Raw genomic sequence first — 243793 nt, 5'->3', positions numbered from 1 at the left:
TGTACCAGAAAGCTAACAAAATGTATAGAGTTGATTCTAGGTGTGCATTCAGTCCATTGCTGTTCTCTTTCAACATGAGGACCAAAGACGTGCCTATAAAACAGGCCATCACAAGGCTGAAAAATATGCATAAATTGATCAAAGACATAGCAAAAACACTGGGTGTGTGAAAATCAACTGTTTGATACATGTTTGGAAGCAAGAAAACACCAGTGAGCTCTGCAATAGCATACATCCTGGGAGACACGAAAGACCACTGTAGTGGGTGAAGAATAATCCATTTTTAACTGTTGAACAAGAACAGTATCCAGAATGTAGGCATAGATGAGTCAAAGACTAAAATAAAGAGATGACTACATCAGCCTAACCTCAGAGGGTTCACCGCAAGATGCAAACCACCTGTAAGCCTCAAGAACAGAGCAGCCACAGTGTATGGTAAGAAGTTCTGGAACAAATTTGTGGACAGATGAGATGAGTATTAACCTGTAACAAAGTGATGGAAAGGAGAAAAGGAGAAAGAAAGGAACTGCTCATGATCCAAAGCATCCCATGTTATGGCTAGGGCATTTTTTCCTCGAGTCGATTTGTAAGTGTCTAATTAAGATTTATATATTAATTAAGAAACATTATCAGCATGTCAGGGCTTGCAATTATTGCTGAAGCGAAAACCCAGGTAGTCAGGGGCATCTCAGGACTGAGCATCATTCCCATGTCTCTGTAAAAACTTGGAAAGCTCCAAAGCTGTTAAAACCATCATGCCTGAAACATAAAATAAGTTGTTTATTAAAAATACAAGTTTTATTGCAATCATTAGGAAATATGCAGTCATTGAATGTCTGTCAATGCAGTCAATTTCTCTAGCAACAGTCCGTAAAACTGCCATGTGGGGAGAAAATCAATAATGACAGCGTGTAATCTATGGCGCAGGTAGAGAGGTCATATTCCTCTTGTCCTCTCTATATATTACGTATCCTGTCTGCTCTTAAGAATGATGTGTGCGAAACCTGTCATACACTGTGCCAGGAACAGTATTAATGTTCTAGCAGAGCTAATCAGCTTTTGCCATTTTGATGAATTTTTGATCCTGATGCTATTTTGCTCTTGGCCCTTCTCCCTGTTAATGAATAAAGAAATCTACAGACCGTTGCGGGTCGCCGAGGTGAGACCTCAATGACATAGATGCCAATAAGCTAAACCATCTCAAAATGGGGCTGCTGGAAGGCACTGTTGTTACACATGAATCGGCACTCTTGATCTGGTATTGCGGTCAGTCTCTCTGAGAAGACCCATGCAGAGTGAGGTACAATTGCCTGAAGTCCGTGTTGAATTGGGACAACCACTTGCTCCCAATGAGGTGCTGTCCCTGTGACTACTGTGAGCAGGGAGGGGTGGGCCCGGCGCTTCCTACATCACAGAAAGAAAAAAATATTTAAAAGTCATAATTCTACCTTCTGTTTGCAGGCAAAATACTCTGGTCCTTGTGTTTAACACTGAAAGTGTACTCAGTGTCAAAATAAAAGGTCAGTGGTTTAATTTACTGGCTCACTGTGATTATTCATGGTGTCGATCAATGCTAGAACATTGATGTACTAGCTAGCACTGCAAGGTGGACGGCACCAGGACCTCCTGTTTCCAACGAGAACCTCTTTGAAAGGAAAGTACAGAATATCTTGTGAGTAAATATCTATGGGTACTATAATTTTGTCAGGTATTATCCATACCCAAGGTGTGTGTGTGTGTATGTTGGTGTGTGTATCCATAGCTTCTGTATGGTTTATACCTGAAATGGACAAAACAGAATGGTCTGAATAGTTCAAATATGAAAAAAAAACAACCATGTAATGACATAACAGGACATTACGCCTCTGATAAATGATTCATTTTGAATAAAGGGTCTTAAATTAATTCGCTATTGCTGTTTCCACTATCATTTCGATTCAGGTTTTATGGTGTCGCTAAAGTACTATGCCGTTCTGCCTTGGAAGCCACTGAAAGGGTTGCTGACTTGGAATGAGTTCAATTCTGTTCTGTTTATCTCTGGTTATCGCTTCTGTCCATGCTGCGTTTGCGCTGCGTATGTGGCAGGTTGGTTACAAGGATGCACTTCTTATGCCGTGCCAACATTTGGTATTCCGCAGGTCTCTCTCTCTCTCTTAATGATCTCCTTTGCCAAGGAGCCAATGAAGTGAGCTGAAGTGTGCGATAAGAAGGAATGTACTGTGTTGGTGTAAGGCTATGTGAATCTGAAAGAACGAAGCGATTGGTTTCTCCCCCCGGGGGGTGGACGGAGGGGTGCCGCAGCCATCTGCCAGCTTCAGAAGTATTCCCCTGCATTTTCAGCTTTACTTTTGAGGAGAAACTATGGAATAGAGGCAGGTGCTTGACTGGCAGCTGGAGCAGGGATCCAGTCCCTGTTAGCGCGGGCTCAGGTGTCCAGTCTACCTGGCACTTCGCACCCCACACACCACATCATACGCCGCTGACAGGCTCTCCATCTGAATCCTCCGCAGCCGTGCCGTGCCAGTGAACGTGTTCATCTCTTCCGCTGCGCCAGGGTTGGCTGAACCTGGAAAGTGGCACATTGTGCGCTGCGTGATTTCACAACGGGGCCCCGTCTCAGTGCTGTTTCACTCCTCCCCATGAAACAAAAAAGTACGTCTTTAAAAGGAAATGGATTCAGTGCTTGTGTGATGTAACAAATATTGGCTGATTTCAGCTGCAGAAGGAAGAATGAGTGTAAATATACAGACGGGTGCCTTAACCCCTTCGTGCAATTCCCCTAGTGGCCATGACGCCCACATCCTGAGATTGTTGAACTCAGACTTTCAGTGCTCCTGCAACCAAACTATGATTTTAAAACACAAACTGTTTTGTGTTCTTGCTTTATTAGTAGACGATTCAGGACAACTATACCAAAGACGGAGTTTTTAAGTGCTGCCATTGTCACTCTGGTCGTCCATCTACCAAGCACCCCCTTCCCTGCAGTCTCATTTGTAAATACACCCCCCATGCACACTGGAAAATATTGTCTATCTGGGCATACATAAAAACATTTTTTTACCACTAAGAATTTGTATTCCGTTATAGCAGCAAGATAAACCCAACTATAACCCTTAGATATGCCGATGCAGCAGTGAAAACGCTGCTCACTGAATAACAAAATAAATCAAGACAATTTTTTCTAAAATTATACCATGTCATTCTACTGTCAATATCTGGGACTAAATATGGAACAAAACTGAATATTGACCCATCTTGGACTAGATCTCAGTTTAGATGTTCTTATGTACTGAAAGCAGGTTTCTTTTTTGATGTATCAGGCAGCTCATCTGATTCCCTGCTAATGAAATTGTACAGGACTCTGCCTGTTGAATATGTAAACTGGAAGCCAAGTCTTTCTGCTCGTTGCTTTCACATTGATTGTGAGCCTGCCATATAGTTAATAGTCTTATACGATTTGTGTCAAAATGACGGCGACAGCTGGATAGGCTTTCAGAACATAAACTCTGCAGTGTGTCTGGCAGGACTAAGATAGGGTTTTTTATTCAGCTGTGCTTAGTTTTAAAGCAGTAAAACTCAAAGTCCAATCAGACAGAGGGTTTAGGGGACCTTTCTATACTAAATGAACATACCCTCTGAGGTCCTTTGGCTAAGAAATAAATGAGTTTATTTTATGAAGCCATTATTGTGTTCTTCTCAGTTCTTGGTCTCCATGTCATTTACTTTAGAATATATCTCCTTTGTAAACAGATCTTTAGAGAATAAAAACAGTCTCCAGGAGAGATGATTATATAATTATGCCATGATCTGGATGCACTACTTCACAATAGGCAATATAATCCCTTATGTTCTTTGTGTTAAAGCAGCTCTGACAGGCAGCATTTTACACCGAGTATAATTTATACACTTTGGTCTCAAATAAGCTCAGAGTTTTAATTAACACTGAAAATCTTTACTGCATGCATTAGCAACTTTTTAAATTCTGTGATTGTTTGTTAAGTATATAAACCTTGAATTTCAGTCACATCACAAGTCAGAGTGCCAGCATTGATCCATACAGTACATTTTTCCACTGCAATGGAGATAACCAGTGTCAGCTATAGATTGCATTGATCTAGTACATTTATATTATTAGCAGTGGTTGTACAAATGAACCACCGAGACTTCACTTCAATAGCTGCCTTTCCTAGAATATTTGCTGATCACATGCAGCTCTGGGGCAACTTACATCGGTCATGTTTTTCATTGATACAGGTAGAAAGTGAAGAATTCTTGTTCAAGCCCTGAACAGCAGATTTGTTCCCGCCCAGTAGAATATCCTATTGCCCCTGCAATATGAGATATATGAAATATAAGATTAACAAATCTCTTTACGCCAATCCTAAATTTTTACTAAGGAAAACATTGTTTTAAAAAAATAATGAAGTTTGACATGTTTGATCAAACTCAAGTACTTTATCTGAAAAAATGAAAAAGACTAGGCTGACCTGGTAAGCGATGAAACAAAAGTCTCTTAAGGTCGTAGATTCTCTTAAAGGGAATGGATGTGAATCATTCCTGTGAAAATATCAAAATATATTATAAAACACGATGCAGTCAAAAGGGATGAGATGCTCTCATTGTTTTGGTGTTGGTGGACATGTTCAATCAGAAACACTATGCATAAGTAATCCTGTTGTTACCTGTGGTGGTGGATAGAGGCAACAGCTTGTATATAAGGTTGTCAGGTTGCAGAATGGATACTATGAAATGTTTCAAAATAAAATATGCTTAATTTGTAAGACAACAGAAGAGAACATAATAGAAGTGGGAAAAAAAAAAAACAATGGGGAAGGAACATGTTTCTGTGAATAAACAATAAAAATAAACAATACAGACAATAAGCTATATTGTATCATTTACGACTCTGGGTAAGGAGGCTTGACCTTCAGTGCTATGCACTGGTAGGGGCATGGGTCAGCCTTGTTTATACAAACCCTGTCTTTGATTGCAATTTTTCCTATTGGGTGCAGAATGCAGATACCTGAACTGGCCCTGTATGCATTTCTGTGAACACACAGTCGTTTTACTGAATTTCAGTTTGACTATAAATCCCATTATTAACATAAATCATTATTTGACTGAAGCAAATAATGCGATTTTTCTTTGAAAAACAAGTTGAAATTAAACCTTTATTTTCCTCCCTTTGGGTGTGTGATGCGTTCTCTTTGCAGGAGATTCCCCATCCCCTCTCATATGAATACGTCTCTCTCTCTCTCTCTCTCTGTCCATCTCACTTCCAGGCCTGCAGCCTGCGGTCTCTGCAGGAGACGGGGCCTCCCTCTGTGCTGATCACTGCTTCAGGCAGGTTAAATATTCCCTGGCTCAGCAGTGAGCCTTTTACAGTCTTCGTAGTCACAGGTGTCGCTTCAATGCATTTGTTATTGTGACAGCCTGGTCGCACGGTCGCATGGTAGTTCATCATGCAACATTTGCATACATGCTGGTGTGTGTGTGTGTGTGTGTGTGTGAGAGAGAGAGAGAGAGATAGTGTGCGTGTGCATTCGTTTCAGTTTATTAAATGGCCTCTACATACTGTATGTATTATTCCATTGAATGAGATAGAAGCACAGCTCATCCAGAACACATGTTGTTGTAATTCAAGAAGTAGGAAATTAACAGCCAAACTATGTTTTCCCCGTTCACCCATCTCAGAAATTTTTAAGACAAAAAATAAGAGGTTGCAATTTTCAGAGTGAACAGATGTAGTTAGTACTTGGTGAATATTTCTACTTTCTCTCTGGAAAAACCCACATTTGGTTCCTCCCACTGATGGCACAGAGCTGTTCTTCCTCCCAGATTTACACCCTGCTGTGATAAGCACACTTCCAAAAAAGAGTTTGACAAAAGTAAAAACAGGTGAAAAAACATTATCAAACGGTGGAAGTGAAAGGTGCTGAAATGGACTTAAATTAGAACACATGGGGCAAAACTATGAAGGATCCAGACTGAGTATGGTGCTGTGGAAAGGGCTTGACACTATGTACTTAAATGACTAAGATGTCAACATAAATAGCAAAATACTTACAATTGCAAATATGCAAAACAGTACTGAAGTTATTAAGATATTTTACTGAACTCTATTTTGGTTTGCATGTTGTCCTTATCCTGTAAAAAATAAATATAGAGGGGAAAGTTTGATCAGATCAGATTAAATGAGGTTATATTAATGGTATGCAATGCCTTTGTAAGAGCACATTTAGTGTCCACTTCTGGGCAGCACAATATAAAAAGGACACAGAATCGCTTCCAAAAAGATAAGTTTATAGAGACACACTTAAGAATCTTCAAAGGTCATTAAAAATACCATCAGGTTTTGGGCTTAGTTTAGGTTCTTGCAGAGATTTCATGATCACATAAATGCTACTTAAATGTATGCACATCTTGTCTATGCATTATACTAAAATGTTTCCATATTTGTCACACATTTCACATTCAGGATTATAATATATAACATATAATATAATATATCTGTTTTTAGAATAATGATGAATCCACTTTTTCCCCTGAATGTCTGTGATGCATCAGATTGATTGATGGTACATCTTTAATCATTTAAAAGTTGGAAAGATGTATTTGCATTGAAAAATAGTCAATTAATGGTCCAGAGTTCAGAATGTAGACAGAATCTTGGCCTGTGTGTTTTGTGCATAAGCGTACATTTCATTGCACCTTTGGGGGAGATATGCAGCCTAGTCTTGCATAGTGAAACGTCAAGTCTCACAAGCATACTAGCTAGTCTAGAGTTTAATTCATATGAAAACATTGGGTGTGACATGTCTACCTGTCTACCCCCAAATCTATGCATATTGTTTTGTGGGTGTGATATTAGGCATAAGGCTTAGCTGTGAAAATGTGAAGTTGCTTGAAAGGACAAAGTGTAAAAGCAAAAGCAATGTTAGTGACCCAAGGCATCTAGTTGATTCATTAGACTGGACTTAATGGCCAACTTCAACAAGTTTTTTTCTACATTTATCATTATTTTTGTATGAAGTCTATAATTCCATTGTTGAGTACTTTGAGCTGCTTGTTTTCTTTGTTTCTTTGCTTGTTATTATTATTATTATCATCAATATTAATTCTTGGCCACTGCTTTGTTGCAGTTGTGCATACTAAGAGATTGAATACAGGTGTTCTGAAAGTAAATACTCCAAGCGCCTGTGTGGGCGCTTGTTTGTGCACTCTTCCCTGCAGCACCTATTCCTCCCCTCCCCGGCCAACAAAAAAAAATGCATTCCGCAGCAGCGGTTTTATAAAGTACAGTATATTAGAATGTCAGAATTATTTTTATTCAAAGATTCTTGAGTCTTCCTCAAGTAGTTCAGGGTTTCATACCTTTTTATCAGTGCCATGCACAGACTTTCATCACCAGACAATTCATTGTTTTTTTTTACACAACTGCTTTGCCTCTACAATTACCGTACTTTGTATGGTAGTCTCAAATTGAATTTTGATAGACAAGACTTATCTTTAAAGGCACATGCAGAAAATTTCACAGCCTGGACTGGATTCTTGTCTAATGCCCTGGCTGCTCCTCTTTTATCTTGTAGTTCATTTTCAGTTCGCAGGTATCGCCAAACAAGTAAACATGTGCTTGCATGGATATAATTATTAAATCAACTGCTCTGCAGATGGCAAATGGTTGTGTCGGAAACTGCATGAAAACTTGCATTCCAAATATTAAATATTATAGTCGCTTTTATTGCAATGCCAATTTTATAATTTTATTATGAGACCAAATGAGAAACAAATTCTGAGGTGTGTTTACTTGCATCATTTGACCCCAAATCACTTTTCCTAGAAAATTAATTTATGCTGCATTGTGCATTACATGCTATCAGCAGGATAACCTTAAAACAGCTCAACAGTATTGTGTAATTATCAATCTGATTGTGCTCTGAAGGAATTCAGTTTAAGGTCCCACTTGGACATTAAGCCTGTAGCCCTAGTTACAGGAAATGTATTTTGTAATCAATGTTCCTCACAAAAAGTAGACGTATTATTATTGCACCAGTTTTTTTCAATACTGCTTAATTAAAATGAAGGTAGCATTCATTTGTTAACTGCTACAAATAGCTCTATCCAAAGCTCAAAGAGATAACGAGCGTTTACATTGCATATGTTCAGATAAGTGTCCAACAAAAGCCGTCTGAGATTGATCTGTGACAATTAAAGGCCTGTATGAGCCAACCTTGGGTGACGTGCAAAGGATCCAGTGCAATAGGGAGCACCCGTTAATTAAAATCTCTTTTAATTAAAAGAAGGCTCCATGAAACAAGTGCCAATTAGACGGAATGATTCAGGATGACACCCGAGGGCAGTGCCGATGTGGAGTGCTGATTGGAACAATCAAAGGAAACCCTCAGGATGTGATTATTGTGGGAGTGATATTGTTTACAATGAATAATGGGGAAGAAACCCAAGGGTTAGGAGGAGGGATGGGGTGGGGTGGTCAGAAGGGCAGATTCAGACATGCGTTGGAGAGAAAAGAAGAGTGGTTATGTGGTGGCCCCCGGTACATTCTTATCCTTCTCGTTCCTTCCCAGCTTCTAAAACATCTATTGTCTTCAGAATGCTGGTTTTGGGGAAACACGTGGTATGCTGGTCCAGAACACTCTGAGTGAGGGCAGCTTGTATTCCTGAGTGAGGTGAAGCGATAAAAGTGTGCAACTGCAATAAACAAGTTGGGCAATGTTCAAGGTCGTGAAAATGTAAGCACCACACGTCGCCCAGGGAAGCTTGGCATTATGCAGTCCTTCAGCAGATACCCTCATTATCTACCAGGATTTACCTGACATACATATTTACTGAAGCATTTCAGGTTGCGTAGCTTGCTTAGGAGCGAAGCCACCACAAATTCCAACCTGCAACCTTCTGATTAGGAGTCCAATTCCCAACCCACAAACTGAACCCCTCTGTCAAGAGGAAGGAAATATTATATGGAAACAGGATAAGAAACATAAATAATCATAAACAGACCAGTGCAGTACAGCATTCCAGACATTTATGCTTTGCACAGCTCAGCAAAACTAATTCAAACACTTCCCTGCACTCCCTTGCACGCAAAATTAATGTTGGCATTTCTGTAGGTTTGCACAAGGTTTAAGGGCACGCCCTGCGCACATCAACCTCAGCTTTGCCCCCAACTCAGTTTTTTTAGGAACTAGAGGTGCCACTGCACTACAAAAAGCCCCCAACCCACACTTTGCATGAGCAGGCAAACCCTACAGCCAATGAGCAGTTGCATGCACTTGCAGGTGTCCATTGAAAATGAAAAGCTCTGCAACAACCATACCTGGAGCAGCAACAACCATACCCGGAGCACTACCTTAGAAAAAGATGATCGGACCATATTTGGGACTGTGAGGGCAGGTTTAAATAAATTTTTAAAAACTATATCGGCTAAAAGTTTCCAGAACTTTTCTGTTTTCTGCCTATTATTTAGAGGAGTAAAATCGACATGGGCGAATAAACCTACAGGCCGAACTTTCTTATGGTGATCCAGTTTCATGCACTGTGAAACTGCTGAACACAGACCTGCCACTTTGGCTTTAGCACTGTCCAGCCCTACATAAGAATACATCTTTATCTACTGACCAGGTGAGGGCAGCTTTAAAGACCAGTCAAAGGAAATATGAGCAAGCAACAATCCTGGAATTGCATGAGCTTCCTGTATAGACTCCAAGTTAATACACCTTATCATTCTCGAAAGAACATGCAGACCTGGGACATAGAGTCGCCCGGCAAGGTGCTAATTGCACGGTCTGCAAATGTTCCGTACTCATTATCCCAGCATCCAGGAGTTTTCAGGCACTTTCAGGAGTTCAGCTTGACCGCCTTTTAAGGGTTTCCATCTGTAAAATCAACACTGGGAAGCAGTGTATGACAACCTGAGGGTAAATTTCAATTTACAAACTATAGATCAGTTCATTGATTGAACTACAACTGTAGACTTCTTTTTTAGAGAAACCCTTCTGAAATTCTCAAACAGACCAGGATCACTGGACAGTGATTTCATTAATAAATAGAGTGTATTTTAGCCAAATGGCTGCCAGCAGCATAATTAATGCATAAATCATAGTTTGACGCCTGAAATGCATCACTGGCTTGATTAATAAAAGAATTATGACCAAATGCATCAAGCACTGATGCCATTATATACACGTACAGTTTGTGATTCTGATTGTACAGTCCCTGAATCACAGAAGAGAACCTGAATCGCTGAAGCTGGTCGTTCTGCTCAGCTTGGCAGTGCTTATGTTTCTTATCTCTTATTCAAAGTTATCAGTGCAAGCTCCTCTCTGCAACCACAGAGATTTCTTGAAGGCATTCTCTTGGATAATCCTAGCTGGCAGGATAGCAGGACAATTAGCGGGCACCACAGCATCCCAGAACAAATCATCTCGGCATCAAACAGACGGCCTCAGAAAGAACGATGTGCTAACAAAACAAAAAAAATACAGCGGATAAGCAGCCCACTCGAAACATGGTACGGATCTGAAATTATTAAAGTTTATCTGGATTTATTACACCTGGGAGAACATTAAGGCTCTTTACTGCCTTACCCTCTGAGGGTGACAGAAGGAGGGAATATGGGTGTCAGCAAACGAGAAGAAAATAAACGGAGGACAAAATTGGTTTAGGAGGAGGCAGAGGGCAGCGTGAAAAATGAGGGAGCTGAAATCCTCCAGTGCTTAAGGATGCAGAGAACAAATTTCCTTCCAGGTGAAAAATATGCAACATCTACAAGAAAGTTACAGGTGCTAGAATGGATTAGAGTAATCCATTCCAAAGGGATGGGAGGGAGATCTGTGGATTTTCATTTGACTTGTTGAGCAAACGACTATGCTTCAGCAGAGGGGCTATTAAAGAATCATCAGCAGCAGTCATCAGTGGGTGGGTAATGGGGGGGTGGGGGGTGGATCACAGGGATACCAGACACACTGGCTTAAAGTACAATGGCAACTATATGTGTATGAGTCATAAGAGTTGTCCAGTAGGTCACATGATGGATGACAGGAATGGAGCAGTTGTGTGCCATAGCAGCTGCAGAGACATCCATACCTGCAAGTTCAAACTCCAGGTGTGACACTGAGCAGCAGTTCCTGCAGACTACTAGTCACCCGTAACAAGTCGTTGGTCCACTGGCGTTACAATTTAGCAAAACCCGCATTAGCATAATGTCACAAGCTGGCTGGCTGTCAGAGAAACAGGTACACCCAGCCACTTGGAGACTGTAAGTACTTTTATTACACACTTAAATTGTGCACATCTAATGCCATATATAATGAAATGCTGAAGCAGCACACAGAGATCTGCTTAATTGTTTCAATGGTCTGCAAAAAAAAGTCTGAGAACCACTGGTCTAGAGCCAGGTCCTTAAAAATGAATTTCTTCAGTGATTCACCCATCGGCATGCTCAGCAATAACGCAATATAAAGTGGTACTGCTGTTTACAGAATAAAAATTATTTGTCTGTTGACCTTAAAGAACTTTTGTATCACTAGGGAAATCAAAGAGTTGAGATTAATATTGCATCGATTGCAAAATTATCGCAGCGTTTCACAATGCCTCTCATTCATGTAAACAAAAGAAAAATTCCCCGCAGGTATTCAGCTACCTGTCACCGACCAGCACATTTCAATGTTACCTTCTGATTGGAGAATCAGGCTGGGTCACTCTTTGTTTTATTAGGCCATTTTTACTGCCAGTAGACAAGAGTCTGGTATGCTGATGAAGTTATAAATGTAGATTTTGAAGGCAAAAGTGTAGACAAGGCCTCACATGATTACCTGAAACTATTACCTCTATAATCTTACGCCGTTGGAATTTTTCTGGGTATTCACCCTCTCATATCAACTGTTTCAAGCACCCCTCCACCTCCCCATTGTTTCTTGTTCCTCTCTATATATTTTACATCAAGCTGTGATGGCCACAACGATCCTCAACTCAACGCCCAAAATTTACAGAAAGCAATATACTGTTGCGACATCAATAAAATGTTTAAATGTTCTCCCAGGGAAACTTGTACTTTTAAATCACTTGTTAATTACTTACTTTTAAAGAAAATATAGTGAATGCAAGTACTGAGCTATTTAGATGAGACTGAAGGCCTCAGAGGTTCATGCTTTTAGTGTCTGGATAGTATTTATGCTATACGGGTGGAAAGTACTGCTCTAATGGCACCAGATTTCCATTGAACAGAAATCATTTTTCATGATGTGAGTCTGTAACGTTTGTGGAGAGTTATCCCCTTCACCCACCTCCAGTAACTGACTGAAAAGACAAATTAAATCAAAGATAAGATGATTAATTCATTTCTATAGCTCTTTGATGTCTGAAATGTAATGGGTGGCTCAGAAAAGGAACAAAGTGTTACCATGACAAGGGCGGCTGTCATGGTAATCCTGCAGCCGTGTCACCGACTGTCCTTTGACGGGTGTTCCTGTTAACATTTTTTGAGGACAGAATTCATCTCTCGCTCCCTCTCTCTCTGTGGGTGTGAACTGAGTGTGACTGTGATTTACACTCTGATTAAGAGGCTGATAATCAGTGTGATCGCAGGCAGAGTGAGATATCAGTCATTCTGTACTGTGTACTGCAGATGCTTTTAAATCTGTGCGGTAAGAGCAGTTGCATAGGGCTATTCTGCCATGTAAAACGAGTACTGTTGGCCACTGTAATGGCCTATTCTCTGCTAACAGACATTACCTGGAGGCACTCCACTACATTGCTTTAAAATCGGCACAATTGCACAATGCACATTGCACAATGCCACCACTGAATAGCCTAAAAGTCCAGGAGTTCCAAAGTGCCATTTTATCCTCTCTGTCACAATGGGCTCAATAATAAATGCTGTTGAATATTGCATTTTGACACCTGTGGTAATTCTGTCTATGTGTGTCTGTGATCTCATTAGCACGCCTTACACTTCATCCTTAGAATTTAATTAAAATGTGACTTTTGTGAATACAGTTTGGGGAGGGGGCACAGTTTAAGATGGCATTTATAAATAAATTCCGTTAAACAAAAATCTTGGTTTCAATCAGCATTTGTCCTAAACTCTGACTTGCAATTAAATGCAAGTGCAAGTCCAGCAGTCACCAAAATTTACTTTCCAAACTGTATTTGTTAAAAAATAATTGCAGGAAATGAGTTTTGTTCTTAAGTCAAAGTTAGGGGAAAAAATGCTCATTGAATCCAGGGAAGCATGCAGAGTGTGAACGCCAGAACTAAGTGTGAAAAACAGTGAGGGTGAAACAGGAAGGAGGGGTTGAAAGAGAGGAGAGATTTAACTCCAGGAGGTAGGTTTGCTACTTTTGAAACTGAATAGGGTTTTTGTCTATAATAACAGATATGGGTATGTGGAACAGAAAGCAAGAAGATGCTTTTTGGATACTTCTGCTCTGAAAGCATCTACTTACAATGAATAAATGCTTATTTTGTTGCAGCTGCCTCTTTTACCATTTACATTTAAATATTTATTTATATTTGCATTTTAATTTGTAAATTGCAAGTCCTTTCTTCATTATTAGCAAGCTAATTTACATAGCAATACCAAACAAAATCATGTCGTGAACATTTGTTAATGACAAACACTTTATGCTCAGTTGCTTAAGTATATGCACAAACACATGATTACAGATCTGCGGAACAATCATACTGCCAACACTATGAATAATTCAGCACCTCTTGACATTAATGAAATACTGTAATAAAACAATCCAGACCCCAAATCATTTTCTAACAAAAGAAAAAAAAATGTGGTTCTCCATTTCCCAAGGAGATAAAACAAACTGTGTTAGTTACAGTACAATCACATTTTTAAAATATGACTCCTATTCAAATTGAATATTACAGTGAAAATACTGCTCTAAGGATACCCACAAACACATTTTCTATTTGATCTGTAAAAAGAAGAGTGCTAAAAATACATTCATAGAGATCTACAATTCACTCCAGTTTAAAAACTGGCCACAAACGAATAAGCAGCATGACAAACTAGTAATCGGACATGCAACCAAAAGCAAAATGGGCTTATCCACATGAAATGCTCGGCAGCCCAGTGGTGATGCTAAATAAAATCATTGCTAAGCATGTGTTCCCAAGCACAGCTATTATAATTTAATTTGCTGGCAGACACACTTATCATGGGGGGTTTATTGTGCAGAGTCTGCATTTATACATATAGGAATACATACATACATACATACATGCAGTGCATGATTCTGCTGACAGTGACAGGATGTAAGTGTATTTAGAAAGTGTATTACGCATGCATACAGCCACCCCCTGGTGGCCGCAGTGGTCTTTTTCAACAAAAATATCATCCGGCCACATTGCTGCCATTGCAGTGACATCATACCTACAACAAAATGCCATAAGACTTAAATGGGTCCATCTTCCCAGCAGGATATTTGCTGAAGCATTACAGGTAACTAGCTCAAGGATACAACTGCAGCACTCCACCCAGGATTCAAAGTGCTCCTGTGCGACATCAAACCTGCAGGGTCATTTCCCAAACCACTGGCACACTGCTACCCTGTTATGAGTCACAGTTATGAGTCTGCCATTAGGTATGTTTGATGGAGTGGCCCAAAAATGATACCGTTCCAGTAATATATCAGGAACTGGGCAATATCCACTTCACCTTGAAGCAGTTCCATCTGTTTCTCATGTGGCATTTTTACTGTGGCCCTGCTACTCTATAGCAAGGTTTAATTCTGCCTGGATTCAGTAAAAGAAGCTTGCACAGATGAAGGAAAACAAAAACATTTCGATAGGATGTCTGGTCACATGACATAGGATATTTGCTTTGGTCACAGATGTGTCTGACTCTTTATGATATTTGACCTTCAACAGGCACAACTGACAAAAGACAGCATGTAGGATTATTCACAATATTTCAGAAAAGAACACTAATGAATGTTACTACTGAATAGCATTAATTATGAATAAATATCAAGGCAAATCCTTTGAACATATCCAAAATAAAGTAGGCAGTATAGTCCAAATGACATACACACATTTCAAGAAAGAACCACCGGTTAATTGAAACCCAACTTCATATAAATGTCATGCTAAGAATTTCAGCACATTTTATTGGCTTTAAACGCTCTGCATAACCATAAAGATGTCAATATCAATGCATGAGTTCAGCAGCTCAAATGTATTCAATCACAAAAGCCTATTCCACTCACGACCATGATGATGTTACCATGTGACAGTGCCAAGATGAGATGAACAGAAAAATAAAGTTGAACTCCAAATGGTCAACTGTGACGCAACCAGCGATGTGATATTTAGATGGACCAATTACAGACGGGGAGAGGTCTACAAATTAGGGGGAAGCTTGCGTTCTATTTGTGAAGTTTTTGTGCCGGGGGCTTGCAAACACCGTGTCTTTTTGTACATCTCTAGTTTGAGCCACATCGTTTCAAACAAATAGTTCTGCATCATTTTGAGAATACAATAATGAAAACTTTATTAGTACTGATTGCAACTTGCAAAGAGGTCACCATAAAAAATTAATTTAACTAGACCAGTGTCAGGCATCCCACAGTTCATCAATCTCAAATAGAGCTGCCCTGAAACCCAAAGAGAGATCTAAAAATCTGCGTTAAAGGGAAATAGCACCAGGGAAAAGGCACATGTGAAATAAAGACTTTGGGTGAAATGGGATTATCAGCAGGAGGCAAAAAGAAAAAGAGAAAAAGCACTTGAAAAAATTAGAAAAACATTTTCAGGGCTTTGAAGTGTTTTTATGACCACCAAGGATGGGCATTTCTTCAGTGTTTTTGCTCTAAAACCTTTGATTAAATATGTCACTGTTCAGGGTGTTAAACCTTGCATTGGCCTGACAAAGAGAAGCTGAATTCAGTAATGGATGAAGCATGCTAATATGGGCCTGTTCTCATGTCAAAGACATCAGTGTTTAGATAAATGGCGCTTTACCCACTAATGGGGCATAATGAGTAGTATTACTCAAAATGTGTGCCTACATATGCAAATAGGGCATGTTGTACAAACTTCTCATTGTGCAACAAACGCATTTAAAGCAAAAGCTATCAATAGGTAATTTCAAGTGCAAAAGGGTTACCATATTATGTTGTAATGGAAGAGAGGTAATCCAAACACACAGCAGTATGGTCTTGTTATCACTTTAATAACCAGCCCAGTCAAAATGTCATGTCAGTGTTATTGTGGTAGGCTGAACACTCTTTTGTGGAGATAGCAAATGGCAAAATCTAAGGCTCAGAACCATTGCAGCTTCTGACTCTATTCTGTCCAAATGGATTTCAGAAGTGTGTATTTCTAGGCACAGTAACAGAAATTCAGTGACACCATAATAGAGAGAGAGAAGTCACTTCAGACTAAGACTGGGGCTGCTAGCTTAGCAAGAAAGGTAAGAGAGTAATGGCTCTGAAGTTTGATATGCACTCAGTAAGTATCAATGCTTCAAAAATTCCCAAAACAAAGAGCATTAAGAAATCCATTGATGCAGGTTTTGTCAATACAAACACAATCATCAAGATGGATAGCCAAGTGCCTAACGACGCAGAGGGAAAGCAACGCAATCAACACTAAAGATGCGGGTACCGTGAAGCAATAATACATTTACTTTAATTAGGTCTTATTTACTGCCAGGAGATTCTCTGTTGAACAGACAACCTTTGCAATTATGCCCCAGTGACTCATGATTTTTTACCAAAAAAAAAAGAATAATAAAATGTAAGTGTCTCTGATGTTCTAATATGTTTGTAAATACTAGCATTGCTAGTGTGTTAGCCTTTGGGGAAACACAGATTTATGTCCACTGATTGGAGGGGGCCTTTATTCACCTGTTGATCCAGGTTTGAATCAGCTGCTCATTAAATCCTTCAGGAACATGAATGTTCAGGTCTGGGAGTGTACAAATCTGCACCAGAACTTTGTGAGTAACAGCAATAGAGACATTTACTGTCCTTATAAAATTTTTACATTGAGAGGACGTCAAGCAATATCTTGATCAACCTTACTTGAAATTGTTGTCTAGTGCAGCCTTTTTTGTGTCTAAAATGTTTTTGAGATGTTGCTCGGGATTTTATTGGAATGGCACCTGGCAAATAATTTTGCTGAGTGTGAGTGAAGGTATGGTTTACAGCAATGAATCAATATATACTTGTATAGATACTACCACAACAAGCATGCACATCAACATGTGGATTCAATGGAGAGAGTTGAATTCTTCCTTTAAGACTACTAAGCATACAAGAGAGAGCAGACTCCACCCTTCCTCAGTCCACCCTTCCTCTGCCAAAATACTAAGTGATTTGAATAGCAATTTGGGGATTTGATCAATCGAAATCTTAACTCATCTCAAGCTTGATGCATACACTGTATTCATTTCAATAGGAAGCACTTTAAATGGAGATGGCCAAGGGAGATGATTTAAATTTCCAATAATATAATACCTTCGGCTGAGCAGCCAACACATTAGTCACTTTGGGACAGGAACTACCTGCAGCTGCTGCGATTCCACAGATGAAATGTACTCCCTGACCTCAATTTAGTCTGTATCCATTTCAAAAATGTGCTTTTTAAAAATGTATTTATTTAACAGACGGCTTAAAAGATAACACAACAAAACATTAAATACGTATCAGAATCACACAAAGTAAAAAAGTCTAAAGTGAAGTAAATACATAGCTATCAGCAAATATAATTGAGAGCAACATATTCACTTCATACTGAAGTGAGCATAATGATGTATTAAAGCAACATTCCTTCTCTGTATATGATAGTATTCATATGATAATACTGATGATCACTGATTGCCCTTTATAGAGTTAGGAAGAAGGACTTGAGAAATGGCATGCATAAGGGAATCCACAAAAGGACTGCAGTGCTTTTGCACACGCTAATCACTTGTTCCGGAAAATTCTATAAGATTTGCAAACCACATGCAGCGAGTGGAAAGTGTGCACAACTGCACTACTAGTGAAACAGGGACACAGTGCACCATCTAGAACAAAAATGAGCAATTCTCATGCAAGCATGGCTCAATACATGCTCTGCCTGATTACAGATCATTTAAAGTACCTTCATTGAAATGTACTTTTTAAGAAAACCTAAAACCTGGCAGATTCAAGTTACTAATTACATTAATTAGATACTCAGTTTACTTAAGCCACATACTGGTAACTTAATATCCATTATAGTTGCGAGACAAAGACACTGCCAACATGTTACATGTGTTACCTCTTTTGGGTCAACAAAGACAGAAATCATTTGGCATTGTCAATACTAGAATTGTTTTATGACAAAGATTGTTTTATGAACCTGCTGCATGCAGTTTTTTTCTTGTATAATTTAAGAAGGATATTTAATTGTACTATGGCAAATATTTAGACTTACCCCAACCATGTAATTTTCAGTGCATCAAAAAAAAAAAAAAAAAAAAGGTTCAAAACCAGGCTTTTATTTTGTTACTGCAGTGGTAAATAACTTGACACCAAGACCTGTTTTTCATTTTAAAAAATGTGTTTAGACAACTGGGACAGCTTCAAAGGCACATACTTAAATGTAATTCAATGCAGCTGGGAGGATGAAACTTGGCCCAGACTTGCTCAGAAATATCTAATGAACGCTGACCTGCTAGGCAAAACATTGTTCTGCAACTAAAAATGCGACATACAACTGTATTTGTGAGCTAGTTTTGAGTCCCTAAGTTCTAAGAGGCTAGTTAAATGTGTGGCCTGTAGCCAACATTAGAATATTAGTTGACAGTAGAATAAGCATAGCAGTTGAATGCAGTACCTTGGACAGCTCCCCTAACTGCCTGCCTGAAAACATGTAGCAATGGAACTCTCCAAGGTTTGATTACTGCTTCATTTATGCGCTGCAAATAACATTATTTTGGTTCTGATGTGAAACATTCAATTTGTAAATCAAAAACAGCAAAACAACAATATTTGCAAAATGGTGTAATTTAATAAGCCTACCTTCAGTGTGCAACTTAGCAGTGTCAATACCAAACACGCAAACTACTTTTTCTGGTTCAATACTTTGTTGGACAATTTGTTTTAGACATTACTTTACATTAGATGATTACTATAGAATGAACAGAAGCTTAAATAAATTGCCTTGAGAACATTTTTTATTTACACAATGTTCCCACGAGGAGGCAAAAAAAGAACATTTTAACTAGACAGACATTGACAATTGAATAAAACCTTGGTATAGATCTAATTGCCTAAATAGCAGTAGCTTGCATCAAGCAGACCTAAAAATAATTTGTGATTATGAGATAAGAAGTACACTGCAATTATGGCTAATTGAGCACTTAGAATAAGAGGTTGGAGTAAAAATCATATGTTGTGTCCCTCTGGTTGCTGAGCATAGATCAGCACTGATTGTGTGGGTGGGATAAGGCTACTGCTGCTCTATGCAGATGGTGCCAATATGCACTGATCCAGGATCAGCTCATTTAACCTCAGTAATAATCTCAAACATTTTGTGCTAAAAAAAATGCTACTTATCCTCCTATCTTGGGCTTGGAGCCTCGCCAGATATATTCTAATGACAAAAAATGCTTTTCCTGCTACTGCCGAGAGACATTTTGAGGGGAAATGAAAAACATTAGTTGCTTGTGGGAAACAACAAAAAATAAAAATGAAAATGCTCAAATTAAACGGTGTAGAGCATTTGCAATATTACTTTTCAGCATACCATTTCTGATCAAAATGTACATTTCCAGGAATAACCACCCATGCAATATAAGAAAATGCATTAGGGGCATGCACTGAAACCTTTTTAAAAATGCAGGCTCACTCTCTCTAGCTACCTCCACATGAGGGGGAGGAAGAGGTCTGATTTTTCATTATTCATCTCCAGGCTTCAGACATCACGGTGCATGATGGCATCTGTGTACTGGTACAGTATAGATTAGATTGCATGCATTCTCAATGGCTGGTGTCTGATCAGAAGGTGAAAGGTTTCAAGTCTGGAAATGTTCTGGAAGGTGATTATCATGGACCACAATGACATTCAAAACAGGGTAGGGCTGAGTTTCTGGCCATGTGTGGCAGGATTGCAAAGCCTCTTCTGGAATTTGCATCCAGTCCTTCAAGGGAGATTGTTTATTCATTAATCTTTATTGTGTATAACACTTAATTTACAGGGACAATTTTAATAATCACCATGTGTGATTTAGCCAAGCAGCTAATTCACATCTGGCCAGAACAAATAAAAACTCAACTATAAATCCTTAAAAAAACATAGGCAAGTTCAGCTTTGTGCAAAGGCTAGACAAGTGTTAATGGCTGCTGCTCACACTCTCCCATCTCTTCCATCAGCCTGTATGCCTTTGATCTACATTGGCATTTTGTCCATTCCCAAAACTGACCGCCCTTCACCCACCACCGCCTTATGGGAGTAATAAACCCAGTCTACACAGAACATCTAGTAAAGTGCGAGATGTTGCTTCCTCCACAGCCTGCTGTAAGTTAAAGAGCCAGAGGGAGGGGAAAAAAAGCAGAAGCACGAACTGCAGCTCAAATTACGGGGATCAGACACAGCTGTACGGCTGGCCTTTTGCGAAAGTCCTCTCGCAATCAACAACATGCGACCGCAGCCTTTCCCCCCTCTCAGGGTCGAGCGGCTCTGCTCCGCCACTGTCGAGACAGACCCCCACAATTTGTGGAAGAAATAAGCCAGCAAGGTAATTACAATGGAGACCAGGATCATTTAGAGGGTATTAAGGCAGTGCCACTGGGAGGCCTGCAGCACCAAGACAATTTTACTTTTAAGCCTCTCGATAAAGGAGAGCCGATTAGCTTTCTATTTGGGTGGCAGCTCCCATAAGACTAATGTGACCCTCATATAGAGATATTGGATCATATTAAGACAAGTTTAAAAATGCACAATACAACGCCAGTAGCTTCTCTCTTTTGAGCCTCTCTTCCACCTCCAGAGCATGCATCAATGTTGACAGGATTCCACTTTATTTTTATTTTTTTTTCCATTTTATTGAGATTGCGGAAATGAATTCAGACTATTTGCCCGGGTTCCAAATGCAATCTAAGAGTGAGGAAAGGAATTGAATGCAGTTTGGGAAAGCAGAGAGGCCTCGTATTAACGTCATTACGTTGCCGATGGTTGATTGTGACCATTCGTCAAGCTGCCATTCTCAAGGTGACTTAAAATGGAATCTGCCCAGATTGTTTTCAAACAATGGCTTTCTTCTGCACAGATTTACTATGGATGAATGTTGCATGGTCCTCGAATGCATTAAAATGCTCACAGTAAAAGCCTGTGCAATTCATCCTCAGAGAGGCAAGAGAAGACATGCTTTCCATTCCAGTTTATTTATTGCTTTGGTTTTTGTTCAGCAAATACACAGGTATTGAACTTGCATGGCTGAAGATTCCAGCCACAGAGTGTAAGGACCTGAGGTCAATGCTCTTCCACCACCTCTACTAGATCATATAATTATTTCAATTCATTGTAATTTAAAGAAGGAAATATGAATTCTCATACCGGCAAGAGTTTAGAGCCACGAGTTCTCAATTTGTTCTCATATGAGGTGTGTGTGTGTGTGTGTGTGTGCTTACATAAGTATGTGCGGGCGGGTGTTTCATAAGAAAAAAAATCAGGAAGGGCGGTGGTAGCTATAGCTATGCTTTTATCCACTAGCTCATTTTTGGCACTTCCTTTAGTCCATAGCAAAACAGTATGATTGGTTTGTTTCAAAGAGTCATCAATCGCGTACGATAGAGTGCCACATTTTGAGCCCTCACCTTCTCATCACAAAATAATTTGTATGTGGTCAGAGACGAAAAAGTCACTGTGAGCCTGCCATTAAATAATAGAGAGGGGATTTGGAACTACCATTGCTGACAGATAAACATGATTCAGTGGTCTGTGGTTTACCACTCAGTTCAAGTAACTAGGAACTTAGACGGGTAATGACAGCCTTTGCTTGTCAGCTTCTGAACACAGTTTCTGTTTCATTTCCCCTAAAATTAAGACTGAAATAACTTAGATTCCTTTTGCATCTACTGTACCCATATATTACATTTTAGAAAATAAACAAATAACATTTCCTGTTTAGAACATAGATTGTGGTTGTTTTCCTCATTCTTTCATCAGTTGATTTAGCTTTCAATTGATTTCTTCAAATACATTTTAGTACGTTTCTTCAGACCACTAAACATAATAGAACTGAACAGAAGAAATGAAAACAATTACCAAGCATCATTAGGTGAAAAGCATAACAACACCTTTGGAAGACAATGACTGTTTGTTTTGGTGGGGGGGGGGGGGGGGGGGATTATTGCCTTTCTCAGGAGGAAAACAACAAAAAATTCAATCTCCTACATTTATGAATATAAGCAAGCTCCAATCATCAATATAGCTTACCCCCTTTTTTCTTGTCAAGCTCCAGAATTTAAAGGATCATGAATTGTAATGGGACAGTATATCTTTAAGTTTGTATTATCTGTTGCGATGGTGGTATATTTCATTGAAAAAATATGAAAAACAGAACAGAATTATGTGAGCACCACATCCATTTATGAAACAACCATATTTCAAACTGAATGGCAATAAACACCACAGGAATGAGTAAGTGATTGTTAATTCACTGTTGCTCTCTCACCATTGCAAAACATCATACCTCACATCTACGCATGTGTCGATAAGGGATCATTGTCAGAGTATGTTAACAGTATAAATGATTCAAATTAATTCAATTCAGAAACATTCCACAACTACTCTACATACGAGAGTGGTCCAATAGATGTGGATGCAATCAGTGATGGGGAAGTACAGATCCCATAATGAAGTGAAGCAGTCATGTGATCTCAGTCACTAAAGCAATCAAATGGCTTCACTCACCATAGCAAAACACAATGGCTCTACAAAGTGAGCTGTAAATAAAACATGATCAATGCTCCAATCATTTTTTGTGAATACAGGGGGGCTAAATGTATTTCATTTCTGAGTAGAAACATAAGCCTTATGGTCACATTTAAAGAAACATTAAAAGATCACATACCTCTGCCTCCACCGAGCTACTCTTCTGAAATGAAGGCAAGGTGTATTTTGTACCCAGGCGGTGTCCACACATGCAATTATCTCCCTCATCTGTACAGCTTCTCTCTGGCCTGCCTTTGGGTTTTCCAGGCAGTCAAGAGCAACATGCCTTTTCTCTCCATTCCCAGCCTGCTGTTGACTCACTGTTGACCTGGAATCAAGTGGCAAAAGTGGCTGTGGACAAAGAAAATGAAAGTTCAGGCTTGTTTTGATGGAAGTGCTTTTCACCTGATTCAAAGCAAAATATTAGTCAGACAAGAGGGCCTTCCACAATGGGAATGAGGCAAATGGAGGTGGTTCTGTGGTTTGGAATTTTTCAATTTCTAAAAATGGCATTTAGGTTTTGCGGTGCTGCAAATGTTCTTATTTCCCTTAGGAATGGCATTCATATGTTAATATATGCACAAAAGTACTGGAGCTTACATCTTTAAGCAGTCACTTTGTATGAAGGCTTTTTAAATCATGTCAGGAAGGGGAAATACAGAGTACACTTCGGCAAAGGTTGGATACGGTTTTATCTGAATAATCAAAGTGAAAGTTTATGGCGAAAAGTAGCAGGTGGGTAGATGCTGCCAACAGATCAAGGGGAAACACTCAAAAACAGGAATAAAGACTCAGGTGGTGGGAGTCAAGAAGGCCTGAAATGTTGACTTTCCTCGGCGCAGTTTTTTTGAGATATAAACAAAACAGATGAAACAGGTGCGATTTCAGAAGATTAGAGCAAGCGGAGGGAACTCGGGGGGGAGTGCAAGCGTAAACAAATTGGTAGCCTGCGATGCAGAACTAGCACGCAGCAAAGATTCACATTTTCATTAAGGCTGGCAAAGCAGTTGGAAAATAAGCAGATAAGGAACGACGTTAATGGGGTCGGGAGCCACCCGTCCTCTCAAATGGCAGTTGTGATCTCCATTCATTTCTCTGACAGGTCAGTGACTGGCATTTTACCGTTTCAGAAATATTTCCTCGACATCCATTGAGCTCTTTTCCATCTGTATTCCCTTTATAAATGTCATTTTGTTAAGTAGATTCCTTGCACCTTATTAAGCAAGACCAACAGCTAAATTAATAAATTTTAAATTCCATTTTACTTTTAAGAACATACTCAATCCATTGGGGGGAAATGACAAAAAGGGGTGGGATTAACCAGCCCATCGTCAAATAATTATTAGAAATACTTCAACCTTTTAAACGGGTTAAATAAAATCCCTACAGATTATGAATTACTATACTTCACCTACATTTAGAAGAAAATTGTGATGGTATATTTGTTAGTTAGTTACACACTTGATAAATGTTATGAGGGATTTGTAGGTGTGTTTTTAAATTTCACAACCATACATTGACCCAGGTTTGGACAACCTACTAGGAATGAGATGATGGTCACTATCACACCAAACCAACAACACAAAATAGCAGAACTTGCCCTGAGTGCAAAACCTACACAAAACCAGAACACATTACGGAAGTAAGATAGCCAGGATAACACTGGGCCCTACAGGTTTTGACTTTTCAAATAAGTCAAAAATAAGTTTCATTTGGGTGTCCCCTCCAAAAAGGAGGAGCCCGGGGGACTTACGCACATCCTCAAAATGTAACTGGGAAACTACTTTGGCTACTTCCAAAACAATTCTGCAAATTTATGCTAAAATGTATCCAGAGAGCATACACCACAAATTGTATCAGAAATGTTCATTTTTAAACAAAAGTAAAAAGTCAAATGGGTTGCATACACAAACTAAATTATTAGCTTAAGGTTTCATAGGAACTATTCTTTAAAAACATTTTTCAAACAACATGACAATTAAAAAAATAAAATAAAAAATTAAAGAGAAGAAATTCATTAGCTGGCAACCAGACTGGACAGTGGTGAGGTGGTCAGGTATTACTCAAAATCATTTGAGGAAGAGGGCAAAGTTCATAAAGGAGAGATGGTGGGGTGAAGGGAGTTCTTCAGTCAGGCTCCCAAGCTCACCTCCTTGAACCCGATCTGGCAGCCGAACTCATTGGCTTAGCTCCCTTGAGGACAATTACTGAGGCCATCAACAACTTTAGTGCAACTGAAATCAATGCCCCATGCACTTCCTGTTCAGTCACCAAAGTGCTCATCACAGCAAAATGGGCATGTCCCACATTTTGAGTGTATTCATATGAAAAGCTCAATTTTCCACCTTGAATGCTTAGTGTACTTTGAGTTAAGTTTTCTCCCATTTTGTGAGCTGGCGGAGTGTAACCAAAAGCAGCAAGCAGCAACATTCAGGGGCGCACAATTTATTTTGAAAAAATGGATCGCAACATTTCACTCATCCTGAACGCGACCCTGCTTCTATGGCCCAGTTTAGACTCCTCCTCCTCACAAAGCCAAGATCAATTAGAATAATTTGCATAATGAACATCGCTTTCTTTTAAAGGTTCTGTGCTTGTTTGTGAAACACATCACAGCTTTTCCTTGTGCCAGTATTTCATGAGTTTCCATGTGCCTGCAGTCACAACCTAAACATGAACAGAAGCATGTTTCATTGCTCACTGTCAGGGTTTTGCAATTACTTGCATATTCTTGAAGGTAGTTGTGCTTTGTCTTGGAGGGGGCCACCATCAGAATAATGATTGGTTCCGATTTATCTCATTCAAAGCAAGAAATTTCCTCTTAATTAAAAGCAAATTTGACCCAAATAGTTTGTTACATAGCGCAATGCCACTTCTGTGACAGATCCCATTAATCAAATGAAATTAAAACCTCCCAAACTAAATTGGATTTAATTATGAGCCAGTAACAAGGAGTTCATTGAGCCTCACACCAGTGAAGTGTAAAATTGACCTGAACGAATATAATAAAGAACATTTTCTTCAAAATGTCATATTCATGAACTAAATGGTCAAACTCCAAAACAGAACAGCTTATGATAGCACTACTTCTGATCAAATACCTTTAGATATGGTTACAAATTAGAACATTATGCAAATGCCTTTAGTTCGGGCTTGCTTTGAAATGACATGAAGTAATGAATGTACCTACGGAGTCTCAGATTTGCAAGAGCCTTGCAAACAGCAAAAACCGCCCAGACCGACATTCCATAAGATAGAGAAATATAGAGAGCTTACGTAACACAGTAAATTGAAAACACCGCATGTCAACTTGATAAATCTGCCATCCAATCACTATTTGAGTGTAATGTTGCAAATGGCAAGTGGGCCCTGGGGATGCAGTTAAATAGAACGTTTATCATAGTATGGGATAAAAAGTCCATAGCCGTTTCAAGGCTCAGTCATTAAATGCTTTCACATAGTAGCGTTAAGGAGTAATGCTTCATTACTTCTTTCAAAAGCAGAATAAATCACCATATAGCTCCCTTAGGGCCATGTCTAACGATACAACAAAAACTGTTTGACTTGATTTTGGGGTGAAACATTTGCATAATCATAATCACGCATACAATTAAACTGGTCCCTTGGTTAAATTCTTTATAAAGCGTATTGGGGTTTACTTTTTAAATTTTTTTTTTTTTTTTAAATCATCACTTGTGCAAATGACCAAAATGGTTTACACAATGGGCATGCATGAACATGAATTAACTTTTTGGCATTTGCTACAAACTAAAAGTATTACTGAGTAAAGGCTCCCTTATGAATGAGACTATTTCAAATGCAATGATTCAAGTTCATATTTAATTATTTTATTGTCCAGCATAAATTATGCATAAATTAAAACTTCAAAAACATTTCTAAACATAATATTTTCACATGGGAAATGATACCCATTTGAAATCCTCACATCTCCAATCACGTATTGCCAGTAGACTGTTCAAAAGCACTGCCATGAGCTGTTGCTCTGTCCAAGCCTGAATTCATAAAGTGATGTATTCAAACATTAAAGTTGCTCTGCAACCTACTTACTCATGACACATTGAAGCCCCATGACATAAAAGAATCTCAGAAAACAAACATAAAAATGTTCCATTCTTCACATTTCCATTAAAAAAACCTATAAAACAGCAAGTAATAATGTTCTTTGAACAGCAAATGATCACAACTACGGTGTTTGAGTGAAATTAGAAATACATTTTAATATTACACCCATACGATTTGCATCACCAACACAAAATTGAATAATGCAAAATGTTTGTCTACAGTTGCCAATGTCCCCAGATAACGCAAATAAACAAAGCTCAGTAAAATTAAGCCCCAGAAAATAATGATCTTTTTGACCAGGAGAAAATACTGAGGAAGTTAAGATAAGGTGCTCTACAAAAGGCGTAGGTAGCATTGTACTTCCCACTGCTTTGCAATGACATATGGACAGTAAATAACAGGTATTGTGTATGCTCACCTTGTTGCACAGTACTTACTTAACAGAAAACCTTGAACATTTACACTTGTGCTGCTGTACAGGTCTAACATGTGCACGATACAAGAATTCTGTTAGCCTGTTACTCTGGACCATGCCAGTGTCAACTGTGGCCAGTACTGTGCCTAACTGTATGCATCCATGTTTCATTGCTCTCTAGAAACCCCTGCTGGTCAACTGGGCGCTTGTGGACTACATATCGAAGCCGAATATGAAAAGTGTTCCACCGACTCCACACTATGTGAGCTTGGCTAGTCTTTGATGTGGAAAAAAGTAGCTGGTGACACCAGGTGTTTTGGAGGAGAACCACGGATATATACATAGTGCTGCACATGACATTCTGCAGTTCCTGCGGTTGCAGACATTCCAGATTAGGGTAGGAACAGGACACATTCAGCCCCTCAGGCACCAAATTTATTTTGAAAAAGGTTTACATGACAATTTAAGATGAAAAATGTATAGAACGAAACATTGTTCTGTATGTTTCATTACAGAGGGACAAAACCACCGTGCAACAAACCTAAATTTGGACAGTTTTTTTTTTTTTTTTTTGTCTTGGTAGACTGTGTGGCAATCCTGAAAACCCACTGGCAGCATGATTGCTAATCATAAACTCACAAAGCTGCTTCAGGAAATTGTTTGGATCACTCGCCAGAAGAGACACTGGTGCTCCTCAACCCGATTCTTCAAATATTGGCTGAGGCAACCTTAAAACCACAATGATCGCGGACGGTCACGGGTGGTCACAGGTGCTGATGGGCACTCACAGGTGGTCAGAGTTCATTTGACCATCAGGCTTCATAAACCCGTGCCCTAATGACGCTGATGGAGTTGTCCCATATCGACCGCTCATCGCCCAAGACCGCCGCTCGGGCTCACTGAGGTGAGAGATTGCTTTATTGTGTGGTGCTCGCTCTTCCCGTGAAGCAGAGAGAGAAGAGCCTGTGGAGACACGCGCTACCGGAGCTAGCGGCTCTAAATCTGACAGGGAGAAGACTGGAGCTCGCCTCCATTAACCGGAGATACCACCACTTTTTCCAGCATTAGATTTTAAGTTATATCAGTGCATACACTGAGAATACCTCACATAGAGATATAGCATTTACATGTATTTATTTTTTATTTCCTTTACCAGCCCCATGAGGTAAATTACCAGAAGTGTCCCTTACACACTTTCCGTAGAATTCATTTTACAAATGATCATTGACAATTTTGAATAAATTCTGAAGTCTATTTATGTACACACAGCAGTTATGCTGTATGTACTTGCTTGGCTTCATATATTAAGTTCAGACACCTAGGCTCTTTCAGTGGGAAACGCTCAGTTGAAACTCAGTCGTTTCCTTTTTGGAATTTCACTCTATGAATTCAAAGGATTTAGAGAGCAGATTCCAGAAAGGATATTGGGGCACAGCTGTGCTGGGGATAATTGTAATAGATTACTATATAAAGACACGCTAACATTAACATTTACATTATCGGCACTGTTTACACGCAGGCATATTCTTAGCCAATGCCTCAATTATTCCCTGTACATTGTACGGTTCTTAGTTAATTTTAAGAAGCTTGGGTTTTCAAACGGAAGGATCCATGTTTCTGAAAGTTATTTCAGTTAGTCTGTGCTCCTCAGTCTCAATACTAAACAAGCAAGGTATAGATGGTGCCTAGTACTACCTGTAACATAAGAGCAGATAAGTAGTCACATTTGATGTTGGCTGTGTGCTATGAGGTAGGGATTATCAAAGAAGCAGGAGAAGTGTTGGAGAAGCAGCTGATCCAGAGAGAAATTCCTGCACAGAGACAGCCTGCCTTCCTGTGCTCAGCGGTGCAAGCCTGTAAGCCCAGGGAGCCTTTCAGTGAGGAAGACCACAGTGTGGAGGAATAGCATGATCAATCTTCACATTCAGCAGGTAAATTATACCTTGCTATCCAAATCTATTCCAGAAAGCACAAGTGCATAAACCTTTCCACGAGCAGATCCCATTGGACAGGCCACGTGATGCACGCGTTCAGAGATCAAAGGCAGTTGTATTATTGAATGGCTTTTTTATAGTTATGAAAACTTTTCCCCATATTTGGAATCCCCAATGATACCGCTGAGCTCTTTTCACTGCTGTAATGCAGCCCATCAAAGTGAGAACTACCAAACGAGTCCACCAGCTGCCAGTTCTTTTTGCTCCACATTCCACCAGCCAAGCAGGATCTGGCACTTCCTACGCAAGCCCTTGCATGCTCTTCCTGCATGTGGTGCAAGCAGACCACAGACCAAGGAGGTGCCATCCTTGCAAAATGAGACAGGGAAATAGCTGCCAACTGTAACCTTCACTCCCTGGGTGAGCGATGGCCCACTGTGGCCAATTAAGCGCAACTTTGTGTGGCTACCAGTCAAGATTCAAATTCAGAGCTTGATTCAATTTCGGAGTAAGCCACAGTGCAGTGATCCAGTGATCCATTTATGCACCACAAAATTGCATGTGCAACATCGCTCCCTAGAGTCAGGACAACAACTTGTTGTTGCTATGTCTTTACCCCCAAGGGTCAACTGCTCTCTTTCTGGGAGCTGTGCCATGCAATACACAATAAATCATTCCACTTCAAACATTATTACATTCGGGTACAGTAACATGATTTCAAATTCTGTTTATCACCTTTCTATTAGGGAAAAGGAGAGACAAGGAAAGAAAGGTTATTAATGTTATTATGTTTGATTATTTGTTCCCCATATCATTAGAACTTTGTGATCAATTTTGCATTTCAGCCAAAACACTGGCACCTTGTTTTAAAACATCTGTTGCAGCACAGTTGCGCAAACACATCCAGTAGTTTGGATGCAGCCGATCTTTCTGACAGTAGTCGCCCACGCATTGAAGACACTCAGCAGGAGACATGTTTGTTGCTGTTGCCTGCGCCGATTCCCAGTGCTTTTAAAGAAAACTGATCTGTATATAGCCTCGGGAGCAAATAGACAGCCAGAACAGCACCTCAGAACTGAACCTAATATAAGCGGAGATGAGATGTTAGGTTTTCAAAATGAAGAAAGCTGCTCCTAACCGCTGAAGTCCATTTAGTCTGGCTCCAAAGAACGTCTGGTGAGAAAAATAGTGCATCGCTAATGACTGTTTAGCTTCAGGTGGAGAGACCAAATTCACAACATAAATTACATAGGTGAACGTGTTGGAACTTAATGGACTGCTGAAGAGATTTCTTATGAAAACACTGATGTGCGCTGAAATGAACTGTGCATTACCTGGTCAGGAAATATAACAAATATGATTATAAATTATTATAAATGAATATTTATTATTATAGTAAAATAATATAATAATAAATACAATTAGTGTGTGTCTGTGTGTGTGTGAATGCAGCCTGCTCCAAACAGCCCTACTGCACACTGGAAAACATAATGTGTGCTATTTTTATTCCATAATAAAACATTGCTTGATCCAGTCCTCACCTGAACAAAAGTAGGGCATCTTTGAGTGATTAAAGAACCAGAAGGAGATATGAAAATACCCATCATGTATTTTATATAAACTACACCTCTGTTATTGTACCGTGTTGCTTCTTAAGATACACATACAAGATATGATACAAGCTCTACAAAAAAAAAAAAGACACAGTATCATGGAATGTACTGTAATCAGGATCTCTGGCAACTCATTTTCTCCAAGAGAAACTGAGTGGGGGGAAGGTATATCACATGTAAATCTGATGTGTTAATTGTGCCCTTGTTTTAAAGGTGGAATTTCGAGGAAGTCAATCAACACTGTACTTAATCAACAAGCCTCAATCCCCGTACATTGGCCTCAGGGGCCAACAGCTTGCCTTGCTTATTAACACAGGCAGCAGGTATCTTAGTGAACTTGCCCCCCAACCCCCACCCGCGTTAAGGAAGCTGATTATGCAGAAACGACCGGAGTTCGTCAAGAATTAATGCAGAGAGTATCTGCCTCTGATGGAAATGAGAATATCACGGGCCATTTTGATATGTCATCAAAAAATGATGCTCTCCCAGAAGACGGCTTCATGTGGAAGCCTCCTCTGCTGTGTGGGATAATGCAGACAGGGGCTCCACAGCAGGCGGACGGAGATCTGAAGGGTTCCCTCCATTAATGGGCTGGCAGACGCTGAATGCCCCGTCCCAGACCGCCTGACACCCACAATGCAGAGGAGAAGCCAATCCGGTGAATTATTCTCTCACATCATATGTACAGTCGCTGTACAACTTTCAACCGTCGCTCTCAGCCATCACAAATCTCTGTACTTTTTCCCCCCACCATTTTAAAGTCTCCCAGAGAACACCAATTAAAAATATTCTGGTCTATCTCCAAATCTATGATATCAATGGGTCTGCAATTGTATTTCAGAACTGTGTAAAATAGTGCATGGGTTCTCACTTTCAGATTGGGTTTGAGGCAAATGGAAAAAAAGAGTTTGTCTGGGATAACGATTTAGAGGTGTATAAAGTTTTTTTTTTTATTCTTTCCCTTGGATAAACAGCTTTTATCTCCGGGACAACAGTAGGATTGATTTTCAATTGAGAGTGCTGCGCTGCTGAGCTCCCCTAGCCAACCTGAGAAAGAGGGACCATCAATCCCAGCTGCCTTCCCCTGCTTTGTACACTTTACACTGATAGACATCTACCTCTCCTCTGAGTTACAGTTCAGACAAGCCACGCCTTGGAAGGGCACTCTGAACCGCACTCAGAGCAAGGCCTAATCCCATTTCCATTTCCCTCACAGATATCACCACTTCCAGCGCACTTCATGTGGTGAAGAGGACGGGGGGGAAGCGGGCTCGGGGAAAAGCTGCAGTTTAAAATACCAGCTGGAGCGATGCTGAGCCACCGGGGAGGATAATGAGCCCAAATGTGTGAAATACGAGCGCCGAGGGTGCACACTGAGGAAAATTATTTGAATAAATAAATCCAAGCAACAGCAAATAGGAAAGTTCAGGTGGCTATGGATTTTTACGAGGATAAAAATTTAACTGCGGAGACAAAGCACCACAGTAACTCGCAGTATGTACACACACACATCCACACACTACATACAGTACGCATATATACATATTATAATACTTTTTTGGTGAGTGTGTGGTGTGTGTGTTGTACATATGTATGGTCTATACAAGTACAACGTTCAAAAACACAATTAATCACTTAATTGTGACGCAAATATCATTATGTGGCCAGAAAATTTTCCATTAGGCATATAAGCATGTACAGTATATTGTCCTCCGTGAATTCTCTGTAAATCTAACTCATTCTCATTAAGGCAATTTGCTAAATAAATAAAAAATAATCAATAACAACAGTGTGTCTGAGAGAGAGATTCTGGATCAATCACACAGACCTCTGCAGCCCCTCAGGCAGGGCAGCCCTAGAGGTAGAACAGACGGGCTCTGAAAGCGGGGTCGAACACGGAGTAAACAGCGCCCCAGCCTGCCGCAGCCGTGGGGTGCGGGGCATGGGGTGCGGGGCGTGGGGCGCGGGGCGCGGCGGCTCAACGGCGGGAGACTGACGGGAGGCTCAAAGTGACGCAGACGGGAGCGGTCGTAGCAGAGGCTTTGAGAACGCGACTTCTGCTCAAAATAGAAATGAAATGTTGCGTCAGTTTAAAATAAGAAAAGCTAAGGAAGGAAACACATCTGTCCGGGTTGGTTTTTGCAGGAAGAATCTGGACTGTGAAGTGGGTGTGCAGAAGGGTTAAGGAACTGAGCCGTCACTCCCGTACCCTGGGGAAAGATAACCTGAACTGGAATAAGTGTGCTCCTGTACAAGTAGATCATTTACAAGCAGGTACATTTATTTACTAGTAATAATAATAATATGTACCTTGTGCAATTTGCTTGTACTGTAAAGAAACGCAGGAGCACATAAAAAACGGGGATTGAAGATAAGCGGGTAAAAGAAAAGCAAGAGCACACTGACTACCAGCGCAGCCTCCAGCAGTCCTGTCTGCTGCAGTCACAGGTGGCCTGACCGCTGGCTGTTCATGCACCCTCTCTGTGAAGCACCCCAATGAGCGCAGCTCTGCATGAAAGCAGCTGTTCTGCAGGAGGTGCAGGAAGGGGGTCTCGTGGAGTGCTGCTGTTGAGGAGCACAAGCGTTCCACAGGAGAGGAATGGGGAGCTCTGGTGCAAAGAGGGAGAAAGAGCACGAGAGGAGAGGAATAAAGAGAAGGCTGTGGGAGAAGTGTACAGATAAAATGGTTGACTTCTGGAGGTCGAGACAAAGCTGATGGCAGTTTGTCCAGAAGGGAGATATATCGGAGCGACAGGCTGAGATTCAGGAGAAGATGGGAGTCTGGTGGGGTGGGTGGTGCTGGGGGGGGGGGGCAGCACAGTGGGGGGGAAATGAAAGGGAAAGATTCGTTCATCTGCTGCAGAAGAACTGATTGGGGAAACAGCAGGGAGGAAAAGAGGAGAGATTCCTGAGAGTAGCTGTGAAATTCAGTACCATCCTGCTCTTGTCCCTTCTCCTGTTCCTACTAGTGGCCGTGGAACAGCCCGGCGGCAGGGGTAGGGGGCGCCGTAAAAAAAAAACGCGGACAGCCGTGGCCGATGGCTTCGGCGAGCGACATAGCCCTTCTGCTCTGCTCTGCCACGCCGGCGCACACATTGGAATAAGTTCGCTCTGAGACCTCAGGAAACAAAGCATCACACCGCAGAGGATGTATATTTCAACTTATAATTACTTGTGTGGACGTATGTCAAATGAGATGCACGAAACTGCATTTTCAATGCATGTGTTGTCAACACCCCTTTGCTTGTGCTAGCCCGATGCAGAACACATCCACTGGAAAGATATTTGGACAGATAAAGTAATCTAATGTGACTGAAAGCCTCATAGATTTTTATAGCAAGCAAGGATATTGGAACAATTTACTCCACAATGGAAAATAACTGTTTACAGACAAAAGCGCATAAAATGAATCATTCTTTGAAGTTTCAAATGTTGCTGATGAGTTTATTTTAGGATCGACTGCTCTCTCCTTTAATGTATTTATTGAATAGATGTATGCTTCATAAATTTAAGAGCTTTACTTTTGTGTGTCACATTGTTTTGTAATGTCATTTAAACAAATTATGTAACATTATCTGGCAAATGAAACATGGTTTTAAAACCATGTAGAAAAGCAAAACCAAAAGCCCCTCTCATTCAATTATGGGAGCAAAAAGACATTAAGAAAATACAGTGTTGAGAGGCCACGATACATTAAGCTATCGATTTCTGCCGTTGAAGGAGGGAAAATTGCAGCCTAGGCCTGGGTAAAATGATCAAGTCATCAATAAGTGAAATGACTTTCTGGAGAACCCTTGAGCTCCAAACAATACATGAAGTTCAAGCACGCACCAAAAACAGGGACACTGATAAGAATCAAGAGTGTGTGTGCGTGTGCGTGCGTGTGTGTGCACGTGCATGTGTGTGCGTGCATGCAAGCATGCAAGATAGATGCCTCAGTTCTGGGCTGTCATTAATGCCAAATTAATTTATATTTTTTTAAATGCACCGGTGATTAAAGAAAAAGGCCCTGAGCAGGTTTTTGTGGATAATGCAGCCAGCTGTGAGCTACTGTAAAGCACACTGCCCAGAAGACTATGGGTTTAATTCTGTCCAGAGGAGATAGAAGGTTCCAGCAGCAGCGTGTCACTCTGACGTGCTCTGTCGCTCCAGTGTCAGTCCTGCTATTGTTACACACGACTCGCCGCTACAGAGAATCGGCAGGGGCGCGAGAGGGAAGGGGAATTTTAATGCACGGCCAGGTGATCGTGTCCGAACGATCCAAAATTGTGCCCTGCCTGAAAATTCTTCTGATTCTGATGTTCTGCCAGATGCGGTTTTAAATCTTTTCTTTTTTTTTTCACTGAACAGATGAACTTGACCTGTGGGCAGTGTGCATTTTCTAATGTGCCAGGTAATGCTTCCCGTGTGATTTTCTGAGAGGGAGGGGTGTTTTCTGGACAGATTTCAAATATTACCCTGTCACATTACATTACAATACATAACATCTACTTGGCAGATGCTTTTATCCAAAGCGACATTCAATAAGTGCATACCAAAGGTCACTGGAACACCTATAAAATACAGGTCCGGTACGGTAGAAGACTCATTATGTAACAGTGATTCATAGCCATGAAAACATTAAGTCCAGTTCGCACAGTAAGCATAGGCTAGGTCAGAAAGATATTGTAAGTCAAACTAGGAGGCATGACACAATGCAGCTGGATTACTGCTTATGACAGGATGACAGGCATCCATGACAGAATATGCCAATTGGAAAAATATATATAAATATTGACTTACATATTTACACATGTATGCATATAATTAACTATATTTTTTCTGTGGGCAATAAAATATATTTATAGTCCATGGCATTTTCTGCAATGTATGTTCTAAAATATTACATAGGACTGTCATTACAACTATGTCATAACATCTGAAAATGAATATATTAGCAATATGCTGTAAAATGTTTACGTGCATTAAAAATATGTTCCTTACCTTTTTGAATTCTTTGAAATGCATGTTTGTCTATGACAAAGTGACATTCCTACAATAGCAATTTTCCAGTTCCAGACAATCTGCGGTCAGAGCTTAAATACATTTTGTTTCGGTAAACACTGCAGTGATAAAAGTAGGGGAAATAAACATGAACATTTCCCACATTTTCATTTGGGGCCCGAGTGGAGTTACACCTTTTATCAAAGTGCATCAGCAAAGTCCATTACGCTCAAAGGCATGCGTCGGTCTCTGCTAACGAGGCAATAAAAGCGTTTAAAATGCATTATGTGCATTAAATGCGGATTGGGCTCCCTTGCAGCTCATTAGTTAAAAGCCATGTCAAACATGGGGGACGAGTCCATTCAGAATCGGAGCCGATTACGCTCAGCCAGATAAGAGCAAGCCAGGGTCCGCCATGCTTAGAGGTCTCCACTGGACAGTTTCCATCACGTTAGATTTTGCAGAAGGGTAGGGGTAGTAACCTTTATGTTCTGGTCAAATTCCCCACAAAAACTGGCTCACTACTAATCTGGCCACTGCCTAATCCTGGCTACACTTTGTGTTCCCCAGAAACCTTTAAGCACCATTTAAAGCAATAACAGAATGGGGAAATCTATTCTCTGGATTCTGATTTATAAAATGTTGATGTCGTTGTGCTTTTTGGAATAGGTATGGCAGTTTCAAGCACTGAAATGGTATCGCTAAATGTATTCACACATTTTATTAAATCTCTGCTAGATAGGTTTGTGAATTCAGCACGGCTTTTAAATCCCCTCCATGATAAATTCCATCAAATAGCCCCGGTTCTATGGGATTGCCACTGCATAAAACATATTGCATCATTTCTCTAATGGTATGAGTGTGCCCTTGCGAGTCTGAACAGAATCGTAGGATTAAAGTGCTGAAAGATACGTCAAATTCCTGAAGGACCCATTACTTGACCGTGACTGTGATAAGTCACAGCTGAAAGATGCAGTGTCCTGGGCTGATATCCCTTGGTACAGTTTTACTGTTGTGGATTTCAGGATATTTGCACGTGTAAATACACAAATCTAGGACACTAACTGCACCAATTAAGTAAGGGGATTTGAATTTTAAACTGAGAGACTAATTAATTCATTAGAACTAACAAGCACCCTCCAGCAACTTAATTTTACATGGGGTGAGTTAATTAGGCATAAAGTAAACTTGTGGAATGACGGGGAACTCTAGTTAGAGGCTGCTGGAGGTTCACTTTTCAACTCAAGACCTCTCCATCAATCAACCCCTCTTTGAAGTGATTTTTTTGTATTTGCATTTTCAAATTACCCACGGTGTAGCTATTGGACAGGACAGTGCGAGTTTTTTTAAATGTGCATTTTGGAAGAAAAAATAAAATAGTGCTAAAAGATTTGTGAAAACATCCAGACAGCAGCCTTAGCTAAAGAAGGGGTGCATAGTTAACGTCAGGCAGTTCACACCATTGTTACCATATGCTTACCAGTTTGGTATGGAATTTGGCTAGGGGCTATCAATATATGAGGGGATGGTTGATAGCCATTTTATACTTAAGAAACTAAGCAGTAATGCTTCATTTACCTATAACCTGAGGCAGACGTGACTTTAATGGAAGTTAAGTTCCAGCAGGGAGACTACCAGGTAATTTCAATGTTATTCCCTCATGTCCACCGACCCAAACTCAATTAATCAAACAAGGAAGTAGCCACAACAAAACCATGAGGGCCATTCCCTCTGCAACCAAAAAGGCATCAGTAACCTCACAAAAGGTCACACCTGCCTGGCCTCTGCGGCTTCAGCCATTCATCCTCATCCCCTCCCTTGGCCCTGCTGCCAAGAGCTCGGGCCCCGCCGTCCATGTGGGGTGCCCTACCCTGCCCTCGCCCGCCTCCACTTCAAAGCAGACGTGTGGTCTTGCGCCCCCCTAGACCTCAGCAGGGTTGCACCACCCTCAAGGTGAGGTCCGTACCGAAACGTGCCCCTCGAGTGGCCCTGTCCCGATTACATCAATCCCGATTCAATCCAATAAAATGTACCCATTCTGAAGTCTGCCTGGTTGCAGTTTGATTAAGAGAACACAACGTTTACCGCCGTCCACAAACCAAATTCATCGGAGTAGATTTCCTGGTCAGCATCCCTGATTTGACAGGGAGCTGCTTATCGCATAACAGCATAATTTAATTACACAGAATAAATGCGATTAGAAAGGAATCACAAAATTAAAATCTTATCGATGTTTAAAGGGAAGTGACTCTGCAGATCAGTACGTACCATTGGGCTCACTGTTTGGACAGCCTCTTTCTGTGTTGATAACCAAAATATGTTTTCCCCAAAAGATCAGCTTATTCTATCGAATTCACCATCGTTATCTACACTCACCATGCAGCTCCAACTCAGTTTGGGGTACTTGAGAAAGTACACTAGATCATAGAAACTCTGCTCACAGTTGAAAGCAGTTAAGGTGATAAATTATTTTTCATTTAGGGAAACTACTGCCAGACGCCCTTTGTTTTGACTTCTTGTCTTAACTATGGAGAATTTCCAGTGGAAACTATGAAAGCTGTGCTGACTTCACTGATATTGCTGAAAGAACACCTTTTTGTAGGGTCCCTCTAAAGCAATTCATCATACAAAAATATAATCACAATGGCACTACAAGGGCTACCAGGAGAAGGCACTGTACAGTGCCTTAAGGAGTAAGGCATTGTTCAGGGAACTTAACGAGCAAACAGCTGTTGCAGTAGCTACATTTCCATTAGCCATAATTTATGCGACTCTAAAATAACTAGTCCCAGTTATGTGCAAAGTTCCCAATGGAAATTTAGCATTGGGCCAAAAAATGAAACGCAGGCAAGTTTTTTTTTACTACGTGTTTGGGTAACAATTCACATGACTGCTACAAGCACGTTCACGTTCCACAAGCACACGGACTTTGAAGTGAAGTGGTGGTTATGGGATATGTGCTCATGAAGAGACAGCACGGTTGTCTGTGCTCTCCCAAATCAACAGAGGATGCTGCCGTGAGGAGAGAGGCCTGCAGATACAACTCCACGTTCAAAAGTGTGAGAAAAGAAACAAAAAAAAAAGAGGTCAAATTTGGTTTAAAAGAAAATCACCTCTTTAGGTGTGGAAAAAGACATTCCCTTGTGATGATATGAAAAGGCTCATTACTGGTAAACTCAGAATGACTAAAAATTACATAAAAAATAAGAATAATAAATCAATCCATTCATTATCTATACCCAGTTATTCCTGGTCAGGGCGGGGGGTGATGAAGCCTTTCCCAGCATGCATTGGGCGAGAGGCAGGAATACACCCTGGACAGGTTGCCAATCTATCGCAGGGCACACACAATATTCACTCATACCTACGGGCAATTATGAGTCTCCAATTAGCCTACCTGCATGTTGTTAGACTGCGGGAGGAAATCGGACATGGTGAGAATATGCAAACTCAACACAGAAAGGCCCAGGCTGGGATTCAAACCTATGACCTTCTATAATAATAATAATAATAATAATAATAATAATAATAATAATAATAATACACTTTTTTAATGCACCCTTCATATAATCGTTATCACCCAAAGTACATACCTTACAAATAAAAATCAAATCAAAGAAAGCTTTTTAAATTATGTAAATTAAAACAAAGGCATAGCTTTTACCAGCTGGTTTAAATCCCACAATCAGAAGGATAGAAATCAGCTACTGAGTACTGGCAACATCAGTTTGAAAATCACTGGTACCCCCCAGAGAAATCTCACTGAGTTTCACTGCCAACAGACCCCATCAGAGACACACATTCTGCAACCTCACTGCAGGATTAACTGGAGAAACAACATGTTTGTTTCACAAGCAATCAGAATTTAAAATGGACACCGTACAGTCCTCTTTCATCATCATTATGCACTGAGGAGCAAGCTGGAGTTTTGCCCTTTAAAATCTGTGTTTTTAACCACTCTGTGACATGTTTGATTTGTATGTACTAATGTATATGTCTGCCACTATTGAATGCTGTCTTGCGGTGTTATTATTTTGAAATCAGCGTGATGTTTTTTCTCACAAAATTGCCCAGTTCAAGTCCTGTTGAATTAAACTGAACTGAATTGATAAAACAGCATGTAGCGTACAATGACCACAACAGTTAAGAGCTAGTGATACAGATGCAACAGAAAATGATCCAACACACTGAAGCCAAAGCGTGAGGTAGTGATGACCCTGCGGAGGGGCTGAGCGGCAATGCTGGCCATACTGCGGTCTGAAAGCTGTGATGAATTTCCCACCAAACTCAGTTTGCCCACATGCTTGAACACTCGTTTATGTTCCAAGTGCCCCCCACCCCCCCACTGCACACCACCCCATCAACAATCAGAATCAAAGTTGCAAAGCCAAATGAATAGGCCCCCCTCAAAATGAAAATGTCCAAAATACCCTAGCACCTACCCTGCCTGTAGAAGGCCCACCTTAAAGCCAAACTAAGACTGAGGAATTGGGGCCAACTTCAGCCACTCTCAATACAACGCATAAGAACAAAGCTGGGAAAACCATTTAGTTGGTGGTCAAACCCACAAAGATTAGAAATACAAGCACTGCATTATCATGTTTTATTATATATTATGAGCAATGTTTCTTTCCATTTAGGTTACCCCTAATGTTTTTTCTTTGTTATATAAGTTGTGCAAATAAACTCTGGGGTTTTTGATAGTTGTTTACCACCATCTATCTCACTGCTTCAGAAAACCTCCCAAAATCCCTTACATACTCCTAGCCATTTAAATACACACTTTAATACATTTCATTTATCATTTATTAGGATCCCCATTAGCTCCAGCAGAAGCAGTAGCTATTCTTCCTGGGGTCCTCACAAGACACAGCATTAAGTACATTTTCAGACTAAACGAAGACAACAAAAACCAACCAAAACAACACCACACAATTCATTTCTCCATTCCAAAAAGCCAGCAAGATGCTTTCCAGAGAGAGAGAACAAAATAACAGATAAAAAATAAATAAATAAACCAAACCCACTTCTACACAGCAGGTGGTCTGTAGAGCTCTCTGTTCTCTCTCTATTATTTCCTGAAATAATTAATCAATTTGTCATTTGTCATGCGTTTTCTTCGCCGTATTCTTTTCCCAATATTGATTTATCTTATGTTTATGACATCTGATTTTGTTTTTTGTTTTTTTGGGCTTTCCTCTTTTTTAATAAAAAATAAAAACAGTGGGGAGTGCAAGTCCATCTGGCAGTAAGGTGGTAGATGTTGGGGTAGCGGGGTTCTGCTGTGTGTGAGATTCACAGCAGGGGCAAACTTGAAGTGAGGACATAAGATTATATATCTGTGTGAACAGCCCTCTAGTTTGATGTATATAGGGCTGCTGTTGTCTGTACATGCTTAAGTTTAAATTCTAGCATAAATCTGTGAATTTGAAAAACACGTCACCTCTTCATAGCTTCAAGACCAGCTGGAAAGATGGCCGATATTTTAGTCAAATAAAGTTATTCTATCTACATTGTTGTTTCCCTGTGTGAAGTGTATTTAATTTCTCCAGTGTCACCATTTCAATTGCCAGATATTCCCCTTCGATCATAAACATCTGCAGATGATTTAAAACACTCAGGTTATTTTGTTTTAGTTCCTATGTTGTTGAGAATTTAGTAGCCCTTATCCCTGTGTAATAGGTATACCTTCTAATATTGGTTTTGCTTTGCATCTACCCTGTAATTGTAATCACTTTAACAGATTAAATTCACCTGATCCATGAAATTAAATTAGCAGCTTTTCTTAGAGTTATTAACCAAATCAGAGATATGTTTTCTAGAAATGTGTAAAAAGCAGAGATTAGGCAGAAATGCATAGCAAGCCAAATTAAGATATGAAAATGCATGTTCTGTGATTCTGTAGTCTCACAGAAACCGTTGCTGGCATGAAATAAACAGGTCAGCCTTCTGAACAGTTTTAGAAGGCATTTTTTGTCATTCTTGTAACAGAGCTGGTTGCATGTTGTCTGCACATTGTTTGCATCTCTCTCCTTCTCCCTCGCTCACTTCTCTCGTTATTTCTTTTGTCAGGGTTCTGCTTGCCTCTCTGGATTAGGCCTCTATTAGAAGTGATTTGTTTTTCATCTCTGTTGTGAAGTGCTTTGGCCTGTGGGGACAATGTGAGGCAGAGGTTCAATCAAGACAAACGAGCGAGAAAACAAACCTGGAATTAAGTGCCCTAAAGGGGGGTTTTGCACTGATAACCGTTTCATACTAAACAAGAGTGAAAATCAGCTTTGAAAATCAAGTCGGGTCCTTGGCATGACTGTCCACGCTGGTTATGCAGAACAAACAAAAAAAACATTCATTCATTCATTATTTTCATACGGCGGTTATTTAGCAGGGCTGATTGTGGATGGTTCATCCACATGCATCATTTTAGAAACAACAAAAAGAGGCTGCAGTTTTTTCCATAATTTTGTCATTATGGTCATTAAGAATAGCTCATTAGTTTTGTTCCCTAGGTTCCCCTGGAACGCCTGTATTATCCGATTGTCCTTGGGTATCGGTGCGTGAACGAGATTATATCTGATCTGATTGATAAGACAACACCTCATGACCTCCTGATCACACTACTTGGTGATGACTCCGAATTGAATCTATCTGCATTCAAGCGCCAAACCTGGCTTGCAGGAGTCACAGCAGCAAAAAATGATTATAGTACAAAGATGGCTCTCACCTTACCTGTTATCAATTAAACATTGGCTATGGCTATTGTGCTATAAAGACATACATTATTTTCCACAGCCATGATAAATAGGCACGACACTCGAAAATCACAGATTATTACTTGTGCTGTCACTAGCATATCTCCAGGACTGGGAAACCGACCTGTGTGATTTATTTTATATACTCACCTTGTCTGTACCATTACTATTATTTCTTTAAGTTTACTGTTTCTCTTATATGTCAGTCCTACTTAATTTTATGTTGCAGATTGTTTTTTGTTTTTTTTTCCCCACTTCACGTGAATTGATATGTATGTACACGTGTACATGTGAAGGCGTGCATGTTTTTTTGCCATGTATATAACTGCATACAAGTAGAAATAATGTATTAGATGTAGCCTACTTGTTATCATGGATGGACTGTCTGGATTGCTGGGGTGGGAGGAGGGGTTTTGTTACTTTATAAGGTGGAATGTTATTGTTTTCTTGAACTATTGGAAAACTAAATTCAAAAAGTTAATCACAAAAATATAATAGCACATCAGGCCCACTGCTCTATAAAGAGTGTTGTTGATGTTACATCATGGCTTGGAGTTTAGTCTCATTTATGAAAAAGCAGCTCAGTCCATGATTTACTCAGCTCTCATTAAAGCACTGGCAGGCCTACTGTAAAACCCAGTGAGAGATGCTGAACTACTCAAAACAAAACTGAACACTCATTAGTTCATTCACATGGTTAAGAGATTCAGCTGCCCTGCCACTGGACAAACACACTTGCAGTAAATATAGCTTTTGTTTGGTATTAAATTAATCAGATGATTGAATATAGGCCTACTTCATGGGCATGAGTCAAAATCCAAGTCTATCCAAGAACCACATCCTTCCGGTGATCTATTAAATAGTTGACTGAATTTGATTATTAATATTTGTATTAATTATTAACTAAATTTGCAAATTTGTGGTTGTATATTCAAGATAAAAGTAACTTCACAAGACTGATCTCTAATCGTGCGGTTATACTGCTGCACCATACATAAGTGGTGCCCAGTGTGAGAATATGGAGGTATATTCCCTAAATAAGTGGTGCCCGTGTAAGACTATAGTTATCCCCTTCACAGGGGTGCCAATAATTGTAACACACATTTTTTTCAGATGAAAAACGATTGAAATGATGTCCAAAGATTTTTTTTTTTTTTTTTCCAGAGCAATGGTATCGTAATAGGTTTATATAGAATATTCTCATATTGCTCAGCACAGAAAACATTTGATAAAACAAGTGATATTTTATCCAGTATTTCGTTCATGTTGAGCATGTCAATAATTCCGTGTTCCGTTAGACTGAAAGAAATCTAATTTTCACCAGTCATTTTAAACCTCCCCCCTCCAATTAAAATATTCATTTCACAGATATTTATTACACTTAATAATGCACTCCATTTTATACATTCTATTACACCATTAGGCCAATGTATATTGTACCATCTAGCACTCAGCCACATCTCATTTGCTGTGGAAAGATCCTTCTACTGGTTGATGAAAGAACAACCTAATCATAGCTGCTGTATTGATGTTATTGTTTCTTAAATTATTGTTCTTAAAATTATTTATTTGGCAGCCTCCTTCATCACAGGCAATTTCACAGAAATAAACACAAGTGTAAAGCACAAAATCCAATTTAAAAGCAAATAAAAACACAAATTGTGAAGCGCACTTGCAACAAATAGCCATCTAACCCACAATTACCAAGGCAGCTCCACTGCTACAGCACATGTAATTCCCCAGAGGGTTAGTCTCAAAGTCACACAGGTCCACACACAAATCAAAGCTGGGGGAACCGGGGTTCAGTCGGAGCCCAGCCATGCTAATGAGAGTAAGGAGGTGTGACTCCCTCAGCCACCACTAGAAGCGCAAAGCTGAGAATGTTCCGGTCCTGGGGACCAGCGGTACGGACAGAGCTCTACAGGACTTCTGGACATAGGCATGGAAAAAGGCAGTGATTTTGTTTAAGTGGATAGCCTTTAATTTGCCTACGGTATTTTAATATAAATAAAAATTATTCAAAATCAGCAAGCTGTTTTGCCTCATACAGCACACAGGCCTTTCTACATCAGCACTGCCGTTCTCTCATGCATCGACGGCAGAGGAGAGCACACTAAAGAAAATGGGGCTGACACAGCAACCTCCCTTCACTCCGCCTCTTCTTTTCAGTCTTCTTGTTTCATTTAGAGGAAATGGAGTAATGGTGCTGTGAGCTCCAGTGGGTAGTGCACCGATGCAATGAGACTCCCAACTATTTGATTAGAGGCGTGTTTGCTTTCAAAGCTGTACATTGCCTCTAAAATGAGAGATTCGGTTTTTTCCCCATCCTTTAAATAAACAATTTGAGCAAGAACAGCATGAACCTACATGAACCTCACTACTCAGTTCTCTTCTCTCTGTCACTCTCTTTTTCTTTCTCTTTGCAGGGGTCCCCAGTTCACCCATCCAGGATTCCAGGGACAGTGAAAGTAGGATCAGGTATGTTTGTTCCCATTTTTTTTGAGGGAAGAGCATTTAGGAGGCTTTCAGATAATTTGTCAATCGACTTAGCAGAAAGGGTCACTAATTTTAGCATTGCATTGCAGTGGGTTGAGGCGGTCTGACCAGACACTGAACATATTACTGCCTTGGAAGGCGTGTTCACTACAGTCAGTGCCATGCAGAGAAGACCTGGCCACTGAGATTCATCCAGCAATTTATAGACTTCACATGATGTGTGTATCCAGTTGGGTACCAAAACATACTGTATGAAGGTGATGAGCAACGTAGTGAGGAATGTTTTAATAAAATGGACACTTATGGTGGAGAGTTTGACTTTTAACATGCAGAATGAGAATGGGAAGACTGAAACTAAAGCACTCACTAGAGCAGCAGTCAGTTTAGGGTGGCAAAAGTGGGAGAGGGAGACAAAAACATTGGCATTTATATAATATGCAGCCAACAGCTGAGGGGATGACAGTCAAAGAGAAACGCAGAACAAATGAGACAATAACAAGGTGATAAGATTTGGTCACTTGGGGTTTAAATATTCAAGATAAGAAACAAGTCGTTGTCCACAATGTGGCACCTTGTCCTGACTTGTCCTGAAGCGGCAGAGACGAATCTGATAGCCGACTTTGATGCTAGGGAGTTGACAACACACACTCGTACATCAGGTGGGAATATAACCCCGTGACGTTTAGCTGTGAAAAAGCAGCTGTATAATTGCAATGTAAATGCTATGTAGAAAGTTGTGTAAGTCGCTCTGTATAAGAGCGTCTTCTAAATGCTCGTAATGTAATGCAAATCTTAAGTGCTGAGAGTCCGTAGTTATTTCTCTGAGAAACCACAAAAAGTGCCACACTGTCAGTGCTGTACGCATGGGACATGCCTAGCAAAGCCGTAACTACTGTAACTGGGGGATGACATTAAGCCTGTACTTTTCCTTTCATTAAATCAATACAAATTCATTTTTATATTGTATTTTGTCATGATAGGTAGCCTATTTAGCTTGCTAGCTCCAGCTATCACAACACGAGTGGACCAAAATGACGGGAAACATTCGCTGGTCAATTAATAGTTTTTGAATTAACTTCTGTAGCAACGATTCTGGGACCGATGTGTGGTGGTGGTGGTGTATAACGCGACTGACGTTAGCTAGTTGGCTACCACAGCTACGTAGTGTCAGTTATACTATCACTCACCAAGACATGTCCAACTCCCCAAAAGTTATCTCCAGAGATCACATTTCAGTCGTGCCGATCACCGTTAATTCTCCTCCTCGCCTGTTCTCAGTCCTTTGGACGCCTTGCAGATCAAAATGGCAAGGTAGTTGTTCTTCCTGTTCACAATTCATAGCATATTTGACCTCGCCTGTCTCTACTGTGGGATTTCTGTTCTCGTAACTGAACCGTAGTTATCTGAACACTGAACTGTTACTATGGTCGCGTCTGAAACAGCGCACTTACTGTTGAGTACACGTTCCCTAAGCTGTAGGCAACCGTTAGGACACGGCCTACCTTACCATACGGAACCCTGTTTCTGGAGATCGCCCGTCCTCTAGGTTATCACACCAACCCTGTCAAATCATACTTTATTCAACAGTTCTCGCTGAGCAGCTAATTAGTAGAATCAGGTGTGCCAAATTAGAGATGAAACGAAAACCTACTGCCTACAAGGTAGACATGCAGCAACAGGGTTGCGCCACAGTGGCTGGGCAGCCCTATGCTACATCATCATTTCCGGTTTTCACCTTGCTCTGGTTAATGACATAACACAACCAAGTCCAGCTGTAAATAAAAGTGTCAATAAATAAATAAATAAATAAAACGTGAAATCCAGTTCAAACACAATTTTCCTACACATTATTTCCCTTCGCAATACTTAAGTCACAGTCTAACCTTTAAACAATTAAACCGTTGTGCTTTGGTTATGTCTGGAGCCCCGGATTACCCCATTGGTGTAGTGTGAATTGGATCCATCAAAAGTGCATCACATGGTTGGGCCAAAGAGAGTGGCAAATCATCGTTCAATGTAAACATTTCCTTTCGGTCTGATTAACCTCCCAGAGGAGTAATCACATTCTATATAATTGGGGTCAGCAAACTGCATGTTCTGTGTGTCTCGCTGTTTAGTAAAGTACCAAACATCTTAAGGCACAGTTTTTCTGTATTAATGTAGTCAAATATTGAAGAGTAAGATAATTAAGAGTGTGAAGGAAGCAAAAATAAATTGTCCCAGGAGCATTTCAGTACATTGTTCCCCTATTCTTGCCTCAGAAACTCTTTTTAATGCCAATTCAAGCCAGACTCACAACTCCAGACTTTCAACACCGGCATTGGCTGTATCCATGAAATATGCCTGGCAATTCAGTTTTTTCTTATTGAGAGTGGGATGTATTTACTCGACCCTGGATGGCAAAACACAGCAAAAATGTAAAAGGTGCAAATTGAAACACAGTATCACCAATTCATTTTGAAAGCTGTGAAATAAAAAAAAAAGCATATGATTAAAAAAAGAACAGCAATTTAACAGCGAATCTCACCGCAATGCATTCAGATTCCCTAATCTCTCATGCTAGCCGGCTCACTGCCACAATGATAAATCTGTTCTGTCCTTCAGAGACAACGTGCAGTACACTGAGCCTTGCTTGTACCTGTTTGTGCAAACAATGCAATCGGAAAATTACTCATTTAAGCCCAAATTGATTTTCTACCTCCTTGCACCTTCCAGTCTAAATTTCTCTCAATGTGTTTGATTCTGAAGACAACTTTTTTTTTTTTTTTTGTTTCAGAGAAAACCTATTATTTGAGCATAATGCATAACCGCCTCCTCTCCATTTAAATGTGGGCTCTGTTTTCAGGCTTGTCTTGCTCGGACATTGCAGTCTCCAGATGCTGAGAAGGTTCTTTTTTTTCTAATTGAGAGACCTGGCTGCCTTGCCAATACAAAATAAAATGTCTATAGAACATTTGCAGGTATAATTGGGACCATTAAACTCCTCTTGGGGGCATTCGGGGACCCTGAAGAGGACCCCGTGGAGCGAGATAAGGAAAATGACTTTCCAGATCCTGGTCCCATCATTACTCCACAGAACCACATAAAAATGTCCCTGGAATAAGCCTTTTCCTCAGCGATACATTTCTAAGCACTCCCTCATTCATCATATTCAATTTCCACTTCCGCACACTTTATTGTTGGCATTTATCTCTCATGGAGGGCTGGGCTCAGCATTTTTTGGGAGGAAATGGTGCCAGATGAAAAAGCAAGGTTTTCCCATTTTTGAGGGCCATTCTGTCCATGTAGAGAGAATGGCTCTTTCTTTGAATCCCGCCAAGGTTTTATAATTATTTGAAATTAATTCTAAAATTTCTGAGGGTACATAATTCTTTTGATCAATGTGCCTCTGTTTTCACCGTTGATTTACAGATACCAGTAATCATGAATGCCCTAACTGAAAATAGAGGCTCTGATCAGTAGTTCCTCTCTATTCAGCTTGTACACCTGTGGTGACACTGTAAAGTTTGGTGGACAAGACTGCCATCAGCATTTCATTGATTAAGGCAATGTGTGGACATGTTTGAATCAATTAGCCTCACCATAAATAAAAACATATAGAGCCAATCTTTCCTGCATGTAATTATATAATTAGATAATTATATGTTTACGAATTAATATCATAATTTGAGTTAGTATTAGACGTACCAGCAGCCTCAACTGTTGTACTAGTTCTACTGCTATGCTAGGAGCACTAGTTATGGCTGTAATAGAGGGAACCATAGAATAACAGTCATATTCATAATCTTTGAGGCAGCAGCAATAGTAGTTTAAACAGTAATAATAATTTTAGCACTAGTATTAGTAGTGCTAGTATAAGCACTCCTGTACCATAGCACTCTCTTCCTTGGCAGGCCCTACACTAGTGTATCTACACTAGATTTACACGTTAGAATACCTGAACACATTCCATGTAGTATGAAAATAAAAATTCTATTAATCTTCATGAAATGGGAATAAGATGTAAAAACACATGATGATGAACACTATGAACAGGAGAAAATGTGCCACTTGAAGAGCACACTCCAAGTATAGACCATTAACTGGATGAACGCAACAAAGTTAAATGCAGAAATTTTACCAAAACAAGGCATATCCTCAGAGTGTGCTGTACACCAATACATGTTTAAATGAAAGACATTTCCATTCAGAGGCAGCCAATTTATCTCATTATTATTGGATTACGATGTGTGTGTGTGTGTGTGTGTGTGTGTCTGTCTGTCTGTCTGTCTGTCTCTGTGTGTCTGTCTGTGTGTAGGTGTGGGTACAGGGGGATTAAACCACTGACCAAGAGTCTAGAGAAATTGAACAACTCCAAAGGCTGCCCAGAAATCCAGTTTCACACAGACTTTTTAAAATGTTTTTTTGGAGATAAAAAGAGTCGCACTTCTCTAAATTGCATATTCCAAATGTCATCTTGTGAAGATGTAATCGTTTTCCTTACTGCATCATGGAATTAGCTGCAACCTGAAAGGAAACTGTGAAAATGAAAGAAAAATGGGCCAGAAGAGAACTAGACCATTCTTAGGAGGAAACCTTTTATATTTCCACAGCCACGGTAAATTGAGCTAAAGATTCAAAAGAACGAGATGTTCTATACTGCAGAACTGACCAAAAGAAGCGCAACCACCTGAACACAATAGATTTCCTTGCTCGACCCAGACCATGTCCACCTCAAAGAGTTATAGAAGAAGAAGAGAAAAAAAGAAGACAAGCAAATACAGAGGAAACAAAGTGGGGAACAAACAATTTATTTTGTCAATTTGACCAAAATAATTGGACACAACCGAGTGCGTCAACATTTCCTGCAGTCTGCACTCCTATTTATAGTGGTCGTCAATTTCGCAGGCACAAGGGAAGGGGACCTTTCTAGGCTTTCTGGCAATGGAACAGTCTGAAGGAGATCCAAGACAGATAAAGGGGAACAGCTGCACAAAACACCACAAATGAACTGCACTAATAACATCTGGGAAAGAAAAAAAAATCCCAGACAAAAGAGTAGAAATGACTTTTCCGCCTTTATTGGAATGTCGCTGGGCATTAAATACATGGATTTGATCTTTTAAATCATTTGGTATGTAATCAAAAACAATAACGAGGTTCTAGCCTACAATACTGGTCCGACAGTCATTTCAGTTATAATCATCTCCATTATTAGTAATAGTAGTAAAAAAAAAATGCAGTTAAAAAATAACAACAGAAAGGGCAAGGGCATTCAAGCAAGGGCAAGAGAGAACATTTCAAAAGATAAATTCCAAAAAAAAAAAAAAAAAATCATTGTGCTGGGCAGATTGTGGTACAGCAAAAAGGATTTCTTTATGTTCAGATTTCCATTTGGGAAATTCCTACCTGTGTTGAAGCTGCTTTGTGGTTTTAAATGATGTGACCTCGTAATCAGTACATAATTTATGGTTTCTCATTTCCCCAGCTTTACATATAAAAACTTTGTATGAAATATAAACAAGCTCCTGCCTAGTACACAGAGAATTGCATTTGAAGTAAAACAGAGCAGATGACTAAATTATTCGAACCCTGTAGCGATCTGGACACCCTCTCGACATGCTAAGTCGGGCACGTCCGCTTACATCACCACCAACGGCATTTTGTGACTCTCGTCCTCGCCGACACGTTTTTACCACAATGTTTTTTTCCCTCCGCACGTGCTAAACTCAACGTCGTTTTGGTTTAGAAACTAAATTTCCCTCGTTTTTCTAGACGTTTGCGACAATTAACTTCCCCCCCAGCGCCACTGCGTTTGGTCTGTCGTTTCCGTTTTCTTTTTTAAATCTCGATACTTTCAGCCGTGGCAGCCCGGCCAGGCCGAAGAAGCGATCAAAGCGCGAACCTCCCCCGCCCCCCCCGCCCCCCACCCCAGAATCCTTTTCTAAAGTCAGCACAGAAGGCAGGTTTAGGACATGACCCCAAACACGGGGTTGTGGCGACAGATGCTGGGCCCAATCTCCTCGTAGTCCTTTTTGGTGTGGCACACTTGGTAGAATTCCGGCTAAAAAGGACAAAATATTACAATATAATCACTGTCATCATAAAAATTAAAAATAATAAAAATGGAACTGAAGCATAATGATACAAAATATAAAGCTTAATACCACTAAAAGACAAACATACTGTGTATATATATATACATATATATATATATATATGCATCATCCAATAAATAACTGTCTACAGCACATAACTACATAGAGGACAAACCGGTGCACACACAACTTGAAATAAATATGCTCAGCTTTTAAATGACTGGCATACCCATATGAACTGAACTGGCAGCAAACAATTCATATATCACATTTATCCAGGCATTCATCACAAAGATGCACATTGCAAGTGCTTTATATCTGAATATAGACATGGCAAAATATTTTTCAATAATTACTTTTTCTTCGCATTCCAAAATAAACAATCCGTGCGCAAAGAACTGATCCAGTTAAACTGAACTTCCTACATAAGCCAACACACGATTCGTGCTACAGTCGCCCAGGAACGAAGGGGTTCAGTTGCCAGGGATGAAAGTCTCACTGCTCACTATTGACCCCTAGTGGTCAATTGGGCGCCCACAAGTCTGCAAGTCAAGATGCGTATGAAGCATCTTCCGCCAGCTTGTGTCTATGCGAGCCCGATTTCACGGCGATAGGTAGCGGCAGCTGACATCACATGCTTCAGAGGAGGGCATGTGCTTGTCTCCGTTCTCCGCACTGATATCGGAGGTTGTGGAAATGACCGCTGATGATAATTATGACCGGGCATTCCAAAGTGGGCGGAGAAACAAGGATTGGCATGAAAAATGAAATGACATTTTTGATATAACACAGTGAAGATGGGAAGGGCTGAAATGCTACTCACTGTAGAGGCTAACATGGAGCCGCCGAACCAAACGGCGTATCTCTGCATGTGATGAGTGATGACCTGCACGTCGATCGGCTTCGGCTACAACACAAAACACAGGAAACCCACTTCAGCGCGGTGCGTTTAAAAAATGACCATCTTACAGAACAAAATGCAGGACCTAAACTTCACAGGAGAAAAATTTACTTAAAATGCAAAGTAAGTAGCTTTCAGCTTGACAAGTCAAACGTGTTAAGTGTGAGAAGAAAGCTACCAGGAGTTCTAATTGAGTACCTTATATCCCAAATCACTACATTACACAGGTTCTTAAAAATTTAGTTTGCTTGCTGAATGCCACTAAAACTGGTGCAGTCTGCAGTAAATGCTTAAGGCATGGTTTATGGGAGTAAATTAACTTGCAATCACTTCCAATCACTGTTACCAGGGTAAAATTTCCCCCGTCTGAGAGAAGTCAGCAGTAAGTGAAAAAGCTGGAAGCCTGCTCCAAGGTGCCTCATTTAGCATCAGGCCCCATCTGTGGTGGGAGTAATCGGGGAGCGGGGCGCGCCCCCTGGCCTCTCGCAGCTGCTCTGCGTCCAGCGGCGCGCCCGTCGCGTGGCCCCGGGTCGGCCCCCTCACCTTCAGCTTCCCGCCGCTCAGCTCCTCGCTCATCTTCAGCCGCGCGTCCACCGTCCTCTTCAGGTCCCTCTGCATGCGCCGGCCGAAGTCCCGGAACATGGTGGAGCCGCCCGAGAGGACGATGTTCTGAGGAAGAGAGGACGGGCAGGCGTGAGAGAGACATTACAGAGAGACACACACACAAGCACACACACACAAATAAAACACTCACACACGCACACACACACAAATAACACACACACACACGCACACACACACACACGCACACACAAATAAAACACTCACACACAAGCACACACACACAAAACACTCTCACACACACACACAAATAAAACACTCACACACACACGCACACACAAATAAAACACTCACACACACGCACACACACAAAAATAAAACACTCATACATACACACACACGCACACACACACAAATAAAACACTCACACACTCACACACACACACACAAATAACACACACACACAAGCACACACACACGCACACGCAAATAAAACACACACACGCACACACACACACAAATAAAACACTCATACACACACACACACGCACACACACAAATAAAACACTCACACACACGCACACAAATAAAACACTCACACACACACACGTACACACAAATAAAACACTCTCACACACACACACAATCTCTTGAAAGAGAGATGTAGCCATATAACCCATAACCTCTGAAAGTATATTTTGTATTCTGTGCAACGGCTGAAAGAATAAAGGTTCAGCAGCAAGCTCTGTAACAGCTTAAAAGCATAGTTTGTGAAGTAATTTAAATGCAAGTGTAAAAGTATACATTTTACAAGCTCTAAGAGCAGAAAAGCATAAAGTTCTGCTCTTCCTTCCCCTGAGAAGCATGCAAAACAGCATCAGAAATCAATCCCGCAGCGATGGTCTGACCTTGTACAGGGGGCGTCTGACATCGATGGGGCAGTTCTGTATGACCTCGTCCACCACCTCTGAGATGGGCTGGGTGAAGTCCGGGTTTGCAAACTACCAGAAACAAGGGATGCATTCATTCATTCAGGTAACATGAGGACATCAGCGCCTGCACCTACAATCCCTATCAAGAAACCTCAAAACTCAAAGCAGTACTCAACCTCAAAATGCTCCTTGACGTGTAAACCATTCCAGGGTCCTTAGTATGCACTACTTGCATTAGCAATTCATCATTTTTAAGTCAAATAACTGTACTGGCCTATACAGGAGGACAAAGCTCAAGAACAAAAGAGGTAGTGTTTAGCCAGCTAGATAGCAAGCAAACCACTTGTCAATCACCCATCAAAGGTAAATTTGGAAATTATTCACACGGGTCTCCTCCCTGTGAATTAGAGCAGTGTCCCAACTATGAAGAATGACTCTAGCCAGATAGTCAATGTTACCTAATGAAACGCTAGCTACTTATAAGCTTCATTTTGAATGTCATCCTTTTTGTCTTGGATTGAAAGATCTTCTTAATTACACAATCTTTTATATGATCCCACAAGCTGGTATCTTGTACTGAGCTCTTCAAGCCTCTTCAAGCCTAATGAAAGTATTAATCAAATAATTTGAGCACAATGGGGAAGGATGGGATGAAAGTGCATGTGCAAAGAACATTTTCATCATCAGAATAATAAACCCCTACTCTAAGTCTTTCCTTGCCTTCCCATGCCTAGTGCTTCAGGAATTGTGGGCCATGTTGTGGTGATGCATTTATGATGCCGGTGTCTAGACAAGATATTTAACTTAGAACTAACAACAAACTTGAAAATGTGTCAGTCCTTGTGTGTGAGTGTGGGGTGTCTTTAAATCTAGAATGAAATGATTAAACTGGAACACAACCTGCTGGAACCGATGGACTGCAGCACAGCATATATAACCAGGCTGTAACCCATAGGTCTGTCCCACCCCCAGCCTCTCCAGGACCGTACCTCCGGATGGAAGAAGATCTCGGGGCCCAGGAAGCGCTCGTAGCCCACGTCGATGGTGAACTCCTTCTTGCTGATGGAGTTGATGCCGGTGTACTGCTTGATCCATTTGGATCCGTCTGTGTCGTACTTGCTGAACTCTTTCACCAAATCAGGGCACACGTAACTGAAGCGTTCCTAGAACACCGGGAAGGGGGGGGGGGGGGGGGGGGGGGGGGTCAAGCCAGCATAAAGCTCTATTTACCATCACTGCACCCACTAGGGCATGTAGCTAGGACCTGCACGGACAGGCGCTACTGGGCTACATACCATAAACATAGTTATAAAAAGGAGAACAGAATCATACAGAACAGACGGTATCTAAGTAGAAAACAGAAGCTCACTGCTACGGTTCAAACAGTTCACTGCTAAAGTAGCAGATAATCACGCACATCAAGTCTTCCCAAATGGGGCACGACTGAAAGAAAAAATAGAAAAGCCTGAAAACTACTCCCGACGTCTCACATTTTACAACACATTATAACGGCACAGCAGCAATGTGTAGAGCATTTCTTTTTCACATTTATGTGCATTAGTTGCCCTGTATACTTGTATAAGAGGCAAGTGCATTTCCCTGTGGTTTATAATGACTGTGGCTGCATTCATTTGAAAACAAAAGCGCAACTTTCATTTTTGTCATTTTTCTTTTTTTTTATTGCGCTGTTGGCAGTCGCTGCAAAAATAACGATTCCATTACCATTTCATGAGATCTTCTGTGATAAGAAGCTAGTTTAATCACAATGTACATCTTCCTGTACTATATCCAGCCAGCGCAAAAATAAATTGCTGCGTGACTGTAAACTTGTCTGCAATACAGTGGAAAAGAAATAAGTTTGATCATTAAAAATGAGAGAAGAGCCAGTGAGTGTCACAAGTCAGTGGTGTAGCTGCAGTGCCATCTGCTGTCCACTCAGAGACACAGCAACTGAGATGCCCCTCTGAACCCAGTAGCTTCTCTCCTTTTCACTTGAAACCAGTTTTTTATGCAGTGCAATTATTTGCCTTTTTGCCATCAGGCAGAGGAGAGACTTCCAGACCCACAGCACCATATTAGCGGTCTGTTCTTTTTAGGGGTCTTCTGAATTCTGCTTAAATGTTTGTGGGCAAGTCCTGTCCGCAGCTGTTTAAATATTAATATCCAGTGAATCTCCCAACACTTTTCTCGTTAAAAAAAAAAAGAAGAAGATTTTTTTTTTCTTTTGTAGAATGTCCTTGTGTGTGAGCGCTTCAACTGCGGACATGTCGCAAAGTGTTTGCACACGTCCTCTCAGCAATGCAAAGCAAACACTGGGGGCTTAAGGAGTCAAACTGTGTAGGATGAATTTTAAGTGGACTGAACTGGATATTAATGGGCCTGGGATATTAATGGAGTTGGATATTAATGACTCAGCAGTGGCATAGTAAAATTATTAACAGATTATTTCTCGTAATGGACGAATGGCCTGGAGCTGTGAGGGCGGATTTTAATTGGATGACATTCTCTATTGTTGATTTTTGACTGGCTGTGGAGCTGTACTTCTGAATTTTGATTAGATGTGCTACTCTGTTGTTGGATTTTGATTGGACATGGGACTGTACTGGTGAAAGTTGACTGGATGTGTTACTCTGTTGCTGGATTGTGACTTGAAATGGAGCTGTACTGCAGGAGTACGACTGCCATTAAGCTTCTTTGGTAGATTACAGTAAGTGGGTCTGGTTAGGAGACAGCACACCAATGCAGACTTACAGCAGGCCAGGAACAAAACGTGTGCTGTGCGAGAGGATGCGAGACCGCATTAGCGGGTGGATACAGGATTCATTTGGCTGAATCCTTATGCATTGGTGTATTATGACTGAGTGGAACACAGTGATTGTGACATGCCAAGAAATGCGACGGTACGGTGCACCGGATTGTGAAAGACGAGGCACAACAGCAGGGGATTCTGAGTGATGTGAGGCGAAGTGAATGGGGAGTGTGTGTGTGTGTGCGTGTGTGTGTGCGCGTGGACGTGCGTGGGTGTGTGTGTGTGTGTGCGTGGACATGCGTGGGTGTGTGTGCACGTGTACGTGTGTGTGTGTGTGCGCGTGTGTACATACGCACGTGCACCCTACCTTCACTGCTTTGGCAGTCTCCAGGGACTGCTCTGGTGGGATCCCCACCTCCCTCTCCCTCAGAAGCTGCTGGGTAAAGTAGGTTATGTCCCGTCCAGCAATGGGGATGTGCTTTATACAGCTGCCAATCACATACCCCTCTGCCTGGAGGAAAAAAAACAGCAAAGGAGCCATCATGCCCTGAGCCGCTACAACCCTCCCAAACTGGTGTAACCATCAACCTAGCAGAAGTACTTTAATACAATCAGCACCCTATGCAATAACCACATAGCACGTAAAAAGCCAGCCAACGCATTTGTAAAATAAAATTATAAGATATATATAATGTTAATTATTACAATGTTATATATATATGTATTTATTTATTTTAATCAAACAATGAGGTTCTGTGTTTCCCCCAGTATTAGGAAATGTTAGAAATGTTTGAGTTAGTCACCAACTCAAAGCATAAATATAAGACTGCGCAGCTTGTGAAAACCGTGATGTTGCTTAAAAAGCTGTAGGCATTTGAATGATAATTCTTGTAATTAGGGTGAGTATAATTGCTATTGATTCACACATTAAAATGCACATTAAGTGCACTTGCTGTTTAATATTGCTTTGAGTGCACCTCTTAAGTGGTTTACAGTGCCTACATCTACCAGGCCAGCCCCTACTTCCTCTACTGGTAGAAAAGCCTGACTCGTCACAATTGCTTGCAAAACACATTCAAAATAACTCTAAATGATGTAGCCCTTGGCAGTAATTTCTGCTGACAAGTTTTTTTTTTTTTACAATTCTAACCCACATCCTGAAAAGCTCAACCATTCCTTCTGTATTCCTTCTATATTTACTAAGCACAACAGCCCCATTTACAGTGCTACACTGCATTAAATACTGACATAAATTTGGTTAGATTTTGATTACATCAATGACGCCGTTATTTCTTAGAGGACTTGTTCATTATACTAATTCTAAAATGAGTGTGAATGGATAAGTTGCAGACAGTACTCCAAAAATGAGAATCAGGTGTACAATTACAGGGACATGCTGGGTCACTGTGCTGAGACCAGCTGTCTCTCAGAGGTAAAGAAATAATAATGAGAATAATTAATAAAATAGAAGAATTTTAATTGAAGAACTTTAATTGGCCATATGAATTATTTTGAACAGTAATCAAAAACTTCATAATTAAACTACAGAAAGAACTCTAGTGATTTTTCTTCCTCTGGTCAAGAAGAACCCAAGAGCTCATTACAAAGAAATGGAATTTAACCAGAGTGTAGGGGATAGGGTTGGATAGGGAAAGGTCACTTATTTGACCTTGAGTACCGTAGGATATTGGCTTTTTAATGATTACGGGGAGATTAACGCAAATTCAGGGTCCTAATTGGAGGTCTGCAGGCGGGCGTTGCCATAGAGATGCTCACCACTGGGATGACGTGAGTGACCCCGTCCCCGCTGTCAATCACAGTCCCTGTAAGAGTCCTCTCTCCAACCTGTCTGGATGTCCAGGATGCCGCCAGAGCAAGGACTGCCTGAGGAAGGAGGGAGGAGGAGAGAGAGAGAGGAGGGGGAGAGGGGGAGAGAGAGATAGAGAGAGGGGGAGGGGGGGGAGAGAGAGAGAAGAGGAGCCTTTACGGTCTGCTTTCAGGTATTACAGGAACTGGAGACTATATAAATCACTACAATACAGACAGGGTGTGATTTCTAAACTGTGGGCCATGCACTGCACTAGTTACATTACTAATACCCCATTTGAACATGTCAGGCAACATTTTATGTACGGGGGGGGCACAGTAAATGCATTTATTCATTAATAAAGTTTGGGAACCACTACTGTAAGATTAATACCAAAGATAACCATGTTAAACCATTGGTGTATACAATAACATAACATTCACACAGAACTTCCAATAACAATGTATTATTACGAAAATGTTTGTCAACCACACAGATTAATCAAACTCATGACCAGGAGCAGGAGATCAGAGAAACCAAATGGTGATTGTGATATACAGACATACAGCTACCAGACCGGTTGCAATATTTCATCATGTTCACCACTCCATGGCATTGTCGAAGTGGATTTCACTGTGGTTATAGATACGACAACAAAATTTATTGTGAATTCATTCCTAAAGCACTGACGTAGACGGGAATCTATCCAAGCCAATCTGGAAGGGAAGACTGCATGCATCGGACTGTTACTTCCTATCGAGCCATTACACAACTACACTGAGGTCCTTATCCGTTAAAAAGAAATAGGCTGTGTTCTTACTGCAGCCCTTCACCTGAAGTGCAGATATAAAAGCACTTCTATTTAAAATGTACATTACTTTTTGGACTTTGTGCCAACAGTTAAATTCTCATTAATAGCCTTCCTAAACACGCAGGCTCCAACTAGTCATTCCGCTCTTATTAACCTGACACTCTAGAGTGGGGTATATAAAACATATATACGGCAACCCTTTAATATCGTTATACAAGCCTTTGTAAAGCTGAGTCAACAGAACTTTCTAAATTTCTAAAATATCTAAAATATCCTGCTTCACATACGTCTTTCTGGGCCAACTGAACGCATACAATCAAAATGAAATTATATTTTAAAAACCGAGAAAGTGAATTGTCCATAAAAAGTGATGCACCAACAACGTTGATCATCTCCACATATTTTTATTTATTTGTTTTTTATTATATATTTTTTAGCATATTTCCATAATATTGTGAAATATGAAAAAATGTACATATAATGTTGAAGTTTGTTGGGGATATGTGCTTTTATGGATTACGCTAAATGGTCCCAATCTGCTCATATGCATATTATAGGGCTTAGGGAAGAAATTAGCTGTATCTGCCCCCAAAATAATGGGAGCATGTATGAACAAAACCATTGGGGCTGATTGACAACACCATCGATACATGCAATCAACTGTATAAAGAAATGCTGAACGGGAGCATGGTCCTTACCTGTACTGCGATGTACAGTCCCGGGACGTTGAAGGACTCGAACATGATCTCTGCCGTGTATTCCCGGTTCTCCGGCGTGTTCAATGGAGGCTCTGTCTGCAGGGCAAATCGCACGTCACATGACCGCATGAGTCAGACCCAGCACCGTGGCACAATGGCGGTCATTCATCGGTGTCTTTGCGGTGTAAATTCAGCCAGCATGGTCAGAGGGCATAGGGACCATGAGGCAAGCCCTGTACTGTAGTACAAAGGGAGCCCTATCGCACTGTAATTACAGTGTAAATATTACAAGAAGGGTCAGGAATCATAATGGCCACGGATGTGAACAGGCCAGTAGAGGAGACGTCTTTTCTAAATATATATCAACAGTGTGATTTCAGTGGGAAAGATAACAACCATGAATTGTGAGTCAAGCTTGGTGATAAACATACGTTTATCTGCAACCTTCACTGTGTATGGACGGTCAGATGGCACACGTTATCATCCATAAGTGTCGCTTCAGGCTCTTACCAATAGGAAGTAGTGGTCTTCAGGTTCTGCCCGCAGGTACTTGAAGATGACCTGTTCCATGAATCTCTCCATCAAGTCCCAGTCTTCCACGATGCCGTGACGGATCGGCCACTGTTCAGAGAGAAGCCACGAGAATCAGGCCGTTAAGGCACTTATCATCTCAGTGCCTGGCTTTTACATTACTGCTGCATTTAATTAAAAAAATAATTACAAGAGAGTATCCTGGATCAAAGGCATTGTCCCACTAACTGTTTTTGGTGCATCCAACCAAACCTGTCCCCTGAGTTTATTGTCTCAGAGTTGAAACCCAAGGTGCCTTTTAACCGGTAAAAAGATTAAGCAAATTTACTCAAAAACCACAAGCGCTCCCAGCTCTGAAGGGTGGGAACCCCCATTCCTAGTGGCCGTGGTGGTGGCAGCAGGGCCTGCTCGTTACCTTCGTGGCATATGTGGGTTTGTCTATAGCCTCGTCACCGATGAAGAAGTCCAGGTCGTCCACCCCCTTCATCATCCTGCGCTGGGCCTGGTCGCCGACCTTGGCCGACTCTTTGATGGCAATACCTGGGGGAGACACACTGGCGTGAGTATTAAGGCTCACATGTTAAACTTCCCAAATACACCTCTTCCAAAGGCCACTTGCAGGACAGCCATAGCCACCCACAAGGATAATTAGTCCATACTAAAAAAGAATCACTCGTTAAAAAACCAGGACATGTCTGACACTCTCGGACCAGGGTTGCCTACCCTCAAGTTAAATATATACATAAAACACCTGGTTGCCGGCTCTTGATTTAGATATATCTAAAACACCTGCAAGTACCAGCCTCAATGTACTCACCCCAAGTTTACGCTGGGTTTAAGTAAGGTTTATGTTCCATGAAGGTAACAATGGCACACAACTTTTTTTATTGTACAATGTTCAAATTGACCTTCATGCAAAAATGTTTTTTCAAACTACCCACATTTAATAAGACAAAATGTCCATACATAAAGAACAATAGCAAGACTCAGATTGAATTACAGTTTAAATTACCGCATATCCTCCTTTGAATGATTCTACCACACAAATGTATTAAATTGATTAGAAACATGGTGACTAACATTAAGGCAGACAAGCAAAACATGGTCAATTCACACACAGCAGTTTCATTAAATTTAGGAGAAAGCAACACTGGTTTGGATGTAGATACTAATAAATAGATTGCCCTCAGACAAAGATAAAAAGAGAGAGAGAACGAGAGTTACCTACTCAAATCTGCACTTAACAACCTCTTCTGGTCCCATCACATAGCAGCCCTTGGCCTCAAAGTACTCAACAAAAAAAGCCATCAGCTATATTTAACTTCAAACGAACATCCGCTGAATAGGCATGGGAAGGAAAAAATGCCGAACTCTTCTCAGGACAGAGAGAGAGAGCCATTAAACGACTTCCTGAAGACTGTAATAAGTGATTAACTGTATTCTTTTATTTGTATTCCAAAACACGGTATGTAGGCTACCCAAAGTGCTCTCACATGCTCAAACTGTTTTACCAGAAAAATCTGTATTTCCTCCATAAATGTGAGCTCTCCACACGCACTTTGTAATGGTTTCATTTAACCAGTTTTTCCCCCAACCATGCCAACAAAGCAGAGTCTCACTGTGCAAGTGATTCCTTTATCCATTCACACTGTACTTCACAACAGTTTATTAACAATAACGACAATTTTAAAGATGGTTTCATCATCTAGGCTATATGGAGTACGGTACGTACGGTAGACAACAGATTAATCTGTAGAGGCAAAAGTGCCAACTGCTAAAATATGAAATTCTTTACCTGATACAGAAAACAAATAACCCAAGAAGCCATTTAAAAATGAAATGCACCGAATGTGTCCTGAACATACATACACTGAATTCACTGCATGTGCATTTTGTTATGTGAAATGCATGTTAAATATTAAACACCAGCGATACCGAATGAACAGCAGTTCTGCCTGTGGGTGAATGTACATAATGCCATATGTTGTTTGGCTTGAGGTGACGCCATGGCATTATTTTCTACATCTATGAGGACTGGGAGGTGAAAATGCGCAGTTGAGCTTGCACAGGCAGCCAGCGTATCTTTCCACTCTGCGGTCCAGCGCCTGGACTGCGCAGCCAGTGTGCCTGAGTCACTCACTCAGCAGAGCCGCTGGGACTTACAAGAGCAGAGAACGTCAGCGCTGGTCTCAGGAAGACAATAGCACGAACATCCTGAGGGGCTGATGACTCAGCACGGTGAGATACACTAGGCACTGAAACACTCTGCTACAGGGACGCTACAGCCAATAGTGTGCCACCATGAGGGACTCACAATACTGATTTAAAAAGATATTTAATCTAATACAGCAGACATATTCAAGCACAGCTCAGCTGTACCTGGACAGCGGTAAGAATTCTCTTCGCAAGTGAAAGAAAACCTTGTTGTAGCAGTGAGATCCACTTCCTGTTCTCTGAAACAACACTTAGGCCTCCGTAAGTCCTGTCTAAGCATGACTAGACATTTCTGCAGTGGAGCACATATTCTATTGATAAAAATGTACTTACATGATGGAACAATGAACTGTGGCTCTGTGTTCCCTGCATAGCCCAGTTTTGTGTATCTGAAAGAAAAACAAATGAACGTTAATGTAGTCTACTGTAAGCAATCTTGTCATATTTTGTGTAGGAACTGACAGGTAAAGCACTGCACATTTTTAACTAGACTGTGATTAGCAAAACTGTGCACACCTGCTTCAACTGGGTTTCTAAGTGGAAAACGTGTCAGAGTAACCAGCTGGCCTTCGTATGGTGTGCTTGGGGGAGGTTTGCACTGGTTGCTCACTCAGATATTTCTTGTTACAGAAGACCAATGCTTTACTTGCGGAGTGCACTTTATAAATGTAAAATATTCATGGAACCATCAAGGACAAATCTAAGAGTCGCCTCTGTGAGACTGTAGCAGTCAGCCCAGGCAGCACCTGAATAAGCGTGGCTGTGCGGTGTGGAGTGCTAGCAAACAGACAGTAAGCTGTAGATGTAAGGACCTACGCTTTGTGGAGAATGAAGGACATCTTTTGCAAGTAGGCTAATACACACAAGTACAACCTCTAAAGTGCTGCTATACAAGTAAGAGTTATCTGAAGTATATTTTCTTATTTTGGATCATCCGAAACTTCAGCAAGTAGCCTACATACAATATCCGTCAATGCACAAACTAGAAAAACAGCTGGGGCCAATCGAAAACCACAAAAAAGTGAACTATCCCTTTCACGGTTGTGAAAAAAAAGCCTCTCTCTCGCGGCACAACACAGCAAAAGTACGATTGACCTCATCCAGTGGTTTTGGGGTTGGTAATGCAAAATTGACAAAACCCACAAAAACTCAAACAGCCGATGACTTTGTGTGTAATATTGGCGCACCAGGTTCACAGCACAGACACAACAAAATGTTCAGCCTGATTGCAGCTGAAAGCACATAATGGCAATTTTATTGGCAGACTTCAATGATTTTGATGAAAATCATTTGGAAACCCAAAGGCCTTATCGGTCCAGCGCTGAGTTAACTGGCGTCTACGCAACAAGGCTGAAGCATACTTTACTCATTACCACCAAAGACTGAGCATTCTGAGGAATTGAACGACCTTCAGAGCGCTTCCCTGTGTAGTATTTTATGGCCAGCCACATGTTGCCCAGATGTGAAGTGAGCTTCTCTCTCCTGTGGAGCAAAGCTGACCTGCACAGACTGGTTAGAGGAACACTGAAAGGCCACACAGTTCACTGCTTGGTTTCTCTCTGACAGCGCTGGGCTATATCAAGCACAAATAAAGCTTTAATAAAAGAGTTCCAAGAAAAGGCAATGACAGATGTGTTGGCCTAATTCAGAATGTGAGAATTCAGCCTTTCAGGTTGTATCTTGATCGGGTATATATATACATAAGGGGGGAGTAACAGAGTATTGTAATGTGTGAAAACACTGAATTTCAAACAAGGAGTGGAAGTAGGTGATGGTGACAGTAAAAGTTTATTTATGGATTTACAGATCACCTTATTATTAAGAGGTACTCAAAATTCTAATGTCATGAAACTTATACATAGATGACAGGACCTCCAAGCCAGTGTACAAGAAACAAAAATGGACATGGAGCTTAAAAAATAAAATAAAAACACACATGTATCCAGGTAGCCTACAGTATAACAGTAAAAATGCCCAACTATTTATTCTTAAAAACAGAACAGTTAGGCCTACATGACACTCAAGTGAACTGAAAGCCTAACAATGATTACAGAATGCTCAGGCACAATGACGCAAGGCCTAAAAATGTCCCTCACCAAATTATAAAGTGAGTGTTCGATTCTAACACTGGAGTGCATTTCACCTGGTATGGGCGGGGCAAGACCGCATTCCAGGGTAAATTCCTGACTTGCCTGAAACAGTCACCTGCTTGGCCTACCTGTTGAAACAGGCGTCTGGTGTCAGGCTGCAAGACAATCCTGAACCCTTGTTTTTTCAGGCATTTCAGCAAATACCTGTACTCTATATTGCCACCCCTGTATAATATCATATAAATACATTTTTAAAATGTGTGCCTCTGCCTGTATCAATTAACGAATCATTTCAGAAAGGCGTTGTCATGTAAACAGTTTCTCGGGGCAATGGTAAACATGGTCGGGCGTGCACGTACTAAAGTGACAAGCTTTGCATGCTTTACTTGCCAGGCAGAACATGTACACTGCTTACACTGTTCTAAAAACATCCAATCTGTGTCACATATGAGAAATTGGGTCACTTTTAGCTGCAGTCTTTATGTAGCCTTTGTGGGGAATGAGCAAAAACGTTCCCAAAATAAACAGAAGGAAGGGGGGTTTTTTAATGACCGAGATGAAGCTGAGCTTGCAATCAGCTTAAAACTGAAGGCCTTTGCTATCTATGAAAACAGAGCAAAGACATCATCACAACGCATGGACTGGTAAAGTATAGTGATGGGTAAGTGAAGCTTAGTGAACCAATAATTGGTATAGGCTACTTTCCATGAGCTATCAATGAACGAATCAAAACACTTTGGGCTCAAAACATGATTGATTCAAATGAGTCACTGAAGACATGCAATGGCTCTGCCCAATAAGGTGAAGTGAAGGGTTTCAAAATGAATTTTGCCTTCTTGGATGACATGAGCACCAAAAAAACAAGAAGTTAGCATTAGTTGATGACCAAAACAGCTACAGAAGCCATTTAAGGCAGTGGATGCCTGCTTAGCCATTAGCCTCCATATTTCTAAATTCAAAGGGGTGACTCATGTCCTGTGGTCAGGCCTTAGAATCTTGGTTATTCCTTATGCTTTCACACTGCCTTCCTCCAAAGAAGAGAAATTAAATCACATCTTTTTTTTATTTAACAATTTACCTCCAGAATGAAGACAAAGTTCAAAAGAAGCCAAAGGCTGGGTCAAATATTTTGCAAGAAAAAAGAATCAGCGTGTCACAATCCAACCTCAACTGCCTTCTAAATACATTTTCACAGTGGTCCCTAAAACGTTTATCTAGCCTACTCATACAGTTAATAACCTACAAGATCTCTAAAACTAAACTGCCCCATCAATCTTTTAGAGGATTTCTCCATACAGCAATGTAGTTTAATCATATCGTAATTGCTCTTATGCTGCTATCATATCCAATTTCTCATTCACTTTATCTTGTTGACCCAAAGTTTTCAACCAACGAGATATGGAAAATTATGCAATCGCTATGCTATAAATAATAGAGAAGTGTAAAGCTTTTCCTGAGTCAGACACATGTGGCTGGGGCACCCTGTGGTAAGGATGTGAGGACTGAAGGGGCTTTGGGGTTCCAGAAGAAGGCAAACTTTAAGTAAAATTGTCGACAGAGGTCACGCTCATTTGGTGGCTTGTCAGGGTGAGTCCTTTGCACTGAAACATGACCGCTCATACACAAAAGGGTTGAAACCACAGGAGGTTTCAAGACATTATCGAAGCTCCTATGGTGAACACAACTGAAAATAAAAACATGGATGAACATATTTGTACTCAGAAGCACACGTTCCTTCCTCTTCTCAAAAACAACATTGGTTAAATATTGCAAAACAACAACTGTAAAGAAATGCCAGACCATCAATTGTGGTAAATGAGTCGATACATACCTAATGGAAACAAATAAGGTGTGAAATACAAGGTGTTCAAAATAAAAACAATACAGGTAATTCAATCTCATGCAGTGTGGGTGGGCCAAAAGAATATACAATACGGAATGAAGAAAGGCCAGCCTGCAACAGGCCAATGGGCCCACTCATCTGCTCTGAACAAATTCTCTATTCAAATAAAAACAAGACTTCATACATACAGGCATACACTGCATACTTAAAAGGAACAATGAACAAAGCGTTAGTACATTTGTAAGAAAATGTAATACAGAAACCAGGCTACACTACCACAGCACACAGATTCAGTAAAGTGCATATTTGAAGGTCAGAAATACATCTCTTTTTTTGGAAGAAGTGCTGTCTGACTATGTTGTGGTAGTTTCTCAATGCAAGCTATCTGCTTTACTGTTTTCCCCCCCACCTTTATTCCCTGACAATTATAAATAAGATAAGGTATTTATATTGAAAATGACAGCTTCGCTACAGCAGACCACTTCCCAAGCACCACCTGCTCTAATATTCTGTTCACATGGTACAGTTTGTTTAAAAGCTTCCATGTAAACGATGTATTCATGCACAATATCTAAATGTAGTTATAATAAACTTGTGGCTTGTCCAAAACTTACTAGCACAAGCAATGCAAGATTCGACATCCCTATGACAACCTGGCAAAAGAACTGTCAGACAAACTAGCGCTGTTTTATTTTGCATGGTACAACTGTTTTGGATAACTCACTCTGAAGAAGCCAGCCAGCCAGCCAGCCAGCTATCTAGTCATGTGGACCTGTTACCAACATTGTTACTGTTAGATATACATTTTCGAACAGCTAACTAGCTAAGCTGCCATATTCAGAGAGCACAGCTACCTGGCTAAGTTACCTAAATGAATTTGGATACCGAAACAGCCATATATGGAATAAAAAGACTCAGGTTAACAGCAGCTGAATGAGGAAGAGGATTCTGACAAACCTAGGAAGTCGTTTTGCGCGTGCACGTACCGGGTTGGTCACAAAAAGAAATTCTAACTTAAAAGATGGGTGTTCACTCTTCCTCACAATACTAATAACGAATATGACAACCTCAACCTCTTTCCCCACGCCTGCTTATAAAACAAGCAACTGTATGTCGTCGCGTTTTTTTTAATGTTAGCTACGATCGTTTAGCTTCCCTAGTTTGTGCAGAGTTCTGGGTGGACCCTTCTTCGGTGAAAACGTCCTCAGACAGGAAAAAAGATCATTTTCTGATGATGAAAGCAAAGAGCTAGCTAGCTAACATGCTAAGCCCGCTAATCAATTGCACGTTATAAGCTACTTCTTCTATTCGTTCAGCGTCAAATATCCTCTAATTAATAGTAACATTGGCGTGCAAACGACATTCCACGCCCGGAAAGATTACCGCAAATGAATGAACGAAGCGTATTCACCGAACCCTCCGTGCACAGCTAGTACCATACACACCCCGGCAGCTGCTGAGAAAAGGCAAAGACAGCTCAAAGCGTACACACAAAATTACCGCTCCACCTAGAGTGCAGCTTGCTCCTCAATGATGTTAAATTGCTTACCCTGTACCACAGTCCACTACACATGCCGGCAACCGTCCAGCCATCTCTTGTGTGCTTTAGGAGTAGTATTTAAGGGTGCGATTTTGATGGAAACTAATCTGTGACGGGCAGAGAGCTGCTGTCTGATGATCCAGGCGGAACCCTGCACCCGCACAGTGAAGTTTCCACTTCCGCACTCCTGCTAAGAGGCAGACAAGGGGAGGCAAGATGGCCGACGCTGAGCAATCACACACAGGCAGAGCCGAAGCGCAGTCAATCACGGGTGTTGTTCTTTTTTCTTCTGAGATAAGGCCCACCGGACCTTGGATGAGTTTCTTTTTGCTTCGCGGAAAACGCGTTTCTTGCTGATTGGTTAAAGTAGCCAACTGATCATCTCAGAACACTAACAGCCTATGCGTATTATCTGCGAAGAAAAAAGAAACGTGTTCCTCATGCAACCGATGAGGCGAAGATGACAACAGCAGTTTTAGTGAAATATAAGGCTGTTTTCTCATACAGTTATTTTAAAATGAACCAAACTCTTTTAAAGTGATCCGAAAGGTGAACCTGCTGCAAGCAAACTCAGTATTTTTGTGGTCACACTGTGAGTGGACTTGAAGGAGGACTAGGCTCTCTTTCTGGCCCACTTAAGCATTGATGAGAACTCAAAACCACTTTTTCACACAACAGCTCCTTTAGAACTCCAACCCCACTGCTGTAACATTGGATTATAGCACCATTATGACATAAATCTTTTTCCCATTAATGCATACCTATGTACCACTAATGTCAACCCCTGATTATGGCTAGTTTTCTTCAAGATGGCCTCTGCTGATGTGTTTATCATTTGGTTGTGCAACATTTTGAGGAAGCTGATGCAAGAAGAGAACAGGTTCTTTCTGACCACACAATCCCCCAAACACCACTAGCAGTCATTCTGCAATTTATTTTTATGCTCAGAAGTCCCTGCAGCCGCATAGAATCAACGTATGGCAAGTCTCAAGGTATTGAAGTGTACTGCAAAATGCAAAGTGGACTGGGGTCGCTTTGTATTCACAATGCACAAATCAAGTGGACCTCGAAAAGAACCACAAATCAACTTTGATGAGCTGAGTTTAGTTCATTTTAGAGGGGTCTGAGTTTGTTTGGCGAGTTCATAAATGAGTCCACTTCAGAGACTGAAATTAACCAAGTGTGAAAACACTGTATCTCTGCTCCTTGTTAAAAGCAATTGGTGATTATGTTCACTAATCACAATTAAATAACACTTTATGGTTAAATAGTTAATTATAGTTCTGTGCTTTAGTATAGTTTGTTCATTTGTTATTCATCATATTTATTTATCACTTTCATATTATTTTTCTCTAATTTATTTAATTGCTTCTAACACTATTTATTGTGTTAGACATTGTTGTAATATATGTTCTGTATTTTTATTTTTATTTTGTACCAACTAAGCTATTATGTTAAAACGGATTTAATTAAATTTACTCATTCAACTTTGCAGAACACCCTATAGCCTGTATTGAATCAACATGTGACTAACTAGTAGTACATTACATTACAGGCATTTAGCAGGTGCTCTTATCCAGAGGGACTTACACACCCGAGTTGGACACTGCCCAGTTACAAGCCCAGTTCCTTACCCATTATACTACACTGCCATCCCAATTGCATTTTTTTTTTCATAAACTCAGTTGGGAAAGTTAGTTTTATTAATTGCTCAACTTGTCTAACTGTATTTTATTTTTACTAATATTTATGAACAAATTTTGATTGAATCCCAGAAATAACTTTTTTTGGAAGTGAAAAATATTAAAACGATGATTGGTTGATTGATTGATTTTCTGATTGACTGATTTAGCTGTTGACATTATACAATTTAAAAAAAAAAAAAAGAATTTTTTAATAAAGGTATATAAGTGCCATCAATGTCATTGATAATTATGGTTGACAGACAGGGACATGGGAAATTTCCATATACAACCACCACACATAAACAAAATTAATCCAAAACGTATGGAATTTCTTTACAAAGACAAATAAAATAAGCTCTGATCATGTTTAAGATGTGACATCTAATATTATGTCATCTTTCAGATGACATGCCCATGAATTTATGAGAATGTCACAAATATTGCAGTTGGTATGGGTGCGGACATAGAAACTAGACTTAGCAGACAATACATGTAAAAATGGTTTCAATACTGAGCCAATCTCCAGCAGCAAATTAGTGGAAGCTGAGACCTTCAAATGAAGCGTAATTCGAAAATGAAATACTACATTGCACGTGTAAAAAACACGGGTTAGTAACAGCATATTTCTTGAGTTATTTATTATTTTTATTTATTTTGTGGACATTATTATACGATACCAAAGTATTCTTTGAATAGAGGTTTCAGTATTATTATTATTATTATTATTATTATTATTATTATTATTATTATTAATAGTTGACATCTGACACCGTGCGCATTCGTTTCTGATTGGCCCGGGTTCAGCGTATATCATGTGATATGTTGTAATGGTCTCCTGGGAAGTGAAGTTTTACTATTCAAAACACAAGGCATCGGAAAATGCATTTGAGCAGACGAAAGACTACATGACCCAGAAGCCCCGAAAATTAAATTAGCTTTTCGCACTAACTGAAGTCACCTGAGCAGGAAGCAAAGCAGAAGGAGAGAGAATGTTTACAAGGTAGCTGGCTGGTCATCAAATGTCAAAATATGTTTCTATCGAAGACACAGATACCACTTTACTGAAGAAGTGGCGTCCACTAATATTAAGGAGTGGTGCGCACACCAGCGTTTGGGTAAATGCATTTTTATTAATGCAGCTATGTTGCTCATTCCGATTGCTAATATTCCTTTCCCTTTCCATGTCAATAATTGGCTTGGATAACTAGTTAATATTTTGTGTGCAACCTAGAAAGGTCATTCTCAATACAGCTAACTAAGCTTACATCGGAGTTAGATATTGTGATAGTGATACAATAGCGTTAACATTCGCTTATTTTGTTGCTGTCTGACTTGTATGAGAGAATTGTGTGTAATGTATTGGCTGTAACCATGCTTATTCGGGTCGGTTCGGTTGTTGAAGCGAAATGCACTATTAACAACCTGACTTTAGCTGGCTAAATAGTCAGATCAATATGTAGTTAACGTTCGCCAGTCGTGCTGTTTTTGTAAACTATCTAACTAGATAAGAGGCGTTGGTCAGCCGGTGAAGTATGCCATTGAAAGTCGGACTGGTCCTTGGACATGCAGCGATTGATAAAAGCTTCTGGTTTTGCAAGCTTAACTTGATTGAAAGAAAGCGTCATACAATGACCCGCAAGCTACACACGTCCCCAAGGAGGTGGGAGTTGGTGTGAGAAATCCTATCAATTGTAATTAGATGTGCAGTTACACTTAATCCTATATACGCATAGTCGGCAGATATGATCACACACGGCGTAGCTGACCTGCTAGTCTAAGGTATTTGTCTCCCGAATCGTAGTAGCTGACTTTATGAGAAATTGAATGATAAAGTAATGAACTAAGTACTGTGGGCAACATCCTACTGAGATAATATGTTGGTGATTAGACAGTATCCGACAGCAAGCCAGTTATCTGGCAAAATAGAATGCGGGCATGTGTAAAATGAATCAACATTTTAAAAAAGAAAACTTGGGCGGGCACTTAAGCTAAAACCTTGCCCTTTGTTTAGAAGAAAAAAAAACAGCTACTCAAAGGATTCTTAAGATGCTATTAAATTATATATTTATATATTTTATCAATACATGTTGGCTACACAAATTAGTCAGGGAAATTTGATTGGAGAGTGTTTGTGTAAAGTACAGCACTATTAATTGGTTATTCCACTCAAAGTTTTGCATATGTACTCTATGTTAGAACTAACCAACCCATAGGGCTTTTGCTGGGATACTCTAGTGAGGTTTGCTGTGAGTGTGGGACAGATAGCTCTGATATACTTTGGTTGGTTATTGGTGCTTAAACTGCTAGTCAAGAGAAAGGTAATTGTGATAAATGATGTGCGGGAGCCAATAGATGTGTACTTCTTGAGACTCTCATCTTATTAAAGTAACAATGTACTGTAGTGGACAGTATATATTGTGCTTGTCTGTTGAACAGCTGAATGTGATGCTCCAGCGCTCAGTCAGCTCACTCTACTGGACCGTACTGGGGGACCTGGCTGAGAGTGGAAAGGAGGGGACCACAGGGCCCAGCCCAGAGACCACGCGGTGCAGTACGTCCTGCATTTTTAGCATTCGCATCTATTCACTGTGACTGCTCGCAATGGGAGAGTGAAACCGTAAACCCGAAAAAACGGGCGGAGCTCTAATTGCTTTCAGTGACTCCCTTAACCTTAATCTAAGCAATCACCACACAGCAAGGCATTACTACACAGCTGAACTTCTTGCTTTTACCTTTTTTTTCCCTTTTACACAGTTGGGTGTTTAATGAAGTAATTCAGGTTAAGTACTTTGCACAATGGCAGTGGCACGCCTTGGATTTGAACAAGCCCAGTTTCTTAACTACTGTGCCATGCTTAATATTTGTCTGTAAGATCAGGATCAGCATTCAGAATAGTAAATGAATACAGATAAATAAAAATCACTATTATATATATATATATATATATATATATATAATATTGCATATATGGAACTAAAATACACATCCCTAATAAGCTGCCAGATTAGTTATATATGCACATTTGAAGAGATTCCACTAACACGATACTGCAGCTACAATAGCACATGCTCAACTTTCCCACTCCCTCAGTACATGCAAGTTGTATTCCAATAAAAACTTTACGCATACCAACAAAAAAATGTCCCAATCTGAACCACCAATAACCCTTGGCATTGCTCAGCTTTGTATTACCAACGTGCTTGATTATTGGTGGAGCTCCTTTAAGGTTCTATGTAATTTGGGGACAGGATCCTCAATTAAGGATCTCAAATGAGGTGTTAACTAACTATAATTAAGCCTTAAAGGGCTGTGTGCCCTGCTATGTGTGAATCTTCTTGGTTTGTGCTTTCTTGAATGCTTTTCAATGTGTGATAAGTTGCAGTGTAGACTCACATACATCCACTGTGGTTTTATTTTTCTGCTGTTCTAGTCTGTAGCCTGTGTGACACTTTGTGTTTCAGATTCCAGCCCAGTGGAGTTGAAGAGACTACGAAAGTGATAGAGAAAAATTGAACCTTCTGTCAAAGCCATACGGGTAAAGTAAATTAACTTCAAGTCCAGAACTGATGGGTTCAATCACTGGGAATTTTTCCATTTTAATCAGGACCGCCTTAAATGCTCCAAGTGCTCGATAGTCACAACCCAGTCATTGGCAGGGCGAGAAACTTGTGCACGCCTCTCTGTCACAAGACATGGAGCTCCTGCCCACTGAGAAACAGCACAGAGTCGCCTTGTTAAGCCTACCGCTGCTTTTCTGTCCAGTCTGCTTAATGATGTTTCACAGTCAAGATCACCGCTCTCCTACACGTACCTTCGACTTCACACGTGTCTTTTGTGCCGCGTGTCAATATATGAAGCTGTTGTCTTTCTGACCACTTTTCTTTCTCCTCTCTGGCTCCATGCGTAAGTGGGATAACATTGTTTTCACCCACGGTGTGGTTTGAGGTTATTGCACTTCTCAGCACTGGGATCTGAAGTCATTGTGTTCTGGTTCCCCTCAGAGCTGAGTAACTGGAGCCCACAGCTAATGGGATTACTGTAATTGCCCTGCGCCACAATGTGACGTTTTGTGTTTTCTGGCATCGGGTGGTTGTTGACTCCATTAGCTGTCACTGGGAGGATACGTTTGGATGGCTTATTGCAAGCAGTATATGAAGTTTGGTATTACACTTCATGGCCACTAGATGGAGCCATCTGTAGTTATACAGTCAGCGTAAGTCCTGTCACAGTATTCTTGGTTAAATAAGAAGTGCTGGATTATTCATATCTAATTTCTTTTCTCACTTTGATCATTACTGGCTATAAGTTGGATTTCATTTTTTTAAATAATAGCACTGAAAGTGTGTAGCATTTTCATATGATAAGCATTAATGAGCTGGGAGAATTCTGAATGGAGGGTTGAACCTGAATGAAGAAAAAGGGGCTTTGTGCAGTGCCTCTTGGGAACTGCAGTTTCATATTACAAGTACCATACAGTTTTTTTACCAGGTCTTAATCAAAGCAGGTTTATGTGCAGATTGTAAGCATCCAAAGGGCTAATTATGCTGGCCTGCTTGTTGTGAAAGCTTGTACCACTACGTAGTCGGAGAGAGAATTTTATCATTGGATAAAGGAGAAGGAATGATAATGACAGTGGTGTAACTGGGGGCTAGTTGGTGCCTCATCCTGTTAAGGCACTGTTCTAGAATGTGGATGGCCCCACAGTCTGGTTCCAAAGCCGGACCGTTCCAGTGGTGATTGTAGCCCACAGCCCCAGAGGGCGACTCACAGTTTACTGTGGTGTTGCTCAGGGAGGGGGAGTTTCGCTCAGCCAGGTTGACAGCGTCTCATTAGTTACACCCATTTTTGTCTGTTGAGCTCCACATTAAGTGTATTCCTCTGACTCGCGTCTGCCCAAGCCCGACTTGTAGCAGTGTGATAAGATTTGGCAGCTAACATGATGTACTTGAGAGGAGAGTCGGTATCTCTCGAGTCGGTAGTGCAGGCTACAGCAATGAGTGCTGAGAAAGAATATGACAAGCGTGTAATAAGAACAGCTTAGAAAAAGATAACTGCATAACAGGTAAGGCCCATGGGGACCAAAGTGGACATAAAAGAGCATAAAGGGCATAAGAAGTGAATTACCAAGTAGGTTTGGTCGCAGACAGAAGACAAGCAAGGACCTTTTGATGTTCGTTCTCGGAAAACACATACATTGATAAATACGACCAGTTCTGTTTTAAAAAGAAATGGGAAGTTAAAATAAGTTTGAAATAAAAGCCTCTGTAGTTTGAGAATATTCTGGTCTGAATTTAAACTGATGTTTTTCTGTGAATGGAGTGTATGTCTCTCTTCTGTGCATTGGCATAGGATAGCATAGCATCTGGAGTGGGCATATCTCTCACAGGATTGAAAGTGGATGCGTCAGTTTTACAGGTCTGATGGAGTGGGCGTGTCTCTTACAGTGCTCTGATGGAGTGGGCGTGTCTCTTACAGGTGTGATGGAGTGGGTGTGTCTCTTACACTGCTCTGATGGAGTGGGCGTGTCTCTTACAGGTGTGATGGAGTGGGCGTGTCTCTTACAGTGCTCTGATGGAGTGGGTGTGTCTCTTACAGGTGTGATGGAGTGGGTTTTTGTGATGAACAGGATGAGCTCCCAGAGCAGCTCTCTGGCTCAGCGTCGGCGCATGGCTCTGGGCGTGCTCATCCTCCTGATCGTGGACATCATCTGGGTGGCCTCTTCAGAGCTCACCTCGGTAGGGTCCTGATCTTACATGCCACGCTCACATCCATCTCCCTCAATCATACACTATGTGACCAAAAGCATCTGGACACCCCTTGGTCTGGGGCTGTTTTTCGTGGGTTGGGCTAGTCTCCTTAGTTCCAGTGAAGGCAAATGTTAATGCTACAGCATACCATCACATTCTAGACAATTCTGTGCTTCTCCAACAGTTTGGGGATGGCCCATTTCTGTTTCAGCATGACAATGCCTTTGGGCGCACAGTGAGGTCCATATAGAAATGCTTTTGTCAAGAACGGTGTGGAAGAACTTGACTGGCCTGCACAGAGTCCTGACCTCACCCCTATCCAACACCTTTTCAATCAATTGGAAAAAGCCAACAGCGAGCCAGGCCTAATTGCTCTATCAATGCCTGACCTCATTAATGCTCTTCTGGCTGAATGGAAGCAAATCCCTGCAGCAATGCTCCTACATCTAGTAGTGGAGGTTGTTATAGCTGCAAAGGGTGGACCAACTCCATATTAATACCTAAAATTTTGGATGAAATCTTGGTTGTCAGGTGTCCACATACTTTTGGCCATGTTGTGTACAGTATCTTCCCTCTTTTCTCCCATACCAATACATTTTATCAGCATAATTAAATGCTCTCTTGGAAATAAAGGTATAGAATTTTGCTTTTACATTGGTTTTAGTGCAAGGATTCTCACCACTTGGTCCTGCTGTACAACTTTGGTTTCAATCTAGTTTTTAATTTGTGTTTAATTGCACTTTGACTTGAATACAGATCTGGATCAGACATGTTTTTTGTTGCAAGCACATATAGTCTAGACAGAAATTATCTCCAGGAGGTCAATGAAAGTAAAAGTGTTGTTCAAATCATCCTGCTAATATTGGCCCTTTAATAATGGGCAGCCTCAATTGATTAAGCCTTACTGGGAATTTAATCAATCTCTTTTAGCACTTAATTTGACATTTAATTAGGCACATCTGACTTGAGTATGCTGCACTGCTGATTCATTTGAGGTGCACAGTTGTATGCAAAATGTGTCTATAAAGATCTCATACAGGATCTATCTTCCTTTAAGGATTTGCAGAAGATTATTCCACACACATGTCAAATACAGAGAGGCTCGATCAAATCAAATAATTTGACCATTTTGTTAGAAAATAATACAGAAAAGGCATGTGATAATACATTACCAGACCAGGGTCCAGTAACAGTTGCAGAGCTTATATAAAGAGATGGGTAATCCATAACAAACTTCCATTCATAGCATCTAATAACTTGCTTCACTTTTTTACCATTATGTAAAGAGGTAATTATTTCAATAACCCAAAACCAGAACACACTCTGTAACCTTACATTTGATCTGTCTAAGGATGCAGGCTTTCCTAACACTGACCTTCCAGTTGCTGAGGCCCTTCTCTGTTGCCTCATTTTGATTGGCAGTATATCTTCAAGCGCCAAGACTACAACAAGCCTTTCTTCAGCACCTTTGCCAAAACGTCCATGTTTGTGCTCTACCTGCTGGGCTTCCTGGTGTGGAGGCCCTGGAGGCAGATGTGTACCAGGAGGCTACGAGGCCGACACGCTGCTTTTGTAAGTCCACGCCTGCGACGGGTTTGCTATTTTTACTCATTTCAAATGCATTTGAATAAAGGGGAAATAACACGTGTCTCTGAAGTATAATTACATTAATTATAAAACCAGAGTCAAAAGAAATAACTGCAGTAGCAGTGAATGGGAAATTTGTAATGGACTTATCAAGACACACCCCATATTGTTAATATAAATTCACAATTTACCAAAGATTAAGCATATTGTTAATACATTTAAGCATTTAAGCAAGTAAAGTGTAATGGTGTGTTTTCACGTATTTGAAGGTCTGTTAAGCCACAGACATTTTACAGGTGGAGTGCAAACAGAAGCTACCCACTTCTGTTTGCTTAGCATTCAGCACTAGAATGGGTGGATTGTGGGTAATGTTCCTGCCGTAGGTTAGAGTCAGTCCCCAGCTGAGTCATACCAGAGATTCTTAAAGCGCTACCGATTGCCTCTGTGCTGTAGATGAGGTGGATTGTGGTTTTGATGTTCTGTCCGGGGGGTGCACTCGAACATGGCCTGCCTCAGTCCTCAGAGCAGTAAAACTGATCTCCTGAGTCACCCTGGCTCAGATATGGCTCTCTTCTGTGACATTCAGGAGATTTTGGGTAGTTAGTTGTGAACAGCTTTTTAATTAGGAAAGGTGCTACTTAAATGCAGTCTGTTATTACCAATCCATTCTAAATGAAGCATAATAATAATAATAATAATAATTATTATTATTATTATTATTATTATTATGATGGCAGCTGTAGTGCCAAGAGTTTGGCATCTTTATGTATACTGTAATGTTGACATGTTTTGGTTCAATAATTTATTGAGTTCATTCCCGGTACCAGATGGGCCTGCTTTCCAGAGGGTGCACTTTCAACATTAGATGGATTTACAGATTAGCCCTTAACAGCAAAACGATAACATCACTGCAGCTTTTCTTTAAATGTCAAGCTAGATGAGATTTATTATATTTTTCTGTTTTCTTTTTTCCAGTTTGCAGATGCCGAGGCATATTTTACTGCCTGCACTACAGACAACAGTCTGAACAACTCTTTAGTGAGTATTATTGCATTTATTTATGAAAATGGGTTATTTAACAGCGGCATGATATTTTGCTAGTCTTTGCTCTTTAATTGAGTGCTAATGAGGACAGTTCCAGTGCTGATTCTTGGTGATAATGGTCGGAACAACAGTAATGATGATCGTTGGCCATTAGAAAGACAAGTCAGTGGTTGATTGACGAAGTGCAATTGGGGCTACTGTTTCTTTCCTCTTCATAAACAGTGACAGCACATCATACAGTCTAATGAAATGGCTCCATTGAGTCTAACCATAATGCATTTTTTTGGTTTACTTTGAGTACTGAACTGAAGCAAGTGGTATGCAATGTACTTTGCAGTCCTGCAGTTAGTAAAGTTATAAACGGAGACTAAACTGATCAGTGATCAGTAACAAGGCCGTGTAGCCCTGGTAGGTTATTGCAGAGGACACACAGAGACTGTCCTGAAGCCTGTGGCCTGGCAGTGATGTTAAACGGTGACTTCCTGCTCTTTCAGAGTGAACCCCTCTATGTCCCTGTGAAGTTTCAGGATGTGTCTGAACAGTCCCAGAATTCCAATGGAGACTGTCACACGTGTAAGTATCTCAACATGGTCAACAGAGTAGGGAGAACAGAAACTGTCAGGATGTGAACCGATTATCAAAGGAGACTGGTCTCAATCCCCCCTTCCCTGGGATTGAGACTGGTCTCAATCCCACTCTATGACCCAGTGTTTCTAATAAAATGTAGGTGATTTGATTCACTTAATCCACTTCTTGTATTGAATAACTTAACTTTGAATTAAAGGTTTAAAGCTATTTTGCATGTTACAGAACAATGTAATGCATTTAATCTAGTAAATGAATGGAACAGTATGTCACATTCATGAAAAAAGGGAACACTTTCTAAATTCTGTTGATATTCCATATCAGTGGGGACGACATTAGTCTTAGCTGGATCAAAAGCAAAATCGAAAGAAATGGATAAGATTGCCTTTCAACTGAGATGGGAATAAGAAACAAAAGCCTCCAATTTACTACTGCAATTGGATTCTTTCATAGAATTGAACCGTTTTGTCCTCTAAAATTTTAAACATAACCTGTTACCTCAGATGTGCATTAGAGGGCACAATTGAGCTATAATGGAATATTTGTGGAAGGGTTTTGCACTGCCTGCAGTAAGTGGTTGTTAAAGCATAATGATATAAAATGCATGATTGAAGGTACTCATTCACAAAAATATTCATCCAATTCCAAACATTAAGGCGCTCTGTGTATTGACCTATAATCCACAGCATGTGTGCTATTCAGCTTGTTTTACAAGTATGAACTGAATTCATTATGGAAAATCAGAATGGATGAATATACAGAGCATCCATTTGCCCCCAGATGTTCACGTGGTTGCTTCCAAGAATCTAAATTGTGGTTGTGCTATTGAACTTTGAGCTCAAGCTCATTCTCAGTATTTCTTCTTTATGGCAATGGATCGATAAAATGAAAACGTTCATCACGAATTGAAAATACTATGAATCATTTGTATAATTCCTGATCTGCTGCCATTTTTCTTCACCCCAAAGGAAGATCAAAATCTTAAAACAATTCTAATTAAGTTTCCGGTTATATTTAAACATGGTAATATTTCTTATTTAGTACCTTTCATTGTTTGACACAAGTGATAATTTAAATTATGTTATTAATTTGCTTAGTAGATGCTTTTGTCCAGGGAAAATTGCAGGTTCAGCATTGCTACCCATTTATACAGCTGGATATTTTAATGAAGTGATTCAGATTAAGTGCCTTACACGTACCGCACTTGAGAATCAAACCTGCAGCCTCCTGGAAAAGAATAACAGCCAATAGTGTAAAAGTTAACACACCTTATGTATTTTTGGGAGCAATAAAAAAATCTTTACAATCCAGCACCTGCTCACACCCATCTATTACAGTGCCACGGCCAAAATTCACCCTCAAAATCACGAGGAACAGCAGAATGACAGTAGAAACGGCCTGGCCGCAAGTGTTCGGTGGTTGTGTGAGGACAGGCCACTCTGCGGTGGGCCACGTGTAGCATTATTTAATTAGCTTGGTCACTTTTAAAACATTGTCTGCATTCTGATTTAGTTCCTTCAGTTTATGCAAGACAAGGCCATAAAATCAAAGGTTCACCACCATACTGTATATTACTTTAGGTACATGGTCCTTTTCAGCATTCATGTCCATCTGACACCAAATCCATTGTTGGTGTGCTTGACCAAATACCTCTATTTTCATTGGAACGTAACACCTATTTCCAATCAGTGTTAAGCAGTCACTGACTTTGTTATCTGCTGGTCCTGAGGCTCCTTTTAAGGTAAATGGAATCAAATTCCAAGTGTCAAGACACTTTGGCCAAGAACCTAGTATCCCCTACCAGAATGCTCAAACTTGGCCACAGATGGATCTGCAAGATTGTAATCCTCAGCATACCTCAACATCAACCAAGGAATGGTTAACTGACTATACACTTACTGTTCTGCAATGACAATCGAGGTCTCTAGTTTTATGAGTTCTTACTGTATGTCATTAAACAATGGAGGGAATAGTGTGTGTGTGTGTAAAATATATATTTTTTTAATGTGAGTGAGTGATGTTTTGTTAAGAGAAATACCCAGCTGTAGTGAACTTTGGATAAGGCATCCACTGTATAAAATATTGAATTTATTTATTAATTCATACAGCCAAGATGCAGTGGTGACATGCCATTTTTCTCATTTGAAGTGGGCAAGCCAGATTAATCGAGTGTTCAGGAACTGTCAAATGATTGTCTTCATTTAGTGAATGAATAGTTACTTTTTTCACAACTACTTTTTTTCCAGCCCCTAAAAAGCACCGGGTTCGATTCAGCAACATCATGGAGGTTCGGCAGTTGCCTTCTACGCAGGCCCTGGAGGCCAAGCTGTCCCGCATGGCCTACCCGGTGGCCAAGGATCATGAGTCCATGCTGAAGACCGTGGGCAAGCTGACCGTGACCGAAGTGGCCAAAATAAGCTTCTTCTTCTGCTTTGTGGTATGTCTCCAACTACAGGGTACCAGAATCCACCATACCCCCACACATGTGTCTTGCAGACAAGCGCACATTTACTTAGCTGAGTATCCATCTTGCGTGACCAAAAGTATTAATTGGGAAATAGTTCTGCATGTAGCTGTAGCTTTAAATGCCTACCTAAAACTGTGGATTGGAAAAATATACAGCTCAGTTTTTCTGTAGCTGCGGAATGTTCTGGAAACTGCTGAGGAATGATAATGATCCATTTCACTGTGTGAAAGAGCATCCGCGTACTGAAAACTGAAGGAGATGATGATTTTATGCAGCTTTTGGATTGAAATGGCTGTATAATTCAGCACTGGTATGGTGCAGTGACAGGTTAGACTGTAATCTGCCTCTGTTCTCTCTGGCAGTGGTTCCTGGCCAATCTCTCCTACCAGGAAGCACTGTCTGATACACAAGTTGCCATCGTGAACATTTTATCCTCCACTTCGGGTGAGTAAACACTATCTGGCATGTATAATCTAAATAAACAGACACTCCCAGTTATTTCACAATGTTTGTGGAGAAATAGACAAACACGCCCTTGTGCATTTTAACTTTAAACGTAGAGCTAGAAGAAACTGTCTCCAAATGTTTCAGTTCACAAACCAAATATTTCAGATAGCCTTCTTCAATACTATAAAAATGGAAAAACAACTTTTGTAGCATAAAGCTGTTGGTAAAGTATGGTGATGGGTCTGCATACACATGGAAAAATAAAGATGAACTGCCTGTGTGCTAATTCTTCCTTCTATCCCATAATCCCCTAGGCCTCTTCACTCTTATTCTGGCTGCCATATTCCCGAGCAATAGCAGTGACCGGTTCACACTGTCCAAACTTTTAGCTGTGGTTCTGAGGTGAGACAACTTACAACCCAGGTACCTCTACAGGGAGATTTTGGCAGTGGTACAGGCACCACGTTAGCCCTGAAATTAAAAACATTTCCTTTGCCCCTGCACATGACTTCAGTCACATGGCCTCAACTCTCTGTACTGGAACCCGATGGAAACGTACTGCATAGTTGAGTTCACTTTTGTATGTAACTGCATCACTTAGAGTTGAGTTTACATGCTTTGTGGTATATCATTTCTCCCATAGATTTCCTTTTGTGTGTGTATATATCCAAACAATTATTTCCCTGGTTTGTGCTTTGAACTGTACATCCAACCAAACCCAATGCTTAGGTTAAATTTTTTAAACTAAAGAATTAAATCTAAATGCAACTAATTACATGTAATGTAATATTTACAAATACTATATTTTTTATCCTTAATATTGACTGTAAATGTAAGCATCAGTTTTTTCAGTTCCTTTTTTTAGAACAGTTACATCCCCTTTGGGACTGCCTAGCCAATGGATAAAATGAATATCTTCTGACAGCAGTCAATACTAATGGAGGAAAGAATTCCAAATGAAATAAAACTCCCAAAATTCTCTGTGTTATGTTGGGGTTTTGCTTTTCCCATGAGTTGACTGACAAGGCTTTTGTGCTGACTGTGTTGTGGACTGTGTTCCAATCCTCACAGCATGGGGGGCGTGGCACTGGTGAGCCTGTCAAGCTCGGACGACCCAGATGACAAGGGGGCCCTAGGTATGCGTTTTTTTATTACTGAGTACTGCTCAATTTCTGCTGTCCATTGCTGGAGGGTTATTACTAGTGTTATAAAAAGCCCTTATACATATAGACATGATAATTGCATGCTCTACTTCACTGCATAGCTTTTAACACTTTCATATGTGGATAAATATGATGAAATGTCTTGTTTACATATGCATTTCTGAAATCATTCTACCATATATCATTTGTTACAAATGTTAATCTGAGCATGATTTTTTTTCTTGTTCTTGAAATGGTTTGTTTAGAAGTGAATAAAATTAAATAGTATTGTGATATTTTAATCATTTGTGAATACAGATGGCTTGGAGACATGCAAGTATTTTTCCACCTCTCAATGCCATTTTTTTAAAAGTGTTTTTATTTATTTATTTAGTGTTGTATTTAATGAGCTCTGTCAGACCACTTGACACTGGAGGCTGCAGCTGCCAGTGTGAGCAGTCTGTTAGTTACCCAGCTACTCAGTTGTGACCTGACAGGAGATATCCATCACCAGCGTAGCCCACTTCTGCTCAGCCACCCTGCCCTGCGCACAGACGATACCATTGATTTTTAAACCCCTCCCAGTCCGAGTCGCCAAGACGCCCCCCGCCCACCCAGTCTGGAGGGCCACAGATAAAGAAGATTTATTGGCACAAACAAATCCAAAAAGCAGGGTATGAAGGAAGTGCAGGATCAATCACAAAGGAGGAGGGGAAAGTTAGGCCATGGACAGTATGGTGTGGCTGAAGATGCCAATTGTATAGAGAAAACTGTCTTTTCTTACTGTTAGTCTCTACAAAAGTTTCTCACTTTGTTTCTCTCCTTTGCTCTCTCTTGCTCTTTTACTCTCTTTATAAAGGGTGGCTCTTTTTGTCTTGTCTGTCTCAGTGAATAAAGGGGTTTCCCTTTTCACACCCAGTATTCCAAAATATTCAGCATTCTCTGTATTTCAAGGGCGCTATCCTGTCTTTATGTGTGAATACACTCCTCTCTGTGAATACAGGTTCTCTCCTCTCTCTGTGGATACAGATTCTCTCTTCTTTCTCTGTGAATACAGGTTCTCTCCTCTCTCTGTGAATACAGGTTCTCTCCTCTTTCTGTGTGAATACAGGTTCTCTCCTCTCTCTCTGTGAATACAGGTTCTCTCCTCTCTCTCTGTGAATACAGGTTCTCTCCTCCTTCTCTGTGAATACAGGTTCTCTCCTCTGTCTCTGTGAATACAGGTTCTCTCCTCTCTCTCTGTGAATACAGGTTCTCTCCTCTGTCTCTGTGAATACAGGTTCTCTCCTCTCTCTCTGTGAATACAGGTTCTCTCCTCTCTCTCTGTGAATACAGGTTCTCTCCTCTTTCTCTGTGAATACAGGTTCTCTCCTCTTTCTCTGTGAATACAGGTTCTCTCCTCTTTCTCTGTGAATGCAGGTTCCCTCATTCTCTGTGAATGCAGGTTCTCTCCTCTTTCTCTGTGAATACAGGTTCTCTCCTCTCTCTCTCTCTCTCTATGAATACAGGTTCTCTCCTCTCTCTCTCTCTCTGTGAATACAGGTTCTCCTTTCTCTCTGTGTACACAGGTTCTTTCTGGGCGCTGGCTGGAGCCGTCCTCTATGCCGTTTACATTGTGATGATCAAGCGGAAGGTGGAGCGTGAGGACAAGCTGGACATCCCCATGTTTTTTGGTGAGGAATCTTCTAAACCCTGTACCGGAAAAAAGAACTGATCCAGAATCCAATCTGTATTCAGACCTCAGCCATTATGTGGGGGAAAGTGATTCAGGGTCAGTGCGTTTGGAGCAGAATCTTCTTGGGGGCTGTGCTGCATGCTGGGTGCCAGGATCCCTTTTATTACCTAATTAGCACTAATGGGTTATTACTTAATTAGAGAAAAGGATTCGCACAGCTTGACATTTTCAGAGAACACATAACAGGTGAAAGTTTTCGCCCCCTTATCTCTGGAGATATTTTGATCGGAAATTGATTTGACATATTTGTTCACAGTTGATTGAGTTACTGACAATCTCATTATACTTACTTGACTTGTGATAATGAACTCATTAATCAGTGTGCACTGGCTGCAAGCAAAAAAGACCAGAATCTATTAGGGTCCAGGAGCAAGGTATGTTTGAATGGCCTGCAGGGTGCAGTGTGGGTGTATACCACCCTGATCCACAGCATCAGTTTTTCACCTATATTGAAACCATCTAATGCTGTAATATTTGGGGAAGGAGTGTATATATTTTTTTGCTTAAGACATTGGTTTGTTTATTCATGTGGTCAACTGTCCAGTGCTCATGCAGGTGCTGCCGCCCTCTAGAATATGGGTTTAGTGGCCCTACAGTCACTGTGGCCCTGCAGCACTTGGGTGTAGTGGCCCTGCAGTCACTGTGGCCCTGCAGCACTTGGGTGTAGTGGCCCTGCAGTCACTGTGGCCCTGCAGCACTTGGGTGTAGTGGCCCTGCAGTCACTGTGGCCCTGCAGCACTTGGGTGTAGTGGCCCTGCAGTCGCTGTGGCCCTGCAGCACTTGGGTTTACTGGCCATACATGCATTGCATTGATTTGCTGAGGTCCCTGTGTCCTGTTCTTCCTCTGTGTGCCAGGATTCGTGGGCCTGTTTAACCTCCTGCTCCTCTGGCCTGGCTTTTTCTTGCTACATTACACCGGGTTCGAGGCCTTCGAGCTGCCCAGCAAGCTGGTGTGGATTTACATCATCATCAACGGCCTCATCGGAACGGTGCTGTCCGAGTTTCTGTGGCTCTGGTTAGTCAGCCCCGGCAGAAAGCAGTTGTTTTATTCACCAAACGCACAGCGCCTCAAGTTCAGACTCGCTGCTTCAGGTAGGAAGACTCATGAGTAGAGGAGGATGAAGGTCCTGCTTTATGGGGACCAAGACCCCTCAAATTGTGGAGCATTCATACGACGTGCCCAGGCTACCCTGTTTTCTCAGATTTATGGGAAGAGGCTTATTTTCTCAGTTTCAGTACCGTTTCCAGTCTTCAGGTTTACAGATTAATCATTTCCGCGCCGTGAATAGTATTACTAAAGAAGGTGCACTGCAAATTTACTAAAGCACAAATTATGTGCTTGGCTGGTACAACAGAAAAAACTACTGCCAAATCAGTCAGGTAAAATTATCTTTTATTGTTGTAAAGGTTAACTCAAATACATAATGCAAAATTAAATTGAAATCTTTCTCTGAAATTCAACTGTCTGAAAACAGTTGTAGTTGTTATCTCATGAGCAGTACCATATAACAGGAACTATTATTAAATGGTTATTTTTCTTCATGAAGTTTCGTTCTTACTTTTTTTTTTTGGTCATCAAACTACTGTAACTAACATTTGACCCACTTCCAAAACCTTAAACCTTGCCCAAAAGAAGGCTAGACCGTCTGACTGACTTATGTCTGCAATATTACATTGCTTTCAGAAAGCGGACCATTTTTTAAATTAGAGCGCTTTGTGCAAGGAACTTCTCCTAATCTTATATTGGGTCTCTCAACATAATGAACCTGAACAGTTTGACATTGTCTTCAGCATTAATGGTTCAATAAAGGTCTTTCCTTGGGCACAAGATATAAAAAGGCTGAATTCACCAGCTCTTTCTCTCGCTTTCTTCTTCGGTGTCATTAATAGCTCTTTAACTTTGGTTAAACGCAAATGAGGTGCCCATCTCTGGGCTACTGAAGCAAATCCTTGGCCATTTTGTGCCGTCTGGAACGCGCAGTCTTTTCAAGTGGGACTTGTGTTATTGTTAAAGCGTGTCAAGGGTACTTCACTGAAAATGACATTGAATTCAACCTCATCATCATTTTACATTTAGTATGTGCCATCAAGTGCTTGAAATATTATTAAAGTTCTTTGAGGGTTGAAAAATGATTCCCAGAGAGAGGTTTTGTCGAATGTACATTTCAAAGGTGCTTACTGAGTAAATTGTATTCACAGGGCTGATATTTGCATTTCCAACCAAACAATTTCTTTTACTTTAACACCTTTGGAATAAAATCCCAAATGCATTTTAAAATCTGGTGTACGTTTGCCTTTTCCAGGGCACTACCAATAGCAGATTTAATGATGCATTAAAGGTGCAGTGTGTAAGTATTTTAGAACACTCTTGTTCATATTTGGTTAAATTACCTTCATGTCCTGACAGATATCAAAAGATTTCAAGATCTAAGATAAATATCCAGTCTCTCTAGGCTATGAAATCAGCCACTCTAAATTTCACCACACTTGAATCTTAACAACCAATCAGGACAGCTCTCTGCAAGGAGGCAAAACAGGGGACAGCTCTCTGCCTGTTAATCATGTTGTGTGTTCACAGTGCGGTCAAAGCAGAAATACCACAAAGATGGTGTTATGGCTAGCAATGTTCCTTGAAAACAATACAAGAATGGCAAATGGTTCTGCCTTTGAGTACAATGATGTATACTGATAATAAAACCAAGAAAATTAAGACTGTTGAAGAAAAGATACCAAAGAATACCAAAAAGGTATTGAACCAAGCAAGAGACAAGACTTGAGTGAACATCGGTTTGGCTTTTCAGGGAAAGCTCAGGGACTCTAAAGGCTGCAAAAGTGATGGCAAGTGATGGTTGGAATTTGTTATCGCCCCAAACTGTGTAGTTCACGTTGGAAGGTAGATAATGTTAGCCCACTGTTAAAGCTATGCTGTATGTTAGGTGTTGTCTTGTCGCTTATATGAAGCTAACTAGCTGTGTTTATAGCTACCAATGCTGTTGAAACAAACAAAACAAATTGCACTCTCCAGATGCATTTTGTAATGTTCATTTGACCACCGTTTTGCCCTTAACTTTGTCTGGGTCTTATACAAGCAAAAATGCCACCGTCTGCATTTATCGACTATCATTAGCCCATAACTGTAAATGAACACTATAGCTGTGTTCATTGTTTACATTCGTTATGATGACGTTATGTATTTTATTTTTTACCTGTGAATGAGGCATGTGCTTCACTCTGCCTCCCTTACTTTTCAACCCTCTTGTCCTCTCTACAGTGTTCAGATAACACGCATGCATGTGTTCGGATGGCGGGGCTTTGAAGGGAGAGCTAAGGGAGGGGGGATGTTTTTTTTTCAAAATATAGCTCTCTGTCGCTCGATCCTCCAAACCCGCATACTGCACCGTTAACGACAGCACTCTAAAACGGCACAGGTGCAGGTGTGGCTTTTGTGATGTAAACTGCAGATATTACAGTAATTTAACTTGCCGAGACACTTGTGGTGAGCTCAGCAGCGTTTACGGTGCTCTGAAATCCCTCTCAAATAAAGAGGCGCACATGTGGCTTATTACCTAAACGTTACGTGATTCAGCTCGGCTCGGCGCTCACGACAAAACCTCCGCTGATGCGTCTTTCCTCCTCCCAGGGGCTGCTTCCTCACGTCCTCGCTGATCGGCACCCTCGCCCTGAGCCTCACCATCCCCCTCTCCATCATAGCGGACATGTGTATGCAGAAGGTAAGCCCACCGTGCAGAAGAGTGGGGCCTGAGAATGTGGGGACCATAGGTTTGAGCCCTGGGCTGTTGTTGGACCTGGCGATGGGATGGTGGGCACGTGCAGAACGAGAACGGGCGGAGCTGCCTTGTGTGAAATAGTGTTTTGCTTTGGACGGAAGATTTTGGGCGCCTTCTGAAAAGTTGGCAGTTCACAGCGTGTGGTAGCTCCTGTGACCTCGCTGTGCTATCACAACCTGCTTTAACCGCCTACTTCTCCCATAAAAGCTCTGTTAATGGCTATTGTGTAAAACTAATAATGTTCCCTTGATAAAGACTCCAAAGTAATAAAGGACTACCGGTGTAATGCTCTGGCTGCTCCAACACAGAATGAACTTTGGGATAGGGTTTTTAAAAAATTATTATTATTATTATTTTATTTTGCAGCGTCTGCCTTATCAAAGTGCAAGGTTAAGTATTGACTGCAGAGTTCAATCCTGCCTATTGAAGCCCTCCCTCCCTGGCTGCAGGAATGCACATCTGGTTCTACACTGACACTGTGCAGTGGCAGGATACAGTGATCATCAGCCCCCTTGAGACTGTTTCTGCATTTTTTTCCTTGTCAAATTTCCTCATGCTTTCTCAGTAAAAAAAGTATTTGACCTTTTATTTAACCACCTGGGTCAACTGTGAAGTCAATTCTCATTTGCAGCGATCACCAGTGGAATCAAAGTGATTAGAGAATGAAGGGGATTGTGCAGCCAATCAGGTGCTGGGGAATTGCTCAGACCAGGTCTTTATTACAGTGTTGAGAGAGCCCTCTGTCCTCCCCCAGGTGCGCTTCTCTTGGCTGTTCTTCGCGGGAGCCATCCCCGTCTTCCTCTCCTTCTTCATAGCGGCACTCCTGTGTCACTACAACAACTGGGACCCGGTGATGGTGGGGCTCCGCCGGGTCTTCGCCTTCGTCTGCCGGAAACACCGCGCTCAGAGGTGCGCCACTCCGCCGGGGCTCGGCTGCGGCCGGAGGAAGTCGCCGTTATGGCGGACGCGTCGTGTCGGAGTCTCGTTCACGGCGTTTATTGAATATTTCACTTTTCTCCTGAGGAGAGCCCGTGCAGTCTGGCAGTGCTTCTGAATATGCAAGTCTTTTCATCGAAAACAGGCTAGTGTACATCAGGGCATTGTTGAGCACCATCTGCATCACAATAGAAATGGCCCTGTGATAGAGCCTGGTACTCCCAGGTGTAGTGTAAACTCAGTTGAGGGGAATTGAATTAGCTGGCAGAATCGTTCTGATTGGTTGGATTTATTTTTAAATTTTCTCTTCATTTATTTATTTTTTGCTTTTACTTTGAACTGATAAGATTCAGGAGGTTGTACCCCCTTTGTGGCCCCTCAGAAAACACGATTGTAAAATAACATTAGGAAGGAATCTAAAGTGAGTGAGATGGACAGATTTCAGTTTATAAATGAAAAGGACAAAGTTAAGCTCTCCACTTGTTAAGTTAATTCTCCACTTGTTCGTGCAGTTCTTATGATACAAGCCAGTAAGTATCTCTGGATAAGCACATCTTTAAGAATGAATAAATGAAAAGTAGTTTCACATCCTTGGCATGTAAATTCACAGCTTCTGTCTGCTCTATTCATTAACATTAATTGTGAGGTGAAATTGTAATGAGTGAAAGTAGAAGCATGCAGAATATTTATATATCTATCAGACTGCAGAAAAAAATGAAATGCAACATATTGAATTGCTTTTCATTTATTTTTTAAATGTAAGCAGTGGCTAACTGGCAATAATGTCTTGCTAAGCAAAATAAGGCTAATTTACACTAGGTCATTGGGCAGAGTTTTGAATTTGAAGTACTCACAAAAAAAGGTCTGCATGTGCATTAAAGCAATACTGAAAGTCTCGTACTGAATAGCTCAGGAGGAAAATGTCACACCCCTTCTAGATAGGGGTTACAAAATGAAAAGATGGTTGGAAAAGCACTGAGATATATGGGGAAACCTCGTCCTGTGCTTTTACCAGCCAACGATTTTGCCCTTCAGGAAGAGCTGGACCGAGGTTTGAGGAAACTATTGTAATGGATGGATTTCATTTGTCAGCCAATCAGAATGATTGTGGCCTCCGGCATGGCTGGGCTGGGGTTGGGTTTTACTGTCGGGAGGGGTGTGGGACTGGGGGATTAAATGTGGAGTTTTCCTGCAGATTGCCGGAGGACAGCGAGCAGTGCGAGAGCCTCATTCCCCTGCACTCTGTCTCCCAGGACGACAGCGACAGCTGCTGCTCATGAGCCAATCGCGGGCTTCCAGGTGGAGAGAAGTAAGTTTCCCTCCACCCTCATCCCAGGAAACGTCCCCACTGGACCTCAGAATTTGCCTCCTCTCCGAAGCTCGAACCGATACATTTTGCCTTTCATTTCAGGGATTAATGGGTTGACGCTATTTTGAAGGGAAGTGGTGAAAGGATTTGGCAGTAAACATTTGGCAAAACAAGAGAAGCATTGCTTTTCCTGTCTAACGCTCAGTACTTTCGGTTGTAAGTTTCAAATGGGCATCTGTCAAAAAGAGTGGCTCTCAAAAACATCATAGATTACCTCTGTGATTTGACTGCAGAGAAATAACCATGTCAAGCAGAATGTTAGTTACAAATGCAGCCAGTGTGTTTTCTTTTCATTTTGTTATAAATCATTTTTCGCACTTCCCTTTACATTTGTTTATGACCCTTTCCTAGATGGATTATGGCTTTGTTCTCCCTGATGTGTCTGCCTTATTTGATGCGATTTATTACCTCAACTGGAAAATCAAACCTAGTTTCAGCTGGAAATGACCTAACATATTGTTGATGTCTGCAGTAATGGGGAAAATCCTATGTTTTTAGATGGTGCCTTCACAGGAAGGAAGATGTGAGGAGTCTCGGGTCATCCTCATAAAGTAAACATTTTAGATGGTGAATAACTCATAAGTAACCGTGAAAAGGCTATTTCCAAAATGAGTGTTATTACCTCTGGATCAGCATGGAAGCTCTGTTCAGTCTCACTGCTCTCAGATGAGAGTAGTACTTAAAACAGTACTGTTTTTGAAGCAGATATCATTAAAGAAATATGGCCTGTGGGGGATTTTTTTAACCGTGCTTTTCAGTGTGTGTGTGTGTGTGTGCGTGTGTAAGTGTGTGTGTGTGTGCGTGCGTGTGCGTGTGTGTGTGTGCGTGTGCGTGCGTGTGTGTGTGTGCACGTGTGTGCGTGTGTGTGTGTGCACGTGTGTGTGTGTGTGTGTGTGTGTGTGCACGTGTGTGTGTGTGCACGTGTGTGTGTGTGCACGTGTGTGTGTGTGTGCGTGCGTGTGTGTGTGTGTGCATGTGTGTGTGTGTGCGTGTGTGGACTGAAATGGACTGAAACTCTGAGACCTCAGTGGAGCCCTCAGCCCTGACCATTGGCCTAGCCGGCATTTGGTCTCGGACCGCGGAGCCTGGCGGCACATCCAGGGGCGCGTGTCCGCAGAGCTTACTGAACCTCCCCGTATCCCACGGGGCCGAGCGGCGGCGGCGCCTTCCCTAACTTCTCCTTCCTCTGCTCTCTCCCCAGGTGGGAGTGAGCGCAGCACAAGGCGGCGGGGCAGTCTCCAGAGCAGACGAAAGGAGCCCGCGTTCCCAGTGCCTCTCTTTATTTATTAACGGCTTTGTCTCCAGCGTCCAGAGGTCCCATTGATCCCTTTAAGAAGATGCACTCTGTCGCTTGAGCCCTTCAATATGCTGGATTTTTTGTCTTCTTTTTTTTTTGTTTGTTCGGTTTTATATGGTGTCTTATTTTATAAACGGTACAAGGGTCATGGTGGCCCAGTCTCCCATGCGGTTTTGAATGTAACAAATAACAACACAGTAGGCAAACCACTACATATTTGCAGAAATCACTAAAGCCCTGCTGTTTTATTTTCTTGTGGGTGGGCGGGGCGGGGGGGTCTTTGGGTGCTCGATATCAGAGCATCAGTAAATGGCGTGCTGCCAACACATGAGGCGAGGAATCTCGGAAAGGTAGCTGCAACCTGAGAATCTTGCTCTCCGGCTGTAATCAATGCCATATCCTGAGGCTGTACATACTGTCAGAAAACAAATATGAATAAAGTGTTATGTTATTGTGAAAGTTTAAAAACAACTGTGAGCCGCAAAAAGACTATTCCACCCAGACAAACTGGCAGTAGTGGGTGACAAACACTATGTGACTTTACACCGCGAAAGATTAGAACCCGTTCTGAGATCAAGCTGCATTTTGCGTCCACCCCACAGACCTGCGTGTATATTGCAGATGTGAAATCCTCTTCAGTTTTTGTGGGAGTGAAGGATGACCCATGACATTAGAGCAAATCAACAAGCCATTTTCAGAGTTAAGGATAACCGCTTAGAAAGAGCGTAGCACATCCAGCCAACCACAGTTCCAGGGTTTTAAATGCTTTGTATGCTTATAGGCCTTTTCCCCCACAGCATTTTAAAAAAGGTGAAATTCTTTCCAAAAAGAACCCTTGTATTCTTGTGTTGTCTTCAACTCTAATGCTGGTTTTGTTCCACTTCTTGTGGACTCATTCTTCAACCAGTTTAACATGATTCAGTGAATCTCGGAATGTTAATGTTGATGACATCAAATGTGATTACCGACTCGTACTTTCTGTAACTATTTCTATACCTATTTTAATTCATATTTAAATGTCCCTTTCCAGTTGCCGTACATGACATTATACTTGGTGCAATTTGTCCAAGTGTGCTCATTACTGTTTAGAGCTAAGTAAGAACGGTATTAATGCAGATTTTAGGAATATCACTGTCTTAGTCGAGCACAAATTCAAACCCAGAACATGGTGTAAAACTGAGCAGTTTCCCATTCATGCAAATTCATCTTTGTCTCAAAATTTCATCTACTGTATTGTGGCTTAATGCAAGTTGCAACAATGCTTTGTGTGAGCTCAAAAGATTCTTGCAAAATATTGCTGTTTTTAATGTTTCAAAATGTATGGTCACATAAAAAATCCCACTTAATTGTAAAATACTGGAAGCAAATGTATAAAGTGTATAATTGGCCACAAATTCTGTTTTCAATGCTGTACTTATGTTAAAACTGTTTGAAACATTGTATTCCCCTCACAATGGTGCTTCAGTGTTTGTGCATAAAGAAGAATGACTTTGAAGTCTCAGGTACTCTGGGGAAGAACAGAATGATTTTTATGATTTGTTTTTTTATTGTTTTCCTTTTGTTTGTTTTTTTTGCTTTATCTAATCAGAGCCTTTCTATTGTTTTGTATACATATTTGTAAGTGTATAATGATCTCCTTTTAAAGATATGTATGGCTTTGTAAAAGCTCTCGTTTTGTAGTCGTAGCCACAATAAATGAGAAAAGGTTATTTTTTCTGCGTTTGTCACGTTATGAGTATCCTCGCTTTCTCTGCACTCTTGGTTTGTGTGATGACAGTTATTTTTTTAATTTTCCATACGTCCTTCTGCCAGTTTCCAGAAAGTCAAAAATAAAAAACAAATTTAAAAAAACTTCATATACTACACTAGTTATATTCTAGATGAGACTGATGCCTTTTTGCTCAGCTGTCATACATGCACATGAGCCTATGACATGTGTACGTGTTACTCCATACAAAAACCTTCACCACTTGTAACTAATTGTTTTTTTTTAAAGAAACATTAACTGGCTAAACTCACCAGTGCAAGTGTTATCGTCTAATACCTTGCTGGTTATTGCTTTTTCCACAGTTCATGACTTGGAAAAACTGTCTCAGAACAAGTGGGGAGCTCCCATTGTCTTGTAGCATTGGCTCTTATTGTTGATTATGGTGCCTGCTGGTATAAATCATTTTCAGCTACTACTCTTCAAACAGAAAAGGGGGTTTCTCTTGTTGAAGTTATTTAACCCTTTTTAAATTCCAGCTCCATTTGTCTGAAGTCCTCCATGGATTTGAAGGAGTGCAGACATACATTGTGGCGGCAGTATAGTATAATAGGCAAGAAACTGGCCTTGCAACCTAAAGGCTGGAGGTTTGATTCCTGGATAGGACACTGTCATTTTACCCTTGAGAAAGGTACTTCACCTGAATTCATTCAGTGTAATTCCAATGATGGATCATATTTATATCACACTTCATGCATCTGAAAGCACTGTTTAATTAAGGTAGGGGCTGGCGTCAGTGTGTGACTTGAAACCCCACCAAAAGACCCTTACTACTGAATCAGGTGCTTATTACAATGTACATATACTAGCAAGCATACATTCTCTGAGCCTCTTCTCACATTCATGAAGGTTTACTAAAAGCAAGATTGATACCGACATATTTTTATTTAAATTAGGGAGCAGTGATTACTGGTCAGATGAGTGAAGTCTATCAGCATTTATTGAATGAACAATTGAGATGGATGGTGCAGGATTCGGTAATTGACTGTCTGAAGACTCCTGATGATTGACTCCTTTCATCACTGAGCTGCACTGTATGTTGTGAAGTCTGTAGTCCCATGGCAGACATAACTTCTCTTGAATGCACTCAAACATTGAGTTTTCACAGACAGATTCACATAAAAATCCACTATGCATTCAGTAGCAGCAAAGCACACCATGCCAGTATAGATCTGTTGGTATACACAGTATTCTTTAACATTCAGATATCAATGCAATATTATTAAATGGATTTTATGTAGGGCTCTGAACAAAAATGCTACAAAATGGCGGTTCTTAATATTCTCCTACTTAAGGATTTTAAAAATGTGATCGCAGGGAAAATTGTTCTCATCCGCCTTCTCAAGTGAGTCGGAACAATATTTACATTAAAGAAGTTGGTATTTGAACAAACACGAAGGGTTAAACTTAAACAGTGAGAAGATGTGGTCTAAGTGAACTGCCCACTCTCCCTTCAGCAAAAATTACGAGTGACCTATTCCCAGGGATGTTAAAGTATAAAACTTGCCAGCAAACGCAACAAAACTGTGATATAAGAAAACATTTTTTAGTACCACTTGTGTTTTTTTTCACTTTTATTTCATTGTTTTGATCCTTTACATACAATAAAAACAAATCACACATGACATTACCAACAGCAATTAAAAAGGACAAGACAAAAACCAAAATCCTCCAATGCCCCCTCCCCCCAAAAAAGAGAACATACTGTCATGCTACACTTGCCGTTAAGGTTATGAATCTGGGAGCAGACTCAGGAAGAGGGAAAACATGCATGCCTGCCATCGTGTCTTACCACATCATGATACATGTACGTAACATTAAGTCATTTTTGTTATGACAGGAAATAGTGAGGAGAATGTAAAACAATACTATGATATACACAATGTTACTTCACATACTTGCCACTTGTGTTTTTCGTATGTGTTTTATTTCTTAAATAAAGTTCCTTCCCCAAACAGACACTGTCAAGATTTTTCTCCCCCTCTCAGGTAAGTCATTTAGTGACTGCTTTTTCTGTTAACAACTGCTTATTTCTGTTAGCTGCTGATTTTTTCTGTTAGTTTTTTGTGTCACCCTTTGTCGTTGTCTTTCACATGCCTTCTCCCCTTATTACTGCATGATTGAAATGCAAAAGAGGCTCCGTTGTTTATAGAAATTATGCATAATTAGCACAATTAAGGAACATAATGATAGATCATTAGAGAAGAATGACAAAACTAAAATTAAGAGACGGTGGCAATTACCCTGCATAAATAGCCATAATGGATTTTGTCTGCTCTTCACAAAGATGGCACACCTGTGTTGCGATAATATGCAAATTGCAATCAGCTCACAGAGTTTGCTCTGAAAGTCCTTTGAGAACTTGAAACAGGTCCTTGTCACAAGCCAGTGCAGTTTACCCAATGAGCTTCTCTGATTTTTAGCCCTTTCAACTTTTAATGACTGTGAGCAGACGTCACACTTTTAAAAATATTCAACCCTCTATTTATTAAACTATCTGAAAATTGCCTGAAAGTGTATCTATTTTAGTAGGAATCTGGTCTTGTCTCATTTTGTTTAGCCTTTCCGGTTGCTTTGTAGTACATCCGACCTATGACAAGATTAGACATTAAAAAAAAGTTTTGGACTGACAAACAAAATGATCAGCATGGTATCGTTTCTAAGCATTTCAGTTGTCCTCTTCTCACACGTCCTCTTCTGTTTGAACAATTACACAGAAAAAATAAATTAAGCATGTTTTCTTAAAATCCAGATTCATATGCTACTATTGAGTATACTGTGTGCAAATGCAAAACCAACTGGGACCAAGTTTTACATTTTCCCATTCATTCAATGTTTTATCATTCATTTTGTAAAATATTTTAATATTGAATGTTTATTATGTGTGCCCTGCGATAGATTGGTGGCCTGTCCAGGGTGTATTCCTGCCTCTCGCCCAATGCACGCTGGGATAGGCTCCAGCACCCCCGCGATCCTGCTCAGGATAAGCAGGTATAGATAATGGATGGATGGATGTTTACTATTGCATTAAACATGCTGATCGTATCAGCAGAACCTTGTTGGTTAGGATTATGTGTCAATGTTTTTTATTCAACTGCTTTTATAAACCAAACCTGACATGGCAGTGGTTTTGTTTACATGCACACCAATACCCCAATTATGGACAGTAAACAGTTTATGCCTGTATTTAGATTATTGCATACACATAACATGCAATTTGATGACTCCAATAGGGGCTCTTTCCATAATTTGTGTATAATAATGCTTGTTTTCATCCGTTATCAACTTCTGCCTGACATGAGTAGTTTCAAAATGTCAAAGAAATCAGGGTAAGGTCTACATTCACTGAACAATTTGAAAGATTTGGTAAAAATCCAGGCATCTTAATTGGGTTTTTAATACACAGATAAAGATAATTAGATAAAGGTGTTCACATGACCGTTTCAATAATCAGAGTATTTATATAATCAGAGTATTAGTGTGCACGTAATTGCAACCATTGTCACAGTAGTAGTGATCACAACCAAAAGCTGTATATAGTTGACATATGAATAAATTGGAAGCAACCTATTTAAAATATATTATCTTCATGATGTGGACAGCAATAGTAGGCCCATTGCCTATATATTAACCAATATAAAGATTAATGTTGGTTTAAAAAAAGTCAATCTCTTAAAGGGGAATTCCACCCTGGAGTTTTTTTTTATTTTTTATTTCTAGAAGAGTAACTGTCCTCTTGATTAAGATGTGCTCTCAGCCAACAATTTAGCTGTGATGACTGCAGAGATATAGTACTAAACTACTGTGCATGCCCCAGGTACCTGCTGTAGACTACAATGGGGTGGCCACTCACAGTCTCTGGGCAAGAAAATTGAGGTTTATGGTGTTCAGTTCACTTAACTTTTGTGGTTAAGTTCTACTGAAAAGAAAAGGCCACCTTGCTGGCGAATTTCAAGGGTTTTTAACAAAGGAAGCAATTTATTTTTTACCAGCTACCGCAAGATGAGAGTGCGTGAAAACAATGGCTGACTGAAAATGGGAATGTTTAATATCCTCCAGATACACCTGAGACACAGGTAAAGAATGTACAAGCGTGTAGCAGGAACATTCAGGCGAGACTACTGAACATATCAAGCGACCGTCCGTCAGCTCAGTTAACGCCCCTTTCCCGTTGACTGATTTTTAAAAATTCAAACTGCCCACCCATTGTAGGTTTTCCAAAATGAGAAGAGGGTAGAGGTGTATGGCATTATGACCTATACCTCTACCAAATTTGCACCTTTCTCTACCGAAATTTCTGTGCAGAGACTACTTCGGCTGCCACTAAGAGACACTGAATCAGTTATGCCTTAACCTGTGAGGTTAATGTTGTTTTATGGTGAAATTCCCCTTTAACATGTAGCTTCCTGTAATTCAATCAAAACCAGTTACCATTGTGCAAGAGTTTCTCACTTCCAGGCCCCACCCATGTTTATGGTAAGCACAGTATGCTACTGCTGTGACTCTCCCACAATGGGCTCTCCTTTTAAATTTACAGAGGTCAGACCTCCGCAGTGATAAAGTACGCATACGCAACCTCTCCTTTTATGGTTTTTTTTTCTTTTTTTTTGGTTTAATGCTTAACTTGCTCGTCTCCAGTACAGGCTGAGAGTCCCGGCTGTATCACTGCTGCCTGCTGACTGTCAGAGGAGAAACACAGCCTGCGTTGTGTTAGGCGTCGTATCTGGAACCAGGAAGTGGAAGAAGGGATCATTGGGAGCACTTGGAGAGGTTTCAGTCGGGGTCAAGAGGCACCATGGGCAAGAACAAGAAGGAGGAGGCAGTGAGAGAGAGATAAAGGTGGGACCCTCTTAGCTACTACTCATATCAACCTACGCTACACCAGGAAAAAAGGAAAGTACTCTTCTGGCTGGCTTAACCGCTTGAGTTCGTTCAACTTTATAGCCACGTCTCTGCGCTGCTTATCTTATTATCTTAATATCTTATTTCAATCCTCACCACCATTTAAAAAAAAAAAAATACCTGTTTAGTGGGTGGAGATGAAGAACGAGAACACAGACGAGCTGAAGCTGGAGCACTGGAAGGAGCTGGAGCAGCCATGCGGAATTAAGGTGTTCCTGACCGTCCTCTACAGTGCCATGCTGATGATGGGGATTGTGGGCAACAGCATCACCATCAGGGTCAGCCAGGTTCTGTGGAGGAAGGGCTACCTGCAGAAGAGCGTGACGGACCACATGGTGAGCCTGGCATGTTCCGACATCCTGGTGCTGCTCATAGGCCTCCCTGCGGAGCTCCACGATGCCATTTGGTTTCCCTTCTCCTCCTCTTCATGCAACGCTGTCTGCAAGACCTACAACTTCCTGTTCGAGGCCTGCAGCTACGCCACCATCCTGAATGTGGCCACGCTCAGCTTCGAGCGCTACATCGCCGTCTGCCATCCTTTCAGGTTCAAGTCCCTGTCGGGCTCCCGCACTGTCCGGCTCATCGTCTTCGTCTGGATAACCTCGGCGCTGGTGGCCCTGCCGCTGCTCTTTGCCATCGGCGCCGAGGACCCGGTCGGCATCCTGGGGGTGAAGAACGAGACTTCCCTGGCAGTCAACGTGCGGAACCTCACCTTCTGCACCAACCTCAGGGGAAAGTGGGGCGTGTACAGGTCCAGCGTCTTTGTGGCGTTTGCTGTCTATGTCGTCATCCTGGCCAGCGTGGGCTTCATGTGCCGGAGCATGATCCGGGTGCTAGCGGGAACCGAGGTCAGATCGGGAGAGCGGGACGGCAACAGCACGATAGCCCTTCCCAAGCAGAGTTCAAAGGTCAAAGCTACCAGGAAGCAGACGATTGTGTTTTTAGGTAAGAACGCCTTTCTATAATAAACATATTACTTTAATGTGGTCCATCACTGCAAACAATGATGCATGTGATGCTATAATATGTCTGGAAAGAGTGATGTACGTTAATTACACAGTGACTCATTATACAAGAGGGATTTTCACAGGAGGGTGTTCAAATAATTATATTGAAATGATGATTGCATAAATTCACATAAATGCGAAAAGAAATATTGGAACATCACATTAATTGGAACATAGTCATTTTATATTTACAGGTAAAGGTACACTGTTTAGTTTCGGTGCACTGGCTGCTTATTTTAATTTATATTTTTGTCCGATAACCACAGTGAATGTTTGTTTTTGGAGGTTAAATGCCTAAGGGACATTTATCTTTTTGCTTTCTGAGATACTGAGTTGTTTCTTTTTCAGCGTTCTATTGTAGCACTAACGTGGGTTCAAAAGGGGAACCACATTTCTCCTCAGACCTGCAATTAAAATGCTGTGGCGTTTCCATTTTGTGTTCATGACAAAATACAGTAAGGGTCTTATGCTGAATACTACCAATAATATCTATATTGTCTATCTTGGGTGGTATTAATATTATTCTTTACTGGCAGCATGTGTTCTACTTGCATCTAGCTAATTTCAAAAACGTAGTCAAGTGCATTCCTTACCGTTTAATGGAAAATGGAAACTGTCCACCAGCCATTATATATCATTAGCACTGCATGCTGAGTGTGGTCACTGAAAGAGCCTGTACAGCTGTTAGAACTTTATTTAGCACTGCACGTGGTTGCTATTGAACATGATACCGTTTAACAGCATATAAACACTTATTTTTTTACGGATTCAAATGTTTGTATATTATCCATCTGGTTATGCGGAGCCAGTTCAAGCAGCCAAGCGGTACGAGCAGGATTGATACCAGCAACCTCTGTGGCGCAAGTCCAGTGGCTCTAACACTACACTGCAGTGCCTCTCATAATGCACACATTCCATTCCCTTGGAGACTCAGCACAGATTCATTACCCACCTACACACATTCCAGCATTTCAGTGATGTCTGCTCATTGGTAACTTTCCCAGAGGCTTTCAAGGTAAACTGATGCCAGCGGGACCTGTTAGCACATGAGTACACTGCTGAGATCCATTTCTATCAGCTCTGCCACTTGACTGTTTACTTAAAATTGGAAATATTACCCATGCTGAGGTTCCCTGCCTAGAAAGATATTGAAAACATTTGGAAGTCTTATGAAGCTTTAAATGGAGCATCTTACTCATGTGGCATGAACATTTGGCATCTATTTTTCCAGCCTGAAACGTATGCAGGATTTATTTAATGCATTTACATGATGTTATCTCGGCAGATTCCGTAGTGTCTGCTGCTATAGAGAAATACAGTGTGGCGTGATAAATACAAGCCTGAACGAATGGGACTGGCCTGTTTTTTGGCGCGGGCTTGAAGAAATCCAGCGGAGAGTCTGGTCTGGACAATGCCTGCACTTTGCTTGAAAACCAAGTTGATTTATTCAGTTGTGTTCGACCTGTGGGTCTCCTGCGGAATATGCCCAGATGAGGACCCGTTCGGCATGATGCTCTTGCCTCTGGAAAGCTGCATGGAAACTGCTAGCAAGCCCACTGCAGTAATGATGAGAGGGCATTCATTTACAATTCTGTTACCATTTATTCACCGTGTAATACACAGAGGGGGAGATGGGAGATTTTAAAAAGTAAATAAATAAATTTTGGCAATACTTGAAAGTGAATTCTGGGGGATTGTGTGTGTAAACATCACCAGGATGCTGTAACAGGGTTTAAACCTTACAACAAAATCACAAGTTTGCATTGGTTACCTGTTATCTGTCTGCTATAGCGCCAAACGTGCCCTAAGTAAGCCAAGCAACTGAATTTGTATGTTTATAATCATTGCATCTCAGTATTTGTGATTCATTAGGAGAGTGGTGTGGTGAAGTGGCGAAGGAGCTCACTTTTTTAATCACATTACCTGGTTTTAGAATAGATTTGCAGATTTGAATCCCCAGTCAGGCACTGTACCCTTGAGCAAGGCACCAAATTCCTCCGGTGAATATCCAGCTACAGCACATAACTGAATAACAATGGGTGAAATTTGAACTGTATGAATCTTGCTGGATTAGGGAATCTGCAAACCCAATGAATAATTAATCAGCAAACGTTCAGCACTGCGGTTTAACGGCCCATCTATGAAGACACCAAAAATAATGATCCCAGGAGTTCCCCTGGGAGTACACTTAGCACTAATTGTGCAGGAAGTATGTCGTTTTGCCTTTCTTATTTATTCTTATGAAAAAAAATCTTATTTATTACCAGACAAGCAAGTTTTCACTAACAATGTTACTGACAGCGTCAATTATGTAAATATTTTATAATTTAATATTTAATAACTTTTGTGAATTTCAGTATTTGTCTAGATTTGCATGTACCATTTCTGTGCTTAAGGGTCTCTGCTAAATATATAATAATAATAATAATAATAATAATAATAATAATAAATAAATAAATAAATAAATAAATACCAACGTTTTGCAGTCAGTACCACAGCAAAATTAAAAAATCAGAACATTGTGCCTGCACCTTTCAATTTTTCATGAATTTTCCATGTTTTTCACAGAAATTCAGAAAGATGCAAGTACATGTCTTAAGCAGATTATGAATCAATATTTCTAGCATGTTACATGTCACTTAAAGGTTGCTAATGTTTTTTTTATTTTTCATTTTTTACTTACTATGATGTATATGGTATTCAGTTCCTCTGGCTGAAATTTGTCTCTGCAAATGCAGGAATGTTTCGGACGTGAAATTCCGCACAACAGTTGTCTATCACCTTGTAAATCAGTGTGCTTTATTATCCCATCGAGAAGAAAAAACTGCTTTTTTTCTGATTTGCAATGGCTCTCCAAAAGAAATTGCATTGCAATTTCAAACCTCAACTCCCCGTCCCCCGGCAATACTCCAATCACTTGAAACAAAAACAGGCCGACTATCGCTTTGAAGACTGCGATCAAACTGATTGCAAAATATTGATTTCGGTCCTTAACGGCTACACCGCTTCTTGGCAAGTGGCAGGTGGCAGTATGCTGCCAGTCTTTATGTATCATTTGTTTTCTGCAGTGCTATTTAGCTCCACTAACCAGTGAAGCCGTGCTACATAATGGGGTAAAGGTAACATTCAACACAGGGGATGTGGAGCATTATTGATTGGCCTTTGACCAAGAGTCCAAGTTCTCGGACAGTAGAAAATGGGGACGAGGCCGCACTTTCACGGCTGCTGAGTAGTGGTACATAATCTTCCACTATGGACCCCGAAAAATGTATTTGCTGCACACGTGTCTCTGCAATCTTCACACCGATTAAAAAGGTGAAACAAAGTGACTGGGGACACTACAACAGCATTTTAAAAGCCTGTTTAGGCCATTTAATGACATTACAGAATAACCTATTTAAAAAGAACAAGAGCTACAATGGTGTTAATGTGTCACATTTAGGCAAAGCTTGTAAGATGAAGCTTGTATAACGGAAACTTCTGTCAGGACCACTGTCATCAAAGTAGATCTTTATTGACAATAAGGCAATACAGTTATGTTTGGCGGTATGGCTCTGTTCTCGAGCTCTCCCGCCAACAATGCAGCCCGTGTGGATAGGGCCGGGAGGCCAGCAGCCCTAGAGGGGTACACACAGAACAGATCCAGCAGCAAAGCAAGTTCTTGACACATAGGGATGGAGCAATGCAATTTCTTAACACATAGGGATGGAACAATACAAATTCTTAACACATAGGAATGGAGAAATGCTAATTCTTGGTGGTGGAGGGGATTTATAAAGCAACGTGCAGCAGCTTGCATGCAGGAGGAGCAGCCGAATGAGTAGAGGGAGGCTGTTTAAGTAGACCGCCCTGTTAAGTGAATGTACTGTGATAGGTGAACATCACTCAGCTGAGCCATCAGCTGATTCAGCCGGAGCGCTTGACTCTCGTGGCCTGCCAGAACTACGCGATGCTCCATATTTGTGTTATTTTAGGGAACATGATAATACAACTCTTCTACGCCACAGGAACAAGGAGTGCTGGCAATGTGACCTGTTATGGCTCAAACCCAAGCCCCTTCCAGGTAATGGGCTGTGATTTTGACCATTCCTGGACGACTGTTAGTTCAAAAGCCACATTCTGGATCTTTCTCAATTTATCTGACCTTTTGCAGAACTCACTCTGCCCCTGAGAGCTCTTTCTTCATAAAGGAGAAATCTAAACGGTGCCTGATAAAAACGATACAGGGCTATCACCAAAAGGAAAAAATCAGTCTATTAAGCCCCCCCCCCCAAAAAAAAACACAAAACAAACAAAAACAAACTGTGATCAGGCTCGTGCCAAATTAATGAATGACTGCCAAATGAATTGCATTAGTATGTAACATGTAGTATAATTCCATGTTTATGTATGATACCATGTTTATACTATGTAAGCACAGGTTACATTTTGGATTTCAGATTGGTCTACAGCAGAAGTGAGCTCATTGTTTAGGTGTATCTAAATTACAAGGGAGCAATATTACATATGTAATAATGCTGACTTGGAAAGTAGCTAGCAATACTACGTAAGATTAAATCTCCCAGTTGACGAAGTGGAATCCTTCATTATAGCACAGGGAAACATTTGTGGATTGTAATTAACCTATTCCATATCATTTTAATTTCCTTAGCTGGAAACCCTTGTTCAGTCAAGGTTCGTTTCACCACATATACTGTATTTGGTTTTTGATAAATATCATCTGTGGATCTAGTGCCAACAATAAGAAAGAGAGAAATGGTTTAGGTACATAAACAACAAAAATATAGTCTGACTATGCCACATGAGAGGAAAAAAGAATATCCAAACCATGGAATATCATTTTATTTGCTTTATTCACTGTTCACTTGTTTTAATCAAATGTGTAATGCATTAATCTGTGAGTAAAAAAACACTGTGACTGATATTTGCTCATTTACATATTTGCCGGAGAATGGCATTGCATGGCTGTAATTTTTTAAATAGAGCATCTGAGTAATTAGCCATTGTGTCATTTGGGGAAGTCCAGCAATTTATCAGTAACGTGGTAACCGGCCAAGTTGTCTGCTTCCTGTAAAAGAGATAAGCCAACATGTCTTCAGCGTTTCATGTCAGTGGACTTCTCTGGACGTATATCATAGCATTCAAGTTCCATTTTATAACTATGTTTGTGTCAGAAAGTCCTAATGCGAGAACCTGTCTGTTATATTTGTAAAGTAAATTGAAAACATGCAACTGACAATTACAGCACTGTCAGTTATTTCACTTCTGAAAATGTATAAAAGTAGAGTCTGTACAGACATCTTCACATTAATGGCCAGTAAGGTGCACTTTCCAGTCCTGGCTGTCAAAATGTTCTATCGCGATTATGTTACAGTGAGTACCTCACATCAAACGTTGATTCTACATTTTAAAAAATATGTGTAAATGAATGGCAATTTTGAAAGAATTAAAGGGAAGTTTTTTGTGTATTACCAAGACATACAATTTTCATGGAGCTCTGAATCAGTTCTATAATACCTGTGCCATTCGGTGTCCCTCTGGGTCATGCCATAATTATGCCTGTACACAAAGGCTAAGATGAGCACTAACTAAGAGGTACCAACTTTTAAACCCCAGTTAAACTGTAGTGACCTGATGTGACCTTCCACATGTGGCATTCATATTATAGCCCATCATCTTCTGATGTGGTGATTGTGTGTAAAATGAGGTGTGAAATATTTTTAAATGCATAGATAAGCTAAATAAAGACATAGGGAAACTAAATATCAGGAAATGTAATGCTAAGCTAAATAAGGAGCTATAATGTTCCTTATATTTAGGACAGTTCATTTCACAGATCATTGCTGCTCCACGCACTCAATACGCACTCCTCTTATTGGTCTAGAATGTGTTGCGTTAATGTGTCTGACCAATAAAAGAGAGTGGTCGACACAGAGAAAATGCTGGAAATTTGGTCAGAAAAAAAGTCGCCTTGTGGGAGCCTTCGAAGAGAGAAGTGTAGAACTGTGAGGTACTAACGCTTTGTTAAAGTTTGTGGCTCCTGCTTTGCATCACGGCAGAATTTGCTGGAATCTGTCCCGAGCCGGAGCAAATGGGGCCCATTCATTTAAAAGCAGCGCTCCAACTGTGCGTAATGAATCAGCTAGGAAACGCACTGGACCTGTGCCCGGGCTCCTCAGAGTCAGGCAGAGAACAGATCTGGAGTATTTCATGACTGTTGCCTGCTTTTCCATTTCCCAGCCGGATAGCGCACACAGTCCCCTCAGTGTTTCTGATAGCTAAAATGGATTGGTAAAATGGCTTTACTGCAGCGCTTTTCATTAGCAGTTTAAATGGTAGATTTCAGCACTGTGTACTTTCAGGGCATGCCAGGTTAGACTTGGGTTTTGCTACTCTCCATTAGGATAATACATAGGGGCCTAAACTGACAACAAAATCAGGTACGGCCCAGGTGAATGCTCAGCATGGGCCATTTTCAATTGTATTTCTATAGTCTATATAGTCTTCTATAGAGAGAGAGTGAGAGACAGAGAGAGAGAGCGCGAGAGAGAAACTCATCTGCTCCACTGCCATATTAACTTGCTCTCTCTGCACAATTAAGAGGCTTGAAAATACAATAATGCAAGAAAATACTATTGCTAAAAGACTATTTGTTCCATGGTGTAAAAAAGCTGACCCCATTGGCCTGTTCATTTATGACCCCTGTCTTACCAAACCTACTCTGGTGGCACCTCTCTGCTTCCGGAACCTCTGCTTTAGGCAAACCATTTTTCTCTTCCCAAAACACCGTTGTTCTTCTGATCATATAGCATCTGCTGTTTGCTGGCTCTGGGAAACTTATTTGGTTATATTTTCTTGATTTGTGTGTACATGCATGTAGGTTTGCCACCGTAAAGGTGTACATTGGCAGTTTGAGTTAGGTCCTGTGGGGTTGTAATGGATTGTGATAAAGATTGTGACCCAAATTTAGGTCAAGGTGTCAGTCAGGACAATCTGCATGAATATAACAGTTGTCTGGCAGCAGCAAGTAAGTATATAAAAATATGTCAGTTGTCTTCGTATTTTAGAGTCTATCTATTGCTAGGACTTGAAGGATTGCAGATATTGTATTTCCTAAAAATACCAACAAATTATGGCAGCCATTGATGTGAGTGTTTCACATGAAAAACTCAATTCATAAATCCCACACAGTTGTGAAATTATTTGTCCCAAAGATATTTGTACAATGCTTTTAAACTGTAGATTTGCTGACAATGTACATAATTACATATTCACCATCCATCATAAAAAATTCCCTCCAAACAAGTCCTCTTTATGGGGCATAAATCGGTTCTTCTTCACTCCAGGCACCCAGGCTAGAATACATTCTAATGAGGTACTGGCCAAGTGAAATCTGCCTTCACACTCCCAATAACCAAAGTGTCGAACTGCAGGTCAGCTGGAAAAAAGTTTCAGAACGTGGTGGTGGGCATGCATGATGAGTGTGAGACACAGACTCCAGTTGCAGGCTCCATTCCTCTCATGCTTCAGATGGTGGAGTCCAGGGTTGCTTCAGCTGGGATGAAACGCATCAGAAGTGAACACCCTCCAGCTAGGAAGAATGGTGGAGAGAGGTGAAAAAGTATGCTAGACTGTTTGGCATCTTCGCAGCCCCTGTTTTTTTTTGCCTGAGGGGAAGCTGTGGTTTGGATTCTCTGTGGGACACAGCTCTTGGACTGTTCACCCACGTGCTTTCCATGGAAAACTTCAACGTTAAACTTTTCTCAGTTTAACATTACATTAAATTCAGAGAACATTGATCTACTCAGTTCAGTAGATAACATATTGCAAGTGGCTGCTTTTATTCTCCAGCCAAACTGCAGTCAAACAAGCAAAAAGGTGTTTCCTTCACACTGACATGAAACCACATACGATTTAGTTTGTTTTATGTTTTCTACTTGTTTTCATTGTGCAATTCTGCAAGTATAGCAAATGTTCATTTCATATACCTTTTTCTTTCAGAATAATTAAAGGTAAATGCAGTGAGCATGTGAAAGCATATCAAGGAGTTTTCGGCTCAGACACATGGGATTACTTAGGAGTCCATTCCTTGTTTCACCAGCAGGTGGCAATGATCACTTGGGAACAATGGGAAATAAATGCACACAGTCCAATATCCTCCAGGCAAGCAATTACCATGTACATTCATATGTAGGTAATGGTAATAATCTTCCCATTATTGAATTGGCCAGCGGTGAATATTTCTGAGCCATGCGACATACATTCTATGTGCATGTGCGCGCGCGCGTGTGTGTGTTTGTGTGTGTGTATGTGCATGTTTGTGAGTGTGCACACGTTTGTGGGTACATGATCTATTGCAGTCAGTGAGATTATTCATCGTAACAGGGGTGGGAAATTCCAGTCCTGGAAGACAGGTGTGTATGCAGGTTTTTGTTTCCATTAATTACCCAGGGTAAATGAGCCAATTGGTTGTATACGGCAACACTGGTTCACTCTTAGATTTGATCATAGTAAAACATTTCATACAGAGACACAAAACAGTCTTTGGCTGCCATTCATAGTGCTTTTCATCAAGTAAAGTAGATAAAATGTCAGATGGCGTAAATGTTAGAGCTTTATGTAATTAAGGGCAGAGCTTTATGTAATTAAGTTGGCATGAAAACCAGAAACAGATTTGGGCCTCCTTGCCCACCTCTGCATTATAAGGTGTTATGTAGGTTTAATAAGTTCTGACATGTCATGCAGAGAGTGTCCTTTCAGTAGGAATAACAGAGGTTCTGCAGATCTGAAAAGCCTTTAAATAAGCCCCCTTCTTTGATTGCTATAAGGAACACCAAGGTCAGAATGAAAATCACATTTTATATTACTTTAACTGCAGCTTTGTCTGCTTTTAAATGTAGTACTTTATTCTCATAAAAAATAAGCACATTGGTATGCATGTATGCCAGATATAGCTACAGTTAAACCATCACAAAGCACAGAGTATTATGAAGGCTGAAACGGACTCTTCCTGACATGCAACCTCATACTCATTAACACATTGGTAACCAACCCTGCTCCTGGAAATCTGCCATCCTGTAGGTTTTCATTTCAACCCTAATTTGGGACACTTGACTCTACTAATTAGCAGCTGAACAATATCTCTAGCTGGCGAATTAGGTGGGCTTTGTTGGGGTTAGAATGAAAACCTACAGGACAGTAGATCTTAATTAAAGATGATACAGTTGGCTGTAAATGGTTGCACAGCTAAATGCACCTCAGACCATGAGGCTGTAGTGTCAAATTACTGTGTTCAGGACTTCACCTCCCATCAGTACCTGGGCTTTTGCTCATCAAATCAGCTCTGCATAACAAAAAAGAAAGAAATCAGCAAGCCTTGACCTATCTTTTATTTTGGCAGTTAGCAGCTGTGTTGGACAGACTGCCTGGATTGCTAGTTATTCAAAAATTATCTTCAGATTCTGCTGCTAAAAGGGTCTACTGAGGTCTTGTGGCCTCATCGAACAGGTGTAGTTTTGCAACAAGAATATCATAAATGACTTTAATAAGGACTGTTTAGTAAAATGAGAACATCAACTCTCATTTTCTTGTTTTTATCTGAAGGCTTTCATTTTGATATGCATGTACTGTTACTCTGTAACGGTGTGTGTTTGTGTGTGTGCGCGTGCGCGTGTGCGTGCGTATGCGCATGTGTGAGAGAGGGGGAGAGAGCAAATCATTATTGGTTTTAGGTGATAATAATATAACAACTCAGTAATATAGTCTCTTTCTTTTAACAAAGCCTCATTACGACAATATATATATATAATTTTCTTTTTCAAATTACACAAATCGAGAAACAATGTTAAAAATGAAGTTAATCTTAATGGCTTAATCCAATGTAACCAGTGGTAATTACCCTTGCCTGTGTGACTGAATCCTGGCTTTGTCTTGCCCCCATCATCTTAAATTATCAAAACTTTTAAAAGGGGGTACTTTCCGGTGACTTTGGTGCATAATTAGCCCTGAATTTCAACTGGCTATGTTCTCTAAACTTCTGATCAGGACAGAAGGTTAATTGCTTTAGATATTCCTTCTCTGTTGTGTTTTTGTGAGCGCATAGTAATTTTGTTTTCCCGCCTTTGGCATTGGACTTGCGCCCTATACTGTTAACTTGGGAGTCAAATGCTTTCTCCTCGTCTCCTACAAGCTGCCCTCCAAACCCTCTCAGCAGAATACAATGTGGAACTTCGGCTGCAGGACTTTGCTCTTAGACGAATAACAATTGTGCAGAGAAAAAAAGAAATCGATATTCTCTGACCCTTTCTCCGCTGGTCTGTACGGTGCTATTGAGTATTAGATGACCGCTGTCTTCCAGATGCTCAGAGAAACGCAGTGAACCAGCATTTTATGTCCATTACTTTAATGAAAGTGGGGCAAAGCAAAGTTCAAATCCATTTCGGCAGTGCCTTCAGAAAGTTTTCACCCCTCATTGATCATTTGGATGTGTTGCAAAGTAATAATTAAAACATATTTAAATAGATTTATCTTTTTAGAATTCCCATATAGTTAACTCTATAATGTCAAAATTAAATTAAAATATTTAGATGTATTCAAAATTACATTACAAATGAAAACATTAAAATGACTTAATTAATTCGTATTTACCCCAGTTGTATAAACAATATAGATTGGGCCAGGTACATTCTCTTTTCTTGACAGATCGCGCTAAAGTTGAGCTCTTCAGCCTGAAAGCAAAGAGCTATGTTAGGCGCAAGTCTAACACAGCCCATCACCCAGGTAACACTCTCTCTACTGTCAAGCATGGTGGTGGCAGAATCATTCTCTGGGGTTGCCTTTCAGCAGAAGGGACTGGGAAGCTTGGTACCATCGAGGATAACATGGATGGAGCCAAATACAGGCAACTTGTTTCAGTATGCAAAAGATCTCAGTCCCAACAGGACAATGACCCAAAGCACACAGTAAAAACCACAAATGCATGACTTACCTATACCTACTTATGGAGGGGGGGTAGGGTTAGGGTTAGGGTTAGGGGGGGGTTGCAATACAGTACATTTTAATGTCAAATCAAGTCATTCATTTCTGGAAAATGTTTTATTTGGTATTGGTGAATGGGAAAACTTTTGACATTTTAAGGTGTAATAGGACAAAAAGTTAAGTTCAAATGGGGTAAATATTTTTTGAAGGAGCTGTACACGCACCAGGCACCATACCCAGCATTTCCACTCCACTCACTGGAATCATTCATTTCCAGTGGCGGAAAGGTGATTCTGAACTTGGAATACAACAAAACAGAATTGTGGCATGCCCCTAAGTTGAAAATGGAGTCCTGGAAACATGAGTTTGTTGGCTGAGTGAGTGTACAGGAGAGAGGGTGAGAGAGCAAACCACTGACATATTCTAATTCTATGTTGCTCGGGGTATCCTGTGAGTTGAACTTGGCACTTGCACTTTCCTGGTTGCCTGTAACATTTGCGGTGTCAGCTTTAAAGTTGTGGTTAGCTACCTAATTAGGGTCATGATTACAGTATTAGCATTAGAATTAAAGTCATAATTCAGGGTTACGGTAGTTACGAAGGACAGGATCACCTGAGACTACCAATTTCACCTGTTTGCCAAAACAGACTCCCCAAACAGACTCCTCTCTTTTTTAAATCTTTTTTATATTTTCAAATGTAACAATGAACAATACCTCAATGTTCCTAGAGTTCTCAAAAATATAAAGTTCAAATAAGCACATACAGAATTGGAACTGAAAGGGTTAAAGATCTCCTGAGCTCAAAGACTGCAATCATGCTTCATTTTTTTGCATTCATTAAGTTAGAATCAATTTAAACTTGGGTTGAAATAATTCCTCCAACACCAACGCCGCCGCCAGGCCCCCCTCCAGATGGCTCTTCATTCACGTCCACAGGAGAGATGGGGTTCATTTATCACGGCTGGCCAGAGATCACAGAGTCCCTGCAGCTCCCTCTCTCCCTCTCTCTCTCACTCTCTCCCTCTCTCTCTCTTTCCCTCGTCCCTCCTGCTCCATGGAGAGAAACACGATTCGCAGGCAGAGTCACATCTCCACCCAGTGGGCATGCCGACCCGTGTCAGAGTCCCTTTCCTGCCACATCCGCCAAGCATCATTTTATGACCCGTGTTTGGGGCCCTCTTTTCTGAAGTATCAGCGAAGACCAAGGGCGACCTCGCCTTAGTAGAGGCTCCATCAACGAAGTACAGTTCTCTCAACAGCCTGTGTGGAGGGGGGCCGACGTCGTTGTTGTGAGGGTTTCGTTGTGATTTAGCGCACACCAGGGTAAACCTTGACTGCAGCAGAATGGCTCTGGATGACTACAGTTACAAAGAGATAAAGATTACTGCCGTTTAGAGAGCTTTAAGAGAGAGGTTTTCAACCTGGATCTAAACATTGCGAGTCTGAGAATTCAAGCCATTCCATCATTTCCATCAGCCAAATTCATATTTTATCTTGTGCAATTTTAGAGGAAGCAAAGGTAGCCAACTGCCTGACACCACAAGGGCCAAAGGGATGATACTGAATAATAAACTCATCGGGTTTGAACTGGGAAACCACAAGGCATTGCAACAGCATAGCCTAGAGGAGACGGAAAATAAATAAATAAAGCGTGGGCGAGTTTCTCTGCATCTTATCTTATGAGAGGCAGGGATGGGCAAAATCTTAAGATTTATAATGTTTCAAAGGTGAAAAAGGCCACCTGATGTTTTTTACATGCAATCCAATAGAGTCCTCCCAGGTTGACCGGACTCCCGCAGGCCAGACCATCACCTCCCAGCAGGCTAAGAAATGGGATTTTTATTTTTTTTTTGATACCTTGATGCAGTTTTTACCTGAGTGCCAATGGAAGACACCGGCATGAGGCCAGACAGTGTTTAGAGCTGGATTTAGAGCTGGAATGCGATCACGATGAGACTGAGGCAGATTACGAGGGAAAACTTTGAAGTCACAGAGGTCCAGGACAAGAAAACTGGGTCGAGTATGATTATGAATATTAGTGGCTTCTGACTTGATCAAAAAATTGAGAACAGACTGAGCATCAACTGAGCATTTTTGCCGTCCATTTGTTTTTGTCTTTAAAGTGTGCAGCAATCAAGCTGAGGCAGGATTCCATCCATTTTAAAATGAATGTATATTAAATGTGTGTGTGTGTGTGTGAGAGAGAGAGAGAGTGGGTATGACTGTGTGTGTGTGTGTCTGTATGCATTCTGTGACATGATACACACTGTGACTATTTTTGTATCAGCTATAAGCCAGTGGCCTGCAACCCTGTAAGCTTGGCCCTGGAAAGCCACGATATCTCCTTGTAGCAGACCCCTACTATAATTTAAACGTTGACTGTAATTACTGTTTTTGTAAGAACTATAGAACAATGGGAGCTCCAAAGTGGTGCACAGTTGACACACCAGTGTAGAGCACAGGAACAGACCCCCACAGCCAGGACTGAGTCTGGATCATTCCAGCGCTTGCTTTAGTTGTGAGTCCCACACAGAAATAAGTAATTCAAGATTGCATCAAGATACTCAGCTCTATGCCCAACACCCCCTTACCCCCCACCAAGGACCCTGCAGGCCATGAAGCACCTGCCAGACAGCTGCATCAGTCCAAGTGACAGCCCATTCTCTATAATTTCACATGCAAACCCAACATAATATTGGTTCATGGCTAGGGATGGGTATCGTTCACATTTTGACAATACCCAGGTTAAAAAAAAGTTTTTTTCAAACCTGAACCGGCAGTCTACCTTCTTTAAAAGAATGAGATAACAATGCCATTAAAGAACTTCTTTTTTATTGCAAAGGCATGTCCCATTGCACGTCTTCAGTGCACATATGCAACAGGTGGTTACTCATCTGTTTGTTCTTCTCTGAGGAAATTCCTTAATCAGCCTTTCACTCATTATCAATTGTTTATTGGTGGAATTAGGCTGATTTTGCATTGGTTGTCTTGATTCTGTGTTCTTTATTATGGAATCTCTCCTAATCGTCCGAGTTGTTTTCTGCGGATGCAGCAAATAGGACTTTTCTTTCCCTGCTCACGCTGAACACAAATGTCCTTGAAACACCGTTTTTTATATATATATATATTTTTTATATATATATGAAAACCTGCAGGTGTTCCCTGTGTGAATCGCAACTCAATTTTGAACTCTTTCCCCTCAATTTTTTTCTTCCTTTTTCTTATTCCTCCGACGGTTCCCTCTCATCTTCGAGCCCCAGGTACATCGCAGCGAGGATGAGCTCCAGTCGAATTTGCTGCATATCGGGGAGTGGGTGGAAGGTGTATTTATTGTTGGAAAAACACGGTGATGAGGTCTGGGGCCTTGGAGTGTGCGCCGAGGGGAAGAGCCTCCGTTTAGAGTCGATCACATCTTCCTCCGAGGCTGACTGGAGGATACGTTTCAGAGACTGGCATTTGAAGGAGGGATGGCAGACGTTGTGGGAATGAGACAAAAGGGGTTGAGGGTGCAGGGTGGAGGGGGGAGGGGATGGGGAGCCTGGAGATATTTTGCTGTGTGCTGTTTGAAAAAGCAAAAAGGAAAATGCTGTTGCATTTCATTGCCGAAGAAGCTTCTGGAAGCATATGTGTGCCTAACAGGAGATGGACGTAGAGCCCACCGCCTTTCCGTTTATACTAAGCTCAACAGCATAATTAATTTTTAAAACACAATTGGGCCAATCTTTTTTTCTTGTTAAGTATAGAGGCTGTGGTATCGTTATCTTTGCCAGCCAAAAAAAAAAAAACCAAAATGGACAGAAAAAACAGCTCATTAGCTGACATGATATACTGCCCAGGATAAGCAGCTAATAAATGACTCTCACACACTGACATTGTCACAACATAATGAAGAATAAGTGTTTGTTGTTAAAATTCAATTAAGTTAAATTTTAGTCATTAAGTGTATGATTAATCAATCAAATATAGGTCCTGCAGTGCTAAACCGTGGTGATTGAGAAATGTTTCCAAAATATTAAACATCCAGATGTTTAGGGGGCTGCTAGGCGGATCATTTGGTTAAGGCACTACACTGTGATGCATGGATGAGCCCCACAGTCTCGGATCGAATCTGGACTGTTCCCGTGCTGACTATGACTGGTAGTTCATAGGCCAACGTGCAACTGGTGACTGAGTCACCCACGGTATGGGAGGGTTCAGAAGGTTGGGGATCAGTGTTATGTCGCTCTCTAGTTACCCCCGCTGATTGATAGCAGATGTTCGAAAACTATAATAAACTCATTAACACATAGCATTGCTCAATCCAAAGCTGTCCTAGGTAGGCTCGTGTGACCTAAAAAGGGTGTCTACTTATGGCCAGAATAAAAAAGTAAAATACTTTGGGCTATGAACACATACTTTAGCTGCAGTTTAGAGTTAAACAGCCCCTAGATTAAGAGACAATGCACACAGCTGAGGACTCACAAGAAACTCATACAGGTTTTGGATAGACTGCAATCTCTCTAGACATTGAAGTACTGGACATGTAATCTTCTGAACAAATTGTGTAAAGAATGGTGGGATACAAGGATACAAGTTTCACAAGCAGAGTCCTTCTTGTGGTGTCAATATCCGCCTTAGACAACAGGTGCTTATTTCACAAAGGCAACAGGTGCTTTCCCGACCACGCAATGTGGTGTGTAAGCTGTCATTGACTGTGTGGACAACAGGCTGCAAATGTGACACAAAGCAGCAACAGCAAGCTGATCGTGACTGAACTGAAACACTGATTAATCACATGCTTTACATGTATTCATTCATTTATGTCTACATGTATTCATTTTGTAGGTGCTTGTCAAAAGTGACTGGAAAAGTTGTCCCAGGCCATTACTGCGTATAACACCATGAGCAAATTACAAAGGTATCGCCAGAGTTTGAATAGACCGTGAAGATATTTTTAATGCAAAGCTGATCAATCTCAGTCACTACACAGGGGAATAAAATGAGATACTGGAGCAGATACCCGATATGATGCCCTTAAAAAACAAGAATTTAAACTAAACAGAAAAGTAAAGGTTGGTAATTGTAGCTGAATTTATGAACTTCATTTCCATGGCAGCCCTAAATATGAACTGTCCAAAGTCAAATAGGCTATGAGATGTTTGATATTAATCAGTCTTCCAGACTACTTAAAGCTAATTATATTCAAGTTCTTGAATATTAGCGGTGGGCAAATTTGTAGTCTGGAAGCCTAGGACAACCATTTTTACATTCTGGCCTCCCAGATGTACTCCCACATTCTCCTGGCCCTTGGTGAATAGTTTACAAAAAAATTAAAAATCTTTTTGAGTTATGAGTCATTTTTGTCAGGAGAGGTCCAGTTGATTAGGTAGGTAGTAGTGGGGCGTTCCCGATTGCACATATCACTAAAAAAGCATTTTTACAGCAGAGGAAAAGTTTGAATTTATGAAATGTAAGTTTTAAACTACCACATGAATCCATGATTTGCCTAAATCTGATTACAGGCTGCTAAACTAGTCCTGACAGCTAAATTCCCAGAATACAATTGACAAGATGGTACAACCACTCTTGTTTTCTTTGTGTGTTTTTGTTTTTGTTGCAAATCTGAATCTTAACTGGGACAATGCTGCTGCTTCCCAGTGAACATTTAGCTACATGCAGGAAATTTATAATGCAAGTATATAAATAATGCAACAAAAATGTACACAAGTGCCCAAAACAGTGATTAGGTTCTAAGGGATGTGCTATCTAATCCAAAAATGGCCGGTGTGGGTGCTGGTTTTGTTTTAGCCCAGCACTAAGACACACTGATTCAACTAATCAAGGTCTTGACTGAAGACATATTAGTTAATTAATCAAATCAAGGGTTATGGTGGCTTGGCTAAAACAAAAAAATGTGCAACCGCGTTGGCCATTTTTGGAAAAGACTGGACATCTGTGTTTGAGTTAAATAATAAATATTGCGATTAAGTAACCATAGTTCATAACGGCTTTTTTTTTTTCTCCACAGATTTTGTACTTAAGTTGCCCGAGAAAAGAAAGTAGCCACTAATATCTGCATAGCGTACACATGTATTCATGCACTGAATTTCTCCCTGAAGCCATGGAAATTATTGTTTCATGTTTTATTTAATCACTGAAACCCCATGAACCGCTTTACATAATGCCTCGGGCACCTGCACCCAGGTACATCATGTGACTGTTTTCAAGCTACAAATTGCAATTCCAAGCCAAGTTGGCATATTTAATATTAAATACATGATTGCTCAATGACAGAGAAAGTGGCTTAGATGGTCCCTAAAGCCATAATATAACACAGGAGAGGCTGTGGTTATGTTGCACGAACTTCTGCAAATATTCACTGATCATTAAACTACCATCCCTTTTTGCTATTCGACTACTTATCAGCCAGTCCTCAAGTAGCAAAGATAAGCTCGTTTTGCATAGAATTTTGTACAACCCAATATGTTCACATGCATTCAAAGAGAAAGGATCTGTGCTCCAAACCAGAAGCATCAGCTTAAATTATAAATAGGCATTGCTGTATTATCCAAGGTAAACAGTTAATCTACATGACATCAGTCAGTGAGTTTTTGTATAATTAGATAAAATGTACAATGATCAATGTGGTAAACTGTGAGTTCATCTTTTTTGACAAATATAAGCCAATTAGTCAGTCCATAAATCGAGTGAAAATGATAACAGAGTCATTCAATTAAAACATGGTACTGGCATGGACAAGCCTGGCAGAAGGAGGGACTTTATCAAAATAATGTGACATTAACGCTGTGGGGATTCTCTCTCAGAACCTCCAAACCGTGTTGGCTGTTAGTACACTGCTTAAGCACATACTTTTTATTATGTACTACTGACAACGTGAAGTTATTCAAATTTTGTGTTGAGGTTAATGGTTTAATGCTTATTGTAATGTTCTTTCAATGGCCAAGAATTGAACCTTCATGCTCTGGACAAAGGCAGTGAATTGAAAAAAAATAACTTGTAGAAGCAGACATTCAATTGCTCATAGTCTTGGATTGCAGATGTTTTTTTTTTTTTTTCAAAATAGGCCCGTGTTGGTATGATTCAACTTTGAAGGAACAATTCAGAAAACAGCAAAGGTTATTCTGCAAATGGACGGACTCCTGCTGTAACATGCATTGTGCATTTATCAAATAGGCTGCAGCTGGAGGCAGAGGAATGAAAGACTTCACTTATTATGCTTTAAGTAGTATGTGCGGTGCAAAATGCTTGCCATGTAGTACAAAAGTACATATAGTGGGAGTCCTTGAGGGGTCTGTCAAGCACTTAACAGCAGAATTCTGCAGAACTTTTCAGTACCTACTGTATGAAGACAGTTTCTTTGTTGGAAACACACTTGCCTTTGAACAGAGGTGTGCAGATTATCTGCCTATCATTATGCTCAGAGTAGTAGTCTTGCAATTTGAAAAGATTTTTTCAGACACTCTTTGGGCCCTTGCTCCTGCATTCAATGGTGTCTGATTTAAGACTAGGGCACCTTCTCCCTGGCTTGAGGAACCCGAGCACAGGGCAGACTGGTGGGGTTAAACACAGACATGTTTACTAATGATCAGATTGGAATGGGGACTTCTGTATTGACATTGCACTGTGAAATTCTTTCCTAGAACCTGTGTGACCAAGCACAACATGCATTAATACAATGCCGATTACAAAGCCAGTACCACCAGTAATTAGGTGGCCAACTTAATGGCATGCTGATAATGACATATCTACTAACTGAGATTTTGGCTTGCAGTGCTGGCTGTGGATTGCCAGCATGGATTAATGGCAATGGCAGGCTGGGCTTTGTCAGGACTCTAAACCTCTCCAAAGAGTTCACACAAATGAGCAGCATTCACTTGATGCCATTCCATTTTGGGAACCTTGGACAGAGTGAAGCGAAATCACAAAATTCCAGCCAAACTATTTACTAGCACGAGCCAGATTTCTATGAGCATTTTCAGAATTACAGCAGTTCCAAGGGGAGACAGAAAAGCTTTTTCCAAATGGAAAAGATTTGGAACCTTGCCCCCGGAATGCGTCCATGTCCAAAAGTGACCTCTGCTGCCTGACCCGAGATGGGCAGCCGCCAGATGCTCCCTAATAATTATGTGCCACCAGAATCTTTTGTTTTTATTTTGTAAAAATTTAACCACTGCAGGAAATAAGTAAGAACTCATTTCAATACAAACCCTTGGTTTCTCTTATCACCAAAACCGCAGTACTGCCCAAGAGGCTTATAAAACTGCATACGCCCTGAGACGACTATAGTACAGAAAAGGGCTGAAATAGATAATTGTGAGGCTGTGCTGAATCATAATTCAGACATTCAGTCATTAGCTTTAGTTTCCGCCATTCCACATTTATTTTGCAGCGTCCATTCTCTCTCGAGCCTAAGACGACCCAAAAGAAAGAAACTGTTTGTTTTTTTAATTATTCCTCTACTGTGAGATCCTTTGGAGTTCGCAGCACCTCACTTCAAAAGATGAATGTGGCACGCTCCTTCAGTGAGGGGAAGAGACCCGAAGGTCTTCAATCATTCCTTCCATAAAGCATCATTATTGGTTTCCCTGCTCTCCCCTCCATTTTAATCAGTGTAAAAACTAGGAGACATCGCACCCCGGGTTTCTGGCTGGCGTTATTGTGATTAATACTGACTCTTTATCTTCTTTGTTCTTCTGGAGGCATGATGTATTCAGCCTCAGCCTGGTGCTTGTTAATATGGCTCTTGGTCAGTGGATATAGATTCCCTCTCTCCCTTGCCCCCTATAATGCAGTCGAATCTATCAAAACTCCTTTTTATTAAGTTCCATTTAGTTTATTAGGGCCCTGACCTTCAGCTGATAAGACATTGTTTATGTGTCCCCAGAATATTGTTAAAGTTGCGATGAAACTTTAATTACCTTGAACCAAGTTATGTCTATTTAGCGGGTTAGTTTACTTGTGCTACAGGCAGTCTTGTTTACTTTGCAGCTTGTTTGCTGTCGATTTGTTTTTCCTAATGCATGTATTGTTTTTTGAAACATCACAGGTCACATTACTATCATTGGACAAAGTGCAAAGATGTGCCCCGTGGAATCAAATGCTTGTCTGTGCCAGTGCTAACATGGCTAGGTGTGCCACAGGGGGAGACATAACTAACCAAAACATGCGCGAGGTCACCTGCCTGTGATCTGTCAATAAGGCAGGAAAAGTGCAAGAGCAATAAAACATTGCTGCAAAAAATATTATATAAAGTACGGCCATCGTTTTAATCCTGAAATAATGCCAGGAGTGGGAGATGTTCGATACACCATGCTAAATGCCCAGGTCTCTGCATGGAAGATCAGCATTGGTTTCACAACTTCTCTCCTGAACCTGCTTGCACGACTATGTGTCTAGTAAATGTAAAACTCTTTAGGTTTCTACCTCAATCTATCGTATCTACAGAGGTTTTCAACTTAAAAACGTTGCAGTGTGGTTGTGGTATGCTCTTATGAGACTTACACCTGCATATGACTAATGGTACTCTGGACACTTTCCCTAGCTCATCCATCTAACCATAATGCCACTCTGAGTAAGCCAAGCAGGAATAGAAGAGGGGTGAGAAAAAGTGACGATCAATCTAAATAAACCAATTCTGATTGGATAGGAAATCATTTCTAAAATGGTATTAGCTGTAAGTGACTGATATCCTCTATGAACTAAATAAGCTGCTTGGGTGGCTTAATGGCTTTAGGATTCTCAAGTAATAAATTAATTTGTGGTTGCTCCAGCTGAATTGCAGTTATCAGGCTGTAACCAAAAAGGACACTCATGTTTTTAATCAGATCCAAATAGAATCATTTTTGTGGTTTTTTCCTCAAACAGTTGACACCTACAGAGGGTTTAGCCAAAGAGTGAACATATGAAATGAGTGTATTTAAATCATCACCTCATTGTGCTACTACAAAAGTTTTGCAAGCTCTGCACGGCACATGCATAAGATCAATAGCAAACAGCTGGCAGCTTTAAATACGGAGGGATGTCAGTTTTACGCCATACGTCGTTCAGTCGATAACTCCCTTTACTGAATGATTGATCATGTTTCATTATGGCTGGCCTCCTTGGAGAGATAGTCGATTCCTTGCTTGGCAGAGCATGCATTTGCACTGACCTCCGTGGAGGAAGTCACCGAGAAAGTGGAGCGCAGGAAGGTTGGACAGAGTGCAGAACACCTGATGCATGAATCTGCCTTGTGAGGTCCTGTACACTTGTGGCATGAAAAGTCCCACTAAACACTCTTCCCCTGGGGTTCACTTTTATCAGTTGAATTTTTCTAGAAAACTGAAGAATTCACTTCAAGTTTCACTCTGGCATATAAGGTTTTTTTTTCCTGGCTCCTGAAAAACCTTTTGAAATGTAGATGCTGTTTATTCTTCAATCTTTCAAACTAAAAACTCCCTCTCAGTTTAATTTACTTGGCGTCTTACACTGAAGTTAGTCAAAAGGGAAAGAGTGAATGATGGCATTTACACTCCAACATCCCAGTGGATGCCTAAACATTCAGGGCTGTAAACTAAATTACAGATTTAAACCTAAAATTATAGATTTGTCTTTTGATCAATTTAATATTTAAATATTCTCTTCTTCCTTGAAAGAATGTTTGTATAATCCAAGCTCCACTTCTCATAATGTTTGGCTGTACGGAAATCTGTGCTGACGAATGCTTTTAGGTAAAAAAAATATTTAAAAATCAATAATTATCAATTATTCTCTTTAGTCTCAAAAAAATATATTCTGCATGGTTCTTGTGGTTCTCCCTTGTGAATATTCAGACGACATACCTTAGTTTTTTTTCAGAAGCATACAAGTATTAATCACAATGATCAGTGACAGATAACTCATTTGGAAGCACGGGTTGGCATTTTCACGACTGCTGTTTAGCTGAAGAAAATCAATGTGAATTCACAAAGCATGCTGGAATGTACTGGAGGTTTTACGATCAGGGCATGTGGGCGACATGCCTGTGTATGTTTGAGGGGCGATTTGTACTCGTGGGTAAGTCTTACAGAAATCCATAAATCCACCCACTGATTCCCATGTGGGTCAGTACAAAACTGTTCACTGTGGTAAAGCATGAGAGGAAAATCAACAAAAGTAGAGCTCTGTCTGTATCACAGAGTGAATATCAGCTCAAGTGTGATTATTTTATGTTTTTTTTCCCCCCCCATTTCTTTCATCAATGCACTGCCACTATGTGTGCTTCGAATTACTGCCAATTTCACCCGTACAAGGAGTGTTCACTCCAAAGATTAAACTGGCTGTAAGCCAGCGTCCATTTTACACCTGGTGCGCCACACAGTTCTACAGGACAACAAGTGATGACCATTAGTTTTCACCATTGTGAGATCCTAGAACATTGTGGGGCTGAGCCAATACAGATGTAACCTGAGGAACCCTGGCTCACTTCACCCAACAGGCAGGGTGGGGTTAAGTAGCCAACAGTGTCCCACCTCAGCAGGCCCCCAGTCATAATTGGCTGAAGAGCCCAGGCTCAAACCTGCGGTTTTAGCCATAGGGCCTGGACTGCACTTGGACCTTTACTGGCCAGGTGTCTCGGGAGCCAAGGCCCCGATCTTTGCCTAGGCATTTTTGTAAGTCCCCAGCATTGCCACCTCTGTGGATTTGGCGGTAATCCTGCGGCTCGCTCTTCAGGGCCGACCGATACTGCATGAACCATCTAGTGAAAAAGCACATGCATTTAGGGAAAGCAGCAGCACAGCACTTCCCTTTTCTCAAAAAATATTACCTCCTTAGTCTTATGCAGCACAAACGGCGCTACGCTAACTAAATCCCGGCGGACTGGTGCACTTTTCCCGAGCTGCTACAAGCCAAATGTCTGATTATGAAATGCTTTTCCCACCTCCCACCATAATATTAATAATTTTGCCTTCATCGTAAATACACCAATTCCGTAAACAAGCTCGGTGTTCAGTGGTCTCTTGGCATCTTATGAGTCTCCACGCTCAGCACCCGGAGTGACTATTTCACAGATAGATCATTAAGGAGCTACACTGTAAGTCCCTTGGCAGGCCCTTACCATTTTCAATAATCTTTTTTTGAAGTGCTTTTTCTGCTTTGTAAGTTTTGAGACCTGTGTATGCTTTACACCTCTCATTCCTTTGGTTCTTTCTTTCTCACACACGCACACACACCTCACAATGCCTTGCAATCATCTCCATCACTTTTTCTACACTTATAGCCTGAAGACCATTAAAAAAAATGGTTGAAATTTTTCTTTTTGATGCAACTTTTTCTTTTCTTCCCTCTCAATAATGAGACCCAGCATTTATGTTAAAACTGTGATTCCCTATGTAGAGGCCCCGTTTGGGTTTCCTCCCTCTCCCTGCCTTGTGTTTGAGCACCATGGAAGCTGGGTCCTTAATAATACTCATTAATGCAGACATGAGCTTTGCGCATGAAATTTGCAGAGGAAGTTCAGTCAGGAAACTCTTCCTGCAACCGAGCCAGCCCCAGCAACTACATGCTCTCATTCTCAACCAATTACATACACACACCACCACATGTTCTCATACCTCAACCAATCACATGCAAACATCACTAATGTTTTTAAACCAACAGTCAAAACTCTTTATGGGGAAATGAATCTTTCTGCAGCAGCAAAACTTTCATGCCCATTATGTTGAAAATGGGTTCATTACTTTTTGCTTTGACTAGCACAGTGTGCACCAGTGGCATCTGCTGGTCAGAAGAATTTAGCGCTGAACTGTGCCAAAGTTAGGTGTGAAGAGCCATGCACATTTATGCGTTTGCCCACATTTTGGTATGGTCCCCTGATCTTTCAAGAGAAAGCAGGCGCTCTGCTGTACACATAGATTTAGGGTGATCTTCTGTTTTGGGGTTTTTGATATTTATCCTGTTATTAGGGGAGGAGCATTGTGCTCTCTGTTTGATAGTGCACGCTGGTGTGCACACAGAAGTACCTAAAGCAGATCCATTCAGCAGCCAACTAAAATAATTACATCACATATTCATTAATATATTTCATATAAATATGTGAGTTGTCCTGACTGAAATCAGTGTTGCACATGAAAAGCGTAGAGAAAGATTGGTCGGGCAGCCAACCACTGGCCGGACTCTGCAACTACATGTTATTGTACTCAACAAATCACATACAAACATCACTACATGTGCTGATACTCAACCAATCACATCCACATATCACTAATGGAGACCTTTTTTTAAACTGACAATCAGAGCTCTTTGCATGCTTCGCTTGCTGCTACTCACAGAATTACGCTCACCCTCCACCACCCCAGCTTCCACCTGTTGTTTGGATCTGTTTCTAAGTACTGAGGGAGTTTTTGATATTTCTCCTGTTTAGTAGGGGAGACGTATCGTGCTCCCTATTTGATAGGTTCGTGCGCACTGGTGCATGCACAGAAGTACATAAAGCAAATCCATTCAGCGCCAAACCAAAATAATTACATTGCATATTCATTAATATATTTACTCTGAATATGTGAGTTGTCCTGACACATTACCAATGTGTAAAACAACAGCAGAGGGACTGAAAGGTCTGAATCCAGATCTACTCAACCAGTGGACTTCAAGCAGCCACACATCATAATAATAATAATGAATAATGAAAAAATAATAAAGCATTGCCCGTCACCTTAAATAAACCAGTCACTTAATATAGTTCATAGTAATATAGTGCACTTTGTTAACCTATAGTTGGTTAATTTATGACCTCATCACCTCGATACAGGTTGGGCTATAAGACGATTCACTTGATGAGCAACTGTGATGCCGATGTGATAACCATCTATAGTGCTATAAAAACAATAAAAATATCTTAGCTTTATCATCCTAATTCTGATAGTGCTGATGTCCCTTACAGATTGTGAGTTAAAAAAAAACCCCTTGGTTTTGGTTCTTTGAGTTTTATTGAAGGGACCCATTTGCCTTGAAGAATCTATGCTGACTGAGATATGTGGATGCAGTGAGGCGTTCTGACGTGTCGATGATGCATCTCTAAGATGCCGATGGTTGCTTCTACTTGGTGATAAAATGCAGGCCTTTCTGCCATTACTATTTACTACCATGGACATTTTCCTCAGTTTGTCTTGCCTGTACCTGAATTTCATTTTTTTTTTTTTTTAATCCAAGGCAAATAACAACCCATTAATGTTGAGTCAATTAAACCTTAAAGGACTGCAGGAGAGACAGATAAGTCAATAACTAATGCTCGTTCATGGTGGACAAAGGTAGAAAAATCACATGTGGCTTTTTCGTACTGCTTTCATCTTGTCTTCCATGGATAAGTGCTCTAGCCATTGAGGTAGGTGTTCAATGGCTGTGTCAGTGTGCAATCTTCTTATCATCTTTTTGTGGGTAATGATAGAAAGTCTTTTATTTATTCCTTTTTTCACAAAATAATTATGCCCAGGCACATCAGCAAGCCTGCTGTCTTGGAACAACACCCATTGGAGTAGGCAGGTGATGAAAACAACTCCTCTGATTGGTTCAGAGGAGTCAATTGCACAATAAGGCTGAGAGAATCCGACAGTGTATTTTGGTGACACAATGGCTAATTATATGCAGTCAGAGCATGTTTGTGGACAGTCAGTGCAGTGAGAATGAGTGCTAAGCCTGATGTTCTGTCTGATAGCCTTTGGAGACCCTGTGTGAAAGTATGACCACACAGTCCCTTCACCTGCAAGTATAATCACATAACTACTCTGCCTGTTAGTATAATCACATAACCCCTTTGCCTGTACATATAATTGCACAATCTCTTTTACTGTAAGTATGATTATGCAATCCCTTTGCCTACAAGTATAATCACACATCCCTTCTTCATCATTTGTGGAAACACCTTAACTCGCCACAAAGTGATTTATTTTCTCCCGTTGAAATTATCAAGAGGCACCTGACATTCTTCAGCAAGAAGAGCAGAACATCATTTCAGAAAATATTGAACAGTATCCGAGAATAAAGGGCAAGGCAGAGAAACATATGAACTTCTGAGTGCTGTGAAGACCTGTGACACTGATATGTGCCAGGCACACAATGTTGAGTAAGATTATGTTAAATCACTCAGTGATGCTTTACATAGCATAGACATTACATTTATTTGGCAGATGCTTTTATTCAAAGCAATGTACAATAAGTGTATACTGAAGGTCATTGGAACAACTACAAAACCCAGGTCAAATAAGGTACAATACTCCATCATGTAACAGTTATTCATAGCCATGAACCATTCACCCGGATGGCAGGGAGTGCAAGTCGCCCTGCTGCAGCAGAGCGGAGTGGTTGAGCTGGTGTGTAGGATTGAATCTGGTCCTGCAGATAGGCGGGGGCAGTGTAGGCCAGGGTCAGGACTTTGAACCAGATCATGATGGCAACCGGTAACAACTGGAGTAACCTCAGAAAGGGAGTGACGTGAGAACTTAGGAGGGTTGAAGACAAGTCAGGCAGCAGCATTCTGAATCATTTGCAGTGGCTGTATGGAACAGACTGGCAGGCTTGCAAGGAGGGAGTTGCAGTAATCTAGATGGGAGATCAACATAGCCTGGACGAGTACATGGTCAGATATGCAGGGGTGGTCAGATCCTTCTGATGTTGAACAGGAGGAATCTGCAGGACCGTGATGTGGATCAGGACAGAGGAGAGGGATGAGGCTCTTGCAGTGGCAAGTGCCTCCGTCACAGCCAGGAGGGCTGTGTGTCTCGGCTGAGTGTCCGTTTTGAAAGCCAGACTGGTGAGGCTCAAACAGGTTGTTGCTTTCATTGTGTATATGTAATATACTCTTCCCTGAGGTGATTCAATCATTTAATTGAGAATATCGTTATTCATCCACAATTAAAGCATATGCGTGGTCTACAAGGGATCCTCTAAACTCTTAATTGCTCTCTGAAATTGCTTATCACAGCTCAATCCTCTGAAATTTCACCAAAACAACGCAGCTGGTTCATATTTGCCCAGGAAGTAGAAAAACTTAATTCCACAGTATAAGAAATCACATTCTTCTTTCCTATCTTATACAAGTCATGTATAATACCTTATGTATACAAACCTATACATATTTGCATACAGTATATATCTATATATATGTGTGTGTGTGTGTGTAAAAAGAAAAACTGGAAAAAATAATGGAACTTTACTGGTAAAAAAAAAAAAACATAGCTTATAGACCGGCTAGTGACCATAACAAAAAAATTAATGGATCTCAGATCTCACCCTCTGCTTTAAAAAGATAAAAGTAATTGGCAAGTTTTGATTTTAATGAAGGGCTTTAACCTTGCCTTAGCTGATATTCTTAGGGTCTTTGTCTCCTCTGCTGAGCACTTGAGGATCCAGTATTCTGTATTATTCTCAAAAACCCTCTGAAGACAGATTGAACGGATGACAGAATAAAAGCAGGCCTGACCCAGGCTATCCACAATCATTTCCGCTTTGTATCCCCCTTCCCACAATAATGTTTTTATTCATAGCCTGGTGGCCATAATCTCTTGGCTCTTTTGCCCACTTTTATTTGGGTCGTGCAGCCGCGGTGCTCTGCGCGACCTCTTAATGAGCTGGCAGGGGCACTGTTGGGAGCCTGGCCAAATCTACAGTGAGATAAGTCCCCCCACCGAAACCTCTGAGAAAAAGGACAGCATTCAAAGTTATCTGAGGAGGAGAGAGGGAAGTGTCAAAATTAAAAAGGACAGGGGAGAGAAAGAGGAACTCAGAAAGCCAAAAATGGACGACAAAAATTTACTTTTTGAATAACGTAGTCGGTAACACTTTAGATGTCAGTCTCCTGAGTAAGTCCAATTAAACGAGTGGTCTAAAATGAGTATTAAAGTAAGTTTTTTTCTTACTGTTTTGCGTGACCACAGTTCCGAAAATATGGAAGCCTTTGATGCCATCTTCAGGTGTTTCTTGGGCAAAACTTGCATCATGTATCCTGTTTCAGTTGAATGCTTTTGCAACAAACTGATACTGTCGCTACTTATAGTGAATCTGGTCCCCCCCCCCATATGAGCACTTCCATTTTTTCAGCAATCACCCCCAACTACCCAGTCAGTGCCCACCCTAAAACATTATCTGGGAGAAACACTGAATATTTTGCCTGTCCTTAAAGGCATTGTGTGTGGTAGAATCATGTATTGCTCATGATTATGGCCACCAATTTACCTCCCCTTGTTTTCTCACATGATACTTCAGTCCCCTTTCAGCTGGAGGTTGCGATAGCTTCTTTATCATGCCAATTCTCAAACAATTATCCAATTATTATTTGCACCACCTCAATCATCTAGTTGATAAAGTAATTGACACTAATTAAACACAGACCACGACTGACAGCAATGTCTACAAGCGGCACTCACATGTTAAATTCAGTTTAATTTTTCACTACCATGCTGCAGTGTTTTTACAATGTCGTACAGGCAGGGACAAGTCAGTTTTTGTCAGAAGCAATGGGAAATTCCCACAAAAAATAAAGCAGAATAAAAAGTTTTAAAAAAGGTTAAAAATAAATAATTTTAGTAATAATAAAATAGTTTGCAGCGGTATATTATAAATAGACAAATTAAATAAGTGGTGAATGACACATTCCTCAAATTTAATTTCTGGACTTTCACAGACACTGCAGACCCAGCTGGCACAGGTCCCACAATCCGAGCCAGTCTCACAGGCCAAACTCGCCAAAAGTGTTTGAAGTTAACATCATAAAATGTCCATCCATTGAGTGTGACCACAATGCAAATAGGCCTACTACACATTAAAAGCAACCGGTTTACGTGCTACCGTGCTCTTTTGTACCACATTAAGTTTTACAGTAAAGTTTCTGAAGCTGACAAAAACTCACCTGGAACCAAAATAGATATCACTCTTGCTTGAATGCATAGCCCCAAGCCAAAAGAAAAATGCAATTCGCTTATACTGAGGCATAGCATGAGCAGAGGCCAAAATGAATAAAAAATAAAACATACAGTGTGAACTCAAGAGTGAAGCAGGCACCTGTAAAACTGATTTGGCCGTACACTGTATGTGCTCTGCGGTTGGAGGTAAGAGACAATGCCAGTCAGAATAATCCTGCACAAAAACCCATAATCACAGTGACATTACAACCAACAAGCAGCAGGAGTTGACTAATCTAAACCGGAAGCAGCGCCAAAAAAATAAAAAAATAAATAAATTATGGATAATCAAAAAATACAATTAAGCTTATTGTTTCCATAGTATCTGCACAGCATCCCACATCTGAGGAAGAGAAAATTATTACATGTGAAGTGTGACAAATGCTAACGTCAATTATGAGTTGTCGAAGTTCATTGTTCCTTTTGTCGTGCATTTTGTAGGCCTACCCCTCCACGGTCCGCATTGTTCTTTCCGGTAGATAAGTTGAGGCGTGTCAACGCTTTTCTGACAGTTTCTCCTTTGTCCCATAATTTTACCCCCCTCACGCTCCACAAGGGCTGGCACATTAGCGACTCATCCGCGCGTGAGCGGTGAAGCGTGGTCAGTGACAATTAATGACCGAAAACTTCCTCTGCAGAATTGACTCAGCACACCAAACGCAGTACTGCACAGTTTGCCTTTTAAACATGACACAATCGAGAATCTAAGATAAATATTTGCATGCTGTCCCTGAGGACTGTGGAGTTACAACTGCTTGTTTGCTTTAGTTCAAAGGAAAATGGCAAAAAAACTTTATCTGTACCTTTTTTAACTTAATAGTTTTGACATTAGCAGAACTCACCTGCTGTTTGTATAGAAACATAATTGAGGGTACAGAGACTCATGAATAAACGTATAAAAACATGCTGGCCCAGCTTTGCCATTTTAAAACCACATTTAATTCTGAATCTCTGATGTGTCTCGATCCATACTCTAACTGTGCAATGCTAAGACGTCTCAAGGTGATTTTTACAACAGAGAATTTTTGCATATAACCCAGTAACATTGCTTTATCATGACTAGATCTCTCCATTTCTGCAAATAAAACATGGTATGTTTGTTCCTGCCAATACATCTCTAAATATAGTTAAAGCCATTACAAGTGAAATGTTATGCTAATGTTGGTTCAAAAAAATGACACCCCTCCCCCTCTCCAAACATTTATGCACACATTCAAATTTGGAGATTCACTCTACAGTACAGAGGTATTGACTTCTTAACTGCCAGCCTCACACAGAAATACTGATGTTACTCAATCATGTGAGCAGGTGATTTTAATGAGATAATTCAGGTTTCATTTAGGGCACCAAACTCATTGCCCTTTGAGTGCTTTTTGAGTGGCGTAGATCAAAGGTCACAGGGTGAAGACAGGAGGTCTTCAGACAACATGTACTGAACTGGGGGGAAAAAAAAAACATTTCTGAACTGGCCTGGACAGGAGATGCTGTGAGAGGTATTGTCCTCACAGAGCACTGAAAATGAAAATGTTCTTGAGAGAACAGGCAACAACATCTTCACCAAATATAGGTTAGCCACTGCTTCTTCACCTGAATGTCCCCCACAGGAGAATTTGAACTTATTTTTATTCTCTCTCGCTCTGGTGTCATTCTGTGTCACTGGTACGTTAGCCCTTGTGTCCGGCCTTGCATCGTTGAACATAAACTCATTCACCACTTCCATTTCACCGAATAGACTACTTCTAGAAGCCTTGGACCCCCTTCTGTGTGCAGCAAGGGGATATAGCTTTTTTTTCTTTATCATTCCTTAAGGTGAATGGCACGATCATAGTTCTGGTGGGCTCCTGTTATTTACCATTACTGTGCATGCCACAAAGAATATATCTTGCATATCCTCATCCCAGGCCTTTTACTCAGTCAAATCAAGCTATGTTTTCATTTTATGTAACGTGTAATGGCTGATTATAATAGACATCTTAGGCGGGTCCGAATTATTAAGTGTGTATACCTGGTCATTGAAATTAAATGATGAATCAGAATGAGCAGTGTTCAGTTTGAGCGGGGGAAAAAAATGTACAGCTGTTTTCGATAACTAATCTTGTGCTGTTAAGGTTGAGTTAACATTTTTGTTTTAAAGGTTTCCTCATGCCATTAAAACACTTCAGAACAAAGAAGTGAGGCAATTAGGAAATAAGTTCACAAGAATTCAGACCTCTTCATTCAATGTCATTTCTGAGGAGACCTTTCAGTCTCGACAAGCTGTTCATGTTATAAAATCATTTAGCACCTAAATTCTGTAGTAATTGCAATTTACTTTTATAAAACACACCCATCCTTGATTCCTTCCATCCTTATATAGTACATACTAACATTTTTCAGCCTTACTTCTGGATCACAAGGAGACAAGGAAGGAAGTAAGGGTGGCCTTTTAAATTGAGTGCAGCCAAAGTCTGAAAACCCCTGAATCAGACACCTAAGTATAGGAAAAAAGCCACTCAACACTTTTTAAAAACATGAGATTAAAAGATTGAAACAGTTCAGAACACTGCCTTCAGTGAAATGGTGGTGTGCGCTGATGGCAATCTTATATACCCAACACTAATGCCATCACAGGTGTACAAGCCTATTAGGGGGGGAACTACCATTCAGAGCTTCTATTTTCAGGCTGGCAATATTAATACGCATATAATCATTCAACTGATGTGGGTGATGTGCTGAAATACATCTTGAATGTAGATCTGAATGTAGTTATTGAATTTCATTCCTTCCACATGTGACAGCCCTGGGAGGGAGACGCAGCAGGTCCATGATTGCACCATGCTTTAGTTTGCCACATGGAGAGAGAAAGCACACACCCACACCCACACTAACACGAAAAGCAAACAACTTCACCCTTCCCCCTCACGGGTTTCAGGCAAAAACAACAAACTAAAATAAGGACAAGAGAAATCAAAACCGAATACAGCAGAAGTCTGTACTGCTCTCTGCTCATTCCAAATGGCCGTGCAACTTTTCAACAGCATTTTCTTACACTTGGATTTTAGTGCTGAGCCAAACAAACAGACTCCCGTTCTTTGGGCATGTGCTCCCAGGCACAGCCCCGTACTGTGGAGAGGGACCCGCCTATAAGCACCTGGGCTGATGAGTTAACACAATCCAGGTGCGACTGCTCTCCACCTGTAGGTGTGGCTGAGAGGAACACCACAGGATATTATTGGATTTGCCATGAGTTAAGTATGTGTTGCATGCACCAGATAAAATCAAACACATTACAGAAATTCTGTGAAATTACATAAATCTCCTTTAATACTATATAATTACTAATTTTATTGAGCTCAAGTTAGGACAAGGAATCATTAAGGATTTGGTTGGTCCTAAAGCTCTTGCAAAATACATGATTGGGTCAGTACTGTTGTTTTATAAGCACAACAACTGTGGCTTAATACACAAGGCTTTTCAGATCTACAGTACCTTTTTAAAATCTGCAGGAAAAAAACACACTCTGAATGATGTTTCATCAATAGCCAAACCAAAATGAATTCCAAAACCAAAAAACACAATGTATATTAATTTTTAAGATCTCTGCAACAGCTAATCGTGTACATGCAAAAGTGCATACACACACAGACACACGCATAAACATACACATGCACAAGGAAAAACCAGAATTTAAAAAATGCTAAACAATATGAGATGTCTGCAAGATAGTGTGCAGGAGTCATTTACGTGTATTCAGCCAATGCAAAAACTCATCCATTCAGCACCTGTGAGAAAATAGAAAAGCAATTTACACAGCCATTGCCTAACCTTTATATGAATGTGCAATGTTGAGGAAGGGCTAGTTCCATTCATTATACTGAATTCAGGACGGTGTGCTACTTGTGTGTAAAATCCTTCGTGAAAATGAAGTACATAACAATCTTTTAGACATGTTCTGTTATTCTGAATTTCTGTGTAACTCATGTCCATACACTGACAATAATTTAACACTCCAGACCACCTATCAGTTGCATGATTAATTTGAAGGGTGAGAAAGACCTAAATGAGAACTGACATAAAATCACTTCATTCATTTGGCCAATTTCTATGGCTAAACAAATCAGTCATATGCCGTTAAATTAAGCCTTATTGAGAAATCTTTCCTATTGAGGAAAATGAGTCAATCCTGTCCGAGATCGTAACAAGAAAAACTAGCGCCTAACTTTCCTCACAATTGCTGTGCAGTGCCTGGGTAACTACTTGCTACTTCAGCAGGCGAATATTGATCTCATGCTCTTTTATATTCATTGACGTCTGTAAATAAAATTACTAGTGCCAAATGTATTGGCGGTGTTTTACTGACTGAGAAACTATCATTATACAGACTGAAAGGACTTTGACTCTGTGTAATGCAGCAGTTATGCTCCATTTTATCGATCATAGACCCATTCTTTTGCAGGAGCAATTTTATAGGTGACTGCACACGGACATACGGAGAGAGAGCAGGTCACAGCAGGGTCATATGAAACAAGAACTCCAGCATATAGTCTGCTTTTAGGAACCATGTTTAGTGGCCCGAAGCCTGTTTCACTAAAAGCACAAGATGGCAATAAATATTCAATGTTGTAGTTGGAAGTGAATGACCAGCAATTGCTGGGCCTACATCCATTTCATATCCCTCAAAATGAAAGTTTTTATCGATACACCTATAGCTCTTTTATTCGTGGCCGGTGAATCATTAACAGCTGTTTCTATATATATATTTCTGCGCAGGACCGGCCCATGGCATAAACGGTCTATGCGGTTGTTTAGGGCCACAACCGCTAGGGGGGGGCACATGACCACGAGGGGGGGGCCACACGATCCAATGTTTGTCTAAGGTAAATAACGATATTTTCGCAATTACGTTATGCATCCCCTATCGCAGAACTAGCGGTATAAATTTTAAACGGAATGGCAACCAAATATTTCATAACAATGTAATGTAAGAAGGATTTTACCAAGCAAACCACTCCCGTCCTCCCTGCTCAACAGAATCCAACACCCCCACCCCACCCACTCAACGGAATCCAACAGCACTCCCCCCCCCCCCCCCCCCCGTCTGATTGGCAGTCTATCGTCACACCGGATGTGCTTTAACAGCTGGGGGCATCTTTTTTCTAATTATTGTCAATGAGTTTGAAACGTTTTCTATGCTGCTTTTGCACACCAGGCGCCTTGTGTTTATCCACCAGCCTTGCTGTTTGTAGGTGCGCATGGAGCTGAAAATGATCCTATTTTGTTGCGCTCTGAGAAAAAGGCGGCCTATGCCACTGTCATTCTTTTCTCTGCAGTCCAATCACATAAAAATAGAGGCGGGCCTTGATTCTGCTGGTAGCTACTGCTGTAAATAAAGAAAATGGAAGAAACGTTGGTCATTACAGTTTCTGGCCACTCAACCTTGTACAAGTTCACATGTCCTGACTACAGTGACAAAAATAAGCGGTCCAAAGTATGGGGAGTGCCATGTGGATGTAGATGGCAAGTTATTTACAGGTGAAATTACTTAGCTAATGGCATTAAATATGCAATTCAAGGGATCGACAGGAGCAGAATGCGGTTGACTAGCAACAGCAAAGAGTAGACTTCATAAAATCAAGACAGGTGGTGCATCATGCATTTTCAAGCCGATATAACAATCCTCACTACTCATTGTTTCAAATTAAAATTCCATGCTAATTATGTACTAAGCATGGTTTTTAAATAGTGAATATTAAATCTTCCTGAAGAGGGAAATATAATAATTTTGTGACTATCAGAATAAAAAACCAAAAGCACCACTGAATAAAACATTGTGTATTACATCGTAGTATTTTATTTTTGCAATTATATAATTACATATGATTGGACAACTCATACTAAATTTGATGGGCTCACCAGACACACTGTTTGGAACATTCATTCCTGGTTTCATACAAATCCATTGATACGAGGCTAGATGGAGCCAATTTAACTGTTCTAATGTCAATTTTACAAAATTATCAGCTCTATATGTTCACTATACCTTTATTTAACTGGGTCTGGGATATAGTTTCCACCCGTTACAATAGTTCTGTTTTCTTTAATTTATTCATATTGCAGCATTGCCCCATACTGCTTGGACCCTTTTAATTGTCACTTGTGGATATATTTATTAAACATTATTTTAATTACCTGCATGCATTTAACTGCAACTACATGCATAGTTCATGTTTTTGAAGAATGTCATATTGGAGGAAGATTTCCATTTCACTCCCCAGGTCAATATTGTTTGCAATATTCATTCAGAGCCCCACAGGCTACAAATGAAGTCACAGAGTGTTTATTGCTAAATCATTTGTGAAGAGTGTACACTTCCTTAAGGACTGCTCATTTGAAAAGCTAACATTTTTTATTTACCTGTGAAGAATTCCTTTTCTATGTTTGTGGGAGTGATCCATTTAAGAATTTCATTGTCTGGAAAATGTACAAAAACTGGCAGAATAAGGCTTTATTTACCTGTCCTGTTGCATCTCACACTCATCTGAATAGCACAAGACAAACTATTTCACTGACCCAATGTCTATCATATTGCACAGTCAACTAGCTACTGTACAGGTGAGATAAAGTGAAAAAGTATGTGTTGGCAAAGAAATGGCATTTGTGAATATTCCTGGAGACAGCCTTTACTTGAGGGCAAGATTTGATTTGTGTCAGCAATGGTTGAAATTTCGTTAATACGTTGCAACATTTGTGGGGTGTTTCGGGCTCTCGTGCATATGCTGCAGAATTGTGCTCCGGCTTATGTTTTTCTCTCACAGTTAAGATGGACTGAATATCACAACACAGTTGCCGAAAATTAATGTTTTGTATGTGGGTCGGTGGGGGGAAGTTGTCATTGGCTTTAGAAATGAAGAGTGGTGTTTAAGGTTTAGTATGTATGACTAGTATAATTTTTTTATTTTTAAGTACACTTAGTTGAGGGAAGCAATAAACAAAACAAATTAGCACGACACAGTTGCATGCTGTGCTGTTCAGCCATTGTTGGGGTTGTCCATCTCTGTCAGAACAGAAAGAGCTCACACAAAGAAAACTAAATCTGGCCCATGTTTGTTAGTAAAAGCCTAAATATTTACCCCCGTGTGAGCACAAGAGGTAGCGTCAAAGCTGAACCATGAGAATCCTCTTGCTCTCTCTCTCTGTTAATCAAAACAGTTTGCCTGGATTACCATAGCCTCCATCCCATAATGCTCTGTTCCCTCATTTCCATACGAGGGGAAAGGCAGCCTCTTCCACTGCAGTAGTTCCAACAGCCCTCTTCTCTTCCTACAGCGTAGGAGCAGTAATCTCCTTCCCCTCACGCACAATACCAGGGAAGGCTCAATGATCTGTGTCCCTTGTTAACAAAGATGGCAGACAGACAGGGGAAGATTCAATCAATTGTGGGGTGAGCGCACAAAGTTCTGGAGACTCCTGAGAACCTTGCACACCCGGACTGCGCTTGAGTTATAATCACCTCTCCAGTGCAAGTGGGATCACATGGGGCCATGCCAACAGTTCTAACTCCCCCCTATGGTAATCAGATACATTTGGTGTGACATGCAGGCAGTAAAGGATTATCTTTTCTGAGCAAAAAACTTTTGCGGTCCATACTAAGTAATGCTCTAGGACTGCAGTCATTTCAAGGCCCCATGGTGACCATAGCATTGCCACAGATGGACCTATTGAGAGTAGCTCTTATGCAAAGCTCACTATTCACATTATTGCTGGCAACCATTGAAAGCAACGAGAGACTTATAACTGTAGCTTGTCTATATAAATGGTTCTTAGAATGAATAGGGGGAAGACATGATATGAAATGAGAAAGACCTGTATCTAACTGTAATCTTACTTTGTCAGGAAAACAATGATAAAATTAATCACCAAGAAAGTGATCAGTTGGTGATCACGATCGCACACAGCAAGCAGATGGACCCGGATACTGCCAAAGTGTGAACACTTTCACTGAGATTAGACACAGAAATAATAACGTGTTAATTTTTCATAGATTCATTTCCACTTTTCACAAGTTTGGTGAAGCCAGTCACAATTTTAAATCTATCAACAGCAGTATTTTGTCTGAGGAAAATGTTGTTTTAGTTAACTAAAAAAAAACTAAAAGTCACACCAGCCCATATTTAGGCTGTAGTGGATTCAATTGCATTCATTCTGTTTTTTTACTGTTTTCAATCTGGTCACACGATACACCATTTGAAAGTGTTAAAACTCACAGATCTGTATCTATAAACTATTTTATGATGCCAATGTTTTAGTGGCAGCATTCCTTATATTGTAACATGTGAGGTGGTAAAACAAGCTTGAGGGTCCTCACCTTTTTTGCGTGATGGAAATCCACAGACAACACACATCACAAAAAAGTTGGTATGATTGTCGCAGCAAACAAAATCCATGGTTATTGTCAGCCCCAAATGTGCGCTAATTCAGAGAAACCTCAATAGAATGTTCAGAGTTTACTTAGAAATTCTCCTGAGGAATTATTATTGTAGTCCGTTTTGCCGTTGCTTGCTCGCTGAAAATATTGTGTAAAAAAGAATATTATCTTCGGTTTTTATAGATTCTCTTTAACAAAATGAGCCCACTTAAAAGTTTCTCTGACCAGTACTAGACAAGCAGTCCCTCAGTATAGCCAATGGGATACGCAACGACTCAACATGGACAGTATAATTTCTGTACAGTACACTGCCAGCCAGTGACAAGCTAGCGATGACTGAGAAGCATTTTAGATAAAGAAGTTATGTTTTTAACGGTGTATCGGTTGTTAGGCTTGCATAAGAAGACACGCATTGGTTCTTCTGCACAAACAAACGATATCTTTTTCAGTTAGCATGTTGAAAACATTTCACATGAGCCTCAAACTTGGAACTTCATGCCTACAAAAATAGTTTCTAAACAGAAGACTCAGCATTACTGTTCTAAGTGAATATTTCTGAGGAGGACAGTGAAAACAGCTTTGGCTCCACAACAGAGGGCATGTTCAATGAAGGACTTGATCCCATTTTATATCGTTGTGCATCTAAATACATTCAAAATGTTTTTTAATATTCAGTGCTAAGTAGGCATCCTGAACAATAATAAAAATATTGAGAATACTGAGAATTTAACATGTTGATGCGAGTTGGGTATTTGACGAACTTCAATCAATGGACCTCAGTCAATGGATTTGTCAACTATTTTGCTAATGAATTTATTTTCTACAATCTTCCAGACCAGTGGCTGTCAGTGGTTGCAGGTCAAGAGCAAGGAGAGGGGGAGACAGGAGGGAGAGAGAAGGGGAGGGTGACAGGCTGGGGAAAAGCAAGCTACTACTACTTCCACGAGCATATAGCATATTGTATATGCAATTTTACACCTCAAATAACCCATAATATCATTTGGTTACCAAGTGTCTTTTTGGAGTTTCCATTTTTGAAAACCTGCCTCGACATGGCTCAGAAAAAAACAGAACTTTAATTTTTCATGGTTTTGTCATCATGTTTGAACCAGAAATTGTCCAGTATTGTGGCCTTGTCTCCATTGTGTCTAAGCCCATCAGGGACAGCCTCAAGCATCTGTATCTACTCAAAGAAATATTTTAGTTCAGAAAAAAAACTTCCATTTCCTCTGTTTTGAACTTGTGATTCTTTGTTTTGGTAATATTTAGAGTCTTGGAAAGCAAACATTACATTTCAAAATAGACTCGAATCATGCCTGTAGTCAAAAGAGCTTAAGAATAGTAATAGTAACATTTTACATTTTTGGGTATGTCATTTTCTGTGAGGGAGGGGGGAGTGTCGGAGGACCACACGCAACTGTACAGGGACTCGAAAAGCTTATCCCCGAGGTGATAAGCCACTGAGGCTAGAGGAAACGAGGAAGGGAAAAAATAAAACAGACTGACAGGAGTGAAAACTCAAACTCCCTGTCAAGCCTTAAAAAACAGCCAAACAGAAAACAACCCTGTAAAAACAAGGGCGATGAACAGAAATAAAAACACTGAGCACCGCTCAGGAACGAAAAATAGTTGGGATAGAAATCAGGGAAACCCAACGTAACTGAGTCGCAGCTCAGACCCAAAACAAAAAGGAAAAGTTGGGGTCGAACACCGAGATACCCAAGAACCTAAGACGCAGCTTAGGAAAACGAAAAGGTAAAGCCCTAATAGTCTGCCGGCACGAAGCCCAGAAACACAGACCAAAATACAAACCTTCTAAGGGGGAAACACTTCTTCAGAAGCGAGAGAACAGGAGGTTCATTGAACAGGCTCTGAAATACCTTACCGGCTCAATGAGAACGTAAGTTGACACTGAAGCAAGGACTGAAAGTCAGACAGCGTCTTAAATAGCTTTGCATGACGCAGGTGGCCGAAATTATGGCATAGGGAGGAATAATTGGAAACAGGTGCATCCAATGAGGTAATAATCAGGCCGGGAGGCCAAAAACGGAACTGCACCCCAAACCCATGACAATTTTCAGGCTTCTTTTTTTTTTTTTTTAAAAGGGAGCAATAGGGAGGGGGTTAAATATGCATGGTTATTCAGGACTATTGAAAATCTTTTAGGATGAGAAACATTCTATCCATTATATTACCAAATTAGCCATTTAACTATAGTACTACATATTACATATTTAACGAAAACACCTGAATTGGAACTTTACAAAACTTGTGAAATGTGGAAATGAATCTGTGAACAATCAGTGCTTATTTATGCAGTGTTTTGTTTTTAATCACATCCTCTGGTACACATTAAATTACATTTTTTATTTATTTACGCTGTACACTATAAGAGAAGAACAATGGCACATGAATAAATTGGAACTGATCTAAAAAGACTCAAACAGTAAAGTTCACTTTCAATAGAAATCACAGCACAAAGCACAGTTTCTTCCTTATCTGTATTGCGATTGAGCAGACAGACAGATGTATTATTTATAGTCAAATTACCACTGTGGTTCCATCATCAGACATTTGTCATCATGAAAAGTAAAATCAATAAGTGCATGAAAGTCAAAATAATATAACAGACTTATTTTTAACAGCACATATCTATTAGGTATAGAATTATTCTGACAGAACTGTATAGTTTTCTGAAAAATTATTTATTATGAAAACAAATGAAAGCAAAGCTTAAATAAAAATATACTACATTTTCAAAAGTATTTGGACACCTGAAGATCACAGCCATATGCTGAACATCTCATTTCAATACCATGGCATTAACATGGCATTAATATGGAGCTGGACCCCCTTTGCTGCTGTAATAGCCCCCACTCTTCAGGGAAGGCTTTCCAGTAGATTTTGGAACATGGCTGTGTGGATTCGGTTCCATTCAGCCACAAAAGCATTAGTAAAGTTGAGCTGTTGTCATAGGCACACAATTCTTTAGAATGTCACTGTATGCTGTCGCATTAAGATTTCCCTTCACTGGAACTAAGGGGCCTAGCCCAAACCATGAAAAACAGCCCTAAAGCATTATTCCTCCTCCATCAAACTTTACAGTTGACACTATTTGGGCCAGTACAGTTAGCACTATGTCATCTGCCAAACTCAGATTTGTCTGTCAGACAGATAGTGATAGTGTGATTCATCACTCCTGAGAACACGTTTCCACTGCTCCATAGTCAAATGGCAGTGTGCTTTACACCACTCCAGCTGATGCTTGGCATTGCACATTGTGGTCTTAGTCTTGTTTATGGCTGCTCAGCCATGGAAACCCATTTCATGAAGCTCTTGATGAACAGTTCTTGTGCTAATGTTGTTTCCAGAGGTAGTTTGGAAGTGAGTCTGTAGTGAGTGTTGCAACAGAGGACAAATGATTTTTACGCACTACACACTTCAGCACTTGGCGTGCAGTTCTGTGAGCTTGTGTGGCCTACCACTTTGCAGCTGAGCTGTTACTGCTCCTGTACATTTCCACTTCATAATAACAGCACTTATAGTTGAGTGAGGGCAGACATTTGATGAATTGACTTGTTGGAAAGGTGCAATCCTATGACAGCACCACTTTGAAAGTCACTGAGCTCTTCAGTACAAGCCATTCTACTGCCAATGTTTGTCAGTTGAGGTTGCATGGCTGTATGCTTGGTTTTATGCACCTGTTAGCAATGGGTGTGTCTGATATAGGAAAAAACCGCTAATTTGAAGGGGCTTCCATATACTTTTGTAAATGTAGTTTTTAGCACACACACACACACACACACACATGCATACACAAATGCTCAAACAGCAGTGGTGCACAGATGCGTATCTCTGAAGGCACAACACATTGAACCGTGAAACGGATGGGTTACAGCAGAAGAAGACCATGCCGGGTTACACTCCTGTCAACTAAGAACAGAAAGCTGGGGCTACAGTTGTTATGTAATCAACATAAGTGGATGATTGAAGATGGGAAAAACATTGCCTGGTCTGACAAATCTTGATTTCCACTGCAACATGAAGATGCAGAGTTTTGTGTAAACAGCATGAATCCATGGATCCATCCTGCCTTGTGTCAACAATGCCGGCTTGTGTTTGTGGTGTAGTGGTGTGGGCCCCTTAATACCAATTGAGCATCATTTGAATGCCACAACATACCTAAGCATTGTTGCTAACCAAGTGCATCCCTTTATGGCCGCAGTCTACTTCCAGCAAAACAATACGCCACAAAGCATATATTAATTCAAGCTGGTTCCACAGATATGACAGTAAACTCAGTTTAGTCCAATGAACTGCACGATCCCCAGATCTCGAATAGATCATCCAATAGAGCACCTTTGGGATGAGATGGAAAGGGAGGTTTGCAGCATGAATGTATTGCTGAAAAATATACAGTACCTGCACGATGCTATCAAGCCAGCATGTACCAAAATCCCGAAAGAATGTTTTCAGAACCTCATTGAATGCATGCCACAAAAAGTCACGCAATTCTGGAGGCAAAAGGGGATCCTACCCAGTACACACTTTATTAAGTAGCCACTGTGTATGATTTTTCTGGGAATAGTACCAATGAATACTGTTACATGAAGAAACTGCAACATGTTGAATCATTTTTAAATGGATATTCAGGTAAACAGTGAAAATAAACTGTTTCATTATCTTTCATACTGTGTATTTCATAAACCATTAACACTTGTTTTTTTCTAAAGGCTTTCCCTCTCATTGCTTTTTACACTGTTCTGCCTGAGTGTGTTGTCATGGAATACATATGTGATAAATAAAACATGGCAAGAGAGAAGCTTTTCCCATTTCCACTTTTTTTCCATTTTTTGTTTACAAGATTTGGATCTCCTGAAGTGACTTTTCATATTTTTGATTTATGACTGTGATTATGTGATAACTAACCCAGCCACATGCAACCAGGTTGAATATGCTATTCAATGTTTGATCTAGTTACCAGATTTACAGGCTATAGGTTTTTAAATAAACACACAACTGTGTTGGTTCCAGCTATTCCTAATCTGTTCATATTTAAGTGCTTATTTTCACTATGTCCATGTATTCAAGAATTTCAAGAGAGGCAATTGTATATTTAATATATTATACTAATATAAAATGAACCAATACAAGTTCATAAGTATGAATGCATTTTAATAAATTGCCATGCAATAATAAAGAATGAAAACAATTAAAAGATTTTTTGCAACAATTCTTTATTTATATGTAATTTGTATGTAGTTTTATTTCATATTCATTGAATTCTCTTCACAGAAGACCAATCCTGGAAACCCTTCATTAAAAAAAAAAACAAAAAACAAAAAAAAAACATTTCCTACAAAACAAGTATTGTCTAGTTTCTATTTTGAGGAGCACTGACATTCATGAGCTGACATTTTCTAGACAGTCATTAAAACCACTGAAATATGTAATCAATCCCAAGACACAAATTGAATCGATCAAGCTGATCAAGCTGAAGATTCATTAAACATATTTTTTATTACTTTTAATTTGTTTTCCACCTTAAGTCAATGTGTAATAGGTTTATTTTTGATATTCTCAGGCTTGCAAATGTGAGACAAATTAATCATTAGTGCATGTAAAATATCAACCTCAAAACTCAAGTACAATGGAATTTCATAAATATATTACTGACTTTAATGCTCAGTTCTCAGGACTGGCATACATCAACATTATTTTCTTTTGTTTTAGACCTGTCAGAAATGTCAGCCTTTCAGCTCAGAAAATAATTAAACACAAGTAAGATTTCATTATTTTTTAACAAAAAGCAAAACTTATACTGAGAATAACTGACATTGTTGTGTATTGTGAATCACTGAATACATGTCTTAATAACTATGGCACACAGAAGAAAAAGCAAGAAAAATTAACACCAAGAAAATAAATGGTTTGAGATTAAATCTGACTGCAACAGGCTTCATTCTTCACTTTCAGCACATGGTTTAAGCTTTACTGGAATTGTGTACCAAACCTAAATCTAAAATGATTAAATAAGCATAATATAATAGCTTCTTAATTTTCTTCCCATAATTTCAGCAGCCACAATAGTAATAGTTGAACGCTTAAGCAACAAGCACTTCAGTTCAGCTTCAGTTCATCTGAAAAAAATATTTTGAAATGAGATTGAATCAAAGCCTGCAAATAGGAAGTAAAACTTAATTCTTTAAATATCATAAATACATAAAACATCTTAATAATTCTGTGCTGGCAGTTGTGACTGCATAAATAAATTAAATTCATGTTAACCGAATCCAAAACTGAAAAAACTTTTTATTAAAATAATTTAACAATTAATACTTTCTCCCTCTTCCCTTTTCCCTCCCTCTTCCTCATTCTCGCAGGTTTAATTGTGGTGGCTCTTGCAGGATGCTGGATACCCAATCAGATCCGTCGGCTGATGTCGGCGGCCAAGCCCAAATCCGAGTGGACTTTGTCCTACTTCAGGGCCTACGTCACCCTCCACCCTATCGCCGACACCTTTTTCTACCTCAGCTCTGTGATCAACCCCTTCCTCTACAACCTCTCCTCCCGCAAGTTCCGCCGAGTCTTTGTGCAGGTGCTGCGCTGCCGGCTGACCATCGAGCACATCAACAAGAGGACCCTGAACATTCCGGACGGCACCTCTGCCCGTTTGGTGCGCCCCCTGCTGCTTAGATCCCTTCGGCGCAGCCAGCCCACCGTGGCCAAGGATGACCCCAAGACTTGTGCCACTTCCCAGATGGAAGGCCACACTGCACCTCACCACAAGGATTTGGTGACACCCTCAGAGTCTTCCGAGCCAAGCACGGTGCAGACATCACTAAATGAAATCTGAGTCCTGCTGAAGATGTACAGAGTAGGTCTCTCCAAGGAGCTTCCAAAAACAATGTGCTGTTTCTCAGAGGAAATGCCAAGGTGATGCATTGTTTCCCCGAGGAGCATCCAAGGTGATGTGCAGTCTCACCATGGAGCTACCGAGGAAAAATTGGTTTCTCCAAGGAGTATCCAAGGAGATGTGCCGTTTCTCAAAGGAGTCACAAATGAAATGCATTGTCTCCAAGGTTGAAAAGATGTGGACACAGTATATGTCAGCTGGTTGCAGCAAACATTTCCTCCAGCAATTCTATGCATCATTTGCATTTATTTGCTTGTCATGTTATACATAAAGGAATGCATCAATAATTTAGATTTTGCCAATGCATGGCTGCCTGGAGTGGATGCGGTCCTCGAAGAACAGTGCTGGACTGGCTTTTAACACCAAAGTGAATTATATCATATGTAACAATTATTTTATTTTTTAGTTAGTCACGTTTCTTGTTTAAATTTGTCCGGTGCAGTGTTACGGGCCCAAATAACGAGAATCCCTGCTTTATGAGCTGCATGTCACTCTGAAATTTTCAGTGTTAGGCCATTAAGTGGTTACCACCAACCAATGGGAGGAATAACCATTCATGAATGTGGTGACAGCAACAGCAACACAACCCAGATTCTTTTTAAAGCAGTCAAGTGTTTCCTGTCGAGCCACTGCACAAAAGCAGCTAAGGGCCACAGACAGGAAAAAATGAAAAAAATACAAGGTGGTGAGGGCTACACTGGAAATGAGCTCTGGACAGATGAGGGCATTACTGTGCTCTGGGGCGTGAGGGTTTATTCAATCCAGCCACAAAAAGCTGCCATTGCAAACAACAGAGCCATGATATATGGGTGGGAATAGCCCGTGAGTTTAACAGGCTACTCTGTGTGTCCTGGAGCGATAGAAAGTGCTCTGTTGAACCATACCACTCTATAGCATGTCTTCCCCTGGATACTGTCCATGAAGGAAACAAAGTGCAGGATGAACACTGTAAATAATATAGAAAAATATAATTTATAAATAATTTCATGTTAATAATCATGACAATAAAAATGCTTTCAAGCTGTTTAAGCCAGTGCAGTATCTGGTAATGTAAGAGATCTTGTCTGATCTCCTGAGTTAAATGTAGCAATTTTAACGACATCAACGTTTAAATAATATTGACAGCAATTTGAAAAGGGGGCGACTGTGACAATGCTGTGACCGTGACAGTGGCTGGTAGCTCCATAATGCAAGGGGCAATTGGAGATTGCGTCGCCCAGGGTATGAGAGGGTTAATTCGATTGGAATCTGCATTCATTGCCATCTAGTGAACGTCAATCGACGTGTATGAAGCCATATATGAAAGGCCTTCCTCTGACTGCACTTTCAGCAAGCTTAGCTGTAATATGCGCTGTGAAAAAAAACATCTGGCGACACCACAAGTTTCAGAGGTGGACGTTGGGGTATCTACACTAAATCAGCAGCGGGGTTAGCAGCATAAATGTGGCTGCGGTTGTAGATGATTGGCCATTCCAAATTTGGGTGGGAATTGCCAATGGTCAGCCCCTTGTTGGGAGCCTAATTTATATATTCTTTACATTTAAAAGACAAAGAAGGACGGATCCAAATGCAAGGGAATGAAAAGCAGCTGTATGATGCTCCGGTTTCCTAGAGACAGCCTCAAACCTGTCGCTTTTGTTCTCTATAGGATTGTGCGTAAAATGATTAAATGCTATCAGGGCCCCTCCATCTTGCAGCGTTTATCACAGCGCTTGTCACACTGTCAGACATGATTATAAGGCTCTTGAAGTGGCTTATGAAAAATGGCATGCATTCTGTTAGCAATGACTTTCACTAAATAGATTTATTTTACAAATTTCATTGCACTGAACCCCTTGTTTATATTATTCTTTATAATACTATTTGTAATAAATGATTTGTACTTGAATTGTTATCTGCTTGGTTTTATCATATTTTCAAAAAATATCAATGCGACAACAATATTAAAAAGGTGTGTTCAGTGAGAGCAGCAGTCTCTATCGGTTTTATTACTCTGCTGTGTCTCCACCGTGCCTGTCTGCTGTTAAATCTCCACTTTTCTCTTTTTCTCCTCGTTGTCACTGTTCACCACCATCAGTGACTGTGAAAGGGCTTCTGTGAAACCGTCAGAAAAACACAACAGCCAGAAGTCATTGCGGCCGTTTGCAGTGTTCTGTTCCTGTCGATCTGTCCCAGGAGATCGTTCAAGGGCTCAAGGGCGGGCTACCTTTTCCTCTCCAGCTGTATACTAAACACCAGGACCACTGAATATCTATAAGCTAGCGGAGCGGTCACCGTACACAAAGGCTAAAGGTACTTGTGGAACACTAACTGTTGACATGGCTGGGACTCCATCCTAGTATCTGTAAAGCCAACAAATCTAAGGAAACAAAAAAACTACCAATTAATAATAAAAATCAACACGTATCTTCAGCGCTGTAAATGAAGAGTTCTGTCAGAAAACACCTCCCCATTGATTGGGTCCAGGATGGGGTAGGCCCTACGTCAGCAGGAGGGGCGGTAGAAAAAGGAGCAGGAGGCTGAGGGGGGTGCGGGGCATGGCAGGGGGCGTGGCAGATGGGACAGGGCGCTTTTTTAGGCGGGGTCCGTTGCAGAGGGGCGTGTTGCAGCAGCTGATGCAGACAGAGTGCAGCTTGCCCGTGCAGAACTGCTGATAGCCCGACGAGGCAATGAGGCACGCGCCCGAGGAGGCGCAGGACTTCCGGTAATGCACACCTGCCGAGGACACAGAGCAATGGTTCAGTGACCCCTAAACAGAAAAACCCCTCAATCCCTACAGAGGTGGGAAGTCCAGGGCTCAGAAAGTAAAAATCTTGCTGTGTGTTTCTTCCACCCGTGAACTCAGCCAGCTAATTTCACTAATTAGTTCCACCACCTGGCTGAAGAACTGTGCTGTGACTTGTGGGAGGACTTTTGCTTTCCGAATCTGGATCTTTCACCTCTGTAAAGATAACAATGATAAGACGAAGAAGAAGAAGACAAAGTGCATTCCCTCCATTTCTTTTTCCTTCCGAAATTGAAGAACAGAAAGTAAAAATAAGATAAATATCGACAAAGCTGAAAATAGAATAATGCCTTCAAAAATAATATGGAAAGCAATGTGGCAATCTGTAACAATAATAACAGTGGATAAATGTGTGTCAGTTTGATTTAATTCAAGATTTAATTGTCATGTATTTGTAATGAATTAATTACTCAAAACTAATGTGTCATTTGTCAAATGCAGGTAATGACATACCATTATGGAGAACAGGAACAAAAATCAGTTTTTGACTAAAAAACAACAGAAGCAGAGTGCACTCTTCAGAATGTGAAGTGTAACTGTCCTTCTGTTCATTGTCCTCAGACCCACTTTGTATTGAACTAAAGCATTTGGGAGGTGTGACTTTAGTCATTTAAGGCCAAGGCAAACCTGTCTATCACATCTGTCGCATTGCTGCAAATGAACAATCTGAGTCTGTCCTTTAAATGCCCCATTAAAGCTCCTGAACTCCAGCATTTAAGGATGGCTGCGGCCAACACCACAGAGTTCTACAACAACCCAACACATCCAGAATGTTCGTTTCCTCTCAGACCAGGTCCTGCTTACTGGACAGCACCACACTGTAGTCACTGTGAAGCACTTTCCAGAATCCTCATTAACTGGGCATAATTTGGTCAGGGATAACAGATCAAATTTAGCTTGATAACTGGGACAGCCAAGTGGATGTGCGCTGTCCCTGTCAAATAAAGAATAAAGAAAACTTCATGCTTAAACCAAACCTCTGAATGTCAATGCCAAGCAGGGACTGCAACTGGCTCCCTGCCATTCTTCACTACATGGTTGCTGCACATTAATTATCATGTGAAAAATTCCCTTAGATACCTTTGACCATGCATACTGGACTCCTTATAGCAGCTGCACAACACAACAGTTAATGGTTTCTTTTTTTATCAAAAGGGTGAAAAAGGTTCCTACTGACATTAAAGGCATTTTTCCATATTTACTAAGGTGTCGCAGTGGACGTTTTTTTTTCTTCTCTATGCCATTAGCTTCACCATGGTGTTTATGGGGCATATCAAGATAGGCCACAGCTTCAATGTACCTTCAGGCAAGTCTAGCTTATCTACGCCTATTTATTGGGAAGTGAAAATGAATGTTAAAATGTGTCGAAATTAAAAATAATTCTGTCTGAACTTACAGAATTGACCATAACCTACACTATTCTGTGTACACACAAATTTAATTTAGCTCTTTGTTCGTATATTCCGGTTCAAATAAATATAATCGGCCATTAAAGTGAAGAGGCTCCTCATCATATCCTCATAATAGTCTGATGAATAATTAGCTTGTGCAATACATTCAGGATTTGGATTTTCAGAATTATCTTATAAAGGTAATTCATGTTAAACGTAAAACACATTGACTCTACTCCCTTTTTTGGAGCTTACTAGAGAAATCGATGCTTCCGCAGCGAATGCGGCAGATGTCATTTTGTCTATTGTTGCACTGAAACGTCTCCTAAAATAAAGTGCTGGCGCAGATCAAGGTGTGAAGCCATGAACACGAACTCTTCCAGAAGCAGCCACATTGAATCAGAGCTCCTTCACTGTGTGTTTAGGACAACAATATGACAATAATGTTGTTAATAATAATTATAATAATAATAATAATGACTAAAGTATCTGAATGTATTGGTATCCTAGAGAGCAAATAAACAATATTATGTTTCCTTTGTTCCCTATTGCTTTATAATAATAATAATTATTATTATTAGATATATATATATATTCATTTTTTTTTTTTTTTTTTTTTTAACTTCAGCCATCGTAATTGGAAATCGGCCAATTTGACTTTTTTTTTTTTTTTAATTCAAGATCAGTGAACCCTAATACTTTTCTTTTCAATGAAAGATAACTTTTTAAATGACTGATGATTTGATTTACTGCAAATAGAAATAAACCCTTATACCCAAAAATGATTACCTGAACAGTTTTTACTTATCTCGCTCAAAAAGGTTTTTTTGGAAATATAATATAGCTATCACATTGCATTTGGGAAGTGATAGAGGACAAAAATGTACAAACATGTACAAACCTGAAATGGTGCCGTAGCCACAGTGTACATTCACTTATTGACCTTCTCACATTTCTGATGTGTTACATTTATGACTACTTATGACTACTTATGTTACTACTTATGTTACATTTATGACTACGTTTACGAAAATAGATAATCTTTAAAATATGCTTTTAAATGCATGGCTCCTTCATCTTTAGGGACAGTTGCCTGTAAGAGAAGTTGAGAGATGGTGACTCAGGAGGTGGTTGGCTATTGGGTATGGAATTGAACAACTTGACATATTAAAACTGTTCTGACATCTTTACTAATGAGATGTGTTAACATTTAAAGGTGACACTGCCTATCCATTGCATCCATGGACGCTGACACCTGTCCAAAACTAAACTTCATCAGAGATTGAGCGGTACAACAGTGCTGCTTTCCTGCCATGTGCAAGCTGCATCTTAAATTCCAACAGTTCATTTAAATGAACTCACTGTGGCCATGTTCATTTACATAACCAGACTTAGTAAATACTGTGCAAAATTTTCGGCAGGGACAAAAACACGGTTTTTAATTTATTGCCTTTGTTATACTGTTAAGACTCCTGACCCATGCTTCAAATTAATATGTAATTATAGCCAGAGAACACAATGAAATAAATAACCTTTCAGAGCTATTATCTGTAAACTGCATAACACCCCTGTATATATTAAAGCAAAAATAACACACATTTTCATAAATTTGGCATACGTTTGTAACATCCCTTTAAAGCTTCATACAGAAAGGCTAAAAAGAAAAAAAGAAAAATCTAGAAGTCACGTCTTCAGAGAACAAAAACTCAACACATAGACGCAAAGTCAGGATCCTCCCTCTGATTAATGCCAAGGGCTCAGTGAACCCTTCATGTTGGGAAACTAAATAGAAATCAAATAAATTCAATATGGAGAGATGGAAGACTGAAAATTGAGAGTTGTTTTTAGCAGTGGACGGTAGCTGCATAAGCATTTTTGTCCCCTGCCCTCCCTGTCTTCGGAAACCCTAGGCGTACTAAATTCCTTTTTGAGCTGTCAAACGGTGTGACAATTGGTAAAGGCGAGACAATGTCTTCCTCTGCCTTCCTGCGCTGGTAGGAGACAGCCTGAGTTAGCAGGCAATTACTGCTTCAGATTACTGCTGTCCGCTGTGACAGAGGCAACAATACTTCTGTCTGCTAATTCTGAGGGAAAAAAGGCCCTGTTTTTCCAAACGCCCTGCTCCAGAAGTTCGCTGCTGACAAGGATTTGGCGTGCAGAAGAGGGGGGCTGGGGAAGGGGGGTGCAGATGTATGTTCCGTTAAGTGGCATTGTATTCGCAATCCTAGGCTATCGCTCTCTTCAGCCTACAGCTCCGGCTCGTAGGGTCTTTTCGGCTCGCTCTCTCCTCTTCCCCTCTTGATTTTTAGTTAGTTAATTATGCTTTAACCCTCCAGCGGGCCACCTTCATGATGTACTGTGCTGCCCGAGTACTTGCTGCGATGTTATCAGCAGCAGTGGGAATTTTAGCTGTTGGGCATTACAGCCCCACAGTCAGCCACTTGGCAAAGTACAATGGCTGTCTAGCCTAGCCGTTACTGTAACTAATTTTTTTTTTTTTTAAATCAACTCTTACAGAGTACATATGGTCCCTATTGGACTTGTGTGGAGGACAACTTTGTTTTTGCTCAGGAATATCTTCCTGTATTTTACAGACACTGATTCCCCCCACCAGTATCCACCACCAACCCGCTGATCCATTATTCAGACAATATTCAAAATCTCTATAATTTCTATAGTTACGATACAATAGTATTGATAATATACAGAATTTCAATAATAAACACAACAATAAATGACAATTATAACACTAGAATTAGCAATAAAAACTGAAAAGACAATAGTAACATGTACAGAACACATGCACTCTGAACCTGCCCTCCCCAGTGTTTTCAGCCTCCAGTCAGCCAGTCATACAGAGAGGGAGCTAAAGCTCCACAGAAAGAAAGAGAAATGATACGACAGGACAGATACAACAGGGCTTAGCAAGGGAGAAACACAAATCACTGAAATCAAAGGGGTTTGAGGTTCTCAAACCTCATATCAAGCAGATAATCCACATATAAGCACTACTGCGAATGAAATGTCCTTATTTTGACACCACAGAGTATAAAGGGTATAAATAAAAATATTTTTTTCCCAACACTGTAATGGTGGAGGATTTGAACCTCTCTTACGGTATATGATGAGAAAATTTAGCATTAAGAGTGGTATATACATTTAATTCTATAGTTGCTATTAGAAGCCACCTCAGAGTCCAGAAAGAGGCACAGAAAGGGAAAAATACAACAGTCTCGAAGCACTACAAGACTGTTGATAACCTTGCCTCTAATTGTTTCCAGATATTGGCTACTTCTTTACAGTCCGAGAAGGCATGTATGTATCATTTGGGCGAAGTTTGTGTTGCATTTTAAAAGAAAAACTTCTTTTTTTGTCAAATTTTAACATTTAGTTTCTTGTGTAAACAGATTGTTATAAGTTTACATGAATTTGTCTTTTTATCTAGTTACCATCCTGTGTAAAGTTAGTAAAAAAAATAATTTACTATTTACTCCCATTTACTACCTATGGTTCACTGGGTTCACCAATCCCCTCACTCACAACACTCTCCACAGTGTGCCCACACTCCCTTTTATCTTGCCTGCCCTGTTTCTCTTCAGTGTCTCTAGGCTTGAGTTTTATTCAATATCTCTCCTCATTTGCATCCCATTTAAGCCTCATTTCAATATTTTTTATTTTATTTTACAATTTTGACAAAACAAAAACGACCACACGGGAACTGGGAGCCATTTCTCTAAGCTCAGGCAGCAGATAGGCTGCAGCATGGGGACTGACCCACTGGTTGGTGAGCTGATGAACAGAGGCAGTTGATTGCCCAGTGTCTGTTTTTTCAGTCCCATCTGAACTGAAAACTACAGAAAAACAGTTTTTTTTCCAAACCTCATACATACATATCACACATCTGGCCCAATGTTTCTTTTTTTGTTAAACCTGATCTGTTTTTGTCTAACTGTCCGCAATCATGCATGTTCCCAGCAGGCCCTTCAGATCCTCTGGTACTGGTTTGTTATTCATACTGAAAACAAGAACCGAAAGCTATGAAGAGCCAGATTTTAGTCACAATGGCTCTGGTCTCTTGAAAAGTCTCCTAGAAGATCTGAGAGCAGTAGAGGCAGATGACTCTGCCATGAAAACTCTAAACTTACATTTTTAGCCTCGTTTTCATCTATGCTGACAGCTGCTTAATTTCATTGTCTTCTGTTTTTTTTTACCATGTCTTTTATGCTTTTGCCATGTTTGATTTATTTTAATAATTTTAAATTACTTCTGTTTTATTGTGAAGCTCATTGCGTGCCTATGTAGAAATCCATCCATCAATTATCTATACTTATGCAGGGTCGCAGGGGGTGCTGGAGCCTATCCCAACATGCATTGGGCGAGAGGCAGAAATACACCCTGGACAGGCCGCCATTCTATTGCAGGGCACACATACCATTCACTCACCATTCATTCACAAACTCATACCTATGGCCAATTTAGAGTCTCCAATTAGCCTACCAGCATGTGTTTGGACTGTGGGAGGAAACTGGAGTACCCGAAGGAAACCCATGCGGACACGGGGGGAACATGCAAACTCCACACAGAAAGGCCCAGGCTGGATTTACAGTACAAAATGTGCTATACAAAAAAAAAGAGATGAATTGATTAATGGACTTGCATGGGGACCTATACATTGTCCAGACACAATGCTTTGTAAAAAAGGGCAGGTTGGACATCACCATAACTGTTATAAGTTCACAACTGTTGTAAAAAAAATGCTACCTCTATTGCTTTCTCAAAAATGAAAACAACACAGCCTGTACGTCCGAATGTCAAAAAAAAAGTAGTTTAAAGAGAAACTGAAAACTAAGAGCAAGATTGTGAACAGAAAATGAACTGTGAGCTCAACACAAGCAAGGGATGATTCTACCCATATCATAAAAGACGCAGCATCAGTGACAGAATACTCCTGGGGGCACAGCAATATGCTGACGAGTAGGCTGCTTTTAACTACCCCGCTCAACTTAAATTGCTTCTAGCACTTTTACTTAATGAAAGCATCTGTCATTGTGTCAAGCAAAACATTAAAATGCATGTTTTACAGTAGACAACAAGGTTCCATTGTTTTGTTTCATTGTGCTGCTCCTCAGATACTTCTTACCGACTTACTGATTTCAGATGAACCCAACCAGCAGTTATAAAAGGAGAGGTGTTTTTACTGTTTTTATCAACATGTGAATAATTTCTGTTTGATACCCAGTTTCTTTCATAAAAAGAAAGATAATTAACGTTTTGTATAATTAGGAGATGTATGGAATTGCTTATTATATCCATTCAGTTGACCGGTCAGTGCGTAATTATGAAGTTCATTTCTGAGATTGTACTATTAATAAACTTTGAATTTGGAACTTTCATTATAAAAATGTTTCCATTTCATGTTTCCACAATGAGATAAATGTGATCACTAAATGGATCAAAAGCTCTCAATCCTGACCAAGTGACAAGTGATGATGCAAAAGATGAGTACAATAACTAAAACAGGCTTTGTCAATAGAAAGAACAACATTATAAAGCATTTCTAGCTATGCTGCTGCCCTTTGTGTAGAGCAGAGATTATTCCTGTATCACCATGGTGATATAAAGAACATCTCCAAGGAAACAAACTTTTCTTAAGCAAAAAAAGAGAAAAAAAAAACATAAGGACATATCATCATGAGAAAAGGCCATTCAGCTAATCAGTTCTCACCATTTACCTACTGTAGTGTGTTTCTTTTGCACCTCTGCACCTTGAACTAATGCACTTGTTGTACATCGCTCTGGATAAGAACGTCTGCTAAATGCCTGTAATGTAATGTAATGTACCAACAACTGAATATCCAGCACTGCCCATTTACCTAGAGAGACTAACACTGCATCAAGCATGGATTGAACACCATTTGGGTCTCTGCTACATTACAAGTCTGCACAAAGAAGTGCAGGCTTTTTCTTTTGATCACCTATCCTTTTTTCCACCTTGCTCTACTGACAGAACTCAACCAGAAAAATCCAATGCAGTTAACTTCTGTTAACACTTTTAATGAATCCTCAATTAAATCCTACTTAGTCTTCTTTTACCAAACATGAAGAGAATAAGTATCTTACAGTAAGTGTTTTCTCATAACTTTTTACATTTCAAACCAGGAACCAATTTAGGTGCCCTTCTTTGAACTTGTTCCAGTCCTTCTATGTCTTTGATTTTAGTTTTGTGTCCAGAACTGCACAAAATACGTAACCACAGTCCGATAACAACATTGCATAATGTCAATATACATTCCTTAGATTTATACTCTTTAAATTTTCTACAGCATGTCCAGACCCTAATAGGGATTTGTTCTAATGCCAATCACTAATCCCATATATTTTTTCAAACTGACCACATTATTCATTTTATCGATCCCATCCCATAAAGTAGTCCTACATTACATTTTTATTTCCCACATTTAGAACTTTTCCTCCCCCTTCAAGATTCTGTAAATCTTGATGACCTGTGTAGCCTGCTAGCACAATTATTTAATGATAGTTTCAAGTATTGTACATGAGATACAAGTTAAACTGACAAGCCTGCAGTTCTATTGAACTTTTGGCACTGTACATATGTGGGCTGAAACCATGAGTGGACACTATTTAATCTTTTTATAGACAACATCTAAAATCAATTAATAATGTCCTGGTCAAAGGTAATGGCCCTGAAACGACCAATTACCTTTTTAACTAGCCTAACCTGGTCTGCACACCTTGGTTTTACATAAAGCTTCAACTTTGCTTTTAATTACCTCAATCATCAGCTGCTCTTCTACAATTATTTACAAATACTCCCCAGTACTCATACACTGTACAGAGGTATCAAAAAGTATGACAAAAGGAAGAATATAAAGCTACTCTTCTGTATAAAAATGTGAAAAATGTTAATGCTTTCTACCTATTGAGTCTACCACCTCTTACAATGCCACCAATGGCATACTTAAGTTGTGTATGCCCAAAACCTAGTGCTGGGCACATTTTTAGTGATGACAAAGAAAAAAATGTTAAGGTCACAAGCCCTTGGATTTTATCGAGTGGGGGATTTGCTGTAATCCCATGATACACAACAGTACTTTTGCATTGCAATCACGTTTTCTTAGACTTGATACACAGGTAAATCTAAGTTATTATACTAGTAAGGAAATCGGTTACACTGCAATCTGTATGTCAGAAAGAACCCACTGAACATATACAGAATACAGTTAAAATTACAAAGTATTGGGAAAGTTGTGTAAAATTGGTTGCTTTTCATCCATATCAATCAAATTTGTATTTCAAATCAAACAATAACTATGAGGCAAAATTCACTGCATTTATTTCATGTGTTCTAAACAGACATTGAACTATATTACAACAATGCCATTCAATGTGCCAAGTCCCCGTATTCCAAGTCTATTCCACTTATTTTGTCTCAAAAGCACAGCAACTTATCATCGATCATTGTTATTACCCCAAATCTCCCTCCACCCGGCTGGTAGGCTCTGTAGGCATGAAGCAACAAATTATATGGGATCAAAACTGGAGAGAGAAGCTGCCTAAAGGAGGAGAAGGTTGTACAGACAACGTGGATCTTAGGATGCACTAAAGTTAGCAGCTGCCCACTTCTGTGCCACAAAGTATCATTGTAAATTAAAGGACACACCCTAAAAATGGTGGTGATTGGTTATCATAACCAAATGTTATTGTTTGTCTGTTACGAACTGACCATTTTCACTCTGTCAAAACTTGATGAACTAAAGATGAGCTTGATATGATCAGCAAATAGACGTTTTATTGTCGTCTTGTTAAATGCATAATTCTGCACTGCAGGCTAAAGCCGATTGATGCATCGTCTACTAGCCAAATAGGCCTATTCAGCATGATGAACAGCTGAAATTGTGTTGATTAGCCTAAGAGATTTGTTTCATCTTTATTGAGTAAGAGATGATTCTTCTTTATTCAGATGAAAAATACATTTCAAGAAAAATCTAATGATGCAAGATCAAGACAGCTGCTTTTGTTGAGAAAAAGTTTATAAGCACAAACAAAGCACACGGATACAATTCCTTTTTTAACCTAATCCAATCTTCTGTGTATAGCATATGTATATTTGTATATTCCTTATTATGAAGTCTTGTTTTCGAATAGGTTGAAAAAATGCCCATCTAAAATCGCTAGATATTATAAAGGCACTTGCTTTCATGCACACATGTATAATAGACATGGCAGGATCATTTGTCAGGCAAACTAAAATCCTTCCAGACACATTCACAGCAAAAAATGTCCTTACGAGAATTCTCTCATCTCAAATATATATACAGTATATTGTTTTTTTTACAACCTTTTGCCTGTAGTGCAAGTAAAATAGGCACTTAAGTTTCAAAAAATACAGCCATGGTGAAGGAGTTAGGCTTAGATGTGCAGGGCCAAGGAAACATTGAGGCAAAAAGGTTATTCCCAGTAAGAAATAGCAAAGAAGCTTACGATTTCCAGTAATTTAATTGCAATTTAATTGTAATTAAAGACAAATATGCTCTTTTGAGGAAAGTCATGTCTAAGATTATTTTTAAGTAATCTTCATCTTCATATATTATTGCAGGTAGAAATAAAAAAAGAATGTTTATACTTTGGTTTGTTATTCAATGAATGCACATATATTAAACTGAATTCTTTTCTACCTAAGGTTTAAAAAAACACTGCAGATGGCCTAATACTTTTGGACTGTAGTGTCTGTGGTGTCTGTCACATCCTCAGATTACAAAGCATGGCGCTTTATTTACGAAAAAAAAGACATTCAACTGAAGTGAGTTGTGGTAATGTCCTAAACGATGAGGAAAGCTGCTTTTATTTGTTTCCCAAGACCTAGTTACACTTTTACAAAACAAATAGCCTACTATACAGGCCAATCTGGTATGTGCTTATTATAAATGGCTGTATCTTTTCCATTAATAATTTGGAGCATCCAGAAGCTAATGCCATGCAAACACAGCAAGCAAATTAGCTGAACACATTTAACATTAAACACTGAACTAACTTGAAAGTCAAACACATTGATGAGTACAATTAATTTATTTAGCAAATATCAAACACTATTTAAAATGCCTAATGTCTCCCCAAAAGGACACTACATGTAGGTGGTTTTCAGCACCATCTAGTGTCCTTAATCTACAAATCTGTAGCCCTCTCCATGACCTCCCTGGGTACCAACCCTCTCCTTTTCTCTTTAGAAGGCATCCTGTAAACATACAACAGCGAAAAGCGCATTATTTGTTACAGCCTCTCACACAGAGGTGGCATATCCGTTACAGCTGTTACAGACAGGGGCCATCATGTTTTTGATGACATAGCAAACAATTCCTGCAAAAAGTCCCACAGAAAAGCATATTAAATTTTGAAGGACAGATGACTGCATTAAAAAAAAAGTATGATTTGATTTATTTTAAATAAAAATTGTAACATATCTAAAAATTACTTCTGGAACAGATTTTTACTTATCTCACTCAAAAACAGTTTTACAAAAATATTTCCCAAGAAGGTTGTCAAATTGCTCTGTACCTTTGGCATGTGGTAGAGGACTGAATTACATGTGGACAAACCTGAAATGGGTAATGTAGCAGCAGTAACAAAAAGTTATTGACCACGTTAGATTTATCATGCGTTACCCTTATACTGATTATCCCCCTAAATTATGTCATCTCACATAGTAGGATCCTTCCAGAATTATCACGCTGTCATTTACTACAATGAACCAACATATCAAGTAATGGAAATTTCATAATGGCAATAAATCAGAAAATAAAGGAAAATTATGTAGTTATTGTGTTTTTGTAGTGGTTTTTGAAACCCCACAGTTTATTATTATTGCTATTATTATTATTATTATTATTATTATTATTATTATTATTATTATTATTATTAATAATAATAATTTTTATTTATTTTTTTTACACACAGTTGTTCCTTTTCAGCCTCCAGCTTTCAGTCAAACAATCCTCCAGCTCAAAAAGTTACTTCTTTAAGGGATGGATGGTTAATATTCAGAAATAATTAAAACCATAAAAATGAACTTTTCTTTCTCACAGATCTTTAATTTTCAAAGTGATATGATCTGAACCTAAATGCATTACCTTTTAGAATTGTGTTCATAGGCCTGTCTCTTTACAACAACCTGCAGCCACACAACCAACCCAGATCTTCTGTGATCTGTGCTGCTACGGTCAATTAAACACTGCCCTGTGGAGCTTCCATCCACAGTCAGCACTGCCGAGGTAAGGATTTTGATATCAGACCAAAAACTGCACTTAAACACTGGTGTCCACAATCTTATCAAACTAGTCTATCTAGAAACACCCTCAAATCATGACTTACAACTACTGTTCCATCTCGATTATGTGTCTACTTCATATCAGTTAACGACAATCATATTTTCCCCTTCTATAAGTGAGTGTAGCTTAATTACAGAATTGCTCAAATACTTTAAGCACATGTTTCCTACAATGAACAATCATCTTAAATGATGAATTGAGCTCCAGCACCGCAGAAAATCCTATGTTCTAATATTTTTTTGAGGGCCCCTATCATTCAGGGCCCGTGGAACATTTCAAACCGCCCAGCCCCATACAGCACGGCACCCCTGCCCAAACCTACAGCAGTACAGTGTCTTTCATGTATGTGTTTACACAAACAAAACACTATGTTGACACTAATCTGGATGGCACATTTGGAGGAAAATGGTAGGCATTTCTTTACAGAAATGAAACCAGGGTATTTATCAATTTGAGAGAGCCCTTGGCTAGCAATATTAATACAATTTATTAATAAATATACAAAAGCAATTAAGTATTGACCTGTGACACAAAATTAATTGGCTGATCTATTTAATTATTTAAAACTTCAGGTTTAACGCCCCAACACATGTGCACACCTTTATAATACAACTTAACAGTTTACTAACCTGTGCAGCTACCAAATTACGTAAACCTACTACACTTACCAAAATGCTCATTGAGCACATTTTTTTTTCCTGTTTGGCCTCATAAACCAGCCACATTATTCCAGAGGTATCCCCATTTTGCATACAGCATTGAAGCCGACATGATACGTTTTCAGTAATAGGATGAATACTGAATTTATTTATCCGGGCGGGAGGAAATTGCATTACAACTGTACCAATGGCAACACGTTAATGCAAAATAAATAGCTACATTTTGCCGAGAAGTGAGGCGCATTCTGATGCACAGCCATCTTTTCCCTTGGAATTCAGAAATAACATGAAACGAAAGCCTGCCTATTTCATTGACAAATTGTGCCGGTGTTCCATCTCACTTCCAATGCCGTAGCAATTCATAAATGCATTATTGATGCATAGGATTTCCCGCAAATAAAAATAATTAGCTCTGCTGTTGTGCGCAGGCTGACATCACATTAAACGTAGAAGTAGCCTTCGCCGTAATTAAAAACTAAATCCAGGATCTCTGATATGACTGCCTTGCAGGCGTTAGCAAATGGGAGAGGGGAAAGAATATTTGGCCTTTATTTGTGTGCGCAAATCAGCTGAATCGCTTCCGTGAGCCAGCATTCCTGCAGTCAATGTTTGTTTTCTGGTGTGTAAGCGGCAAACATGCAAATCAGCGGATATATTATGAAAACGCCCGCGGAATACAATTAGATTCTCCGTGGGTGGATGTCGGCATTTAGGGTCCAGGATCACGAACTTAAGTTCGATTTAACTTTTAAATAAAGTTCTATTTGACACCATAACGAATCGACTCCGGCATAATTGTTCGCAGTCCAAGAGACAACGTTAATTACCCACATCAGAACAGTAGGTTACAAAACACGATGTCGCGGCACAGCATCAAAAGCCAATTAAATATTATTAGAATCAGACACATAGCCTGATGTCCATATTTTGATCATTCGATGCCCAATAATTTTACGTTGAATTAAGAACGTCGGGGGAAAACAATGTATAGGCTACTAACGAAAAAGCCGATAATAGTGCCGCATAGTCTGTCATTTGATCTTCAACTAAAGGAATTATGTCGAAATTAAGCCGTAGGCCTACTTAAAAAAGAAGAAGCATGATGTAGGCTACATGAAATAATAATGTCCTTACCTGAGTTTACATAAATAAATGCGTTTACAAATACAACACACATTTATAGGCACGTGAAAAGTCTCTTGCGCAAGTGCACATCTCCATAATCAGAATAAAAAACGAGGGAAATAGCGACTAAAATTTTGGGTAGACATCACTGTCAGTCTTTCTTTGATCCACCTCTGGGAGTTTAACCCGAAGTGGAAATGTGGGAAATGTGCTTGTGGGATTTATAGAGATGAAAACCATGCCAGACAATTCTGATGGTCGGACGGTTTGATTAATCTAAATGAGATGATTTTCATATTTTATTTATGCCGATGACGGCGTTCTCAAATCATAGCTCAGTTTCTGTAATATTTAATAAAGCCAACGGGTTTCCACATATAAATAAACAAATGGAATATAAATATGGGAAATGGTGATGGTGGTGTTCAAGCACTTCACCATTAAACTACAATCTGTAACAGAAGTATATTAACTAAACATAAAGGAGAGTTTATCCATTGTTTTAAAGTTCATTAAATCAGTGCTGTTGACACAAAAATACTCAATGCCAGTCGGTCATGTAGTATCAACTGATTCATTTTTGACCATCATTCTCCAATCCAGGATACCCTCAGGGGTCCTTCTCAGCCATGTGTCCCTTTGACATTGTCCATCGGTAGGCCTACTTTTATCAGGCAGCGTTCATGTGCTCCGACCAAGGAGAAGCTTTGGTGTCAGTGGGTTAGACATTTCACCGTAGGGCATTAACCCCATAATAGGGATGAGTGGGAAATGCCTTCACGTGATTACGCAATTATCTTATTAGACGTGTTTATCCAGAGAAAACCGAATGGATGAGAGGTGGTAAAGTGACAATTTTCACATTTTCACACATAATTTAGAGAAGAGAAGGTTTGAAACTACATGAGCTTTCAACTGAATGACTTTATCTCTCAGAACACATGCTACTGGTCAACCACGTGTGCTGTATACATTTGAATTCTCTGCTGTATTACAGAACATTGATCTTAAGATTGTATGTTAAATTCTTTCAGTTTGTACTCCAGCTGTTAACACACAAATAATTTGTTAATCTCATCGTGTAGTTTAATGAGTTTGATTCACATTTTTTCTCATGAAATATACATTTATATAATACAAAATATACACAGATAAACCATATATAAATAGCTTTTACTAGTCATTTATTTAATTTATTTTCTGATTTTACACAGAGCTGTACACATCTACAGACTACTAAACTGTATTAATGTATAAAAAAGTAGGCCTACCATCAACCCCCCATGCACACACATATACACACCGTGTACATTGTTGAATGATAACATGCTACCTTAAATAGCATCATTTTATGCCAGGAAACAAGTCACTTCTTCCACATAAAATACTTGCAATTCTTTTCATTTTCACTGTTTTTGGAATTCAATTTCAATGTTCAAATTAATTCTTACTTTGAGAAGAATTACATTCAAATCACACAACTCATTGTAGTGTTCTACAGATAACCTAAACCGCTCGACTGTGTTTCCAAGGTACTTTCTGTGCTTCAGAGGAAGCAATGAAGAAACAAAGAAGCAATTAGCTGATGTCATTCTATTTATATAAATGCAATCATATTTCTTATGAACAAGAAATTAGCGCCTGAAAATTGCTGTCAAGCGGGTATTATGTATAGGAAGAGCAGGTTCATAGTTTTACATCACTACTAGCCAGAGTAAATGAAGTTGGGTTTTGTTAACTTGGAGCTGGGCTTTTTGAGGCAAGCTCCCATAGGCTTTCATATGATAGCGAGAACTTCCCTTATCTGCCAATGACTCTCCATGAAGTCACCGCTGAGCATTGGCAATCTAAGCTAAATCAAGGAAGCTACGTTTCAGTTTTCAGGCAAAGTGTTCTGTATCAAAGTATACAGCTGGGTGTATTATTTTCTCAAGTTAATAATTCATACTCTGATGTTTGATAAGACTTGTGTTACAGCTAATCCTTACCCACATTTAGACCATACATTTGAGGCAGTTGGTGGGGGCAGGGGGCAATTAAACATGAGGTCGACTTATCCTTGAACAGATATGGCTGTATAAAGTTCCTGTACAGCAATGGCTGAGATCATGGGGCTTTTTGCAACTCTCATCTGAAAAAGATACACAAGGGAATATCAGTGTCTGAGTCAAAATATAGCCTTAAAAACTCGCGGAGGAGGACCGCATTAACCCAGGCCCCAGCTGGGTCATTATTTTCTTTAAAAAGTTATCACGCGAGTTGGAGTAGTAGACTTCCAGACTGGCATGCCCCTTTGAGTCACCTGCAACTAGTAACCCTACAGCCAGGGTTAAATCCACACTGCACCGTTCCTGATTTTGGCTGGGAGTCTCGCATACTTTGCCAAAGTGCCACCCAGGGGAGAAAGGTGTTCCATCAATAGGGTACAACTCCGCCTTGCTGCTCAATCGTGACCCCTCTGGTTAATTAGGTGCCTACACTGTGCCTGCAAAAGCTGCGTCAATTGCATATTCTTCCGCCACTGCAACTGCGGCAGCTCAGGGGATAGACTGCAGAGTGAAAACAAGAACCTCAGTTCTGCAGAGTGCGTGCGATAGTATACACCCTCCTGAATTGGTAGAGGAATTTGTTATTTCAAATTTGGTTAAACCAAAGGATGGGTGGGGTGTATGAGCTTTAAATTAATATTTGAGAAATGGTAGCTCCCAGGCTCTCCCTATTACACTTTCACAATTCTGTACATCCATACAGGTGATGCTGGGCCTAGTATATGGCTGGTGTCAGAAATGTAAACTGAACATAAATGTGTAGCAAACTAAGGTGGTGGAGTGCATGGATACAAAGCCTAATCCTGTCTCAATGCACTTAATTTGGCATGCAGATATTATTTGGGGGTGTGTAAATACACCCAAAATACTGCTATACAAGGTGATATGAGATGTAAAACATTACGGTAATGCCAGTGGCTCTGTATTTTTAGGAATTGGCAGAGACTCTGAAGCATGGCTGATGATTGAATCTCCCAGTGAATGCTTTTTTGGGCTTCCCAGCTGAACATAAAGAACTAGTAGATAAAAAGCCTTTTTTTCTTTTTCAATATGTCACACCTCGCATGTAAGGACAGTCTATTCAGAAAATGACCAAAGGAGTTATCTTGCATTGTCAGAGAGGAAGGAACAGAAGTGGTTTCAGCTAATAGACCAGAGGGAAAGAAATTGTGCACGTACCGTAAGTTAAAGAACACATTTGAAACAGAATCCTATGTCGAGAGTATCTTGTCAAGACAACACAGAAGCACTCTTGCAGAATTTATATGTGGAGTCGCACCTCTAGCAATTCAAACCGGCAAATATAGAAATAACCCAGTGGATAGACGCTTCTGCACTCTATGTACTATTGGTTCTACTGAACCTCAATTCGATGTACACTTCAACCCTATTCAAGCTGGATTCGTTTCACCAAGGGAGGTTAACTGATATGATTTAAGTGATTACTGACAGGATGCATGATTTTTCCAGTAGGAAAAGTCCAGAATGTAAAAACACCTGTGCAAATTATTTTCTGTTTCACAAAAACCAGATGTCCTTCAACAATTGCAATCCAGTTCGAATGGACACTGCAGTAATGCACACTGATCAGCCACAACACTAAAACCACCTGCCTAACATTGTGTAGGTCCCCCCCGAACCGCCAAAACAGCTCTGACCCGACGAGAGTTTTTTAAATCATGTGGAAATAATTCACCCTCTAACAATATCTTAGCCTTTTATAGCCTTGTAGCAACTAATAATGTAATAAACTACCAATAGTGTAATAACTCCGAATAATGTAATCCATTTCAAATTTTTTATGTAATAAAAACCAATAATGTAATAAGTAGTAGTAGTAGTAGTACTGTATTTTATTGATTCCCGGGGGGAATTTTCACTGTTGCAGCATCAAAGACAACAAAGTAACACAATCAGATACAAATTTACAGTAGATACAAAATATCAAATACAAATATACAGTAGATACAAATATATACAGAAATCCAAATATACCAGAGGACACCTTCAGAGGTGGAGTCCATGCCTCGACGGGTCAGAGCTGTTTTGGCAGCACGAGGGGGACCTACACAATATTAGGTAGGTGGATTTAATGTTGTGGCTGATCGATGTAATGGTGTATGGAAAGTATTTGCCTTCACTTTTTGGCAGATTTGAACGAGCTGCTTGCAGTCTCATTTTTTTCTCATAGAAGTGAAGCTAGTAAAATTAACATCTGGGCTATCTCCGGTAATTTTGGAGGAATTACAGAAATTGTTACTCTCATACAAATAGACCAGACAATACTCCCATACAAATAGACCAGACAAAACATCTTGAAAACCTTATTACAGCACAACCCATTGTAAAATAAATGCAGCTCGAATAGGGCTGAATAGGGCTTTAAACTATGAATAGTATAATGACATGTCATAAACATCACTCATTCAGACCCTACCCGCACATGGCTTACAGAGTCTAAAATATTGGTGGAGCCATCATGTGTTTTCAGTGACTCACTGATTTGAATCAACCAATCAACAGCATCTTTGTTGTGAATGCAGCCTTTCAGCTGGTTCAAAGAAGTTATGATTGACAGCACATAGGAGGCTGCCCCATTACAGGTTTGATGGATTCTCCCTAGTCTTGTTTTCAGCAGTGTTCCTGCTAAACATCCCTCCTCTGGTCTGACTTATGATGCCGAGAGATCTGCCCCAGCAACCTTATGGTATTGTCCGGCTTACGGTGCACCTCAGCAACATTTTACGGTATTTTGCAGCTGACAGTGGCAAACAATGCATCTCTGCAACGTTACGCTATTGTCCGCCAAAATCATCTCCTCAGTCTCCAAACAAAGACAGTCCCCCTGTCCTTTATACCACTCCACTGTCCCATACATTGTCCTCTCATTTTCAATTCAGTTATTTTCAAATAAAAACCATCTGTCCAGTTTCATTCCTGGAAATTAATAAACCAAATGTCACACTTGGCTTCCCTTTCCAAGTGGGCACACAATAACCAGAGAACAGGTTCAAAATGTGTGACTGAAATGAAAGGCAGTATAAATGTATCGCTGACACCAATATTTCAGACAAACTAATTCATCTTTGTTCTTTTTTTGGAAGGCTCTCTTAAGCAGGGTGACTACCAAAGAATTAGAGATCACATCAACAAATATCACGTACTTCAAAACTGTTCAAATGAAATACAGTGGATAAACAGCAGGGCAGGGCCACTCCAGCCCAAAAATATACTAATATAATACTGCTGCTTCTTCAGAGGGCAGGACACACAGGCCATAACTAGTCTTCTGTCAAAGGACAGATGGAACATTTATTTAGATATTTCAGCAATATAGAAGCCGATAAATATACCTCTATATATCTATAATAACCATATGGGAAAAGGTAGATTATAATTGTAGTAGAGCTTAATTCTGCTTGTCTGCAATTAAATTCTTTAATCTAGTAAAATTCTTTGACACGGGTTGGAACATGCAATCAGGAACCTTTTGTTCAGTTCTAGCTATTATGTGCGACATTATCTGGGAGGTATAGCTGATTGAACCCTTCAGACTATTTTTACATTAAAAGCTCTGGCTGTAGCTTTCGACACAGTTTTCTTAAATGTTACACGGTATAATTTGGCCAAAACTTGCAGTTGCATTCCATATTAATCAGCTGAAATGTATAATTATCAAAGCTGCCACCTTTTCTTTACTCGCTGTGGGTAGAATCATAAATGGCCACCTCTTGGGAAACAAAAAAAAAAAAAACAGAAATCTTAAGTCCCTTTAGGCTGATGTGATGAAGGTCACGTTACCAACAGCAAAGGCAGTTATGGCTCCCTCCTACTGTGTTCCGCGCACTTTTTCCTTTCCCTGCTCTTAGTTCTTCCCTCCCACTCTCTCTTTTCTCAGTTCTTACTATATATTACCTTCCATAAAAATTACTGCCATTTACCCAGAGCACACAATTTTTCTTTTTTAAAAATATAGTACCCATTTAGACAGCTGTATATACACTGGAGTCATTCAGGTTAAGTGCCTAGCTCAAGGGTGTAATGACAGTGCCATACCTGGGGAATCAAACCGGCAACTTTTGGGGTTCAGTTCAGTACCTCTTTGTCCCTCACTCCCTCTGTTTTCAACACAACCCTCCCTCACTCCCTCCTTCTGCATTCAGCTCTTTCCTCTCCCCCCCCCTCTGTTTTCACCTCTTTACCCTTTCTCTGTGCCTCACACCCTTTGAGAAATGGTAATGCCATTTCATATATTGCTTACAATCTGGTTTTGTGTGCATTTAATGTAAAGCTTTTCTAATATGATGCAGACAAGACTTTCTCAATTTTATTTTAACATCTGATAATTTTCATGACTAAAGAGTTAATCAAACAAACCTCTCTGTTGAAAACCAGTAAATATTATTAATAGCTGTAAATGTGGTCTGTCTTGTGAAAGCAATTCCATACAATATGTGATAAGCTAAAAAGAAAGGACATGGATCAACAACCAGGTTGTGCTGTGAAAAATTAGCAGAGGGTGTGAGAATACTGATCTAAAGACCACTCAAGCTTCAAAAACATCCACAACCCCCCCCCCCCCCCAGGTAAGAGTAGTTGGTTAAGATGTTACAATGCACAAAATGTGATAAGCATTCTATTCTGAACAAAAACACATCAGATTCACCGCCAAAACCTCCATGGAAGCGTAATGCTTAGAGAGAGAAATTTGTATCTACCAGTGACATACCATATGACGTTGTTAATTTGGTGATTATTATTGGACACAGTGATTTTACTGTACAGGTTCCTCTGCTTGCACCATTGATAAGATGAGACCAACAGGACCCTGCTGCTTTTCAGTGGCCACTGCTGTTCCTCGCCATGCCTTTTACTGGATAATTAATTCCTGTGGGGAGGTAGCTGAATTTATTTGTCACAGACGAGCACCACCGATCCATGCTGTCCTGCAGACATTTCTCATTAAGAACAAACCGCCATCCGATCAGTCGGTGACAAAATGTTGAAGTGACAGGCCTGATTCAGGTGAGAGACTAACCCACAGAGCAAGAATGTTTCCTCCTTCCTGGCTTTACACCATACAGGTTATCCTACCCTTTAGTTTATACCCCTTATAATAACAAGAGACATGCACGCAACTTCTGCATGTGCAGGTTCCAACGCACTGTAGATGATCTTATAATCCATGCTCTGCTCTAAAGAATTTGAAAAAAAAAGGAAAAATAAAAATCACCAGAACATTCAGGATTACAGCCACACTTTAAACATTAATGTCCGCACCTGCAGTGTGTTCTGTCCTCAAACGTGGAAGATACGTCAACAAGAAAGTGGTATGATTGCCACTGTAATTTCAGTCCTTTCTGGGGAACGGCAACATGACACCAATGACTGCAGGTAATATTTTTCCCCGAGTTCTGAAACGGCTGTCACGTTTTTTTTTTGTTTGTTTTGTTTTCCTTTGATTCTCGAAGAGGTCCGAAATGATCTGGAGTGAGCTACGACCAGTCGGAGAACGCGGACGTCGAGGGCAGCAGACATACGGAAAAATACGGCATTTCGATGCAACCCCTTCAGCAAGCTGTCATTGTCAGGTCCTCTGAGGAAAGAGTCGGTCCGCACTGCACCCTGAATAATAGATGTTGTTCAAGAGCTGAAAGTCATTTTGGCCCTGCTGTAGGGGCTTATCCTGGGTGATCTACACCAGGAACCGTTACACTGGCACCAGTCTGTGTTTGAGGATACATATCTTGGTGCTCTACAATATATTTAGTGTGTTTACGAGGGATGTGGGCCACTATTGTTCTGTCCAGAACGTTCCCCTGCAATCTCGGTGAGACATGTACTCAATTTAAAAGTTATCCGAAAATGACAGAGCTAGTTTTTGTTATATACTATCCACCTGTGGCTAATATACTGTATGTTCCACTTGGGCCTCACAGCAGTTTAAAATGGCACTGCCTTCAGCAGCATTAACCACATGTAGCACAAACGCATCTGTGGAAATAGTCTCATCTTCTTCATAAACGAAGGGCAGCCATAACAAAAGACATATTGGACCCCTGAACTTGACTTTAATGTTCTCATGCTGTAGCAATGTTACCATTTGAGATATGGTGAGAAATGGTGCACGCACGTCTGTCTTCACACATTCTCACACACAAACACGCATGTGTGTGCGTGCTTACTCTTCTGAAGCTTTTCAAAGTTGTAGTAAAATGACTACTGGGAGTCAGGCACAGTGTGCCAAAAACACTTTTATCTACCTTTTTTGCAAATGAAATTTTATTCATTTATCAAAAGCAAAAAATGACTTTAAGACCTCTCTCCACATGAACGTGTGTTGTTCTATGAAAAATAAAACTCAGGGAAAGCACTTGATTGGCCATATCAACAATTTATCAAGCCTACTTATTCAGTGAGGATCTTTGGCTTGGTAGTGCCACAATACTTTATGCTTCCAGCTAAAAACCTTCCCGAGGGTTTGTTTCCAAATACAGTGCTTACTGACAGAACGCTTCATAACACTCAAGCTCCAATTATACAACACATATCAAATCATAACTGTGTGGTGACTTTTGGCACTTTTTGAGAGCAGTCCTATGGGGCCTATTAAACAGACAGTAACCAGAGAGGCACTCGACACTGGCACTACCGTTAAAACAACTAAGCGCTGGAAAAGACATTTCAGCGGTACAGAGGCACCGTTGAGAAGGCGCTGTTTATTTCTCCTCACTCCGAGCCCGCTTTTACATCGGGCCAATAACCACTTAGCTCTTAGCGCACGCTGGCGCAGTCTGTCTCCCAGCGTACGCCTCCTTTAAAGTAAGGAGGCAAGGACTTACAGAATTGATCAGAGAAAGTGATAACATTTTTTTTAAAAGCCATCCAAACACCTGAAAATAAGCCCGCCGCCGACCATCTCTGTCATCAAAACTGGAGAGGCTATTACCGCAGGGAGAGCTACGAAAGGGCTGAAAAAAATGGTTTGCTTTTCTTTCCTCCTTAGCTATTGTCCACAGAGCTGTAAATGACGGCTGAAACAAGGTTCTGTGTTCAACAGCACAAACCATTTGGGGTCCGTTAACAAGCTCTTCCAGTCTCATGAACCCGTGAATGTCTGTTTCTGTGTCTGAAAATGCAACTCACACACACACACACACACACACACACACACACACGCACATGCAAGAAATGTATTTGAGATTAACATATGGTCAACATCTTGATCAGGGGTCTCAAACTTCAGTCCTGCAGGCCCACACTGTCTGCAGGTTTATGAGGTCTCCTTTCACTCAGCAATTAATTTAGGCTTTGGTAAGAAGGTGAGCAGATTCTTTAACCGATGAATGCTTTTGCTTAAGCAGGCTGTGTGATGTGCCGTGTGATGTAGCATTGACATTATGGGGTCTATTGTCTGGCCAGCGCATGGTGTGTTGCAAGCTGTCACACTGGCAAAGTGATATTTTCGCCATTGATTTAGAAATGCCGGAGCCTTTTGATAATTTTGTGCCTCGCTCTGCACCAAAGTGGAAGCAGAGCCACCGCTGGAGGTGTGTCAGTCAAGTTCAAGCAGGTCATTGAAATCCCATTCAATGATTCAAAAGCCAATCAACAGTTTTTGTGAATCATATGCTGCCCAAATTGACTTTGATATGAATCCCAGAAGCAGGAAAAATGCACTTTGCATTTATTGTTTATTGTCTTTTTATTTCTTTTTTTCTCATTTTAATTCCTGTATTTATTTCTATTTTTTATTGTTTATGGCTGTTCTTATACTGCATTGTTGGTCCCTGAGGTATTGTATTTTGTTCTTTTTCTTACACCCATTTATAATGAGAAGAATTACAATCAATGCAACAATCATTTCATTTTAATTTACTGTAGTTAAAATGATAGCTACAATACCGGAAAAAATATGGATAGACTGCATTATAAACAGTTTTACAATTGATGCAATATTTTGCAACAATATCTCTTTTTGGAATAATACATGTTATAATCTAATACATGTAATATGTAATATCAACATAAAACAAAAAGGTAGAAATAATTAGCATTTGTGTTAAACAAGTAATAACCATTATACATGTTTATATGTATCAGTTCATAACAACATAATTAAGCAGTCTAATGTACTGATCTTACTGTTGGAAATTATACAATCAGCTTGAACATGTATTGCTTTGTCCAGTATTTTTCTACATAAAATTATAATATTTGTGCTAAGAAAAAAAAAAAGATTTGATTTTAAAATTACTGATGCTCACAGAATGTCATTACCACTCATGGACAAGGAGATATTTTTAATAGGGGAAAACCAGCAGAATTGTAAAATTTTCACAAATTTCACAAAAAACAAAAAAAACTTTTTACTGAATTACAGTACTTAGAAGTAAAACTCACTTAGAAATAAAGCTGTGATTTCACTACAAAGAGCATACACTTGTCTGCTACAATAAGTCACATTAGGTTTGAGGTGATCACAAACGGTTCATGTAAAATTTAAACAAACATTAACGTAGTCTGATGTTACAATTGCAAAGTATGTGCGGGCCAGTTGTAACAGAGGTGTGGTGCAGTTGTAACAACAAATAATAACTGCATACATTGTCAATATCGACATTTCCAGGACAATGCACTGGTGGGTTCAAAAGAACATACTGTGCATGGATATTTAAATCAGGAGCCCGTTAAAGAGGACATTTTTTTCCCTTTATTGCCAAAAAACAGTACGTATGCAGGAGTAAAAAAACTCCTTACCAGGACACTTCAAGGGGACTGTCCAAGAATTGGATGAGTTGTGGTTTTGTCATGTTTTAAAACATTTATTTTGTCTATGTAGTCAAGTCAATAGGAGAGAGTAAAGAAACCTTTTTCAGCCAGTTTGCTGGCCTGTTATTCATCATGTGTGAGGTCAAAACCAGGTTTTACCTCTTTTATACCCTTCAATATGTATGTTTTAGGGTAGATGTTACCACCATGCCACATGGGGACAGACTTGTTTTGTGCATAGCAATGTCTGTGCGTAAGCAATACAAGTCAAACCTACGCAGATTTGGAACCAGGAGATAAATTGTTGAAATAAGTTTAATGAAACATAACAAAACCACAACTCATCCAATCCGACCTAGTTCAGTTAGGACATTGCTATGAATTAACAGATTTGTGTTACAATTTTTCTTTATTTCGTTTTAGCAATACCAATTCATTTACTGCTTTGAACAGGATCACTGACATTATAATATTCCCTATTTATTTTATTTTGTTTAATAAAATTAGATATTCTTGTCATAATTTCTTAGTAATAGCATAATATGTTTAAGATATTTAGCTAGTTTAACAGGAAATTAAATGTTAAGGCAGTGTTTTATATGACTTTTGATGGACGAAAATTTTAACCAATTCAATAGATTGTTCAAATGTAAATTTTTAGAAACTCTTCAGCAAAAGAACACCTTGAGAGAAACCTCTGATTAGTATATGCTTATCCCCATTTTCCATCACAGTGGTGGACCATGGAAATTGGCAGTGCACTTAAGTGAAATGAAAAGAGGTAATTTGATTGACTTTGAATAAATCCAGGTACAGCACACCCAGTGACAATATATTCAGCATAATCCAGCCCATTTTCCACCTGCACTGCGGGTCTGTTCTTGATGGTGTTTTTTCCAACCACATTGTCGACCCCTGAAAAGGCTGCTAATAGCTCTTTTAGTGTCTAGTGAATGATTTATCTTATTGAGCTACGTTCTTTCAAAAATAACTATGCAAGCCATGAACAATACATTTCCCATATTTACATCCGAGTCAGATGTTAGTCTAATGCTTTCATTTTCTGTAACACGGGAAATGATTCGGTTATAAAGCGGTTCCCATTTTTAACCAATTATGATTATTGGCTCACAGGTGAAATAAGTTGGTTGTGATTACTGGAAGTGTGAATACCCGGGCAATCAAAAAGCCAAACCTACATTGTATTAACATATGTTTGTGTTGCCCTTTCCCTCCAGCCATTAAGAAAAAAACTTTTAAATGTTCATGTGCAATGTACTTACACTGTATTCACTTTCATTACATCCAAAATGCCTCTGCTTGTATTCAAACTAATGCTGTTTGCTTAGTCAGGTGCCATTTTCAACTCAATCTGACAAGCTTCCACTGAGAACATGGCCAGCATATTTGATCACCCGATGCTCTCTTCATGTCATTTCATCAGCAAACATTAGGTTATCTGAACAGTGATAGGTCAATTAAGTTATAGGATGAATTATCACACACCATCTCAATAATCTAAGTTGATAAAGTAATTGCCATCCATTAAGCATGGATAATGATTGACAGTGATGTTTACAAGAAACACTCACATGTTAAATTTGGTTCGATTATTTACTACCATGGACATGCTGCAGTATTTTCAAGTGTCGTACAGTGGGTGATGAGAGCAGTTATATAACACTTAACTTGCACAAAAAAGTTAACTAAAAGAATTTAACTCATGACTCAACCAATTAACAAATCATGGTCTTCGATTATGAGTTCTTCAATTAAGACTAAGTAGAATCAGATGTCTTAGTGCTAGACTAAAACAAAAACCTGCACGCACACCAGCCCTTTTCAGATAAGACTGGACACTCCTGCTTTATATGGTTGCATTTTTTTTTTTTAACTGCAGCGATACTCAATCCTGGTCCTGGAGAGCCACAGAGTCAGCTGGTTTTTAATTTTTTTCTTAAGATCAGTTACCGATTCAGGTCCAAGAAACCAGGTGACCTGAGTTAACTGTGTAATCAACCATTTTATCTTATCAATTGCTGTGCTACTCAAGTGCTGAGTAACATCGAAAGCCAGCAGACAATGAGAAGTGAGGAGTGAGGGCCACTGACTCAAACACATGCTTATCATAGCATTCCATCCATGTTCGTTTTCCTTCCTGACTCTCCCCATATTAGATCAACTAATTGTTTTAATTAACGTCTCGATTAGAAACTCAATTGTATGATTAGTCATTGATCTGGCAACTCCATCTGGCAACTCCAAAACTGGCATAGCAAAGCGCCTTTCCTTGAACTTGTGCAGGTGGGGGTGTATGTGTGTACCACAGACTTTTGACAAATGGTTAATGAATGTGCAACCTCAATGGATACATATTAGAATAGATCCCATATTACATTTCAATGTACTTGTTTAAAGAATAAAATTAATACAATGCAAATGCAACAGTTAATACTTTTCTCGTGTTTGTCAACAAAAAGAGTTTAAAGGGTGGTGTTAATGATTGACAGGACATTAAAACATCTGGGGTAGCGCCAGCTTAAAACAATGGCTATTATGGTCAGAAAACTCATTGAAATATGGTAAGACCAAAATATAAAAAACAAGTTTTTGCAGAATAAGTCAGGACACATTAAAAAGGCCTGAAATACGGGGCTGTCCTGGGGAAAAAATGGGACGTCTGATCACCCAAAACGCAATCGTAAATAATGTTAATGGCTAAGTAAATGTGCAATCAGTTTATTACTCAAATTAATAGTGAGATTCAACTATTAAACAAATTTGATCAAAATACAACTCGAAGACTATCAGGGGGAACTGATTCAAGCTAGATGTGTCAAATTCAGGCAGCAGTTAAAAAAGAAGTGATTATTATGCATCATTAGAAGAATCAATGAATTCAGCTTCATTTGTGTAGTGCTATTTACCACACAACAAGTTTATTACATTCAAATTCCCAGTGGTATAATTTCAGCAAAACCTATGGTATGGCAATGTATCATCACATAGAGCCTAGCCACTATCCATCCATCCATCCATTATCAACTCACTTATTCTTAGTTTGGGTCAGGAGGAGGCTAGTGTCTATCCCAGCATGCATTGGGGGAGAGGCTAATGAGATGGACAAATCCATCACAGGGCGCATGCACCATTCACTCACACACTCATACCTACAGGGAATTTAGACTCTCCAGTTAGCCTACCTACATATCTTTGGACATTGGGAGGAAACCCATGTAGATATGGGGAGAACATGCAAATTCCACACAGAAAGGCCACATAGAGGATTTGAACCCAGGACCTTCTTGCTGTGAGGCAATAGTGGTCTAGCCACTAAAAGAAAAGAAAAATAATTCTATGGCAGTGGATAGTGGTGCTGATGAAAGGAATGTTTCATTCAAGAACAATAATTATGACAAAGGAAAAAATGTGCAGAAAAAACGTGGCGCATTCTAAAAACGCTGGTGTTGCTATCAGTTCGAGTTTCAAGTTCAAAGGTGTCTGTATTGATTGACTAAGCCAGTGTGCTGGGAAACAGATGTATTGATGAAGACTGCGTCAACTTATCCAACATGCAAAAAGCACACAAAGAGCCTAAACAACAGCAGAAATGTCAAATGAAGAGCTGATTTGAAGTTGCATGCTTTTTGGTTCAAACTGAGTGCGTACGTAAAACAAAAACACAAATCAGACAAAAGCTGGAGAGCCAGGTGGAATGCTATTTTTCAGTCAGTTTGACTGGTTGCAGCCATATTGTCATCTATTAGCTGTTACAGCATAAATATGCATAACTAGACTGCAATTGTGTTCTTAAAGTATTAACGTGCCCAATTTTAGCCGCACATGGAGAGAATAAGTCCAACATGTTCACTTGAGTAGACAGTGTATCATCACACAAAGCATTCCTTATTTAGTTTTAAAGGCATACTACGCAGGATTTCTTAGCCTGTGTTTACAATCAATCTCAACCCCACCCATTCATGCCAAGTAAGCTACTCCACTTAATGTAGATCGCTGGATAGCTATAGGTAGTGTGAAATGAGTGACCGTGAGCGACAGTAAGAAGGCAGGTTTGATTATTGCTTAATTCAATTATGTTGAACATAATAGTGGTTTTATCGTTGAAACTTTCAATTTGCCAATTTCAGACCGTCGCAGATAGTCCTTATTGTCACCAGCTTCACATTGCCAGTAACATTGCTTACAGGTGTAACAGAATACCAGCCAACTGCTCATCTCTTTTAATCCCCTTGGCGAACTTCAGCTGACCCCACCGAGGAAAAACAATTCCAAGGTTAACTCTCGTTAGCCTCCATTGCTGAACTTCATTCTCAGACAAAAACACGAATGTGCTCACAATGAGAGTACTATTATATTATAAGTTACTGTACCTTGGGCTTATAGAGATATTGTATATCTTTGACAGCCCTTGTATAATCTACCATAGCAGCTTTTACAGCGATGCTTCTCAGCTTCTCAGATCGAATCCTGAAGTAACAAAATTAAACAGCTCTACTTAATCCACTAAACAAGCAGTCTCGGAACAGGGGAAGGTAGCTAAATTGCTTCATTCAAGAAAAACAATGTGTTTTAATGAGGTAATTAAAAGCCATGCTTAAATTAAAGCCTGCAGATCCTGTTGGTCCAACCGCTCAGAGTTGTGTGGCCCTCCAGGAGCTGGGCTGACTAGCCCCAGAGGAACAGGAGCCCTCCATAATAAAGGCTGAGTAGCCCAATAGCCACTGGAGCTCACCAGAGGCAGTGCTAGGTTTCTCTACTCTGGCACAATGAGCTAATGCTGGGTCAGGACCTTGCAGGCTGCCATGATCTCTGACCGACCCTAGCCTGATCCCAAGCAGCATATCACCCTCATGCAGCATGGCCTAACTGACCCGAAGGACGGGAGATGGGGGAGGGGAATGGGCGGACTCGCAACACCCACACAGTTTCCTCTTACCATCCTCCTTCACGAGCACCTCCTTTTGGCACATGTCCTGTACGTTGACGGTGCAGTTGACGATGAACTCTGGGGTGGAGCAGTCATTGTGCTTAACCTCCTCGCACTGATAGCACTGGATCTGCAGTGCCAGCCCTGTAGGGTTAACACAGACAAAATGAAGGAACATACGTAAATTGACCATTCACTTCGCAAGTGCAGTCGAGTGTCTTTCAGAATAATCTCTTCCTCTTCCTGGATCAGAAATAGATGCTTTATTTCATATTAACCACATGTGAATCCTTAAAAATGCTGTAAATCACTTCTGTAGTTTGAGAAAATCCCTGATTTTGACAGGAAATGCTAGTTTGATGGCACTCCCATGAGGTGTAACTCAACTTTATTGGCAGTGAGTGGCATCTGAAGCAAGACAAATGCTGGGACATTTGGAAGAAAATAAGAGAGAAAGAAAAACATCACAGAGTCAGAGAAATGCAGGGAAACTAAGCAAGATTAAGACTTTGTGACTAACAAGTACATGAGGAGTCTTGCTGCAGTCTTATTGGAGGAGGAGAGCAAAGGAGCACTCATGCAAACAAATGCAGAGAAGCCACACATAATCAGAATTGTTCGCCTCCATCTGAATATGAAATAAAAAGTGCAGCTTAGTTTTTTCTCATATTTGATGGCGCAAACAACTGCGGTTTCACACCACTTAAAACTAAATAGAAAAACCAATCTTTCAGTGGACTGTCAGAGAATGCTCTTGTGCATTAAATATGTGATTTGTCAATGACAACTATGTATTTCAATTATGTTCCAATTATACATGTTGACATATGTTATGGTATTCAAAATGGCAGTAAAAATATTCTGAGTAATAGTGTATGTAATATTAATGCAAATTTGGAGCCAGTTAATATAATTAGTACACCTGGTGCAATTGCTCAAAACCAATTACATATTCACTCAGAAGAAACAAGCTGTGACAGTGCTTAAAATGTCTCCCCACAAAATATACAGCATACTGTGAAGTGAAGGCAATCTTTCTACTTCAATGCCATTCTTCAGCCTTTTAGGCCTGGCTGACAGGTGCTGCAGATTTACTCGTTAAAAACGGTGGTATTCACTCATTCATAAGTTTGACATGCGCTGCCAAATTCTAATTCCATTTCTGAAAAACAAAATCAAGCATTAATTCTTTTCAACCCACCCCCCGTTAAAACATCCATCCATCACAGGATGCAAGCCGCAGTTATATATAATAAAAAAACAAACAGGTGAGCATCCATCAGAGAAACACCCACAATGCACCAGCACTTGGCACAAGGCTGCATGTTAAATTATCCAACCCAGATTTACACTAAAGCTTTAGGGTACACGCAAAAAGCAGATGTCTGAAATGACAAGACATAAATTCCACACCGTGTGTGGTGCCCCTTTATGAAAAGGCACTATATATATGGCAGTGCTGCACACTGGAAAGTTTCTGAGTTGGTCAAAGAGAGATGACTGGCTGGCTGGTTCAGAGCTAGAGCAAGATTTAGGAGCTGGCCCTTTGAATGCACGGAGGTCTGGAGAATCATTCTAATCCCTGCCCTACTAACCAAGGCCATTTCAGTGAGTCACAGATTGTTTTAGGGCACAGTGTTAGACCACTTTAAGGTGTGTAGCAGAAATGTGGGTGGGATTAAAGAAATGCACTGAACCCTCCGTTCAGGACTCACTGGAAAACATGGCTATTTATTGGTTCCACTTTTGTGTTCCTAAGAACAGTTGTATGGATCAGTAAGCCCTGAAATCTGTACTGCAAAATGACCATTTCAGACCTGGCATCAGCTATGTCATCTGAAGCACTAAGCGCACAATTACTGACCACACAGTCAACACTTCCTAGTTGTTTGATACCAACATCCTGAGAAAGACAGTAATGACTCTCAGATTATCCATTGCTCACACTTTCAAACAAGAAGCCAAATGTCGATTTGTTCATAAGCCGACTGTCCTGTACATGCCCTTTTGACAAGAAAATTCATATAATTCCCGAACACCACAGAGAGACGAAGGATAAATATTTGAGAGAAAAGTTTGCAAATACTTTGGAGTTTTTTTTTTTTTCACTGTAAAAAGTATCCCTTTACGCAACGAAATATTTATTCGTGGTGTTCTCGGTAATGACAAGGCTATTCTAATGGTTTACCCATCTACAAAACGTCATACGTTTACGTTAAGTGTAAACAAAAAAAAGTTTTTAAAAGTTAGTAATGCAGTACTACAGAACCTTCACAAGTTTGAGGTGGTATAGAGTTTTATTTTTAAGCCACCAAGCATGACTGGTAATTATCACATGACATTCAAAACAATCAATTATTCAAACTCAAATTATGAAAAAATGTACAAGTAAATATCACGGCATTAATAAGAATTGTTTTTATTTATTTTTTATTTTATTTTTTTTACCTCAATGAAGGTTTATTTTACCATGCACTGCGGTGCAGTCTAGTATGTGACAGAAATCTGTACCTTTATCAGCCTCATAAATTATCACTTGTTTCCCTAGTTACTTTGCTTCGACATCAGAACAGAAGTGGGAAATATCATTTCAAAATAAACTGCAATACTCAGGTTTCATTTTTGAGGATGACAGGAAAATACTCTTAAATTCAGAGATGATAGAGATTTGTGGCTGGTCATCGATAACTATATAAATCTAGATTTATGATGACAAAACTGTCCAATGTTTGAATAACGCCGATTTCAGTCAAGATTGAGGTTGTCACACGTTTCAGAGATTCTGCGCCTATACCTGAGTGCGGCATTTCTGAGATTTGCTGCACGAGCAACGTGTTTGCTGTATCGACGGATTGCAAAGGAGGATCGCTTAAAACAAGCAAAAATAGAAATGACCACAATATGTCCAATATTTCCTACTGCCTGGGTTTCTACATGCTTCCAAAATTTCAAACAGCGCGTTATTTAACGCATTGCCTCAATGTTGCACGCCACCTTACAATGAACACTTGTAAAGCTACATGTTGCTTTACTAAATCGAACTGACAACATGCGCAGTTATGGAGACAGACTTACGTTCTTTGGAATTTGGAAACGATAAACTACAGTTGTATAGCCGGCAGTGAGCTCAATAATTCGATAAACGCACTCACACTACACAATTTCTGTGTTCTCGAGTTTGATAGCTTAACATGCTCATGCAAAAGCCTAAATTTTATAGTTCTGGCCGTTTCAAAATACTAATGATAAGCAATCACTCCGCTCTAAACTAGCCTACCTGTACGTAAATCAACGCACAGCACGCTGCAAGCAAGGCAGTTGTTGCTCATCACTGTTTAACAGGAGCCTACAATAGTTCACAGTAGACTTAAAAAATAGACAATTGAGATCGGCAAAAAAATAAAAAAAATAATCATAGCTTAATGTTAAGACCATGACAGTTCCACTATGGACAGTCCGCAAGTGTGCAGTTTAACCTACCTGTTCTGAGGAAAAATCCAAAGAAAGTTGTGTAAATAAGAAACCGCATTCTCGCCCAGATGTCGATTGTAGAGAAAACATCAGACCCGTAGACTTACTAGGAACGCAAAGCTCTTAACAGGATCCGTGACATCGGTTTGTGAGCGTACATGCCGTGTGCTGTGTCGCGCAGCCTGTGATTTCGGAATTCTCACTGTGAAGTGACAGGCAGGGTCCAGACCGAAATACAGGAGCAGGAGGCATAAAAGCACGTGACAAACACTAGTCGTCACAAGTCTACAAGAAATTCACATTCATATGGCCCCACCGAGCTTCTCATAAACGTCTATATGCAAGACATAACGGAAAATCCATGGTAACGTTATGCCTACTCATTTCAATTATATATATATAAATTGTTTTTTAATATATACTATTAACATTGCATTAGAGTGGTTACAGAAAGGTAGCCTATATTCTCACTATTGATATTTATTAAATTCAAAATACATGTCCAACTGTATTTTCCAGATGGTTAGGATAATTTACCAAAATGTTGACTAAAACTTTTTTCCTTGTTCCATTCTCCACCAAAAGTATATTCAGTACTAAATAAAGCTATGAATAAGAGCGGTATTTATCCTCCTATATTTCTCCGCCACCACCCAGAGAGGTGTAAAAACGAGGTGGGACACTTGGAAATCTCTCGTTTCCTTCCGTTTTTAACGACCATTGATTCCAGGAACAAATAATTTTACTATCCGTAATAGATGTATGTTGCTATATCGCAAATAACATTTGATTGTCATCTAAAGCTTAAAAAAATGAATTGTCAATTTCATCATTGTTTTTGATAACTCAACAAGGGCCCAACACACGGGCTAGTCTAACATGTAACATTCCCAAGAAAGACAAGTCGCTGCTGTGACGCCTTTTCCCTCGGCTTGCTTAAAGCACGTTTGGAGACAAAGCGAGAGCAGCATCTTTAAAAGTCACTCTTGACTAGCTGAATTAATTAGCTTTATTTATACTCCTATAATTGCCCATCAAGAGACTCTAATTGTTATAAATCCCCTGCTTTGTAAGACCGCAATGCTCACAGTAAGTTAATTGCCCTCAGTAAGTACATACTGTTATAGATTCCGAAAATTCTGCAGGTTGAAAGACTTCTATCATTGCCTATCTATGGAAAAAGAGTGAAAAGGCTTTAGTCACACGTTCACATGAAGGCCACTTGTAATGCATGCTATATCTTCTTGAAACACACGTCTTTACATACACCATTTACAAGTTTCTTTTAAGCCCAGTAAACCACAATGCACTTCCCCCAGTAGTGCGCTGCCATATATTGAATGTAAGTATGCAGAGCATGTCAGCAATACCTTACAGACCATTATGAAAGAGAGATTATTGTATGTACAGTACTAAAGATTTTAAACATGACATGCCTTGCAGCTATGTCGTAGTAGATTGATCCCACCCCAAGCACTGACCGTGCTGCATCAAACCTTTGCACAAATGGTTATGAGAAACTGATCTAGATTACAATACTGGGAAGTGGGGACATGCTCTGACTAATGAACTGATCACAGCTACTGTTAGTAGCTCAGAGCACATGCATATTATTGCTTTCATTAGTGCCAATTCCAATTTGAAAATTCATCATTATTTAGACAGACATTAGTATTGCCCTTCTTTGCTGCAAGGTTATGAATTCTTGAATTGTGTGATAACGTCAGACAGCAGCTTTATGCACAGTGCCCAGTAATTTGTGGTTCTGCTTAGGACAGTGTGTATATGTGGGGGGGGGGGGGGGGGGGGTCTGGGTATGTATGGAGGGGGTCCTGCTTCTTTTAGAGAGCAGTAGCAAATGGAGGCGTTTCTGACTGATGCCTCAGACTGACGATCTGAGCTGATCTGTGCTGTCAGTGCAACAAAGTGCAGCAGCGGCTGACTAACGCGTGGGTACAGCCGTAGAAGCGGTTGGAGGGTTGGCTGTTTGTTCTGCCATCACATGAACGTTGCCGACATCGTGACATTTTAATTCTGCCAGTAACCCTCCAGATAACAGGCACCTTTCAGATGTGTCATATGTCAAAGTTCTGAGGAATGGTGATGATGTTGCTCCAGATCTGTGTCCTTCATCCTCAGTCGCTATGCCTAACGCCTGCCTACTCGTCCTTATCCTCTTTGGGTCTCTCTCAGTCAATTCAGGGATTCAACTACATTTGTTGTCAGTGTACCTTTATCAGCTGGTCCGTCTGTACAGATCTGACCTCGGATAAGTGGCTGCACATCCGGCCCCACAAACCCTGCATGATTTTATCAGCAGGTCTGTCTGCAAAGATCTGACCTCAGATCAGTGGCTGCACATCCGGCCCCACAAACCCTGCTTGCTTTTATCACCAGGTCTGTCTGTATAGATCTGACCTCAGATCAGTGCCACTTTGCCTTCAGTTGGTGCCGATGGTGAATCTGCCTTCTCTTCTCTGCGTGCGATTAAGGGTAACAAAAGGTAAATAAAACACTGTTTTACTGCCTCTGCAAAACAACAGCAATGGCTCACAAGTTTCAGCTCACAATGCATCACCATAAATTAATATAATGAATCACAATAAAAGCTGTAATGACTCATGTTCCAGATTCCTGATGGATTCTATGAATCAAAGCCTTCTTCTTTATGGTGCAATTATTATCATTGTCATTTGTTTAGAAGATGCCCTTCTCTAGAGAAACTCAAAAGAGTGCCTTTAGTATAATAGTTATCGTCAGCAGTGTTCTGCATAGGACTGAGCATCTTTCTGGTAGGAAGCCCAGTTCACAGCTCAAGCTGGTTTGCTGAATCGGCTGTAGTGCAGATATTAATTATGCACTGAATTACGTAAAGCATAATGAATAGTTGTAGTATTGTGGGACCTGTCAGCATCTCTTTCGCCAACTGTACAACCATAAAATAATCATGATCAATATGGTCGATGTGCTCCAACACTTGCTAAGGCACCAAAAAGTGGAAGAGTTATTTTGTCCTTTTAACTGGAGGTGATTTGTCTCTATCAATTTTCAGTTTCCTGTAATCTGTAACCCAGCATTTCATTGCTCCTTTTTGCCGCAGTCGAGCACAGACACAAACGCGTTCTTCTTTTCCCAGAGAAAAGTTCAACTTGAGGAAAGAAATATCACTGAATTGTCCACTGGCACCCTCTATGGCACAGTGAACGGGAACAGGCCAGTTTACCAACATACTTTTGAGAAGCCAGTTATTAACTAAATGACTGAAACTAAAATTTAACAAAACTTGTCTTCTAAAGTAAATTTCTAAAATTGTCTTCTTCTAAACTAAACTTTTAAACTCGTCTTCCTTTATATTTTGCATTCCTTTCCTTCCTTATTTATTTCTCGAATTATGTATGCAGAGAAACACTGAACTCTTCAGGTCACTTCCTCTCCTGGTAAGTACAAACATCATGAAAACAACCACCCTGCTCATCACCAAGAGGACAGCCTAACCACTTTCTTGTTTATACTTTTTCTTTTTTGTTATTGAGATCCAGAAATAGCACCAATATCTTCACCGTGACCAACACTGAATCATGATTGATTGTACAACAACTATGCTTAAATCCTTAATAAATTCAAAACATATGAACATCAAGAAAGCACAAGATTATAATTCATTAATCTTTATCAAGGGTGTGAATAATTTTGGAGGGCACAGTGTTTCCCTTTCTCTCTGTCTGTCTCACTCACAGACACACACACACACACACACACACACAAGAAATCCTTGTTGGGGAAGATGGGTTGTCAGTAATCCTAACATGCTTTATTTTCACTCTGGTCGATAAACCAATTAGATTTCCCCTTGACAGACACCAACCTGCATGATAAGAAGTCAGTGAACAGAGATATAAGCAAGCTGTACTTCACTACACAGCTAAATCTACTTCATAATCCCTTGGAGGAAGAGTTCAGCATTTTCTTGATCGAATGCTAGAATGTGCATTGCATTTATAATCACTTCACAAATTCTACCACGTATGCATTAGCTCAGATATCCATACAGGACGACGAAGTCTGTTGATATGCAGATTGTGAAATTATGATGCATGAGACATATATTCAGACCCACAAGCAGATCCAAGAAGCAACTAAGATAATTTTGGTAATATAGCCTATGCTGTTATATGCATGACTATGCCATCATGTCATATTCACAATAAAGATAATGGCTCATACATCAGACAGATCATTTTGGTAAATTGCCTACTCATCATTCAGTACAGCTCTTTGGTCTTGGTTCCTGGCTGTGGAATTTCCTTCTGAATTTCTATTACATACACTTTAATTGCAATCTGTTGTACACCACCCGTGCTGAGGAACTTTGTCATAAGGTTGAAGGTACCCAAGAGTATCAATGATTTCAGTTTTAGAAATCGCATGAATGGTCTGATATTTGCACATACTAGGAGCTGTTGATATGTGCTCTTTTCCCCATTCTGCAAAAGCAACTTAAAAGAAATGATATACATTAGATATACATGCAAACTGTAAGTGAACAGTGACAAGTTAGTGTCAGGTGTTGCCAGAATCATTTACACCTTTTTACATACACTCGTCATACGCTTGAATTTAGTCTTGTACAATATTTGCTCTTTTATATTGGAAATATAAATAAGGATATAAAAATATTCCTGGGTTCTTTGTCTGGTCTGACACCTTCTTACTTGTATAAACATTTAGTCATCTGATAATCACCAAGCAATCACACAAGTGACTGATACTTGTGTAGCCATAGATATATAGTAACAGAGGTAGATCTGCAGCAGATTTTCAAGCACAGCTCTAGCCAAATAACACTATCACCTATCTAGGCAAAGGACCCAGGTCTCTAGGCAGGAAGCAATCACCTTTGGAGTGCTATTACGTGTCCTCGAAACATTGATCCATTACTTTGCATTTACATCCCCAAAAATATATTTAATTCATCAAGCGATCTTGATAGGAAATTAGGGCATCAGCTTTTCATTTTTGTTTTTTTTAGATGGACATTTATATCACCAGCACTTTACAAATTTTACTCATTATAAAAAAAAGTTGAGCAAGACCCAGAAACCCTCGGTGCTTGTTCTTTTTCAGCGCTGTATTGACACAAATTCATCAAGGGGAGACATATTTCATAGCGGCCGGGAGCCAGGACTCTAGTCATTAGCACTGACAGCTTGTCACTCCTCAAGGTTAAAGAGACCTTTGCCTTGGAAGAATTACTTGTTCTCCCACAAGGTATACATTTAGAGAGAGACAGAAATGACAAGGTGCCTACAGAATATTTCATTCATGTCAGGCTCCATGACAGTAGAGTACTTAAATCGTACAGTGATACATGAAGTGTGCTTTGTTACACTGCGTTTCTCCTGCAAATTGTAATTGGGACAGCAGGTATTCAATCCACCAAGCTATTTTGCAATTCATCCTTGTCTAATTGCTCTTCTTTTCGTCTTCTTCTTTCAAACCTGGGTAATTTTGTTATTTTCTGTTGGTTTCTTAACTTTCTTATCTGCTTCTTCTTCTTAACCATTTTCATCTTGTCTTTCTCCTTCTTAATTTTCCTTCAAATTGCATCACCGCGATTGATCCAAACCAACAATTATTAACATTCTTCACAACATATCTGATTTAATCAAATACAATATTCGTTCAGATCCACTTCAACAAGAATACGAATAAGAACATCCTGTCATAGTTGCTCCTTGCAGGAAACACAGGTGAAAATGTATTTTTTAATGTAAGGATATGAAAATTATGCTTTTCACCCATTGGTGTGGCCAGCTGGAAATCCCCATTCAAGCTGGTTAGATGTTTAGCTGCATATTCAAAATAGCTGTAGAGAGAGCTTCCTCTATAGGTGTCTCATCCTGTTAAGGCACTGTTTTGGTGCATAGACAGGCCTACAGAAGTGCAGAGAGGTCCCCTGATTGATTAGTATTTCAGACTGTGCGAATGCCTACTGTCCCCAGCAGCCCTGCAGTGCAACACACAGTTGGCCTTTCCCAAAGTCCCCATCCCTTTAGTTACTGCTGCCAACTCAGAAAAACAATCAAGTCACCATTTGTCTATATGCTACCACAAGCCTTAGACAACTATTGAATACTCACTAGTGTCAACTAGTAGTTGTCAAAAGCATCTGCAATATGCAATGGAAGGTAACATCCAGGATGCAAAGTTGTGCCAAGCAAGCAAAAATGGAAGAATTATGGCCATGGCCTACTCCTCACACTGCAGGGTAAGTTATATTAACCTTATTCATGACAATCAACCTTCAGTGAGGTTAGACTAGTTCCGAAATGCAAGCCACAATACTCTGGTGTTTTGATAACACATAAGCTAGCCCTTACTGGATCCACTACATGCATTAGCTACCAACTCTAATCACGACTGCTGCCCCTGATGATTGCCAAAATAAGTAACTGAATTCAGTGCTGTGAAGACACAATATGAGAATGGAAAGAGTTTGCTCTCAAGCCTAACATGGGAGCTCACAGTTATATCCTGGGAACCAATGAGTACTTGTCCTTATCTGCTTGTCTTGTTTCAGTATTACCTTTAAGTAGACTGCCCCTTGTCATGCTATGACTGCTTTGATAGAATTTTTAAAGAGGACGAATGTTTCCCTGTAAGATTGTATCTATTTTTATTGGATGGGATGTTTTTGGAAAGTTTTTTGATTGTGTTAATCATATACATGAAGGTTACATGTTGACACTTGTAACACATCTGAAATTATCATTGCTATTGGCAATTAAAAAATATATTGACAACAAGTTCAAGTGTTGCTGAAATGTTACCATGGCCATTATGACTATTACATTAGCTCACATTTCACAATCTTTAAAAATCAGACACAAATTGTCATACAGTAGCTATGACAGTCTACTTTAGTACTTCATGGCACAAAAGTTGGGTTGTAGGCCTACTGTTGCTAAGGTATGATTGGGCAGCCTCTATGTGGAAGACGGGTTTATGCTAATGGTCACCCGTTCCGCTGTACAAGAAGCATTTTCCTCATATTCTTGCCTGTGCAAACCTGCCAAACAAATTGATATCAGGCAGCTGATATTGCATGCTTCAGAGGAGGTGGAAACATTTGTCTGAGCTCTCCAGAATCCACTTGAACAGGGCATAAAATAGCTCATGTTTCGTCATTTCAAATTGGGTAGAAAAAGTTGGAAACAGCTGGCTCGATAACTTTTAGCTTGCTATCCTCTTGTCACCTGGAAACCAAAATACTGTACAATGAAACTACTGAAGTTTAGCCAGCTATCACATCACTTATGTCATCATTCAATAGTAGGCTACATAGCTCCTAATAGGCTAAATTGCTACATGTTTTGGACTTAAAGTAGGACGGATAGCTCTTCATTTCCAAATGAAATACGTTACAGTTCAAAAGAACAATTCACTTCAAAATGACACATTCATTTGAATATCTGCCAAGAGTTCAGTTACAAAAACTGGGACTATTGAACGCAACACGTGGCTAGCTAGAGGTTTTCTCTGCTTACTATCAGCTAGGTAGGCTGTTCTTATAATAGACTTGAGTAGGAAGGACGGCTAATTATTCCTAAAACAGAGAGAAAAAAAAACCATCTCATTTAAAAATTGCACTTTTATTTTAATTATCGTTATGCAGAAAACAAATGCAATGTGGTCACCTGGAAAGAATTATTAGCTGTATTCTCCTTTAGTAAAGATTGACTTAAGTAACACTGTCTACCACAATCAATGTGTGAAGCTAAGTAGATGGCCAGTGTATGACTATATACAGTACATAATAGAACCCATGTTCTTGTGTTGAACTGACTCACAGAGAATACACAGTATGATTTCTGATTCCATGTAAGCTACTGTATTACACACTTTTGTTAAATGCCGGCAATGTCTTCTTAATTTGCTGTCAGTTCTGCCAACTGCTGTTAGTTTTAGATGAAAGTGCACAGACAAAATCAAAAACACCGTTAAACGCGCAGATGGACTGGTTTTAAAATAACTGTGTGAAATCATCCCTTATAACACTACTGTTGATCTGCAGAAGGCGTTCTAAAATTACCTTTTAAACTTGTTGAACGTACTGTATGTGTTATTCCCTGAATAATTATTATTTATGCAGGCTACATTACACTAAAAAAGCAGCAATATCTCAACAAAACTTTTTCAAAGTGAAAAGGCCATGTCACTTACTTACACAAATACTTGCTATACATCTGTGAAAAGCATAATTCATAATCAGACACTCATATCAAAGTGATAATAAATGATTTAAAACTGATGGCAAAATGAAGAAAATAATTATATTGTAGTATATATCAGAATAGCATTGCTTTGGTTTAGTTTCTGTGAAACATATTGGTGAAAGTATAGTTGGAAATATTTTTGATATAGAGATTTCTTTTGAAATTGTGCTTTGTCATTGACAGTAGTTAACATAATACATGGTTAACATATGTCCATGCTTATGTATCCCCTCCAATTATGTATTACAACTGGTAAATACCAGAAATAATAAGCTAAACTTTTCAGTCCAGTATTTCTTAGTCTGTGATATTTTCCTGTCCAGTCCATTTACATTCAGTAGGTTACTACCCATGTACAAAGCAGGCTATTTTCATGAGGCATTTTGACACAACAAGTACGTTCAAGGGTACAACAGCACAGTCTGAACCTGCAGGTTTAAACCCTGGGGATGTTTAAACCTGCAACCCTGCAACCAGCCAGAAGTCTGGATCACGCAAACCACCCTTTACTAATACACCAGACTGGAGCTTCGCTAGAAACAGCAGTGCGCAAAAGGAAGATGCATTCTGGTGTCAGCTCTGCATGGGTTGGCTCACAAAGAGGAACAGAGAGGGAATACAAAAGAGTGCTGTTCTCCAGTCAAGGAGGTTTTGAGTTTGAATCCAAAATCAGACAATAATAGCCTACCTGGGTGCTCAAATAGGTTTTCTCCTCTTGAAGTGCAGCACCATAGATGTAAGACATAATAGATTCATTCTGTGAGTGTAAGGGTATCTGCTGATAATGCTAAAACTAGTAATGCTGCAGTATACTGTGATCATTTAGACTGTCTGCAGTAGTAAACTCACAGAGGTATGCAACTCTGTTGCTGGAGGACTGCTGGTTCTGCTGCATTCCGATGTTAATAAGCACTTAATTAACCAATTAAAGTAGTTGATTACAAAGTTACCTCAGCTGTTTTTTGAGTCTGAATTGGTGGGCGTTTAAAGGTGGAAACAAAAACCAGCAGATGCTATGGCTTTCCTCTCCTGATCTAAAGTATGTATCAATCAACATGGGTATAAAAACTGAAGGGCTGTGGGTTTGAATGGTAGACTTAAATGACAACATACCCTAAAAAACCTCAACCTTCAGTAAGCAGGGTTTGATAATTATAGGACGGAGTGTAGCACAGTGGGTAAGGAACTGGACTTGTAACCGAAAGGTTGCAGGTTCGATTCCCGGGTAGGACACTGCCGTTGTACCCTTGAGCAAGGTACTTAACCGAAATTGCTTCAGTATATATCCAGCTGTATAAATGGATACAATGTAAAATGCTATGTAAAAAAAGTTGTGTAAGTCGCTCTGGATAAGAGCCTCTGCTAAATGCCTGTAATGTAATGTAATGATAAGTATCTTAAAATAATGATAATAATGATAATTATGGTTATATGTGATTCATTATTATACTGTACCATAAATATGATAATTATGATACCTGAACAGAAACCATGTAAGATATTCAGAATGTGATTTACATAAACCCAACTGCCTTCATGTGTGTTTGATGAAGGCAGCTGCCAGGTAAACAGTAATAAAGATGGTGCTGGTGCAGCCAAGGTTGGTCCTCAGCTAAGTCTGGATGTGTTGCTTCATTAAAATCAGCACACAGCCTCTAGTCTGTTTGACTCAGGGAAAAGACGTCTGTGCCAAGATACCCCCGGACCACCTGCAATAAAAGACCCGAGGCTCTCGCAGACCGAGAAACAGAACAGCTCCCACATCCCCGGCGCCGTCCGCGCCAGGAGAGGCTCGAGGAAACGCACGACTGACCCTGAATGCGCCAATCAATGCAACGTGGCCTTTGCAGTCTGGAGCAGGAAAAAAATTTAACAAACGAAACGGATCTCCTGTCTCAACTAAACCCGTGTTATCATCTAAGCGTGAAATATCACACCGACTGAAAAAACTGACCTTTTAACAGAGGAGTGCCTTCTCTCGGCTGCTGGGCGGTTTGGAAATGAGCGAGGCGCACGGACGGCAACGCGTAAATAGATAAGTGCGTCATTCGCTTTTTAAAGAAAAGACAATACCTGTTGAGGAAACATCAGCAGTATCGCAATGTATTGAATATCACATCAAATTGATTCTGGATTCAATTTTCAATGTTGCAGTATTTTATATGGGAGCATTCCTGCTGATAGACCACATCTAAGCCTTTTTGAGATATTGATTATGAGCATGAATGTATACTGAACATTCTAGTTTAACATGGGATTTAAATATATATATATATATATATATATATATATATATATATATATATATTTTTTTTTTTATATATTAAAACATACGCATTCTTTTTCTTTTGCAAAACAAAAAACTTTTCATTCAGGAGGTAATAAACCATACCTTTGTAAATGCAGCAACCACCACTGTACACACCATAAACATAACAAACAGTGGAGTATTTGAGAAAGGAACGTACTGATGAGGATCATAAACATAAACCCATTTTAAAACTTAAAAATGGAAATAGTTTTATTTCTTTCTGACAATGTCATTGCATAAAATATAGCATAAAAGTCTAGTGTAACAGCCAAAATTGCACAAATCATTACCAAAGTAACACTGTTGGTATCAGATTCTCTTTAAAATGGAACAACGGAGGAGAAATCAGAAATAATACAATTACACCACTATACAGTTTCATGTACAAAAGGTAGGTATAAATACATAACAGCTAGAAAAATACACTTGTCCTTTGAAATAGACTCTCCATACATATGAACAGTTTTGTAGAAAAATTGAGACAAAGAAACACAGTATTGTTTTTTGATTAGCACCCATTAAGATGTGTGAGATTTTGGAAATTTAGCATGATGCTCCCAGACCCTACACTGAGTTAAGATGATGGTTGCAGTAGTAGATTTAAAAATAAGAACAATAAAACATTTTATGCTAAAATATCTACACGCTGTCACACATGGGAGCACAGACACATTTCAAATAAGGAAGCCTTTTTCCAGAGTAAAACATTTAATAATGTAACTATAGTCCTACTGATATTTTGAGACACTTAATTGCATTTGTCAGTCAGCATTGCCTGTTCGGATACTGTGACTGAGCCCACCCCGAGAGATATTTCTGAAACATTCAAACCAAACACTTCATATTTATATGAACAACAAAAATAAAAAAAACAGAAACAGAAACAAATAACGTAAAAGTATGTTCCAAATGACGAAAACAGATGTCTGCATTTAGTTAGATTATGTATAAGACTGGAATGAAAGTACTAGTGTTGTGAGATGACACAAAGTTTGTGGTTAGCTGTGCAGTCTGTGCATTCTGGTGATGTCATTTGTTTTCACTATTTCATATTTGTCTTTCACATGAGGCAAACCATTTTTCTTCATAATTACTAGTTAATCACATTTAAATCTGTTGTTGGTTAATTTTCCCTGAGCTACAAACATGGCCCTGTCTTTCCACAGAATGCTGTGTAAGTATTCACAGGGGCCAGGTGCGGTACGGTTCTGTGATCTTATTTTATGTTCACAAGATTAATATTAAGGCTCAGGTTCCATATCATAGCAACCTAAACTTGGAGTAAATTATTCTAGGGAAAAAGGGGATGCTTTTTTCCCCTATTTGTCACAAATTGTACTTTAATCACACTTATGCCATAACTTCAAATTCTCAAATTATGTATTTATGCAAGAGTAGAATTCAAAGCAAATATTAATGCATTTCTTACACAAGAATGAATAGCTGTAATTACCAAAGCATTTTAGCTGAATGTGTAATGGCACATTGTGTTGTTTAAGAAAGGAACACAAAAACTCATAAGGCCTTATGTTAATGCATTACCTGGAGACTACAGTGTATTGGGGAGTCTAAAAAATAACATTTTGTAATACCCATGTACCTACACATAAATTGCTCAAAGAGCATACTATGTAAACACATAGTTATTATCAATGCTGGTTCACAGCAATATCAAATGTTTATGCCATTCTTCTTACTCCAACACCACCTGAAACTTCCCCTGTACGTACAGAAAGTGCATAAGTGGTGCGTTATATGAGTTCATGAGTAATTAGGTATTACAGAGTACTTGCTTATGTCAATGACAGTGTAATTACACAGGTGCAAGAGTCACAATAATTTGTGACTGTGAGGGCTATTGTTTTTTAGTTATTCTTGTGGTTGCTCACTGTTTTAAATTGGTAGTGTTGTGTAGTTATTTTGTGTTTTCTTAGCAAACTGGAATGGAATGGAAGCACAATCACAACTATGTGAACATTAAACAGATTAAGGGGGCTAGTATAAAACTCCTGCTTAGTCTTTAACTTTTGTTATTCACACAGCATTGTGTGGTTAATGCCTTTGTGAATGGCTAAATCTGTAGGGTAAGTCATAAAAACCAATAGTGCTCGTTCAAGTCTGCTCAACAAAGTTAAGAAGAATATGGGGAGGGTTGGAGAGCTGTTTATGTCTTCTCATAGCTATGCAGATATGCACATCTTGACACCATTCCACCAGTCAATAGCACACATCTACATTTCCTGCTCTTCATATCTCATAAGATTCTGTAGCTTCTGTAGTACCGCATTCAACAGTAACATTTGCCCTCAATGTACTTATGTAAATTCACATAAACTAATCAAGGGAGGGAAAATAAGGCATTTTTTCATGTCACTTCAGATGTTCTAATTTGCAAATGTGGGCGTCGGCACCGGGTGGTCCATTTGTATTGCTTTCTGTTCCTTGTGGTCATAGTTGCTACAACTATATTTCACTTACAATTCCAAGGAAACATTGTACAGTTTTTATTACAGTGCAACGGTAATGAATCCCCAAACGGGATCGAGATTAAAAACCGCATTAACCTGGCAGATTTCATGTAGTGTTGTCCTTTCTCCCCCCAGCATGCTCCTCTCTGTTTAGCGTGGACATGTTGTCCTCACAGAGTCTGCGCTGCTCTCGGTTTAAGTGCTTCGTTGGCGGGACAGATGAGGTGTCCGGGTGGCTCTACACGTCGTTGGACCCCTGGCTGGTGCAGGAAGAGAAGCTGTCGTACAGGGAGTCGCTCAGGGACCCCAGGTTGTCCACTCTGGACGGGGCCGTGCCGGTTTGGCCCCGCTCCACCCCGTCCCTGGGGGGTTTCTCCTCGCCGGTCCTCCTCTGACCGTCTGGGACGACCCCCCCGCCGTTGCTGTTCAGCTTGTTGAGAGACTCCAGGGAGACTCTGGAGAAACGCGTCCTCTTCTTCGTGCCCGTGGTCTCGTCCGGCCCGTTGGTTTTCTGCAGGGGGAGGAGACGAAGCCTGGTGTTATTCATTTATTCAGCACTCAGAGCTACAGTAAAGGCTACTAAATGAGAAGGGCAAACACTAGAAGCACTCAGCTTGATTTTAAAGACGTAATGCCTCATACGCCTGAGAGCTTTCATTGCAATCAGACTGTTTTTTAGTGCATGCATCGTATTTATGCCCACTGTTTTGTTAGAAAGTTGCATAACCGCCCAAGCAAAAACTTGAAAATGTACACTTGCCTCCAATATATATACAAAGGATTGGACTTGGCACTCCTTCAGATATGGGGAATGGGGCCATATGGGTAATTTAAAACAGCAATCTAAATGTAGAAATGAAAAAAACAAATAAACACTTGTAATTTAATGGTCACCGGCATAAACTTAACTGAGCAGACAACTGCAACAAGACCAAAAAAAAAAAAAAAAAACTTTGAAAGGAAACTCTAAACTCTAAAGCTAATTTTATCCCGCAAAATATTAAAATGAAGTAGAATATTCTTCAAGCATTCTACAAAATATTAAAGCAAAGTAGAATATTGTTCATGCATTCCATTTATTTCCTCATTGCCAAAATGAAAATTGAACCAACCATTCCGCAAAGTCTAATTAGAATTCTATTTAATTATACTTAATTACACACTGTAGAGAATTATTGATTACAAAAGACTACCAACTTTGTAAAATGATGTGAGAGAAAGCTGCAAAATTTTTATAAACCATATTTTTAAACAATATGGTAAAAAAAAAACATTTTAACACTTTTCATAAAATACATACATACACTTTCATAACACATTCATAAGACCTTTATATTAATAAGCACTTTAAACAATCAAAAGATTGTCACAGTTTTACATGTCAAATAAGACTTAACATCACGTCATAGCAGTGTTAGTTATGATATAGATGATTATACAGTGCCATTTAGTAAAGTATGTCAAATGAAATGTGTGTTTCCTAAAGTTTGTTTATTATTTGTTGAGAGTTTTGGAAGCTTTATGAAGTTCTCATACAGTAAATCTCTTAGAAAATGTCCCGCTTTCCAACCACAAATTGTTCCCCATTCTACCATAGGGAATTAAACACTGTGGAATGTTTTGACAACTGCCACTAATAAAAACAAAAAATGATAAATGGATATGTTTGGCCAACCTCTCTGGTGGAATCCTAATGTTAAAAGAATAATGAGTCACTCTGTAAGAAATGACTGCTGTCAGAAATTACCTCTGAGCCTCCAAAACCTGTTCCCAAACAACAGCAGTTTTTGTGTGTGTGGGTGTGTGCATGCATGCGTGCGTGTTTTATTATCAAAACATGTTTTACTGGTTTATGGTCAAAGTCCATCCACTGAAATAACTTACATTACATTTTCATGACATTTATTTGGCAGACGCTTTTATCCAAAACGAAAACACGGCCACTTTTATCCAAAACTTGGCCTTAGTTGATGTCCCATTTCAAACCATCTGACATGACATTGGGGGGCTTCTGAATTCACAACCACCAATTACTAATGATTCTGATTTTTATTACAGAGCTAAGCTACAATGACCCAGGTAGCCCCTGAAAATATACCATTCCAAGAAAAGAAAAAATAAATGTACCTCTCCAGAGGGCTGTTATGTATGAGGTCAGAGAAGCATTTTCAGTAGCTGCTCATCAAGGAAAATAAGGAGAAAAACACCTCCAAGCTAAACTGCCTGTCTTGAATCTGAACTTTAACTTCAGTTGGCAACAAATAATGCAAACGTTGAAAGCACAAGCCTTGAGTCCACCCTCAACCTGCTACATTCTCATTTAACAGCCCTCAGACATGCATGCTTTTCTTTTTCTCTCAAATCACACCACAGCAACTGTAATCCTGAGATTACCTGCAGGACCCAATGTCAAACCACAGCTCTGTCAGTGTCGATGGGAATATTACATAGACCACTTTCCCAGGTAATGGCATTATTACACTTTTTGTGCTGTGTTTCCCTCTTGACAGAATTCCACCATTTTCCAAGGAAAACCAATAGCCAAACATGCAAGGATTTGGACTTGTTGCCAAATCATCAAATAGGTAGCAGTGAAATTTGCTGGCCTTCCCACTTCCCACCCTATCTTCCCTTCTTCAAATTCAGGATACTCCGATCACCTGCATCACTCTGTGATAATACAAGTGATCGGATTCCCCTACACCACCCCTCCCCTCCCCCGCCCATAATCACATGATAAGAGCATGCATATGTCTGGGATACACTGGGACCTTATCAATAACCTTCTACGAACATGGAAATCTGCCAGACTTGGTGGCTGCAAATGGTGGAGGTGGGGGTGGGTGAGACGATCAGAAATGCACTGATTTGGTGATATGGGGGGGGGGGGGGGAGTCGCTAAACAGCGGTGAACTCATCTTGATCTGATCTGATATCCACCTCAAAAAGTCAATACCTGAGGCGGGAGCTTATTCTCCCGCAGAAATAAGCACCTCCAAATGCTTACGACGAGAGTCAAAGGGGGTCAAAGACTGAAATGAGGAACAACCGCATATTTACAGCCCTCCCGGTACATTAATGGAGGCGATGCTAGCCCGAAGCAATATCGAGAGTAACATAGAAAATACGATGTTATGTACTTCTCTTTTTTTTGGCGCCTCGTGCTTTTACAGATTGTGGGACTTTGCCATTCGTCGTTGGGTAAAATTTGACCTTGAGAGCACCTTAATTTGCGCTTCTCTTTTGTTGCTGTGCTCCTTTCGGTTTCTCTGCTAAGAGATTGGCTTGTCAGTTGATGTGAGGCGCTCACAGTTGAGATGTTTTGTGCGGTGGCTGACCGAGTGATTGCTGATCGCTGGGACGGATGAAATCTGCCGCTGCCGGTGTTCGGGTACGATTCAACTCGGAGAACAAAGCACATCCATGTACATTCTATGTCGGCATCAAAATCTACATCCCAAAGTGTCTCCTTCCAGTGTAATGACTGCAAAATATATGCACAATGCGCCAAGCTCTTCATAACAGCACAGAACGGGCTTATTAATGAACCGTAATGATCGAAACGCTGACGACAAGAGTAAAAGATAAAAAACTACAAAAGCATCAAACATTTAAAGCAATCATGTCCCATTAGAGAAATGTGTGTTTGTACCACAGAATGCTGCACCTCCAGGTAAAAAAAAGTGAGATACTGACTGTATTTTATTTAAAAAACAGTAAAAAAAAAAAAAGAAAAAAAAAGAGAAAAACTTGACAAAATAATGACAGAGAGCGAGAAGGTATCTGGCTTCTATTAAGTTGTGTTGACAGGGCAGAAGCCGCTCTGTGCGCTTTGCTGGCGGTGATTTGCGTTGCAGGAGCGAACGCGGGGGCAGCAGCTCGTTGTGCGTGATTGTGAACGGTGATTAGTGTGCGCAGCCAGTGACGCTGAGGAATGACAATTGGCGCCCCTCCTGTTTTCCAGACAGCACAGGGATCTATTCTCTTACGGTGGGAGAGAGGTCCTTATCTCTGATTGGGCTTGATTCCGCAAAACACAATTACTTGGGTGAGGGGAGCAGCCTGGCAGGGGGCTGTATCTGAGAACCTTTCCAACGATCGACTTCATTCTGCGGAACGCCGTAAAAAAGGCTTCTGGATGCAAAGGTTCGGTGGCAAATAATGAAATGTTTTGCTCCTCTGAAGACAGGGGCGGGGTAAGACCCAGAGACGATGATGTATGAATCCACAGGAGAAGAACCTGACATGTGGGACATATGACTTAATAAACGTGAAGTAAACCAGAGGGGATTTCTAAAACATGTTTTAAATTGTCTTCACGAGCTATGGAACCAAGGAGAAAGCTACCATTGTTCATGACACAAAGTACTTACACACACACACACACACCACAAAGACACGTCAAACACATGAACCCACAACACGCATATGCAGATTGTCAGGGGGAGACAGGAAGAGATAAAATTGTAAGGCAATAAAAAATTACCTCAACTAAAAACTGTAGACTGCTGAATCTAAGTTCAACACAAAAGAATAAAGATTGGATAATGGTGGGATTTTAGATTCAACAATCTGAAAGGGAAAATAAATTTACAACCATTTGGGAAAGACTATCTGCCAACACACATGAAATTTTTGGTCCATCTACCTTCTAAAGGATGGTTATAAAATCTACAGGGAAGAAAGATGATTTCATATGAAGAAATGAACAACATAAATGCTGTTATCTCTATGGTAACATCTACTGTAGCATCTCTTGCATATGCCAGGCAGAAGGGTTAAAACAACAGCCCTTTGCCTTTCTTTGCAAAAGGCAAGAGACTCCCATCGTCAAAATTGAGATGCGGGCACGTTATCAAATGGAATTACATTTTATGTTAATGGACGGATAAACTACACAGAAAAAAATCATTATGCATAGGACATTTCCCACCACCACACTAAATGGTATGGTGGCATGCCCAGCTCATCCACTGTTAAAAGTGTAAAATCTCTATTTGCAGCACAGTTTGCGACCACATGCTCCATTCACCCAGTGGATCGGCTACGCGTTATTGCGCCACGCATTAACGGATTTCTGTGTGCCGCTGCGAGTCACCGCGGTTTGGAGAGAGGGGGTGTTTTCACGGTGCGGGAGCGAGGGAGCCAGGCGACAGGCAGCGGAGGAGGAGGAAGAGGCTGGCGAGCCAACTGGCTGCCTTCGCCATTCACTCCATAACGGCATTCTCTTCGGCTCAGCTTGGCTTTCCAGCAAGGGGAGAGTGCCAGCCACCATTCACACACAGCGAGGGGGAGCCGGGGGAGCAGCCAAACAGTCTGGCAACTCGCTACGCAGGACTACAAGCAAAAACATGCTCCAATCAGGGACAAGGTCTGAATCAACACATAGAGTGGACTACAGAGCAAAGGTTTTCATTATATTTAAAATATAATGCTGTTTTTAGTTTGCCTTCTCCTTAATGGCAGACAGCTTCTGAACTCTGATTCATATCATTCTGTACTGCTGAGGACTGGCAATGTCTGGAATGTAAGGACATTACTGCAGGGAAAATTTGGTACACAAAGAATGTCAGAAACTCTTGTCATCTGGACAGAACTGCATTAGGGTTAGGCTTAATTTTAATTAGTGCTGATGATTGCTGAACTCACGAAACTGTAATTGTGGGAGAAATAAAACGTGTTTAATCATGACTTACAGTTAAGGATGATTTGTGACTGAATATAGGTCCAGTGCAAGGCAATGGAACATTCTTAATTGACAGGGTCATGTGTGTACACAACAGAATGCAGCCAATGCTAAATCCTCTTGCGAGCGCTTTACTGGGCTCTAGTGGTGGAATGCCGCTACTGCGGGAGCTGGTCACTTGACCAGTGAGTGAGACAGTCAGTGGGCCAATGAGTCAATCAGCTAGTTGGTCAGAAAAATCACTTACTCGTGAAGTACTACAGCAAGCAAGTCAGTCAGACAGTCATGCTATTGTATTAGGGTCCAGCTTCCTCCAATCACAGGAAAACAAAACATCCAGGTAAGGAGGAATGAGAGGCAGAGGGACACATCTCTTTCCCCCTCCTTGACCCCTGCCACAGAAAGGGCGTAGCCAGGCAGTTTCCCCCAGTCATTCCTGGGGCGGGGCCAATCTTTATTACAGATCAGGCACGGGACAGGAGGGAAGCGGGGGGAGGGGAGGGGGGTGAGGAAGAGGAGGACGGCCGCTAGCGGAGCTGTCAGGAGGTGTCGGGATGATGAATGGGGGCCAGCGTGGGCCGAGGGGACCACTGATGGGAACCGCCAAAGTTCACATCACTCTCCTGAGTGCTTGTGAAAGGTTATTAAAGGCACTTAAATCACACCGCCGGCCCCTTCCCAAACTGCCTGAACCAGCCAGCAGCATCACTGATAAGCACTCAATACGCGCACGCGCACATGCACACTGACACTCACACTCATCACATGCACACTGACACTCACACTCAATCACATGCACACTGACACTCACACTCAGTCACATGCACACTGACACTCACACTCAGTCACATGCACACTGACACTCACACTCAGTCACATGCACACTGACACTCACACACGCACATGCACACTGACACTCACACACATGCGCACATGCACACTAACACTCACACTCAGTCACATGCACACTGACACTCTCATTCGCACGTGCACATGCACACTGACACTCACACACTGACACTCACACTCAGTCACATGCACACTGACACTCACACTCAGTCACATGCACACTCACACTCACATTCAAACACACACACACTCAAACTCACACTTACACACGCATTCACACACACCTTCCTGATTTCCTGGAAGTGCTTGCGGTGGGATGAACATGAGAAGGCCAGTTGGTAACCTGCAATATGTCACAGTACTACTGGAAGACAGTTGTGCTTTAAATAGTGAGATATTAATAATCTGCATTAAGCATTGATGCAGTTACTTAATTACAGAGCACGACAAGCCTTTATTATTCATAACTGTTCAGGACGTATTGTGGAACCTTGCACCCTTGCTCGTAAAAGGTAATTTCAAGCAGATTCATCGATTTAATATCAACTCGCTGAAGAGAAAATGGTAGTTTTAATATGAGTTCAGCTAAAAATAACAATCTTGGAAATGTTCATCCATGGTTAAAATCATTCTGATCATATTTTAAGAATTTATACTGAAACCATTCCATCATTGCACATCATTATTCTAATGGTTAGCCATGCTGTCATTCCCTATTTTCAACGGTTTTTCTTTGATGTAGGTGTGATCTCTACTCTCAAACCTCTGATCCTTCACCTTCAATATGTAGCTTCTTTTGCACAGCTTTGACCTCAAAATCATTTCCCCTTCCTCCATTCTTCCCTCAAATAGACACACAAATACCAAAATACCAAAACATGCTTCCACACACATGCACACAGACATGCACACACAAACACACACACCCATGCACACACACACACATGCACACAGGCACACGCACAGACATGTGCATACACATGCACACACACACGCTACTTGTTCCTTCGACTTTCTTGAAGGAAACCAAACCTGTTGTACTTGAGTTTTGTCTGCAACAAGCTCATTGATTTCGCCTCTGTGCAATTTTTAAATCAGTGTTTCTATTCTCATTTTGCCCTGGTGAGAAGAAAAACAGTGGGACATGTGGCACCCCACTACACTGACTGTATGTAATGTGGCAATTCTACTGTGGACAGGCTGGGCTGATAAGGAACAGACTGTGACCTGAGCCCAGTCTGCCAAAATGCCCATCAGCCTTACTATGGGAACATGCCCTACCATAAACATCACAGACAGACAGCATCCTTAAGTGTGTGTGTGCATGTGTGTGCGCGCATGCAAGTGCGTCTGTGTGTGCGTGTGTGTATCCGTGCACGTGTCAGTGTCGATGTGTGCGTAGTTATTTAGGTTTGCGTTTTTAGTTATGTGCATGCGCGTGTGGTCTGCGTGTGTGTGAATGTGCACGCACATGCACACACCACATACCCACACACACACGCACGCATGCACACACACACATCAACATGCATGCACACCACACACATGCATACACACACGCAGGCACAAGCACACACACACACACATGCATACACACACGCAGGCACAAGCACACACACACACAGCACACAGACTGAATGCTGGGCAGACACACAGCCCTGGGCAATTACTCTACCTACTGAGAATCCTCCAGCATGGCTGTGCATTTCAATTCGGCTCCAAAAAAGGGCTGTTTGGGTTGCATACAACTAGCAAGTCTCTGACAATTACCCTGGCTTAGCAGACAGACTTTGCCCCTTCCCCCTCCAACACACCCCACCCACCTCTTCAAATTGGTTAATGAGGAGCAGCAAGCTATAAATAGAGAAGACCGAGAAGTTTCTGATGAACTGATCACAATCATGAGCCTGTACATCCTGGTTTAACAAGCTTGCCCATTTTAATAAGGATCGGCCCATTTTCCGTAACTGTGACAAACAATAGCTTTATCGGTGCATTCCACATTTAGTCATTTTATATTGTAAGAAATAATTCTGATTATATTCAGTAATTATGACTGTCAAATACATTGATGGTGGGTTTTTTTTAAAATCATGAAGCAAATGTTTCTTTCAAGAGAATTAAAAAGATTTCTGTTGCTAGTGGCTCAAAATAATTTACATGAGCATTCTTGTTTAATTGCACAATACTGTCAAAAACGGTTTTTGGATACATGATTGGATAAAAGGTCTGCAGCTCCCCTTGAAAACACTGTTATGATAATTCGTACTGTTACTTTAGAGAGAAAAGCTCCAGTTGTCTAAATGACCATTTAATCCGCCCCCCTTTTCTGCTGTTTTAACATGACAGCAGCTTCCTCTTGGTCCCCTGAGTGGAGAGACGTTTTCTGCATGTGCACGTTTCGACCCCCCCCCCACCCCGTGCTGTTACTGTGAAGTTAGCTACGTGCCGGTAAATGTCATGTGACGCAGCGGGGACAGGGAATCTTATGCAATTACGCGGCTTTCGCTACGGAAAATTCCGGTTGGGACAATTTGCCTCCGCAGTGCAAACAAAGCCATCCTGTGGTGGAAAAAAACCCAGAAATTTCTCATTGTGACTGCCACGGCAGTCTGTCAGCACCTGAGATCAGCACACTTTGTGTACAGCGCAGGTAAGATGACCTTGTGATTACAGTGTAATGCACTGTAATTAGACAGTATGCGGAAAAGTAAGGGTTCTGCAAATGTAAACAAACAGCCTCACTGTTTTTCAAGAAGCAATTGCTGCATAACTAATGCGATTATACTGAAAGGTTCAGGCTTGGTTCAGGGAGGTGCTGGGGTTATTCAAATGACACGAATAATTCTGCAAGCTTCATGCTATTAATATTCCATAACGGTAACTATACAAATATAGAATTGCTACAATGTAATCACATAGTTAATTATTGAATTAGTTGAACTGTCCCCTCTGAACACCTGAAAAAGGAGATCAGGTTAGTGCTCCACTCCACATTCACTTAGATATTTCCTACTGAGCAGAAGCCATGTATTCCACATATTCTAAAGTGAGCCGTTTTGTGGAGACATCTTCCCCCGCTGTTTCCAGGGAAGGCCATAAATCATGCAGCTGGCACTGTGCTCTGGTGTGACCGGGTCCGGTCCCCACGCACAAACAAACTGCCCTCCGCCTCACTGAAAAGTTAATAAACACCAGGGCCCTGACACGGCCCCACCGGGCCTGTTTGCAGATACGCACGAGCGCTAAAATAATGCATCGATGGAAGTGGGAAATGCTCTCGACCACAAGGACATCTTCCTCAGCAGTAGTCTAAGAAGTCTCTCGCTAATGGAGCTACTGGGATCAGACATGAATTGATTGAATCAGACGTAAACACATGATAATGTTTTATGCAGTGCGCCGAACGCGTGCATACATTTTGATAATATAAACAACGTTTAATGGAGATTTGGGATGGACCTTTTTCAATATTTCTGACTGGCTGCCAAGCTAATAAGCCTAAGAGCTCTGAGACGGTCTATTCACGGGGTGGACACAATTAGATTAGCCTTTTTCAACTTTAAATACATTCCACTGATAAGACTACTGTTCTTTCTTGACATTCCATAAAAATGCCTGTTCTGCAAGCTGTCATAAGGAAGTGCGTCACGCCATTTGACGAACAGACAATGTGATGGATCCTAGACCAGCTGGTCAGCCATCTGAAGAATCATCAATTATGCTCCAATACACCTGTCCCTACACAAGCCAGTGACTCTTCCCCACACTTCAGGCTCAGATTAAATCAAATCTAAGTTCCCCATTTTTTAAGCAAACGTTCACTAACGTGTGTAGGTTAAGATTCAGATTAATGACAAACGAAACCTGATTGGATGCCTTTGTGTGCCAGTGCAGAAAGCACACACATCAGGCTAAAATGGCACATTAGCGTGAGAGTGGGAAGAACAATCAGCGCATCGTATGGTGGTAGGACACAAGGACACAAGACTCACACTTTGGGGATCTCCAGCATTGCCCTCAGTGCCTGGGGAGTTGTACTGCGGGATGGCTGTTTGCTCCTCCTCAAAATGTTGGTAGTAGTCCATGATTGACAGCCGGTTACCCACGCTGCTCCTCTTCATCCCCTCCTGGTCAACTGCAGAGAATGATTGGCCAAGTTAGAGTCTCAGCTCCGTCAAGTTAGAGTCTCAGCTCCGCCCAGTTTATGTGCCAAAAATTCAGCCCAGCCTCACTGAATCTTGCTCTTGGCTCACCAGAAATTAAGTTATACAAAAGCTGTGACGTGTTCTGTACACAGTATTTACAGTGGAATTGCTGAAAACATTTCATTACAAATGAAAAAAAAATCAATCAAAATGACGCAAAGAAAAAGTCTTGTGAAAAAGTTTTTCAATTTACTCAAAAGGAAGAATAAAATAGGGATAAAATCAGTGAAGGGCTGAAATACAATGCTAATGATGACAGAAAATTACATTCTACAGCTCATTACAATATCAATTATAATCCATAGATTTTTATTTTAAATGTGTTTTTTCCCCTCATTTTTTTCTACAATTTGGAATGTCCAATCACGTTCATTGAAACTTAAGCTGTCGATTCAGGACAGCACAGACATGAGCTGCGACTTCTTATTGCCCCACAGTTCACAAGTCAGGCTCATGCCATGAGTTGAGCTGGAGGAAGACACCTAGAGTTTAAATCCAGAAAAGATCATGTGGGTTGTGATTGACCAGTGAGGGTTGCTGGCGAGTGATGAGACTCACCAGCGACCCCCACTGGGAGCTGTGATGAGGGTTATAGGAGACATGCTGGTAGACTACAACACTCCCAGCCCTGGGTGACACTAGAGCCAGCTGTGTGTCACCCTGCGGGGCTGCCGGCCACAGTCAGCACTGGCACAGTGCAGATTCTACACCAGACCGTGGGCCCGTCCATGCCCCGGAACAGTGCCTCAGCCGGATGACCCACCAAGACTTCAGAACTTAACCTGCAGGTGTGTTATGTAAAACTTGGAATGCATTCAGCTGCCTGAAGGTAGTAAGACAGATGCAATATTTTGGTGGTAGATTATCTTTACATTATACACAAATGTCTTATTCTGAGCAGTCGTAATCATTTGAAAATCATGGCCTCAAGGGACAAAATGTGAGCAAAAACATCTCAATTATAGTCATTTCCTTCAGAAAGAGGCTTATGTAACCAAGGGAGAACAGAACAGAAAAACTTCACAGGCTCAAATGCATGGACGTGCATTCAGCAATACAATCTCACTGACCCACCTGGTTTGTTGTTCTTGGGTTTCGGGGGCGGAATCTCACGGGAGGGGCGTGTCACAGAGGTGTCGTCCTCGGGGCCGGTTTCCACCTCACTGCCGCTGCTGCCGGAGTATGTGCACACGTGGAGAGCCCGGTCCTGTTCCACACACCAGACCAGACAAGGGACTTTAAGACCGGCTTTATACAATATACCTACCCTTTGGGGAGACAGAGGCTTCAATACTGATGCCAACTCCCCTCTCTCCCCCTGCTAAATGCCACGTGTTCAACAGAAATTAGCTCACCAAAAGCACACTGACACTGATCCTGCTATGAGCCCCTCTACTACCAAACACACACTCACACTGATCCTTGCTGCTATGCGTCTAAGAGTTATTTTCATTAATTGCAGCAATTTGTTAAAAAAGCAGACATTTCACTTAAAAAAAATCATGAACTTTCATAATGTGTTACAGGCATATAACAATAATTGCAAAGTCAATTTTACGAAGTCATAAAATCACACGTATTTTCACCAACATATATAAAGTGAAGGAGAGAATATTCTGGAATGCTAATGCAAATCTTGTTTAGTGTTAATACTACCAGTTCTTATTCAAGTTCTCAGTCTATGTAATGTAATAAAGATGGATGATATTACATTTACTAAATATACATATCACTGATAAAGCTAAACTCTACATCTTTCAGACTCCATGTGTCATAATTCAAAGGAATGTGCACTTAGGAATGTGCAGGGAGAACTAGTCCAGTCTTCAATTTACCTTCTAAAAGAGAGGGGGAGAAATTATTTCAAAATATTTACATTTTGTTTATAAGTCTATGTATTTATACATATTCATTGTACATTAAATTAAAATGGCCCTTCACAAGTGTGTACCAAACAGTCAGTAAGATCCTAAATCTAAACCAAACACAATTTTGGTGTTTAAATAAAAAATTGACTTAATATAAAATGGCGCTTCATTCTTGTTGAAAAACATACATTTTTCAATGTATGTTTACAGTATTGTGATCTGCAAAGCATTGAACCAGGCTAAATTCTCATTTGGGCACATATGTAGTGCCATACACGGACTAGTATATTTTACCGAACGCATGATAATTTAAACTCGTAACCCAGGATGATCGTGGCACTCAACCTGCTGACTGAGTGCAGAAAGTGGCTGAGGAGCACGAGGGACACACCCAAAGAATGGGGAATGGGATTGGCTCTTACAGAGGACAAGGCGTGGTCCTTGCTGGTCTTTCCCTTGTCTGTCTGGTTGTCATGGATTCCAGGGGTCTGGGCGGGGCTTGATTGCGATTCGCTCTGGGTCCGCCTCTTCGGGTTCATTAAACCTGTGGCGTCAGTAAAAAAACAAATCACCTGGGTTCATTTCAGAGCAAGCAGCAACACTGAATCAGCAACACCAGCTCTTCATCCATTCACATGCCGAAACGCACCTAGGGGAAAGTGTCTGAACAAGTGTTCATGAATCAGACTTGTAAGAATGGTTTGCTTGATGTGTTCTGAGTATAGAGCAGCCAACTAAATACTGTCCCTGGGGTCCAATTTCAAACACTTTCAGACTCATTGCGGATAAGCCAGAATTAGACGTACATATTAAGTGACTGTAACTTGGGCCGCCAGCCCAGGTCCTCCAGGAACCCCAGGGCTTGCTGCTTTTCACTGCTACGCAGAACTTAATCAATCAATTAAGCAGCTGGTTACAGTCAAGTTAATTCATCTTAGCTGGTTTAGTGGGTCTAAATGATTTTCTGATTTTATGGTGAAAAGAAAACCCAAACAGACCATATTGATCTCCAGAGAACAGACTAAGGTGTCCTTAAAGGATGATTTTCCAGGACATGAGATCCTAATATTGACCCCATACAGAAACAGCCATGGGAAAACACAGCAACAAGCAGCCATGGATGGAGGCTTTCATCAGGAAAGCAACACTTCGGCCCGTTTGACCCCCAACCCACTGCATCCAGTTATGACCTGTTGCTAGGAACCTGTTTGTCCATAGCTCACATCAGCTTGGCATCTTAGGCATGCAACAGGATCGAAAAAAAAACTCAAGCAAAACAAATACACAGCAGCCCACTGTCACCTTGAGTGACAAAGCACCATCCATAATCACGGCCAAGAATTTCAATGATTATCCTTTTTTTCCTCCACCGCTCTTTTCCACTCCTCGATGTAAAAAAAACCGCATTCTCTGACAGTATAATTAACTGCGTCTCTTTTGGCAGCGGTAGGAGAAATTTGCATGGAGATCAGGGGTGTTCTTTTTCATCTTATCCCGCACTTATTAGGTGATCTGTTGCTGTAATGTTTCGCCCCGATTTGTTATAATGACAGGCCCTAATCACGGCTGTGGTGAGAGGCGGAATTGAGGTCAGGGAAGGAGGTATTCACCGCGCACGGGGCCGCATATCGTCTGGCTGCAATCGCTCCGTTCCGTGAGGCGGGGGTTGCTACCCGTAATTACCAGGCCGGTCATCCTCCCCCCCCCCCCGGCGATCTCCGCACGATCTCCCGAAGCGGCCGCTAGCTGCGGAACGCCACGTGCCGCGATTAGAGATCGGGACCGCCGTTGCAGGGTAAATCGTGCTGGGTCCCCCGTTGAAACGATGTAAGAACGCTTTGCAAGGGGGGAGGGGGTGTTTTGCTTTTTTTTTTTTGGGGGGGGGGGGGGTGGTTGCGTGGTAGTTTTCCGATTAAATGAGGCAAGGTGAAAACCGTAGGGAGGTATGTATGGCGGTTGGGGGGAGGGGGGGATCTGGCAATGAGCGAGCCGTCTGTGGCACGGGGGAGCCTGCCAAGATGTAAAAAGGAGCATGTCAAGCCCCTGCTGCTCGCTCCGGTCCGCTCCAACCCCTTTCAGCGCACGTTAAATACAAACGCGCCTTGGCAGGCATGCAGAAAAACACATTGTGAGCAACAAGAGGACTTGTTTTCAGCTTTTTGTCGAACGCATATTTTTAGCATTGGACTGAGATCAAAAACCAACTAACGCTGGCCTCTACACAAAATGCTTCTCACCCGGTCGGAGAATATAAATGTGAATCAATTACAATGGCTTATTAAATTCACAGTGTTTTTTAGCTCTGTACAATAAAAAAAAATAGGATATTCCTGGATACATGTATGTGACTGAACATCCTTCCATACTGCTTTCACAACATTTCACATGTTCTTTAAGGGTTTAAAATCAATCTGAAATAACACAAATCTAAATCAAACCAGTGCACACTCATACACCTTCAATTTGTAGTGATGTCACATTTGACCTCTCCATACCAGGTGCCGTAATACCCGCAGCAAGATGTTTTTGTCCCACTTGATTGATATGCAATAAAGCCTACCTTATACTCTCATAAACATGATGTAGCATGTTATAACCAGCCATGAAAGTATGATACTGTCTTCAACAATTGCCATAATAGGTGCATATATATTTTTTCAAAACAGATTTAAAGAACTGATTTATCGCATGTATTATCAAAATTATCGCATGTAGTTCAAGAGCTATTGCATGGTCAACTCAATGGACACTCCCACATTTCTTCCTTCAGCCAATCGCACTTCACCAGCTCGCTCCCATGGCACACCGCAGTTGTCAGGTAGGTGCTTTGGGCCTTACCTGAGGTGCTGGGTTTGGGCAGCCGGCTCTGTGAGTCAGGCAGGTCCTTGCTCCCGGTCATAGTGGGGTCGGAGAGAGACACGCCCACGCCGCTGTGGGGGCGGGAGCGTGTTTCAGGACGAGAAGGCACTTTCCACCTGGGCAGCAGGGTCGGGGCAGGATCCTGAGGGGCTTCGACGGGCGTGGCCAGGGCCCGCTCGGGAGTGGACGCAGATTTGGTGAGGTGCCGACCGGTTGCCCGGGCAACAGAATCGGGGAGGGGAAAGGTCCCGATGCCGCTGTCCAAAGTTCGCGTCTGGCAGCTGGAGCCTGAGGTAGAGGAGAAGTCACGTGATGGAGGAGGAGGGGCGGAGAAACAAGGGACCACTGGAGTCACAAGCAACGAAAGGGATTGTGGGAAAACAGGCCATCTTGGAAGGGTTCAAATAACACAGAGAAAAACACAGGAAAAGACACAGGAAACAAGACAGTAGTAAAGCATTACTTTGCAGACAGTAGTAAAGCACATGAGCAAAGCACATAAGCATGTGATCTGGTTTTTCTCTTAATGCTCAACATGACCACTCAATCCAGACTAGTCATGTAGGGTTTTATATATATATATATATATATATATATATATACACACACACACACACACACACACACACATATATATATATAAAATGACATCTTTATGTATTTCTGGAGATTTTAATGCCCAATAACAATTCATTTGCGGTTGACCCACTAATACTTAAAAAAAAAAAAAAGGTCTCAAAACTTGATTCGGTCTTAAATTAATTTGGCCTTAAATGAAGGCAGGTGAAGACAACTTACATAAGAGCTTAATAAAATACTCTGACCCTTCTGAGCTCTCAGGATGTTTGGTGTACTCAACAACCATGGGCTCTTCCTGACAGCTGGCTGAGGACGTAAAAATAAAGATAAGTCTTTTACAAAATTATGTGGAACGTTATAGGCAAGGCAAGATCGGGAAGATCGAGAAAAATCTCTCAGAACTGCCTGTAAGCCCACGTATCAATACAAAGGAACTGCATAAAGGTTTAGTGACACTGAAATAGTGATTCACTGGTTCACTGTGCAGTGTTGCTTACATAGAAAAAATCTGCATGGAAGAGCCTTCAGGAGGAAACCTTTCTTGTGATCTCACCACAAAAGTCAATGTCTAAAGTATACAACACTTACATAAGCCAGAGATGTTTGGTAAAAAAAGTACTGAAAAGTACTGAAAGTACTGTGTGGCCACAACCACAAAAGGTCAATTTGAAGGAAAACCGAAAAATAACATTTTCAGAAAAGAACACCTTACCAACCATTAACAAGACAGTAGAATTATTATGCTTTAGAGTTGTGTGGCAGCCAGTTTCACAGGAAATATTGTGCAAGTGGAAAAAATAATAGATTCAACTAAATATCAACAAATCTTAGAAGCTAATGTCCCAGAGTCAGTGAGGAAGTTGAAGCTGAAAAGAGTTTGGATATTTCAATAAGATAACGATCCAAAACACTACAGAATCAACCACAACTAAAAGGAATGCCAGAGTAAGGTTTTAGAATGGCCCTCACAGTCCTCTGACTTGGATATTATTTAGAAACAGCAGGGAGATGTCAAACATGCATTGCATGCAGGAAGACCTGAAAATATTTATATTTTCTGAATTAGAAGGATTTTCAAGGAAGCACAACCATGTATGGATGTATGGTCTACGGTGGGCCACAGTCACCTAAATTGTAGCCTGGCCCACCCATTTATCTTGGCTGAACTACCAGATTGTGAATGTCCACCTGGGTGATTCTAGCCCACCTAGCTCTGGAAGCTGAGAATTCTGCCAATGAAGGTGTCATTAAGTACTGACTGACAGGGCACCCAAGCCTCACAGAGTATTATCAAAAATCAGAAATTATTTTTTTTTTTTAAATGTCTGACCAATTTGAAAAAGAATTATTTTACTTCATTAACTCAACAAAATGATGTTGATTTGAATCACGAGGATCCTGATGATATCTTTTTTTTCCAATTCAGAGAAGATATGTTCCTAATCTCATCTCCCTCATTTAGTCCTCAGCATGGTCACGAATGTCAATCTGTGCCTGATTTTCTCTTCACTCCTACATTGTAATTATGATACGCAGGGGAGACAAACAGATTTTGCACTCAAAAATGTTCCACGCTGTGTGGTAATTTAAGGACATTTACGCAACAGATGGCTCTCTTTTTCCTTATTTTTCATTCTGCTGTTTTGAAGGATCCTTCTCAGAGCGAAACAGATGGATTGCCATTCACTATGATCCAATTATTTGTAACCATGAATGATGCTGGCTAACGATTCCTTGCTAATTGCTGCATAATAGCCAAAACTGAAAAGGAAAACACTAAATATACTGGTAGAGTATCATATCAACAAGGCAGATAAAAGACATAAAAAAGAACAGAGCGGATGGGATTGAATGACAATGAATAATAAAAATGAAAAAGCCTGGATGGAAAAGATGAGAGATAATTCTATTAAGTAGCAACACAAAGTCAGCATCACATTCTAATTTATTTCTATGGTGGTATACATACCAGTTGCCCACCTGTGACATAATAATAAAGGTAAGATTATTAGTTGCACTGAATTGGCTTCAGAATATATGAACAAAAGTATCTGAACAGCCCTTGGTCTGGGCTGTTTTTCATGGTCTGGGCTAGGACCCTTAGTTCCAGTGAAGGCAAATCTTAATACTACAGCATATAATAACATTCTATATTCTAGATGATTCTGTGCTTCCCCAACATTTTGGGGAGAGCCCTTTACTGTTTCAGCATGACAATGCCCCCCAGACACACAGCAAGGTCAATATAGAAATGATTTTGTCAAGAACAGTTTGGAAGAACTTGACTAGCCTGCACATAGCCTTGACCTCAACCCCATCCAACACCTTCGGGATCAATTGGAAAGCAAGTCAGGCCTAATCGCTCATCTAGTATAAAGCCTTCCCAGAAGAGTGGAGGTTGTTATAGCAGCAAAGGGTGGAACAACTTCTTATTAATGCCCATAATTTTGGATGAGATGTTGGGTGTCAGGTATCCACATACTTTTGGCCATGTAGTGTATATACTAAAATTTTGAAAATATATTAATTCAACTACTTGCAAACCTTCTTCACCTGCCATATATTTTGAGCAGAAAACTAAGTCAGAGCTAATCATTTTTACACTGTCAACCAATTCAGCATTTTTATGTAAGATTTCTTTTTCAACGAGGGCCTTCCTGCCAAAATGCCTCCCAATATAATTGTCCCAACAGAGCTCAATAGGTCCCTATATCTTCTGCACAGCTGATGAAGAGCCGCTACATTCTGCCAAGAAGCTCAAGTCAAAAAAGTCTAGTACAAGTGGATATATTAACACAATTTCCCCCAGCAATGGCATAGGCACTACTTCATATTCTGACACTTAATTGGTAACTTAAAATGGAAGTTGTACCAAGTTGCATCAAAGATAAGTTTTTTTACGGCCAAAAGTTGTCAGATCCATATTTCCAATAATCCATTTGGGCCATATCACTCACAAAGTCTACTGAACTGCTCATTCAGAGCAAACTTAAATGGGAATAAGGATATTCCTGGTATAAATTTCCTGATATTAAACATTACATTTTATTTAATGTTCCAGGTATTAAATAAAAATGAAGAAAAAAACAAAGGCTGCATTATAGTAAATATTGATGTATCATTGTTATTCATACTGCAATAGTGGTTTGGCAAGTGTCTACCAGTCCACAGTGAAACACTTCATTACAAAATTGATTTAAACGTTTAAGCCACTAGAACTACTCCATATATATTTGAAATCTCACATATGGGTGGAGATGCTTCCACAAAGTTTCAAGGACTTCTTTTCACTTATTTTTCAAGCATGTAAACATAAATCAAGGAAGTAAAATCGTTTTTTACAATCCCCTTGAATACAATTTCCCATTTGACACAGATGGGCTCTTTATTGTCTTGAGTCCTCAATCAGCAAGCTTTTCCTGCATTCTTTTCATGCCCAATCAAGACACCGCCATTCAAAACCCTTTTTATGATATTGATATTTTTATAATTATGTATAAAATATAGAATTGCAATGGTGTAGTTATGGGATGCAGTGAAAGATGTGGGAGAAAGAGCGATGGTGATGCACTTTCTGATCAAATTATCATACTTGAGCAGGTGCGACCCAAACTACTGTACCATGCTTAACCACTTTAGAACTCTTCCGGAATAATTAGTCAGTTGTTAAACGAATCCCCCTCCCAATTCATTGTGAACAAATGAATACTGCAGGTATACTTGTTAATATGGAACAATGCTAACAGAACACTATTACACTGACAAAACTTTTCTACATTTCCTTAGTCTTTGGAGAGCACAGAATTATAGAGCAGTGTCTGTGCTATCGTGGAGCTTTGCTCACCCTTTCTTTCTTTTCTCAGATCACTTTACCCCAGGGAAGGTTATAGTGCAGATAGATCTACAGTAAGATCAAAACACAGACACTGGGCTTTTAATCGCATTCTGTCAGAACCCCCCGTGTTTATGTCTCCCTTTGGCAGTAACCTCTCAAGATTTTCCTTTAATCTCCACTGGGTGTGATACCTAGCCATGGGAAACATGCTATCGAAGGTGCAGACAAGCCTGGGGACTCAGTCATGTGTACTCTCACCTTCTTGTATTCCGCTCTCCCATTATATAAACTCATATGTCTGCAAAACAACATCAGGAGTTGTACCAAATAGCAAAGGCAGATACATCCGTGGTCACAAGCTCACAGGCCAACGTAGAACGATAAAGCTAAAGCTTTTAAACATCGCATTGCAGCGCGTATAGACCTTAAGAATGTATTCCAGCTCTTGCATTCACGGGAAGAATGCGGGTTCACCTTACACATGAATGTACACGTCATGCAAGCCAAGCAAGCGGGTTAGGGGTGCAGCTGGGGGTCCACCCACCCTGTCGATTTCAGCAGGTGGGAATGCGGCATCAGTGACAGATGTGCTCTGCTCCAAGCACGCCGGCATTCGATGGCACCCGGCCACCTTCAGCCCACCTCCAGTTCACCACTGCGGTCACAAATGGCCGATGCCTCTCGCCTCCCACGCCGCCGGCATGTGGAGTGAGCGACGCCGCAGGGGCCCCGCGGCCCCGGAGCACGCGGGACGCGGGCGCGACAGATGGCGACTGCAGAGAAACGGCCCGGCTCAGTCAGCTCAACAGATGAACCCAGAATGATCTGTGACATGCAGGGGGGGGGGGGGGGGACAATTCTGAGGAATCCATATCCATCTCAGAAATTGGCTTTGATACGCAAAGCACGATACAGAACACGGGCTCTGGTTGCCTTGCTCCCTTCAGTTGCACAAGGGGAGCTGGAAGATTGCTACCCCCATTCATCCCCCCCCCCTTATGAAGCCATGTTGGACTTCTCAGACTTTCAAAATTCTGTGGCTGGCACCCAGCACGCGCGGTTGCTCTGCGGTGACATTTCTAGCCACTTAACTGATGCGGGGGGGAAGAACCGATTAGAGGTCCAGACAAAAGGAAATTCCTCATCTTTGAACCACGTCACTGCTTTTGATTTCTGCCCTGTCTCCTTTTTGGTCTTCCTCCGGCACGCTCGCTGATTTCAAACACGTGGCTATCCCCGGCGGAGGACTCTATTAGTGGACGCCGATAAAGTGGTAGCCACCCTTTCTTCCACAGACCGAAAGGCAGGGGAGGGGGAAAAAAAGAAATCCCATGCCCGTCTGGAGAACAAAAACCGCGTGCAAGGGAAGCAGAGAACCCAGCCAGCGCTGTTCATTTATCACTCCTGGGCTGTCGTTTGGAGTGCCTGTCTTTGTGTCCCGAGCATAATTAGGTCCAAGGTAAAGCTACCTCACGGCGATGGGGAGAAGTCGGTTCCAGAGAGAGGGAGAGATTGAACATTGATTTTGTTCCACGGTCCTCTGTGCTGGCTGTTATTCTTATCCACCGTCTGTTTAAGACCGAACCTTCGGGGCGTGGAAGTCTTTGTGGCTGATGAAAACCTCAGAGAGGTGATGTAACCCCATAATCCAATCAGCAGCAGAAAAAACCGGTGCGCCCAAGCAGCCGTTTATTAGATGATAGCGCAACAGTCTTTCAAAAAACACTGTCGCCGAGTCGCCGGAGCTAACTTGTGGCTGTTATTTTAGCGGAGATAGCTTAGTGACTCTGTAAAAAAGTGTCTGCCAACTGCTACGAGTGTGCTTTTCTATTACCACGGTAAAGTGGCAGGGTCTCTCATGCCGTTGCTCAGACTGCTGTTCCCAGAATGCACCTGATGAGAACCCATCGAGCAAACCTTGCATTCGGTCAACATTTGCGCTCAACTTAGTCTCAGAAATCAGCTCCCACAGATCAACAAATTCAGAGAGATTCTGCATTAATAAAAAGCAACAACCTCATTCTAAACAAAGTAAGAACGAGCTCCATGAGATTTATCCTGAATTAGATTCTTCATTGCAAACAGGCGGTTATTATGTGAAATTATGGCCAATGACACCAACATTTATTTCACGAATGGCTTTGTGAGCAAAATAGTGACAATGCACAAGGGTCTGAAACCAAAGGGCGACTTGGCGATGAGGTACGGCACAGCATAACTCACTGCACGCACTGCGCACAAAGAGAACGATCCCAGGAGCTAAAACTAGACTGTGTCTTAAATCTTTATGAGACATCCATTTAATGCAGAAGAGAGTGTGGGATGAATGTGATTAGCTGGCAGAATTAAAAATTCCATCAAGGTTATTACAATACAGAAACAATTAGGTGTCTTATTTCATGCTTCTCTTCATTGTATGTAGCTCCCAACTAATTTCTGTACGGCCTGGGAAAACTCAAGTCAAAGCAATTTCAGTTCTGTAAGTAGAGGGCACTTTTATTGGCATCAGACATAATAAGAATAATACACTTCTAATTCTTCGGCCATGCAGAGGGAAAAGAAGACTCATACTGTATATCTGTGTGTATATATATATATATATATATATATATACATGTACAGAAAAAACAATGAAATAATTTGTTCCCACTGAAGGTCTCAACAAGTGAAAAAAAGCACATCAGGCTCCTTCGCGCTTGACTAATCTGTTGATTCATTAATCTACTGGAGTCATTAAAGACTGGGAACAGCAGCCACAGACAAGGCCGTTCAATTACGGGAAAATGAGGAGTAAGCAACTACTGAGCGGGACGCCGGCCTCTCGACCCATGTAGAAATGTTTAACACTTTAATTAGCGGGCCACCAGAGGCAATTTGTCAATATGGCATTTCGGATCAAGCTCTCCCACTGCTACACGCACCATCAAAAATAAACAGGCTAGATAAACAACAAAAAAATTAATAAAATATTTAAAAAAAACACTTCCTAAGTAACAGCGCCATTGAAGAAGTGTTTATGTCATTATTAATGACTTACTTCCCAGACCAGTGTGCAGATATTTAAGCTTACTTTTAATTATAATTAGAAATAAATACAATCAATTCATTACAGATTAAAAAGCAGCAGAAAGAGGTGGAACGAGTGAGGAAGGGCACGTGACCCACTTTCGTTATACGGCTGCAGGTTATTTCATTCGCCCTTGGGCTGCCCCGTACATACGGCTGCTATTGGGATGGAGGAACAGCAAGCCGCTCGTGCGGCAGTCCTATCTGTGAGGAGACCGTCAGCACGCCCCCGTCAAACGGGCGGCGAGCGGAAAGCGTTCCGTCTCATTGGGGGGGGGGGGGGGGAGAGATTTGCTTTCGCATAGTAATCGCTTTTAAATTGAAGAACTTTTTCATGTCTTCTCGAAACGCCTTCAGTTGGGACTCTTCATTTTTCCACGCTCGGTGCGGCTTCGATAACATCTAAATAATCCGTTGATGAGAGAACGTGTGGCCGCTGCTGCCCTGCCAAATTAGCTCTCAGACTAATTACATCCCTCAGTGAGGAAGGGGGGTTAACTTCGAAAGGCAATGTAATGGGAAAACCAGTACAAAGTGTCTCTCAAACCTTCTTTCCAAAGTAATTTCATTTCACACTTCTGTTCTCTATCACTCCAAAGCACTAATGCTGACGCTGAGATCAGATCAGGCGAGATGGAATTTGTGAATAGTGACAATGAGTTGGTTGGATGGTGATGGCGCGTCGACTTTTGAGCTGACAGGACGTGCGTCCCACACTAAAAGGCCTTACCGATCATGTGATCCTGGCAGACGGCCTCCGGGACGGTGTCGTCTTCATTCTCAGCCTTGGGGTTGCTTTTCTGGGTGATCTTGGTCTGAGTAGCAAAAACATATGGTTGATCACTGAAGCAACTCATGCACGTGTGCAGTTACAATGAGAGTCAAAATAGAGGGTGAGAATTGAACAACTGGTCTGTTTTTCATGCAGGTTTTCAGTTAAACAGAGAAATTGGAGTTTCATTAAAACTAATGAGCATAATATACAAATTGATGTGACCTCACGCAAACTTCAATCCATATCTCTTTCTCCAGAAAAATAAATAGCTTTTTTGCATAATAAATACCAACAGCCCTGTTTAATTTTTTAAGTGTTGATTAAGACTTTAGCTTCAATTTTACTTTTTTTGTCCTGACCAGAATGGTATAAATCCATTATAAACCCCACATGAAAGCAGCTAGAATGAACCCAGCAAAGGAGGTGGCAGCCACCGATTGCCAAGGGCAAGTTCACATTCACTTCATTACATTAAAATTTTCTCTGAAACATTTGACAGAAAGCTAAAATGTAGCAGACCCAGGCACAAGATTTCTTTTCTTCTTACAACCAAAGGGAAAGGGTTCTTTAAAAATGTGGGAACAAACGGGGAAGGTTGATGCTTTTCGATGTTAATTATCGTCAGAGGGGAACATTTAGGACATGAGGGTTATTGCTGGAACGACAGTTTCGCAGCGGGGCCAATGAGGCTTAATTCGATTGACCTTTTTCGGCGTGTGGAAATGTGGCTGATTTATGGGTGGTGTCGAGTAAACAATATTCACTGGAGTTAAATTAAAACATGATCGGGGGGTCATTATGCTTTAAGTCTCCACAGCCACTGAGCTGCATTTCAGTCTAGTTTCAGGTTCTTATCACAGGAGAACGCATGTGCTTCTACCTTGGACCTAGGGGTATACAATGTAACAATTACTTTAAGGGAAGAAAATAATTATGCGCACACAGACAGACATGTACATACAGTACATAATTTCATACCAGAGTATATGAATGAAAACTCATCCATTAATGCATGCAGCATACGTTTGAGTAATCTTACGTAGTCTTCTTATTTTGGAGTCCATATTGAACCATACAAAATGTATTTTTCGTAATACGTTACAGTTTGCTATGCTTCTTTGTTTTAAATTCCCTCCTTTAAATTTAACAAGCGGATTGAAAAACGGCAACATAAGATTTGGCAATGAGATGACAGCCTCTGCACTCTAACGCTCTCTCACTCTCTCTCGGTAGCAAATTGGCTTCATTTCTGCTGCATGGATTTTGTATCTTCCCTTGTGGATACATTCAGCGAAAGAACAGCACTCGGTCTCCAAGTCATGTGTGATATCAAAGCTGGTTCTTATGTCTTAGGCAAACTGAGAGCTGTGCGTGAACAGGGTGTAGGGAGGAAAAACAAATAACCCTTGTATGAGAGGGCAGCGCAACCAGAGGTCCTGTGAAAACACGGTACCCAGTGAGGCGAAAGATTTGCAGAATAGATTTACTGCGCGTCCCCCCCCCCCCCACGTGATTCACACTAGCAATTCACATCAGGAATAAACAACCTCTTGTGCCCCTGCCTCATGGTTGCCGTTTAAGACTGAATAAATCCGGTGTGACAGAAATTCGGTGTGACGCCTCTGATGAATCAAACTGGCCTCAGAATCCAAAAAAAAGCCCACAATTGCCTTAGAAGACTTTCAAGATTTGCAAGCAAAGGCAAAAAAAAATGGAAAAAAACAAAGCAACAGCAAACATCTCCTGGTTCTGCATTAAATGCCAACCCCACCTTTAAATGCAGAAAATCCCGGGTGTAGTAATAGATCTCATATACAATTTTTTTCCTTCCTCCAATGTGAGAAACTAGAGCCTCATAAATGATTGCCCCTGCAGGTACAAGAGGAAAGAGCAAATGATGAAGGCACTGTTCTTTTGTTGTGTCCCTGTAAGGGGGAGATACAGGAAAGGCCTGTCAGGGCTGTATAAAATGGGGGTCTTTGTTGAATTGAGTGTTTCTGATAAGGGCCCTGCGCCTCACTATCGGAGTTCCACATCAGCCTGGATTGAATTTCCTGCATATTGCAGCTGTACACTTTCGAGCTTCTTCTCTCCCTCACTCACTCTCACATGCCCCCCTTCTCTCTCTCACTCTCTCTCAACTCCTTTCTCTCTCTCTCTCTCTCTCTCCACTCCTTTCTCTCTGTCTCTCTCTCTCTCTCCACTCCTTTCTCTCTCTGTCTCTCTCACCCTCTCCCTTATTCATCAGCTGTACTTTGAGACCCTGCAAGGTCAGCGGTGAGATTACGGGTCTCGTGGAATGTGCTTTCTCCTCGCAGCACAGAACGTCTTTGCGGGAACAAGGCGAGAGCCATTCTTCCCCCCCCCCCCCCCCCCCTTCCCCGAGAGCTGCATGTAAAGCACAAAGCCAACAGCGAAACGAAAACGGTTTACAGTGACCTTGAGAAACGTCGGAACCGAGGGACACCGTTACGGAACAAATCTGTACAGAGGAGGAGGAAATAGGCGTTACTGAGGAAGTCAGTGCTTGTATCTTGGTGACTAACATCAGGGTCCATTGCATTACAGCTCACAGAGAAAGGCGGTGCTTCATGGTGTTAACAGTCAGGTTGGACAGGCTGATCTCCAGTTCCACCAACAGTAGAACAGTAAAGGCTCAAGGGTTTCCATGCATACCTCATGACCCCGCATTTAAAATTTGGCATAGCAAATACATCCAGCCATTTTCAGACCCCATAAATCCAGTGTTAATGACTACCAGTCCCAGAGTTAGTAAGTGTGTTGAACTGAGAAGCAGACCTTCTTATGCATCGAGAGCAAGCTTCCAAAGAATTCTGACAAGTAAGGTACATGCATATATTAAGAAACCTTGCGACCAAAAAAAAAAGGCTAGGGGCACAGGGATTAATCCAAACCTAATTCTAAAAGGTTACTCAGATAAGACAAACGTGAGGCAGAAAATGAGAATGAGTTCGATACCAAATTCTATATTGCATACTATATCATATATACCTCCACAGCACACTGTGGAAATTAAATGTACCAGTGTGTATGACGGAAAAAAAGCCCTGGGGCAGTCACGTTTATAATGGGCACCAGCTCACTTACTGCAGTATCGACGCGGGTCCCTGAATCTCCCGTCATCCCGCCGTTATTCTTGGGGGTGCCTTGGGCACTGGCAGGAATGCCGGGAAGAGGTGCACCATGGGAATCACCCTTTGCTGCACTCCTGTGGGAAACACAATCTGATCAGTTTGCTGTCTGTCGCATCATGTCCATATCAACTCTGCAGGTTGAGAGCGATCGAGCTGATAAATGACTTTGTCCTTCTTCGATCCTCCCGGCTTCTCGCTACACCATAACGGCTGAAATAACCTCTCGCTATCTCTCTGTCTCAGGATGCCTTCAAGTGATAAATGTTTCCAACTAGTCTTGATAAAAATCTGCTGGTTACAATTTGCGCTAGTATATCAATTTATTGGAGGAGAGGTAATGATATAGTTTCCCCAGCCAGGGAAACCTCAGGACTACAGATGTGAGGCATGGATCGAGTCGAGCCAACTGGTTTGGTGGCTTTTGCTTGCTCAACCCAACGAGTTCAATCACTTAATTTTAATGGTGTCTCAAACAGGCTGCTGCTGTTGTTTTATTTCCCTTTCAAAAGAAAAGCATTATACCTAGAGGCCCTCTGAGAATCATGTTCTAGTAACACTATTAACACCAGGTAGGATCTGGTCATAGCAACAATTAGAACGGTGAGCATCAGGGGACAAACATTAACCAGTTTAAAGATCTCCTCTGCAACAGTCAATATTTTCATTTTAAAAGGTCCTACCCTGCCTTCTATATTATTGTTTACTAGTATCTATTCAGCAGGGGTAGACATTAATAGAGAACAGCAAGAAGGTAATGAACATAATATCAGTACACAATTTCTATAAAGGGTTGAATACAGTTATCCATATGGAAAGTTATTTTTTATCTAGGTTATTGCATTTGGCAACCAACAATCATGTTAGCTGGTCATATCAGTTGTTTGTGACATGGGCGACAATGTCGTCTACCAGGAAAACAATGCTTACCTGTTCAGGAGCTCCTTCATAAACAGATCTTTCCCAACGCAGGATGTGGAATGCTGGATCTGATTCGTCAGCTGTCCCACCTGGATGCTGCAGCGATCCATTATCAAGCTAAGCTTATCGCTGCTCTCTGTGGCAGCCTGCTCCAGGCCGTCTTTGCGTTGCGTCTCATTTTTTCTCTTCTCTTTCTTTTTATCGGGTTTGGGCTGCTTGCCGCCTCCCAGCACTGACCCCATCTTCAGCTCCTTCTTTTCCTCTTTTCCCTTGGCTCCGTCCACCTTCTTGCTGCCCATGGCTGGTAGCTTGGTCTTCCGGAAGCCAAACCAGTTGGCCAGGGACGAGCTGGACTTCTGCTTGGGCTCGGGTGCCTGGGACCTGTCCTGCACCTGGCCCTTCTGCACGTTCTCTTGTATTCCCATCATCACTTTCTCCTCGATGGTACAGGTAGTAGGGCTGGCGAGTTTCTCCGCCCCCTCTGTTGCCTTTGCCTGGCCCTGTTTCAGGCCGCTCTTCATCGGCAACCTTCCTGCCGTGCCCTCTGCCAGCAAGCTGGGGCTGCAGACCGGAGAGTGCGGCGACTCGGACTGAGGCTGGCGAGAGCTCTTGAGACCAAACCGGTCAGTGAGGGACAGGCTCCTGCCCGCCTTCTGGGGTGCCAAACCGCAGGCTTCACCTCTGGGCATGGCTCGGGCCGTGTCGACTTTGGGGACTGTTTTGGTGGCAGCTTTGCCAGGTGCACCAGTTGGGCTGCTGTAGTTGCTGGAGGCCCCAGGTTGACCTGCGCGACTGAAGGCGGAAAGGGGCGAGGTCTCCCCCAGTCCAGCGGCAGGTTTCAGCTGGAAGCCATCGCTTAGCGAACTCTGTCGGGTGAGTGAGTTCCCCCTCTCACCTGTGTTGGTGATGATCTGTGTCCGGATCTTCCCAGGCCCATCTGACACCCCAATGTTGGGCCTCTCCATGTAGTTTGTGCTAAAGCTCTGGCTACGTGCTTTGGCCCCGTTCATCCCCAGGGCGGGCTTTAAGTGGGGCTTAGTCGTAACAGAAATTGAGCGCTTGAACAGCCTGCTCCCGCCATCCAGTCGCTCGCAGGCTACATTGTGTTCACTGACCAGAGTTGATAGTGGCTCCTGTTCCATGGAGCCAGAATGAGTTTCGGGTTTCCCTTCAGGTTTGGAACACCCTCCTGCTGCCTCGGGGCCAAAGGGAGTTAGCGGATCAGGAGTGGCAGGCATAGAAGTCCCTTTGAAGGCTGTGGGAACATGCTCTTTCTCTTGCTTAGCCGAAGCCAAAGTGCTCTCTTTCTGGGTGGGTGGGGACTTGACCAGGGCCTTGAACCCCATCGGGATACGAGTCACCTTGGCAACTCTCTCTGCAGAGTTCTGTGGGCTGACCCTGAGACCGGAATAGCTGGGAGCCACTTGCAACGTTTGCACGTGTGGTTCCAGGGTACATGGTGTCTGCCCCTGCAGGGTTGTAGGCAGGCTGCCGGATGTTTTTTGCAGCATTGGGTGCCCGCCGTCCCGCTCCGGCCCCACCTTCTTACCGCTAAGTGTGCTCTGCAGGGAGGAGCCCTTCTGCAGGATGTTTTTTGAACCTTTGGCACCAGACTCATGGGGGTCTGCGGTATGCCCTGTGGCCAGGGAAGGGTGGAAGAGTTTTATGGGACCCCGCTTTGGGGACCCCCTTGTGGGAGTCTGAGGCAAGGCAGCAGGGGACTTCTGCTGGTGGTGTCCACAGCTGTCCATCTGTTTCTGGGGAGTGGGCTCCAAGCTGTGGCTTTGGTCTGAGTCAGCGACATCTTGGGCCTTAAGTGCAGTCAGCGGATGGTGGGGGTGTGTCTGGGAAACGGGGGGGTTTCCCCTCACAGTGCTGGCCACTGGGGGGTGGATCCCAGCCTTGGGTGCCTGAGGTGAGCCATCATAGTTTGGTCTAATGAGCAGGGAGGTGGTGCGGCCGGGAGGTGGAGGTGGGGAGGGGGACCTCACCTCCGGTTGTGGCCCATCCCGAGTCGGCTGCTCCCCAATGTCCATGTGCTCCAGGTGCCTCCTGGGTAGGACTGGGGACCCTGGAATGTTGGAGGAGGGGCTTTTGGCCCAGTCAGTCCTGCTGGGTAGCCGGGAGCTGGCTTGAGCAGCTTTGGAGCTCTGGGAGCACCCACCACTGCCACCACCTCCTGGAGCTTTGATGAAGCGGGACAGTTTGACTGGCGGGGAGGAGGGTGAGTGCTCCTGGCCCAAGGGGGCAGAGGGGGTCTCTGCCATGGGGCCCTTCGCCACCTTCACCGGCGACCCCCTCCCCCGGCCAGGAATCTTGCTGAAGTTAGTCTTCGAGGTATAGATGCTGTGCATGGGAGGGACAGAGTGGACTTTCTGGGCACGGCTGTGGGGGGTCTTTATTAGCTTCTGCTGAGGGGGCATGGGGGCCTGCAAATGCTGTGAGTTGTAGGCAGACCCCTCCCCAACATCAGTTTTGGTCACCGTGTCTTGGGATTGGAGATTGGCGGGATTTTCAGGGGACTCTAGGACAGAATAGTTCCTGGTGTTGCCCTGTGAGCCGGGTGCCTCCTGGGGCACTAGCTCGGTGTACTCGGTGGCAGGGGAGCTGCTCACAGGGACGATGGGTTGGGGGGCACACTGTGAGCTGAGCTCTATGGGCTCCCCATTTGCATCACAAACGGCAGCAATGGACTCCTCTGACTGTGCGCTCTTGGCGGCTGTCTGCTGCCAGAGCAGGCTGAGGGGCCGGGGCCTGCTGTCAGCCGAACGCGCCCTGCCGTAGCTCCGTTTCTCGCACCGGGGGTCTGCCGGGCACCTGCCGTCCCTCTCCGGCCGCTCACAGCCGTCACCGTAGCTGTCCGCTTCATCTGTGTCTGAGAGGCGGAGCGAGGCACGGTCAGCCTCCGAGGGACTCACCTCAAAGGGCAGTGGGAAGGAGCCGGGGGCAGCCCGAGTCCTCCCGTCATACAGGAAGCCACCGACACCAGTGGGAACAAGCTTCTCGGGCTGCTCCTTGGAGTCATAGGCAGTGGCTTGGGGGTGCTGGGCCACATCTCCGCCCCCCGAACCCCCCTCCCAGCTGCACAGGCTGTCGGAAAGGCTGTGGGTCAGCCTCTTGGAGTACGTCCAGCGGTCCCGACCCGGGGGGGCACGTGACGACTCGTCGTCCGCATCGTCCGAATCATAGGAAAACTTCCTGCCGCCTGCCGAGCCCGCGCCTGCCCCTGCGGGCGTGCCCGTGGCCGGGACTTTGGGGGCCCCCTGGCCCCTGCACTTGAGGCCCAGGGAATAAATGCCCTCGTTGGAGTTCATGCAGTCCTTGTAACCCGACTTGGAGATTAAGGGGGGTGCCTCCTTGGGCCGGTGCCTCTGCAGCCTCTTCAGGCCCTCCAGGATGTGACACTCCTTCCTCCGGGTGGGGGGCTGCTCCTCGGGCGGGGCACAGATGTTGCTGGGAGTGGAAGACCCCAGGGTGCCCCTCTTCTCCCAGGTCAGGGAAGACTGCGGAGCAGAGGCAGGGAGAGAGTTACACACCTGCTGGCTTCAGTCACCAAAAATGCAGCATGTAATTCAATCCTAAATGACAACCTGATTACCCTCATGAGCATAACAGTAGTTGGGAAACAGACTGCGGTTCAGCTGTGGTGAGCCAGGATGGCGTCCTGGCCCATTCCCAATCCCCAATCCCATTCCCCCACCCTACTCTTTCCAACTGTAATTGTAGAGCTGGTTTTAAAGATTGAAATGAATAATTTGACAGTCTGTTGCATCATCTGAAATCACGCCAGAGAGAGAGAGAGAGAGAGAGAGAGAAAGAGAGAGAGAGAATAAGCCTGGTAACATGAACTACCCAATGCTTAGCAGTAACGTTGAATTTTTTCAAATTGTCTCTCCACAAGCATCACGGTGGCAATGCTAATGTGTCAGGTTCACCCTTCAGGAGGGACTGGGAACCTCAGAAATCTGCCAATTAATCTTCAGCTGAAGTAATAAAGCACCGGGGGAAGAGGGGAGGAAGAAAAGGGACGTGTGTGGTGGACGAGTGCAGTGGCTGGTGTGGTGCAGTGAATAAGGAAAAGGGATCATAACCCCCGCGGTTGCAGGTTCCATTCATGGGTTATTGCGCTTCTGCACCGTGGAGCTGTGTAATTGTGCAATAATAAAATATGTAAAGATTTCAATAATTATGATTTTAATAATTTATCAAATTAGATTTCTATAATAAATAATGTTCTGAATTCAAATTTGTTTTAAAAATTAAACATTTTTTCAGGCGAGATGGGTGGTGCAATCCACAGGGCAGCCAACTTCTCACACAGCAGGACCTGCCCCTATACACAAAAGGTTCAGCCCCTTTACATAAAAGGACCAACCCCTTTACAGAGAAGGACCAGGCCGTTCAGCGAACCAAGCAGGTTTTCTCAGTGGAGATTTGTCTATATAAGATCTCACAGGCTAAGCACAGATGCTGGTGCCTAGTTATTGTTATAACAAGCACTGTGTTCAGATAAAGCCAATAGCCAGTGTGTCATTTGTGACATCTAAAATGCCTTTGAATATGAAGCTACATAGCTCATTCAGAGTGCGCCACCCGTATCAAAGGGGAGTGAATATAAATTCTCTCCTGCATTCGCCATGGCATCACATTGCACATGCTTCAGTACGTAATGCCTGTGTGGTTGTCTGTTAATTGAATCCACTGAAACTTTTTTCCCTAATTAGTGGACACAGATAAATCCTTCTTGATTTACATTCCAGGAGAGCCCTGTTAGATCCCACTGTTGAATTTAACAGACTGTTAAACAAACAGGTCAGTTCAGATTTCCGAAAAGGGGTGTTTTCAAAAAGGATAAAAGGTAAGGAGGAGTAATAGTGTGAGACTGAATAAGATAGAGGTAGAACATAAAATAAAAGAGAATATGAGGAAAATAGTGACAGAGAATTAAAAAGAAAAAAGCTTGAGCATGAGGGAGACACAGAAAGGGGTAAAAAAAGGATGAGAGAAAGGAAAGGAAGAGATAATTGAAAAAAAAAAAACAGAAAAGAGTAGAGAGGAACCCCAGTGGTGGGCACAATAAGTGAGCAGGCAGTTGCCAGCTTGCAAAAGAAAGACAAAAAAAGAGAAATGCACAAAACCCACGAGAGGAAGACAGAAAGACGCGAGGGAAACCGAGCTGGGAGCGGGGGACAGCGGACGAGCCGCAGCGTTACCGGCTTGCCCTCGTTCCAGGTGCAGGAGCTGTTGGAGAAGTCGCTGCAGGCGCTGGAGATGGACAGCTCGCTGCTGCTGCAGCTGCTCCTGGGATAGGCCGCCAGCGGCACCGTCACGCTCAGCTGGCCCAGGCACTTTCCCGCAGGAAGTCCCGCCTTCCCGTTCAACTGGGAGTCCTGCCAACGCACAGACACACACACGCTGTTAAATCTGGCGGGGGACTGTCCGTTCCCACCGGACCACAGATGTAGCAGATGCCCAAACAGTATTACTGTACAAAAACAGTGCCAACTATTTCATTTAGCAGCTGGTACCGCCATGTATCTGTGTTATGTGCGCATGTCGCATGTAATTCTTACATCTGTACTGACCACAAGATCTGTAATCCCAGTAGCTGACTACAGAGGCAACCCTTAACCCAAACCGCAACACAAAATAATTTAGTCTCAACCGCAAAGCTTATCTCAATGCAAAATGCCAACCCCAAACCTATAATTAGACTCAATGCCAAACAAATTCCTTACCTCAATACGAAACGTCAACCCCAAACCCAACATTAACCTCAATGCTGAAACCAACCCTGACCACAAGGCAAAACGGCAATCCCAAATCTAAAATTAGCCTCAATGCCAACCAAAACCCTTACCCCAATGCAAAACGCCAACCCCAAACCCAACATTAACCTTAAAGCTAACCTCGGCCCCTACACATCCGCTTTAATCAATCTGTGCTCCAGTTAAGCAGTACAGTACTTTTTGTAGCTCCCAAGTAATTATAATGCATTTACAGATGAACTATATGATGAATATACTTTATTGACAGTGTGTCCGAGTTGCCTGCGAATGCGATGTACTCTGAGAATAAGACTTGAGTTCCTTTCCCGGTCATTCATTAGCCAAAGAAAGGCTGCATAAATGTACCAGATGGAGGGGGAACTATTACAGAATGGTCACTGTAATTTTCCCTTCACCTTATACAGGACAAAGGACCGGGTTCAAGTGTGTTCTGGGAACACTGGCATTTATGCATAATTGGAAAATTCCTGCGAAACTTAGCTCTGCTTGTGGTACATTCATACACAGTGCAGTTCATATTGGCAGTTCCTCTACACAATTTCATATTTTTACAGCATAAAAAAGACCTCTCCTTCCTGCATTATATGTCCTCCTCTAATTTCAAACCTTTTTGTTGCATCACAGTTCATTTTTTCAGGGCCTTTCGTTTGGAATGGGAACTCTTAGGGCAGAGGGGGAAAAAAACAGTAAAAATAGCAAGCCCTTCAAGGCTAATCGGTGGAAATTTCAAGGGAGCATTTTAGCAATGTCAAATACAGATTTGGGTGGGATGGATGCCCGGCAGCAGCCGGCTCCAGCACAGAGAGTGAGGGTAACGGTAGCGGCGTAGCGGTCTCTGGGAACACTGCAGTGGCGCGGCAGCTTACAATTAACTGGACTCCTCTCCGCAAGGCCGCCTGCGGCTGGGTCTCATATCTGCGTTTACACCCTGCTTTTAGGGTGGTGGGAGCCAGCTGGGGGGGGGGGGGGGGGGTCCATCAAAATAACCCCCGACAGCAGAGAAGGAGCTGTGATTGGACAGCTGGTGGAGAGGGGTGGGGGGGGGGGGGGGGGGTCAGCCAGATTAGGGTTATGTGCGAGGTCACTCGGGGTGAGCAACACCATCGCTAAACGTGCTGCTCATTCGCTCATTCCCTGTATGCTCTAACAGCTGCTTCCTCACCCATCCGCACATTTAGCCAAAGGCGCTTCGGCAGGGTTTTCCCAGCACTACCCAGCAATGCTCCCCTCTCGCTGTTCAGGATCACGCGCAAATGGCATGCGCCACTGTTTCAGATCCGTTTGTGAAAGGCAGACAGGTGCACACTTACAGTGAGGACACTGCCAGATTGTTTACTGCTGGATCGATGGCGAACAGCTTACACTCCGGCGAGAAGACTGCTAACAGTAATCTCCATGCTCTTTCTGCCACAATCACTGGGCAGTGTGGCGTAATCTTCAATCTGCACCGTAACAACAGCTCGGCTGGGGCACTGCTGCTGTAAACTTGGGCAAGGTACACATCCCCAAAATGTGTAAAAAAAAAAGTGGCAGCAACCACTGTTGGTGTGTGTGTGTGTGTTCGTGTGCATGCATGTAGGCAGATTTAGGGAGATTTAACACAAACAGTGGTGTGAAATTGTAATATTACAATAGACGTAGCACTGGTAATTCAGTTAAGACAGCTGAAAGAAAGTGCATGCCAACACAGATGTCCTGTATCAACATTGCACTGTATGTGTGATTCCATGATGCCAGTTATTTCCATATTAAAAACCCCAGCAAATCCTAGAGAACGAGGCCAGGCGAGTGCACGACTAATGTTAAATGTAAGAAATGCAAGATGAAAATCTACTTGTCTCGGTCTGCTAAGAGTATAGTGGTTTTAAAAAGAAAATTGAAACATTAATTCCACCCTGCCGCAGCTAAGAAAAAAGCCTGGCTTTTTTTTTTGAGAAAGAAGCAAATGAACGGCAGTCTGTCAGAAGCCAGGGCAGTGGAACAGCTTTCCGCTGCATAGGAATCGATATGGAAGTTACAGCACTTGCACACTCCCATAAAAAAACAACCCCCACAGTCTCTGTGGGTTGCTCCTGCTTTTAATTGTTTTTTTTAATTTCTTGAGGAATAGAGCTTCTCATTGCCATTGATAATTTAAAAGAAACTAAAATGAGAGAAAACAGGCAGAGTTGCAGTTTTAAAGTAAAAGTGAGGATGATCTCTTTGATTTGGCAGGCGTGCGATACGGCTGCTCTTGTAGTGCTGTCTCTCTGTACCCCTGCCCTGGTCTTCTCTGACTGGAGTCACAGCAGTGATGCGGACTAATTTCAGAGCGCATTCAGGACTGGCGGGACCCTGCAGCCCAGTCAAGGTAGATTAACTCAGAACCTCGGCCGAGGCCCATGCTGGGAGAGCGCGCAATGGCAGCCCAACCGCTGGCAGCCCTGTCAGAGACGGCTCTTTATATAAAAGCTGTTCAGACGAAGCCCGATTCTTCTGGCCGTCAGAGCCGGATGGCTGAGTTTACTGCGGCTTATTGACACTCTAGCGCTAGCGCCTGGAAGCGTGGTAATTACACTCGGGGAAGCAGATCTGGGGTGAATGCGGCGAGCTCCAAGCTCAGATGTGAGAGGTGGCCGGTCGACGCTCTTTACTGGGCTGGGCTTGACATTCCACTCTGTTGTTAAGCCAGTCAGAGAGCCCAGATTCCATTACACTCTGTAATTCAGGACCGTAAATAGAGTTCTGCCTTTTAAACCTGACCATGGGGTGAAAGGACGGGCTTTCTGCAGCTTTGCGTTTTCATTCGCCAGAACAATTTCAGCAGACGGTTGCCCGAAAGCGAGAAGAAAAATCACATCAGAATGCATACTGTGTACTTTCTTCTTCCGCTGGCCAGCTGAGGAATCAAATGCAATACCTAATACCACAAAACAGGGCCCCTCTTTTACAATGAATTAATGAGGGCATTTAATTTTATATGATTTCTGTGTTCCCGTATTGGCTGGCTAGGTGTACAGTGTGAACCTTGATTATGCTGTTTCAAAACCTGCACAACAGTGCAAGGCTTGGTAACATCACTGAATCAGAAGATTCAGTAACGGGACATTCAGTCAGCTTTAAGCCATAGTACACTGGCTTCCAAAATACTTTTATTAGCTCACTTGCTATCACCACAACATAATATGCACGACCCTTTACTCCCTCTCCCTATTGGGTTTAAAGATTGCATTCATTTTTCAAAAGTTCATGCATAATATATCATAAATGTCCAATGAGTATAAAGCTACAATATCCTCTCCTCCGTCTTAGGTTGAGCCGTAATCAATACTCCCCTGTTGCAGGAATATGACGAGCATATCTTTTTTCCTTACTCTTGGCCCCTAAGGCGATGCAGCATGGGATTGAATTTCAGTGCAGCAGGGACATTAAAAAAAAGAAATTTGGTGCCCTTCTTCAGTTAAGATAAACTGACCAAGATCGTGTCAGGACAGAGGACGAACAGCAAAGACATTTTTTCATGCACTAACATGTTCTCTTATGTATTTATCCCTGTTCATCCATGAATTTAGGGAGGTGAATTCTCACGTGTGGGGGCGAGTCCGCGTTCCGAGGCAGCAGGAAGCTCTTGCTCCTCTCCGGCTCCAGGGACAGGTCCCCCAAAGACAGGCCCATGATTTTCGAGTGGAGCTTCTGAAAAAGAGGAGATATGCAAACCATGGGAGTCAGCCGTGTGAGCAGCAGGGATCCATCCGCCCTGAGCTGAAGAGCCCCGCCCAATAAGACGCACGTCCACATTCTCCCAAAAACATCAAAAGCCAGAGGAAGCACCCCCATGCAAGCTCTGAATCCTTTTCATTTTCATTTAGCGTTTAGCAGACACTCCTGAAGAAAGAAGTGCAAAGATCAGGGATCAAAGTGCAGCAATTCCCCAGAGGAGGAACGTTTAGTCCCAAGAGATACAACAAATGCAAAGTTCTAACCAAGCCAGTGCAGACTGAGACCAGCAACCTACAGTACAAGACCTCCCTTTGCTAAGGCCCAGGGAGGGAGGGTTTCAGTCATCAGGGCTATGCAGGTTGATTGACAGCTGCAGCCTGAATGGCCATTGGCTGCAAATGAACAATCAGTGCGGCTCAGCCAATGGAGTGGAGAATGGGCAGCAGCTGCGGCTGAGGGACGTGCTCTGGAGGGGGACGGGCATGTGTCTGAACCCCCAGTGCAGCATTGGAGCAGATCTACAGTACAAATCGGACTGACTGGGTATTTTAAATTAGGAGACAAATTGTGGATAAATTCTTGGATATTAAGAATTTCACAAAAACAATTCAGCAGCATCATTAAAATATATTGAGTAATCAATGAAAAAAATGCTTCACATTTTTGTAATCATCTTTCATCCACAACTGTAGTGTATATCTTTTCAAAAATCCAATCTATTGTCACGCTCTTAGGCATTTGTAAGCAAAGCCTCATTATACCGGTCCATGCAAATTTCAATTCCTGATATTGAGAGGCCCAAAATTCCTGTAAAATTAAAATGGACTCAAACAGCCATTTTAAAAGTGACCTTTTTTTAACAGCTGAGAACAGAGGCCCAATAAGGGTCTTCCTCCATAGCTTAAAGACTCAAAGTCATTAATGTCATCTGTTAGGAATAATTAATGTGAATGGAAAATAATTTCATTGGGGAGCTGGGGACTCGGCTGATTTTTTTCCTCGGTCATTAATATTCACCCATGACTTTATACTCTGTTCCGTTCTTTATTTTTTTAGTGCGCTGGGGAAGGATGCTTAACTGAATGCATTTCCTCCTATTAATCTGTGAGCTAATTACCTCTGCGTTTTTCCGAGTGGTCTTGTTGGATCTCTACAAATGTGCTACAATAAGACACTAGATTTATGACACGAGTCCCCACAGAGGGCAACTTTAATGCCGGCTCGGGGACCCCGTTCTCTCGCTTTCATATCTATCGCGCGCCGAAAGATCTTTAGCACACAATAAGCCCGTTACATTTCTGCAATACTCATTAAAAAAAAATCCTTTTTTTTGCCTGGGTATGCAGGCCGAAAAGATGAATTTCGTGTGTTATATTGCAGGGGATGAAATAAGTGAATGTCACCTTGAGTGACTGTGGTGCTGCCATTAAAGCCCACTGCCGCAGTGGCGTGTGGGGCCGAGCTGGGGGGCACACAGCGCATGTGACTACCTAACACAGCCCTTTAACCTCCTCCCCTGGACTCCTTCAAATATTTATTTCCTACTAGCCTTCTCGTTAAGACTAGCTAAGAGCCATTCGTTTGCGGCATTAGGCAAATACATCAGCCCTTATTGGCCAGGGTATTTTTAGTAAAGCATAAGCCCCTGCGTTACAGCAAGAACATTTAATATACTCCAGGGCACTGGATTACTCCTGGAAAGGGGAAAGGCCATGGTAAGATATCTGCAGGGTTTCAGACATTCATATAATTGATGACTCAAATGGGATGGACCCTGGGACAGATCCTGCTACGTGGGGAGCCTGAAATGTCTGAGGCTGGGGACGCGGTTCCTCTGCTCAAAACGCCCTGCCGGCTCCATGTGCAGCAGCTCCACCCCCCGCTGAAACAGGCCATTAAAGGGATCAGTCATCTGCTTAACGACTGTTACCACCCTTACACAGAGCAGAGCCTCACAGTCCGGCGCCCTGCGCATCACACCTGGCCGTTTCCCTGAGGCAGTTCAGGGGGCGTTCCTCCAGACGATACGCCAGTGGAGACAGCCCCGCCCAAAACCACACCCACTCCAGGGTGCCGATGACGCTCCAGTGAATGAGCCTCGTCAGCTTTGAGGAATGATTCGGATCCACGCGGTGTCCTCAGACACGGTTCTTTTTCGCGGCGCTCTGAGAGGATTAAATCATCAGGACCGCAGTCGAACGTCCGCTGCATGCCGGCGCGGTTGCGGTATTGCGGTGAGGTGAATGCCGGCTAACTAGGTGAATCCACTGGCAGTTCGGAAACCGTCCTTAGGTTCTGTGGTTGGTTGGTTGCTGATGACAAGTCTTGACAGGCAGGCGGGTGATGTGATTTGGGCCTAAGAAGAATCTCAGCTTTTTATTACAACAACTGCTACATATGTCAGCTGATTTCAACAATGTTATCAGGGGGTTTTAACACACACACACACACACACACTTTGAAATCTTTGTAATGATCAGGGAATCTAGAAATGTGTGGAAAGGCCAAAGTCACACAGATAGCCTCTTTTAAAACAGATCAAGAGCCTCATCTTATAACATCTTATACAAGAGTGAACTATTCTCATAAACACTGGACTGAATGCTACGTAAAAGCAGCCAAGGGTCAAGGCTCAAAAAGAGTATGGCTGAGCTTTCCTGAATGGCTAGCTTGAGTTAATAGACATTCTGTGAATAGTCCAACTCATTGTATATATGCATTATTTTTGTGCAGAATTGTGTAGAATTATATGCATTCTAAAACACAGAATTTTCTGTCTCATTTTCCTTACATTCATTTTTTATACAACCATTTTTTCCCAGAATCTTCTTTTCACAAATCGACTTCTGAAAGTTCTCTATCATTAGAATTATGATTGCTGTAATTATATAAACGTTTTTCCGTAATTATTTTTTAACCTTTTGTCATAATTTTTTTTATAGAATTGTAACACGCAGACAGTGCGTGCTTTAAATATATCCTTTGTTTTATTCTATATTATCTATGTTATTACTTTTGAAAAAGGGTGATGCTGAATGCTTGCTACCATAACACTTCTTTCTGGAAACAGCCATGGCTGAGACCTGCTGAAGTGGGCACACTGCGTCTGTAAGAGAGCCGAGGCCGCTGTAGTTCTCTCTGCCCCTGGGCAATGCCAGTCTGACCGCGATGGACTGATGGCATCACTCACACTGAACATGTTTAGGATATAACAGGAAGCATGCGGGAGTTAGCAGCTCTCACAATAGTGCTCTCTCCTGAATAAATAAATAAATAAATAAATAATAAGCTAATTTTTTATGATTTTGGCTTTAACTGACATGAGGTAAAGAGATAAAGGGGGGATAAATTCAGTCAAACTGAGATTAAGAAATGCTTATTCTCCCCTGTAACACCCCCTCAGAGACAGTAACTCACTGCCCACACTTAGCCTTTGGACACAGTCTGGAACAAGCAAAGCCAGCGTGGCCTTGTGGAGGAGGGAGGCAGTGCCTCCTGTTCCATCATTAAAAAGACACGGTTTGGGCCCCCTGTGCTCCAAATCCCAGACAGGAATGTGCTTTAAGGCTCCAGAAATGGGGGCTGTGGGTTCAAATCCTGGAGGGAATATAGTGTCAGCAGCGTCGGAAGAAGGGATTTTAAAATGTGTGGAACAAAACAAGGGAAATAATAACAATAACAGCAGAAACACTTTCTTCTTCTTCTTCTTCTTCTTCTTCTTCTTCTGCCTCCAGACCTTCTTGAGAGGCATCAATTGTAAAGCGCTTTGGATAAAAGCGCTATATAAATGCAGTCCATTTACCATCTTCTTCTTCTTCTTCTTATTATTATTATTATTATTATTATTAATAATATATGTTGCTGTCTGTTCAATATCATGGGGAACCAGAACTTGGTGAATGCACGGTAGCTCTTGAATAATCATGCTGTGCCTATTGGCAGAAATACTGATTGATGCCGGCGGTAACAGAATTGGAGGCAGCGGATCAATTCTCATGATTAGTTCCGTTCTCACCCCTGCCATGATCATTTCATCACATAGCCTGCTGCTATCAGAGGCTGCCTCGTCGCGTTACTGCCAGCGAGACACCACTCTCCTCTAACACGCAAGGAATGGTCCACAACTCCCCAAAAAATGATTTATTTTATAAGTATGCATAACTCCATGCATGTAATGCAAATCATTTATAAAAATGAAAGTTCTTTTGACAACAAAATATACTTTTTTCCACAATTTAAAAAAAATGAAACCTAAGAACTGAAACTTAACTTTAAGTTGTCTTCTTTTTCCCTTTTTTTTTTTTGATTTTTTAAAGAAAAAAACATTCATGAATACAAATGCCCCCTGAAAATCATATTTTATTAAATAACATGGGCAGAAAATTGACACCAACTGATAGATCTGTAGGCCACTAGGCAAAGATGCTGCACAGTCTCATGCAAAGATAATCTGACATGAAAATTCATTGAAGTGTGTTTTGCGACAGCAAAGCTGTCATTCACTGAGGTTTGACATCACAAAAGAGCAAACAGACCTAGCAGGACGGTGTAAATGACACACAGACACACACAAACAGGAACTCACACGCATGCAAGTGCATACGCACGCAACTTAAAATAGAGTTAGCTCTCAATCTCCAATTTTATTCAACAATAAAAATGCACTGTAAAGGCCCCCAGGACTGCCCTCTGATGTAATAATAATAATAATAATAATAATCCTGTAATTTACCTTTCAGTGATTGCAATAACTACTTCAAACAATGTCCGTAAAGCTTTAAGTCTGTAATGTTGGCTGCTGATTTAAGGTTTCACACAGCCAAGACTGTGAAAGCTGACCATGTCCACTTATTCATGAAAACAGCACAAATATGTTAAAATAACCATAATAATCTTATTCAGCCAAAAACAAACTGTATTGTTTCATGTGTCCTCCGAAATACTGTTCCTGTGCGTATAATTAATACGCCCAGTCTGAAGGGGTGAAAAATGGAACCGTTAATTCACATTACATGGCTATATTGCAACACTAATGATACATAGTAACAAATGTATCCTGCTTAAGTGGCTTCTCTCTGGTCTGGAGCAGCATTCAATTATTCAAAAGCAGTTTTATTCGGGGGGACAAATCAAGCCTTTTTTCGGACTTTTCAAAATTTATAATTGATATTCTTGACCCCGTACTCCTATATTTTCCTGTAATTTGAAATATGATGAGCACACGGTCCATTCACTCTGCCATTAAAAGGAAGTGTCTGGACTCGGGCTTTACTGCAGGCTGCACTCTGAGACGGTTTCGCCCTGCTGCGGTCATAAGTCATCCCCGGGCTGAAGGCTGTCCCAGGCGGTAAATGCCCCTCCGGAGCTTTTCGCTACGCTAATAAAAGCTTTTTTGGGGTGTCGTGTCGAATAAACGGCGCGGTTATGCCCTGCCCTTTCTGCTCCGGGCTGAGCGGGGAGCGGGGCAGGGAGTCGGATGTCCGCGTCGATGCGCCTCGGATGAGACCGCTGCTCTCGCTATTCTGGGAAGTTGGGAGAGCAGCGGGGTCACGCTGGTAAAGGAATCCGCGCTTCGGTCCATTCTCTGTCGCCGGTCGATGCGGTAGAGGAAAGGAACGTGCCGGGCTGGCTAATGTACTCATGAACGCAGCAGATATTGAAAGAGAAAGTTCCGGGCTGAAATGCACCGGGCTGAAGTGCCTCTGCACACCGAAAGCCCCGCCTCCTCAGACCCCCAGCTCCTTCCCTGCGCTCGTCCCCCGACGGCCGAATCAGTCAGGAAGTCACATTCACTGAGGTCTTAAAAAAAACCCTTTTCAGACTGCACCTCAACGCCGTGGCTTTTTAAAAGCCTAACCCTGGGCGCAGTCCGCAGGGCGGCCGTCTCCCAGAGTAGGCGGGCGTCCGATGCCCCGCCACGGCACTTTCTCAGCGCTGCGCCCGTCTCTGCGGTGCCCTCTCCCCTTTCTACCCGCTTGAATGCAGCAGAGATATGAAAGGAGGGCACACTGCTCTGCTGTTCTTAAAAACAACTAATACATCTCTCCCTTTACCTCACAGGACTGGAGGCAGGCAACTCATGGCACTACAACTAATAATATATGCTTATATAATAAAATATATGACCACAGAAACATCACTAATAATTAATAATATGTATTAGTGGTGTTTGCATCCCATGTGAAACACACACACACACACGCACACACACACAGACATTCTATGTCGTAAAGGGATGAATTAATTGTAAAACAGAAAGATGTTCTGATGATCCAGTTACGAATATACATTCAGTTGAACACACAGTAAGACAAATCTGGACTGACTGACAATTCACTGCCCTCAAGTACAGGGAAAATGTCCGTGTGGCATCAGCAAGAAAAAGCCAACCGCAGGCTCAGACCGTCGCCAGGGAAACTCGGAGCCCGGCTGGGTCACTGTAGCAGCCCTCTGGACTTTTAATGGGTCAGATTTCCACAGTGATACTTCACCCTATGACCTGCTCCTTTTTCACCACGGGCACACTGAAAAATGCTCTGAGCTCCAGTTCCTGATGAAAGATTTTATTGTATGGGAAGATATTGCATCAAACTTGGAAATACATATTCTATCCTTAAAACATTCCCCCAAACAATATAACAATAAGACCTACTGTCAATTATTACTAGCTCAAATGTGCAGTTTCATACAGTATATTTAATATAGAATATATTTTACACAATGCTTTCTCAAGTATTCCAGTCCACAAGTAAATAAAAAGCAGATGCAAATGAAACTCATATGTCCTGAATATATAGTCCCAACTGACACATAATAATAATGTATAATATTTCACTTCATAAACATTTTAATTTTGTAATTCAGTTTGTTATATTGTTTATGTAAAGCTTTGGGGCTTTCTGTAAGTTCCCTTCAGTTGATTTACTCTCCTGAACACAAATTGCTCTGATATCAATGTCTCCCTTTAATGAATAAGCATCTGTTTTATGTTTTCGCCTGACAATGTCCACGGGCGTTTCTTCTGATACAAATACCCACCCCCCACAGACGTGTGTGTGTCGGGGTCCCCCCCTGGCATACCCCTCTTTTTGAGTTTGCTCTGCTCCGTCTTAAGAAAAAAAGGATCATTAAAACGGAATGGTTCTGCCTCGGGGCAAACATGCAGGTAATGCTTTCCTTTTATTTCAGCTAATTCCCCCCCAGTGGTAGCTGTAAATAACTGCGACGTCGGTCCTCATCTAAACGAGCGGCTTGCGCGCGCTCATAGGCCTTCAGAGAGAGGCCTGCCGTCAACCCCAAAACAGCAAACGCACCCAGACCAGGAAGACTATTGTGCTAAACTTCACTTACGAGCCTGCGCTAGTGTACACCATCACCACCTCCTGGGGACGCACCTTTAAAAAAGGGTGCAAATTCAGATTAGTCTGTTTTGGAAAATGATCAATTATCCCAGGAGGTCCTGGCAGACCATGAGTCATTCTGCGTCCCAGTGACACCCTCTTCTGTGTCCTTTAGCCTATCTGAGTCACGTGGCAGCAGCCGGACACGGTTAATGCGCTAATGGACCACGCGGTCACAGGGAGGGCGATCTTATCATGGGGTGCAGCATTTCACCGTCTCAGCACAGTCATCAATGATTTAGTCAATAGTGCCACGGGGGCCTTGAGTGGGGGGGGGGAGTGGGAGTGGGGGGTTTGGATTGGGGGGGGGGGGGGGTGAAGGCGTGACACCCAGCCCTCAGGACCTTTCACGGTTCATGTTCAAAACAAGATATAAAATTTTGAAAACGGACAATCAAAACTGTGGACTGGCCCGTGATGCTTCAGCTCTGCAGCCGGTGTGGCACAACACCAGACAAACTGATATGCTTTCTGTATGCTCGACGTGTTTTTTGAAAAAATACTTAAAAGAACAGAGAAAACAAACTTAAAATTCTTTTTGAAGCACTGCAATTGAATCAGGCTGACGAACATGATGGGAACGAGGATGACTCCCACACAAAGCTAACACAAACAAAAGTACGTCTAGGAAGCACTGGAACAATAGATGCCATAAAAAATATTAACAAAGAAGAAATCTCAGCAGAGAAAGAACAAAAAAATGGACTCGGGCCTACATTTCCTGCCAAGTGACACCACCATTCACCAAGCAGCTGTGCTTTTAATGAGCTGGCATAAAGCGACTCAGCGATTTAATGCACTTTCATGAACACCTGGGCTAATTCAGCTTCCCTAAACTGACATGGTGGACCTGCTGCAAACGCAACAGCATTCTGGTAGCGTTGCTAACCTCCAAAGCTATGTGAGAGTCTTCACTACAGAAAATCACAACAGCCACCTTGGAAACAAATAAATGTACCCTAATTAATAAGGTTTCACAAGCATCTCACTGAAAGGCAAAGCAAATGAGGCGTCCTTGCCAGCAGTAACTATGATGTCCATATTTTGGCTTTCACAAAAAGAGGATAGGGTGGATAGGCATCAGGAAAATAATAGGCTAATTGTTTATTTATATACGGTCTATGGAATGAACAAACATGAATGTACCTTTTCAGGAATTTAGAAATCCTGGCTGGACTGATATTTTTGGTTCCAAAAAACAACAACATGTATGGGAAAAAGGAGGATGTCTGATCAAACAGTAAGACGCACGTGCTGTATCTGATCACATGTTTTTATTCCAATCCACAGGAGCACAATGTCCCTTTAGAGTGACTGCGCAGATTCCAGTTCTGATGAATGACAGGCCAGTTCATTAATGCAGAGGATATCGAGGGTAAAGAAGTTACGCCAGTAGCACGCACATCACCATAAGAGTATGATTAAGAGTACGAGGACAAGCTAATAATTCACTCATATAAAGCCAGTTACGATTAGCAGCTGTGCAAAAGCCCATGGAATCAAACACCTGAACTGTTTGTGCTCTGAACCTCGTTCGACCTCCACGGAGAAACTCGATCAGGAGGAAAATCCTGTACGGCCGACAGTAAATATATTGTTGAAATCACACAGCGTGAAACCACATTATGAGCTCTCAGTTGAATTAATGACGCTGCAAAGAAACCACATATTTATTCTCACTGGGGTGTTGCTATTGTAGCATTGAAAACAACAACCACAACAAAAAAAAAGATTAGGAAGTTCAGCATCTGGACAATTTTGGTACCAATAATTTCCTCATTGTTGGACATGTCTGCAGAGGCGACTACAGCATCAGACTATAAACACACATTCTTGCCATTTCTTTATTATGAGCATCTGCTTAAAGGGATGCATTAGCCCGATGTTTATGGATGTTAGATTCTGTCTATCATTGTGTGTACAGTTTAATATTGGGTGTAAAGTTCTTACACCCCAATGTACCCTGCACAGTAAAATGTCCAGTGTTAATTAAACTCTTAGCAGATAACATTGGTCCCACATTCTAAAAAGCCATATTCCTAGCCCTTTCTACATGGAACACACTACAAAAGGACTTAAAACTGACTGGTATGATTTATGCTGGTGAATTCTCATCAATTTTGAAGAATCTAGCAAGTAACTTATTGGTTAATGTTTCTGCACAGTTTATTTTTAATACTATATTTTTATTTTATTGATACTATTAATTTAGATTTTATTTCTGATATTTAACCAAGCGTGTTTTTTTTTGTTGTCCTCGTAGGAAACTTTGCTGGATGCCTTCTATGGTGCCCCCTTAGTCAGGTCTCTCTTGCAAAAGAGATTTTTAATATTAATGAGAATTTTAGCTGGTCAAATAAAGGTTTACATAAATAAAAAATTTAAAAAATTACAAACTGCATATTTTCAGCTCTGCACAAACCCCAGAGCGTGGTGAAGCCCCCTGCTGGACATGCAAATATAATCTGACCTGTGTTATTTCCCATATGTTTTTGGACACTAGCAACACATTTATTTGAAGTTGCAGTATCCATCCATCTCTCAGCTTGCGGATATAACAACTTTTAAATCAGATTTAAACCTGAAAATGAGAGCAGTGAGACTTACTGTCTCTCCAATGCCCAGCACAAAAAGTATCTGGTAAACTATCTTAAAAGGATAATTCGATTTCTGGGAGTTTTAGATACTTCTTTGGATTTTTGATCTTCAAAAACGTAACTTTTTGAAGAAAAATCAGGTAAAATGCATATGAATAATGGCGGCATAACACTGCAGTACAAGCTGTTCCGGAGTTACCTCAAGTGTTTTTATTTCTTTAGACCACAAACCCTGAATGCCCCTATACCTGCTAACGTAAAGCCAGTTGGCTGTAAGTAACTAATATATCCTCCACTGCACTTAAAAGCTACCTGGGCCAATCCAGAATATCTGCTAAAACGTAAAAAATACTTTAGAAATAATAAGGTGAACGATCCCTTTAAGGCAGTGGTTCTCAAACTCGGTCCTGCGGGACCCCTGTGTATGCTGGTTTTCATTCCAACCTCAACAGCAATCCCAGAATTTTAACAAGCTGTTAATTTTTCTTAATTAGGTGCTTTTCATGTTTTAGAGCTGGGGTTCCAGAAAGGGCCAATGTGGGTACACACACCTGATCCTGATTCTACTAATCAAGGTGCTTAGCAATGACTCTAGTGATTGATTAGTAGAATCAGGTGTGTGTACCCACACTGGCCCTTTCTGGAACCCCAGCTCTAAAACATGAAGAGCACCTAATTAAGAAAAATTAACAACTTGTTAAAATTCTGGGATTGCTGTTGAGGTTGGAATGAAAACCAGGGACCGAGTTTGAGAACCACTGCCTTACGGGAAGAGCAGCTTAAACAGGCCTATTTGGAGGCTGTCCTTGGGAGAACTTTGTATATTGGTTCTTACCAGGTTACTGAAGTGCTTGTTTTCTCTCAAATGGCCCTGATAATCCCTGTGATTACAGAGGCACTGTTGTACTTCCTAAGCCATTGGAGCAAACACTGTTTAATGAATAACTACCATCAATTTCAAATTCAAATTGAGGCACAACCCGCGCGAATGGGACAGAGCGTCTTTGTCTCATTAGAACTAGGCCCACTTACGAAAGGTTTTTTAAATCATGACTGACATGCATAGCTCTATGACTCCTCTGGGAATTAACTGTGCAATGGCTCGATGGGACTGCTCTCAGCAGCAACGGGAGGGAGCCTCTACAATCCCAAAAACAGGTGGAACTACCCTGACCCATGTCAACCCCTCACGTGTGTTAACCAATAAAAGGTCTCTGCTCTGCATCGCTATGAATGAGGCCATAGCACTTGGAGGGCTCACAAAGTGAGGATAGAAATGTTTGAAACTTTCATTATCAATTCTTCCTTGACCTTTTTGTGTGATCATCAGTATTATTTTTAGAGGCAGCAGCTCAGTGTCACCAGTGGCTCACAGCAGGCAACCAGATGTACGGTATAGAGGAGTAATCTGGATTCATGGGGGAGAACTTTGGCCTCGAGGGGCCAAGCAGTTGCTTCCACCAGCTCAGTGTGACGCCATGAGCTTCAGCTGGGGTTGCTGAGGGCAATGCGGCGGTTGTGTGCGCTGGCCTGGTTTGAGCTCTCCAGCAGAACAGCGGGGCATTAGACAATCAGCAGCCTGTGGCAAATTGGAGCACGGAAGCTACGCCTGACCCCTAGTCATTTTTAAAGAGCTATAAAAACCGGGCTGACGTTTAGCAGCAGAGCGACACGCTGTCGCACAAATTCCCAGGTGCAACCTCTACACAGCACGTTATGGTAATAAGGTCTAGCGCGTCCATCAGAATGGATTTTCAGGCTCTGCGGCAAATCGTTTCTCCATTAGCAGGAGCCAGGAGCTCGCTGAGTCACTTCTTCAGTGGTGACACGCACACACCGGAAACACGCGTGTATGCCACAGCTCTCTGGGCAGGCCGTAGGGTACACGTGTATGCCACAGCTCTCTGGGCAGGCCGTAGGGTACACGTGTATGCCACAGCTCTCTGGGCAGGCCGTAGGGTACACGTGTATGCCTCAGCTCTCTGGGCAGGCCGTAGGGTACACGTGTATGCCACAGCTCTCTGGGCAGGCCGTAGGGTACACGTGTATGCCACAGCTCTCTGGGCAGGCCGTAAGGTACACGTGTATGCCACAGCTCTCTGGGCAGGCCGTAAGGTACACGTGTATGCCACAGCTCTCTGGGCAGGCCGTAGGGTACACGTGTATGCCACAGCTCTCTGGGCAGGCCGTAGGGTACACGTGTATGCCACAGCTCTCTGGGCAGGCCGTAGGGTACACGTGTATGCCTCGACGCGATGATTGACGGGGTTGAGTAAATGCTGCTCTTTGACCTGTGGGGCAGACGCACATCTGTTTATGGGTGCACACTTGATCATTATTTCCTTTTTATTCAGAAAGGGGACCTGTGAATTATGCAGGACCTGAGGCAGTGTGTGTTCAGCTCAGAACCTTCCTGAAGCTAAATGTGTAGCACGGTTCCTATTTTTGCCATTCCTGTTTAAAGGACTGTGGGTCCACTGTAGAGCACAGCCTGAGGGCTGCTGCAAGAAAATCTAATGAGAAAGAAGGGGAAATGAAGGCGGGGCATGTGCATGAGGGCGTCGACGTGGACTCACCTGGAGAAGCAGGTCGGAGGCGGGGCGGACCCGCTGCTGAAACAGGACGCTCAGGGTCCGGTTCTGCTGCTCCAGGTCGAAGACGCGGGTCCGCAGCTTAAGGCACTCCTCCCTCAGGTCCTGGGAGAATAACAGGGGAACAGGCATTGATGCGCTGTGCACTCCGGGCCCCAGACAAAGGCCAAAGTCAGAAGAACCAAACGAAACAAATAATCAGGGTGCAGAATCGATGTGAGCACAAGAATGGTGTTGCTGAAGGCAGGCAAACTAAGGGCTCATCGCTCATCATCAGTTAAAGCAGCTGACTGCACTGATGACTGGCCTCATTTAGAGGTGAGTTATCAGTACAATCTGTGCCCGCTGAAGCAAATGCCAGCCTTTCCCAAACCTCATCCCCAGCCCCATACAAACGGAGCCTTCATATCCCAGTACAGTACAGCTCAGAAGAGGTTGCCAGTTTTGAGGCATATGACCCTGGCAACCTCAGCCAGCAGCTATTGGTGGGGTGGGGGGGCAGGTGACATTCAAATCAATTGCATGTCATGCAGTATTTGCGGTTGTGTGATTTCTGGTATTTTTACCCTCGTTGAAATGTTGCATGGCGTGTACGGCGCTAGGGTGTTATGATGACAAAATCCATCTTGGAACCATTGGGAAATCACGCCAAAGCAAAAGCTGTGTGCCGTGTAATTGGCTTAAGTCTATTCCCTGCCCGTTTGCAGTGGAATATAAAGGTACTAGTCGCTAATGCACCAGCAAGTTTATATTTAGTTTTTTAGCCTCCCAAAACACCCTGTATTTATTAGGGGGGAACTGCTACACAGATGTTACTTATACAGTTGATTTTATGCTACATTTCCTGAACACGTTCTTTTTATTTCAGATGTCCTTTTTTGAAGGCGTCTTCCCTCAAGTGTTCAATATCTCAACAAAATCCACTTTCAGCAAATACAAATGAAAGCTTGCTCTCATATACAAATCACATATTCTCCGGTATTATATTCACTGAAAACTGTCCCAGCTCCCAGGACATTTTCTGTACTCAATGTCTTGCAGAGGACATGCATTTTCTAAGAGAACAGTGTTCAGATGGGAAATGAGAAAACAGCGCCAAGTTAAAGTACATAAAGGGACAGGGGAAGCACTGGGTAACAACTGTTTGGAACAGTGCCTCAGCCTGAGGTCCTGTACTGAAAATTATTTGTTGTAAGTTGTCATACCAAGTTTCATCAACTTGAATAAACACAAGAAATAAAACTGAACTTTTTTTCCTTATATTTTACCATTTAGGTTTCCGGGGTAACTGTTGAATTGTTAACAGTTATTGAATAGAAATGCGGCTAGTGCTTATTTTGTAATGAAAGTATTCATTATGTTATACTTTCATACTTTGTAAATGCACTTGAGGAAAGCTGGGGGTCCACTGTGGCCCTTGTAACATACACTGGGTTGCGGGTTGTGCAATCGGCAGTGTTAAGATGGAAAGAAGATGGTGAATACTAAGATAAGGGGGAAAACAGTGCACAGCAGTCTGGGGTATTGCGTTTACTGTCTGGGCTCGTGAGGTCGTATTCACGTTGTCAGTTTGTTGCGACGAGGTCAGATGGGGCAAAAGTACGAGGTCTCGTGGTCATTGCAGTTTTTTTGTGCAAGAGGCCG

At 41.1% G+C, this 243793-nt stretch overlaps 5 protein-coding genes and 2 long non-coding RNA genes across 16 annotated transcripts in view; 2 read left to right on the top strand and 5 right to left on the bottom strand.

Annotated features, from left to right (window-relative positions):
- Window positions 1–791: 791 nt before the first annotated feature.
- Window positions 792–46903, bottom strand: LOC118213898. 3 transcript variants are annotated; one of them, XR_004762541.1, is made up of 6 exons: window positions 46399–46903; window positions 23078–23289; window positions 4488–4557; window positions 4229–4328; window positions 2443–2566; window positions 792–1404 (listed from the first exon to the last, which is right to left on the bottom strand). It is a non-coding gene; the product is annotated as an uncharacterized LOC118213898 (long non-coding RNA). The 3 variants fall into 3 exon arrangements; XR_004762539.1 differs by lacking the exon at window positions 792–1404 and having other exon boundaries at window positions 1485–2566; XR_004762540.1 differs by lacking the exons at window positions 792–1404; window positions 4229–4328; window positions 4488–4557 and having other exon boundaries at window positions 1485–2566.
- Window positions 46904–49985: 3082 nt separating this feature from the next.
- Window positions 49986–68170, bottom strand: LOC118214347 (actin-related protein 3). Its single transcript, XM_035394248.1, has 12 exons — window positions 67975–68170; window positions 62826–62881; window positions 60694–60818; window positions 60258–60368; window positions 59748–59843; window positions 58208–58315; window positions 56799–56942; window positions 54672–54845; window positions 53659–53751; window positions 52733–52858; window positions 52112–52195; window positions 49986–51254 (listed from the first exon to the last, which is right to left on the bottom strand). The coding sequence occupies exons 1-12, from the start codon at window positions 68016–68018 to the stop codon at window positions 51159–51161; spliced, it is 1257 nt and encodes a 418-aa protein (XP_035250139.1). The 5' UTR covers window positions 68019–68170; the 3' UTR covers window positions 49986–51158.
- A 2437-nt stretch (window positions 68171–70607) lies between these two features.
- Window positions 70608–93509, top strand: LOC118214466 (solute carrier family 35 member F5-like). 2 transcript variants are annotated; one of them, XM_035394442.1, is made up of 17 exons: window positions 70608–70650; window positions 72087–72201; window positions 73112–73185; window positions 75246–75385; window positions 76820–76969; window positions 77960–78022; window positions 78523–78601; window positions 80860–81050; window positions 81443–81524; window positions 81842–81929; window positions 82599–82663; window positions 84238–84342; window positions 85260–85419; window positions 88045–88135; window positions 88947–89101; window positions 90324–90437; window positions 91699–93509. In XM_035394442.1, exons 4-16 carry the CDS (start codon window positions 75251–75253, stop codon window positions 90406–90408), a joined length of 1449 nt encoding a protein of 482 aa, XP_035250333.1. In that variant the 5' UTR covers window positions 70608–70650; window positions 72087–72201; window positions 73112–73185; window positions 75246–75250; the 3' UTR covers window positions 90409–90437; window positions 91699–93509. The 2 variants fall into 2 exon arrangements, with proteins under 2 accessions (XP_035250333.1, XP_035250332.1); XM_035394441.1 differs by having other exon boundaries at window positions 70610–70765.
- A 4657-nt stretch (window positions 93510–98166) lies between these two features.
- On the top strand, window positions 98167–143648 carry LOC118214456 (G-protein coupled receptor 39-like). The gene is made up of 2 exons (XM_035394427.1): window positions 98167–99406; window positions 143146–143648. The coding sequence occupies exons 1-2, from the start codon at window positions 98599–98601 to the stop codon at window positions 143616–143618; spliced, it is 1281 nt and encodes a 426-aa protein (XP_035250318.1). The 5' UTR covers window positions 98167–98598; the 3' UTR covers window positions 143619–143648.
- Window positions 99402–102676, bottom strand: LOC118214458. Of its 2 annotated transcripts, none has more exons than XR_004762619.1 (3): window positions 102152–102676; window positions 101375–101547; window positions 99402–101024 (listed from the first exon to the last, which is right to left on the bottom strand). It is a non-coding gene; the product is annotated as an uncharacterized LOC118214458 (long non-coding RNA). The 2 variants fall into 2 exon arrangements; XR_004762618.1 differs by having other exon boundaries at window positions 101375–101493.
- On the bottom strand, window positions 143144–179559 carry LOC118214457 (ly6/PLAUR domain-containing protein 1-like). Its single transcript, XM_035394428.1, has 3 exons — window positions 179230–179559; window positions 175759–175893; window positions 143144–146393 (listed from the first exon to the last, which is right to left on the bottom strand). The coding sequence occupies exons 1-3, from the start codon at window positions 179276–179278 to the stop codon at window positions 146158–146160; spliced, it is 420 nt and encodes a 139-aa protein (XP_035250319.1). The 5' UTR covers window positions 179279–179559; the 3' UTR covers window positions 143144–146157.
- Window positions 179560–189990: 10431 nt separating this feature from the next.
- LOC118214273 (nck-associated protein 5-like) overlaps window positions 189991–243793 on the bottom strand; it is a 195553-nt gene continuing 141750 nt past the window's right edge. For 4 of the 6 annotated variants that reach the window (XM_035394118.1, XM_035394117.1, XM_035394116.1 and 1 more), the window contains 11 exons: window positions 242135–242254; window positions 229430–229534; window positions 225287–225463; window positions 220083–223576; window positions 219109–219229; window positions 215956–216040; window positions 207725–208033; window positions 205309–205430; window positions 204093–204225; window positions 202806–202948; window positions 189991–192786 (listed from right to left, as the gene is read on the bottom strand). In XM_035394118.1, coding sequence (XP_035250009.1) covers window positions 192514–192786; window positions 202806–202948; window positions 204093–204225; window positions 205309–205430; window positions 207725–208033; window positions 215956–216040; window positions 219109–219229; window positions 220083–223576; window positions 225287–225463; window positions 229430–229534; window positions 242135–242254 — 5082 coding nt within the window. In that variant the 3' untranslated portion in view covers window positions 189991–192513. Of the gene's footprint in view, window positions 192787–193036; window positions 193119–202805; window positions 202949–204092; window positions 204226–205308; window positions 205431–207724; window positions 208034–212703; window positions 212933–215955; window positions 216041–219108; window positions 219230–220082; window positions 223577–225286; window positions 225464–229429; window positions 229535–242134; window positions 242255–243793 lie in introns of those variants that run through there. The other 2 variants (XM_035394120.1, XR_004762603.1) reach the window with 2 other exon arrangements.

Source organism: Anguilla anguilla, chromosome 15 (genome assembly GCF_013347855.1).
Source record: "Anguilla anguilla isolate fAngAng1 chromosome 15, fAngAng1.pri, whole genome shotgun sequence".
NCBI lineage: Eukaryota > Metazoa > Chordata > Actinopteri > Anguilliformes > Anguillidae > Anguilla > Anguilla anguilla.
Note: the sequence above shows the minus strand (reverse complement) of the source record. Positions and strands in the feature narration are given on the sequence as shown.

Bases quoted from the DNA above. Each gene is read 5' to 3' on its own strand.
- LOC118214456 (XM_035394427.1), top strand. From the start codon at position 98,599: ATGAAGAACGAGAACACAGACGAGCTGAAGCTGGAGCACTGGAAGGAG. The intron at 99,407-143,145 runs GTAAGAACGCCT...TCATTCTCGCAG, and splicing joins GCAGACGATTGTGTTTTTAG to GTTTAATTGTGGTGGCTCTT.
- LOC118214466 (XM_035394442.1), top strand. From the start codon at position 75,251: ATGGAGTGGGTTTTTGTGATGAACAGGATGAGCTCCCAGAGCAGCTCT. The intron at 75,386-76,819 runs GTAGGGTCCTGA...TTTGATTGGCAG, and splicing joins CCTCTTCAGAGCTCACCTCG to TATATCTTCAAGCGCCAAGA. The intron at 78,602-80,859 runs GTAAGTATCTCA...CTTTTTTTCCAG, and splicing joins CAATGGAGACTGTCACACGT to CCCCTAAAAAGCACCGGGTT.
- LOC118214457 (XM_035394428.1), bottom strand. From the start codon at position 179,278: ATGCGGTTTCTTATTTACACAACTTTCTTTGGATTTTTCCTCAGAACA. The intron at 175,894-179,229 runs GTAGGTTAAACT...TTAACCCTACAG, and splicing joins TGGATTTTTCCTCAGAACAG to GGCTGGCACTGCAGATCCAG. The intron at 146,394-175,758 runs GTAAGAGGAAAC...TGTCCTCGGCAG, and splicing joins GGTGCTCGTGAAGGAGGATG to GTGTGCATTACCGGAAGTCC.
- LOC118214347 (XM_035394248.1), bottom strand. From the start codon at position 68,018: ATGGCTGGACGGTTGCCGGCATGTGTAGTGGACTGTGGTACAGG. The intron at 56,943-58,207 runs GTGAGCATCTCT...TTTTTCCTCCAG, and splicing joins TCACTCACGTCATCCCAGTG to GCAGAGGGGTATGTGATTGG. The intron at 52,196-52,732 runs GTGAGGGGGCCG...TTTGTGTTGTAG, and splicing joins TGAGCGGCGGGAAGCTGAAG to CCGAAGCCGATCGACGTGCA.